This window comes from Dermochelys coriacea, chromosome 7, assembly GCF_009764565.3.
Source record: "Dermochelys coriacea isolate rDerCor1 chromosome 7, rDerCor1.pri.v4, whole genome shotgun sequence".
Classification (NCBI taxonomy): domain Eukaryota; kingdom Metazoa; phylum Chordata; order Testudines; family Dermochelyidae; genus Dermochelys; species Dermochelys coriacea.
Genome location: NC_050074.1, coordinates 44,560,037 through 44,817,008, shown reverse-complemented (window position 1 = coordinate 44,817,008; position 256,972 = coordinate 44,560,037). Strand labels below are relative to the sequence as shown.

Here is a 256,972-nt window from a genome sequence, read left to right as displayed (position 1 = left end):
TCTCAATACATTTCTTATCTGCAGAAGCTGTAGTCTCCCACTGACCTGTTTCTGCTTGGAACATTTCCTGCTGAAGAATTCCTTGTTTATCTTAGCTTCTCTTGTGCAATTCTCTTTTCATGCGCCACCTTGGCTTTTCTTTTCAGGCTTGTGTACGCTCTTGTAGATGACTTCACCGTGTCATCTTTGCAGACCTCCTCTGCACACATAGGTTACCTTGCATTAGGGTGCTTTGTTGCTGTTGCTTATTTGACGTGCTTCCTTATTATTTTGGCCTTTGCTTACCTCTGATGTATTGGTGGCTGGATGGCATGTGTAACCTTTGGGCGTGTATGAATTTACCTTTAATCCTATGTGCCCTTTCCCTTTTTAGTCATGGGTGGAAGGTATAATAGGCTAGGGAAGGCTGTGCTTCCCCAAACAGCCCTGCGTGGTTCCCCACGCTCCGCCCCAAGGCACCTTCTTGCTGCTAGTTGGCCCCAGCCCAGGCAGGCTGCTCCTCTTCTGGGAAGGAAAGCCTGCTGGGGCTAAAGTGGATGGGATGGGGCTGCCCAGTGCTGGGGCCTCATCGCCCAGTGCTCCAGGGCTGAGGGGGAGGCCATGCGCCACCTGCCGGGTGCTCTGGGGCTGGCGGGGGCTGTGCACTGCCCGCCAGGCACTCTGGGGCTGAGGTGCTCGGGCAACCCATGGCAGATGGGCAGATGGTGGCTGTGGGGGGAGGGGAGGGGCTCTGGGCTTGGCGAGGTGGAAGGCGGGAGGGGCTGCAGGCAGAAGGGGTGGGCTAGTCTGGGGGATAGCTTCCCTAAGCCCGTGGTTCACCCACAACCCATGCTTTTATTGCACCATCCCAATCAGTTTCGCTCAGGGCTTGCTGCTCTGTGCTGAATCTTATTGGTTCAGCATCCTATTTCCTGGTTGTTTTAATTTTCATCCTAATTATATAGTCAGTTAAATCCATGGACCCTAGTGCTTAGATACCGCCCTCATCCTGATATTCTCAGGTGATGTTAGCGCAGAGGGGATGTGTGTCAGGATTTGTGGATTCTATTCCCAAATCTGGGCACCTCTACACAGCAAGTTAGGCTATGTCTACACTACCTCTGGATTGATGCTTTGACGATTGATGCACCAGGGGTCGATTTAGTGGGTCTAGTGGAGACCCGCCAAATTGACTGCAGATCGCTCTGTGGTTGACCCTGGTACTCTACCCCGAATGAGAAGGTAAGTTGACAGGAGAGTGTCTCCCATCTACCCAGCATGGTGTAGACACCGCAGTAAGTTGACCTAAGCTACGTCAAGTCCAGCTATGTTATTCATGTAACTGGAGTTGTGTGACTTAGGCTGATTTACCATGGTAGCGTAGACATATCCTTAGACATATCTTTAGTTTGTGGCAAGCTAGGGTGTGAATCTACAGTGTGCTAGCTTGCCACACGCTAACTTGCCAGGTGGGTCTGCTACAGTTCACTAAAAGATCTGTAGCGTGCTTTGCCATACTGCTTTGACATGGGAGTGTGTCCAAGCACCCTGTGAAACTCTAGTCTCTTCTAAACAAGCTGTTAAATGCTCCTCTCTTAGCTTTCTTCCTTTTCCACTGTTTTTCATTTACTCAATGGGTCGTGGTAAAGTCCAAGATGTTGACATCTCTCTAGATTCATTTACTTTTAGTTCCTATTTGGCTTTGCGATGCTTCTGGTAAACGCAAATCCCGCACAAACTTCGCCCACATACAACTTGCTGGAGTTTTCAGATGGTTTCCCCCATTATTACCATTCTTCCTTTTATTCCCCAGCTCTCGCACCCTTTATCGGTTTCTTCGCTTAATTTTATTTCCTCCCATTTGTTTACACTGAATAACCCCACCCAGACTAGCCCAGTGAATAGAGGAGAGCATTTTTCTATGAAACATAAAGAAGCTATCTGCCAGTGGGGGTAGGTAATTAGTAATGCTAATAATTAATAATTTACATTCATGTAGTGTCTTCCATCCTAAAAGATCCCTAAGGACTTCACATGCAATATATTATACCACGCTGTCATCTACATAGCACCACTGAAGTGCATCCACCTCTGGGTGGGAGCACACACAAAGCAATGTGGGAGAGGAAATTCTGGCTAAGGGCAAGAATGCAAATAGCTGCCTTTATGGGCAGTACTATGGGACACAGTCCACTGCCCTTACTCACACTGAATGCTGTCTAACTCCAGGAATTGTCCTGTTTTTAATTTCATGGGACTGTTCCTGGAGTTAAGGTGATGACTGTGGCAAGTAAGGGTGGCAGAATTGGGCCCTAAGAAAGTTGGGCCAAACTCATCTCTGGTGTAACTCCGCTTGAAGTCAATGGCTCGTAATATCTTTATAGCATCTTATTACTTATGTTATGCATGACCATTACTCAGTAGTATACTTTGGACTCTTACCCTGTGGCTCTCTGAGACAGTGGAATGATAAATCCTGGGAGTCACTGCGAAATTTTACTTCCTGGGTGAAATCCTGGCCCCATTGAAGTCAATCCCCAAACTCCCATTCATATCAATGAGGTCAGGATTTCACCGCCTCGGTGTAATTCTTATTCATAGATTCTGCAGCCAGAAGGCACCATTGTGATCCTCCTAGGCAGACCTCCTGTATAGCACAGGCCAGAGAACTGTCCCAAAATAATTCCTAGAGTAGAGCTTTTAGAAAAACTTCTAATGTTGAAGTAAAAATGGCCAGTGATGGAAAATCCACCATGACCCTTGGTAAGCTGTTTTAATGGTTAATTTCTGTCACTGTTAAAAATATATACCTCATTTCCAGTCTGAATTTGTCTAGCTTCAACTTCCAGCCTTTGGATTGTGTTATAACTTTATCTGCTAGATTGGGGTTGGCTATTGTGGTAACCCTAACTGACACATTTCTCTAGCATAATAAATATAGCCCTATACCTCTCTGTGCTGCTTGCGTGAAACTTACCCCTCTTCAGGGGTTCACACAAGGTCCTATACACCACCGGGGCCATGTGTAAAGGCTTTGGGAGAATTTAAGTGGAGCACAGGGATGTGTACTGACCTTTGGTAGAAGGATGAATTTCACCTTAACATGGGGCTTCAGTAACCTTAAGGAGGGTCTTGCAAGGAACCTTGAATTTCGGCTCTTGTGCATTATAGGTGACATTCATCCCAGGCAGAGGCCTTGCAAAGTGTCTATGCACCACTTAGGACCTCAAAGTAAGTGTTAAGTAAGATCTAAGCCCTGGTCTATACTAGGAGTTGAGGTCGAATTTAGCAGTGTTAAATTGATTTAACCCTGCACCCATCCACATAACGAAGCCCTTTTTTTCGACTTAAAGGGCTCTTAAAATCGATTTCCTTACTCCACCCCGACAAGGGGATTAGCGCTGAAATGGGCCTTGCCGGGTCGAATTTGGGGTACTGCGGATGCAATTAGATGGTATTGGCCACTGGGAGCTATCCCAGAGTTCTCCATTGTGACCGCTCTGAACAGCACTCTCAACTCAGATGCACTGGCCAGGTACACAGGAAAAGGCCCGCAAACTTTTGAATTTCAATTTCTTGTTTGGCCAGCATGGCAAGCTGCAGGTGAGTGCAGAGCTCATCAGCAGAGGTGACCATGATGAAGTCCCAGAATCACAAAAGAGCTCCAGCATGGACTGAACAGGAGGTACGGGATCTGATCGCTGTATGGGGAGAGGAATACGTGCTATCAGAACTCCATTCCAGTTTTTGAAATTTGTCAAAATCTCCCAGGGCATGAAGGACAGAGACCATAACAGGAATTTCATGGAGGGAGGGAGGCGGGAGCAAATGAATACAAAACAAATCTGGTCTATTTCTTGTTTTGACCATCTGTCTTTTACATCTTTGGCTGGCAGCAGCCGGTGCAGTAGGACTGCAAGCCATCCACATCTCCTGGCTGCTCGGCAGAAGATGGTGCAATAGGACTGCTAGCCATCCTCATCTTCTGCCTGCTCACCATAAGATGGGACAATAGGACTGCGTGCAGGACTAAGAGAATGACCTGGTTGAGTCACTCCTGATTTAGTCCCTGCACCCATATTCTGCCCAGTGCTCCTGACTGACCTTACCGAGGTGGGCCAGGAGCACCTCGAACACGATGAGGATGGTTTTCAGTCCTACTGCACCATCTGCTGCCACAAGGCAATGGATTGCTGCTGCTGTGTAGCAATGCAGTACCACGTCTGCCAGCACCCAGGAGACATATGGTGACAGTGAGCTGAGTGGGCTCCATGCTTGCTGTGGTATGGCGTCTGCACAGGTAACTCAGGAAAAAAGGTGTGAAAATGATTGTCTGCCATTGCTTTCAACAAGAGAGGGTAGGGCCTGATGACATGTACCCAGACCAACCGCAACAATGTTTTTTTGCCCCATCAGGCATTGGGATCTCAACCCAGATTCCCATGGGCAGTGGAGACTGAGGAACTGTTGGGATAGCTACCCACAGTGCAACACTCCAGAAGTTGAACACTAGCCTTGGTACTGTGGAAGCACTCTGGCCGAGTTAATGCCTTAGAGCATTTTGTATAGGGACACACACAATTGACTATGTAAAAAACGATTTCAAAAAAAACGACTTCTATAAATTCGACCTAAGTTTCGTAGTGTAGAACATACCCCTAATGGTGCGTAGCTTTTGTGGGGGCCTTCAGATAAGGGTGGATTTCACCCGCTCTTGTAAGAGAACTAGGGAATCTTTCCTCTCTCCCACCCTCCAATTCCTTTGAACTTGCACAGGAGCTGACAACAGTCATTGTAGGACTAAGTAACAGAATGATCCGCTCCTGCATGGTCACTGCGGTTTCAGTTGCCCATCACTGAGTGAGTGACTTTTAATGACATATAGATGAGCCACATTTCTCTATATCCACATTATTGTCTCAAGTATAGTCAATTCCTGGACTACACTTGCGGTTCAATATTAAAAATGTACAGGGAGACCAAATAATAGGCCTAGCCAACTTACAGTCTACAGGCAAAGTGGTACAGTATGGAATGGAGGCATAGGGTACCGCTCCTTCTGGAAGTGGTTCTTGCAGCATGCAGTTCATGTTACGGAGAAGGTGTGCTCTGAAATACGCATTTAAACTAGCCACATTTATAGTCCTGATTATGAATTTTAGCCTTGGGTGACATACAGAGTGCTTTTAGCTTATAAAACAATCCACTCTTTACCTTGCTAGGGGCAGTGAAGGCACTGCCTACCTATAACAGGATATAGACCTTGGCTTTGATTGGTTTCATATTTGCCAGGGCCAAAGCTGACTAGCCACGTGATGGGTAGGTCATGGAGTTAAATCGGTCACAGGCCTAGTAATTTAAAGGAGAAGCCCAGAGAGGCATGGAGAAGGCCCTGCCTGCCTGTCTTAGGGGAAACCTATAGGAATTGTGTCTCAGACTCCGAAGGAGGGCTCAGGACCTCTAAATGGAGGGAACAAGGGTTGGGCTTGTGGGGAGAAGGAGTAGTTTGGTGTCTTGTACTAGACTGAATAAATGAGACTCACCAAGGGAAATCTTCATTTTAAGCATTCTGGCCTAGGGTAAGTGCAAGAGGCCAAAAAACAGTGAGGTGAGGGCAATTGCAGTTGCAGAGCCACACTGTGCCACACAGGGAACACCCGAGATTGCGCCCTATTTAGAGCCCGGTTTCCCTGAACACAGTAGAAAACAAACAGCAGGACATTTGCTTGGTCAGCAATCCCAGTTTGCCAGTCAGCAAGCTCTGTGCCCAAGAAGCTCTATCCATCTGCTTCCTCTCAGGGTCACACTCTCAACACCTTTTCTAGGCCTCCTCTCTGCAACACACAGAGCCTATAATCCATATGCAAACCCCTGCATCTGTTTTGACCGGGGAAACCCCAGAGTCCACACAACTTAGCTCTGACCTGCCAAACGGTGTATTGTCTTGGGCCATAGCCCCCATTGTCTGCAGCTGTTTTTACTACATAGAGGGGCTTGATTGCTCCTTCTGCTGAACCTAAATGAGAGTACCTGGCACCCCCAACTGGTTTTAGTGAGGTTTGTTATTTGTTTTTTGGATTCAAGACACAGCTGTTTGGCAGCCGTTAGCACTCCTCAGTGTATCAGCACTAAGCCAAAGATTTCCTAGATTACATCTCCAACAAATGTGAATCCTTGAGTGTTTTCTGTTTTAATTCTTTGGGGGCGGGGGAAGCCCAATATAGAAAACGAGGAAGAAATGATCTAATTTCAACTGTATATTTATTACTATAGTTCATGTTAATGCAGAATAACTGTCTTATTTTTCCAATGTTAGAGAATCTTCAGCCCAGGGATCATGGAGGCCTGATGAACAAAGACCCCTTTGTGTTGCACTCTGACACAACATAAAAAGATAGTCCTCAAAGAGCTTATAAGTTAAGTATAAGATGAGAGACAACAGGTGGATACTGTGAACAGGTGAAGTGGTCCTTTAAGATATATGGAAAGCACCAGATATTGTAATTACTGTAATAAGCAGTTGTCACAGTAAGAGTTCTCATACTCTTCTTTTAGGCTCTAGTCTGTCCATTACATCAGTGATTGCAACATAAGTATGAGTAATACAATCTGAACCGGCTTCAACCATATGACCGCTGCCACCTCGAAGCTGTTCCTGAGGCTAACTTCATGACTGTTTTGCAAAGCATGTTGCAATGTTTTACAAACCGTTAATGATCACAACAGCCCCGTGAGGAGGCGTGCATCCCATCTGACAGCAGAAAGGTTACTCATCACTCTCATCTGTTACTCATCTTGTGAGCGATGTAAAAGAGAAAAAAACTAGAGCCAAGAAAAACATTCCCATGGAATTCCACAGGCATACTGGACAAAGGAGAGAGATTCTTCTGCATGAACATAAAATAGAGCATCAAATGCACAACACTGCCTGGATTCCTGGGGCCAGGTTTCAGCTTGTGTACTCTTGCACAGCTGCTCTGAGCTGATGCATAATCTTTATTGGGCTTCAAAAAACGCTTCAGTAGAACGTATTGGAGATATGATACAAAAAATTCAGAAGGCACAATTCCCATCACTGACGGGGCATGCCTGTAGTGCCACACCAGGCCAGGTGGGGGCATGCTCCCAGAGATGGCTACCCTGCTATACTTCTATTGAGTAGCCACCTCATGCAGGCCAGATTGTGCCCCCTTTGCTCACATAAACAGCAAAAAGCTCTTCACTATTGTCTCCATGTGGCATTTTTTTTCCTCCTGCACAAGCTCTAGGGCCACATATCTCAGTCCTACAGTGAAAAGACCAATCTGTCTCCTTGCAGTTCGCTGTTTTATGAGTATTCTTTCTTTCCTTTTCTGGCTTATGTATCCTGTGCTAGCAATAACTTGTGTTTCTGTCGTCTCCTGTATCATGCTCTGAGCATTCACATCAACTGTCTGTCTCGCTGGAAGTTTTTTCTTCTAAAGGTCAGGACACTTGCAGATGAAATAGCTGTTAACCCTTCCTGTCCCAGTCCCCTCCAGTACCTATATGGAAGGATTAGATTTTTATATGTAAATATCAGTGAATGTCGATTTCACTGTCTAGGCACAAAATGGAAAAAATTGTTTCATCAGTTGTAATCAAAATGTACAGATAGATAAAGTAAGAAAAATGCTGCTTGAGAACTTAGAGCCAAAATCCAATGATTTAGACTTTTGAATTAAGCATCTTACATACGGCCTAGTGGATGGATGGTAAAAACAGGTATGATTTGTTGATTTAAGGATATTTACTTGTGTATTTTGACATATCATGTTGACCATTTGTGTTAATGGTTCATAAAGCTTTAAACTTGTTGAATCCAATCTCTGCTGTCACTAAAAAATTGACTTCCTTCCACCCCCATAATTTCACAAACTTTGAAAATTTAAATTGATACCCCCCCTCCAATGCTTGCAAACAAACATTGATATTATCTATCAGAATGATAAAAAATGAATTCTGCCAAACCTACTCCTTTGGTGCTGCTGATGCCCAGTGAAATGTGCACGGTAGAGAAACATACCAAGAGTTCCACTCAATGTAGCATTGCCAGCCCCAACCGTTCAAAATCATGAGGTTGATTTAAAAATCATGCCTTATTAAAAAAAAAATGTTTGGGGCTTTTCCCCCATGCCTTCTGGTTTCTGAGCTTTGAGGTGCACTCAGGTCATATTTTCAAGCTTTTCTCTGCAGCCATGAGGAACAGAAACTTACTTTTAAAAATGACAGGTTTCAGAGTAGCAGCCGTGTTAGTCTGTATTCGCAAAAAGAAAAGGAGTACTTGTGGCACCTTAGAGACTAACAAACTTATTAGAGCATAAGCTTTCGTGAGCTACAGCTCACTTCATCGGATGCATTTGGTGGAAAAAACAGACGGGAGATTGATATACACACACAGAGAACATGAAACAATGGGTTTATCATACACACTGTAAGGAGAGTGATCACTTAAGATAAGCCATCACCAGCAGCGGGGGGGGGGTGACAAGTGCCCTTTCATGGTGACAAGAAAGAAACACCTACAAGATCTCTATCATGCATTCCTACAACTACAATATTCACCTGCTGAAGTGAAGAAACAGATTGACAGAGCCAGAAGAGTACCCAGAAGTCACCTACTGCAGGACAGACCCAACAAAGAAAATAACAGAACGCCACTAGCCATCACCTTCAGCCCCCAACTAAAACCTCTCCAACACATCATCAAGGATCTACAACCTATCCTGAAGGACGACCCATCACTCTCACAGATCTTGGGAGACAGGCCAGTCCTTGCTTACAGACAGCCCCCCAATCTGAAGCAAATACTCACCAGCAACCACACAACAGAACCACCAACCCAGGAACCTATCCTTGCAACAAAGCCCGTTGCCAACTCTGTCCACATATCTATTCAGGGGACACCATCATAGGGCCTAATCACATCAGCCACACTATCAGAGGCTCGTTCACCTGCGCATCTACCAATGTGATATATGCCATCATGTGCCAGCAATGCCCCTCTGCCATGTACATTGGTCAAACTGGACAGTCTCTACGTAAAAGAATAAATGGACACAAATCAGACGTCAAGAATTATAACATTCAAAAACAAGTTGGAGAACACTTCAATCTCTCTGGTCACTCGATTACAGACCTAAGAATAGCTATCCAACAAAAAAGCTTCAAAAACAGACTCCAAAGAGAGACTGCTGAATTGGAATTAATTTGCAAACTGGATACAATTAACTTAGGCTTGAATAGAGACTGGGAATGGATGAGTCATTACACAAAGTAAAACTATTTCCCCATGTTATTTCTCCCCCCCACCCCACCCCACCCCCCACTGTTCCTCATATATTCTTAAGTGCTGGAAATAGCCTACCTTGCTTGTCACCATGAAAGGTTCCCCCCCCCCGCTGCTGGTGATGGCTTATCTTAAGTGATCACTCTCCTTACAGTGTGTATGATAAACCCATTGTTTCATGTTCTCTGTGTGTGTGTATATCAATCTCCCGTCTGTTTTTTCCACCAAATGCATCCGATGAAGTGAGCTGTAGCTCACGAAAGCTTATGCTCTAATAAATTTGTTAGTCTCTAAGGTGCCACAAGTACTCCTTTTCTTTTTACTTTTTAAAAGAAATCTGAGATTCTTGTGCAGTCACTGGACTCCAGGAGCTGGGGTTTTTAGAAGACCACCAGTTACTGTGAGGCTTGTAGTAAAACCACGAGAGTTGGTGGCACAGAGAACTACTGGCCTGCAGGCAGCCCTCGACTTGAGCAGAGCTCAATCAGGGTCTGCCTTTGGCACCTTTGCTTGGGTTTGTATGAGAGCTGTCAGGAATTCTTCTTGGTTATGTTTTTTTGGTCAGAAAATGCCAATTTGTAAAAAATGAAACTTTTTTTGCAGAAACATCTCAGTTTCATTTATAGGCAGGTTTCTCAGGTCCAGGGGGGAATTTCTGATTGGAACAAGCCCCCTGACCAATAGCCCAGTAGGTAGGATATGGAAGATTCAGGTTCAAGTTTCTGTTCCAGCTGATTCAGCGGAGGAGCTTGAACATGGGTATCTCACATCCGAGGTGAGTACCCTACACACCAGTTTATATAGTCTACCTCTCTGGCCTAGTGCCCTTAGCTATACAAAGTAGAACATCTCCAAGAGGAGACTGAGTCTGTCTCAGTGGCCTGGGATGTGGGAGGTCAAGGCTCAAGTCTCTGTTTCAATTCAGACAATGCAGGCTCTTAAACCTGGGTCTCACCCATCCCAGGGGCGTGTCCAAACTACTGTATTGGTTTTTTTTCATGAAAAATTGCAAAAGGTCTAGTTCTTGTTCTGATACTGAATGAAAACAATTGTCAAAAACTGGGAAATGCTTTACAAAATGGAATTCCTGTTTTAGGGCCAGCCAGAGCTTATAAGAATGAAGAAACAGGAAAGATATGATTAGTTATGTCTGATTGCTTCTCTGGGCATGTACCTCTGTTCTTCCTCTGTTCATACCACCAAAGGCTCACCCCACCTCTCTCCTCCTCTTTATCACTTCTTTATTTTATACTTCTCTCCATTCAGAGCTGTGGTGATAAATTACTGTGAATATAAAACTCCTGGGAATAAAATAAACAATATAAGGGGACCAATCCTCAGCTAGTATTAATCAGTGCTGCTTTGTTGGAGTAAATGGAACTGCACGCATTTACATCAGGTAAGGATCTGGCCCATATTTTTAAAGAAACAAAACAGGCCACTGAGACCAGCTGGATGTAATGATGCATCTGGTGCATTAGTGATCTGGCAGCAAGTTTCACCAAGGTGTACCTGGAGCGTTCAATTGCACTTAGACACATCTGGTGCGGCTAGCAGCAAAGTGGGCAAGTTTTAAGTAGGTGCACCCAGAGCATCTAGCAAGCCTGCAGCTGAGAGTGCCACTTGGCTGTCCTTTGAACGTTCAGACACAACAGAAGTGTATTCTCTTGGCCTGCCTTGGAACATGTTGTAGAACAGCAGGTGGATTCTACCTAGATGTGTCTAAGACATGTGCTGCCCAGTGCAAGGGATTACATAGGAAAGGGGATCTAAATGAACAGCGTGAACTTTGTCTCTTCTTGGAACAATGTAACCACTTCCCAGAGTAACATGGCAACCAGCTGCTGCACTGCAGCAAGCATGTTCATCTCACCACTCTTATTCATCCTCTGTTGTGATGGGGAAATAAAAGGTATTATTTCGCATATGGAGTCCAGTCAAGCCAAGCCACAGTGTTCTTATCAACGATGTTCAAGGCATGAAGACCGCCAGGAATGGGAGTCATTTTGCGCAGTCCTCAACACCATGTGTCATGGTTTGTGGCTGCCCACACTGACATAGTGGACTGTATTTTCCACCAAATGCATCCGATGAAGTGAGGCTGTAGCTCACGACAGCTTATGCTCAAATAATTTGTTAGTCTCTAAGGTGCCACAAGTACTCCTTTTCTTTTTGACATAGTGGACGGTCTCTAAAATGCCACGGAAATTCTGCTGCAGCACAAATTCCATGTCTGGTACAAAACTGGGGTCAGAAGGTTCCATTGCCCTTGCGTAAATTAAACCTGGGTCGACGTCGAGTGGGGGTTGAGACAAGATAATTATTTGTCACTTTCTCTTGCGGTCCATTGAAGCATGCATGTGACCTCTACTGTGAATCCCCTCACTCGGTAAATGTATCCACAACCAGTGACATGAGAGCAGGCGAACATGTGCTGGATTAAACAGTCTTAATGGTAGATGCGGCATATCATGCAATTTCGTCACGAGCTTTGCTACGCTTTTCTCTCTGCGAACGCTGTGTGGAGCAATATTGCAGAGAACCATACAAACAAAGAGGAGTAGATTTAAGTGTTGCCTGAAATAATACGCGTAGTGGAATTAAGTTGTACGTCCATCATCTTGTGTGGGATGAGCGAGCCCATAACGGAGCACAATGATCTGCCACTGAATAACAGAGAAATAACACAAAGGCCAAATTCCTACCACTTAAAACAAATTCCCTAGCTTGTGAGCAGAAGTATTTTGTAATTAGGAATGTCTGTTTCCACCCTCAGCATGCAGCTATCTGAGGCTGCTCAGGGTTGTGTGTTCTGTTTTGCATCGCTTAGGGGTCGTACGTTTCAAATTGGTTCTGATTTTTTTTTCCCATGGAGACAAGGAGCAACGTTGTCTCTCGTCTTCTAGGATGCTGAGTCTATCTGTGCTCTGCGTCACCAGCAGATTAATTTAAGTTTTCTGTGGATGGGATCAAGGCGCAGTGATAAGGAGAGATGAATGATGTAACTTTGACAGTGCATGTGTTCATCAAATGGGCAGACAGGAAATCTGGCATTGAGTTGGAGGTCAGAGAGAGAAGAGGAACACATCTATGCCTAAGGAGAATGGTGAAATGTGGCAGAGGAGAATGTAGCAGCTAGCTAATCTGTAGTGGAAATTAACCCCCTGGGGAAGGCCTTAGGTACCAACCCATGGGAAAAAAGTTATAACAATACTGTACCTGCTATATTTATAACTTCAGTCCAAGGTGCGATTGGAGCACAGGTACAAATGTCATCCATTAACTTTACCTGCGCTAGCCCTGGCTAAAAATAGCACAGTGGCTGTGGCAGCAGGGGCATCTTTGTGTCAGCTGCAAACTCTACCAGCAAAAATGTTCTCTCATTGTGCAGATTGCTCAGAGGATCTCTTCTCCTCCCTACCCCTGTCAATGTCCTCCTAGCTTAAAGACTGCTGCATGGCTAGAGGGGCTGTGGAGAGTGAGATGGCACTGAGCAGCCAGTCCAATGCGACACTGATCTGAAAGGTCAAAGCATTTCAGTGAAGCGTGCTCGGAGCATGAGAGTGCCTGGGATTATTATACAACTCCTGTGACAAAGGATACGATACAGCCAATCCATTGAACAGCTTGACTCCTTTTGCACGGAGCTGTTGTTGGGCTGGTTCAGAGTGTGGTGCAGGTGCACTGTACACTGGACTCCCCATCGCTTGAAGAGTTGAATCTTAAAGGTGCAGAGTAGCTCAGAAGCATCAGGATGAAAGCTGTTCTTTCAGAGGCCCCTGGTCTCCTCACACTGGTGGTAGTTGGTGGTTGCTGACAGGAAATAGGCATGGGAGGTACCTGTGAGTGTTTGCATAGTTATAGGGGGGAACCATTCATATTCTTTTTAAAGCCTCTGCCTTTGTGAGGCATGTCTATGGCAGAGCACGAGCTGGTAAATAACATATTGTGTTCCTATTGCTCCTTTCGTCCCAGCATGCTCTGCAGCCTTCCTGCCCACCATTCCACTGAAATGCAGCCACCTCTGGGTGGGGTGTGGGGGGGGGTCACAACCAGTCTAGGCCCGCTACACAACACTAGTGGGAGGGGGAAATTTTGGCTTAGGACAAATCCATGTTCTTATAGGATCTTTAACATCCCTGAGGAGCAGAGGGGAGCTTGATAAAAGTCTAGGGGGAAAAGCCCCTATCACAAGTAATAGTATGAATATTGTGGGTGTGCCTGGAGGCCGCAAGTTCAGGGCCCCATTGTGCTAGGTGCTGCACAGATCCATACTTGGTAAGAGGCAAGACATGGGAGGAGAAACAGAGATGCAGAGACTTGTCCAGGTTCACTGAGGTCTGTGCCACACTACCCATTCAGAAACTCCATAGTATTCAACATATCCACCTCAGAAATACAAAGGCCCAAATTGCCCCTGCATGGGAGAATACTTGGGTCTGAACTGAATCCTAGGTGGAGTCAATACATTGTATCTCACAGGTGGGGTTTAAGTCATGAAGCCATATTTCCTATGACATTTAGAGTAGATCCCGGAACGAGATGGGAGGAGAAACAGAGATGCAGAGACTTGTCCAGGTTCACTGAGGTCTGTGCCACACTACCCATTCAGAAACTCCATAGTATTCAACATATCCACCTCAGAAATACAAAGGCCCAAATTGCCCCTGCATGGGAGAATACTTGGGTCTGAACTGAATCCTAGGTGGAGTCAATACATTGTATCTCACAGGTGGGGTTTAAGTCATGAAGCCATATTTCCTATGACATTTAGAGTAGATCCCGGAACGAGAAATGGCATAAATGGTTAGAGATGATCCAGAATAGTTAATGCTTTTGCTGGTGAAATGAAACAAAGTCACTTGTTTGCTTACAGGAGCGAAACAGCTGCTGCCGTGACCTACACGAATGGTACAAGCCCAGGAACCTCACTCCCCTTGTCTACCGAAGGGTTTACTATCGCACCTAATAGCCATAATAGCAAGTGGTAACTGACAGAACCTTTACCAATAACTAGACAGCAAGCACAAGAAAAGGCAGCAGGGCTATCCAGGAGGTACAAGAAATAATCCAAGTGGATTTGTTGTTGGATGTATTTATACATTCTGATTGCGGAGCATTTTACACCTACTCTGTCCAGATGTGGTTGACTATCCAAGGTGTAAGGCAGTGGAGAACCAGACTCCGACTATATGTAGGCTGTAAATATTACAAATGCAATGTTAAAGTTAGAGGACACCTTTTATCCAGAAGCATCTGAATGCTCTTGACAAAGATAAGAATTGCTTCATGCACCAAACCCTCTATCCAATCACAGCGAAATCAAGCCACCTCTGGGGAGGAACTCATTAACACCGCAGGGCAGTGTAGGACGAAGAATAGTATGCCCAATGGAAGCTACAGGGCAGACTGGAGGCAGAGAGAGTGCAATTAATACAGACTAGCATCTGGTTCGGACACCAGGGTTAATCTGGTGGAGTATCAACGAATTTTGAATGACCAGGGCCCAGCTGTCACAGGCTCTCCTGAAAGATAGGCTCTCCAGTCCCACAACACAGACCCCAAGAGAAGAGTGCCACCTACTGAATCACTAACACCACTTCCTGCAACAGCTAGAGTTCTCCTCTGAGGCCTCCCATCCAAATACCAACCAGGCCTGAGGCTGTTTATCTCACACCGAATCACAGCCTGATGGGAAAGAGGAGAAGCAACATAATACAATAACTAAGAAAAGGAGAAGTTGCAATTGAGCCTGATGTAGGCATTGTGCAGTATGAAAAGTCCTGTAATAAGAAATTTGGTTTTTTAAAGTTTGGTTTTTTTAATGCCATAAATAAGAAATGATCTTGGGAGCCAGCATGATTTCTGTATAATGCCCAGGGTAATTTAGTGATCTAAGACACAGGTACGCGCACAAGAAAATTGAATCAATTCTTTCCCTCACTGTATAAAGGCACAGATGGGGCTGATATGTGATGAGGGACTCCCAGGCTAGGGAAATGGAATCAGAGGGTCAAATTCTGCACTCTGTTACAGTGGAATAAATCTGAATTACTTTCCATTCCAATGAATGCAGTTACTCTGGATTTACACAGTGGTGTAAACGATAGCAGAATTTAGCCCCTGGTGTTTGGGAGGTGAAAGGAAGATCCAAGAAGGCTGCAGAGGTTCAGAATGGGAAGGGATTCTGCCACTTGTGTTGAGGAGTATGTCGCTCTGAGGGCAGCGCTAGTGGCACTAATGATACTATTCTGATAACGTATTACCCAAGTAGGGCTGGATTCTACCAATCCTATCTGAACTCTTTGGCTCTTCAAAATGGGGGTCTAAACCTGCAGCCCTTGTTCCTGATGACTCCTTAGCTAGAGTTTGACCCCCCTACTTACGTTGAGTAATACCTTGCTCCGTACATGCTCTTTGACTGCAGTGGAGCTACCCCTAGAGTAAATAACATATTTATTATGCAATTATTATTATTATTATATTTACTCTGCAGTGCAAGTAAAGGCATCAGGCCCTGCCCTTGTGTGATTAAGGGCTACATATTGAGGCCCTTGGACTTCAAATCTTTAACAAATAAGCTCCATGTCTCAAGATTACCTGCTTCCGAGCCAGTGCTGACTTAGCTGGGAGAACTGCTACAGCCTTCCACATGGCTTTTAGAGCTTTCACTCCCACTGGAGAGATGAACAAAACTGACAAACCCCGATCAAACTTCACAGAACACTTTGAAGCCTCCAGTATAGTTTGGTTCAGGGTAGGATCTGGAACTGATGAAGGTCAGTGAGTGCTGCTTATTTTAGCCAGCCAATGTGTTCGTCTCTAGCATAGCGCTCCAAAGTTATCTTCCAGAAGGGAGTGTACTGGAAGCGCTAAGCAAGGACAGAAAAAGCAGCCACCTAGATGGCTATGATTTCATTACCCATTGTATTCACATGAGGAAAGTCATGCCTAACAAATCTAGTGTCCCAAGGAAGACACAAGTGAAGACACTAGGAAGATACTAGTGTCCCAACGAAGACACTAAGACGACACTGTTTCTGAGACAGAAACAAAAAATGTTGGAGGGGGAAAGGAGTGGCCAGGAATTTCTGATGCACCAGAAACCATTGTGTGGTCTTCCCTAATATGCACTAGACAGCCGTGTTCTAGAGTGGTAGCGGGGTTGCCAATTGAAGATGTAGGGTTTTGTACCCCATCTGTAGTACTTTTTTGTCTATAAGGGTGGGGAGGGGGATGAACATCTTCAAAGGAAAAGGAGCTAGGATCCAAGAGAAACAGGACAATTGTGAGCGTGCTGGTTTGAGATGGAAAGAGGTGTGATGAACAGAACATCATGAAGGCCAGCATCAAAACTGTTTTATTTGGCTTGCTTTTTGCTGAGTCAGGTCATCGGCGATTATTATCAGTATTCTGGAGGAAGGAACATGCAGTGCAATTATTGAATGAGGTGATGATGATTCAAAATTTGGGGAGGGAAGAAGAGGAGAATGGAAGGCAAAGAACTGAAGTATGACTTGGCTCATTTCAGAATCTGACCTGAGATGTGGGTTTTGGATGAGATAAGTAGAAACAGTTAGAAAGAGAGTGCTTCGCCAAAAGGATCCCTGTAATGGCTAGTTACAGAAACTTCACCTAGAATCATAGACTTTAAGGTTAGAAGGGACCATTATGATCATCTAGCCTGACCTCCTGCACAATACAGGCCACAGAATCTCACCCACCAACTCCTGTAACAAACCCCTGACCTATGTCTGAGCTACTGAAGTCCTCAAATGGTGGTTTAAAGGCCTTCTGTTCTATACAGGTTCTGACCCACTCCCCTCATTGTTGTATCTGACCAATTTTCAGTAGTGTGACCAGCCCGTACTGAGAACAAAGGGGCTGTGTGACTTTCGGCTGTGGGGTCTGTGGGCGGGGGGAGTACAGAGGGCAGGCAGGACACAGTATGCTGATGGAAGAGAGACCAAGGAACAGAGAGGGGAGTGGCTTCCTGGCCCCATTGTACAGCTGGAGAACTGAGGCAAAGAGGGACTAAGTGGCTTGCCCTAGGTCATCCAGGAAGTCTGTGGCAGAGCAGGGAATTGAGCCCAGCTCTCTGGCTATGACCGTACATAAATATAAAGGGAAGAGTAACCATCTTTCTGTCTACAGTGCTATAAAATCCCTCTGGGCCAGAGGCAAAAACCCTTTCACCTGTAAAGGGTTAAGAAGCTAAGGTACCCTAGCTGGCACCTGACCCAAAATGACCAATGAGAGGACAAGATACTTTCAAATCTGGAGGTGGGGGGAAGAAAGGGTTGGTCTGTCTGTGTGATGCTTTTGCCGGGAACAGATCAGGAATGCAGCCTTACAACTCCTGTTGAGTTAGTAAGTAATCTAGCTAGAAATGCATTAGAGTTCCTTTTGTTTAGTGGCTGGTAAAATGAGCTGTGCTGGATGGAATGTATATTCCTGTTTTTGTGTCTTTTTGTAATTTAAGGTTTTGCCTAGAGGGATTGTCTATGTTTTGAATCGGATTATTCTGTAAGGTATTTACCATCCTGATTTTACAAAGGTGATTCTTTTACCTTTTCTTTAATTAAAATTCTTCTTTTAAGAACCTGATTGCTTTTTCATTGTTCTTAAGATCCAAGGATTTGGGTCTGTGTTCACCTGTACAAATTGGTGAGGATTCTTATCAAGCCTTCCCCAGGAAAGGTGGTGTAGGGCTTGGGGGGATATTTTGGGGAGGGGGGGAAGACATCTCCAAGTGGGCTCTTTCCCTGTTCTTTGTTTAAAACGGTTGGTGGTGGCAGCATACTGTTCAAGGACAAGGCAAAGTTTGTACCTTGGGGAAGTTTTTAACTTAAGCTGGTAAGAATAAGCTTAGGGGGGGTCTTTCATGTAGGTCCCCACATCTGTACCGGAGACTTCAGAGTGGGGAAGGAACCTTGACAGTAACCATTGGAGCCAGAACCCCTCAGCTGCTACCTTAGTGAAGTCAAGGATTCTTATCTCATTTACCGCTGTGTAAATCTGGAGTAATTCCTGTAAAGCCAATGGAATTACTCCATCAAACCAGTGAGTGGTGAATCAGGATCAGACGCTCCATTCCTGTAGTCTAGAACTGGGGACAGAGCAATTTTCCAAGCCTCTGTAAGGGTTTGTTTCCCAGTTGTTCCCATGGCCTTAATGATTTGGTTGCTCCCTCACAAAGCATCACTTGGCCCAGCTGCCCTGGATCAAACCCCAATGAAGTAGCCCTTTTGGGGAGCCCCAGAGAACTGGCTGAAAAGCAGAGGAAAAGGGACATAATTTGTGAAAATGCATCAAAATCAGAAATGGTGCAAAAATTTCATCCAAAAAGTGGGTCTCTTCCCCCCCCCCCGTTTTTTTTCATCAAGACTTGAAATTTGAAAAGAAAAAAAAAGTACCAGTTCTCCCACTTCTACCCATCAGGCTTTGTAACTCACAGGCTAGCGTGTAAGCTCCCTCTGGTAAAGGAATCAGAAGGGGACAGATTCTCTCCCCCCTCACCCCGCTATTGGGCCCACAGGACAGAAAAATCCATTTTTTAGATCTGCCCAGGCAGCTTGGGGTCCTTTGAATCATACAGCTGGCTTTGTCTATGGTCCAGTGCATCATTCACTGATGCCCCAGTCCAGAATTGCACATCTTGGTAACTGTATTGGGGTGGGAGCCAACATCATTAAGTGAATCAGGCACAAATGGGGAGATGGATTAGAAAGGAGATGGCTTCCTTTCATACGCATTGTGACAGTGTTGGGCCAGATGGCTACAGGAGAGTAATCCTATTGGGATCAGGGAAGTGGGCGGGCGAAACCTGTCCATTGCTAAAGGATCTCCCCCAGCCTAAAAGGAGGATCCACAGGACCTAAATGCCAAAAAATTCTGGGGGAAAACTAATGAAATAACAGGGACAGGAGTGTGGTCAAAGGGTCAAACGAAAGGAACTGGACGGGGACACCGAGCAGAGAACCCCGGACAGCGCCCACTGCTCCTCAAAGGTGTCAAGGGAGTCAGAGGACGCCGCCCAGAGGAACTCTGCCCGGATACGAGAATGGACCGAGGATCGGAAATAGGCCCCACAGTCAAAGGAGACTCCATCGGCCAACCTCCTCACTCTGGTTTTATACATGGCCATTTTAGCTAGGGCCAGGAGGAGATTGACCAGGAGATCCCGTGACTTTGTGGGGCCATGGATAGGGAGTGCATAAATGAGAAAGTGAGGGGAGAAGTGCAACCAAAAAACATAATAAAATATTGGTGAGGAGCCGGAATAGGGGCTGCAACCTGGCACACTCCAGGTATGTGTGTGCCAGGGTTTCCCTCACGCTGCAAAAGGGGCAGGTGTCTGGGATTGAGGCGAACCGCACCAAGAACAGGCCCATGCTCACGGCTCTGTGAAGGAGCCGCCAACTGACATCCCCGGTGGGTCTCGGGACTAAGGTGGAATATAGGCTGGCCCACTGAGGCTCCTCACCCTCCAAAGGTGGCAGGAGGTCCCGCCATTTTGTATCGGGGCGAGACACGAGGGTGAGGGCGTGAAGGGTGTGGAGCACGAGCATGTATAGATGTTTTCTTGGCGCAATTTGAAAGCAGACCAGCTGCGACTCGTACAGCCGGCTTACAGTGAAGGGGCGAGGGGGTCCGTTGGGTCCATGGGGCAGGGGTCCAATTAAAAGGTCCGGCGGGTCTGGGGTAGCGGGTGGGCGAGGCGTGCCCTCGTGCAGGACCCGGTCGAGATAAACCCAAGCAGCGGGCAGCAAAGCGGCCTTCACCTCCTGAAGTATGCGCCGGGGAGTACAAGGTCTGGAGAGCACCATGCGCTGAGCGAGCGTCAGGGGATCCAGCCAGTCTCCCCGGTCATAGTCCAGGAGGTCTCCGACTCTTGTGACCTCTGCCAGGACCAACCTCTGGTGCACCGAGCGGGACTCCGCCACCTGCACCCGGAGCTAGGGGTTGTGTAGCAGGGGCTCTGCAAGGAAATCTGCCCCCTCGGTGGCCGCCATGGACCTGGTCGTTGAAAACAAAGCCAAACTCTTGCAGAGTACTCAGGAGATACCCATGATCCAACCTGTCAAGCACCTTCTCCTGATCTAAAGACAGGAGGGCAAACGACAGACCATCCCTACACCTGAGTTCCAAAAGGTCCCGGACCAGATATAGGTTGTCGAAGATGCTGCAGCCTAGGATGGTGTAGGTCAGGTCTGGATGGACCACGTCCACCAGCACGGACCCTAGCTGCAGCAAGATTGCTTTGGCCACGACTTTGTGGTCCGTGCTGAGGAGCAAGACGGGACGCCAATTTCGTAAATCGCGGAAGTCCCTCTTCTTCGGCAATAAAGCGAGCAAGGCTTGCCTGCACGAAAGAGGGAGGACCCAGCTCTGCAAAGACTCAGCCCAGACAGTGACAAGGTCTAGGCCCAGGACGTCCCAGAACACGCGGTAGAACTCCACGGTCAGCCCGTCCATGCCCGGAGATTTATTGGTGGGCATGCGACGGAGGGCTTCCGAGAACTCAGCCAGAGTGAGAGGCAGCTCTAGCTGGTCTCGGTCGCCCGTGCTGACCATCGGGAGCTCCTCCCAGAGCACTCTGCAAGCGTTAGGATTGGTCGGATCCGGGGAGAAAAGGCTTGCATAGAAGGCTCTCGCCCTCCCGCACATCTCCACCGGATCCGTGAGGGGGATACCATCTTCTCAACCAGAAGGCAGATGACATGTTTCTTGGCCCCCCTCTTTTTCTCCAGGGTGTAGAAGAAGCGGGAGCCGCGATCCATCTCCCGAAGGGGACGGATGCCGGATTGAACAAAGGCACCCTGGGCCCGATGGGCCTCGAGGGTCCGGAGCTCCTCCCACTTCTCCTGGCACACTCCACAGAGGGGCGAATCCTCGGGGCTGGTGGCCAGATACCTCTCCAGCTCTAAGACCTCCCGTTCCAATGGCTCTATCGCCGCATCCCTCTGTTGGCTGGCGCCCCGGTGCAGTCACGGCAGAAGAGCCAGGCGCATACCTTCCCTAGGTCCCAGCACTGCCGCGCCGAGGGAAAGGCACGCCGCTGCCCTCACCAGGCCAGCCAGAACTCCTGGAAGGATGCCACGAAGCCCGCATCCTCCAGCAAGCTGTTGTTGAAATGCCAATAGGCCAGGTCCGGCCTCTCCACGCAGAGGGAGGCTGTCACAGTGACTAAATGATGGTCAGAAAATGGGGCCGGCCGGATGCTGGAGGAGTGGGCTTGTGAAAGATGGAAGCGTGATAAATAAATGCGGTCCAACCCAGAGTGGCTCGACCGATGGGGCTCCACCCGGACAAAGGTGAACGTGGAAGTATCATCCGGATGGTGGTCGCGCCAGACATCCACCAGGGAGTGGTATTCGACTATCTCCTGGTCCCCGAACGGTCCCGCTCCTCAAGGGTGATGTTAAAGTCCCCTCCTAGGACCAGGCACTCATGAGGATCCAAGGTGCTGAGGAAGGCGGACGCCTGCTGATAGAATTGCAGCCGCTCTGGGCTCGCTGCCCGGGGCATAGATGTTGATGAGGTTGACTACGAGCTCCTCCATGCAGACCCGGAAGTGCAGCAGGCGGCCCGGCACAGCCTCGGCGACCCCCAGCACCTCAGGCCATAGGTCGGGGGAAAACAGGGTCGCCATTCCAGCCGTACGAACTGTGAGATGGCTAAAGTGGACCCTGTCCCACGCAATCCAGCTGCCTTTGGCGGTCAGATCCGTATGGGTCTCCTGCAGGAAAACCACAGAGTACCCCCACCCCGAAGGAAGGAGAGCACCTGGGATCTGCGGAGACCCAACCTACAGTCACGGGTGTTCAATGTTGCGATGGTAAGAGGTGCCATGAGGAGGGCTGGGGGAGGGGGGATCCTCGCTGGCCGACAGGGTGCACACCTCTGCCGGGGCTCCTGATGGGTTGGCGCCACTAGGCCCGCCTCCAACCCTGGGGCGATAGGGGGCGGCAGAGGGAGGATAGCAGCCCCTGGTGGGTCGGAACGGGTAAACACAAAGGCCGCTCCCTGGGGGTCATCTATTGGAAAAGGGAAGGAGACAGCCCCAGGGGCGGCAATAACGTCTCGGGAGGTGGACGGGATAGGGGCAGGGGCAGGGGCAGGGTTAGAGGTGAGAGTCTGGGCGGGGAGAGGGCTCTCAGTGATGCCGGGCGCAGGCTCTATGGTGGATGTGGCAGCCACGGCATCAGGAGGTGGACTTTCTTCTGTAGTGCCTCCTCCCAGGAAGGAGGTCGAATGCTCCTCACCAACGAGGGTTGCCCCTGGGGGCTCGGGTCCCGGCCGCGTGGCACTGGCCATCACCTCAACAGGCTCGGTGGCCCTCAGCAGGGTGCCATCTGCAGCCGGTTGATGGAGGAGTCCAGGGGCTCCTTGGAGGTGGGAGTGGAAGCAACGGTTAGGGGGAGGGAGCATGGGGAAATGGGGGCTGGAGTGAAGTCGCCCAGATCGAGGCCCACTGGCATAGAGTCATCCTCCCCCTGGGTGATGGGGGTCAGACCTAGGCCCTCGATCTCCTCATATATGGATGGGAAATCATTTTCCACCACCCCGGGATTCTCTCTGCCGGCACCTGACGCGATGGTTGCCTCGGGGCACACTGAGGTTTCAGATGGTGCCAGGGCAGGGGGGGCTCCCTCGGGGGCCTCGGAGGGGAGGGACTCCCTTGGAGGGGAGATACCGCCTTCCAATGCTGCCATGTCTTCCCCAGCTGGCTCTGGTGGATGGAACACACCCGTGGGTAGAGCGGAAGGCTCGGCATCGGTGCCCCCTTTCCTGGTTTTCCGGGGGGCCTCCGCATCCGATGGAAGGAGTGGAGCTTGAGTCTTCCACTTGCCCTGCTTCCCCTGGACTAGGGCCCAGCCCTCCATGGCATCATCCGGGGGCTGGCTAGCAGGGGTCATGTGAGGGGGCAGAGGCGATGGCTCAGGGACTCGAGGGGCTAATGGTGGGCAGCACAAGGGAGGGAAGATTCCCCTTGGGTCAGGCCCTCTCCCATGCCCAGTGGTGTCCCTGCCACACCCTCCTCCACAGTCCTCGCCAGATTGCAAGTAGTGGGGGTGGGGCTCTCCCGCTCGTCTGGGCATAGTTGGGGAGGTGCCCCTTAGGCCTGAGCGGGAGCAATGGTGGACTGGGAAGGAGGAGGGGTGGTTTCGGGCGCTGGGCAGCCAGGGCGCCGGCGATGATGGGGCCGGTGCCCTGATGGTGTTTGGGGGTCCCCAATGCCCCTCCTTGCCGGGCCAAGGGGCAGTCCCTCCGGACATGCCCCATCACCCGGCAGAGGTAGCACCGGGCCTCCCCCATGGAGTAATGCACCGTAATGGGCCCCCTGATAGAGGCTAGGAAGGACCCCTCCAGCGCCTCTCCGTCACGCGCCGCCGGCGGCAGTTGAAGCTGCACTTGCCGGTGAAACGAGAGGACATGACGGAGGGCGGGGTCTTTGTAGCCCAACGGGAGAGGGCTGATGACAGAGATGGGCTTCCCCAAGGTAGAGAGGGCGGGTAATAGCGTGGCATTGGGAAGAAAGGGAGGGACGGAGGTCAGGACCAGGCCGATGCCCAAGTCCTCTAGCGGTTCTAAGGGGACAAAGACACCCCCTACGGCCAGGCCCTTCTCCACCGCCTCCTCGGCGGCGGCCTCCGATGCTAAGAAGACGACGACCTTGCCATACATTTTGGAGGCCGCCACAATGACCCTGGGCCCCAAAACCCTCGCCAATGCCCGCACATAGATCTCCACGTGGGGCGAGGCGGGCACCAGGAGGCAACGGACGCCGTGCTTCCTGGTCATGGTGGTAAAGGGGCCCCGGCCGCTATAGATGGTAGTGGAAGCGGTGGGCTGGAGAAATGACGTAGCGGCAGGCGGGGGGGCTGCCGCCACCTGGGCGCATGCCCTGGGCGCCGGGGGAGGGACACCCGTAGAGCTGGTGGAGGGAACAGCGGGGAGGGACGCCCCAGCCGGTGGTGGGGCCTGGGCATTGGGGGCAGCCCCTGCCATGGAGGCCTGGTCTTTTTAGCGGGGCCCTTCCCCTTCTTCTTACCCTGGCCCTTCCCGCCGGCTGGGGGGGCTCCCCAGAATCTGAGGGCGTGAGAGACGTGGCAGCAGTGGAGGTCATCCTAGTGCCCGTCGCTGCTGGTGCCCCAGCGCGGGCGGTGGCAGATGGTTTGGCAGCGGCGGTAGGGGCTTGGGGGGGGGGGGGTGACGGAGGGGCAGGCGGGGGAGGGGTAGCTGGGACTGCTGGAGGTGCCCCATCCATCTCATCCCCCAGCATCGTGAGCAGGGAGGGAAGGGGAGACACCAGAAGAAGGAGGGGAAAGGGGAAGCAGGTTGACCACTCCTCCCCACTAGGCTACAGGCAGGGGAGGAGGGCGCCAAAAAGGGTGGGCTGACATGGGGGCAATCAGATGTTAGGGGTCAGTCGCCAACACAGGATAGAATTCCGGCTCCTCTAGCTGCACGGGGGGGGGGGATACAACAACATTGGGGGTGCAGTGAAGAGGGTTGAAACTAAAATGGGGAATGGCACAAGTGCATGGGAGGGGGCATGGGCACATGGAGCAAGGGGCTAAGCAGGCTGGAGGTAGGGCAGGGCAACCAAGGGGCTAGTTTCAGAGGCTGGGGTGGGGCAAATGAAAAAAGGCTGCAGAAGGAAATGGGTGGGGCAGGCAAACAAACTGAAGGTAGTAAGCGGGGTCTGGGGCCAAAGGGGGGGGCAAAGCTGTAAAGGGCAAATGGGGCAGGTAGCAAAGGGCAAAGCTGTGGGGAGGGATATGTGCACCCACGTGCGCTTGCACAAAGTCTGTTTAGGCTGGCTGCTGCTTCTGGCCTAAAGGGTGGAAATAGGGCATGGCAAGCCAAGCAGCAGCTGAGTCCAGAGGCAGGAGCTGAGGCAGATGGTATACAGCCAGTGGGGGTGGTGGAGGGGGCAGCGGTGGTGGTGGTAGTAGTAGTAGTAGTAGTAGTGGTGGTGGTGAGGGCTGGGGGGGGGGGGAACGACACAGATGGATTAGGGAGCAGCTCCACACAACACCCCGTGTCCCTACAAACACGGTCAGGACCCCCACCACAAGAGCACAGTTCGAAAGTTACTCAGTTTTACAGCCCCCTCTACTGTGGTCTGCAAAGTCTCGAGGTGCTCCCACACTGGTAGATGGTCCTCTTCTTCTCCTCCTCCTCCTCCTCAGGGCTTCAGCAGCTCCAAGCAGCAAGCTCCACAGCAACAGCTCCAGGAACTCCAGGTGATGGTCCAGGCAGGTAGAAAGGACCCCTCTCAGGTGGTGGTGATGGTGGTGATATCCACAGCAGCAACAGCTGGGGCTGGGGTCCCTCACTCCCCTCTCCTGGGGAGTGGGCCAGCAGCTCCCTCCTGCAAGGGGCTGCAGTTGGAGCAGTAGCAGCACCCAAGGGTGGGGGGTCCAGCAGTTGGCTAGCAACCAGGTAGCAGAGAAGGGGGGTGGGTGCTGTCTAGCCTAGCCAGGGGAGTAGCTGGAGCAGCAACAGCAGTCGGAGAAGGAGGAAGAGCCCAGGGCCTAGCAGTTGGAGAAGGAGGAGGAGGAGGAGGAGGAGGAAGAGCCCAGGGCCTAGCAGTAGGAGTAGCCCTCTCCCTTCTTCTTCCTCTAGGCCAGAGGGCTACTGGAGTGTAATCAAAGAGAGAGCTATCGGTCCCCAATTAACCAGGTCCTTTTTCCCTGGGTAAGGGAACAGGGAAGGTTCCAGAACAATCAGGATCCTTCTGGAGACAATTAAGGCAGACAGGCTGATTAGAACAACTGCAGCCAATCAAGAAGCTGCTAGAATCAGGCAGGCTAATCAGGGCACCTGAGTTTAAAAAGGAGCTCACTTCAGTTTGTGTGTGTATATATATAAAAAAGTAAGTAAGTGTAAGGAGCTGGGAGTGAGGATTGCTAGAGAACTGAGGAGTACAAGCATTATCAGACACCAGGAGGAAGGTCCTATGGTGAGGATAAAGAAGGTGTTGGGAGGAGGCCATGGGGAAGTAGCCCAGGGAGTTGTAGCTGTTGCACAGCTGTTCCAGGAGGCACTCTAGACAGCTGCATTCCACAGGGACCTGGGCTGGAACCCGGAGTAGAGGGCGGGCCCGGGTTCCCCCAAAATCCTCCCAACTCCTGGTCAGAGACAGGAGGAGTCGACCTGGATTGTGTGTTCATAAAAACGTCCAAACTGAGGGCTACCATGAAGTTCCAAGGCGAGCAAATCCCTCAATAAGTGCAAGACTCACCAAAATAGAGGAGGAACTTTTGTCACAGCATGTACTGTGCCATGAGAAAGGACTTTAAGAGACACGACATTGCAGTTTAATTGGTTTTGTGGGCAACAAGATATTCTTTCTGCTCTGTGTGTATTGGGAGGTTTCTGGGCACATCTGACTAGCTCATCTGCTAACATGATGCCAATTAATCATGCAAGCCACAAAATCTCTAGCACCAGAAAAGGTCCCAGCTCATTTGGAAAGTGCTCACAAGCAGAGGCTCATGCTGGTTAATAATTCATCCAGCACAAACAGTTGGGAAACCTCCTTGCTGGCCTTACCTCCAGTTAAACTAGGTTTGAATTTGGCCCCGAGCTCATTATAATGCTTAAGCTGTAATACACTTTGTGGATGTGTTGGGCAGATTCCTGTTTTCCTTGTCCTCTTTACAGGATCGGGTTCAGATCTCAGTTGTGCTGGGATAAATTGATGGATTTAAAGTGGTTTAACAGTGAGCAGAATCTGGCCTTAAGTCTCGAAAATGTGAAGCAATTCAAAACTAATCAAGATAAAGTTAACTCTAGCTCCAGCCTCAATGGGTTAGCTACAGGGGCTTTCCTGGCAGAATTTTTTAGCGCATCCTCTACTGGTGGAGTAGCACCACTAGGGTGACCAGATGTCCCGATTTTATAGAGACAGTCACGATTTTTGGCTCTTTTTCTTATATGGGCTCCTATTATCCCCTACCCCTGTCCTGATTTTTCACATTTGGTGTCAGGTCACCCTAAGCACCACACCCCTGGGTGGATAATAGCAGGGATTGATTGTGGGAATGAGATTTCCTGCTCGAAAAGCATGAACTGCTGCTGCTTGAGCTCGAAGACCAGCTCTGTTAGTTAAGACTGTAGCAGTCTCATCAGTGGCCTAGTCATCACCAGAAAGGGAAAGAGCATCACATAGAGTGGGTTACACTAGCTCTCTGCTTCAGGGAGGCTTCTCTGCCTTTGCTGAGTGGGAACTAATGAGAGCCATCTGATCTGGCTGCCAAGGTGAGTCATCAGAGTAGCTCTGCAGGTCCGGTCAGCTGTTGCAGTTTCTGTGCCTTAGAATCATAGGCTATCAGGGTTGGAAGGGACCTCTGGAGGTCATCTAGTCCAACCCCTGTTCAAAGCAGGACAATCCCCAATTTTTGCCCCCAATCTCTAAATGGCCCCTCTCAAGGATTGAACTCATAACCCTGGGTTTAGCAGGCCAATGCTCAAACCACTGAGCTATCCCACCCCCTAAAAAAATACATCTTTGCATTGGCCAGGAATCGAACCCCGGGTCAACTGCTTGGAAGGCAGCTATGCTCATCACTATACCACCAATGCATCTAATTGATCTAATCTGTGCCTTATAGAAGAGGAGGAGAGAGTGCTGTAGAGCTGAGAGATTCCTCTCACTGTGTCTGACAGCCAGGATGGCCTGTCATGATTATAAATGGTTAGAGCCATGGCCAGAGACCTGGAGTCTCTTCTCTGCCATAGACTCCCCGACTAACCTTGGGAAAGTCACTTAGCTGCTCTGTCTCTCACTTTCTCACCTGTGAAATGGGAATAATAGTACTGCCCTGCCACACAGGGGTGAGGATAAATCACAAAAGGGATTGAGGGTTCATATGTCGATAGATGATAGAGTGTTGTGCTGGGTTTTGAATTCTTAAACATTCCACTGTCTCTCCAAAGAGCCAACATGACCATAGGTAATGGCTGGAGTTCAGCATGCCGAGATAAAGTTGCTGCAATTGTGTGTCTTAGCTGTTAACAGGAAGGTAAACGCTAAAGATAGTGGGGGAAGAATATTGCAGTGCACGTGTGAGAGCTGCTGTGATCCAAATAAGGACACATCTGAGATGCGTTAATTAGTGCTGGCATTTCTATCAGAGCTTTGCAGTGCTCTAACTGTGTGCAGCCAAAGCCCACAAAGTACAGTAAGTTTAAAACGAAAGTACATAATGTTGGTGACCAAGAAGCTGCTGAACATAGTCAGTGGAGAGTTCAGTTTGATGGTACAATGTTCTAAGTGAACCAAGGAACCAGTTTAATTGTGAGCTTTCTACAAATGATAGGGATAGAGCTGGGAGGAAGGGACTGATAACCCAAGATCAGGATTCACTTCAGTACTGTATCATGGTTATCGTTTATCATCTGCCATCAGTGTGCTTGGTGCTGTACAAAATCTAGAGGAAGATATTGTCTGCCTCACAGAGCTTGCAGTCTATGCACCTGAGCTTCAGTGGGATGGCTGCATGAGTAGGCACTACTTGATAGGAGGAAGGGTTGCAGAGCTGGGCCATAAGCAAGACACTAACAACTTCACAGACACGTAAATGGGCCAGATTCTGCCATTCTGACTCAGATTCAGAAATGGTCCTGTTGATTTCAGCTTGCATAGTACGGTACTACACGGGGTGGCCCCATGCTACGGCGGCAATACTAGTCAGCATGCTAGATAGTAATTAGAACAAGGAAGCATGCTATTAGGTAGTCAGTGTTAGGGTATCACTGAGTAGTAATGGGACCACTCCAGGATTCGGATAACCTTACTTGTGTGGAATAGTACCAGAGCCTGGCCTTTAGAGATCAGCAGAGTTTGGAGAAGTTGATGGTATTGGGGTAAGTGAAGTGGGAGCCATTTCCTGCCATTGAGACCCATGTTGAGTAGCACCTAGGACTACTCACAGAGTAAGGTGTTCCTCATCGTGAGTAAGAGTGGCAGACTCCTAAATAGATCAGGTGCATTCCTGTGGACTCCAGTGGCTTTCATCTGGCACCAATCTCTTCGTTCATTGTGATTGTGTCAGCATACTCATGAGTGCACTCCCATGACCTTGTGTACTCCCATGGCCTTTTCGTGCCAAGCCCTGCAAGGCAGAGGAAAAAGGTCAGAAACTCCATGTAGAGTGCTTCTGTGCCCCAGCCCAGCAAGGCCAGGGTCGTGGACAGCAGACTCTTTGTTTATTTAGCAGGCATGAACATTTATTCAAAGATTAAACGTATTCAGAGCTAAGAGGTCGGGGGCTGGGCTGCCTTGTGGGGGAACGATGCACAGAATGAGAGGTATAATTAGCCCTGGAATAGTGTACAAGCACATACACCCTCCCCCCACCCTTTGTTAACGTTCATGGCAATCTACAGAAGAAGTAAAAAGAAAAGGAGTACTTGTGGCACCTTAGAGACTAACAAATTTATTAGAGCATAAGCTTTCGTGAGCTACAGCTCACTTCATCGGATGCATCCGATGAAGTGAGCTGTAGCTCACGAAAGCTTATGCTCTAATAAATTTGTTAGTCTCTAAGGTGCCACAAGTACTCCTTTTCTTTTTGCGAATACAGACTAACACGGCTGCTACTCTGAAACCTACAGAAGAAGTGGTTCCATATTTTTAGGTCCTGCCTATAGTGGGGAAATATTTCTACTTGGTTTTAAAGTTGGTTCAGCGGAGACAGCTTTAAAACCACTTAGAGCAGATTTAAGGAGTTTAAGGTGGCTCGATTGATCCATTTTCACTTAACTCAGTGGTTCTCAACCAGGGGTACATGTACCCCTGGAGATACATAGATGTCTTCCAAGGAGTACATCAACTCCTCTAGATATTTGCCTAGTTTTACAACAAGCTACATAAAAAGCACTAGCGAAGTCAGTACAAAAGAAAATTTCATTCAGACAATGATTTGTTTATACTGCTTCATATGCCATATACTGAAATGTAAGTACAATAACTATATTCCAATTGATTAATTTTAGAGTTATAAGGTAAAAATGAGAAAATAAGTAATTTTTCAGTAGTAGTGTGTTGTGACAATTTTGTATTTTTATGTCTGATTTTGTAAGCAAGTAGGTTTTAAGGGAAGTGAAACTTGGGGGTACACAAAACAAATCAGACTCCTGAAAGGGGTACAGTATTCTGGAAAGCTTGAGAGCCACTGGTTTCAAGACCTCAGGTTACCTTAAGATACCTAAAACTGGGTTAGAATTATGGTTCTAAGCATGATTAAAACTGGACAATTTCCCTGGTGTTGATGGGACACTGGAGTCTCGGAGTAAAATTCTGGTCCCCACTGAAGTCAAGGACAAAACTCCTGCGTCTTTCCTATTGTGGACAGCTTCTTAAAACAGGGATCCTCTTGCGGCGATCTCTCCTCCCCATCCCAATTTTACTCTTTCCTCGCAGCAGCACTGTGCATGTTTGCATGAAAAAGTGAGGGAGACGGGGTTTCCTGTATTAACTAGATTTTTTTCCCCTAATGCCTGGTCTCTCTCACAGTTTTTACCGATATAAGTATTTTGACTAGGGGGTGTGATTTTTTTTTAACTGATATAGTTATACTGGTACACCCCCTAACATAGACACAGTTGTATTGGTATAAAAGTGTTTCATACCAGTCTAGCTTATTCCCCTTCTCTTATGGGGGAAAACTATACCAATACAAGCACCTTTATGCTGGGATAATTGTGACTGCACTGCAGGGGTCATACTACTTTAACTATACCATTATAGTTAAAGCGTTGCAGCTTTTGGGTGCAGATGAGTTCTTAAAGAGACCAGGGCTGGGCTACAAGAAGTAGGAAACATCAAGGCTTACACATTACCAGATGCTTCGTCACTGTGACAGAGGCATCCCACTCACCGCCTGGTGCTGCTCCACACCCCACACTTGGAAAACCCTTGGTTTAAAAAAATTAAAAGCACTGCCAGTGGTGCTCAATGAGACAGAGAGTGGGAGGGAGCTAGTAGCTCTGCCAGGCAGCAAGTCTTTCCTGGACATTTTCAGGTTAATATCATTATAAAGCTGAATGCTATACCATCCCTCTCTCTGGTTTACACATTCATTATCACAGAGCCCAGGGAATTGATTCTAGTGACCTTTAGCAGAGTTTATCCCCCTTTTCTCTAAACTCTGATGACTTTTGTACACTGTGATTAGACCGCAATAAGGATTTCTGATATAAACACAGGTCGCATTTCTTTTTTTCTCCATTAACACAGGGTCAAATTCTGAGGTCCTTATTCAATATTTACTCTGGCAAACTCCCACTAAAGTCAATGGGGGTTTTTCCCAAGTAGGAATTGGATAAAGATCTTAGGATCTGGCCCTGGACATTTTCTGAACTCTAAGAAATGAAAACGAGCACAAGAAAAACCATCAGACACAAACACGAATAATTCACTCTTAGCTGCTGGCAGGACAAAGTAGGCCATGTACATAAAGAGAAAAGAAGTGACAGGAATACAAGAAGCCACTCTGCAGCTGTTGTACATCAGCATAGCTCCATGGAAGCTAATGGCGCAACATCAGTTTACATTAGTGGGGAATTTGACCCTGGGGGTGATATATAACCCTACTGATCCTATGGCCAATTTCTCCAGTGGACTGTGGCTCCTTTGCGCTACATGGTTGGTGTCCTAAAGCTGGTTTAACCAGGCCTAGAAGGATCACTACCGCATAAAGGGAATACTACCTAGGTGGAGGGGCTCCTACGACACTAGGTCTCCTTGTTGCTGGTGTAGCAGGATCCTCTTTGCTACACCAATCATCAGTGGCAGATTTGGCCCCTTGGAGTTGCTATTAACTTGCCTAAGCTGTTTATGTTCACAAGATAGTGTCCCAATGGTGGTGGTGTCGTTAACGCTGAGGTGGCTGTTCCATCCCAAGACCTGGTTTGAGTTGCTTTAACATTCTAAAAGCCACTGGGCCAGATTCTGCTCTCAGCCAGTAATAACTTCCCTGAAATCATTGGGCTGGATTCTCTGGACTGCTGAGAAGCACTGGGGCTGGAAAGATATGATGGCAGCTTTTAAGTTACTCCTCTGATCCTGGGGGACCCATCCCCAGGACAAATCAGAGGAGCACTTGAAGTGCACCAGCTTCTGTTTGCTGCGAATGCCTGCTGGAATCCTTGCCTGGTCAGATGTGCTCAGAGGAAGTCAGCTTTCTGGTATGGGAACAGGGCCAGTGAAATCAGACCCATTACCTTGCTCAGGCTGAACTTTCTCCTGTGAGGAATTACCCAGAGTAGAGAGATGCAGTGGGGTGACATGGCCTTACTGGACCTCTCAGATTGGAGAAACTGCAGCCCCTGCCTCAGCTTCCATTTTAAACGGTGCCAGCACATAATGAAAAGAGATCGCCAGCTCTGGGCTTAATAGCAGCCTGTTAAAACAAACAAAAGGAAGTATTTTTTCACACAACTCACGGTTAACCTGTGGAACTCCTTGCCAGCAGATGTTGTGAAGGCCAAGACTATAACAGTGTTCAAAAAAGAACTAGATAAGTTCATGGAGGATAGGTTCATCAACGGCTATTAGACGGGATGGACAGGGATGGTGTTTCTAGCCTCTGTTTTCCAGAAGCTGGGAATGGGCGACAGGGGATGGATCACTTGATGATTACCTGTTCTGTTCATTCCATCTGAAGCACGTGGAATTGGCCACTGTCGGAAGACAGGATACTGAGCTAGATGGACCTTTGATCTAATCCAGTATGGCAGTTCTTATGTTATGTTCACCCATGTCGGACAATTCTACCGCTCTGCTGCGACTTTCCCTGGTTCTCAGGGCCTTACAGTGGGGTACTTTGCTCTCTGAACTGTTTGTCAGTGGCAGGTTAAACTTAGCCAGTTCTTATTTAATTAGAAACTCCAGGATAAAAGTACAAAGCCGAAGAACTTAATTCTTGAGGATCACTCTCGGCTGGAAAATAGGAACACAAAATTAATTAGCAAGGCAGGATGGCCTGGTGGTTAAAGCATGGCCTGGGGCCCAGGAGATCCAGCTTCAGTCCCCGTCTCTGCTCGGCATTTTGTGTGTGACTTTTGGCAAGTCACTTTATCTCTCTGCACCTCAGTGCCCCATCTGTGAAATGGGGATAGCAATGCTCCATTTCTCCTACCACTTGCTCTCTTGTTTATTTAGACCATAAGCTCTTCAGAGCAGGGCCTGTCCTTTACTGTGGGTCTGTACAGCACCTATCCCAGAGCTGGTCTGACCCCATTTGCACCTGTTAGGTGCTACCACAATATAAAAGGTAAGAAATAGAAATATATAATATAGTTTTTGGGCTATTTTCAGCCTCTCTAATATTAGTGAAACCTTTTCAAATTGTGCTATGTAATGCAAAAATAAGTGGCCAATCTAGTGAGTAATAAATTAAATCCAATAGGCTGGGTGACAAGTCTAATGATTAAAATTAATACCCAATTGCTTTCTGAATCAGGCTTCTTCTTTGAAGTCAGTCTTACTGTACCTTCATGTAACAACTGTCTGACCTGAATTCTGTGGAAGGATTGCATGCTTAACAATACCGGTGCTGCACAAAGTGGGCTGCTGTTTTATCCGTGACTCTTTATTCATGAAATGCAGGAGTTATGGAGCTAGTTCGTGTCTCTATGGTTACACAGAATAACAGAGGCTCTCAATGTGTATCCTTGGCAGGGGATGAAAATGCTCAGAGAAGGTCTTTTCCATTATAAATCAGGTGGCAGATAGGAAGACCTCCATGTAATAGCTGGATTGCTTCTATATCACAGTTATATAAATAGCCTATGTTGAAAGATTCACTGGAAATTAGCTTTTAATATTTTCGAACATAGGCAGGGCAGTGACTGCAAGGCTGGAAAATGGACTCCCAAATGTTGGGGGCTCAGTTCTGCAACCCACGGTCAGACAAGTCGCGTGCGTAAAGTGCTCATTTCAGGAATGGCCTCTGGGTTCTGGCCCTTGGTGCTGGCACATAATTGGACTGAGAAGTGTCAAAGTGAGATTTGCTGACTGTAAATATCCATGACTGGGAGAATCTCAAAAGGATTGGAGATCTGATCTGGAAGAGAATTAAAAGTCTGCAAGTTTCTCTGAACTAAATAATACTTAACATTTTCAGATGTGTCACTGCAATCAACCCAGTGAGGGAAAATTCAAATCCATTTGCATCTGCCATCTCGTATTCCAACTCCTTTCCATACACCCAGCACTATAGAACTTACTCCAACTCCCATTGAAATCAATGGAAAAATTCCCATAGAGTTCAAAGGATGTTGGATCAGGACCTACAAGTGGCCCCAGTATTGAAAAAATAACCCTAAAGTCATGTTAGTGTCTAATGGAACAAACATATCTTGTACTTACGAAAGCTCAGGAGAAGTGGGGTATAGTTCACCATAGAATCTGGTTAGTTTTACTGCTAATTAGAGCTGGTTGAAATGCGGAATTTTTATTGCATGGGAAATTCCGACATTTTGAAACTTCCTTTTACCCCAAATTGGAATAAGTTGAAGATTTGAAATTTCCCATAAAACAAAATTTCAGAAAAAATGTGTTTTGGAAATATCGAAATGATCTTTACGGAAGTGCTTTGGTTCAGAAAGGTGGAAGAGCTTTGTTTCAACTTTATCATTCTGATTATTATATTATCTATTGTATATTAATATATTACATTGGACTTCACTATTTCCAATATGATCAAAGCACTTCGACCTTCCAAAACAAAACCTTTTGATAATTTTTCATTGAAAATGATGAAATTGATACATTATCCTGAGACATTTTGATTTAGTTCAATCGGCATTTTCTGACAGAAAACTTTCCTATTGGAAAATTGTATGCAGTGAAGTTGTAGCCATATCAGTCCCAGGATATAAGTTAATGAGCCTTTTATTGTAGACATTATTGCTTTGCAGCAGTAATCACATGGTTATGGTTAAAGAGGCACTTTCATTATAAGCCTTTGCTGAAAAAGGCACCTTTCGGGTGCTATAATTGTGCAGGCTTGTTTTATAGCCTAAAGGTGGGTTTTGGGGGGAAACCTGATAAAATTCTGCAATTTCTGAGATATCTGAGTATGGGCAAAAAAGTTTTGGGTGCTTTACAGATCATCTGAAAGATGTGGTCTCTGCCTTAAAGACCTTCCAAGGGAAATGTAACATGCTAGTCTGAGTAGATATGGAGCAAAGGGGCTTGGGTAAGGAGGAGGAGGATTACAACACGAAGAAAGTGGCATTCCTTTGAGAAGCACACAGATAACTTGATGGGTTTACAGGTAGTTTAAAGCTGGTTTTGTAATGTCAGTTTATATGTAGTGTGATGGGACAAGGCCAGACAGCTATGGAAGAGTAGCCTGAAGCTTGACCGGTTCGGTCAGGGTCCAGTTGAGCCTGACCAAACACTCTGCGGAGGCGTACAGCGCCCGGAGAAAACCCACAAACTGGGGTCTGAAGCCAAACGCTTGCAGAGTGCTCAGAAGATACCCGTGATCCACCCTGATCTAAGGACAGGAGGGTGAACAACAGACCATCCCTACACCCGAGTTCCAAAAGGTCCCGGACCAGATATAGGTTGTCGAAGATGCTGCGGCCCGGGACGGTGTAGGTCTAGTCTGGGTGGACTACGTCCGCCAGCACGGACCCTAGCCGCAGCGAGATTGCTTTAGCCACGACGTTGTAGTCCGTGCTGAGGAGCGAGACGGGACGCCAATTTCGTAAATCGCAGAAATCCCCCTTCTTCGGCAATAAGGCCATCACGGCTCGCCTGCACGAAAGAGGGAGGAGCCCGCTCTGCAAAGACTCGGCCCAGACGGTGACTAGGTCTGGGCCCAGGACGTCCCAGAACATGCGGTGGAACTCCACGGTCCATTGCCCGTCCATTGCCGGAGATTTATTGGTGGGCATGCGATGGAGGGCTTCCGAGAACTCGGCCAGAGTGAGAGGCAGCTCTAGCCAGTCTCGGTCACCCACGCTGACCATCGGGAGCTCCTCCCAGAGCACTCTGCAAGCGTTAGGATTGGTCGGATCCGGGGAGAAAAGGCTTGCATAGAAGGCTCTCGCCCTCCCGCACATCTCCACCGGATCCGTGAGGGGGGTACCATCTTCTCAACCAGAAGGCAGATGACATGTTTCTTGGCCCCCCTCTTTTTCTCCAGGGTGTAGAAGAAGCGGGAGCCGCGATCCATCTCCCGAAGGAGACTGATGCCGGATCGAACAAAGGCACCCCGGGCCAGATGGGCATCGAGGGTCCGGAGCTCCTCCCACTTCTCCTGGCACACTCCGCAGAGGGGCGAATCCTTGGGGCTAGTGGCCAGACACCTCTCCAGCTCTAAGACCTCCCGTTCCAATGGCTCTATCGCCGCATCCCTCCGTTGGCTGGCGCCCCGGTGCAGTCACGGCAGAAGAGCCAGGCGCGTACCTTCCCTAGGTCCCACCACTGCCGCGCCGAGGGAAAGGCACACCGCTGCCCTCACCAGGCCAGCCAGAACTCCTGGAAGGACGCCACGAAGCCCGCATCCTCCAGCAAGCTGTTGTTGAAATGCCAATAGGCCAGGTCCGGCCTCTCCACGCAGAGGGAGGCTGTCACAGTGACTAAATGATGGTCAGAAAATGGGGCCGGCCGGATGCTGGAGGAGTGGGCTTGTGAAAGACGGAAGCGTGATAAATAAATGCGGTCCAACCCAGAGTGGCTCGACCGATGGGCCTCCATCCGGACAAAGGTGAACGTGGAAGTATCATCCGGGTGGTGGTCGCGCCAGACGTCCACCAGGGAGTGGTGTTCGACTATCTCCTGGTCCCCGAGCGGTCCCGCTCCTCAAGGGTGATGTTAAAGTCCCCTCCCAGGACCAGGCACTCATGAGGATCCAAGGTGCTGAGGAAGGCGGACGCCTGCTGATAGAATTGCAGCCGCTCCGGGCTCACTGCCGGGGCATAGATGTTGACGAGGTTGACTACGAGCCCCACCATGTGGACCCGGAGGTGCAACAGGCGGCCTGGCACAGCCTCGGCGACCCCCAGCACCTCGGGCCATAGGTCAGGGGAGAACAGGGTCGCCACTCCAGCCGTACAAACTATGAGATGGCTAAAGTAGACCCTGTCCGCCCAATCCAGCTGTCTTCGGCGGTCGGATCCGTATGGGTCTTCTGCAGGAAAACCACAGAGTACCTCCCCTCCCGAAGGAAAGAGAGCACCTGGGACCTGCGGAGACCCATCCTACAGCTGCGGGTGTTCAATGGTGCGATGGTAAAGGGGGCCATGAGGCGGGCTGTGGGGGATCCTCGCCGGCAGGGACGCTCGCGGCTCCCGGCGGGCTGCGCAGCAGTCCGTGACCCACCCCGTAGGTGAGTAAGGAGTCACGGAAGAGGCGGACCCGCTGGTAGGCCGCGGCGCCCTACCTCCCTGTCCTTTTACCCTCCCCCATGAGGGCCCTTGCAGCCCGGAGGATTTGATTTAAGTCCCCCCATCGCTGGAGAGCAAGCTGTACTTTGTTGCGGGAACCATGGACGTCTTCTAGAAATTCCCACAACTCCTCTCGCAGCGCATGGGGGGCTGGGGTTACGGTCTGGTTACTCCCCGACGGGGCCCTTGGTACAGCCCCGTGGCCCACCGAGACGGGCAGACAGGGTGCGGACCCCCGACGGGGCTCCTGATGGTTTGGCCTGAATGCTGGGGCGAGAGGGGGCGGCGGAGGGAGGATAGCAGCCCCTGGTGGGTCGGGACGGGCAAACACAAAGGCCATTCCCTGGGAGTCAACTGTTGGAAAGGGGAAAGAGACAGTCCCAGCGGTGGCAATAACATCTCGGGAGGTGGACGGGATAAGGGGAGGGGCAGGGGTAGAGGTGAGAGTCTGGGCGAGGAGAGGGCTCTCAGTGATGCCGGATGCAAGCTCTATGCTAGATTTGGCAGCCACGGCATCAGTAGGTGGACTCTCTTCTGTAGGGCCCTCTGCCGGGAAGGAGGTCAAATGCTCCTTGCCAACAAGGGGTACCCCTGGTGGCTCAGGTCCTGGCTGCGTGGCATTGGCCGTCGCCTCAACAGGCTCGGCGGCTCTCAGCGGGGTGCCCTCTGCAGCCGGGTTGATGGAGGAGTCCAGGGGCTCCTCGGAGGTGGGAGCGGAAGCAACGGTTGGGGGAGGGAACATGGGGAAATCGTAGTGAAATTGTCCAGATCGAGGCCCGCTGGCTAGGGTTGTCCTCCCCCTGGGTAACCGGGGTCAGACCCTGGGCCGTGATCTCCTCGTATCTGGGCGGGAAATCCTTTTCCGCCACCCTGGGATGCTCCCCACTGGCACCTGACGTGACGATTGCTTTGGGGCACACTGGGGTTTCAGATGGTGCCTCGGGGGTCTTGGAGGGGAGGGACTCCCGTGGAGGGGAGATACCGCTTTCCAGTGCTGCCACGTCATCCCCAGCCGGCACCAGTGGATGGAACACACCCGTGGGTAGAGCGGAAGGCTCGGCATCGGTGCCCCCCTTCCTGGTCTTCCAGGGGGCATCGCATCAGATGGAAGAAGCAGAGCTCGAGCCTTCCGCTTGCCCCACTTCCCCTGGACTAAGGCCCAGCCCTCCATGGTATCATCCGGGGGCTGGCTAGCAGGGGTTGTGTCAGAGGGCAGAGGCGGTGGCTCAGGGACTCGAGGGGATAACGGTGGGGCAGCACAAGGGAGGGAAGATTCCCCTTGGGGCGGGCCCTCTCCCATGCCTGGCAGTGTCCCTGCCGCACCCTCCTCCACAGGCCCCGCCAGATTGCAAGCTGCGGGGGTGGGGCTCTCCCACTCGTCTGGGCATAGTTGGTAGGTGCCCCTTGGGCCCGAGCGGGAGCAATGGTGGACTGGGAAGGAGGAGGGGCGGTTACGGGCACCGGGCAACCAGGGGCGCCGGCGATGACGGGGCCGGTGCCCTGCCGGGGCTCGGGGGTCCCGGATGCCCCTCTATGCCGGGCCAAGGGGCAGTCCCTCCGGACGTGCCCCATCGCCCGGCAGAGGTAGCACCGGGCCTGTCCCGTGGAATAATGCACCCGGTAACGGGCCCCCTGGTAGGGGACTAGGAAGGACCCTCCAGTGCCTCTCCGTCATGCGTCGCGGGCGGCAGTTGAAGCTGCACTTGCCGGTGAAACGAGAGGACATGACGGAGGGCGGGGTCTTTGTAGCCCAACGGGAGAGGGCTGATGACAGAGATGGGCTTCCCCAAGGTAGAGAGGGCGGGTAATAGGGCAGCATTGGGAAGAAAGGGAGGGACGGAGGTCAGGACCAGGCCGATGCCCAGGTCCTCTAGCGGCTCTAAAGGAACAAACACGCCCCCTATGGCCAGGCCTTTCTCCACCGCCTCCTGGGCAGTGGCCTCTGATGTTAAGAAGAAGAGGACCTTGCCATACATTTTGGAGGCCGCCACAATGGCCGTGGGCCCCACCACCCTCACCAGCGCCCGCACATAGGTCTCCACGTGGGGCGAGGCGGGCACCAGGAGGCAACGGACGCCATGCTTCCTGGTCATGGTGGGAAAGGGGCCCCAGCCGCTATAGATGTAGTGGGGTGGTGGGCAGGAGAAGATTAGTGCAGGTGGGGGGCTGCGCACCTGGGCATAGCTCTGGGAGCCGGGGGATGGACACCCACAGCTGTTGGAGGGAACAGCGGGGAGGGACGCTCCAGCTGTGGTTGGGCCGGCACTTGGGGCAGCCCTGCCTGGAGGGCCTGGTCTTTTTAGCGGGGCCCTTCCCCTCTTCCCCTGGCCCTTCCCCGCCGGTGGGGGGGCTCCCCCAAATCTGAGGGGGTGAGAGACGTGGCAGCAGTGGAGGTCACCCCGGTGCCCGGCACTGCTGGTGCCACAGCGGGGGCAGTGGCAGATGGTTTGGCAGTGGCAGCGAAGGTAAGGGCTTGGGGGGGTGACGGAGGGGAAGGCGGGGAGGGGCAGGTCGGGCTGCTGGAGGGGCCCCACCCATCTCATCCCCCGCCATCATGAGTAGGGAGGGAAGGGGAGACACCAGAAGGAGGAGGGGAAAGGGGAAGCAGGTCCACCACTCCTCCCCGCTAGGCTGCAGGCAGGGGAGGAGGGCGCCAAAAGGGGTGGGCTGGATGGGGGGCAATCAGGGGTTAGGGTTCAGTCACCAACACAGGGTGGAATTCCGGCTTCTCTTGGTGCACTGGGGGGGGGATACAACAACATTGGGGGTGCAGTAAAAAGGGTTGAAACTAAAATGGGGAGTTGCACAAGCGCATGGGCACACAGAGCAAGGGGCTAAGTGGTCTGGAGGTACAACAGGGAAACCAAGGGGCTAGCTTCAGAGGCTGGGGCAGGGCAAACAGACAAAGGTTGCAGGAGGAAATGGGCGGGGCAGGCAAACGAACTGAAGGTAGTAAGCAGGGGCTGGGGCAAAAGGGGGGGCAAAAGCTGCAAAGGGCAAATGGGGCAGGTTGCAAGGGCAAAGCTAGGGGGTAGGCAGTCCGGGGGGGGCACGTGTGCCCACATGCGCTTGCACAATGTCTGTTTAGGCTGGCTGCTGCTTCTGGCCCGAAGTATGGAAATAGGGCATGGCAAGCCAAGCAAGCAGCTGAGTCCAGAGGCAGGAGCTGAGGCAGATGGTATACAGCCAGTGGGGGTGGTGGAGGGGGCAGCGGTGGTGGTAGTAGTGGTGGGGGTTGAGGGGGGACACACAGATGGATCGCGGGGCAGCTGCCCACCACACCCCCTGTGTCCCTACAAGCACAGTCAAGACCCCCACCACAAGAGCACAGTTTGAAAATTACTCAGTCTTAGGGTCCCCTCTACGGTGGTCTGTAAATTCTTTAGGTGCTCCCCACTGGTAAATGGTCCTCTTCTTCTCCTCCTCGGGCTTCAGCAGCTCCAGGCAGCAGACTCCACAGCAGCAGCTCCAGGAACTCCAGGTGGTGGTCCAAGCAGGCAGAAAGGACCCCTCTCAGGTGGTGGTGGTGGTGTCCACAACAGCAGTGGCTGGGGTCCCTCACTCCTCCTCTCTGGGGAGTGGGCTAGCAGCCCCCCCCCGGGGCCGCAGATGGAGCAGTAGCAGCCCCCAGAGTGGGGGGTCCAGCAACCAGGTAGCAGAGAACAGGGGTGGGGGGTGTCTGGCCCAGCCAGGGGAGCAGCTGTAGCAGCAGGGAGAGCTTAGAGCCCAGCAGCAGGAGTAGCAGCTTCCCACCTTCCTCTAAGCTAGAAGGCTATGGGAGAGCAGTTGAATAGAGAGAGATTCGCTCCAGGCTCAACAAATCCCTGGTACCAGGATAAGTGAAATGGCAGCTGCTCCAGGTCAATTAAGACACCTGAGGCCAATTAAGAACTTTCCAGAAGGCAGGGAGAAGGCTAGGTTGATTGGGACACCTGAAGCCAATCAGGGGCTGGCTGAAACTAGTTAAAAGCCTCCCAGCCAGTCAGCTGGGTGTGCATGTCAGGAGCTGTGGGAAGAAGTTGCGCGGTTGGAGAGGCTGAGTAGTACACACCATATCAGGCACAAGGAAGGAGGCCCTGAAGTAAGGGTGAAATGGAGCTTGAGGAAGTGAGGGCTGCTGTGGGGGAAGCAGCCCAGGGAATTGTACATGTCATGTTTCTAAAAGGTCATCTACCATAGCTGATACTATTAGGGTCCCTGGGCTGGAGCCCAGAGTAGAGGGTGGGCCTGGGCTCCTCCCCACCTTTCCCCCCTGTTTAATCAGTGAGACTAGGAGACAACAGAGACTGTGCAAGGAAGAATAACTTCTCCTCACCTCCCTCGCTGGCTTATGATGAAAATGGCTCAGTAGACTGTGACCCTTGTCTCTAGAGAAAGAAGGCTTATGTGGAGGGTCACAGTGAGCCTCTGAGGCTATTGAAATCTGCCAGGAAATGCGGGATCCACGGAGGCAAGGACAGAGCTTTGTCACAGTAGTCTAGACTCAAATTTAGATGATAGTCTGTCAAGATTTAGGGCACCATCTCAACCTGTCTCAATCAAGCAATCCATGGCTTCATCTCAGCTTCCTTCATCTAAATGTCTCCAAGGCAGAAGTGCTTCTCTCAGCCAAGAAGAACATCCTTACACACAACTCTGCCTTCGTCTCTCTCCTCCTCATCTCTCATTTACCCATATCTCTTTGGTCTGCACATCTGCCTGCCATCTCTGGATCACTCACATCCTCTGGGCCCTTCATGGTTACACCCTCCCTGTGGAGCATACTGTGAGATTCCTCCTCTGTGCCAAAAGCCCCCTCTCTCAAGGTTCTTTTCTAACCCCCCTCCTGAGTGATGGGCCAGGAGCCACCAGATAAAAGGTGACTAGAGACATCTAGTGGTGGGTAGTCCTTGCAAGAGGGATTAGTAATATGCCCAGTGTAAGACTAAGGGCTTGTCTACTATAGGGATGTTTGCATTGAAAACATCCCCAGTGCAGATGATTCATAAGTGAGAAGTGAAGGCTCACTGTCTGTTCTGCCACTTTACCCTGACAACCACCTACAGGCTAACAATCAAGCTGTGTACACCAGCAGGTTAGGAATTTTGAGGGCTTAGGTGAAAAATATAGATTTGCTGAATCCCACATGTTTTACAGAGGCAGATCAGCCTTGATGAACTTCTGACAAATCACAGGCAGGGTTCTGGGAGAAGCTAGCCTGACAAGCAGCCTTCCCTCTGAAAGCTGCCTGCCTTGCTGCCAGTTCGCCTGGTGCACTGCTGGAGAGCCCAATCTCTCAGGGTCTGCAGCTCTAGGGAAGCCCTGCCATGCGGACTCCCCTAGAGTTGAGGGCCCCAGGGCTGCCAGTCTCCCTGCCTCACAGCTGGCTCTATCAGCTATCCACACTCCCTCATGTGCAATGGAATCACATCACCCACCTCCTCAGAGCTAGGCTGGCTCCCCGACTCCTGACGCTCCAGCTCAAAACTGTCCTTGTTTACAAAACCCTCCCTGGATTTGCTTTCATTTAGCTCAGGGAAATTCTCTCTCTCCTCCACTCACTCCTATTCCTGTTTTGTTCTGGCTTCCTCCCTGGCCCTCACAGTCTCACCACTGATCTGAGAGCCTTCTCTTGCACAGCCTCGGCTGTCTGGTGTCTTCTCTATCTGCCTGTTTGACTGTCCATCTATTTTCAAATCTCCTCTGAAAAGCTCTTTTCTACCTTGTCTCTGCTTCTAAATTTTCCTCCCTCTGCTTTCATTTTTGGCACTTTTATGGCCTTTTTTGTTTTTACTATGGAAAACATGGAAGTACAGAAGGCACTGTATAAAATGAAGTTCTGCTGTACTTTTAAAGATGTTTGACTAGGTGTTGTCCCCTGGTGGCTATGTTGTAGAACTACTTCAATCAATACAGCAACTTAGCTGTTTGTTTGGCCTCAATTTACCCTCCACCCCACTAAAATACAGGGCTAAATCTACAAAAGGATGTTGCTACCATAACACACACCTCACAACCTGACAAGATCTGAAGGTGAGACAAAGAGGGCAAAGATGATCATGAGGTTAAGGCAGTGCACTTGGACTCAGAACACCTGAGTTAAATTTCTGGCTCTGCCACAGATTCGCTGTGTGACTATGGGCCTCAGTCTCTAATAATACTTCCTTCTATTAAGGCTTATCTGTTTAAATTGCAGGTTCTTCAGAGAAGGGACCGTCTATGTCTGTATCAGATTGTATATCTATACAGCATCTACAATGAAGCCTTGATCTCAGTTGGGTTTCTAGGTTCTAGTGTCCAAAATGAAAGACACTTAAGACAAATTAAAATTCAGGATGAGGGAGAATTTCTTTTCCCCTTCACATAAGTTTTCCTTAATCTCAAATGGTTCAGCATTTCTGATGTAAATAATAATTATGAATCATGTAAATACACCTCATATTTCATCTTTTTTTTTTTGCCACAAGTGGAAGGTGCAGAAGGCATGAAAGAAAATGCTCCTGTTTAATACTTTTGCTTGTTGTTCCACATTGGTAATATACTCCTCAAACATTTTACTTTCACTGCTTCTTTAAGATGGGCTGAACATTATTCTGTCCAATGACTTAGACATATCTAATGCGTCTTGAATATTCTGGTTTGTTTCCTTGGAAATTATAGAAACATATATGAGTATCCAAAGTGAACTGAATTCCATGAATGAGAGAAAGAAAGGGAAAGTGAGATTGCAAATAGTGTTAAATGTCTGTAATACAATCATCACTAGATGGCATCACAGGAAAAAGAATGAATGATGGATGCTATTTGAGGTTCAGAATCTTTTGGATGAGTCCCAACATTCCCATTCCAGTCCATCCAAAACACAGCACCTAAAATTACCTTCCTTCCACATCAAACTGTTCTCTGTTTGAATCCCTTCTCTAACTCCTCATCACCAACTGGATCTATTTAAACTTCTTGTTCTTTCCTCTAAGGTTCTACAAGGCTCTAGTAGGGTTACCAATGGTTGCATATATTCCTGGAGGTTTCATCACATAACATAAGCTTTAATTAAAGATTAATCTTTAATTCCTGGAGACTCTAGGACAAATTTGGAGGGTTGGCATCCTTAAACTCTGGCCCAGCAAGAATTTTATTGCATGCCCTCCTGCCCCATCCGCTCTGTCAATGACAGGAACCTCAGATGGTCCATTCATTTCCTTCTGTCAGTCTCACTTCCGTGCCTATAACTCAGACTCTCAGAATGTCTGGCCACAGCAAAGGCCTGATGCTGCAAGGTCCTGAACTCCTCACAGGTGGTGCTGAGCACCCTGAACTACTAGTGGCTTCAGTGGGAGTTGAGGGTGCTGGCACCTTGCAGTATATGACAGAAAGTTGGCTGGGAAAAGGAGCTGCCAAGAGGTATCAGAAAGTGTATGGGAGAACATCCTACTAGCAAGCCTAATCTCTGCTCCATGGCCCACCATCAGGGTGTAGACTTGGAGCCAGCCTGAAGGTATGTTTTCCAGAAGATTGTGATCCAGGATGATGTGACCTACAGAAGCCACAGTAAGAGAAAGTTTGTTACTGTTTTAGACCCAGGATAGGCACTACAGCTGGTTTGGGAATTTTCCAGCAAAATGTCTGTTCGTTGGAAAAAGCTGATTGGTCAAACCAGAACTGTTTGAGAGGGAATAGGTCTGTTTTGTTGACTCTCCCGATTTGAAAATGTTTTGGAGAAAGTTTTTTGAAATTGTCAAAATGGAAGCTTTTGACATTTTTCTGAATGAAAAGTTTAGTTTTCTGGTTTGAAATGACTTTTTCTTTCAAAATTTAATTTATTCAGACTTAAGAAAATTATTTTTTAAAACAAAGGTCAGAATTGAAACAAAATGTTTTGAAATGATCAGAACAAAATGTTTTCTTTGATCCATTTTTTTTAAATCAGATTATTGACAAGTGAAAATTATCAAGATTTTGACTTTTTGTCTTACTCGAGATGGGGATATTTTTTTGAAATTTCAAAGCTCTTATGGGATGGGAAAACCATTTCCTGTCCTGCTCTGGGCCCACCCTGTGCACATAAAGCCCCCTTCCTCTGCCAGACCTGGGCAACCTTATTTAGTTAGGGACCAGCCTATGTCAGGCTCTTTAACAACTGATGTTATGTATTGGTTATATATATTTATTTCTTTTACTAGGTTTTTATCATTCTTTGTTATTTTGGATATTTTTACTGGTTGTTTGAAGGTGGATTTTCTTTCAGTTTGGAGAGTTTCAAAATAAAACAAATATCCTCAGGTGAATTTAAAGCCATCAATGCATTCAAATAGTTATATTTGTAATAGAATGTGAAACTGTATTATACTGTTTAGTTAGTAGGCGGAGCCATGTGTAATATACTTTAATCTGACAATAGCCATTCCTGGCAGTGCATTAAATGATCTTATGGTGAACCCATCTCTGATTACTCCTGGGGGGATTCTGCGCCAAAAAAATAAGTTATGTGCACAATATTTTCAAATTCTGAATATTTTATTTGTCTAAATAACACAATATAATCACACCAGTTTTCAATTATTTTGGTCATTTATTTCACAATATCAAGCATGTCTGTAACAATACAGACAAAAAAAGATTCAGGAAATGTTTTTTGACAAATAGATTCCTTACTAGGCATATTAATACAGAACTCTGAGCAATAATTCATTTAAACTACAATACAGAACTGTATTTCCCACACCCTTCAGAAGTGGTGCAAAGGCTTGGGGGAGTCAGGAGAAGGATTGCTGGGAAGGAGCCAAGGTGTGAACGTGGAGGGTTGTTGGGTATAGGTATGTATAGGTATAGGAAAAGTATGGAACAGGTTTTTGGCGGGGGACATGGAGGGATTGTTAGGGAGCTTCCCCCATGCAGACCCTTGCTGACCTCTAGCCTCTCCCATTCAGTCAGAAACATCTGCCCTTGACTCCGTGTGTCCCTGCACCTCCATGTGTCTTTGCACCCTCTGTCCTTGTGTCCCTACACCCCCTCACCGTGTCCCCACTCAGCCACCCCCTGTCCCTAAGTGGCTCTGCACCTCCTCCCTATCTGGCCTTGCACCCACCTGAGGCACTGTGCCTCCACTCCCATTCAGCCCCTGTCCCAGTCTGTCCTCCCTCACTAGCCCTTATGAGTCCCTGTCTGTGACCCCTCCCCCCCACCAGCAGCCCCACGCTGTCTGTCTCCCCATAGCCCCTGTCTCCTGACCTGGCCTGACAGGCGCTGTGAAGAATGCAGGCTCTTTCTCTTCCTGAGCTGGCCAGGAGATGCTGCTCTGTTCTATCATCACAGCACCATCTGGTGGGCAAAAGGTGGAACTGCAGCAATTTTCTGGCAGAAGCTTTTTTTGTGCAAAAAACTAAAAATATGCACAGCTTATTAATTATAAAAAGAAAAGGAGTACTTGTGGCACCTTAGAGACTAACAAATTTATTTGAGCATAAGCTTTGTGAGCTGTAGCTCACAAAAGCTTATGCTCAAATAAATTTGTTAGTCTCTAAGGTGCCACAAGTACTCCTTTTCTTTTTGCGAATACAGACTAACACGGCTGCGACTCTGAAACTTATTAATTATGAATGCCCACAGTGGTGCAGAGTTCCCACAGAAGTATCTGATGTATCTCTCTACAAAGGAAGCCCTGTAATCAGTGCATATCTGGTACAAGAGCCTGACCTGCAACCTACCATGTTCAAGAAGTATGACAATAATATTATAACGGAGCACCATCAGTGTAAACAGAACATTGAGGCAGACATGCTCCTTGCTTTATAGAACAGTTTTAAACTATAATAGGGAATGGACCCTGCAAAAATGCTTACGTGTAGGTGCTGACATCAGTAAAGTTACTTGCAGTCGTAAGCACTATCTCTGCTGCTTAGTAAGTGCTTGCAGAACTGGCTTCATGAACCACACACTTTGGACCCATGAAGTACTGGCTGAAGCTCCGGTCTTGAAGCGATGCAGATTTTTTTTCAAAGCTAATGATCTGGGGAGCTTTTTGTGCTCAGCTGCGTGGCAGCATCTAGTAATGTATATCTGTATCTCTGCCCTCAAAATGACATAGATGGCTGTCCTAATCAGGACTGGCTGATTTCCAAAACACAATGGCAATCTGGATAGCTCATTGGACTGGCAATGAGGTATAGAGCTTTTCATCCCTAGAGAATTGGTTTTGGCTAAAATTACTAGTGATTGAGTGTTATGGGGGGGGGAGCGGGGGCTGTCTGGTGGGATCAATCTCACTAAAAGTGTCAATCTCACTAAAGCCATCACCACCATTGAAGCCTTCTCTAGGCAATCTCTGCAGAGACCCCCAGGGCTTCAGGGGCTGGAATCTGAAGACTTTTCTGACACTGGGGATTGACCTGTCCAGAAAATGGAAATACCGTCCCATAAAAAAATTCATGTTTTTGAAAAAATGTTCATCTTGAATCAGGGCAAATGTCAAAAATGACAACATTTCAGAAAAAATCCATTTGGGTTCTCTCAGAAAATAATTTGTTGCCTTTGCAGCTGTTTTCCAGGAGGCTTCTTGTCAATTTCACTTTCTTCTTGCTGGCAGACAGTGAAATTTGCAAGAGCCATCTTGGCCTGCAATGGGCCTCCATCTTTTTGTTTTTTTTAAGATGGAAAATCAAAAATTTTCAGGAAAATTGAAAATTTCCAACAAATTGTCAGCTAGCTTTACTTGGGGATTTCATCCAGCGGTGAGTAGCCACTGGTGTAGTCACATCACTGCAAACCTCCAGCGCTCACATGCAAAACCACTCATGATTTGCATCCATGCAGTAGCCCTGAGCGAAACCAGGGTAAACTGCACCAGTGTAAATCCCAGGTTGTAGGGCTTATCTGTCCAGACTAGGGGTTTGCTTTGACAGCTACAGCCGAAAAGTGCTGTATCAGACCTAGATGTTGTTATTGCAGCTGCATTGGTGGCTATAAGTAGGACACATTGCTCATGTAGATGAGACGTGAATTGTCCTCCTGCTACCAGAAGTGGTCCCTTCAGGTTAGAGATGAATCATACATATGTGTGATTTCTTGCAGGCTGGGGAGGCTGAAGGCTTTTGGTCCCCACACAGGGGCTAAGAGCTCCCTAGCTGCTGCAGAGCTAGACCAGGGAAGGGGCAGCTCATAGCATGGCATGCAGGAGAGGGAAGTGGGAGGCAGTGGCAATTGTGGGCCCAGTTAGAGGGAAGCATCAGCTGCAATGTGATGTGTGTGTGCAAATGTGCATGTGCCGTTAAAAGTTTGGTCGGCAATGTTGTGAGGCTAAGGCAGGCTAGTCCCTACCAGTCCTGGCACTGCACTGTGCCCTGGAAGCAGCCAGTAGGTCTGGCTCCTAGGCGTGGGGGGCATGGGGCTCAGCATGCTGCCCTACCCTGAGCACCAGCTCCACACTCCCATTGGCCAGGAAATGTGGCCAATGGGAGCTGGGGGGGCAGTACCTGCGGGCGAAAGCAGCGTGCAGAGCTGCCTACTGTGCCTACGTCTAGGAGCTGGACCTGCTGGCTACTTCTGGGGCACACCACGGAGTCAGGATAGGCAGGAAGCCTGCCTTAGCTCCTCCGCTACATCGCTGACCAGGAGCCGCGGGAGGTAAGCCTGTGCCTCAACCCTGAGCCCCAACCCCCTGCCACAGCCCTGAGCTCCGCCAACCCAGAGTCCCCTTCTGCACCTCAAACCCCTCATCCCCAGCCACACCCCAGAGCCTGCACCTCCAGATGGAGCCCTCACCCCCTGCACCCTAACCCCCTGCCCCAGCCCAGAGATCCCTCCCATACCCTGAACCTGTCTGCCCCACCCCCAGCCTGGATCCCCTGCTTCACCCCAAGCCCCTCATCCCCAGCCCCACCCCAGGAACTGCACCCCCAGACAGAGCGCTCACCCCTCCTGCCCCCTAACCCCCTGCCCCAGCCCCGAGTCCCCTCCCACATCCTAAACTCCTCATTTCTGATCCCCCCCTGAGCCCGCACCCCCAGTTAGAGCCCTCACCCCCTCCTAGACCCCAACCCCCCTGCCCCAGCACAGTGAAAGTGACTGAGGGTGGGGGAGAGTGAGCCACTGAGAGAGGGGAAATGTAGTGAATGGGGGGGAAGGGCCTAAGGGAAGGGGCGGGACTAGAGTGTTTGGTTTTGTGCAATTCGAAAGTTGGCAACCCTACTAGCTCACGCCCCCCCCCCCCCGAGCTGCCTGAACCCAGTTTATCCCACACAGAATCCTCTAGGGTGACCAGACGTCCCGATAAAATCGGCACTGTCCTGATTTTTAGTTCTTTGTCCCGTGTCCCAACCGATGCATGGTCAGGACGCCATTTGTCCCGATATTGCGGCTTTGGCCGCTCCAGCTGCTTTTTTTTTTTTGCTTCCCCCCCCCCCCCCGTCTCTGGATATTTTGTCCGTTTCATCTGGTCACCCTAGGATCCTCTCACCCCACACCTGGATCCCCCCACACTGAGCCCCTCCACATTTGGATCCTGCCTGGTTGAGCCTGCCTGCCCCACGCCTGGTGCGCCTGGCACAGATGGGCCGGCCCAGGCCCTATGCTGTGTCAGGGTTGGGTGCAGCCTCACCTGTGAGTCCATGTACCCAGGGTGGGGATGCTGCAGGGTGAGCTCCCACCTTCCAGCAGCCAGTGGCCTGTGCTGCCCACTGCCCTGCAGGAGCCTCTGCATTTATTTATTGACAAATAAAACTTGCAGAATTTTAAAGGATTGTGCATAGCATTTTTCATTTGTTGGTGCAGAATTTTTTATGTTTTTTGGCCCAGAATGCCCTCCGGAGTCACGTGTGAATTGCACGTGTGCACCTGTGAAGCGCGTGTGTGTGTGACGGAGTGGAGCCAGGTGAGCAGTATGTGTGTGAGAGAGCAGAAGCGTGCACAGCAGAAGGACCTGAGTGTGTAGGAACGAGTGTGCGCGCGCACAGAGCCGGGCCCAGCGGGCGCGCGCGCCGCTGGCCCCCGTCCCATGGCTCCGCCCCGGCATGACGCCGAGCGAGCCCCGGGCCTCTTTTCCTGTCGGAGGCGAAGCCCGGCCCGGCCTCCCCTTTAAGGGCCTGACGCCGTTACTAGGGCGGCCGGAGAGGCGCGGAAACTGAACCGGCTCTGCGGCCAGAGCGACAGGGCCCGGCAGCTCCCGCCGCCCGCCATGGCCGCCGCCGCCCTGGTAGGGGCCGGGGGCTAAGGGAGGCTTGTTGGAACCCGGTCAATATTTCCAACGCTCCTCGGCAGCCGCGGAGCCGGCCTGCCCCGCCCGCTTTCCGCCCCTCCCCGCCGGCCGCTTTGCCGGGGGCCTGGCCGCGCGACACTGGGGCCTGGCCTGGGCGGGGCGGGGCGGGGCCTGTGAGTTTTGCTCTGTGGCCTGGGCCCGGTGCAGCCCCCCAGTCGGTTTGGAGAGGAGCGCTGCCCCTTGCCCGCCCGAGCGAGGAGGCCTTGCCGTAACTGGGTCCCCGCGGGTTTCCCTGCCGGCGTTTTAAAAACGCCGCTCTTTTGTGATTGCTGGTGGAAACCATCCCCGCTTGCTGAAGGTGCCTTTTGCAACTAGGCTTGCCGCGTTGTAGCCCAGTGGGCTAAAAACAAGACCCTTTGGTAGTTGGCCGCCAATGTCTGGTGCCTCACAAATCTCCACGAAGCGAACAAGTGATGTGCGAGGGTGATGTTTTAACCACCCTGCTGCTGTTTCTGGTCTTTCTGGTTTACTTCTCCTCTGTGTGTGTGTGTGTGTGTGTGTCTCCCCCCCTCCCCCCCCATGTGCAACTGAATAGCTGCATGACGACAGGTTTCAGAGTAGCAGCCGTGTTAGTCTGTATTGGCAAAAAGAAAAGGAGGACTTGTGGCACCTTAGAGACTAACAAATTTATTAGAGCATAAGCTTTCGTGAGCTACAGCTACATGCATCGGATGAAGTGAGCTACAGCTCACGAAAGCTTATGCTCAAATAAATTTGTTAGTCTCTAAGGTGCCACGAGTACTCCTTTTCTTTTTGTGAATAGCTGCATGTATTGTTTTTGTAATGATATGCATAATTATACAGCTAGTCGCACATATACCGCTTTTTTTTTTTATCACCCAATGCTGGGCTACTATTCTTTTGGAAATCTGGCCTTGAATATTTTGGGGTGGAGAAATTGCCAAGCCTTGTCATAAAAATATGTAAATTTTTTTTTTTTTTTTTTTTTTTTGGTGTGTGGAAAGGTCACTATTAACATTAGCCTACATTCTTTCAATTTTATTGTCTTTCAGGAGGATCCATCTCTGGAGAAACACTTTAAAGGCCATCGAGATGCCATCACTAGTGTGGATTTCAGTCTCAATAAGAAGCAATTGGGTAAATTATCTTTTTATGCTCTGACAGTCACCTGACAAGTCTCTTCTTTCTTCAGTGTAGTTAAGAGAGCAGCTGAGCTACAAAACAGGCTCAGAAATAATCACTTGTAGATCACTGAAGAGTTATTTTCAAGGCTGAAAGGCCCACATTTTTGCTTAACTTCTAGAAATGGCATTTTTAAGTGTGTGTGCACATGTATGTTTATCCTGACAAAGTTGCAAGGAGCATTGAGTGTTACACTGTCTCTCGCATATTTGTGTGCCTCATTTTACTCTGAAACTACTTTATGGTAAAAACTTCACTTTTGCTTGGTGTGACTTAAACCAAGGCTTGTTTTCAATCCACAGCCCATTATTATGATGCACTGGGAGGAGGGATAGCTCAGTGGTTTGAGCATTGGGCTGCTAAACCGTGGGTTGTGAGTTCAGTGTTTGAGGGGGGCCATTTAGGGGATCTGGGGCAGAAATTGGGGATTGGCGCTGCTTTGAGCAGGGGGTTGGACTAGATGATCTCCTGAAGTCCCTTCCAATCCTGATATTCTATGATCCAGTTGTCTTTCCTGAGAACTAAATAGAAATTGACTGATGTCAACTGGCCTACTACATACGTTGAGGCCCACTGTGCTTTTTAGTGCAGGAGAGAATTGCTATGTCTGTTGCGGAGGTGGTGAACAAAGAAATGGTATGGCAAAGGTGCCCAGTAGACACACACACAGATACAGCAGGGCTAAGCACCTTGAAATTCAGTAGTCCAATAGGCTATCAGAAGGCCTATTTCAGTTTCCCTTATCAGGATCCTAATAACCCACATAGTCCCTAATTTTCAGAGCAAAGGATTATTAAAATTAAGCATATTCTCTTAGATTATCATCCTCCTATCATGTTTCCCTTTTATTTCTCAGTGGCTCCTTTATTCTTTTTTTGTTTCCTGTCTCCCTTCCCTTGCTCTTTCTTCTTTTTAGGTTCAGGCCAGCAGCTGCAGTTCAAGAGCAGTGCTACAGTCCTACATAGCAAGTGCTGTGGGTACAGCACTTCTATGAATGAAAATGCAGGCAGGAAGACTCAAAATATTTGAGTGAGGTATATTGAGTCAGCTACTCTATATTCAAGCAGCCTGTACACTTTCCGTTCTTTATATTCGATTCTTCATATTTTTTAAGCTGAAGAAGTGAGCTTTCATTTGATGCCATTTTACTGGGTTGTTTACCCTACCCAATGCTGTTAATGACTTGCCAATAATAAACTGCAAAATACTGCTTATATCTCAAAGTGCTTTACAGAGATGGCTAAGTGCTATTTTCCCCATTTCATAGATATGGAAATTATGGTTCTGCAGTTACGTGACTTCATCATACATTGAATCAGTAGCATACTTAGGAATAGAATTACTATCTCTATAGAGGCTGAGCCCTGTCCTCAAGCCACATATTTTTAGCTGCCTTCTTTATTTTAATCTTAATGTTTGTAGGGAAAGGTATTGCTGGCAAAAAGCCACTGAATGGAAATGTATGAATTTGTTCCTTTAAATGAACATGAATAATGGAACATCCTGTCTGAAATGGGTTTGTTAATCCTGAAGCCTTTCCAAGAAAGGAGAGAGCTATTCTTTTTTGTATTGAAATGACTGTGAAATAAAAGGATGTTTCCAGCAAAAGCTATTTGGTATTTTGCCACAACTGAAACGAACTAAAATCTTCTTGTGATTATGATACTGTAGCATCTAAATCTAGTATCAAAAACTAATCTATTTTTTTCTAGGCATGTTTTACGTTCACAGGAGATATGTCCCACTTTGTGCTCTGACAGGGAGATAAAGATGATGCTTTTATCTGTTGGCAGGTTAAGATTTTTATACCACATAGTTGTCTGTTTTTTTTGCTATGAAAACCACCACCAAAAAATCAATCCCTTCCCCACAAAGTTTCTATAGTTTAAATGTAGGATTAATTTGAAGAGGTATTTTAATTGTCACCATTTTAGAGGTTTGCTGTCTATATTTTTCTGTAAATTGCCATTGAATCTGTGCCATTATACATCACAGTAAGTGTCCACTGCGCTACGGACATATAAAACGTGGCAGGCTGTAGGTGAAACTGGGTAGCTCCACTTTCATCAGCGTCAGTGGCATAGAGAAGGCTGGGAACTCTCATCTGAAGCAGTGCCTCAGAAGGATATGTAGGTAACTGTGTAACCATAGAAAAACCAGTGTCCTGGGGCACAAAGCACTGTCACAAGTGTTTTTTCTTTATGTTGCTCACTTGCTGGACTTGTCTGCTTTGTGTATCTACGTTTGGATAATTAACCAAGCAAAGTCGTGACTGCTGTTTGCTCTCCAACAGAAAAAATCTTTTGATGAAGAGAGACTGAGTCTCAAATCTTAGAGCCTTGGCACATGTGTGTATTGCCTTTTATTGGAATATCTCTTACAATGTTTGTACTTTTTTTTTGTTTTGTTTTTATATTGTCTACTGCAATAACAGAATTACATGAACTAACTCTTAGCTTGGGTTGCCATGCCTGCTTTCAATTAATAAATGATGATTCTGAATGGTTGGTTTGAATTGCTAATGAAATACAGAATATGTAGTGGGTGCCCCAGGGTTAACAAAGGTCTTAATTCAATGGAGAGAACCATTGTTTGAAAGGGCTGAAATCTGTGCTGATCCCTTCAGTGTGTGTGATTGTTCCAGTGTACTCAGAGAAAATATTAAATGAGACTTTTTTTTTCCCCTCTAAATTTAGCAAGTGGCTCTATGGATTCGTGCTTGATGATCTGGAGTATGAGACCCCAAATGAGAGCCTATCGCTTTGTGGGTCACAAAGATGCAGTGATGTGTGTTCAGTTTTCGCCTTCTGGCCATCTGGTGGCCTCGGGCTCCAAAGACAAAACTGTCCGTTTATGGGTTCCAAATGTGTAAGTATATCCTGCTTCCTAACTCTTTTATATTAAGTTGTAGTGTGAGATCTCCACTGTGGGGTTTGGGAATCTGTTATTTGCTAAAGGAAAAAAATATTAGGTGATGCAACAGCCATTCTGCATAGGACTCTTCTATAAAGTGAATTTAATCCTCAAGAATATGCCAGCTTTTTAGCCCTAGAGACTGAAACCCTTTGTCTACAGAAGAGGTATAGCATAGACCGTATCAATGTAAACTTCCTGACACAGCTCTACTACTGTACTTAAATAGTTACCTACTGGTGTCTGTCCCAGTTCATGTTCCGTCGCTCATTAGTCCTTTAGCTTTGCTCTGGCAGTAACAAATACAGTGCTCAGTTTTTGTGATGTACACATCTGTTCTAGGAGTTGGATTTCTGACTTGCTTATTGTAGTCCACCAAACACAGGGTGACTTTTCATGACATCTGGTTTTAAATTTTAATTGTTGACCTAAAGGTTAATAACTCCCTGTCCCATTAATAGCATAATGATGGTATATGGCTAAAGCACAGGCCTGGAAGTCAGGAGACCTGAATTTTTGACGCTGTCATGGACTTGCATGGGACCTTGCCCTTTCTGTGTCTCAGTTTTCATCATTTCTAAAATTGTGATGGTGCCCTATCTAATTGGGAGATTGGAAGACTTAATTTGATGTTTGTAATGTGCTTTGAGATCCTTGTCTGGCAGCTGCGAACCATTATTTTTGCCATTCCCAAACCATCCAGTCTCTCTGTGCTGCTGTTTTAAAATGATTGAAGTATGTTAGTTAGCCTAGAGCAGGCCCATCTACTACGCACCCAACGGAAATACACCATAAATGGCAACGGCCTGCGTGCAATATGGACTCGTATCACACTTCTGTCTGCAACTTTACTTTTTCTGCAAGTAACATCTGTTGGACCTCTGTATGGAGCTGAGAGTGTCTCTCTCCTCTTGCCAGACTTTTGCATTAAACTGGGGAAGTGACCTTCCCCTTCATGTGGTAGCCAGCATGAGGATTGAAGCCCAGAGAGATGGGGAAGGGTGGCTTTCTGGGAAGTACTACTATTAAAGACTATAAAGAAATATCAGAGGGGTAGCCGTGTTAGTCTGGATCTGTAAAAGCGGCAAAGAGTCGCTGGGTTTTCACCAAGCATTCTCAAAACTATGATACCCGCACGGTGGAAATAAGGAAACAGAGCCAGACGTGTACCCAGAAGCCTCCTGCTGCAAGACAAGCCCAAGAAAGAAACCAACAGAACTCCACTGGCCACGTACAATCCTCAGCTAAAACCTCTCCAGTGCGTCATCAGTGATCTACTACCCATCCTGGACAACGATCCCTCACTTTCACAGGCCTTGGGAGGCAGGCCAGTACTCGCCCACAGACAACCCGCCAACCTGAAGCATATTCTCACCAGCAGCTACACACCGCACCATAGTAACTCTCTAACTCAGGAACCAATTCTGCAACAAACCTCGATACCAACTCTTCCCACATATCTACACCAGCGACACAATCACAGGACCTAACCAGATCAGCCACATCATCACAGGTTCATTCACCTGCACATCCACCAATGTGATATATGCCATCATGTGCCAGAAATGCCCCTCTGGTATGTACATTGGCCAAACTGGACAGTCCCTATGTAAAAGGATAAATGGACACACATCAGATATTAGGAATGGCAATATTCAAAAATCTGTAGAACACTTCAGCCTCCCTGGACACACACTAGCAGATTTTGCTGCAGGATGGCTACCTTTTAAAACACTTCAGGATCAGACTTCAAAGAGAAAGTGCTGAGCTTCAGTTCATTTGCAAATTTGACACCATCAGCTCAGGATTAAACAAAGACTGTGAATGGCTAGCCAGCTACAAAAGCAGTTTCTCCTCCCTTGGTGTTCACACCTGAACTGCTAGATGAGGGCCTCATCCTCCCTTATTGAACTAACCTAGTTATCCCTAGCCTGATTCTTGCTTGCATATTTATAGCTGCCTCTGGAAATTTCCACTACTTGCATCCGATGAAGTGGGTATTCACCCCCGAAAGCTTATGCTCCAATACGTCTGTTAGTCTATAAGGTGCCACAGGACTCTTTGCCGCTTATAAAGAAATAGTGAGTCTGGGCCCTGAGTGGGAAGCAGACTTGTGGTGGGTCTCTCTTACTGGTGTTGGGTTTGTATTCTTTAGCAATTGAAACTAAACACAGCAGCGTAGGAAGCAGGGAAGACATTCTAAAATTAATCATTTCTGTTTTTGTTGGAATGTTTTATGGCTGAGTAATTGTATTAATTTTTGTTTAACACAGTAAGCCTAAATTAGCCTGTGCCCTAGTTCTTGCTATAATCTAGAAGTGAGTCAGATTTAAAAAATCCAGACTCTATTTGCTAGAGGGATAAAAACAAAAAAAGATGAGACTTGGGAAGGGAAGGAGGGGCAAGTCTAAAGACCCATTTTAAAAAAACTCATTCATGAGCTAATAGGCTCTCTTGTAAATTCTTTACATTTTTGTTCTGTACTCAGAGTAAGTAATACATTTAGGGAAGATACGGATTAAACTTGTTGTTTACGAATAATAGTGTGATTTGTAATGGAAATCTCAATTTGTCCTTTAATATGGAGTTGTCATTGTACCTTCATAATGACAGCATGACTGTACAATAGATCCATTTTACAGTGAAATTGGATAAAGTTAAGCTACACTTGCATTGAAGCAGTATGAAAATGTGCAAATTGCAATTTCAGTTATAGTTCACTTCTGTTTAATAGAACTTTCCTGGAAGAAATATGACACACTTGTATATAAAAACGTGTATTATTTAAAGACACTAGATAAATTATATCTGATTAAAATTTAACCTCACCGTTCATCCATCTAGACAGAAAAAAGGGAGTGACAGTTTCTTCTTCTGCGTCCAGAGCCTGGCTGCTAATATATGTAATCCTGAAAACAAATTCAACAAAAAACCCTCCTTTATTGGAGTTCTTGGAAGTGAATGTGTAAACTGTGTGGAAAGACCGGATAATCTGGGAAGGCTGAAGTTAAATGAATTGTGCTGGATTATATCTCAGTGTCTTGAAGATATCAGTTCAGTGATTGAAGCTGTATGCATGGTTGCCATCTCAGAAGTAAGCTAGAATGGGAAGGGAATTATTCTACTTGTGCCTGTCTTGAGGCAGCTCATATGGTAACTTTTGAGTATTGTTGATTTGTGTGCATATGTTTAGTATTATCAGTCACTGAACTTCTATAACTATACTCAAGGAAAATATCAAGATTAAGTCAGATGCCTCTTTAGTGTGTTAAATTCACAGCTTGATTAAATGTATTAAAATAAACACACTGCAATCTCTTTACTGAGGGCAGAATTTAAAAAGCAATAAGGGTAGTCTTGAGTAACTTAACAAAATATGAAGGTCAGTAGCATTGCTGTTAGTGTTGCACTGTGTGAGAAATTCTTGACTTCATAAAAAATGAAGCTAATTTGGTACTGAAAGCTTCTGAACTAACTAACATTTGCATGTCTTGCTCTGAAAACATGGATTTTATCCATTTTGAGATTCATTCATTCCTCCCCCTTCCTCTTCAGATCTTCCTTGATCCCACTTATCCTGTCCTGGAAACCAGGGGTTTTGAAAATAAACTAGTAAAAGAATTTAAACTCAATGACAAACTTTTTCTACCCTTATAATGAGAGTTTACAATGGTGATTGTGACCATGTCTGGAGACCGTATCTTTTTATCAAGCAAGCATGGCAAGATCAGGGAATTAAGGGTGGGCTCACCACGGGGGGCTGGATGCTGAATGCCCTGTGAGGTTCTCAGGAGTGAACCGGTGAGCTCTTGTAATCAGCTCCCTGGTGGATAAGGGGGTGTGTGCTTCTAAAGAAGCAGAGATCTGCATTAGATAGAGAAAGGACCTCTTGGTAAAATACTTGGGGCCCCTGCAAACTGTTCTCAGCAAATGGGCCCTCTTTGTATTAACTGGGGCTGCATATGGGTGCAGAGTTTGTCTGCAGGGAATAGATTATAAAATTGGGGCCTTAGATTTGTTGTTGGACCATGTTTACAAATTTTGCCACTTCACACTGCTATAATTTAATTTAAATGCCAATTGAAGCTTTTTGAGTTGGCAGGAAAAAGTTACCAATAGACTCTCTTTAAAACTAGGGGATATTCTATATAGCTTCCAGAACCCAGAATTCCCTTTCCCTTGTCAACCTTTAAGATTTTGAGGACACCAGTCTTCTGGCAGATTAGGACTGGATGGGATTTATTTTAGAGCCAGTCAAATGGGGGTTTGCTGTTGAAAGATAAGAGAAATCTGTCTCTTCCCAGGGCCAGAGTGCATTCTTTCTGCAGCACCCCATGTCTCTTAGAATCCAAGGGTTCAAGAATCTGGTAACAGAACCTGGTTTCCTATAACAGCAGTTGAGAGCTGGTCCATTAAATATTAGCTTTAATGAGAAAACCCCACTACTTCTCTCATTCAGCTCTTGGCTTGAGCTCGTCGATCATTCAGCATTGTGGTATTGCTAGCTCACCCTACCCTAGGGTGTGGTTTAGGGCTGATAGTCTGCCATCCACCTATTGAATCTTGACATTCTCAAAATTTTGTACTGCAGTCTTGTATTTGTTTGCCAGAAAAATACCTTCTGCACTACTTTGAAAATGTTGGCAAAAGGAAGAACTAATGATACTTAATATTAAATTCTGTAGCTTGTTTGTGTTTTTAAATTGGTCTCATTTTGTCACGCTTCTCGTATTTCTGATTAAAAGTAACTATTGTATATTTCTCAGAAGATGCTGTGTAGGAAAAGTATTTGCTGTAATATTATTTTGTGATAAATATTAGACAAACCATTGCTACCAAATGGAAGTGTATCTGACAATAATTGAAATGCTCCTTTATACCCTTCTTTTTCTTCATTGCAGTGACAGTTAAGACCTGATGTCAGCCCAGAATTTCAGCCACTATTGTTCTTGTCTTTGTATTCTGATTGCGCATCACTGATGTAAAGTCTTTTTAGCAGAGTATTTGATTTACACTAATTTTAAAACGTGTCCTTGTCCTTACCTCTGTATAGACAACAAAAATGTAAATTGTCTCAAGTTAGGATGGGCTCCAGTAACTAAAATCAATCAGAGCAGTTTCTTTTCGTGCTATGTTTTGTATAGTTCCTAAACACTTGTCTGCTCAGGATAGGTCAACAATTTCCTCCTAACATAAATGTATATGGTGCCTATAGAAATAGTGGTTAGAAACACTCTGTTTACTGTACACAAGCTTCAGGCTGTTTAGAACATAGTGTCTTAGCCTCTTATGCAATTTAAAAATAACTCACTCATTTTTCTACCCAGCAAAGGAGAATCTACTGTGTTCAAGGCTCATACGGCAACTGTAAGAAGCGTTCAGTTCTCCAGTGATGGACAATCCTTGGTTACAGCTTCTGATGACAAAACAGTCAAAGTATGGACAGTTCACAGACAGAAATTTCTCTTTTCCTTGAGCCAGCACATAAACTGGGTTCGCTGTGCCAAGTAAGTACAACCTGCTGGCAAAAAGCGGTGGCGATGTATGTCTTAAAACAAAAAGAGTGCATTCAACATGCGGCTCTGGTGTAACAACATTGCCTTATGCTTCAAATCAGTCCTGAGCTGAAGTAATTTTGAACAAGTACAGAGATCCATATATCCCTGTTGCCCAACCCCCAGGTAAATGTAACATCTCAGTTTTTTTTTTTTTCTTTAGCAGTTGGATTTGTGTTGACTGGGAGAACTGCATGGAGAATTACCTGCTGGGTGCAAAGGTTGCAGACCTCTTGAGATACCTAGATAGACTTGTATGCAGTGCTGGGGAGGAACAAGTGGTACATGACATAGGGGAAAGATAGGAGAGAGGTCCTGGAGGCCGAATTTAGGTCAGTAGGTAAGATAGATATCAAATTTTTAAAAGTCCTCCATGATAGCATTTTCTGAAATGCTTCCAGTTCTATGTGTAGTGCCAGTTTGATAGTCAAACAGCAGGGTCTCAATGAGACTATGGTGTCGGGAGGAGAGATTTAGGTTTTAGAAACCGGAGAACTTTTTGGGAAAGGAGGGAGCCTATACAGGAAGGACTGGCTCCACCTAAACCAATATGGAACGAGATTGCTGGCATGTAAAATTAAAAAGCTTGTAGTAGAGTTTCTAAACTAGGGCTGGGGGAAAGCCAACAGGTATGAAGGTGCACACAGTTCGGACAGACACAGCCCTGAGGGGAGGATTTATTAAAGTGGACGCTATAGAGTCTAATAAAGAGGAGATGATAGAATTTGATAAAGTAGGTAGGAACTGAAGAGACAGTCAAACAAAGACAGATAACTAAATATTGACAAACTTTATAAGTGCTTGTATACAAATACAAGAAGTCTAAATAGTGAGATGGTTGAACTTGAGTGCCTGGTATTAAATGAGGATATTGATTATAATACGCATGATGGGAACTTTGATTGCCATTGTTCCACCGTAGGACGTGGTAAAACTACTGTACAGAAAATATAGTAATGACAGAGTGGGTCTTACGGTGTGGGAGTGGCAGTATATGTTGGGGGAATAAAAGCATAAAGTCAACTATAGTAACTATATCTTAAATGAATTTCATCTATCCCCATGTTGACTGGATATATCATCGCGGGATGGGATACAGAGATAAATGTTTCTAGATACTATTAATGATTACTTCGTGGAACCCACAAAGGGAGAGGCAATTCTTGATTTAGTCCTAAATGGTGCACAGGATCTGGTCATAGAGGTGAACATAGCTGAACCACTCAGTAGTAGTGACCATAATGTAATTAAATTTAACATACTGGGCGGGGGGGGGGAAGTGCCAGTAAAACTGACCACAGTAGCATTTAACTCAGTGGTTCTCAAACTTTTGTACTGGTGACCCCTTTCACACAGAAGCCTCTGAGTGTGACCTCTGCACCCTTCTAAATTAAAAACACAATTTTTTTTTATATTTAACACAATTATAAATGCTGGAGAATCAAGCAGAGTTTGGCGGTGGTGACTGATGGCTTGCAATGCCCCCATTTAATAAACTTGTGACTCCCTGTTTGAGAACCCCTGCTTTAACTTGAAAAAGGGAATTACAAAAAAAATGAGGAAATTAAAAGGGACAGTCACAAGAGTGAATGCATGCCAACTGCATGGAAATGTTAAAAACACCATAATATAGGCTCAAACTATGTGTACCCTCTTATTGGGTGTGGTTGTGGTTTTTTTGTTTTTGTTTTGAAGACCAAAAAAATAACACCATGGCTAAACAACCGAGTGAAAGAGGTGGTTTGAGGCAAAAAGGCATTCTTTAAAAATTGGAAGTCAAAGCCCAGAGGAAAATAGAAAGGAGCATAAGCTCTGGCAAGTCAACAAATATAATTAGGCCGGCCAAAAAAGAATTTAAAGAGCAGCTAACAAAAACACAAAAAGTAACAGCTAAATTTAAGTACATCAGAAGTAGGACAAAGCCCACTGAACAATCAGTGGAGCAACTGGATGGTGGAGGTGCTAAAGGAGAATTCTAGGAAGACTAGGCCATTGTGGAGAAGCAAAATGAATTATTTGCATCAGTCTTCACTGCAGAGGATGTGAAAGAGATTCTCACACCTGAGACAGTCTTTTTAGGTGACACGTTGGAGGAACTGTGTCAGACAAGGTGTCAGTAGAAGAGATTTTGGAACAACTTGATACATTTAACAGTAATAAGTCACCAGGAACACATGGTATTCATCCAAGAGTTCGGAAGGAACTCAAATATGATATTGCAGAAGTGTTAACTGTGGTATGTAGCTTATCCCTTAAATTGGCCTTGGTACAGTCGACTGGAGGATAGCTAATGTAACACCCATGTTTTAAAAAGCCTCCAGAGGCAATCCTGGCAATTACAGGCTGGTAAACCTAACTTCAGTAGCAGGAAAATTGTTTGAAATTATAGTAAAGAACAGAATGATTAGACACATAGATGAATACAAATTAGTGGGGAAGAGTCGACATGGCTTCTGTAAAGGGAAATAATGCCTCACCAGTCTTAGAATTCTTTGAGGGAATCAACAACCATGTGGACAAGGGTGATCCAGGAGATATAGTGTACTTGGACTTTCAGAAACCCTTTGACAAGGTCTCTCACCAAAGGCTCTTGAGCAAAGTAAGCAATCATGGGATAAGAGGGAAGGTCCTCTCATGGATCAGTAACTGGTTAAAAGATAGGAAAGAGAGGATAGGAATAAACGGTCACTTTTCAGAATGGAGGGAGGTAAATGGCAAGGTCCCCCAAGAATCTGTACTGGGACCAGTGCTGTTCAGCACATTCATAAATGATCTGGAAAAAGGAGTTAACAGTGAGGTGGCAATGTTTACAGACTATACAAAATTACTCAAGATAACTAAGTCCAAAGCAGACTGTGAACAGTTACAGAAGGATCTTAAAAAAAACTGTGGGATTGGGCAACAAAATAGCAGATAAAATTCACTGTTGATAAATTCAAAGTAATGCACACTGGATAACATAATCCTAATTATACATACAAAATGATGGGTGTGACGGGTTCTGTCACCTTCTGTGCTGAAACTACCTCTGAGCCCGTTTTCTCTGATGGCTTGGGACTCTAGAAGCCTGTCTTGTTGAGCCAGACATGCTAAGCCTGTTGCAACACAGACCCAGGGTCTGAACTATGCCCCCAAAGCTGCAGCCTTAACTGAAAACAGCTCAGCAAGTACTCCTGTCTCTAGCACCCAGACATACAGCTCCCAGTAGCTCCAAATAAATCTGTTTTACCCTGTATGAAGCTTATACAGGGTAAACTCATAAATTGTCCGTCCTCTATAACACTCAGAGAGATGCACAGCTGTTTGCTCGCCCAGGTATTAATCATTTACTCTGGGTTAATAAACAAAAGTGATTTGATTAAGTATAAAAAGTAGGATTCAAGTGGTTTCAAGTAATAACAGACAGAACAAAGTAAGTTACCAAGCACAATAAACCACAACACCCAAGTCTAAGCCTAATGCAGTTAAGAAACTGAATACAGGTAAATTTCACCCTCCGATGTTCCAGTAAACTCTTTTCATAGACTAGACTCCTTTGTCTGGGGTCAATCCTTTCCCCTGGTACTGTTCTTGTTAGTTCCAGTTCAGGTGCTAACTAGGGTTTTTCTCATGACTGGCAGCCCCCTTTGTTCTGTTCCACCCCCTCTTATATCTTTATATTTTTGGCACAAGGAGAGAATCTTTAGTATCCCTGGGTTCCCGCCCCCCTTCTAAATGGAAAAGCACCAGGCTTCAGATGGATTACAGTACCAGGTGACATGGTCTCATGTCACTGTAAGACCTCCTTCTTCATTACCTAGTAGCTGGGAGACGCTTTTATACAGGAAGGCTTGCAGGTAAACAAACCCGTTCACAGTTCATTGATTCTGAAGCACCCTTAATGGCTTCCATTTAACATGTTTATATCAGTAATACAAGTTTATATCACAGGTTTCAGAGTAGCAGCCTTGTTAGTCTGTATTCGCAAAAAGAAAAGGAGTACTTGTGGCACCTTAGAGACTAACAAATTTATTAGAGCATAAGCTTTCGTGAGCTACAGCTCACTTCATCGGATGCATTTGGTGGAAAAAACAGAGGAGAGATTTATATACACACACACAGAGAACATGAAACAATGGGTTTATCATACACACTGTAAGGAGAGTGATCACTTAAGATAAGCCATCACCAACAGCAGGGGGGGAAGGAGGAAAACCTTTCATGGTGACAAACAGGTAGGCTAATTCCAGCAGTTAACAAGAATATCAGAGGAACAGTGGGGGGTGGGGTGGGAGGGAGAAATACCATGGGGAAATAGTTTTACTTTGTGTAATGACTCATCCATTCCCAGTCTCTATTCAAGCCTAAGTTAATTGTATCCAGTTTGCAAATTAATTCCAATTCAGCAGTCTCTCGTTGGAGTCTGTTTTTGAAGCTTTTTTGTTGACGTATAGCCACTCTTAGGTCTGTGATCGAGTGACCAGAGAGATTGAAGTGTTCTCCAACTGGTTTTTGAATGTTATAATTCTTGACGTCTGATTTGTGTCCATTCATTCTTTTACGTAGAGACTGTCCAGTTTGGCCAATGTACATGGCAGAGGGGCATTGCTGGCACATGATGGCATATATCACATTGGTAGATGCGCAGGTGAACGAGCCTCTGATAGTGTGGCTGATGTGATTAGGCCCTATGATGGTATCCCCTGAATAGATATGTGGACAGAGTTGGCAACGGGCTTTGTTGCAAGGATAGGTTCCTGGGTTAGTGGTTCTGTTGTGTGGTGTGTGGTTGCTGGTGAGTATTTGCTTCAGATTGGGGGGCTGTCTGTAAGCAAGGACTGGTCTGTCTCCCAAGATCTGAGAGAGCGATGGCTCGTCCTTCAGGATAGGTTGTAGATCCTTGATGATGCGTTGGAGGGGTTTTAGTTGGGGGCTGAAGGTGATGGCTAGTGGCATTCTGTTGTTTTCTTTGTTGGGCCTGTCCTGTAGTAGGTGACTTCTGGGTACTCTTCTGGCTCTGTCAATCAGAACCACTAACCCAGGAACCTATCCTTGCAACAAAGCCCGTTGCCAACTCTGTCCACATATCTATTCAGGGGATACCATCATAGGGCCTAATCACATCAGCCACACTATCAGAGGCTCGTTCACCTGCGCATCTACCAATGTGATATATGCCATCATGTGCCAGCAATGCCCCTCTGCCATGTACATTGGCCAAACTGGACAGTCTCTACGTAAAAGAATGAATGGACACAAATCAGACGTCAAGAATTATAACATTCAAAAACCAGTTGGAGAACACTTCAATCTCTCTGGTCACTCGATCACAGACCTAAGAGTGGCTATACTTCAACAAAAAAGCTTCAAAAACAGACTCCAACGAGAGACTGCTGAATTGGAATTAATTTGCAAACTGGATACAATTAACTTAGGCTTGAATAGAGACTGGGAATGGATGAGTCATTACACAAAGTAAAACTATTTCCCCATGGTATTTCTCCCTCCCACCCCACCCCCCACTGTTCCTCTGATATTCTTGTTAACTGCTGGAATTAGCCTACCTGCTTGTCACCATGAAAGGTTTTCCTCCTTCCCCCCCCTGCTGTTGGTGATGGCTTATCTTAAGTGATCACTCTCCTTACAGTGTGTATGATAAACCCATTGTTTCATGTTCTCTGTGTGTGTGTATATAAATCTCTCCTCTGTTTTTTCCACCAAATGCATCCGATGAAGTGAGCTGTAGCTCACGAAAGCTTATGCTCTAATAAATTTGTTAGTCTCTAAGGTGCCACAAGTACTCCTTTTCTTTTTACAAGTTTATATGTTAGGCCTTGGCTATACTTGCAAGTTAGAGCACATTAAATCAGCCCCGGGCACCCTAACTCCTGAGGTGTCCACACTGGCAAGGCACTTAGAGCGCCTGGACTCTGCGGCTGGAGCGTGCCTGGTAATACACCTCCACAAGAAGCATAGGCCTTGCTGAAACGCTTGGGTGTCAGTATGGATGACGTGTTGCAATACTGTGCTGTGATTGGCCTCCTGAAATGTCCCATAATCCCCTGAAGTCAAGTGGCCACTCTTGGCATTGTTTTGGACTCGGCTGTAGACATGGGGATATCCCCTTTCAAAGCTCCGCTTCTGACAGCTGCCATGCTTATCTGCTCTGGGACAAAGCAAACCATTACTGTGGAATGTGGCGTGCATGTGTGTGAGGGCGGGGGCGGGGGGGGGGGGTTGAGGCCGGGATTTCCCCTTGCTGCTGTCTGAACTTACAAGACAACATGCTGACATGCTCTCTGCCCCCCAAAACACACTCTCTCTCCCCTCACATACACATAACACAGTCTTTGTCACACTCAACCCTCCCCACCCCCATTTGAAAAGCAAACTGTAGCCACTTGTACGCTGGGAGAGCACCCACAATGCACTGCTCTTTGTGGTGTTGCAAGAGGAGCTAATGTGCTTCACATGTGCAAATGTAGCCATGGTCTTATTCTCCTAACTCCAGATATAGAAATAATACATGAAAACAAATAGGATGAACACACTCAGTAGATCATAAGCTTTGTAATGATCCTTACAGGAAACCTTTTGCAAAAAGCATATTCCAGTTACATTATATTCACACTCATAAGCACATTTCCATAAACATATGGAGAGTAACGTCACAATGGATAAGAACGGCCATACCGAGTCAGACCAAAGGTCCATCTAGCACAGTATCCTGTCTGCCAACAGTGGCCAATGCCAGGTGCCCCAGAGGGAATGAATCCAACAGGTAATGATCAAGTGATATCTCTCCTGCCATCCATCTCCACCCTCTGACAAACAGAGGCTAGGGACACCATTCCTTACCCATCCTGGCTAATAGCCGTTAATGGACTTAATGGATTCTACACAGGGTGTTGTCACTGAAGAAAGATCTTGGAGTCATTGCGGATAGTTCTCTGAAAACATCTCAATGTGCAGCGACAGTCAAAAAGGCGAACAATGTTAAGGACCATTAAGAAAGGGATAGATAACAAGACAGAAAATATCATAATGTTCCTATATAAATCCATGGTACTCCCATACCTCATGTGCAGTTCTGCTTTTCCCATCTCAAAAAAGATATATTAGAATTGGAAAAGGTACAGAAAAGGGCAACAAAAATGATTATGGTATGGAACAGTTTTCGTATGAGGAGAGATTAAAAAGACCGGGACTTTTCAGCTTGGAAAAGAGATGATCTCAGAGAGGATATGATAAAGATCTATAAAATTGTTACTGGTGTAGAGAAAGTGAATAAGGAAGTGTTATTTACTCCTTCACATTATGGAAGAACCAGGGGTCAATGAAATGTTTAGGCAGCAAGTTGAAAACAAACGAAAGGAAGTACTTCTTCATACAATTGTACAATCAACCTGTGGAACTTGTCAGAGGATGTTGTGAAGGCCAAAAGTATAACTGGATTCAAAAAAGAATTAGGTCCCCATCCAGGGATCACTCAATAAATTGCCCTGTTCTGTTCATTCCCTCTGAAGCATCTGGTACTGGTTGCTGTTGGAAGACAGGCTATTGGGCTAGATGGACTATTGGTCTGATCCAGTATGGCCATTCTTATGTTCTTTTCTGTCCAGAAGAGAAGCCAACTGTTTAGTTACTTCAACCCTGTTTCACTTCTTCTTACCCTGTCTAGTATGGCGATTCCTTGCGACAGCAGAAAGCAGTATTAAAACGCTTATCTAAATATATCTGATCACCTTTTAGGCTGATCAGGCCTCTGATTAGAAATTATCATCTGCACTCCTGTCCCTGCCTCGTTAGGAGAAACCTTTTTTCTTTTTTTTTAAAGGAAAAGTGTACTTTAAGAATGAAGATGGTCCTGGAGAAGAACTGTGTATATATAACTTTGGCATTTTGATGTGCTAAACTTGCTGTTATTTTAGGTATTCAATATGGAAGCTTGTAATGGGCTGATAAACAATTATCACTTGTGGTCTTAGTCAGAAAAGCACATATGACTGCAAATAGTAGCAAAAGTACTGTACAAAATGAAAGAATCGGCTTAAATGGGAAAGAATGTTGCTTTTAAAAAGCAGCTGTCATTTAGTTCTAACTGATTTTCATGCAGTATATATTATGTACATTTTAGGGGTTCTTCATTTAAAGTAAGGCTGCTGTTTCATCTGTGAGTTATAGTGAAATTAATCTCTAATTTTGCTGTCATACTCTGGTGTTGGGGTGTGTGAGAATATATATGATGCGATATCAGAAATAGTGTTATCCCCATTAGGTTATACACATGACTGTAATTCTTTCATTGCAACCTAAAGCCTTAATCCTGTAAAGATTTATGCATGTGAGGAGGTGTGTTGATCTCAGTGGTGCTACTTGCATGCATGAAATTGTTGGAGGGGGCAGCTTAAGGTTGCACTAGTCTGATACTGTCAAACAGCGTTTCTAATGCTGCAGTTACTGTTGCCTATTTTGAACTTCTCCTAACAGTCTTAACCAGAAATATAGAGGTTTTGAGGACAAATAAATTACCTTTCCTACTGGTAGTGAATCTAGAAATTGTCTGAAGCAGGGCCTAGAAATGAAGCATTTGAAACAGGTTTAAATGAAAACAAGTGGGATAGATGATTTGAAATCAGTTTAACCATTTTTTCTGAAGAGTCTCTTAATCTATCTGCATGCTGTTCAATAATTTCAGTATTTTTAGGTTGCTTTTTTCATAGAAATCAGCTTTGCAGATTTAATTCTGCATTCTGCTACCCTTGCTCCTCAAGTATTCGTACTGACATCAGTGGGACTACTCAAAGAGTAAATACTTGTCTACACGAACATTTAATTTGCGGCAAGCTGGGGTGTAAATCTATCACAGGCTAAGTGTCTGTGGACCCTGCTGCTACACACTAACCATTTCCTAGTGCACTTTGACCTACTCACATTTCAAAGCAGGGTAGATCGAAGTGCGCTAGAGAACAGCAGGATCCACAATGCAAGGCAGCAGGATACAAAATGACATTTAGTGCATGGCAGGCTAGTGCGGTGTAGATTTACATCCTAGTATGCTGTGAACTAAATATTGGTGTAGACAAACCTTAAGATGCATCCTGCCATGAGTAAGGTATCCAGATCTAGCCCATACTGTCTATCGCCTTCAGCTCTTTATTAGTTCTGAACTTTGTTATAACTCCTTTCTTTGTTTTAGATTTTCTCCTGATGGAAGACTAATAGCTTCTGCCAGCGATGATAAAACTATCAAACTATGGGATAAAACCAGCAGAGAATGTATACATTCTTTTTGTGAGCACGGTGGGTGAGTACCAGTAGAATGCGCAGGGGCAAGATACATAAGGCTGTCTTACTTGAGCCTTCCACACTGCTTTCACTGTTTGGAAGAGGTAGATCATAACTGACTGCCTGCACAGTCACATAGATCCTAGCTACACAGAAATGACCTTTAGTCACCAACAATTCCTTCCAGATATCCTACAGCTGGGCTTGAAAGTGACATGGATGTTAGTGTAAATGGAGCTAAATATATTTTAACATACATCTAGAGGCCTAGGTGTGAGAACAGTTCTTGGAAATCATTTTAGCCACATTTATGCTGGGGACAAAACCGTATTAAATGAAACTTTTCATGTCTCTTCTCTTCTCCTCCACCCCTCCCCCTGGCGCGCATACACACACAATGTTGGTCTCTAGTTCTAGGGAACTTAAGGAGGTTTGGATCTCACTTCCCTTCACTAGGTTTGCCAAAACTTTATTTTTATTGTGCTCTAAATTAATGAAGTTCAAGAATTAAAAGGTGTTTGCAATAATGCTTTGCACTTGTGCTGTACCTTTCATTCTAGGCTCTCTAAACCATTCATAAAATTAGTCAGACCTCCTACATGTCTGTGAGGTAGGGAAGTGTTATACCTATTTTACAGCTGAAACTGAACCACCGCAAAATTAAGGGACTTGTCCAAGTTTACAGAACAAGTCAATGATAGAACTGAGACTAGAACCCATGATTTCTAGGTTCCCATTCCATGGCATCATTTGACACACACCTCCTCAATAGACCAGTTACTGCATACTGCCTTTTTTGTTTTCCCTTTCATACAATTCTCTTGTTTCAAGATAACGTCTGAATTTGTCATTAAGGTTGTATTTAATGTCATGACCTTTGATTCTGATCTCATTAATGTCATGGTACAATATTGTTATTTTTCATAAGCCTTTTTAGTACATATTGTTCCTCCACACAACAGATTTGAGAATTGGATGAAAAGCACTATATAAGCGCCTGGTGGTATTCTAAATATAGTGCAATGTAAGGATGCTAATAGGGCAGTCAGTTTTCTTGTATCTGATGTCTTGCTTGTATCAATAGAGCAAGAGTTGCAAAGCACCTTACAAAGGATTTATTTTATACTTCCTTTAAAATAACAATGTGTTCAGAGGATATTGCTGCATGTTGTATCTCATAAGCACCAATTAAAGAACTCCTATGATCTTAGTAAAAAATAATTACTTCTATTAAATATTAACTTTTGAAAATTAATGTTAAGACATTTAAATCTACAAAATTCCAGAAGGTTTGCTTCTGGAACTCATGTAATTGTCCTCAAATTCTTTTTAATACAAATATATATATAAATAAAATAGAGTGCTATATTATATCCTGCCTTAGGGGTGTGAGAGAAGCACAAGATAAATGTTAGTTGACTTGAGCTGAGTTTAGCATCTTTTAAGTCAGAGTTCCTCCTGTTCCCATATTATTACACTAACCTACTGTAGTGCTCCTTCTTGGAAGGGATCCCTTCAAGTTTACACTGTTGGGTTTTTCTTTAAGGTTTGTGAATCATGTGGATTTTCATCCCAGTGGTACGTGCATTGCTGCAGCTGGTACAGATAACACAGTGAAGGTGTGGGATGTTAGGATGAATAGACTCCTCCAGCATTATCAAGGTAAGTTACAAACCTAGGAGAATTTTTTGTTGTTTGTTTTTTTTTCCCACTGTGGTATTTAACCTAATAACTGGATCCCCAGGAGGGTAGGCCAAGGGGGAAAAAAAAATTGCTTGCAGTGAATTCTTGCTCACTTTACAAGTTGAAAATAAATCTTGCCAGGTCTAAATTAAACTGTTGGCACCTCTAGGCTTTATATAGCCTGTGCTATGTCCCTACCCAACAATGTTTTCAGCTTTGTGTATCTGTTTACTTAAGTCAGACTGGGAGAACTAATCATTCTTTAGCCTCCCTATATTATTAATAAATAGTGAGTGTACATATGGCTGTTAGGTGTGGAAAGCTGTAGTAATGCCAACAGAGCAGAGCTGTCCTATCACTTCTCCTCAGTAGCCAGCTTCTCCTTCACATCTACCTCTAAAAGCATATGCTTAAACTCTTGTTACAGATGAGTGCTTTGAGAGGAACACGTTCAATAGTAAATCAGGAAGTGTGCAAAGAGGCCACTGAGGCTATCAAAGTCCTTTGGTATCATAAGGAAGCAAGTGAACAGCAGCACTGTTTTTTTTTTTTTTTAAAAAAAGAGAGAGAGAGAACGAACTTACTTTCCCTCCTTTCTCTCTGAGGGTTTCTGAAATTCAAAGCTATGTGATGTTCTCCTGGTACACTAAGTATGATGAGATAGTCCCTTGGGTTAGCCTTCAGAGATTGCTGCTCTCATTTGTCAAGTGACCATGTCCCTGCTTAACCACATTTTAGTAAATAAACCTTCTTAGAGGCAGTGTTTTAATGAACCAGTCTGCAAACTTCAGAACTGTAAACATGCATATATAGAGCTGTTTTTACTGTTAGTAGATTCTTAAGGTCTGTGATCATCTGGTGTGATTCCCTGTATAACACAGGCCATAGGACACAGGACTTCCCTGAATTAATTCCAGTTTGCACTAGAGCATATTTTGACATTCCCCTGGTGTTGTCTGGAACGGTGATCTGCTAGGTCACCCAAATCCTTGACTCTGGGAGCCAGCCTTGCGCTGCTCTGCTGTGAGAACCCCCACTCCTGGGCTGTTCACGCACAGCCTCTGGCATGTAAGCTGCTCCTTGGATTGTGCAACCGAATGATACTAGCCTATACCTCCGGTCCCAGACACAAACCTAGGAACCTCCATCTTGCAGTATCTAGTTATGCCTGCTAGATGCTGAAAGCTTATATGAGTTTGTCAATTTAACAAAGAAATTGATATGTACCAGGCTTGTTATCCCAAGGGGACACTCTGACACACTTCAAACCAAACGCACTGCTTCAGGTAGAATAAACAGATTTATTAACTAAAAAGTTAGATTTTAAGTGATTATAAGTCAAAGCATAACAAGTCAGATTTGGTCAAATGAAATAAAAGCAAAACGCATTCTAAGCTGATCTTAACGCTTTCAGTGTCCTTACAAACTTAGATGCTTCTTACCACAGGCTGGCTGGTTGCTCTTCAGCCAGGCTCTCCCCTTTGATCAGTGCTTCAGTCTCTTGGTGTGATGCCTGTAGATGTAGGTGAGAGAGAGAGAGAGTGCATGGCAAATGTCTCTCCCTTTTATCATGTCCTTTCTTCCCCCTTTGCTTTGCTCCCCCACCTCTCTTTCAGAGTCAGGTGAGCATTACCTCATTGCATTTCCAAACTGACCAAGGAAGGGAGCTGACTCACTTAAGAGTCTAACAGATTCTTTTGTTGTTGCCTAGGCCAGTGTCCTTTGTTTCTGTGAGGCTGGGCAGGGTTTGTCCCATACATGCCCTGATGAGGTGTGAACTGCCTCTCTGTTCTTGGAGAGTTTTTGCCTCGGCTTGCTTTAAGCCAATGCGATACATTTTCAGCCTCATAACTATATACATAAAATTATAACCTTACTATAACAACAATGCTTAGTGTATCATGACCCTTCCGAAGACACCTAACATGACCAACTTTGCATTGGATATCACACAATCATTTTATAAAGATGAACGTGGGGGTGTAGTGTGTTCCCCCGAGGTACAAAACGTCACACATATCTCTTAGGAAAACATCCAATCTTGATTTTTAAAATGTCTAGTGATGGAGAATCCACCATAACTTTTGGTAAGTTGTGCCTGTGATTGATTACCCTCACTGTTAAAATATTGCACCTTATTTCTAATCTGAATTTGTCTTGCTTCAACTTCCAGCCATTTGATCACGTTATACCTTTGCTTGTTAGATTGAAGAGCCCTCTATTATTAAATTTCTGTTCCCCATGTTGATACTTATATGTCGCTGTTAGCAGGCTGGCTTGCAGCACAACTGAGACAGTTGCTGGTAAAAGCATTTTATTTCTGATTATACAGTCATATATATATATATATATATATATATATATATATATATATATATATATATATATAATATATATAGTTGTTTATCCTTTTTACAATTCATTATCCAATGTCCTTATCTTAGTGTTTCATTATTCTGCTGTGCTGGAAACTAGAAGTCGCTTCTCATGCTATTAGCTTTGTAGTGTAGCCAAATTCCCAACCTGTATATAATCTTGTTTACTTCGTTACTCATGACCCGTGGGGTAGCTTTATGCTCTGCCAAATTCTGCTATCTTCCATTGACAAATTCTTCCTTAGAACATTTGATAGTCTCCATCTCCCACACCTCCCCCTTTTTGTTTTTTAAAGGCAGCAGAAACCATGCGAGATATAGCCCAACGCATACATTGGATTATACAAGGACCACATAAGCAAAAAATACAAATACAAGATCCCATTATTATTATAATATGCAACAACGAAGTTAGCCAGCCGGGCCATCCAAATTTAGACAACCAATCCCATAAGGGATTGGTTTCCTTTGCTAATTTATGAAGATTTTGTTCTAACCGTGCTAGTAATTCATGGATGGAATGAGAATGGTCAGACAAATTAAAACAGCACATACCTTCAAAATCCTCACATCCATGCCCATGGGCTAACAGCAAAAAATCAATTGCAGCACGATTTTGTAATACCGCATGACGAATACTATCTACATCCATTAGTAAAGCAGTTAATATTTCTGAAGTTAAATTAAATTGCTTAATACTCCAACAAGCCAATTTCTCTAAATCAACTAAACTCTTTACACTAGTGACACCAGGGGCAAGAAATGCCGCAAATATTTTTGAAGGAGTATCCCAAAAGGTTATTGTATCCTTACAATCAGGAGTAAAGTCCTCCAATGCTCGCCTAGTGCGATTGCTTTGGTGTTTAATCATATTACGGTTAGGTGCATACAGTGTCAAGCGGCCTAAATAACATGGCCCTCCTATGGGAAAACTAGGGATACCCTGCCATGCGCGATTTCCACAAATAAGAAAGGTCCCTGGTGGTAATGCCTTTGCTGATCCATTATTCCATATACCCTTTTGTGGCAATTGTAAGCCTAGGTTGGCCCCTCCTTGCTGACAATAATTTCCCGCCACAAAGGAGGCAATTGGCGTAATATTTTGCATATTAGAAAACATAGAAGCATTCATTTTCCACCCATATTGAGAATATAATGCATGGAATTGTCCACCTAATTCAATGCACCCCACTGAATGATTATGAGTATCGTTTATTGTTGCGGGTAAGGATCCTAATAATGTGAGTTCTTGGGGTGGGTTAAGCAGTGATTGATTTAATAAATTTATTAGCGTTCCTTGCCATAAACTCCAAGCAACCCCCGGGCACTGTTGCCCTGGTGTCCCATTATATAATCGATAACAAGTATTATTAATATTAGTATCATTAAAATCACTTGAGCGAAGGACACTATCATTGCTAACGTATCCTCGATATCCATTTAAATCTATACTCGGATAACCTATAAGGCACGTACTAAAAGGGTCCGCGGGTGTTGCCATAGATAAACAAAATGAAGATTGCCCTGTCTGATTCGCCCAGGTGACCCATATGTTCTGACTGGGATCAATGCGTGTAAGCAGAGAAGAGACTAGCCATAGCGGCCATAGGATTATCCATAGAAGCAGTAGTTTCATCCTTCGTTGATTCTGTAATACAGGGCCGGACCCACTTTGCGGGTATCCACCTGCGTCAAGGGAGACACAAGCATAACCCCAACCCCAGGTTAATAACTGTACCAGTCCTTTCCACTGTTGAGAGGCATAATCGAATCACTTTACCTTTGGTTTTTCCTGCTCCTTTTCCATCCCTGTTCCCCCTAAATGCTTTTGTATTGGAACATTATTACTGTTATCAACAGTGTTAATAGGTTGGAGCCAGTTCAATACATACATAGCCTTCGCTAGTCGCCCAGCGGGAGTCTTCAGTATAGCATCCTCCCCACATCGTGATTGCTTATCTAACATTCCTTTTAAAGTAGCATGAGTGCGCTCAACAATGGCCTGGCCTGTCGAATTCCCCGGCACCCCTGTTTTATGGTTTACTCCCCACAATTGCAAAAAGACTTGCGTACGCCTAGCAATATACCCAGCTCCATTGTCTGTTTTTATTGTTTTTGGCACACCTAGCGCTGCAAAACATGCCTGCCAATGTTTGATTACATCCTTGCTACTGGTGGAAGCATGGGGCGTGGCCCAAATAGCCCCAGAGAAAGTATCTATAGATACATGAACATATTTCTGTTTTCCAAACGGATTATATTGAGTAACATCTGATTGCCATAATATTAATGCTTCTAAGCCTCAGGGATATGAAAAGCAGGGGCTAGTTTGTTACTTTCTGAGCATGAGGCCACAATACTCCGGGTCTGAGATATGGGTAGGGAAAATTGTCGAGTAAGAGCTCTTGCCGACTGATGGAAGAACTCATGAGATAGATGGGCTTGCTCAAATTGATTCGGTACCACCACGGATCCTACTAGAGTGTCTGCTTGCTCATTCCCTATACTTAAGTATCCCGGTAGGCCCGTGTGGCTTCTTAAATGCCCCACAAAATATCTGTCCCTTCTCCCATCAAGTCAATGCCAAAGACGCAAAAGTATTTGTTGTAATCTAGGGTTGTGAATTCTTCCAAGCATCGCTCTCTCCAACTTATTCACCAAGCCCAGAGCATACTTGGAATCACTTATAACATTGAGTGGTTCTCTGACTCCAATTTTCAAAGGCCATAAGTATGGCCAAAAGTTCTAGTATCTGCACTGATCCTTCACTAATAATCTTTTTATGGGCCCAAACACATCCATCCCACCATACCATCCCCGCAGTTCCCGTTCGTCCCGCCGCATCAGTGAACGCTGTTATTCCTTTTACCGGTCTTTCCTGCTTCATAAGGTGTCTTTCTAGTTGCAGAGGGGAGGAAAAGAGACGGTGGGGCGGGTAGTGACAGCTCAGTTGGCCTTGATAATCAGCTAAGGCAATGGCGAACATAGTATCATGCATCAACAACTGTGTAATAACCATTTTGGAAAAGGGTAACAAAATCTGGTGCGGATCAGTCCCTGTCATGGTAGTTACTCTTTTTCGTGCTTGCATTATTAACATAGCTATAGCTTCAACTCTGGAAGTCACCGTCCGTATATTTTTACATGGTGGAAATATCCATTCTAACCCTATTAACGAATCTCTATCTGTTTCATCCCATTGAAATAACAATGCTTCCAATACTGAATCCAAACTAAAAACTGCTACCACAAAGGGCAGATTTTCTTTGTATCTGCCCGAATAACCATTTACAACCTTTTGACCAATTCGTTGTAATGCCTCCCGCTGTTGTGCTGATAATTGTCGTTTATCCCCGGGACTTCTCCCCCCTTGTAATAGAGGAAGGAGAGGGGCTATATCATGATTTGTGATACCACAAAGTGGACGAAGCCACTGAAGTTCACCCAGTAATTTCTGAGCATCATATAGCGTCTGGACATGAGGTGAAAATGTCAAATGTTGAGGGCGTACTGTACGATCAGTAACCCGAAGACCCAAATATAAAAAGGGAGGTTGGGTTTGAACCTTTTCCGGGGCCACTACAAGACCTGCTTGTGCTAATTGGGAAGTAATCAATGCAATAACAGAGGGTTCAAAGGCTGTAGGAGCTGCAAACAAAAGATCATCCATATAATGATATATCTTCCAGTGGGGATACCTTGTTCGAATAGGGTGAATAGCCCATGCAACAAAAAGTTGACAGATTGTGGGTGAATTTTTCATTCCTTAAGGCAAAACCTTCCATTGGTATCGAAGGGCAGGAGCCTCATGGTTTACTGTCGGGACAGAGAAGGCAAAGCGTTCTCTGTCTTTTGGGTGCAAAGGAATGGTAAAATAACAATCCTTTAAGTCAATAATAAGTAACGGCCATTCAGATGGGAGCATAGACGGGGCAGGTAGGCCAGGTTGTAAGGAGCCCATATTGACTATGATGGCGTTAATGGCACGTAAGTCCCGTAATAAACGCCATTTCCCTGATTTTTTAAGAATAGTGAATACAGGCGTATTCCATGGACTAACGGAGGGTTCCAGATGGCCGAGATTTACTTGTTCAGCCACCAATTCCGTTAACGCGGCAAGCTTAACTGTTGGCAGCGGCCACTGAGCAACCCAGATCGGCTCATCAGAACGCCAGGATAAGGCAAGGGTTGGCCGCTCCTCAGTGGCCGCTACTAGAAAGGCGGAGAGCTAATCGTGACTCCCCACTGACTTAGACAATCTCTCCCCAATAACCAAATAGTTGTATCAACAAGATAAGGGCGAACCGACCCCATCAATGTATGGTCAGTGACATCAGTAATGTTAATAAAGAATTCACTCAACATGGGATTACGTTACCCACCGATACCCTGCAGGGATGTGATTACTGGCTGCAGTGGCCATGCCGATGGCCATGCATGCAGGGGCAACACCGTAACATCCGCTCCTGTATCAATAAGAACTCGGTGCTCAAAGGAAAAGCCATCTTGGCCTCTGAATTGAACTACACGCGTAGAACGGTCCCTTCCGATTGATAGAACAAATGCTGTCGTCAGTGGCGTAGAGTCTGAGGACCCAAACCCACTGGTCCCTCTCACCTGAGGTAATGCAGAGGGAACAGTCGCACAGAAAGGTATTAGCTGTGCAATTTTCGTTCCGGCCATAATCGTAATGGGCGGGCAAAGTGCCCATACCATAATCCCTATGTTCCCTGTGTAATCAGCATCAATCAGCCCAGGAAGCACAAAGAGCCCCCTAAGGGAAGAAGATGATCTGCCAATCAATAACGCACTTAGCCCATGCCCCAGCGGTCCAGAGGCCACGGAAGGGACAAGTTTTACCTCATCATTCTCTAATGTAAAGTCGGTGGCGGTGGCCAAATCAACTCCGGCACTGCCGGCGGTTGCCCCGCGGAGGCCATCCAAGCAGCCGGAGTATTGTTTGTCCTTACGCCCTGCCAGTTGGCGCTCCGTGAGGCGTTTCCCGCCCCCTGCAATGGGGTTCCATCCTTCTTAAACCGAGAGCGGCATTCCGTGGCCCTGTGGCCGAATTTTTCACATCGATTACAGGTCCCAGGAAAAGGGGCGGGGGTGAGCCGCTTTGCGTTTGTGCCCTTTTCTTTGGGCAGTTTCGTTTTAAATGACCCATCATACCACATTGATAACACGCCCTCTCCCTTCCCTTTTGCCAATTCGGCTTGGAGGTATTCAAGGCTACTGCCAAGGCGCGTGCATGAATCTTTGCCTTCTCCTCCTCCTCCTCCACCAAGGGGGCACGAGTGCAGGCTTCAATCATATCGACTAGGGAGGCTGATTTTGGCAAAGTCACCAAAATCTTCTTACATGTGGGATTAGCATTTTGAAGAGCTAAATCTAATCCTAGCGCCGATCGGGCTTCTGGTGTTAAATTAGGGGCCCTATCCAATGCTATTCTTAGACGATCCAAGAAGAGGGCAAAGGATTCGCCCATACCCTGCGTGATTTTTAAATATGGGGGTGAAGGGGTGCCCAAATCAGGGAGCTCCTTAAATGCCTCAAATGCTAGAAGTTGAGACTGTTGTAATATTTGGGGTACCAATCGCGCCTGTACCTGAGGATCTTCAAATCGCCCCTCTCCCAACAGCATGTCTAATGTTGCTGCCTGGAGAGGGTCACCTTGGGGTTTATCTAAATTAGTCACTACCGCATGCTCAGCCTTCTTTTTCCACGAATCTTTCCATAACAATTTCTGTGTGGGTGTTAATAGCATGTCAGCAAATTTTTGTGCATCAAAAGGACACATAGCCTGCCCCGAAAACATTTGCTCCAATAATGCTTGTACATAAGGATTTTTTAGCCCATATGCCATAATAGCCTTTTGGGCTTCCCTCATTAGTTTCCAATCTAACGGTACCCATGTTCTAGCCCCGGTCTGTGATACTGAAACTGGGAACGTAGCTGGCATAGCATCCAAGAATTCCCCTTCAATAATAGCGTCCTTTATCAACCCATGCCACCTCTTAATCGGATCAGGGGATCCTTCTCTCCTTTCTCCCTCTGTTCTCCAAATCACCCCTCTCCCTCTGTCCCCTTGTTCTCGTTTGACCGGAGAGTACTCAGGCGGCGGAGGCTTTGCCTTTGGTCGGACCGGTCGCGTAATAGGATTCAAAAGTTTACAGTAGTTTTCCTCTGCTGTTGTCGTCAAGGCTCCTTCCGATGTGAGATGTTCCGTACAGTCATAATATCCGCATAATTTGCAAACATGAGGCCACTGCGAAGGATCTGGTATGCCTTGATCCCGTAGCTGTTTCAATAACTGTGACTGTGATGATCCCGTGGTCTACCCTCCTTTCGATCCAGTTCATCTATTATCTGCTGAGCCTTACTGCCCTCCTTGTACAAACGGCGAATTATTTGTTCCTGCGTCAGGTCACCAAATTCTCCCCCTTCAGGCAAATCAATAATCCGAACCGGTGCAACAGGGGCCGACGGTAAAACCGAAGGATGCTCCACCGAAGGATATAGTCCGGATCTCTCAGGCACAGAAACAACCTTGCCCTGGGGAGATTGTCCCTCTGAAACTGATTGATCCACTGCCATTGGTTCTTCATTACCGGAGCAATCTGCATCTCCAGGTAGTGGCACTTCACCAGCCTCTGGGGGTGCCAAGAGGATCGTGGGTGTTGTTTTCCCAAAAAAGTCTCATGCCCCGGCCGGGAACACCCCTTTAGGGGGCGACCCAAGCGCCTCACATAGTGCGATACGGGCTCCAGCCTGAGCCGCCGCATTTGTAACGGCTCGATGAACTATTCGCCAGGTAGGGCTTAACGCAATAGTCTCTTTATTCCCAACGCCCACTGAATCCCACATGTCCTCCCCCAACGCCTTCCATACCGTAAAATCAAATACATTCTTTGCAGTAACCAAAAAACCCCGTCGCCTTCCCCACCGAAGCAGTTTTTGAAGAGCTTCCGGGGAAAATTTTTCTTCCTGGTTACTGAGCAGATTGCTTAAGACCTTGAATACGGCCTGCTCATCTGCAGATACTGCGACTCCCATTATGAGAGAGGTCCCCCGCCGCTCACCTTTAATAGTGGGGAGCTCCCTCGCCTCAATTGGGCATCCCGGTTCCTCCGTTAAATTGAGGACACCAGCAGCGGCGGTCCCTGCTGTTTCTTACTCCGGACGTGGTGCCGAACTCACGGAATTCCTATCACGTCGGGGTCACCATTTGTCGCTGTTAGCAGGCTGGCTTGCAGCACAACTGAGACAGTTGCTGGTAAAAGCATTTTATTTCTGATTATACAGTCATATATATACAATAGTTGTTTATCCTTTTTACAATTCATTATCCAATGTCCTTATCTTAGTGTTTCATTATTCTGCTGTGCTGGAAACTAGAAGTCGCTTCTCATGCTATTAGCTTTGTAGTGTAGCCAAATTCCCAACCTGTATATAATCTTGTTTACTTCGTTACTCATGACCCGTGGGGTAGCTTTATGCTCTGCCAAATTCTGCTATCTTCCATTGACAAATTCTTCCTTAGAACATTTGATAGTCTCCATCTCCCACACTTATTAACTGTGATAAAGTCCCCTCTAACTTTTTCTTTAAGCTAAGCAGATAGATCTCCTTGAGTCTTTCACTAGAAGGCATGTTTTCCAATCCTTAATTGTTCTTGGGCTCTTCTGTGAGCCTTTTCCAATGTATCAACATTTATGTTGATAAATCTATGTTAAGAGAAACAAAGACCTTCCAGAAGAGGCGCATTGCCGAATGCTTGTGGATGGTGCATGCATGTCACCATATTATTGGTTACACTATAGTTGTAACCAAGAATTTCAACACAAACCAAATATTAGTGTCTGAGGTAAAGGGGGTATATTCTTTCTGATGGCCAAAACTCCACTAGCAAAGTTGTCTGTGTATTGAGAGAAGTGCTTACTCCAAACTGTTCGTGTATTAGTGAAACTTAGAAATGGGTATAAAATCTCTGCTGTTAAAACAGGCAGAATTTTTTAAATCCTTAAACTAGGGTAAAGGGCAATCTGAAACTGCTTATCAGCTTTTATGCAGTGGCAAGATATACAGCATGCGTTTCCAGCCACACCATTATTTGGCTCTGTAGTGATCTCTTCCTGCTTATGATTTAGAGAGATTAAATTGTCTGGGTCTAGTGTGGCTTAGTTGCTATTTGACTGCCAGGTTTATTTTTGTCTCTTGGATTTTTAACTGTATCTTTTTCCTGAGTGGCATTTTATTGTTACACTTTTGTTATTGAAATCTTGTAAAACCAGCTGTTGCATAAATCCTAATTAGGCACCAAACTTTCAATTTGAAATAATAAATTAAAATTAATAACTTGCAATGGTTATGAGCACAGTGAATTCATGCCAGTTGCTTTGCAGATACAAATGAGTATCTCTCTCTTTCTTGCATAAGGATTTATATACCTAACTCATTTGATTTAGGTAGAAGTTACGGATATTGCCCATGTGAAAATGAAATTATATTTTTAGAAGAACAGATAACCATGAAATCACTAAATTCCACTAGAGGGCATCTTTTCCTTCATAATATAATCATGTTAAGAAACTGACCATTTCTGTATGATTTCAAGGGAATCCATTGTAAGAGTCAAATTGGATTGATTAAAGAGTTGTAATTGATCTTTTGTTGTCGTTGCCATGACTTTGTTCCAACTGCAACATTTGTAAATGATAGTTAAAGGTTTTACAGTTTGCTTTCTTCTTTTCTATAGTGTGTCTCAATAAACTAATTTATAAATAATCTGGACATACTTACTGAGCAGACAAATTAACTGTTTATCCACTACACTGATAGGAGTACTCCCGTACAGCAGATCAACCAAAAAGAGTCTGTATAGCCATGTTATTGGTATGAAATTCACTAATATGTTAAGACCTGTTGTCTAGGGCAAATCTGATGCTATATTGCAAAATAAGGAAAACTAGCATCCCAGTGATATGACTTAACCTTCAACTACTCATTATCTAGGAGGAGTAAATAGTGGACTCTTCAGAATGACTGTCTGAATTTACTCAGACATAAAATTTTATTAGTGTCAAGCCATTATGTGTATTCGGCATGATGCACTACTCTTACAGGTAGTAGGATAAAGTTATAGTGACATCTCTTACCAATCTAGTTACAGCAAGTGCATAAATAGTTAGAGGTAACCTAATGAAAGACATTTTCCATGTCCGCCATCTGTTTAGAAGTGTCTTTGGGGGTTCTTGCTAGTAACAGAATAATTTAGGGCACTAGATTATTCTATATGAGCCACTTAGAGGCAGGGACCGACTTTTTGTTCTGTGTTTATTTGCATCTAGCACAATGAAGTCTGGTCCATGGCTCGGGCTCCTAGGTGGTACCGCAATACAAATCAATAATAAAGGTTGATAGTAATTTATTCCATTTATACTTTTTACATTTGGAATAAATTACTATATCATATATTGTACATTTTAGGTCACAAAAACTAGTGCAATGCAGATTTCATGGAGTTGAGTACCCTGGGCAATCATCCCGATCACATTGTGCATTGCCAAAATATTTGTTTTCCACGTTTGTTTTTTTGTTAAAATTTTTGGTATGGGGGTCAGGAAGGGGAGGCATCGTTTGCAGCAGGGGAGAACAGAGGTTGTATTACTAACAGTAGCTTAGAATCTTTTGGATTTCCTTCAGTTTTACCCATTAGTTCTCTTTTTTTTAAACCTATAGCCCAGAGTCATTTGATCTGTGAGTAAGCCATCAGATCAGAGGTGATCCCAGATTACAGTATTTTAGGAGCCAACTCTGCTGGCTCTGCAGTGCCCAAAGTTTGTCAGTTGATATTGTGCTTACATTAGTCTACTGGAACAGCTCTACACTTTTTTTTGTAACATGATGAATATATTTTTTTTATTAGAACTGTTGATAACGAACAAAAAAAAGGTGAAAAATACAGAACAATAGATGTACAATGGAAACCACCTTTATTGAGATTGTGTTATGGCCATCTTAATTTATATTCTAGTCAATGGCAGAGAAAATAGCATTAACTAATCTCTGGTACTCAATGGGCTGACCATTGTCACAGTTCATGATTTACATTTTGGTCACAGTACTTAAGTTCACCCTATAGACTGCAGTGACTCAATTTTAGTGGATAAATCTGCAAAAAGAGATGTGCGTATGACCTTAGTACTAGGCTAATCATAACTGGCTGTTAATATTGGCCATATGCAGTGTAGTTGTAACCATGTTGGTCCCAGGATATTGGAGAGACACAGTGTCTCTCTAATATTGGTCATACACACTTCTAAGCCTTGAATGGCAAATGGACAAGTCAGTGGCAGCGACTTCCTCTTTCCCCTGTTGCCTCTACCATTCAATGGTATCGTTGGTTGCAGCATGAAATAGAGTTGGATCACAGTACTTGCTGTCAAACTCAGTGTGAGTGGGTTGGGGTAGGAGGAGGAGGTGGTGGTATGAAGTATCTCTTGAGGGGAATGGGAAGCAGTTTGGGATGGGGGATGGGAGCTATTGATGATTGCCTCCTACTGGCCCATGATGCCAGCCTTTACTACTCGTTAACTTCTCGAACATCTGGTGTGCTTCTCCCATGCTGCCTCATAAGCTTGGGAGGTGTTGCTCATTAGTATCTGCAAAGCAACTTCATCATCCACCTTTAAATCTCCTTTGCTGTGAACTCTACAAAAAACTTGACAATGATTATGCTGCTAGTTTGCTGAGACCACTGCCTGTCATGCTGACCAGTATTGCATCATTGTTTGTCTCCTCCCTCTGTCTATATCTATCTGTTGTCTCACTTTCTACTTGGTCCCTGCCCCAAGAGGCTTACAATCCATCTTTTTGTTCTGTATTTGTAAATACCTAGAACAGTGGGTCCCTGGTCTATGAGTTGGTCCCTAGTCACTAAGGTAGTACAGATAATAAATAGCAATAATTAATGGCAGAGGAGGATAGATGGAACTTTCTCTGAGCTTATGGCTGCCAAGAAGTACTTGGGCACAAAAGCTGTGGCTGCTTACAAAGCTTGGCCTTGATCTGTCTGTGGAGTTTGTATGGCTTCCGTCCGTCCTAGAAAGTTCCCATGCTCTTTGTTGAAGTTGAAAGTAGTTCATTTCTTGTCCCGGGCTTCAGAGGATCCACTCTTGGCCACCATTGTTCTGGTCATTTCTCTGTGCAGGCTTGGTCAAAGTATTCTGTTCTGAAATTTATTCCTTTGATAAAATACATGAATGTCCATTAACTGAATGGGTATATGGAGTGGGGGATAATAGATCTGAGTGTGGAGGTGTGGTGTTTAGATGTTGCTTGTAATTATAAGAATTGGGAGCACTGGCTGTTGGGAGTCGGAAAGGACAGGGAACCGGAAGGAGGGGGAGGAGTTGAAGAGGCTGAGGGAGAGCTACTGAGGGTGCAACAGCAGCTTGGAAAAGAGGTTTCCACTTTAAAAAATAAAGTCCTGTTGAAGTTTGTTAGTACCTTGCCTGGCCACTACAACAGGAGGCTATATACATTTCATTAGCAGTAGAAAATTATTACTTGGTGAAATATTATCCCATTGTGATGGGTTCCTGTACTAACATTCCTATTCTTGTGACATGAGCCAAAATAAAATATATCTATAGTAAAAATTTGTTTCATTTTTGATCTCTGGATGAATTTCTGTCTCTAGAAATGTTTGCGTTTTTTTTTCCCTCCACTGCCCACGAATTGGGAAAATTATATACATGATGGAATTAAATTCATTATTTCAATTACATGTGAAGGTTAAGTGTTTACCTGAGGCAGTAATCATTTCCAGGTTACCTGGGTTGGATTAAGAATCTTCTTTTGTATAGTTGGGCCTCTTTTTTAAAAGACACTTTAAGAATTGTTGATGATGTGAGAGCTGTTAGTAATGTTTAAAGGGAAATATCTACATTCTGTGTTAAAACTCAACAAGATTTCACAATCTAATGATAATGCAAGGTGTTGCATGCTTTTAAAATTCTATCTGAGGTTTGTAGTAAGACTAGGTAAGTTTAATATGCAACTTGGATTGAAATAAAAATAAGAATGTTTGACTCTTTTTATAATAAAGCATAAATTCAAGGCGCTAGAACATTTTGGAGCCAGATAATGTAACTAAGAGATAAATTAGACTTCATATTCAAAACATCTTTAAGTGGTGTTTACTAGTATCCTGTAATATCACATATGCATAAGCAGTTGTACGTTATGTGAAGTACTATATGTTCCCACAGATAAACATGCTCAATAGCATATTTATGCTATAATACATAAATATAAAGAGATCATTTTGTTGCAGAGGTTTGAAAAAGATGCTATTCAGAAAATTAATTCAGACTTTTCATGAAATGTTTTTTTTTTAAACTCTTCCAAGTACCGCTTTTAGGCTCTGCCCCCATGTAGAAAGGATTGTATCACTGAATATGCATGTTTTCAAAATTAAAAATCCCAAAATACTACTTTACTGTGTTAACAAACTTTCATGTCCTGGTGAGTTTTGTTGAAACTATAAAGACATCTCATGCGAGACCTTCAAATAGGGCCGTTATCAAACATATGTTTTCAAGCTGGCTGGTACTTCTCTTACAAAGTATCTTAAACTAAGACTGCAGATTTTGGAGGAAGACAAAATTTTGACACAAGTGGCAAGTCAAAACAAAATCACTTTCCGTAGTTTTTCACAAAAGTGTTACTTAACATTCTACCTGAGATTCTGGCTTTGATATTTTGCCTTCATTTTAAGATGGCTTAGAATCTGAGAAAAGTAGAGCCTCGGTGGAAAAATGTTCTCTTTTTGTTGGTAAGAGAAGACCTTGGTATACAGTTCAAATTTCTGGTTTAAACCTAAAATGCATAGCGCCAAACCGAGCTTTGGAGTAACTGGCAAAACTTACTCTTCCCCAGGCCTGAAGATATGACCCTCATTATAGAATGCTTTGAAAAGAGTTCCTGCATAATGCGAAAATTATGATCAGAAAACACATTAAACACATTACAACAGAGTATTGGAAAGTGCTTGCACCTTTTTTTTTTGTGGAGGGGGGCAGGAGGAGGGGACAACTTACTGTGTAAATTGGTTTCGGACGTTGGATGTATGTGTGTGTTTTTTTTTTGTTTTTTTTTTTTCCCTCTAGTGCACAGTGCTGTGGTAAATTGTCTTTCCTTTCACCCCTCTGGAAACTACCTCATTACTGCCTCCAATGATTCAACCCTTAAAATTCTGGATTTACTAGAAGGAAGGCTGCTGTATACTCTTCATGGTCATCAGGTGAGGAGAATCTTCACTATTACTTTTGTAAAGTAATGCATAAAGCACGTGGACTCAGCAGATGGACAGAGAAATGATGTTGAGTCGAGTGTTAGGCTTCAGTTCTCTTGGCCTATAACTCTTAAGGTTCCTTGATCAGATTTTTAATTAAACCTGAAATTTCACCTGGGGTGGTGGTGGTGGAGGAAATGTAGAGAATACATGACAAGAAATGAAACTTATTAATCTAATGTACTGTTTTCATAAGCAAGGAAAAAAGGGAGACAGTATACACCTCAGATCCAAATTTGGCTTTAATTGTTTTTAAATTGTGAGAACTTGCTTTGTAAAACAATCTTTCCTTCAGAGTCAGCTACTGAAATAAAAAGGGCTAATACATAAGGATCAATATTGGAAAATGGCTCTATACACAGATAGATAGGGTTGTCTGATAGGGTTTCTGGGAAGGAGGAGGGATATGATACTGGGCGTGATTTGGGGGTGAGTTTTTCTGGAGTCTTCCCATTTCGGCAGCTGCCTAAATTAAATTATCTTCATTTGATTACATAATACTCTTGATTGGCAGAGTTAACTTATTTGTATTCTGGTATTTATGCTGCTGGGCGTTTTGTTGTGGTAGGTCTGATTATATTCAGAGTGCTCGGAGCTCTTGTGTTTTTTAAATGTTAAATCTAAATAAATAGTCTAATTTTACTGACCAAGCTGAGTGAGGCAGAAAAGGCATGAATAATGAAAAGCAAACAAGTTCTAAAATACTATTTTGCAAGATGATGTTGACGATAGTGACAACTTAAATTTTAACCCAATAGTGTCCTTATTGGCTGAGGGCTGGGACTTCCAAAGTCAAAGGGCTTTGGGCTTTTGTAGCCCCACTTGGAAGCTTGGGGTGTGCTATAGACCTCCGGGATCTAATTTGGATATGGATAGAGCCCTTTTTAATGTTTTTAATAAAGTAAATACTAATGGAAACTGCGTGACCATGGGAGACTTTAACTTCCCAGATATAGACTGGAGGACCAGTGCTAGTCCTATAGGATAGCCCTAATAATAATAGGGCTCAGATTTTCCTAGATGCGATAGCTGATGGATTCCTTCATCAAGTAGTTGCTGAACCGACTAGAGGGGATGCCATTTTAGATTTAATTTTGGTGAGTAGCGAGGACCTCATAGAAGAAATGGTTGTAGGGGACAATCTTGGCTCAAGTGATCATGAGCTAATTCAGTTCAAACTAAATGGAAGGATTAACAAAAATAAATCTGCAACTAGGGTTTTTGATTTCAAAAGGGCTGACTTTCAAAAATTAAGGAAATTAGTTAGGGAAGTGGATTGGACTGAAGAACTTATGGATCTAAAGGTAGAGGAGGTCTGGGATTACTTTAAATCAAAACTGCAGAAGCTATCGGAAGCCTGTATCCCAAGAAAGGGGAAAAAATTCATAGGAAGGAGTTGTAGACCAAGCTGGATGAGCAAGCATCTTAGAGAGGTGATTAAGAAGAAGCAGAAAGCATACAGGGAGTTGTAAGATGGGAGGGATCAGCAAGGAAAGCTACCTAATTGAGGTCAGAACATGTAGGGATCAAGTGAGACAGGCTAAAAGTCGAGTAGAGTTGGACCTTGCAAAGGGAATTAAAACCAATAGTAAAAGGTTCTATAGCCATATAAATAAGAAGAAAACTAAGAAGGAAGAAGTGGGGCCGCTTAACACTGAGGATGGAGTGGAGGTTAAAGATAATCTAGGCATGGCCCAATATCTAAACAAATACTTTGCCTCAGTCTTTAATAAGGCTAAAGAGGATCTTGGGGATAATGGTAGCATGACAAATGGGAAGGAGGATATAGAGGTAGATACTACCATATCTGAGGTAGAAGCGAAACTGAAACAGCTTAATGGGACTAAATCGGGGGGCCCAGATAATCTTCATCCAAGAATATTAAAGGATTTGGCCCCTGAAATTGCAAGCCCATTAGCAAGAATTTTTAATGAATCTGTAAACTCAGGAGTAGTACCGAATGATTGGAGAATTGCTGATATAGTTCTATTTTTAAGAAAGGAAAAAAAAGTGATCCGGGTAACTACAGGCCAGTTAGTTTGACATCTGTAGTATGCAAGGTCCTGGAAAAAAATTTTGAAGGAGAAATTAGTTAAGGACATTGAAGTCAATGGTAAATGGGACAAAATACAACATGGTTTTACAAAAGGTAGATCGTGCCAAACCAACCTAATCTCCTTTTTTGAAAAGGTAACAGATTTTTTAGATAAAGGAAATGCAGTGGATCTAATTTACCTAGATTTCAGTAAGGCATTTGATACCGTGCCACATGGGGAATTATTAGTTAAATTGGAGAAGATGGGGATCAATATGAACATCAAAAGGTGGATAAGGAATTGGTTAAAGGGGAGACTGCAACGGGTCCTACTGAAAGGCGAACTGTCAGGCTGGAGGGAGGTTACCAGTGGAGTTCCTCAGGGATCGGTTTTGGGACCAATCTTATTTAATCTTTTTATTGCTGACCTTGGCACAAAAAGTGGGAGTGTGCTAATAAAGTCTGCAGATGATACAAAGCTGGGAGGTATTGCCAATTCAGAGAAGGATCGGGATATTATACAGGCGGATCTGGATGACCTTGTAAACTGGAGTAATAGTAATAGGATGAAATTTAATAGTGAGAAGTGTAAGGTTATGCATTTAGGGATTAATAACAAGAATTTTAGTTATAAGTTGGGGACGCATCAATTAGAAGTAACGGAAGAGGAGAAGGATCTTGGAGTATTGGTTGATCATAGGATGACTATGAGCCGCCAATGTGATATGGCTGTGAAAAAAGCTAATGCGGTTTTGGGATGCATCAGGAGAGGCATTTCCAGTAGGGATAAGGAGGTTTTAGTACCATTATACAAGGCACTGGTGAGACCTCACCTAGAATACTGTGTGCAGTTCTGGTCTCCCATGTTTAAAAAGAATAAATTCAAACTGGAACAGGTACAGAGAAGGGCTACTAGGATGATCCGAGGAATGGAAAACTTGTCTTATGAAAGGAGACTTAAGGAGCTTGGCTTGTTTAGCCTAACTAAAAGAAGGTTGAGGGGAGATATGATTGCTCTCTATAAATATATCAGAGGGATAAATACAGGAGAGGGAGAGGAAGAGGAATTATTTCAGCTCAGCACCAATGTGGACACAAGAACAAATGGGTATAAACTGGCCACCAGGAAGTTTAGACTTGAAATCAGACAAAGGTTTTTAACCATCAGAGGAGTGCAGTTTTGGAATAGCCTTCCAAGGGAAGCAGTGGGGGCAAAAGATCTATCTGGTTTTAAGATTCTACTTGATAAGTTTATGGAGGAGATGGTATGATGGGATAATGGGATTTTGGTAAGTAATTGATCTTTAAATATTCAGGGTAAATAGGACTAATCCCCTGAGATGGGATATTAGATGGATGGGATCTGAGTTACCCAGGAAAGAATTTTCTGTAGTATCTGGCTGGTGAATCTTGCCCATATGCTCAGGGTTTAGCTGATTGCCATATTTGGGGTCGGGAAGGAATTTTCCTCCAGGGCAGATTGTAGAGGACTTGGAGGTTTTTTCGCCTTCTTCTGTAGCATGGGTGACTTGAGGGAGGCTTCTCTGCTTCTTGAAGTCTTTAAACCATGATTTGAGGACTTCAGTAGCTCAGACATAGGTGAGGTTTTTCGTAGGAGTGGGTGGGTGAGATTCTGTGGCCTGTGCTATGCTGGAGGTCGGACTCGATGATCAGAATGGTCCCTTCTGACCTTAGTATCTATGAATCTATAAGCTCATCTCTTGTAGGCCCCATTTTGAAAACCCTAGCCTGAAGCTGTATACAGGGGTGAGTTACATGAAATACAAAAACAAGCTATCCACTAAATACAGGACATGTAAAAAAATACACACAGACACACACCCCGCTTTCTTTCATACTTAACAGTTAAGGGGGGCAAAGGCATTAATTATTTACTGGAGGAATCACAGAGTATCAGGGTTGGAAGGGACCTCCGGAGGTCATCTAGTCCAACCACCTGCTCAAAGCAGGATCAATCCCCAATTTTTGCCCTAGATCCCTAAATGGCCCCCTCAGGGATTGAGCTCACAACCCTTGGTTTAGAGGTCAATGCTCAAACCACTAAGCTATTCCCCCCCCCCTCCCCCCGCCATTATTGCATTGGCTGGGAATCGAACCCAGGTCAACCGCTTCAAAGGTAGCTATGCTCAGCACTATACCACCAAAGAGGGCTTAGGTAGTGGAGAGTGAGGACTTTGTGCCTCTTATAGTGAGTCCTAGTTTGAGAGCAGGAGAAGGGGGGAGCAGAGAGAGGGGGAGTGTCTTTTTAGTATATGATGAACTTATTTATTAGTAGTCAGCCTGATTTGTACAGACACACTTTTTCTCTCTCTCTCTTTTTTTTCTTTTTTTTTTTTTTTCTTCTTCTTTCTGCCTTCCTCTTCCCCACCGTGTGGTTGCATAAAGGAGAGAATTTGACCTTGGCCTGGAGTAGTTCCAGATCTGAAAAGATAGTGAATAGCTGAGTATTGCATTGTGCAATACTAGAAGAGACTTCATATGTAGATTTGTGTGGATTGATGCTATATTTTAAAAAAAAATGACTAGATTGTTCTTGAATCAGCTAGTCAGATATGGGACTGATCATTTTGCATTGGATACATATGGACACAGACATACAAGTCACTCAGTTTTGAGTCTGGTTTAGGTCAATCAGACATGCCGCTCATCATCTGCTGGATTCCGGCATTCCTTGTTAGGTTATATTAGCAACAGTTGAAAACTCTTCTGCAGTGATGGACTGCTATAATCTGCTTTTCAACACGCTAGTTCCTCCAGTTAGGGAATAATGGAAGGAGGTGGGGATGAGAGAGAGCATTTTTTCTAAAAATCAAACATTCTTGTACAATCTTAGTAGTGTATTAACTTAGGGCCTGGTTCAACAGACCTGTTCTGGCCCTGGGTTGATTTCCGCAGCCTTATAAAATCTGCTATGTTGATTTAGAGGCTGATTTAATATAACTTTTTCACCCCCCCAAAAAGTGTGTATGTGATATGTATTGTGTCTTTACCCCTTCCTCTCTAACCTTAAAACAGCTGTCTGTACTGCCCCAGTGACAGGAAGATGCAGCAAGTGTACACCTATCCAAGCTAGTTTTGATCTAATTAGCTTAAGTAACAGTAGCAGTGAAGCCATGGCAGCATGAGCTTTTCAACTCTGCCTAGGACCCTGGGTATGTACTTGGATAGCTAGTCCATGCTGCCGTCTGCTGCTGCTGAGGCTTCTTTGCTTTTGGTACCCGAACTAGCTAGCTCAAAGCTAGCTCGGTGATGTCTGCATGTGCTGCAGTCACACCTCTGATGGCAGTGTAGACATCTCCTCAGTCCATGCCACTGTGGTTGAAAATGAAGTGTTAAAAGACATATTTTTTTTTTTTTTAAAAAATGAGCGAGATTGTAGAAATATTAGTCACTCAGATGAACAGCTTGTTCTGAAGACGTTCTTGACTTGTGAGTTTGTGTGGGAGAATATACCTGGTCCAGATTTGGTGGTTCTTCTGACAGCTGATTGCTGTTCTGGGACAGGTTTCAGAGTAGGAGCCGTGTTAGTCTGTATTCGCAAAAAGAAAAGGAGTACTTGTGGCACCTTAGAGACTAACAAATTTATTTCAGCATAAGCTTTCGTGAGCTACAGCTCATTTCCACCGAATGCATCCGATGAAGTGAGCTGTAGCTCACGAAAGCTTATGCTCAAATAAATTTGTTAATCTCTAAGGTGCCACAAGTACTCCTTTTCTGTTCTGGGACAGTTATTTGTAAGTGAAAATTTCAAGAAGAAAGATCTGAGTTCCTTCAAACGTACTTTGACGCAACTTTTGGAGTGCCAGGAATTTGTGTTACTGGCTGATTTAGCTCTAGTTTACATAGGGAGGCTTGCCAAGTTTATATTGCTGTCTTTAATTATAATGGAGCTGGCCTCTCATACCAGAAGGATCATTAGAGAGACTGGAGTTCATAGCTCTGAGCTGACATTTTGCAGCTGCAAAATATCATGCACGTTTTAATTCTTAAGTGCTTCAAGTTGTGAAATACTTTCACTCACTTTCATACAGATGAGACTTGGTATGCAGGCCCACCATTGATATTTGTTCATCATACAGGAACAGAATGTTACAGGACCTTTATAAGTCATTCTTGGGTAGTCATTAGAAAAATGTAAATACGTACACTTGTATACTTTATCTGAAGGTTCTAATGACTACTTCCAGACAACTTCATTAACAGAGTAGACATTGTAAGCAAATAGTTATGTAAAACATTAGTATTGTTATATTTATAAATAGGAGACCAAAAAATGCAGAGTTAAGATTCTGCAAGCAACCTTAACTTTGGCCATATAATCCTCGCCTTCTACCCACGTGATTGGTAAGTGGTAAAACTATAGAAACTCTCCACTTCACTGACTGAAACTGTAAGACACTTTAAACAGGTGTATCAGCATATAGATGTGCTACTCCACAATCTGCTGTCAAAATATAGAGAGAGGACAGCATCAAATTTGCATGCAGTTCCAGGCTTTTGGTGTGTGTGGAGGAGGGTTGAGGTAGATGCACGTGTGTCTGTGTATAGTGGTCTTATAAGTAGTGAAATTTTTAGATACCACTTGAAATATAGTAAGTGGAGGCTTTTATTTTTCCATTTTTAAACTTTTTTTTTAAATTAATTGTTGTCAAAAAGCCAGTGAAGAAGTATCTAGTAAGTATTTATGTACTTTTTTTATTGGTGTAACTGTGACCTGAAGTCATCTAAATGTTTTTCCCGTGACAAGATAATTTAGCTGTATAATGGCTTCTTACCTCTACATTTTTAAAGAAGTAATGGTCTTTGCCAATACCACTCCTCAACTGACAGAAGGGATTAAATATCATGCCATCATGTGTTCACCCACCAGTAGGGTGAATTTCTGCCACTACATCTTCCTTATCCACTATTCAACTGGTTGTCAGTGGATAAATGGGTAGAAAATGACTTTGCTGCTGAGGCACTGTAGTATGCAGTTACCTCTGTGGAAAGGAAAATGGCATTGGGTCATGGTGTCTTTTAGTAGCATCACTGGAGGAGTTACTGAATTGAAGATGAGGTCTAGGATTCCCCCATCTGCTCCTTTTATGGTAGGAAGGGTGTGCATAGATGCTCTCAGTCAGGAGCAGGAACTCTACCAGGCAGCTCTGACATGTGGTAGGTTTCTGACATGTTTTCCTTCCTGGATGTGGAGGAGGTTGGTGCAGGAGGCCCATGAATAACTGAATGACTCTGAGGGTAAGGTTTACTTGGTGAACTGCCATCCGTGATCAGCATTCCTTTTCTATTTATCTTTAACGAAAAGAGCTAGAAGCTGTCTTGTTAACGAAAGCTTAAACATAGGAGTTCATAACCTCTGTCGGGTTTTGAAAAGTTTTGGGAGTTTTACAGTGAGTGACTTTCTCCAAAATTGACTTCCCAACTATTCTAAAAATACTTGGACAATAGTTCTCATTGCAGGTAACAAAATAGAACTTCAGATTTCCAGACCAAGCCATTTTTGAGCTGAGAAAAATATCAGGCGGTGGCCGTGTTAGTTTGTATCCACAAAAACAACAAGGAGTCTGGTGGCACCTTAAAGACTAACAGATATATTTGAGCATAAGCTTTTGTGGGTAAAAACCTCACTTCTTCAGATGCATGGAGTGAAAGTTACAGATGCAGACATAAATATACTGACACATGAAGAGAAGGGAGTTACCTCACAAGTGGAGAACCAGTGTTGACAGGGCCCATTCGACCAGGATGGATGTAGTCCATAGATGAGGAGGTGTCAATTCCAGGAGAGGCAAAGCTGCTTCTGTAATGAGCCAGCCACTCCCAGTCCTTATTCAAGCCCAAATTAATGGTGTTAAATTTGCAAATGAATTTTACTTCTGCTGTTTCTCTTTGAAGTTTGTTTCTGAAGTTTTTTTGTTCAAGTACAGCTACTTTCAAATCTGTTACAGAATGTCCAGGAAGATTGAAGTGTTCTCCCACCGGCTTTTGTGTGTTACCATTCCTAATGTCCGATTTGTGTCCATTTATTCTTTTACGTAGGGACTGTCCAGTTTGGCCAGTGTACATGGCAGAGGGGCATTGCTGGCACATGATGACATATATCACATTAGTAGACGTGCAGGTGAATGAGCTTCTGATGGTGTAGCTGATGTGGTTGAGTCCTCTGATGGTGCTGCTAGAGTAGATATGCGGACAGAGTAGGCAACGAGGTTTGCTACAGGGATTGGTTCTTGGGTTAGTGTTTCTGTGGTGTGGTGTGTAGTTGCTGGTGAGTATTTCCTTCAGGTTGTGGGGCTGTCTGTAAGCGAGGATTGGCCTGTCTCCCAAGGTCTGTGAGAGTGAGGGATCATTTTCCAGGATAGGTTGTAGATTGTTGATGATGTGCTGGAGAGGCTTTAGCTGGGGGCTGTATGTGATGGCCAGTGGTGTTCTGTTGTTTTCCTTGTGGGGCCTGTCCTGTAGCAGGTGATTTCTTTGTACCCTTCTGGCTCTGTCAATCTGTTTCTTCACTTCACCAGGTGGGTATTGCAGTTTTAAGGAAGGGAGGGGAGTCTGGATGAAATGATTGAGGGGAGACATAATTCTACAAATACATAAAGGGGTGGTGCAAAGAGGACAGGAAGCTACAACCAAAAAGTAGTGAGTTTGCAAGATCTCAGGGTTAAGTAGGTTAAGTATTAAGAAAAACTCTAACTCCAGTAACCACTAAACAATAGAGCCTGCTCCTACCTTGTGCTCTGGAATCTCCATTAACGAAGACTTTCAAGGTTCAGTAAGACATTATTCTATTCACAATAGGCTTACAGTAGTCTTCTTCCCACTCCCTGAGGCAATGTGTCCTTCCTGCCTCATAGTGGGACCTGCTGCACCGCTCCTGCCCTGATTCAACTCACTTTCTTGCCAAGAGGGCCATGTGCTTCACTTGGTCTCCATTAAGCAGACCCCGTCTCTCACTGTTGCCGAGTGCTGTGTCTCTGACCATCATCTGGTCTCTTTCAGCATTGCCCATCAACTCCCACTTTCGTGCCCAGTCACTTGGCCTTTCTGTGACACCATTCCATTAGCATTAGGATGGATTCATTTTAAATCAAGGCGATTTTAAATCAGCAATATAAATCACCGGGTGGAAAACTTTGATTTAAAAAAAATTTATTTTAATCAATGTTTCCATTTGTACTTCCTTTATTTTTTAAAAGAAAGGTGCATTCTTACTGGTTAATATAGTAGAACCTCAGAGTTACGAGCACCAGAGTTACAAACTGACTACAGACCTCATTTGGAACTGGAAGTATGCAATGAGGCAGCAGCAGAGACTGGAAAAAAAAGAAAAAAAAAAAAAGCAAATACAGTACAGACTACAGTACTGTGTTAAACGTAAACTACTAAAAAAAGAGAAAATTTAATTGCTGTTGACAAAGTAAGGAAACGGTTTCTGTTCTTGTTTCATTTACATTAAAATGATTAAAAGCAGCATTTTCTTTCTGCATAGTAAAGTTTCAAAGCTGTATTAAGTCACTGTTCAGTTGTAAACTTTTGAAAGGACAACCCTAACATTTTGTTCGTAATTACGAACATTTCAGAGTTACAAACAACCTCCATTCCTGAGGTGTTCTTAATTCTGAGATTCTACTGTATAACTATTAAAACATGTTGATTTACAACTAATTAGAGCCTTTACACTAGATTGGTACATCTTTTTGCAACATAGGATGGTACGCTATAACTATATACATTTTTAAGCAATTATATAGCTTAATATTTTCAGATTCTTATTCTACATTGTTAGAATGTTAGAAAATGAATGATATATTGCTTATTTACGAAATAACTTTTTGCTTATGATTTGTGTCAAGCTTCATTAGGATGGTAACCTGAATTTAAACAAATACACAAAACAGCATATAAAATTTTTTTATTAAAGAAAACAACCTTAAATGTTCTGGATACATAAACTTCTTTTATCAAAACATGTTTCACATTTATAACTAAATTATAATTTTAAGCGTTAACATATTTTGTATTAAATTCAGAATTAGCATTAAATAAGTTTATTTTAAAAAGACAAACTTATAATTTAAATAAATGTTTTTCATCCACTCTGATCAGCATTAATGACTTCTTGTCTGCTCTAAGCCTTTTGCCTGCCTGCCTTTCTCCCCTTTTTTTTTTCTATTGATATGGCGGTTGATTCTATCCATGCTTCACTCTCTTCCACCCTTGATTCTTTTTGCCCCCTTCTCCCATCACAAGGTCTTCCTGCAAAACCCCAGCCTTTGCTCATACCCAGCATCCTTCCTCTACTCTTCCTGTCATGCTAAAGAGAATCTGTGGTGGAAATCCAGGAACTGTGCTGATTTCTCCACTACAAATTTGTTCTCTACTTCAAGCCTGCCAACACCCTAGTTAACCAAATAGATTGAATCTCACATACGCAATGCCAGCTGCCTTTTAGCCACCTGTGACTCACTCCTTAAACCCTTCCCTCTTCCTGCTTCCACTTCTTTCTGAACAGGATCTCGCTGTCTTCTTCCAAGAGAAAATGGGCAAATGTGATGTGACCTTCCCTTTTTCCCTTGGCTTGTCTTGTCTTCTCTTCCTCTTCTACAGGTTTCTTCCCCCTTCCCTATAACTAATGTAGAAGTTTCTCATCTGCTCTCCTTGTCTAACCCCTACATTTGGCCCAGTGATCTGATCCCATTTTCTGATCTCCCATGTGCCCACTCTCTCCTTCCCTTACTTGTCTCCTTAAGCTCCTGCTCTTGTGAGTTTTCTCCTCAATACAAGTCTCTCCTATCTTAAAACAAACCCCAAACCCATCTGTGACCTTATTTGCCTCTCCAACTACCACCCCATCTGACTTCTTCATCTCTAAGCTCAGAGCATGCAGTTTAAAATAGTTATCTAGAGGTCCTTTCCTTCAGTTCCATCCTAGAACCACTCCAATTCAGCTTGCACTCCTTGTACCTCACTGAAACAGCTGTCACTAAAGTTTCTTATGATCTCTTCCTAGCCAAGCTCAGAACAAGCATTTCATTCTCATCATCCTTGACCTGTCTGCACCATCAACCATGCTCTTCTTGAAATCTTGGGCTCCCTTGGTTTCCATAACTCTGTTCTCTCCTCATTTTCCTCCTACCTCTTATTGTTTTTTGGCATGTTCCTCCCTCACCTCTTCCCCAGCTTTCCTTGGAGTTCCACAGGGTTCTGTTTGGTCACCTTCTCTTCTCCCTCTATAATCTCTAAGTAATCTCATCTCAAATGCAAGTTCAGCTACCCTTGCTATGCTGGCAATTCACAGATCTGCCTCTCTACTCTGGACCTGTCACCTGTTGAAACTAAAATCTCAGGATCTCTCTGTCTGTCTGACATCTGCTTGTGGGTGTCTAGCAGCTCAAGTTCAACATGGCTAAAACAGTTCTTAATTCCCCACCACCGCCTGCCCTTCCTGTTCCTTTGTTGTTCACTGTGGACAACCATCACCCATCCTGCCTGTCATGCAGGCCTGCAGCCTGCGTGTCGTCTTTGACTCAGACCTCTCCAGGTCCTCACATCCAGGCTATGTCCAAGTCTTTCAGAATCTTTCTGCATCACATCTCTAAGATATGGTCTTTCTTATTCATCTGTGCCGCTGAAGCTCTCGTCAAGGCTCTCCTTCTCTTGTGACTTGATTACTGCAACATTGTTCTCTCTGGTCTTGACAAATTTAGTCTTGGCCCTCCCATATTCAGAATGCTGCTACTGCTGCTGCAAAGATCACTTTCCTAGCCCATCTCTTTGGCTGTCACCCTCTTCTTTGTATTCTTTCACAGGTTTCCACCTTCTCTATTGCGCCAGACATAATCAGCTTGTTTTTTTCTTTCAATACCCTTCTGTCAAGATTCCTTTCCCACTCTGAACTCTAGGGTACAGATGTGGGGACCTGCATGAAAGACTCCCTAAGCTTATTCTTACCAGTTTAAGTTAAAAACTTCCTCAAGGTACAAACTTTGCCTTGTCTTTGAATCCTATGCTGCCACCACCAAGCGTATTAAACAAAGAACAGGGAAAGAGCCCACTTGGAGATGTCTTCCCCCCCCCCCTGCCCCCAAACCCTACACTCCTTTTCCTGAGGAAGGCTTGATCCTCACCAAAATCCTCACCAATTTGCATAGGTGAACACAGACCCAAACCCTTGGATCTTAAGAAGAATGAAAAAGCAATCAGGTTCTTAAAAGAAGAATTTTAATTAAAGAAAAAGTAAAAGAATCATCTCTGTAAAATCAGAATGGTAAATACCTTACAGGGTAATCGGATTCAAAACATAGAGAATCCCTCTAGGCAAAATCTTAAATTACAAAAAGAGAGAAAAACAGTAATATAGATTCCATTCAGCACAACTTATTTACCAGCCATTTAAACAAAACAGAAATTTCAGAATGCTGCTATTGCTGCTGCAAAGATCACTTTCCTAGCCTATCACTTTAGCTGTCACCCTCTTCTTTGTATTCTTTCACAGATTTCCACCTTCTCTATTTTGCCAGACATAATCAGCTTGTTTTTTTTCTTTCAATATCCTTCACAGCCTGTTTCCACACTACCTCTCTTCTCTGTCGACACGTTGACTCCTATCTCTGATCAGCCCACGATACTGCCTCCACTTCCCGCTTGTTAAATTTTCAAATGAGCATCTTTGTCCTTTCTCCCAATCTGCCCTTCACTCTTGGAAGGATCTCGCTGTAAACATCTGCAAAACTAACTCCTTATCCACTTTAAAACCCTCCTTAGTCTCCTTTGAACATGATACCTATAAAAATCTTGGTAATGGTTAGCCTGTTAATATAGGAAGACCACAGTTTATGATACTAACCAATATTGTCTCATACTCCCCTATGAGTCTCTGTGCATCCGTCATCTCTTGTCTTATATATAGACTGTAAGCTGTCTGGAGCAGGGGACGGTCTTTTGTTCTGTGTTTGTACAATAACTAGCACAGAATGGTCCTGATTGATGATTAGAGCTCCTTGGTGTGACAGTAATACTAATAATAATAACAGCAAAAGGCATTCCTGCCAAAGTACAGAAGGATGGACAAAGTTATCTGCTAGAGATCTGTTGCAGTCCCAAAGATTTGAGTAATGGTGCAAACTAGGAAGTTTAAAGACCTGCCTGAGACATGGACAGTGTGATGTTATTCGAAGAAAGATGGCTTGCTCTCGCTTTTTCATCCTCACAGGTATACTTCAAACACTTTTTTTTTTTTTAAGTTTCAGTTTGCAGTACTAAAACAATTGAGAGAGTGTAAAAACTTGTAAAAGATTCTACTAATCCCAAAATATACGTTGTCTAAGACTGCTTCTTAATTTCAGATGCCATTCTTATTTACAGGGAGAGTGTATTTAGGCAAAGCCTAGGCAACAGTGTTTCTTTTGTTTGTTTGTTTCATGTCAACAAATTAAGCGTGTTGTATCTATTGACCTGTCTGTTCCCCTTGTTCTTTCCATTTGTACACATGTGTATTCTTTTATATCTGGTTCTAATTTTCGTCCATGTACATCCTGTTGAATCTCCATTTTCCTCTGGCATATGGTAGGTGCTGTTCTTCTGGTTACATTGTGTGTTTGGAGTGATTTTGTAGCATGCTAAATTACCTGAATATACTCAAATATTTAGTGACCGATGAAATCATTTAAAGAACAGTAGTTCTACAGCTTAGACTTCTGGGTTGGTCTTGATTTGTGAATAGCTTGTCTGATGTAAATTTCTGTCTGTCTTTTCCCCACCTGTTACAGTCAGGCTGTTCACAGTGGAACTTGCATTAGAAAGGTGTTAACTTCAGATGCAGTATGTAATACTTGGAGGATTATAATCTTTCCAAAATGTTGATCTTTCTTTGTAAGACTTATTGGTTTATTTCAGAAATGTCATATCCTTCAACAGTATTGCACCAGTATTTAGATTTTTTCCAAGCAGATTGTATGTTTCACACTTGCATCGTTCCTGGATGGTTTGTTCTATTTAGAATCTCTCTTCTTGAGAGTGTGTGGCAGTAATTGAGAGCTTAGCAGTTCTTAATATGGAGAAGGCAGGGGGAAAACTACACACTGGCCACACATGTATGAATATTCTCTTTTTTGGGGGAGATACAACCCCTGGACTACTACAGGGGTTCTCAAACTTCATTGCACCATGACCCCCTTCTGATCCAAGGAGGGGAGACCGAAAACTGAGTCTACCCAAGCCCTTCCGTTCCAGGCCGGGGGAGCCCAAAGTCCCATGGCTTCAGCGTGGGCAGGGTGGGGATGTACCCTGAGCCATGCTGCCCAAGGCTGAAGCCCTTTGGCTTCGGGCAGGGGGTCGTGGGCTTTGGCCCTGGGCCCCAGCAAGTCTAACACTAGCCCTGGTGATCCCATTAAAAAGGGGTTGCAACTCACTTTGGGGTCCCGACCCACTGTTTGAGAGAACTGTTAGAGTACTAGTACTGTGTGTTAATAGTCCCTATAGCCCACACTAGTTAGCCTCCAATTGTGCTAAGTCCTGTACAAACATATAGAAATTGGAACCACCAAGTCAAATCCTGGCAAGACCTCTCCATTAAGAGGTGATTTATGCTACAAGAAAGTTGTTTTAAGAACTCATTTCAAATCCTTCCATGGGGTCATTGGCTTTGTCCTCTGAAGGAGTTAGCAGGAGATTTAGCCCCCTTAAAACCATGGATGGACAGATGTCCTGGGATCTCAGGACATTCATAGCCTCCACTTGTGCAGTTATAATCTTGTGCCTGTGTATTTGCATGCACAAAGAAATGTGGGTGCAAGTAGCAGCAGTTGTCTGACAACAAACAGATGAGCTGAGTGGTTTACAACAGCAATTTATCTGGCCTATATTTATTTGTAAGGTTCAATGTATGTTGTTTTCTAAGCACATCAGAGGAAGAAGGGGAACTGGGTAAAGGAACATGGCTTGATTTTTGGGAAAATAAGTTCAGTGCTATTAAAGTAGCACATCCCCTTAACTTGATTAAGGATAATGAAAAGCTGCTTGTCTGCCTGTCTGGGTGTAGTGTGACCTGAAGTAACATAGCAAGATTACTCAAACTCTACTTCAGTCAAAGTATACATTTTATGTTCTCTATGTACATTTTTACTTGTTAAATTAACTTTCCCAAAAGCCTTAGTCATCTGCAGTCATCACACTTAGACAGAAGCTCAGCCATATACACTTATTGAAGCATGCTGCAAAGTAATTGTTTAGTGTCTGTCATAATATTTCATTCCCGGTATTCTCCACTATTTATTCCTAATAGAACAGTTTGTCTATTGCATCTGTACTTAGATAAGTATTTCCTAACTCTGCTTTATTGCACATAAGTGTCTGCCTAATCCTTTTGAGACTGTGTGCTACTTAAATGTTTGTGAAAATACTTTAAACCAGATGTTTAAACCTGTGTGAATAGTATTGCACTTCTATTCAACCACTACTTCAGTGGAAGACTAGTTAAGACTATTTAAAGTCTAAAAGAGTTGACTCCTGATATGTTATCCGTATCTCCCCACAATACAGAAGCATTGAGGCATGCCTGCCTGGTAGACATTTTGCTTACTCTTTGTTTTGATGCCCCTATCATTCCATAGGGTTATGAAAGCATTCCAAATGCAGAGCTGGACTTGGCTATGTGGTGGATAATCTCCTCAATTGTGGCATTCTGTGATAGCATACTCCCTGGGTAGCAAAAATTCTACACAGACCCGTGTAGCCAATGATTTTAGTTTATTATTCATTTATTGTGTGATGTTGTATTTAATCAACGTTTGTCATATATAATCATTGTATGTTAGAGTTAATTTGTAGGATTATAAAAGTATAAGATGGATCAGTATTTAGAAGAATCATGTATTAGACATTAGTAAGACAAGCTGAAACGCAAGAATTGGTAGGCCGAGGCCTGCAAGATTTAGCTTAGCTATTTTAGGCCTTGGAGACAAGAAATGATGACATAAGCCAATGACTGAAAAAAACCCGATGCCAGAAGATTATGGTGGTGGAGGGAGGAAAGGTACCAAGTGGTGGTAATGTGCAAAATTACCCAGAAGATTAATATTAGATCATAAAAATACTGTAAAGGTGCATCTGTCTCCGAAATGTGTCTTAACCACAGAATACAGGTTGTGTGTCAGTGCCAATGAGACTAAAGGGAATTTACACAGCCTATAGAAAATTGGGGTCTCAATTTCCAGGTTTCAGAATAGCAGCCATGTTAGTCTGTATTCGAAAAAAAAAAAAGAGGATGCATCCGATGAAGTGAGCTGTAGCTCACGAAAGCTTATGCTCAAATAAATTTGTTAGTCTCTAAGGTGCCACAAGTACTCCTTTTCTTAATTTCCAGGGAACACCAAGCAATAAGAGAAAAGAGGGTTGACCCTTTTATGGGCATGTACAGAATGTAGGTATAGAATCATACTATAAGAAGGAGATGCCCATAATGGGAAAATTGTGTTCCCTAAGGGAGACTCCAGCAGGAACCATCCCTCTTCTGTTGATCAAACCATGAGCGACCTATCAGACCCAAACACTATTGTTAAGGATGTGAGCATAACTATATTTGTAACTTGTGTATAGGTTTGTATAGAATTTCTATATACTTGGGTAATAACTTTAATTGTAACCTTTTAATAAAACTTATAAGACAGTCTGTACCTTGTACTTGTGAATGTATATGTGGTCACTACCCTTGGTCTATGTGTTCCTAGAGACTCTAAATCTAAAGCAAGTAGCAGAGGTAACTTTCACTCTTTTTTTTTTTTTTTTTTTTTTTTTAAAAGCAGAGTCCTTGTGGCACCTTAGAGACTAACAAATTTATTTGGGCATAAGCTTTCGTGAGCTACAGCTCACTTCATCGGATGTATGAAGTAAAAGATACAGGAGCAGGTATAAATACATGAAAGGATGTGGGTTGCTTTACCAAGTGTTAGGTCAGTCTAACGAGATAAATCAATTAACAGAAGGATACCAAGGGAGGAGAAATCTCTTTTGAAGTAGTGAGAGAGTGGCCCATTACGGACAGTTGACAAGAAGGTGTGAGTAACAGTAGGGAGAAATTAGTATTGGAGAAATTTAAGTTTAGGTTTTGCAATGACCCAACCATTCCCGTCTTTATTCAGGCCTAATCTGATGGTATCTAGTTTGCAAATTAATTCCAGTTCTGCAGCTTCACGTTGGAGTCTGTTTTTGAAGTTTTTTTGTTGAAGAATTGCCATCTTGAGATCTGTTATTGAGTGACCAGAGAGATTGAAGTGTTCTCCTGCTGGTTTTTGAATGTTATGATTCCTGATGTCAGATTTGTGTCCATTTATTCTTTTGCGTAGCGACTGTCCGGTTTGGCCAATGTACATGGCAGAGGGGCATTGCTGGCACATGATGGCATATATAACATTGGTAGATGTGCAGGTGAATGAGCCCTGGATGGTGTGGCTGATGCATTTAGGTCCTATGATGAAGTCCCTTGAATAGATATGTGGACAGAGTTGGCACTGGGTTTTGCTACAGGGATTGGTTCCTGGGTTAGTGTTTCTGTGGTGTGGTGTGTAGTTGCTGATGAGTATTTGTTTCAGGTTGGTGGGCTGTCTGTAAGCGAGGCCTGGCCTGTCTCCCAAGGTCTGTGAGAGTGAGAGGTTGTCCTTCGGGATTGGTTGTAGATCCTTGATGATCATAGAATCATAGAATATCAGGGTTGGAAGGGACCTCAGGAGGTCATCTAGTCCAATCCCCTGCTCAGAGCAGGACCAATCCCCAATTTTTGCCCCAGATCCCTAAATGGCCCCCTCAAGGATTGAACTCACAACCCTAGGTTTAGCAGGCCAATGCTCAAACCACTGAGCTATCCCTCCCCCCTGGATGCGCTGGAGAGGTTTTAGTTAGGGACTGTAGGTGGCAGCTAGTGGCGTTTTGTTACTTTCTTTGTTGGGTCTGTCTTGTAGTAGGTGACTTCTTGGTACTCTTCTGGCTCTGTCAGTCTGTTTCTTCACTTCACCAGGTGGGTATTGCAGTTTTAAGAATGCTTGATAGAGATCCTGTAGGTGTTTGTCTCTGTCTGAGGGATCGTCACAAATGCAGTTGTATCTTAGAGCTTGGCTGTAGACAACGGATCGTGTGATGTGTCCTGGATGGAAGCTGGAGGCATGTAGGTAAGTATAGTGGTCAGTAGGTTTCCGATATAGGGTGGTGTTTATGTGACCATTGCTTATTAGCACTGTAGTGTCCAGGAAGTGGATCTCTTGTGTGGTCCAGGCTGAGGTTGATGGTAGGGTGGAAATGGTTGAAATCTTGGTGGAATTCCTCAAGGGCCTCCTTCCCATAGGTCCAGATGATGATGATGTTATCAATGTAATGCACGTAGAGTAGGGGCATAATGGGATGAGAGCTGAGGAAGCGTTGTTCTAAATCAGCCATAAAAAAGTTGGCATATTGAGGGGCCATGTGGGTACCCATAGCAGTCCCACTGACTTGAAGATATAAATTGTCCCCAAATCTGAAGTAGTTGTGGATGAGGACAAAGTCATAAAGTTCAGCCACCAGGTTTGCCGTGATGGTATCGGGGATCCTATTCCTGATGTCTTGTAGTCCATCTTTGTGTGGAATGTTAGTGTAGAGGGCTTCTACATCCATAGCGGCTAGGATGGTGTTTTCTGGAAGATCATCAAGGGATTGTAGTTTCCTCAGGAAGTCAGTGGTGTCTCGGAGATAGCTGGGAGTGCTGGTAGCATAGGGCCTGAGGAGAGAGTCCTGAATGTCATGAAATGCATCCATGAGCATAACCAAACAAAGGATAGAAAAGAGTGGAAGCCAGCACGCAACCTTCTTTGGAGCTGTTGGTGTCAGGAAAGGGGTTTGATGGTGACTGGCAGATCAGGTGCAAGCTCATACCAAGGCCCCAGGCCTCACTGAACACTTACAAATGCAGAGCTGAAAACTTGTGTGTTAGTGTAATCAAAATAGATAATAGATCTTAAGTTGAAAAGAGTGTGTTTAGTGTTTTATATGATGCTTGTAGGACACTGCATAACCTCTTATAACCTCTGTAGCCCATGGTATAAAGTTATATTGAGTGTTTGCATTGTAAACCTCTGTAATTGGGTAACTTGCCAAACAAAAAGCATTAATTAAGGTAAAGTGCTTGTCCTGCATACCAGATGTCCCATTGAAGGCAACTGAGGTATTGTATAGCATCAAAAGACGGAAGCTCTGTTGACTGACTGCATTGCTAACTCCATCCAGGAAGGAGAGACCTATGAACTCATCTTACCAGTTTTAGCTCTGGAGTGGAGGGGATAAAAATCGCTGACAAGGAGAAACTGAATCTTTTCTATGCTGTCTGGACTATGAGGAGCAAAGATTCCTAAACATAAGCAAAGAGACCCTGTACAGCTTGGTATGGTTTAGCCCTGAAAGATATTTTGAATTGAGATGATTATAACTGTCACCTTTTGAATTACAGACTGAAACTCATTTGCGTATATATGCTTGCTTGCTTTAACACGTAAATAACTCTCATTTCTTTTTCCTAGTTAATAAACCTTTAGTTAGCTTAGTACAAGATTGGCTATAAGCGTTGTCTCTGGTGTGAGATCTAAGATACAAATTGACCTGGGGTAAGTGACTGGTCTCTTGGGACTGGGAGTAGCCTGAATATTGTGATCTTTGGTGTAAGTGATCATTTATCACATAGTCCAGCTTTCCTGGGTGGCAAGATAGACTGGAGTGTCCAAGGGGACTGTCTGTGACTCCATTATAAGACTATTATAGTACTTTGGGATTTCACATTTGTTACCAGATAAGTGAAATCTAATTCTAGAACATACAATCAATTTGGGGTATCTGTCCTGCTTTTTGACAGTCTGCCCTGAACATGGCGCACCTGATTGTGAGCCACTCCAGGCAATGTGACACATATCTTACCATTTTCCACTATTCTGGCTCTCATCTCATCATGGAAGGACTAAATGACAGAAAGGAACATTGGAGGGCATCCAGAGATGAGCAAAAGTCATCAGCGTCCCTCATGATTTACAGAGTCAAAAGCTTTCATGAAGTTGACGACCACCATAAAAAGATCACATCTTTGCTCCAAATGGATGGATAGGTTTTTTTTTTTTTTTTTTTTTTTAAAGTTTACTTCTCAGTCATGCTTCCAACATTTCCAGGAAAGCAGTTAATCCTCTTCCACAATGCCCATTACAAGCAGAGCTTGCCCTAGTCCCCTATTTTATGAGACAATAACAGCAATCAAGCAGGGATGTCACAAGGAAAAGCACCTGCACCAGGTGTCAGTCCAGCAGAGATCTGTAAGCAGGGTGACTACCATATTGCAAGGCATCTAACATGGCTCTTCCACATTATCTGGGAGCAAGAATCAGTGCCACTGGACTTCAAGGATGCTGACATTGTCTGCCTCTATAAACGTCATGGTGATAGGGAAAACTGCGGTAATCATTATGCATTTCCCTACACTGTGTTGTGGGGGAAAATTCTTGCACAACTCATAATGGGTAGACTTAACACCGTCTGAATCTCAATGTGGATTTTGGTCTGGTCAGGACACTGTAGACATGAGATTTGTACTTAAAGCAAAAATTTCCTCTTTCTTTAATGATTACACTTAGTTTCCAAGTTTGACACAGTGACTCTTTTTTCTTTGTAGCTCTTTTAGTATAATATTTACTGACTTCTGCAGAGGAAACTGATTTTAGAAATGCTCCCTTGTTGAAAGGTGCTGTGTTCCTCAGGCTTCTGTGGGTTCCTCTCACTAGACTATTTAGAAAATTGCTCTGATGACATCTGACACAGGCTGCTGTTGCACTTTTAAAATGAAAATGAAACACAAGTTATTTCCTCGTTTTGGAATATTGACCTGAACTATGCAAATATTAGCTGAGGGAGCTGCTCAGATTTATCAGCTACTGCTCTTTTCTGACGCTGCCTGCCAGCCTGCCTCCCTTCTGTTTGCTCTGCTCAGCACAAAGTGCCTTGGGAGGCAGGCCGGGTAGTGGGGATGGGAGAAGTGGGCTCCAAAGGAGAGATGGAGCTCTGCATGAGTGGTACTTTGGCATGGTGGATTGACTGGAGCTTTAGGGTCACATAGGGTTTCTGCAATGAAGTGTGGGGGAGGAGTACAGGGAGATCCCGGTGATTCAGCACAGAGACATTAGCGCACCAAGATCATGCTGTAGTACTAGTAACTTGGTGCACTGGAGAATTGAGATCGCATTATTGGATACCCTTCACCTGCTGACATCTTGGCAGAGAAGCACTGGGCTATCCCCAACTCGGGCTGCCTGCACAATCCTAATCATCCATCCTTTCTCCATTCCATCCACACTTATCCCTTCTGCCTCCTCCTTCATGCCAGTTTCAACTACACATTTGTAGCAGGGAGTGAAGAAATGCAGTAACATATATGAGGATTGGGTTACATTTAAGAGGGACAGATCAGTTGAGACATGTCCATTTTACATTAACAGGTTTCTCTGTCTTGTTTGGGGGAAAAAAACCTGATAAAAAGATAATTGGATTGATATTCTGGTATGCTCTATGTGCTTCACTGATCTGAGCAGATGAGGGCTACAATCCCAGTATTACCAGTTCTCACAATATTTGATGTCTCTAAAAGCACCAGCTCCTGCAGATACATGATTGTGTGAATCTCAACTTGGTGGGCGTTTTATTTAAAACGTCTAGTTCTTGTAGTTTGGGAGGAGAAGCTTGAAAAAGTGACTTCTAAGGGCTCGGAAAGCAAATAGAGTCCCAAATAGTTAGATATGCTTTTTCAAAGTCACTTTTAAAGTTAATCATTATTTCTTTTTCTGGGGTGGAGTTGCTGATTCATGATTTTTGAATGTTTGGGGTTGCATTACTGTCTGTCTTCTACCTTTTGAAAACGTAATCGTGTATATGTTCACGGTTTCCTACTGTTGCTGATGATCTTCTCTTTCATCCCCTGCCTCTCTTCCCTCCTCCCCGCCATTATTTGGAAGCTGTAGAATAGACTCTCCCCTTTGGTCACTAGCTCCAAGTGCTACTACTAGAAGTACCAGTTCAACAAAAAAAGAGGAGATTGACCATTTTAAAATGAAAGCAGACTGAAGGGTTTAAAAATAGTCCCTCCTTCAGTCAGATTTAATAAATGAAGGGGAGAAGGAAGTGGACTGAAGTTTAAAATTGAAGTTAGAAAAAGAAGTGAAGTCCATTACACGTAGGACAAGGAAAGATAACTTTCCTTGTCTCTCACTTGTATGCGACTAAAAACTAGGTGACTCCTCGGACTCCAGACTTTTGTAAATCTGTATTTTAAAATCACTTAAACATTATTTTGAATGTATAGAGAGAGGTACAAAGGGTGGATTACTCCTTAAAAGAAGAGGGGTGATGTTTTTAAAGTGGCCTAGATGCCAGATTTTGGGGGCATTTAGGTGCCTGAAGATGCAGATAAGTGCCTAGTGGGATTTTCAGAAGCAGTCTCTTTGGGTAACTAAATACCATTTGAAAATCTGGCTCAAACTGATTTAAGTACTTTTGAAAATTTTACACATTGTCCTTAACCGCTTCTCTCTAAAACACCTACTGTAGTTCTTTTTACACTTGGCTATTTGGTATTGAGGAGCTGGGTATCTTAAATTAAAAAGTAAATGAGAAGCTTCTAGTAACCTCTAAAGTAGCACCTATCAATCTATATTGAGGAATAAGTGTTTGATTTTGACTGAGTTAAAATTATACTAATACTTTTTGTCTGAAGACTCTTGAACCTCAGCATTGTAGCTCTCATCTATAAATGTTTTTGTTTTACAGGGGCCAGCTACCTGTGTTGCCTTCTCAAGAACTGGGGACTTTTTTGCTTCTGGAGGGTCAGATGAACAGGTGTGTGATGTATCTGACTAATCTGACATCTCTAAACTCTGTTTTCTAGATTCTTGATGTAACTGAGTGAACAGAAAATGTGTCTAATTATGATGCAGAAAAATCAAGTATTTATGGAACTATGCAGTTTGGGGAGAAGGGGATAAATTAGCATGACCCTTTAAGATGATCGCATTTGAAAATTGGCTAAAATTGAGAAAGTTGTATGTCTAAGTTAGGGAATGAAATTATAGATGGAGTATCTCCTCTGGAGCTTTTGTAAGGTGAATTAAGATATGAGAGGAAATAGAAGAATATAGTTACTACATATAGGAGAAGTTTTTGAGTACCCAGACGATCGGCACTTTACTATAAAGCACCTTTCTACTCAAGGTAAAGGGCTCTCTATACACTAAGCATCATGCCAAGAGGTAGGTCAATATTATACCCATTCCTCATGGATAAACTGAGGCACAGGAAGGATTATTATTCAGACAGTTTGAGAAGGCTTGCAGGGTGAAATTCTGGCTCTGTTAAAGTTTTGCTATTGCCTTCAGTGGGATATCACTCTCATTTTCCTCTGACCACTCGAGGGATTGAGTAGGCAGGCAAGTGTGGTGGGGCGAGGTGACAGTTGATATGCAAGTTTTCGTTCTCTCATGTTCTTTGTGTTGGTCTATATTCCTTATTAATGTTCCTTTATAATAGCTTCTGATTATTTTCCTCCCTGTTGTCTATATGAGGCTTATATCAACATGTAAGCCCCATGTATCTGAATCCCTTTGAATTGGCTTGCTTTCTTCCTTACTTGCTTTCTTCAATGTTATCCTCTTAAGGAAAAAAATATTCTACCCTCAACTCATGACATAGTTTCTGTCCCATCCCCTCTTCTCCCCCCTCCCATTTCCCCCCTGCCCCCTGAAGCACTGCTAGGAAATGGAACATGTCTTTTTGTAAAGGTTACTTTACTACTTCAATAAGATATTTTTTCTTTTTAGCCTTTAAACAGCATCTTTTGAGACACTGATCTGCTTATTTGCCCCCTTTTTTCTTGCGTTGTTAAATATAAGGGGCAATTTTATTAAGGTTTTATTTGTAGTTTTGCTTTTGAAATAATTACCTAACTGTGTGTTTATAAAGAGATTAATAGAAATAGCAAGTTGGCTGTAGTGTGGCTTTTCTGCTAATATCGATATTTTTCTGAAGAAACTGGGGTGTTGTTGAAAGCTGTAGTAATGATGCACTTCAAAAATAGTAACCATATGAAAATATTGTTATATAATCATTAAAAAACATTCATAACTTTTGAGATGCCTGTAAGTGACTTTTTTAACACATCTCAATTTCCAATTTAAAGTAATATGAAGAAAGTTGACAGTATTAACTATTTTTCTCTCCATTACATAACTGGATGACTTGTGTGGTAACCTGGATATGTGGTGGTTTTTTCCCTTTAATTTTAAGTTGCAAAGGTTTCTTGGATTCCTTTATTTGGTTTTGAATTTGTATATTTTTTTCGTATGAGGCAATCACTGTTGTATCTGGCAGCTAGTCCTTTTTTTCTCAGAGATGACATTTCTCATGTGTAGAAATGTCTCTTGCTACTGGTAAGCTGGGAAACCAAATTGTAATACTTGATCTTTTCTTTTTTCCAAATGGTCCTACTCATCTAGCTTTTCTGGTATAACTCCCAGTTTTATACCTTTTTGAAAAATCCTCCCTTTTGACTGTAATTTTCTGTACTTAATATCAGCCCAGAGGTGAATTTGTGAGTGTTTATGTGTGCATGTGTAAAACTTTAATGCAAGGAGGAAGAAATAACTCTTAAACTGTGTGTATATTTAAAGTCTTCTGCACACTTCTGTTATGAATGCGTTCAGTAAAAATTTCCTCTAAGGTTAGAATTAAAATGCTATTTATGGAAGTTAAATACATAATGCCTATAGCCTGATCCTGCAAAGTTTTATACACATGCTTGACTTTATGCATTGAGTTATTGTGTGTGTAAAATTAAGCCTGGGTATAAGTCTTTTGAGGGTTTCAGGTAATATACAAAGGTGTCTTTCTATTTTGGCTCCTGTTTCACAATTGCATGATCAGTTTCTGTAACTCTGGAAGTATAATGTGAAATACAATTAATATTTCTAAAAACATGGAAATAAAACTGTGAACAGTTTTTTACTCCACAAATACTTCTGTATTTAATTAGTTGCTAAAATAAACTCCATAAACGTTAAATCCTACAAATATTTAATGTCCTATTATTTATTGAATAGCTTAAATATTTTAAACACGTACCAACTTAAATAGGAATCCTAGTTCCATGGGATACTCGACCCAAGGGAGGTCAGAAAAGGCCATTATCTTTTGAGAACTCAAACGATGGGCTTGTCCACACAAACAATTTTGCAGTTTGCTGGGTGTGACTCTACTTCTCACTAGCCTGCTGTGGACTGACTGAGCATGTGGATGTTACTGATGCATGTTAACACATGTTGATCTAATCCCATTTCAGAGAGGAGTAGATCAAAGCACATTAACATATTGTTAATGCGCATCAGTAGGATCCATACAGACAGGCTAATCCATGGCATACTAGTTATGAGATAGATTCACGCTCCAGCTTGCAGCAAACTAAATGTTTATGTAGACAAGCCCTCTGCAACTTGTCTGTTGAATAACATCTTTCTGATGTTGCCAAACCCTATTATATTGCTCTTTGCTGGCAAAGCTTTCCTTTCAGAACTCTGGGTGTGCTGACACTTTTCCAGACTGCCAGCAAAATTAATGTATATATGTAAATTGAGGTTTTTAAAAGGATTAATTTTAGTCAGTTGGTTTTTATTCTGCAGGTGATGGTATGGAAAACTAACGTTGATGCTGCTGATTATGGAAATGTATTGAAAACTCAGAAGTATGCCACTAATGTACCAGGAACTCTTCACAATCTGGTAGGTCAGACCATCTTACATTTAACATTGATGATTATTGTTGATGTTTTGACTTCCCTAGTTTACCTACCTATACAATATATTTGAGAGGAGACACTAGTTTTTCTTTGAAGCTTTGTGGGGAGAGCTATCTTCTCTCTTCCCTACCACCTGATCTCCCTGTTTCTAGTCATTACCAGGTGAAGCTAAATTCTAATAAAGTGCCCTAACAATAACTCTTCAGAGGACACTCTTGAAATCTGTGTGAGCACCGCTCACTGATATTCTTTCTAACACTTTTAGCTTTTGCGTAGATTGTGAGCCAGCTATTTCCCTTTTCAATGAGAAAATTCAGAGGATATTTAATGAGCATTACCTACACCTTACAAGGTGTCTGGCTGTATTTCAGGCTGCAGAGTCGTCATCTTCTCCCAGCATTAACTTAAGTTGCAGAAAGTCTGTTTTATTGATGAGGCTGGTATTGTTTCTGATTACCCCATAAAAAGTGCAATTAAAGAACTGGATGAGTAATATGGCCTTAGAGAAAGGGGAATATATAAGCAATAACTTCAATAGAATTGCTCTTAAATATACAGTTACCATCTGGATAATGTTTCATTTAAAAGAAAACAAAACATTAGCAGCAACCGAAGTCTAGTCTTAGAAAAATATGAATAAATCGATTTGGCTTGTGGCAGAATTGCTAAAATATATTTTGTAATAAGAACAGAAGAAAGACCATGCTGGAGCAGACCAATGGCCCTTCTAGTTCAGTAGCCTGTCTTCCCATAGTGACTGGTGCCAGATACTTTAGAGGGAGTGCAAAGAACAGGTCAGTTTATCAAGTAGTCCATCCCCTATCATCCAGTCACAGCTTTTGGCAGTCAGACTTAGGGACACCAAGAGCATGGGGCTGGGTCCCTGACCATGTTGGCTAATATCCACTAATGGACCTATCCTCCATGAACTTATCTCAATCTTTTTTGACCCCAGTTATGTTTTTGGCCGTTGCAATGTCCCCTGGCATCGAGTTCCACAGGTTGACTGTGCATTATGTGAAGAACTACTACTTTGTTTTAAGCCTGCTGCCGGTTAATTTAATTAAATGACCCCTGCTTCTTGTTTTATATGAAGCCGCAAATAACACTTTTTTCCTCACATTGCTCATAATTTTAGAGACATCTATCATATCACCCCTTAGCTGTCACTTTACTAAAATGAACTAGACAATTTTAGATTATTAATAATCTTCCCTAATTTCAGATGGCCTGCCACCCCCCCAATCCTGCTGCCCTTTCACACATTAAAAGCAGTGTGTCACTGCAAAAGAAGCAGGCATACGAGGCAGAACCTCTCCTCTCTTTACTCAGCCCTCTCTCCCCCACCTCCTCTCCTGCCCTGCAGTTTCAGTGGCCACTGGTTGTGCTGGCCATTGTTGTGTGCATGCTTGTGTGTGGAAGATTGGCTCTTCGCTCCATGTTAAGAGGAGTTGCAGTCACTTTGGTTCCTTTCTTTCTCAGAGACAGTGGAGACTTCTTTGCTCGACTGGACAGAGGAGGAGGGGGAAGCAACACTTCCAAGGAAAGCAGCATAACCTACCTATGAAAGTCGCTGCATTCCAAAAGTATTAATCCAGTGAAAATTGCATATACTGGAGTGAAGCATAAGTAGATGCATAGTGAAGTTTTAATGTGAGGCCTTGTGACAGGGAAACTTTTAAGAAAAATATTACACCATTGCACCATGTGGGAAGAACTGTGGGAGCACTGGCATGGTATTTAACCACAGTGTCTTCTATACTTGCTGTGACCATGGTTAGAAGACATCTTGGTTAAAAACACTCAGGTGCCTTTCCATGCTAGCACTACTGCTGGTGGAACTGCATGGGGATTAGCAAGAGTGGAAGTTAAGAAAAACACTAGTTGACGCAGTCTGAGAATGGATAGTCCATTAAAACAATTCAGGACTTCCATGCCACATCACTGTGATCTCAGCCACAGTAGAAATTCTGCTGTATCATGGGAATTGGTTAAAATATGTTCTAGCGTTGCCATGTGGATGAGAGACAGTTCTGATCCTCAGCAGAACAGTGGACCTTAGGATAAATCTTGGCCCCATTGAAATCAGTAGCAAAACCCCCTTGATTACAGTGGTTACAGGATTGCACTCATGATCTTCAGGGTTGTCACTGTTCTTACCATGCGTATAAAAATCATACTGTGAACAGGTGAATTGCAACATGGTTATAAATATAGTGAAGGCAGGACCTACACGAGTGGATTTATCAGTGGATTTGCTACACATAATCAAAATTATGGTCTTGTCCTTTTTTGTTTCAAAATAAAAACGCTCAACAGCCTCAATTTTCAGTATCCTGATATATTGGGTTATGAAGAATATTTCATTTTAAGAATCCATAGTTCTCCTATTACAGGTTGGACTGTAAGAGGATGAGATAAACACCTTTTTCCTTGCGAAGAGCCCAAGCACTGATTTAAATTCCATAGGTTGTCTAGCTTTAAAATTGATGTGAAATGGTCTGTAAAGCATAGCAGGTATGGTTGTTGAAAAGAGGTTAATGATTCTGGAGGTGGTTTGATTTATTATTTTAAGCGATTGTAAATAGCTTGAACACGGAGCCGTAGTTTCCATAACATTGCACTTGCACATCAGTTTGATGACTTCTTATCCATAAATGCTATTTTTGGATAATACTCTCTTTTAAAGGTAGAATCTGTTTTTGTTTTTTAAAACACTTTCTTATAACTCCAGTTTGTTGCAAGCATTAAAACTGAGATATGTTCAGCCTTCTTTATATATAAGGGCTGTGTTTTGTCTCAGGCAAGCTAGAGTGGTTTAAAAACAAGATATTTCTGCAGATAAATTTTGTTATGATTTTGAGAGCTTATAGTTTCCTTCCTCCCCTTATCCTTGTGCTCAACCCACCTCTCAAAAAATTTACAAAATCAAACTTTAAAACTGCAGTTTTTGTTTTTCTTGTAAGTAGCTTTTGATTTCCTGATTTAAGAACAATAACTTCACCCACTAAAAAGGGAAGCTGCTTAATCTTTTCCAGCACTGCTGCATGACTATACTAAAAATTTTGTTTTTTTAAAAAAGGCTGTCTGCAGAATCCTTTAACTTTGTTACTGAGATATCCCTTCAAGGGCTATTGTCAATTATTCCTTACCAACACTGCGGATACACTTAGGCATTATACTTCAGTACTTCCTGCGTCATTTTGCCTTTCACCTAAATCAATAAATGTTTGTGCTACAAAGTCCTGCTACTTTATTAATCATTGTATACTGACCAAAGTAGAGGTAATGTAAACAAAAATAGAACATGTAATGCCAGATACCTCTTCTGACAGCCTCCTTGAGAGAGGAGAAGCAGGTTAGCACAAGTGATGGATATAAGAAGAAATGAGTGATTGCGTGTTAAGTTATACATGACTCTTCTATCTTCTGACTACTCTTTGCAACAGACTACTTGAGATCAAACTGGCATGACATTGCATCAAGGTGGTGGACACAAAACAGAGCTTGATCTAAAAATGACTTCCCTTCTGATCCTGGGAGTGGGGGGGGGAATAAAATTGCTGCATCCTTTATAAGAGATCAGCTAGTTGAACCAGACTTTAGGGACGTTGGCTATAAAGGAAGGATGGGCTCCACCTAAATCAAAATGTAACCTGATTGCCGGCATGTAAAATTAAAAAGGTTGTAGAGGATTTTTTAAACTAAGGACTGGGGAAAAGCCAACAGGTGCAGATGAGCACATGGTTCAGACAGACACATCCCTGAGTGGAGGATCTATTAATGGGGATTTTCTATATTCTAGCATAAAGGAGAGGGTAGAATTTGATAAAGTACAGGTAGGAATTGAAGATAAACAGTCTAAAAGAGAATCCCATTCAATTACATCACATGAAAGCAGACAAATAAATATTAATGATAAATTTCATAAGTGCCTGTGTAAAAATGCTGGAAGTCTAAATATTAAGATGGGTGAATTTGAGTGCCTGGTATTAATAAGGATATTGATAGACATCACAGAAATTTGGTGGAACAATGTTAATCAATGGAACACGGTAATATCTGGGTACAAAAAATACAGGAATGACAGCGGAAGTTGTGCTGGTGAAGGAGTGGCACTATCTGTGAGAGAAAGGGTAGAGTTAAATGTAGTAAAAATCTTAAATGAATCAAACTGTACCATAGAATCTGTATGGATAGAAATTCAGTGTTTGAATAATAAGAGCATAGTAGTAGAAATATACTACCGAACCACCTGACGAGGATGATGGTGGTTTTAAAATTCTCGGGGAGCTTAGAGAGGCTATAAAAATAGAAAACTCAGTAATAATGGGAGATTTCGAACTGTCACCATATTGACTGGGTACCTCAGGACCGGTTGTAGAGATAAAATTTCTAGACGCCATTAACGACTATTTCTTGGAACAGCTAGTCCTGGAACCCACAAGTGGAGATACAATTCTTGATTTAGTCCTAAATGGCACACAGGATCTGGTCCAAGAGGTACATATAGCTGAACCGCTCAGTAATAGTGACCATAATGCAGTTAATTTTAACATCCTTCGAGGGGGGGGTGGAGACCAAAGAAACCCTCCACAGTAGTATTTACTTGAAAAAGGAGAAGTACACAAAATGAGGAAGCTAATTAAATTGAAATTAAAAGGAACAGTCATGAGTGAAATGTCTGCAAACTACATGGAAACATTTTAAAAATACCATTATAGAGGCTCAAATTAAATCTATATCCCAAATTAAAAAATATTAAGAGGACCAAAAAAATGCCACCAAGGCTAAACAGAGTTAAAAAGGAGATTAGAGGCAAAAACGCATCCTTTACAAATTGGAAGTCAACTCCTACTGAGAATAATAAAGGAGCATAAACTCTGGCAAGTCAAATATAAAAGTATAATTAGTCAGCCCAAAAAGAATTTTGAAGAGCAACTAGTGAACTACTCAAAAACTAACAGCAAAAAAATTAAGTACATCAGAAGCAGGCAGCCTGATAAACAGTGGGGGCCATTGGACGATCGAGATGCTGAAGGAGCACTCAAGGAAGACAAGGCCTTTGCGGAGAAGCTAAATGCATTATTTGCATCTGTCTTCACTGCAGAGGATGTGAGGGAGATTCCCATACCTGAGGAATTCGGTGACAAATCTGAGGCACTATCCCAGATTGAGGTGTCAGTAGAGGAGGTTTTGGAACAAACTGGTAAATTAAACAGTAATAAGTCACCAGGACCAGATGGTATTCACCAGCAATTCTGAAGGAAGTCAGATATGAAATTGCAGAACTACTAGCTGTGTTATGTAACCTATCACTTGAATCAGCTTCAGTTCCAGTTGATTGGAGGATAGCTAATATGACACCAGTTTTTAAAAAAAAAGGCAGGTGACTCTGGCAATTACAGGCCAATAAGCCTAACTTCATTACCAAGGTCTGGATCCTGCAAATGACTCCATATGGATAGATGCTTATGCCTATGCAGAGGCCGCTTGAATCAGTGGGGCTCACTTTGGGCACAGGAGTCTGTGCGTATGACAGGATGAGGCCTATAGAACATATTTCCATCTTCTTGGAACATGTGATCTGAAATCTTTAATCCTATAATTTATTTTTCACAGAGTTGATCACACTGTCATAATTTCTTCTCAGTACAAAGGAAGCATATTGATGGGATATAATTCCCTTACATTACTGACATGATTTTACTAGCATATGTATTTCATTATATGATATATTTGGTGGTATTTTCCAGATTCTAGGAAGACTATGTATAGTAAATTCTTTGAAGAGCAAATGCTGAACAATTGATACCACATTGGCATTTGGAAACTGCTTAGATATTTATCTATATTTGTGCATTAAAAAGGGTGGTGGTGAACAAAATTGTGGGTTTTAAGCTAAGTTTGTAAATATAACTTCATACATATGAAAATAAGGAAAATTCAGTATCTTAAATAGACTTTTTTTTCTTAAGCTCAAATATTGGCCTTTGTTTAGGCATGTTAGCATCTCAGTTTTGAAGTATGTGATATTACTGCAGTGCAGGAGTTACACTAGATAAGGCTGAGATGGAATTTAGAATGTACAGCCGTATTTTCTGCTGATTTTTACTTTCTGAAAGCCCTGCTTTTTGTCTGATGCTTCCGAAGCTTGCTCTAGGCCCTTCCGTGAAACTCTTTTTACTGTGAGGAAAGTTTTACACACTATGGGACATAGGGAGACATGGTCTTGAGTGAGGGATTTTTAAAACTGTGAAGATGTGAGAGTATGATGATGATCATGGCAAAAGGTAAGATTATCACTGATGGCAGAGGAAGTATGCTATACCTCTTCAGATGTGATTTTTGCAGCCATATGAGTCAAATACTTACTTATTTTTAAAAAAAAACAAACAAACAAATATAGTGTATACGTATTCCAGAATGAGTCCTGGTGCCTTTGGTCTGTCAGCAGAATCTTGGTTTTTGAAATAAATAGGCTTTGCAGTATTCAATTATTTTTAATAATTTCAACAGCTAATCCCGATGCTTTTTTGTAAGCATTTTTTCTGTTATCTATTTAAATTTTTAAAGTAAGGATAAATTATCGAGGGGGTCACACAATAATTATTTAATGAGTGTAGATGTTGAGATTCAAAAAGTTAAAGTTATGACCATAAAAACAAATATTTCAACATCACATGTCAAAATATACAAAGTAAGTGTCGTTAAACTCTTAAGATCTTCCTTTCTGGATCTAAATTTTGGTTATTGGTGAAATATTTTTTCTTCACTTTGTGTGTACAATGAAATAGATATTTACCAGTAAACATCTAATCCTTCCAAGCCTAGAAATGTTATGGATGTGTTTAAATAGCACAGCCTGCAAATGTATTAAATTAGTGGCTGTAACTTAGAACAATACATCTGGATATGACTGAGTGTTTCAGGTGTGCCTATTTGGAAGACTGAACTTATGTAATCAGATGTGCAAAATTAGTCTCAAAGCTTCATGCTTCCACTCTAACAAATAGTCCTCTTATCCTTTTTAAATTATAATTTGTATGGGTATAGATGTGGATGGATGGGTGTGTATACCCACACACCCTCTACATGTCTTAAGGGGAACACTGGTCAGTAAAACATTTTCCAATAGTAATCTTAATTTTCAATTTGTGTTTAACAGTTTGTGAAATTTGGAAGCTAATGGTATAGCAAACTCACAAACAGTAGTGGTATAATTGTAGTACATTCTAACCAAAGGGACAGTAGCCTGTTCTCTTCCTAAACCGATGCTTTTCTGGTCTGAGCACACTTGACCTGACCTTATCTTGTTGGAAAAGCTAACTTACAGTGTGTATGATAAACCCATTGTTTCATGTTCTCTGTGTGTGTGTGTGTATATAAATCTCTCCTCTGCTTTTTCCACCAAATGCATCCGATGAAGTGAGCTGTAGCTCATGAAAGCTTATGCTCTAATAAATTTGTTAGTCTCTAAGGTGCCACAAGTACTCCTTTTCTTTTTGCTAAGTAGGTTTGGAACTCTTCCTGCACTAGCGGATTTAATACTTCCTCCCATGGTCGCTTACTCAGTGAATGTCTTAATTCCTCAGCATCTGTCATTCTAAAATGGCCATCCGTAAAAGGCGCTGGGACATCTTCCTATAGGAGCGTTAATGTTGATTCTTAGTGACTTCAGGAAAAATGGCTCTACCTTGTAAGTTGGATAAAATCCTTCCCAAACAACCAAGAAACTGAATAATTTTAAACAGCCCTAGTGAATAGTCATTGGCTCTACCTTTTTATCTCTACTGCATGCTTCCATGTTATCTTTGCCATCTAAGTTCATTCACTTTCATATGCTTAACTGTGATATCTTTCATGTTGTCTCGTTTCTTTTTTTAATATTATTTTTGAAATGCAATACGTGCCAAGGTGTCAAACCATTATTTTCAAATACATTTTACATACCAGTTACTCATTATAATGATGATGTAGAAGTAAAGCATATAGTTCATCAAGATTTGTGACTTACTTTTTGTGTGATTAATTTATTAATTTTCATAAAGAGGCAAACAGTAAAGATACAAACAGGTAAATCACTCAGTTTGTATGCCAGCAAATACTGCACATTTCACAGATTATCAAACAATATTTTGCAATTATGCATCTTTGCAACTTTGGCAATACAAAATTAGAGAATATTACTCAGACATAACTTGTTAAGGTAGGGTAACAATAATAAACAAAATGACATGCACAAATTGGCAGGAGGGGGAAGAGATGGGGGAAGAAGTGAGAAGTCAGCTCAAATAATTCTAAGCTTCCATTCCACCTATCTCAGCATTCCTTATTCAGATATATCAAGAAATGGAGGTCCAAATTTCTTTGAATTCATATCATTGCTCTTGACATTGATAAGCTATCTTTTTTTTTTTTTTTTTTTTTTGCTGCTAACTCAGGTCGAATTGCTCTGCTCTGTTCTGGGCATAAGCCTACTTCTTCATTTTTGTAAAATTATATGCTTAGTAATCATTGGAGCTTTCAAGAACCAACATCTTTGTGGTGGAGTTAAACTCAGCATAGCAGGTATATACCTTAGGATATAATTTTCGGCTGAGGTTTGGTTGCTCAAGCCAAGTGCTGTTTCCATTCTTGTGTCCACCTCTTTCCATAGCTGCCTGGCTACTGGACAGTCCCATAACATTTACATCAGGCTTCCTTTTTCTTTATTACAGCGCCAACAAATATCAGAAGACAAGGCCCCCATCTTGTACAGTATCTGTGGCGTCCAATACATTTTGAATAGAATCTTTTGCTGTGTCATTTGTAGCCTGAGATCCACAGAAACATTTTTAACATTCTGTAATATCCTCTGCCACTGGGGTTCTTTTAAGGACTGTCATAACTCCCCTTCCCGTGCTCTCACAAAAAACTCCAGACCAATGGAGGTCCTCTTCCTTAGTAAAGCCTACTTAGTGGACATGGGCCTATGGAGTTTATGAAGTATTTCCAAAGTTCCCAGTAGATCTAAGGCCTCTGGAAGTCCTAGGGCATCTGGACCAAATTGATGCATTATCAAGTGTTTTAGTTATTATCAAGTATTGCCATTCTTTTGAGATTGGCAGATCATCTAGTTGCTTAAGTCCATGGCTCTCAACCTTTCCAGACTACTGTACCCCTTTCAGGAGTTTGAATAGTCTTGCATGCTCCAAGTTTCACCTCCCTTAAAAACTGCTTGCTTACAAAATCAGACACAAAAATACAAAAGTGTCACAGCATGCTATGACTAAAAAAAATTGCTTACTTTCTCATATTTTAGCATATAATAAAATAAATCAATTGGAATGTAAATATTGTACTTACATTTCAGTGTATGGTATATAGAGCAGTATAAACAAGTCATTGTTTAAATTTTTAGTTTGTACTGACTTCGCTAGTGCTTTTTGTGTAGCCTGTTGTAAAACTAGTCAAATATCTAGATGAGTTGATGTACCCCAAGAAGACATCTGCGTAATTGTGGTTGAGAACCACTAGTTTAAGTGTTAGAAAAGATACACAGCCCTCATTGATGACTAATTGGAAAGTCCATATGATGCCAGCTCAGCCAGTTCTTCTAAATTATAGTTTTTTTCCCAATTTGCAAGTTTGGGTTACCCCAGATAGATGCTCTTGCAAAATGGTGAAGATGAAATTGGTACCCCTTAGCTAGGATGGCCCAGACCCTTCATGTAGCCTCCACAGCAGGCACCTTATTTTTCTCCATTGGACAAAAGATGAATGGAGCAGACCCCCAGAGGGAACTGGAAGCATCAATACTAGGGCTGTCAAGCAATTAAAAAAATTAATTGCGATTAATTGTGTGGTTAAGCAATAATAGAATACAATTTATTTAGATATTTTTGGGTATTTTTTATATTTTTAAATATATTGATTTCAGTTACAACACAGAATACAAAAAGAAAAGGAGTACTTGTGGCACCTTAGAGACTAACAAATTTATTTGAGCATAAGCTTTCGTGAGCTACAGCTCACTTCATCGGATGCATACAGTGCCATGTGAACACCTGTTCTCACTTTCAGGTGACATTGTTTTGTTTTTGAGTGCAGTTATGTAACCAAAAAAAATAAATCTACATCTGTAAGTTGCATTTTCACAATAAAGAGATTGCACTACAGTACTTGTATGAGGTTAGTTGAAAAATACTATCTATCATTTTTACAGTGCAAATATTTATAATAAGAAAATATAAAGTGAGCACTGTACACTTTGTATTCTGTGTTGTAACTGAAATCAATATATTTGAAAATGTATAAAAACATCCAAAAATATTCAGTAAATTTCAATTGGTATTCTATTATTTAACCATGCGATTAAAACTGTGATCAATTGTAATTTATTTTTTTAATAGCGATTAATTTTTCTGAGTTAATTGTGTGAGTTAACTGCGATTAATCGACAGCCCTAATCAATACCCATTCAGTTTCCACCCATGCGAGTATACTGGGGTTAGCATGCTTTGGCATCTGACACAATAAAAGCATAATAGTAATTTTACAGGTCTGGAAGCCCATCCCTACCCAGACTAAAGGTAGCTGGAGTTTTTTAAATGGTAGTCATAGGCATTGACCTGGACCCCACAGAAAAGCTCTCATAATGTTGTTAAATTGTCTAGAATAAGATGGAAGGATATTTACAGGTAGGCTATTTAGAATACAGACGAGCCTAGGCAGAGAATATTCATTTTTATTGTATTAACCCTTCCCCACAGGCTCAGGGAGAGAGGATGCCACCTATTTGTGTCACTAGTTATATAAAATAAAATAGTTCATTAATGTTTCTTGGTACTTTTATATTCAGGTACTTGATTGCATCAGTTTGCCTATGGAAATTCCATTGAGAAAAAGCCCTACATGATAACCAGGAGATTTCCAATAGTTTCAGTTTTTCCCAATTTAATTAATACTAGATACTGCTCTGAATTTTTAAATTAGTAATAGGAGAGCTGGAATAGTGGTTTCTGGTTTGAATATATACCAAAGAGCATCATCTGCATAGAACATCAATTTATATTCCATGGAATCAGTTATATGCCTCAGGTATCTAGATGAGCTCATATAGCTACTTCCAGGGACTCGAGCCAAATCAAAAAATAATGGAAATAACAGGCACCCTTGCCTAGTATCCTGGAGGAGGCTAAGATCTATGATTTTACGGACTTCCCAAATCCAAACTACTTGTCTCATTTTACTCCCAGCTAAATCTGTGTAATGTTGTACCATTTTCTTTTCCACATTTTCCCTATGGTCTGTCACATTGCTCTCATTGCTGAGCGCTGTATTCATTCTATTATCCAGTCATTCTTTATGTAAGTAAATTCTTCCTGAATTACTCATATGTCATATGTTTTTTCTGTTCTGACCTCCTTGGTTTTCAAATTAGTAACTATGTCTAATTTTGGCATCAGCTCATACTTCCCTTTTACATTTTTTTTTTTCCTACTTGCTGTCGTATCCCCTCTTGGCGTGAATTTTCATCTAGCTGCATGGAGCTAGTACTCCCATTAACAGATAATGTCCTGCATAATCAGATGTGAATATATACTGTACCTTGCCCTTCAAATAAACCGCTGCTGTATTCTACAGGAATAGCCAAAAACACTACACTGAATAGGAGTGATAGTGCAATGTTTGATTACTGTAGAATGGTACAGTGGGAGTCTTATGCCCCTCCTCTAGTGTTGCTCCACTTAGTGGATGACAGTCTACTACTGCTCTCAGTTACTCTGTTAGCTCAGTGCAATGGATCTAAAGGTTCCAACCCTGCTGATGACCTTTGTAGGTGTCAGCATGATGCCACATGATGGAATTTCTGTTTCTTCTTCGAGAACAGAACATGTTTCCCTAACCTTATGCTCTGGAATGGCTGAAACTTTCAAAAAATTCAGCCTGAGGCAGGCAGACACCATGGAAATTTCAGCACAAATGATTAAAATTTGACAGTGTTGGTTATAAGCAGCTGAAAACAGGGGTCTGATAATGGAAAGTGTCAGGTATCTGTAACTGTAGATATCACTCCTTGTGTCACCTATAATAACTTGGTGGAGTCTTCTGTTTTCAAACTAGATTTGATCGTAGCAGCTTTATCTTTCTTTGTGGAAAACGTGCATCTTCAAAACGTGTGCATTAAAGGAACAAAGACCTCTAAAAGTTTTGTACAGCACTAGAACTGTCAATATATTAGCAGATAACTATGCAATGTGTGGCAGACCTTTCTTGCAATACTTACACAAACGTCTCCGATCGAGCTAGGTCCCGGACGATTGAAAAAAGGCAAATATAGTGCTCATCTTTAAAAAAGGGAAGAAGGAGAACCCAGGGAACTACAGACTCACCTCAGTCCCTAGAAAAATCATGGAGCATGTCTTCAAGGAAACCATTTTGAAGCAGTTGGAGGAGAAGGTGATCAAGAGCAGTCAACATGGATTCACCAAGGACAAGTCATGGCTGACCAACCTGATTGCCTTCTATGATGAGATAACTGGCTTTGTAGATATGGGGAAAGCAGTGGATGTGATATATCTGGACTTTAGCAAAGCTTTTGATACGGTCTTCCACAGTATTCTTGCCAGCAAGTTAAAAAAGTATGGATTGGATGAATGGATTGCAAGGTGGATAGAAAGCTGGCTAGATTCAGGCTCAACGGGCAGTGATCAATGTCTCTATGTCTAGTACACAGCCGGTATCAAGCGGAGTGCCCCAGGTGTCGGTCCTGGGGCTGGTTTTGCTCAACATCTTTATTGAGATGGATCGCTGCGAACTTGCTGAGGGTGCAGAGGGCAACGAAAATTATTAGAGGGCTGGGGCACATGACTTAAGAGGAGAGGCTGAGGGAATTGGACTTGTTTAGTCTGCAGAAGAGAAGAGTGAGGGGGGATTTGATAGCAGCCTTCAACTACCTGAAGGGGGAGGATGGAGCTCGGCTGTTCTCATTGGTGGCAGATGATAGAATAAGGAGCAATGGTCTCAAGTTTCAGTGTGGGGGGGTCTAGGTTGGATATTAGGAAACACTATTTCACTATGAGGTTGGTGAAGCACTGGAATGGGTTACCTAGGGAGGTGATGGACTCTCCATCCTTAGAGGTTTTTAAGGACGGGCTTGACAAAGCTCTGGCTGGGACGATTTAGTTGGCATTGGTCCTGCTTTGAGCAGGGGTTGGACTAGATGACCTCCTGAGGTCTCTTCCAATCCAGTCTTCTATGATTCTGTTTCTATAGTTTTAATGTACTGTTTTCAATTCCTACAAATCTTTTTACTGGCCTGTATTAAACTGTGGTATCTGACAAGCTGTGATGCTTAAAGAACCATTGCCAGGGTTGAGTGAAGTCACATTATGAAAATCTCATTGTTTTACTTTTCTTGGGTTTTTATTTCCCATCCTTGCTGATTAATAAAAACTCTGTGGAGAAGCTTCTAATTAAATAAAAAGAATGTATAATGGATGTTCACACTTGGGTGCATGCTTTCTGCAGATGATGGAATTAGAGCATTGCAAGTTCAGTTCTTCAACATCCTCAGCATTGGGTAGTACAGGACTACGTCTTACTGAAAAATTTCAGTGAACAGATATAACATTAATTGATAGTGCAAACATTAATGAAATAAAACAAACTTACTACCCAGAAGCCTTACAAAAACGCAAGCAATATCCTTTCAGCGTCAGGTCTTTGTTTCCATCTTTGGCTAAGAGAGAGGATGCCCATGAGACAGGTTAAGATTTGCAGTGCCATATTTTGGGCTTCTTTGCCTTCTTTCATGCGGCCTTAAGGCATTGATATATCACAGCAGATGCAACCTGTAGCTGTAAAGTGCTGGGGGCACTTGTTCCTGAACAATCTTCTTCGAGATGTGTGTCCCTGTGGGTGCTCCACTTTAGGTGTTCGTGCGCCCATGTGCTCGTAGTCGGAGACTTTTGGTAGCAGTGCCCAGTTGGGTCGCACATGCGTGGTCCCTGCCTTGCAGGCAGTTAACTGATGCTGTGTGACCAACCCCCACTCAGTTCCTTCTCTACCACCCTTGGCTAGGAGCAAGCAGCTAACTTTTGTAGTTAATTAGTTACAGTCAGTTACTTAGTTTCCTTGTTAGCAGCTACTTAGCTTGTTTCCCTTTTCTTTTCTCCTTGGTTTAAAAAAAAAAAAACGAACCACCTCGCGTTTGGCCAGGAACGTCAGAAAAACAACATTTTGAGGGCGAAAGCCCCCCCTCCCAACAGGAATGCCTGGTTTCCCAGGCTTTCAGCACCTTGTCTCCAGGCTCACAGTGCCTGTCCCTGACAGTCACGGTCCGGTGTGTTTGCTGCCTGGCCAAAGCAGGCGCGCCACAAAGTTTTGCATTGCCTCAGGCTCATGGCCAGAATGGCACAGAGTGGAGAGGTCTCTTGGACCTGTGACAGAGCATGAGGCTCAGGACCCCTCCTCTCCCCCCTCACTTTGCCAACCGTGGCTTCGGACAGGGGTCCTTTCTCCAGTTCTGCGGAAAAGGACCTAGGGGTGACAGTGGACGAGAAGCTGGATATGAGTCAGCAGTGTGCCCTTGTTGCCAAGAAGGCCAATGGCATTTTGGGATGTATAAGTAGGGGCATAGCGAGCAGATCGAGGGACGTGATCGTTCCCCTCTATTCGACACTGGTGAGGCCTCATCTGGAGTACTGTGTCCAGTTTTGGGCCCCACACTACAGGAAGGATGTGGATAAATTGGAAAGAGTACAACGAAGGGCAACGAAAATGATTAGGGGTCTAGAGCACATGACTTATGAGGAGAGGCTGAGGGAGCTGGGATTGTTTAGTCTGCAGAAGAGAAGAATGAGGGGGGATTTGATAGCTGCTTTCAACTACCTGAAAGGGGGTTTCAAAGAGGATGGCTCTAGACTGTTCTCAATGGTAGCAGATGACAGAACGAGGAGTAATGGTCTCAAGTTGCAATGGGGGAGGTTTAGATTGGATATTAGGAAAAACTTTTTCACTAAGAGGGTGGTGAAACACTGGAATGCGTTACCTAGGGAGGTGGTAGAATCTCCTTCCTTAGAGGTTTTTAAGGTCAGGCTTGACAAAGCCCTGGCTGGGATGATTTAACTGGGACTTGGTCCTGCTTTGAGCAGGGGGTTGGACTAGATGACCTTCTGGGGTCCCTTCCAACCCTGATATTCTATGATTCTATGATTCTAACCCCACATCGGAGTGCCCCGCCAGGTGTCACTTGAGGAAGCACCTGGGTCACCACCGCAGAATTTAAAAAAAACAAAACAAAAAAAACCCCACAGCTGTCCTGCGGATAATAATAATAGCACCAGCTATTACCTCCTCCACAGTCCTGACACTGACAAGGAGGCAGCCACAAGGGCCAATCAAACCAGCACAGCAGCATTTCCTCAGACAGACGGTTCTTGTATTCGGCTCTGCCCCTGATCCCCCTGTCTGCGGTACCAATATGAGAATGATATCCTCGGCACCAAGTTTTCCTGCATCCCCAACATCACTCACTGTCTCGCTCCTTATTTGAAGGAGGAAGATGAGGAAGAACGGAAGCTATTCCCCCACCGGCTACTATCCATCAGGAGTCAGTCAATCCAGGATCTCTCCTGGGGCATATTATGCTGTCCCCAGGTTCTTACAGTGGTATGGGGACCCCCTATGCCGCTCCCATCCCAATGGGCTTACTGGACTTCATGGGTCATGTGCCCCACATGAGGGAGGACTTCCTGCCACAGCCAGACCCAGCACACAGTAATTCCCCACCGCTTCTGTACCTGCACCCTCAGTGGTACCAGGGAAAGTGGAGGAAGAACCCCCACTCCTGCAGGGGACATCACCTACACACTTGCCATCATTGTCTACAGAGGACGCCTTTATGCCTCCTCCCCCTAATATAGGGGATGATTTCAAACTGTTCCATGGCTTATTTGAGAGGGTGGCCCTCTCTGGACATCTCCTTTGAGGAGGTCCCCGTGATACAGCATGGGCTTTTGGACTTTTGCATACATCCACTTCGTTTAAAAAAAAATTGCCCTTCAGATGAATGAGGCACTGATGGACCTGTAAGGGTCATTCTGTGGACCCCTGTGGCTGCCCCTCCAGCCGGCGGGAGATCTGATAGGAGGTGTGTACCAACAAAGGGCACAGACTTTGCATCCAGTGCCTTATTTCTTAGTGATAGATGCAGTCCAGCGATGTGGCATGCAACAACAGCCCAGAAACACAGCTCATGATAAGGACTGGAAAAGACTTGATCCGTTTTGGCAATAAGTTACTTACTCCTTGGCTACATCTCACCTCTTCATAGCCAACCATGCGACATTACTAACGAAATAAAACTATACAGACTACACAAAAATGTCCAAATTGATTAATTTTATTGACAAGGACAAGGGATGATAATTTGCAGCACTTGATTCTGAGGACAGGGCTGCAACATCTGTGTCGACGGTGGTTGTAATGAGAAGGGCCTCATGGCTCTGTCTTTCTGGCTTCCCCGAAGAGGTGCAATCCACGGTGGAAGACTTGCCAGCCCAAATTATTCACCAAAAAGACGACTCACTCCACTCATGGACTCACGAGTGACTTTCCAAACCTTAGGAACCTATCACCTCAAACCCAAGAGGAAACAGAGGAATTACTTTACATCCCAACGATACCACTGGCCAATGTATTTATAACAACAGCGGTGATTTGACTCACAAGGTCGCAGACACAGGCCCTGAGGGGACAACAATCTACTTCTCAAGTTGCTGCATCCCAACCATCAACCTCCGATAATTCAACAAGTTTGTCAGAAACACAACAATTCAATTTGGTCACACTATACACTATAAGCGGCTGCCTGCTAAAAGCGTCAACCCAGCAAACAGTATTGCAAGCCACCGAACAGGTGGTAACCCTCTTCACGAATCTGGGTTTCCTAATAAATACCAACCAGCCCTCTCTAACAACAATGCAAGAGCTGGATTTCATTGGGGCCCACCACAACTGTATCGAGGCCATAGCCTCACTACTGAGACAATGTTCTCTCACTGTCACTGGCCTCATACCCACTGCATGAAATAGCCCACAGGTATCTGCCAGGACTTGCCCCCAACTCCTTGACCACATGGCAGCCACAACATTTGCTGTCAGACACACCAGATTAAACATCCATTGCCTACAAGAAAGGCTACATATCTGCTTGTTCCACACAGGCACAGCATAAACAAGCACCCCACGATATTGGGCAAAATAAAGGACCCCTTTCTCTGGTGGGGAAAAACCGACCAACGTATGCACGGGGGCATGCTTCATTCAGACAACAAATGCGTCACTCCTGGGATGCGGAGCACACTTGCACCCACATTCTATAGAGGGCTGCTGGTCCTCTGCAGAATCCCTTTGACACATAAACCTATTGCAGCTTTAAGCTGTCTGCAACGCTTCTTCCCAATTCCTGCCACTCATCAAGGACAAGCCTATTTGAAGCCTTAGCTTGTATGTATTATATATACTGACAAGGGGGAGCGCACGCACAATACCTCTGCATGCAAGCCATAAAACCATGACGATGGTGCATCAGACACAAATCCCCACCAGCACAGCAGATACCTCAGCAGACAAATTTCTCAGGATCACAAAGGGAGCTCAACAACTCAGTACTCCTGCATGTATTTCAATACTGGGAGGTTCCCCACAGTAGACCTTTTTACAACTGCACAAAATACCAAACACCCTTGTTTTCATTCCGGTGCAGGTCTTGGTGTGCAGTTGTTAGGCGATGCATTGCTTCTTGAGTAGAACATTCCCCTTCTCTATACCTTCCCTTCGATACCTCTCTTGAACCAAGTGATCCACAAGATCAGGCTAGATGGGCCACAGTAATTCTACTAGCATGGTCTTGCCAAACCATGGTATCCTTACCCCCTCAGCATGACTGTGCATCCATGAATCATACTTCCACTTCTGTCTCACCCGCTGACCCAGGACTCAGGCCGTGTCTTGCATCAGAGCATGGCTCCTCCATGGCTCATGGACTCTGAGCTTATCTGTTCAGAGGAGGTACAAAATATACTGTTACACAGTTGAACAGTTATGAGTTAAGGCCTGGTGCCAACTAAAATGGATGACTTCCATCCCAGAGACATTACCCTCTATACCGCATTACCTATTAGAACTCAAATGGTCAGACCTATCCATGAGCTCAATAAAAGTCCATCTACCTACCATCACAACGTTACACACCAAGGTGGATTGCCATCCCATCTTTACCCATCTACTGACCCAGTGTTTCCTCAGAGGACTCAATAATGCCTACCCTGAACTATGTGAGCCTACTACACCATGGGACCTGAACCTGGTCCTTCAGATCATCACCTCTTCCCCATTTGAACCCATGATGACATAATCACTGCTACACCGTTCTATGAAAGTAGCATTTCTTGTGGCAATGACATATGTCAGATGTGTGGGAGAACTCCCATATATGGTTGTCTTTGAGGATAAAGCCTCCCTCAGACCACACCACTAAACTCCACACAGATAGAACACGTTACACACTTCATAATCTTGATGTTCGCAGAGCATTGGCTTCTTACATAGACAGGACTAAACCATCCCATAAATCATCCAAACTGTTTCTATCCATCACTAAATGTTCCAAAAGGAGCTCCATCTCTAAACAAAGACTTTTCAAGTAGATCCATAATCGCATAAAACTATCATCAGTGCGACTGCCAATCCCCCATGGGTTTTTGCTCACATCCCACTAGTGCCTTAACAGCCTCCACGACTTCCCTGCACAATGTACCTATCATGGGCATTTATAGAGTTGCTACTTGGGCCTTAGCCCATACCTTTAGACAGCACTATGCATTAGAGCAACAAGCAACATCTGATACCTCCTTTGGATGCTCTGTACTATTGGAGGTCACAACTTCAACTCTGAAGCCCCTCCTTCCATCGGAGGGTACTGCTCTGAAGTCACTTAAAGTGGAGCACCCACAGGGAGAGCACTCGAAGAGGAAGGTTACTCACCTTGTGCAGTAACTGAGGTTCTTAGAGATGTGTGTCCCTGTGGGTGCTCCACTACCCTCCCTCCTCCCCTCTACTGTGGAGTTTCCTTATTAGTCTCTGCTGCAGAGAAGGAATTCAGTGGGGGTTGTTGCACAGCGTCGGTTAACTGCCTGAAGCAGCGCGAGGCAGGGACCATGCATGTGTGACCCAACTGGGCACTGCTATCAAAAGTCTCAGACTATGAGCGCAGGGGTGCACGAACACCTAAAGTGGAGCACCCACAGGGACACACATCTCGAAGAACCTCGGTTACTGCACAAGGTGTGTAACCTTCTCTTTCCTTCCATATTGCATTTTCTATAAATGCTAGGCTGCTAGGTAGATCCCAACAGTTCTAGAGTCGTGTACTGGAGTTACGGGAAGAAAAATATTTACCTGTAAATGTATCTCTGAATCACTTTAGCCTGGAACTTCCATACTGCTAAGGACTCAGATGCCACTTTTTTTAGGAAGTCTGTGGCTAAAAGTTGTAGTCTCAGAAAATGCAATTGTCATTTAATTTCAGAGTTTATTCCTACTAACAAATGTTTTTTTGTCTGTCTGACTTTCCAGTTGTGGGACAGAGCATAGTGAGTACAGGTGTGTCTTAAATTAGAGATTTAAAACTGCATTTTTTTCTACGCACTTTTGTTTTGCATACATGTAACCTTTTCCAAATTAGAAATGACAACTGGGCCTTCGTTACCAATTTTATTGACTGTATAATATATGCTAAGCTATGGTAAGCCAAATTGTATGAAATATGCACTCATAGCTATAGAAATAGATATTTTACTTTTTGATCAGGAGCCTTACATCAATAAAGCTTAGAAATTTCATTTTGTCGGAGAAGACTGCTTTTATTTTACTCCTAAGAGAGCTGATGAATTACATATTGAATGGTTAAAAACATTTTGGTATCAAACAAGATGTTCAAAGCATTCTAGAGAAATGATTCTCAAAGTTGGGATTTAATTAAACTGTTTAAAATCCATAGCTGATGGCATCTTTTTAGCAGCCTACAGCAGATAGGCATAGGATTGAAAGGGCATATAAACAGAGCTGTCTTCTAGCAGAGGTCATTCTAGGTTAGGGTTGAGACATGTTGGTTGTGGAAGTTTACATTACAGCTGTACGTTCAGTATCTGTTTTGAAGGTATAGTGACTTGAGTTGTGAAGACTCTTTATTAGTCGGGGGCCACTCATAGCACTAAATTGAGTGGTTTGGGGAGTGGGTATGTGGGAAGAAAGAGTCCCACTGTTATGACCACTAATGTAAATACTGCAATAAACCTTGCAGCAGCACCAGACTTGATGTAGACAAGACACACAATTAAAGGAGGGAATCAATTGCATCTTGGATGTTAGAAAGGTGTCTGAATTTACCTGAACAGAGCTAGACAAACAAGACTATGGTGTTTGTGAAGCATTATCTCGGATGCAGAGTGAGCAAGGTATGTACATTTGATTGCAAACTGTATCAGAGCAAGCAATGAAAATGAGACATAGGCTCCTAAATCAGCTAAGCATTGCAATGCTAAGTGCAGCAATACCTAAGTACTTTTTAAAAATCTGTAGCTCACGAAAGCTTATGCTCAAATAAATTTGGTTAGTCTCTAAGGTGCCACAAGTACTCCTTTTCTTTTTGCGAATACAGACTAACACGGCTGCTACTCTGAAACCTGTCAGTATTGGTACAGTATCTTGAAACAGCTTTCTAGTCTTCTGTGCACTTTTAGCTTTTAATAGCCAACTAAAATAGATCTTTTTACAAGCGTATTCCCCACGTTTTAAAGTACTCCTCCCTTGAGACGATTGCGTTGACTCCTGCTGTATTGACTGTATTGATGGAGAGGGATGCTAAAGCTTTATGCTGTCCTCTTACTTTGAGCTGTAACACTCTCATAGTTTTCCCTAACCTCAGCTTGTTTACTCACCTTTTTCCACCTTGTCTCTTCAAAGCAGGAGATATGCTGCATCAACTTTTGCTTTTGAAGATTCATTGAGTGATTTGATTTAACCACTAGGACGATTAATAGATATTAACAGCGAAGTCGGAGACAATTGTTTTCCTTAAGAGAAAGTATTCTGCTTAGATAAGATTTTTTTTTTGGCAGAAATACGAATGAGAATGATCAGACTTTTATTTTCCTCCTGTAGCAGTGAGTAGACTTATTCTTCAGCTAATATCTGGCACTTATTGAGTGTTCAGCCTATTGGACAATAAAGCAAGTCACAACAAGACATATTGTAGAGGGGAAAATTACCTTTATTTCGGGGTGCCATTTCAAGCTAATTAATGTAAATTTATCCACTTATGCTGCTGCTTTGTGGTTTATTTTAATACTTCAGGCATAATTCAGAGAGAGACAGAAGCAAGATTTGTTTTTTTTCCCCCGAACCATTATTTTATGTCGGCTTTAGAGAGAAATGGGTGGTGTAAATGATTCAGTCCTCAGCTAATTATAAAACCATAGACTGTTTCTTTGTGCTAATAGTTTAAAGTGAGTGAAATACCAAATGAAAATGTTACTGTTGTAATTTCTAATTTGACTACAAAGGAATTAATGACACCAGTACATAAAATGAGACACTAAATGTAAATCATAGCATCTTCTGCTGTGCTGCATGTGTCTTGCTTTCTGTCGTTGAGCCTAAGTCTTTTGACTTTTAAAAGCACATACATCTAAGAACACTTGTAAAATATTGGTGTGTTGATAGCTATTCATTCGTATACTTCCCTTGAATTATCTTGAGTGGTTTATAAAACAGTAGTCAGTAGGGCTTTTGGTAGAAGTCCTTCGGACTAACTCTCCTGTTCAAATTCCTCTTCTGGTCCTAGTACAGAATTCGTGTCATGGTGCGTTAAGCACAGAAACTGTTGTGAATTTTTTTTTTTAATTAATCCTTCTGAATTCACATAGCATGTTGGCCCATCAGGGATCACTTGTGTGCATCCAAGACTCACAGTGCTTTGAGTGTTTAGACACTAAAACTGTTGGTGTCTCTTACCAAAAATGCTCAGGCTGCATTGTGGTAGGGAGATATGATGGCCAAGGAGGGTTCGGGAAGTAAAACTAAAATTACCTCCTCTTATCTGAGATCAGAAGAACTGTCTCCTAGGTTTGGGAAGTAGCGGGAGCAAGAAGAAAAGAGTCAAATCACCAGACCTGAGAGAGAGGGCATAAATCTAATCTACAAATCAACATAATTGGCTGTTATCCTATCTAGCGAAAATTTCTGATGTGAATCTTGCCATTAGCTTCTCTTAACTATAAATAGAGTGGAGCTTTTCCTTTAGGAGCAACTGATAGTACTTGAAGTTCCACCTTCCTGAAGAATTATCCTTCTAAGGGGACATCAGACATCTGGCTCTGTAATTGCACACCTAGTCATACCTTTGCTAGTTACAAAATGTTATGCATATACGCAAAGTCATAAATCATAGGGTTAGAAGGGACTGCAAGGGTCATCTGATCTAACCCTCTGCCAAGATTCAGGATTTGTTGTATCTAATCCATCCAAGAGAGATGGCTATCCAGCCTCCTTTTGAAAATCTCCAGTGAAAAAGCTTCCACAACCTCCCGATGTTGTAGTCTTAACAAATTCAGTTTTTGGCAGGTTCTTTGATCACTGTGGTAATTAGGTAGTTCAAATAGTTACTGGAGTGGAAAAGGACCTGGAAAGTTTGTGCAATATTTCACCAAAAAATCTCTTCCTATGATTTAACTTTCCATAGTAAGACCAAGTAAGACCGTGGAATTAGTTTTTCCATTGTTTGCTTTTATTATCCTGTCATTTGAGTCTCTCAATCCACATTAGATACTGACTCCAAAACATCTCTGTTAAGGAGGCAAGTACTCACTAGTCTTTATAAGTAATATGAGGTGTAAAGTTTTTCTTTCCAAAAATCACATGGAGTCTTAAATGACCACAGGACTGAGAGCAAACTACTAGATATACTCTCCTGTCTGGAAAACACCACAGACTGCTATTTTCTTCCAGCTCTGGCATGGAAACAAGGAAAATATGGCCCAGAAAACGTGAGTATAATAACTGATGCATGGATACCATGGAATTTTGGCACAAAATATAAACCAAATGGAATACCTGGATGCCATGGAAATTGGTCACTCTGAAGAGACAGTGTAGGAATTCTGTTGTTTTTTTTTTTTTTTTTAATGCTTCTGGATGTTACCTTTAAACACGTACCTAGTAACAGTTGTCTCTTAGTCACCAAAGTGACATTGGCTAAAGATAAAGCACAGCTGAACAGAAGAAGGTGAGACCAAGACAGTGAAGGAGGGGAAGGGGTAGGGAAAAGAGAAGCTTGTGATAGGAATGCCCATCTATAGAAAAGAGGAACTGCTGCTCTTTTTTGTCTTAAATAAAAATGCTGGGGGAGATGGGTATTAAAGGAATGAGTGAATGTTCACTCAAATGTCTTGAATGGAAATCTAAATTTTCTCCATAAACAGTTCCCCTCTTTTTGTTCATGAGCTCTTTGTTTTAAATTGACTATTGAAATACATGTGGTAAGAACTCTAACTGGCCATTAGCTTTTCTCCACATCAGCATTTTATTTTGTTCCTTATTTAGCAAAGCTAGATGGTGATGCCCTTTCACCAGAAATATCCCAAATTTGTCAGTGCCTAGTCTGATCAGTGTAGGAAGGTGCACCAGGCAGCTGGGCAATGGTGCCTTTTGAGTTTAAAATTACTTGATTCATTGAAATTAACGTGTTTATCTTCCATGTAATCATGGAATATTAGAATGAATACTCATGGTTTACTAAAAACGAGGGTGCTAATGTAGATGAGCCATGTATTAATGTTAGCACTCAACATTCTCGGTGCCAGGAAAAGGGGATTCCATTCAAAATATTTTTGGATAAAGTTGATGGATGCACATGTGGGCTTTCTGACCTATCCTGCATTTTAGCAATGTGTAGAAGTATACCTTAAACAAAAACACGCATGGTGTTTTGGGGATATTCTCTATTTTTTTTAGAGAATCAAAAACTAATTGTGTGCTAGACTGAGAGGTTACCTCTAGAGATGAGCCATAGTGGTGTATATCTGAGTGTTCCTTCAAATTAGTACAGCTTGTGTTAGCTACAGATGCGAATATGTTGATTTGTGGAATAGTTCCAAACTTGAGGAATTTGAGCATTCCAGAAATTCAAATGCTAACACTGACTTGAAAAGGAAGCATAAGAGCTGCCATATTGACAGACATGGTCCATCTTGCCCAATATCCTGTCTCCAATGGAGGCCTGTCCCAGACTTCAGGGGGAAGGTATAGAATAAGGCTATTATGGAATGATCCACCCATGACTTCCACTCCTGACTTCCTGTAATCAGAGGTTTAGGTTCACCCTGAGTATGGGGTTGCAGCCTGACTGTCTTGGCTAATAGTCATTGATGGACCAAATTATCCTCCATAAACTTACCAGTTCTTTTTTGGAACCCAGTTATACTTTTGGCCATCACAATATCATGTGCCAATGAGTTCCACAGGTTAGTTGTGTGAAAAAGTACTTCCTCTTGTGTGTATTAAACTTGCTGCCTATTCATTTCATCGTGTGACCCCTGTTTTTTTATATTGTTTGAGAGGGTAAATGACACTTCTGTATTAATTTTTTCCCACATCATTCATAATTTTATAGATCTTCCATATCCTCCATTAGTTGTCTCATTTCTAAGTTGCACAGCCCTACTCTTTATTGGGGGGAGGGAGGGATAGCTCAGTGGTTTGAGCATTAGCTTGCTAAACCCAGGGTTGTGAGTTCAATCCCTGAGGGGGCCATTTGGGGCAAAAATTGGGGATTGGTCCTGCTTTGAGCAGGGGGTTGGACTAGATGATCTCCTGAGGTCCCTTCCAACCCTGATATTCTATGATTCTTGTCCTCTTTTTTTAGTCTCTCCCCTCATATGGAAGCTGTTCCATACTGTTGGATCATCTTTGTTGCCATTTTCTGAACTTTTATCCAGTTCCATTATATCCTTTTTGAGATGGGGCAATCAGAACTGGACATAGTATTCAAGGTGTGACCATACCATGGGTTTATGGATTATAATATTTGGTCTTATTTTCTATTTCTTCCCAATAGTTCCTGTTAGCCTTTTTGACCACTGCTGCACATGGAGCAGAAGTTTTCAGAGAACTATCCACAGTGACTCCAAGATCTTTCTTGGGTGGTAACAGCTAATTTAGACCCCTTCATTTTGTATGTATAGCTGGGATGATTTTTTCCAATATGCCTTACTTTTGCACTTATCAGTGTTGAATTTCATATGCTATTTTGTTGCCCATTCAACCAGTTTAATGAGATCCCTCTGTAACTCCTCACAGTGTGCTTTTGAATGGTTTTACACATTTAGAATCATGTTGTATTTGTTCAGATAATGGTATTTTGTATCGATGAGCAGGAAGGAACAAGAGAACCTCACGATGGGGAGTTCCCGAGAACTGTATTGTGTAGTACTCGTGACTTTCCTGATTAGTTTATCTTGAAACTAATGAGAATTTCCACTGGATGTCACTGTTACTCTCCACTGATGCAGTTAAAATAACATTTTACCTGTAGTGAAAATGATTCTGAAAGAGGAGATTTAAATATCTTTATTTGACTTACATAATGGGGTCCCAAATAAGACAACCTACCCAGTTTCTCTCCATTAGTTCCTGTTTTATTCCAACTAAGCCCTCAAACATAGTCTAATATTTTTAATATCAGACTATCCATAGTTTAAAGACTGTCAACTGTTTTCTTTCTAAATTAACATTATTTTAAAAAAATCCAGTTTTTTATAAAGTACCCTTTAAGTAGTGTCTGCTGACTTATTAATTCCCTGTTTTGTTTTATTTTGAGAGGGGTTTTAGCTCCCCTTTTTAGCTTTTGAGGGTCTGTCAAGTAAGGGAGAAACTTAATAGTCAAGGAGAACTAGTGAAACTGACTAGAAGGCAGGGTGTTGTCAAATGGATTAAATAGACTGCAAAAAAAAAAATCAACCCAGAAACCTTTTGCTCTTAGAAAGAAAAGGAGTACTTGTGGCACCTTAGAGACTAACAAATTTATTAGAGCATAAGCTTTTGTGAGCTACAGCTCACTTCATCGGATGCATTTGGTGGAAAAAACAGAGGAGAGATTTATATACACAGAGAACATGAAACAATGGGTTTATCATACACACTGTAAGGAGAGTGATCACTTAAGATAAGCCATCACCAGCAGCAGGGGGGGGAAAGGAGGAAAACCTTTCATGGTGACAAGCAAGGTAGGCTAATTCCAGCAGTTAACAAGAATATCTGAGGAACAGTGGGGGGTGGGGTGGGGGGGGAGAAATACCATGGGGAAATAGTTTTACTTTGTGTAATGACTCATCCATTCCCAGTCTCTATTCAAGCCTAAGTTAATTGTATCCAGTTTGCAAATTAATTCCAATTCAGCAGTCTCTCGTTGGAGTCTGTTTTTGAAGCTTTTTTGTTGAAGGATAGCCACTCTTAGGTCTGTGATCGAGTGACCAGAGAGATTGAAGTGTTCTCCAACTGGTTTTTGAATGTTATAATTCTTGACGTCTGATTTGTGTCCATTCATTCTTTTACATAGAGACTGTCCAGTTTGGCCAATGTACATGGCAGAGGGGCATTGCTGGCACATGATGGCATATATCACATTGGTAGATGCGCAGGTGAACGAGCCTCTGATGGTGTGGCTGATGTGATTAGGCCCTATGATGGTATCCCCTGAATAGATATGTGGACAGAGTTGGCAACGGGCTTTTTCACCTGTAACTATTTCACATTTGGTGACAATGTATACCTTCAAATCAGCGGCACTGCGATGGGTACCCGCATGGCCCCACAGTATGCCAACATTTTTATGGCTGACTTAGAACAATGCTTCCTCAGCTCTCGTCCCCTAATGCCCCTACTCTACTTGCGCTACATTGATGACATCTTCATCATCTGGACCCATGGAAAAGAAGCTCTTGAGGAATTCCACCATGATTTCAACAATTTCAATCCCACCATCAACCTCAGCCTGGACCAGTCCACACAAGAGATCCACTTCCTGGACACTACGGTGCTAATAAGCGATGGTCACATAAACACCACCCTATATCAGAAACCTACTGACCGCTATGCCTACCTACATGCCTCTAGCTTTCATCCAGATCATACCACTCGATCCATTGTCTACAGCCAAGCTCTACGATATAACCGCATTTGCTCCAACCCCTCAGACAGAGACAAACACCTACAAGATCTCTATCATGCATTCCTACAACTACAATACCCACCTGCTGAAGTGAAGAAACAGATTGACAGAGCCGGAAGAGTACCCAGAAGTTACCTACTACAGGACAGGCCCAACAAAGAAAATAACAGAACGCCACTAGCCATCACCTTCAGCCCCCAACTAAAACCTCTCCAACGCATCATCAAGGATCTACAACCTATCCTGAAGGACGACCCATCACTCTCACAGATCTTGGGAGACAGGCCAATCCTTGCTTACAGACAGCCCCCCAACTTGAAGCAAATACTCACCAGCAACCACACACCACACGACAGAACCACTAACCCAGGAACCTATCCTTGCAACAAAGCCCGTTGCCAACTCTGTCCACATATCTATTCAGGGGATACCATCATAGGGCCTAATCACATCAGCCACACTATCAGAGGCTCGTTCACCTGCGCATCTACCAATGTGATATATGCCATCATGTGCCAGCAATGCCCCTCTGCCATGTACATTGGCCAAACTGGACAGTCTCTACGTAAAAGAATGAATGGACACAAATCAGACGTCAAGAATTATAACATTCAAAAACCAGTTGGAGAACACTTCAATCTCTCTGGTCACTCGATTACAGACCTAAGAGTGGCTATCCTTCAACAAAAAAGCTTCAAAAACAGACTCCAACGAGAGACTGCTGAATTGGAATTAATTTGCAAACTGGATACAATTAACTTAGGCTTGAATAGAGACTGGGAATGGATGAGTCATTACACAAAGTAAAACTATTTCCCCATGGTATTTCTCCCTCCCACCCCACCCCCCACTGTTCCTCTGATATTCTTGTTAACTGCTGGAATTAGCCTGCCTTGCTTGTCACCATGAAAGGTTTTCCTCCTTTCCCCCCCTGCTGCTGGTGATGGCTTATCTTAAGTGATCACTCTCCTTACAGTGTGTATGATAAACCCATTGTTTCATGTTCTCTGTGTGTGTATATAAATCTCTCCTCTGTTTTTTCCACCAAATGCATCCGATGAAGTGAGCTGTAGCTCACGAAAGCTTATGCTCTAATAAATTTGTTAGTCTCTAAGGTGCCACAAGTACTCCTTTTCTTTTTGCGAATACAGACTAACACGGCTGCTACTCTGAAACCTTTTGCTCTTACTTTCAGTTATATTAATCTTGGGTGTTAATTGTAACAATAGTCGGTATAAAGATTTCAGATAGAAATGTGATTAAGCTGATTGTGCCCCTTTTTAATATTAGCTTTTCAGAAGCTAGCTGTAATTTTATATAATTGCTTATCAATTTGTATTTTCCACTGGCTTATATGTTCCAAAATTGACTCGTCCAAGACCCAGCAGTATGGTAGCTGAGTAGAATGCTCTCTAGTTAGAACAGTTTTCATAAGTTTCAATGTGAAGACTTTTGGAATGAAGGCTAATTATTTCCCCGTCTCCAGGGCCCCCAAGTAGTTGAAGTGTGCCATTTAAGTGGGTGCGAAGAGCTGTAATGTATTTGAAACCTGCTTATCCATTCTTCTTTTAATGTTCAGTTGCTTCTCGCTATGCTTCCAATGTCTGAGAAGCCGATGTTGTAATAAGGTATTTAATGGCACATACGTTTACTCAGTTGTGCTGAATAAACTGTTCACTTGAACTATGACTAAAATAGATTAAACCTCCACAGCAGTGTCATTGTTTTTAGTGTCCTTCCCCAGAATTCATCTGGCATGTTACCTTACAATTTAGTAGTGAAGGAGTACAGGTGTCTTTTTGTGTAATGACACTTGATAGTGCTGAAACAGTTGTGAAGCTCCTACCTATTTCATGCTTTTGATAGCATGTATTATTTTTGCAGCACTTTTTCTTTTTCATCTGCTTGAAGAATGGGCTCTTGAACCTACTTCCAGTCCCATTGTAGTCACCAGCTTACCATATGCCCTGTACATCTATTAAATATAAGATAGCTGCTGCTTGTTTTCAAAGCACAGCAAAAGGAAAAACATAGCCCTATGACAAAATGGAAAACAATGTCTATATTTGTATTCTCCTTATTTTTCTTCAGTTGGGTACAAAATTCCAGTAGGCCACTTTTAGTATCCCCGACACAAGTTGTTTGTGGTGGTCACGGAAAAGTTTGCAAGCACTTGGGCTTTTCATTAAAAACAAAAGGAGGACCAGAAAGCACCTGCAGGCTATCCTGAGACCCCACAGTGGTATTTATCACTGTAATCAGGGGGACATAGTAACAAGTTAATAATGGCAGGTTATTTCCCAATAATGCAGCAGCAACCTGTGTCATTGTTGTACTTGCACTGAGCCAAAAGGGCTGATAGTTGCTTCTGGAAGAACTGCCACTCAACCTGGCACACAGTTATGTAGCACAGGCTCTTTCACATCTATTTATTTTTAAACCAATAATAATGTGTCTACCTTTTTTCCCCTAAGTGGGGCACAAAAGAAATCCCAGAGGCCCAATTCAGATTCAGTATATTTTAAAATCTGTTAATTACTCTACGCAGCCTTTGCCCTGCAAAGTACTGGTTCTGTTTCTTATACAGGCAAAGCTCTCATTGACTTCTGTTTTAGGATGTTTTGGGCAATAGTGTCATTTATAGGTATCTGAGCCTCATCTGTCCCATTTTAATCAAATCCATATTTTTAGAGTCTAATAGCTCTGCCAGAATCTGAACATGACGGAAATCTGGATGAAAATGCTTTGACTTACCCCAGAAAAGGAAAAGTGATGATTTTTGTTGGGATGGGGGGAAGATCTCATAGACTAATGATAGTGTCAGCTAAATGTTGAGGCAGTAGGCTCTTAAACCTTTATTTTTTGACTGTCTCTCTAAATGCGATGTACCAAAAAAAAAAAACCTTTTAAGTATTTTTTCAGGATTATTATAAATTGAACCATTTTTTTTAAAAAAGAAAAGCTGTCAGGTTCTTGCTTTGTTTAAAGGTAAAAGGATAACAGTTTATCAGTACAATTATTTTTCTGCTTCAGTGAGTCAGCTTCTTCTAATGGGTTCTGACATGGAAGTCTGTAAACATTTTAAGTGAAGATTTTGTATAATGTTAGTGTGCTTGAAGCTCAGATACACAGGAATGGGTATGGAGTAACTATAGACCAGTCAATCAAAATATAAAATTAGTTTGGTTAATAACAGAAGAATATTCTTGGTGGCGTGTTTTTTTTTTTTTTTTTTTTTTTTTTTTTTGCTGCTCACCTACTGGGTACATCAAATTTTTCTTTTAGGTAAACTCAGACAAATTGCAGATCTATCAGGTTTCCTTTGGAGTTAATTAGCTTGTGCTAGAGCAAACGTATATTAGTAAACTGTCACTGTTCGGAGTGCAATCCTTGGTGGTTAAACATTCTTGGAGCAGATCTAATATACAAACTGTGGAAATTCTTTGTAGGGCTGTGGTTTCCCCTCTTCCCAACAACTTCTTTGCTTAAAATAAAGCATGTGTACAAATGAGGTTCTGACTTCCTTATCTGTGATCTGCCCGGATGGGCTGCTGATCCATGGACTTCAATGGGGTTCTTCACAAACACTGAATTACACCAGTGGGGTCTTCCAGTGCAGGATCAGGGCCTTATTTTGTATTGAGAAACAGCTAGAAGGAATGTAGGGCACCAAGAAATGCAATGCTTTTTTTGGGATCTGAGTTACTATAGAAAATTCTTTCCTGGGTATCTGGCTGGTGAATCTTGCCTATATGCTTAGGGTTTAGCTGATCGCCATATTTGGGGTCGGGAAGGAATTTTCCTCCAGGGCAGATTGGAGAGGCCCTGGAGGTTTTTTGCCTTCCTCTGTAGCATGGGGCATGGTTGACTTGAGGGAGGCTTCTCTGCTCCTTGAAGTCTTTGAACCATGATTTAAGGACTTCAATAGCTCAGACATGGGTGAGGTTTTTCATAGGAGTGGGTGGGTGAGATTCTGTGGCCTGCGCTGTGCAGGAGGTCGGACTAGATGATCAGAATGGTCCCTTCTGACCTTAGTATCTATGAATTAATACTTAAAACAAATGTTTCACAATTATGCTATTCTAACTTCAAAAGCTAAGGGAATGAATGTGGATTGTTAGGGTGCAGGGCTGTTGATTTTAAAATTTTATTTATTTATTTATTTATTTATTTATTTATTTATTTCAGATGGGGTAAGAACTTGTCCTAGTCTTAAAATTACAGCATTGTTGTATAATGTGTTCAAGTGACTTGCATCAAGTAGGGCTGAAATAGAATAAACAGCATTATTCAGAGAAACAGATTATTAATTCTGTGCTCAGGAATGAAAAAGGCAAGGAGTTATTAGCCACGTTCTACCTAGAGATGCGCCTGAGCAGCATGACTTGGATCTGGATTTCCAGCAATCCAAAGTCAGAGTGCCTGGTTCTCTGGCTTGGACATTTTGCAGTCATTTACACTAGTCCCAAGCAAGTGAAAGATGCCAACATTCTTATTTGGTTATCAATGACCATGCAAGGTGATGGAGGATCGGGGTCTGGGGGTGTCTGGATCTGGAATTTAGGTTCAAATCCATGTAAATTTTTGATCGTTTATGTAAAGTAGTAAGTATTGGAACATTCAGCATCACTTATTCCAGCAGTTAGCTTTTACATTACAAAAAACAGATTTCAGTTTATTTAGTTGACACCAGTTCATTTGTATCCAAAAGGTAGGTAAAGTTGTGGGGCTTGTCTCACATAAAAGATCACCTTTTAAGGAGGATGGGTGTGAGGAGGGAGGGGGAATTTTAGCAAAAATGTTTGAGTTAGGAGTTTATGAAGTGAAATGATCAAGCTTGCATAACAAAAACAGCTGAGATTGAAACGTCAAAGTTGACTTGTTTTGTGAGGAGAGACAGAGTTCAAGATCTAAACAAAATTAAAATGACTGAACCAAACTATGCATGTTTAACTTACATGTGTATTGGAACATTTTTGCTTAATTTTACATGCTTAACTGTAGAAGTCAAGTTTAGTGTAGCCTATAGATCTGAGAAGATAGCTTATTGTTTCCAGTAATATTGATATAAACCTCTCTGCTTTTTACAGTATTGGACTAAAATTGTAGGGGATGTTCATCACCATGGTAACTTGTATATTATTAATAATCATGTTTGTGTGTGTGTGCAAAAGTATACAAATTGTCTCCCTGGTGTGTCTCTCTTCAGGTACACTTCGTATTTCTGTAGCACCTTCCATCCTAGTAGCCCACAACTCTTCACAATCTTTAGTAACTTGAATCATGCATTACTTCCATGAGGTGTAGATATTATCTCCATATTCCAGAGGTTACTTTCCCCAAGTCACACAAGTACATGGCAGCTTTCCTGATTTCTAGCTGTGTGCTGTTGCCTCAACACCATCGATCCCTTTTCATAGCACAGATTCAGTTCTCCAGGACAGATCATACTTCACTGTAACCTATCCCTGAGGCACAAATACTTCTTTTGTCACTTGCATTGTACTAACAAATAATGTCTCTCTGTTTTCCTAGCAATCAGAAATGGATTGTGGTGATCCTCCTGAGAAAAACAAAACACAAGAATCTGCCAGGAACCAGCACCAGCAAGAGGAGGAGACAAGTCTTGCAGATACCCTAGAGCATATTGTGGGACAGTTAGATGTTCTTACTCAGGTATGAAGTGCTTTATAGGTTTGTGATAATAGGTCATCTTCTGTCATCAAGTGAAATATGGACTTTTTGAAATAGATCCTTAAAGTAAAATTGTGAATAGTCTCAAAACTCTTCTGTTTTTCAGAAGCTTATTGGTAAATCTCTGTAAAATGATGGAGAATGTCAAATTTCTGGATTATCTAAAAAGTTGTCACAATATTAAAACCAACATTTTAAGGAGAAATATTGGAAGGACCTGAAGAAGTTTACAGTCCACAAAACCTGTAATTTAAATATAATCCCATCTCCATCTACTAACTAGTATCTTGCTTCATGGTAAAACACAAACTGCTACTGAATTCAACATCTATGGCATATGCATTGTGCAACATTCTACTGGCTTCAGTGAAAGCAGAGTTAGGCCAGTGCTGATGGCTTTTCAAAATCCCATCTTATATTTTATCCCCTTTTGTGGAGCTAATCTTAACTTTTTCAGGGAGTACTTTGAAGCTCCATAGAGAATAATGTAGGGGTGTGTGACCGGAGTCCCATGGGGAGCCAGCTGAGGTCACTCAATTAGGGTAAACTGCAAAGAATGGGGCAGACAACCCCAAAGCTGGTGGATATTTCAATACTTAGATTTACCAAGCCAGCATTAAACCGCTTCTATTATACCTTACTGGTTACTTAGAAGTCCAAAACACACTTCCTTTAAAGTAACCCAGCCTCAGGCCTCCACCTAGTTACCCAAGTCAGATATGATGAAGATTAATAAAATCTTATTTCATCACATAAAATAGTTCTACCAATCCCAAAGGATCGCATACATTACCTTCCATATTAATGAATGTTCCAGATCTTACCCCAATACACGCTTATAGCCAATTCTTATTAACTAAAATTTTTAAAAAAGAAAAGAGAGAGTACGGTTAACAGATCAATATACATACAGACATGAGTTAAATTCTTGAGGTTCAGATTTATAGCAGAGATGGTGAGCTTTGTAGTTGCAAAGAATTCTTTTAGAGTTTAATCCATAGGTTATAGTCCAATATCCAGTATCATGCCCAGGGAGTACTAGCTTAACTGGGATCTCATCTTGAGACTTAAACTTCCCCTGGTAAAGCTTAAGCAGATCTGAGATGACAGGATCAGGACCCAAGCCATTTTTATATAGTTCAGGCTTTCTTTGACAGCTCGGAGTCCCTCAGCGAACAATAGACTCTCATTTCCTAAGCATTGCCCTTAATTATTCACACAGATTAACATAAGCTAATTGCCTGTTTTCCCACCATTTGCAGATGATTCGCTATATATTTCGAAGAGAGATTAATACAGCGACAGCCTATGTTTACAGTTCATTTATGTCTCTTTGATCTCTGAATTAACAGAATATAGCATAGACAGGGACTGTTTAATTACATTGTTGATAACTACCAGTATATATATAAATGCACAAAAACCCAAACATTATCTCCCTATATGTCTTTAAGGATTGAATTTGAGTCATTCATCCTGCAGGATGCTTAACCTTTTCTGGTCATGTGTCACAGGGGGTAGCATAAAATTCTAAATTCAGATCTAGATTATTCTATTAAAATGTATATCAGCAGTAACCTTCACAGCCATTAATTCTTGGTCCTTTATATAAGCACTTTATGCTTTCAAAGCACTGTAAAATTTAAATTTGCAGTGATTACAAATCATACTTTAAAATTAAGACCACTTTCTGTGAATTTACAATCATGTGGGGTTCCAAACACGAAAATAAATATCTTTTTGTCCTTTAAATTTTCCTTCTCCACAATTGTGAAAGCCTGCATGGATCATGGGAGGGGTGGTCTAGTAGCATACTATTTTCTGGAAATTAAGGAAATCTGTGTTCAATTCATATTTTAAAAAAAACCTGGTCAGTAGATTCTACACATGGCATTCTTCAGTTTGGGGAGTGCATCGCTATCTTGCACAAGAGAATTAACTTCAGTTCTACATCCTCAGCCTATAAAATCAGCATAGCTCCATTGACCCCTCCCCTGCTCAAATCCCACTCTTTCCCTATCTCCTTCCATATACTTCAAGTTCCCACATGTTCCCCAACAGCTTCTGTTCTGTTTCTCTCCACCATGCTTCTCCCTTGCACATGTCTGGGTCCCACCGCAGCCCTGTCTTGTGGTGTTTTTTTGTTTTTGTTTTTAAGCATTAATTTTGTTTTAACCACATTACCTCACTCACATCCACAACACACGACTCCTGCCTCCACTAATTCTGCACACTTCTTTAACTCCAACCACAAACATTTAACTGTTGAAAAAATCTTACCACGCTATTCTTACTTACAGTATCACTTAAATAACATTATCTAAACATTACAATACCAGCTTCCTAAAATGATAAACAACTTTCAAACTATTTCCACTTAAAGAATCCCCGCCGTTAAAATGCAACACATCCAAATCCAACACAGCATAACAAAACATAACCAGCAACTAAAAACCAGCCCCACCTCCAACAAAACACCAGTTCAGTTCATCACTCCAGTTAGAAAACTGTAATTTCTTAATGGTAACCATGTGGAATGGAAAGATTAAATATTGTATGTGGAGGTGCAGGGAGAAGGCATGTATTACAGGGTGGTGGATGTTGATGACCTAATGCAAAGAAGATCAATTCATGGTTGTGATTTGGAAAGGCTGAGTGAGAAGATTTAACAGGTGGCTTCGTAGCTATCATAATGGTTACATTTGTGATATGGTGATTCAAGTGCACATACCTGTTCTTTAAGGTATTTTTTGTCTGAGGGGGATATAAAAATAAGAGTCTATATGCATTTATATAAATATAACAGGTTTGTCTCCCTTGTTTCTCATATTAAAAAGAAATCCTGCCATTTTCATAGAATGCAGAAGAATTTGAATGCATCATATCAAAACGCTAATTCTCATTCCAGCTCAGTCTTCTGCTCCTAAGGAACATGAACGTGATTGAAAAGTGTGGAGTTGGGGTGGATTGTCAAAATAGTCCTCGTTTTATCTAAATGTGTTGAATCTTGCAACACTTGCATCTTTAGTGGAAATAGGAAGGTGAAAACCAAAAAACATTTTCTTTCAAAATAACCATAATACTATTCAATAGAAATACAAGAAAACTATCGGGGGGGCAGGAGGAAAGTGCTTTTAGATCTTACTGCTCATCTTTTTCAAACCATTTTGATTTAGCGTATCCAATGTTGTATACATGAATAAAATGGAAGCTACTGGTTTATACAATATTCGTGTGCTTCACCAGTAGTAGGATTGGAATGCATTCTTTATCTTTCATTATGTAATTGTGATACACAATTCTAATTGTTGTGTAATGGGCTCCATTTTTACTGTATAGGTGTTTTATCAGAGGGAAAAATACTGTAGTAAACACGATGTGTGGGGTTTAAAATAGATATATGTAATGCAAACATACCTTTTAAAAAGAAGTTCAGTAACTTCAGAAATTCCAAATGTTATTTTAGACCTAGCAGAGAGAGAGGAGTGGAGGAGGAATAAATTAGAACATAGGAAGTCTGAAAAGATGGTAAAAATAGCTGCATTTAGGGAAAAGTTTTCCAAGCTGTACCTACACCAGAATAACACTAAAATAATTTAATTTTAATGTTTTAATCTTCACTTGACACTGGCTGTATCCTTAGGTGCACCCAGTATAGTTATGTGAAAGTAGATATGTGCACTTAATGATATTAAACAATTCCATAACTCTGTTAGCACTATGATGGTATTGTACCCCTTAGAGTGTGAGACTTTGGCTGAATGAGACAAGACAACACACAACTAAGACTTCAGAGTGCTGCAGGCAGGAACAGTAGAAATAATTACTCTTATTAGCGAGAGGAGAGGCATGTGTGGAGAGGCTAGTGATCAATGGCTTGATGTCTAGTTGGCAGCCGGTATCAAGTGGAGTGCCCCAGGAGTTGGCCCTGGGGCCAGTTTTGTTCCACATCTTTATTAATGATCTGGATGATGGGATTAATTGCACCCTCAGCAAGGTCACAGATGACACTAAATTGGGGGGAGAGGTAAATACGCTGGAGGGTTGGGTTAGGGTCCAGAGTGACCTAGACAAATTGGAGGATTCGGCCAACAGAAATCTGATGAGGTTCAACAAGGACAAGAGCAGAGTCCTGCACTTAGGACAGAAGAATCCCATGCACCGCTACAGGCTGGGGACCGACTGGCTAAGCAGCAGTTCTGCAGAAAAGGACCTGGGGATTACAGTGGACGAGAAGCTGAATATGATTCAGCAGTGTGCCCTTGTTGCCAAGAAGGCCAATGGCACATTGGGCTGTATTAGGAGCATTGCCAGCAGATCAAGGGAAGTGATTATTCCCCTCTATTCGGCACTGGTGAGGCCACACTTGGAGTATTGCATCCAGTTTTGGTCCCCCCACTACAGAAGGGTTGTGGACAAATTAGAGAGAGTCCAGCAGAGGGCAACGAAAATGATTAGGGGGCTGGGGCACATGACTTACAAGGAGAGGCTGAGGGAACTGGGGTTATTTAGTCTGCAGACAAGAAGAGTGAGGGAGGATTTGATAGCAGCCTTCAACTATCTGAAGGGGGGGTTCCAAAGAGGATGGAGCTAGGTTGTTCTCAGTGGTGGCAGATGACAGAACAAGAAGCGATGGTCTCAAGTTGCAGTGGGGGAGGTCTAGGTTGGATATTGGAAAACACTATTTCACTAGGAGGGGTGGTGAAGCACTGGAATGGGTTACCTAAGGAGGTGGTGGACTTTCCATCCATAGAGGTTTTTAAGGCGGGGCTTGACAAAGCCCTGGCTGGGATGATTTAGTTGGGATTGGTCCTGCTTTGAGCAGGGGATTGAACTAGAGGATCTCCTGAGGTCTCTTCCAACCCTATGATTCTGTGATCCTAATAGGAGGCCAAAGGAGGTCAGAAAGGACTGATTTTGTGCTTCTGTGGAGTCAGGCACTCCAAAGGATTTTGGAGTTTTCATTGCAACTCTGGAGGACATAACTAGCCATTTTGTTAGAGTTTGGTTAAATTTACCATTCCATGAGGCCTAGGCCCTAATCATCAGTAGCTCTGTGTATCCATGCAAGGGAGTAAAGGGGTGTAAAGTGCCTCTTCCTGTCTTGTGCAGGCTACATGGACCATGGGTTACAACACTTGGGGAAGGAGGCTCTGCGAAGCCACCACTACATCTCTTTCACACAGGTGGTTGGGGACTGGGAGGAGCCTTGGTGACCAGGTAACATGACCTGTGCTGGATGTAGCCCTGAGGCAATGCCCTCCATCTAGAGCAAGAGTAAACTGGGAAGGAGATTGTGACTCTGAGTTGCAGTCTTCTTCCTGAGCTGCTCTGGTGGCAGCTCATCTGCATGCTGTCTGTTGCCCAGTGAAGTGTCGATCTACTTCTTGACTGGTGTTGCGTGTTTGAATTCAGAGTCCAGATATATAAGCTCCTCTCTCTAAAATACATAAATGCTACTGCATTTCAAGTGGTTCTTAAAAAAAAAAAAAAAAAAAAAAAGTCTGTTGTCTCCATAAAATTAAAGGTACACAGAGAGTCTGCTTGGAAAAAGAACAGGAGTATGTTAGCTGTCTCTTATTGGTATCTTATAACGAACCATTTAATTAATATGCTTGAATAGCACCAGTTAGAAAAGCTTTACTTTCATAAGCAGAACCACACATTTAAGAACACAAGACAGGCTTCCCCTGTGATATTTCCACATACTGTATATTTGCACATTAGTTTCAGTTTTCCCAGGCATTTTAATTGTTTAGCATCAAGGGAGCATTAGTATATTTCTAATATACTATCTTGAGAAGGTTGGAATAAAACTGTGATCATGATGTTCTTTTGTTCCCATTGAATTTACTCAGTTCTAACCTTTTAATTAACATAATGTGCGGAACATGTTGTAGTTGTGATAAACTACTTTGGTTGCAAATTATGCAAACATCACATTGATCTCCTATTCATTTTCTAATGTCTCTTTTTACTTAGCCCATCACTTAAACAATTTATAATGTTCTATCCTAAACAGTGTTTTATGCGGGGGAGAAAAGATGATTTTTCATGACTTTGCAATGCCAAGAGATCATTAGTACTAGTAAACCAGTTGAACATTGTCATCTGAAAGTTGAGAACTGTGCTGCGGCTAACGCACAGTTCTTTGTTCCATGTTGCAAATCTGGGACGTTACGTTGTCTGCTCACCAATTGTCAATACTTTCCCTCCACTGAGAGCAGCTGTAAAGATGAAGTGGACTGCTGTCTACTTATGAGACAGTAGGACTGTTTTGATTCTACTAAGAGGTCTCCTCCTGCCAAACACTAGCTGGAAGTAGAAGTGATGACGCTGTAGAGGCACTATGGCCTGCACAACTGGCCATTCTGAAGTAAGGTTGCTTCTTCAGTGAAGCACGTTAACTAACTCTAGAAAGCTGTATCAGAGGGGACTAGTGGCTGCTGCATACCACTTTTAGCAATGACACAGTAGGTGAATTTGATATAGCTAATGTCTATGATGATGCTTCGTGTTATGCCTGTTAGCATCATGTTATGATGATTTACTCTTGGTCTGTGCAAATGTTTTTAACCAGTATTATATTTTTCTACTTGAGAGTAAATGTTACTCCATCTTCCTTTGTTTACTTTGTAAATGAAGTGGCCTTAAGATGACATGTAAGCAAGAATTGTGTATTTAAAATATTAACTGGAATCACTTTTAGTTTTGATTTACTTTACAAATATTTTATATTTTTTGTATATATAAACATCCTAAATAGGAGTGCTATCCTAGATTTGACCTGCAAAGATAAAAAGATAAAAACTTCAGGCTTTGTTTTCCTGAGCAGCAGCATGACATTCATATCTCTGCTGTTCTCAGAAATGGGCTAAACTTAAAGATGCAGCAATCAATTCAATGGGTTTGTTTATGCTACATTAAAGACCCACAGCTGGCCTGCATCAGCTGACTTGGGCTCAAGGGGCTTAGGCAATGGGTCTGTTTAATTGTGGTGGAGATGTTCATGCTTGGGCTGGAGCATGGGCTGTGGGACCCTGTCCAGGGTGGAGTTGGGAGGGTCCCAAGCCCAGGCTCCACTAAGCAACTACACTATAGTTAAACAGCGCAGTAGCCTGAGCCTTAAAAGCCCAAGTCAGCTGATATGGGCCAATCACAGGTGTTTAATTGCAGTGTAGTCAAACCGAATGTGTCCAGATGAGGAGTTGGAATGAATATTCTCATAACATTTTTATGAGGCAACAAAGATTGTTTTCTTTTGGGTAACTTTTTCATTCAAAACTCATTAGCGCTAGGATATGTTTGATATTCAAATATGTGTTAGTGTGCTATCTCACACTCTTTCCTAGCTGAACTTACAGCTCAAGTATTCCTCTGTAAAACAGAAGGTCAGTGAATGAATATCTCCGCTGCAATGGAAATCTTAATTTGGAATGATTAGCATGCAGGGTTAATGTACTTTGCCATCATCATAAACACTTGCAGTTGCTATTATCAGTAGGACAAATATATGTAACACTAATACACAGTGGGCACCTGCTGGGGGAAATAGCTTCTGTTTTGTGTGTGAAGAAAGATGTGTCTATTCCAAATGAAAATCGAGTTCAGAATCAGGTTATCATAAAAATTCATAAATTGATGAGAGAACCCACCCATAGGAAATAGTTTCATATTCATCCAAACTAATCCTCCATTAAAACCAGGGGAAAAACAACACAGTGAAATTTAGAAGAGTTCCTAAGGCCCTGAGATAATCCACACCAGGAACTAAGGACAGTCTAGGTTGTGTGAGATTAAGGATCATTTCACTTATTCCGGAAGCGATTGTAGAGGGGGTAAGTTGTGGGTTTTTTTTTTTTGGTTTTTTTTTAAATGAAATTCACTAGTATAAAAACACAGTTTGGAGGGGGGGAAATTAGTTTAATTCAAACTGAAAGTGGTCTTCAGAATAAAGTATGTAGTTTAAAATAAGTAAAGCAAAATAATTGTGTTTACATTCAGAAATGTTATTCAGAACACATAATGGATAACAGAGATCAGAGGAGTGGCTTTTAGAAAATACGAAATCAATCAGTTTTGATTCCAGTGCTGTGTTCCTTATTTGAGATCTTTAGGAAACATTTCAGTCTGAAAAACCTCTGAAATACTGGAGGAGCTGTTGCTTTTTGACATCTTAGCATCTAGGTCCTCTAGATGAGGTTATTTTTCATAATTCTCAGTCCTCCCTTTTGACGATACAATAGCTTTGAGCTCTCAGACTCATTCGGGATATTTCATTTCTTTGCAGGATATTGACAGTGCTCTGTATTATATTTTTGTAGCTACTGTTTGCTGGAAGCAACTCTCTGAAATATGCTTGTTTTGATTCCTTTATAATATGGAAATGTGGAAGGTTTTTTCCTTCTAAAACTGCTTAAATACCACCCTTATGCTCCTCATGTTTCACTGTAGTATCACTGCAAGATGCAATCCAAAGATCTGCTCCTGAAAAGTGCTGAGCACCTCCCTTGGGCTGCTGAGGGCCTTCAGCTTCTATTGTCCTTCAATGAGAAGGAGCTCTCGGTACCTCTGAGAAATGGCCTGATGCAATCCCCCATTGCAGTCAATGGGAATCTTTCCATTGACTTCAGTGGGCTTTGGATTAGGCCCGAGGTGCACAGCATCTTGCAGGACTGGGACTTTGGCTTCTAGAAGCTATTACTTTAAACCTGGGCTGTTGTCCATGTCCGCTTACATAAGAAATCTGTTGTGCTAAATATGTTTAAAGTGGTTTGAATGCCTTTAAAATGACTAATTCTGCAGAGCTACTATGAAAATATCAGTGTTTAGATCACTGTGAACTATATTTAGTTATGTATATTCAGTATATATTTGTGGCTAAACTAAAGTAGATAATTTTAGAAGTATATTGTATATATTTCTCTCTGTACTATAAAACAGCATAAACGTCTGAAAGGTCACCAAATAACACATGGGGGAGGAGACCAAAAATCAAAGTTAATAACAACTTCCATCCTTAAATATCCCGTACAATGTCCTTAAATAAAATTCCAATGTAATATTAAGATAATCTAACCAGTAAAGTGCTCTAAAAATGATTGTGTCTTAAATACAATAAAGAATAATTAAGCAAACTCTCATATTGCCACTTTGGTTAAAAATATGACATTACAGTCTACGGTCCTTCAATATGCACTTCCCTCAGAGCTTCAGGTGGGACCTTGCTATAATACAGCATGCACTGTTTTGATGGCATTGAATCATGTGGCCCACTCATCTTAGTTTTTTGAAGCTCATTTTTCTTGGTGTAATTATGACAAAGCCCTCTAGGCTCTGGGGCTTTGAGTTACTTTGTATTTTTTCTTTCCTTTCTTTGATTAGTTTGTATGTTTGGAACTTATCAGTCTTTCCCTAGGGACTCATGTGCAAGGCTTTAGCTACTCCAATATAACATTAACAAGCCTAAATAATATCTCGAAGCAGGCCTTGCTCAGGTAGCTACTTCCAGGTGATACCTTAATCTCAACAATAAATGTATGATTCTGGTAAATATATCATGATTAACACTAGCGCAGTTTGGCCACGTTTGTCATAAGTGTCCATGAGAATTGTGAGGACCTCGTGAAGAATAATGCACCCTAAAACTTCAGCCATAATTTGGGGGGGGTTCATCTTGCTCTGCACCACGAGGCATGGGTCACTTCCAGGTTTAAACTAGTGTAAATAGTGGAGTGTCTGTAAATCATGATTTGAGGACTTCAGTAACTTAGTCAGAGGTTAGGGGTCTATTACAGGAATGAGTGGATTCGGTTTTGTGGCCTGCAATGTGCAAGAGGTCAGACTAGATGTTCATGATGGTCCCTTCTGACAGTAAAGTCTATGAGTCTGAGTCTATGTCTTGACGTTTGTCAGTATAATATTGTGGTGCTTCAGCACCGCTTTTCATATGGCACATACTACCAGGAACATTGGCATGGATATGGAGCACAAACCCTATTCTGTGGGACTTGGATTGTTTCGTACATTAGGTCTAGAAATCTGTGTTGGCCTTATTATACTGATATATTTATGAGATTATGAAAACTGGAGAAGAAAATGAAATAACTTACTTGTAATGCCAAGATGTAATCATTCTAGTGTCTCCTTTGTGCTTTTTGGTTTGAAATCCTCATATCTAAAATTAAGTTATTAGGATGCCTTTAATTCCTTTTCCACTAAAAGATTTTTGCCATTGTGTCCTGTTCTGGTAGATCCTTTTGCTAGAATGAAAACATAGCCTTTATAAATAAACGTGTGTGATGCAGTATAAAATCTTAAGAGGTAGGAATAGGGCTCTTTTGCTATTTGATACAATACATGCTAATGCTCTGCCAAACTTTTCTAAGGTAACATGTTCCAAACTAGGAGGACTTGTGGCACCTTAAAGTCTAACAAATTTATTTGACGATGAAGTGAGCTGTAGCTCACGAAAGCTTATGCTCAAATAAATTTGTTAGTCTCTAAGGTGCCACAAGTCCTCCTTTTCTTTTTGCGGATACACACTAACACAGCTGCTACTCTGAAACATGTTCCAAACTGCGTCCAAAGTACTAGCTTCCACTTATCATAAAACCACCAAACAAGTTTCATCCAAATTGTATTTGAAATAAGAAAGACTTCTCAAGTTAAGAGATCAAGCTGTAAACTCCTCAAATCTCAATTAAAAAAAAGACAGATTCTGTATTATAAAATCTTTAACGATGAGGGTAGTAAGGAAAATACTTAAGGAAAGTAAGGAAAGTCATCTGGCTAGACTGATGCCACTTCCCAACTATCCAGAGGGATGTGTGTTGTTCCTCTTGTGTCTAGATCTGCTGCTGTGTTTCTTGAGGAGTCAGTAGCCGATAGAATTACTAACTTTAGAAATCGCCCTCCACCCTGCTGATAGTCTGCATTACTGCTCTGTGTAGAGGAGGCCTTGGATACTAGTAACTATTTCTGGTGTTTTTCCAGGGTTTATTGGATAAACACCAGTTTCATTTGTATGAGGAGTGTTTTATCGGTGTTTATAACAGAGTTTCTCATTTTTAGGTTTTAACTGATAAAGTAAAAATTAGGGCTGACAAGCAATTAAAAAAAATTAATCACAATTGTGTGATTGATCGCACTGTTAAACAATAATAGAATACTATTTATTTAAATATTTTTGGATGTTTTCTACATTTTCAAATATATTGATTTAAATTACAATACAGAATACAAAGTGTACAGTGTTCACTTTATATTTATTTTTGATTACAAGTATTTGCACTGTAAAAAACCCTAAAGAAAAGTATTTTTTCAGTGCACTTAATTCAAGCACTATAGTGCAATCTCTTTATCATGAAAGTTGAACGTACAAATGTAGAATTGTGTACATAAAAACCTGAATACAAAAATAAAACAACGTAAATTTTGGAACCTGCAAGTCCACTCAGTCCTACTTCTTCAGCCAATCGCTCAGACAAACAAGTCTGTTTACATTTGCAGGACATAATGCTGCCCGCCTCTTGTTGACAATATTACCTGAAAGTGAGAACAGACTTTCTGATGGCACTGTTGTAGCTGGCGTTGCAAAATATTTACACGCCAGATGCGCTAAAGATTCATATTTTACTTCATGCTTCGACCACCATTCCAGGGGACATGGGTCCGTGCTGATGGCGGGTTCTGCTCAATAACCATCCAAAGCAGTGCGGACCGACACATGTTCATTTTCATTATCTGAGTCAGATGCCACCAGCAGAAGGTTGATTTTCTTTTTTGGTGATTCGGGTTCTATAGATTCCGCATTATAGTGTTGCTCTTTTAAGACTTCTGAAAGCATGTTCCACACCTCGTCCTTCTCAGGTTTTGGAAGGCACTTCAGATTCTTAAACCTTGGGTCGAGTGTTGTAGCTATCTTTAGAACTCTCTCATGGGTACCTTCTTTGCATTTTGTGAAATCTGCTGTAAAAGTGTCCTTAAAATGAACATGTGCGTGGTCATCATCCGAGACTGCTGTAACACGAAATATATGGCAGAATGCGGGTAAAACAGTTCTCCCCCAAGGAGTTCAGTCAAATATTTAATTAACACATTATTTTTTTAATGAATGTCATCAGCATGGAAGCATGTCCTCTGGAATGATGGCCGAAGCGTGAAGGGGCATATGAATGTTTAGCATATCTAGCATGTAAAAACCTTGCAATGGTGGCTACAAAAGTGCCATGCAAATGTCTGTTCCCACTTTCAGGTGACATTGTGAACAAGAAGCGGGCAGCATTATCTCCTGTAAATGCAAACAAACTTGTTTATCTTAGCAATTGGCTGAACAAGAAGTAGGACTGAGTGGACTTGTAGGCTCTGAAGTTTTACATTGTTTTGTTTTTGAGTGCTGTTATATAACAAAAAAAATCTACATTTGTAAATTGCACTTTCACAATAAAGAGATTGCACTACAGTACTTGTATGTCGGTTATTGAATGAACAGGGAGTTTGAAGTGTTCTCTTACTGGTTTTTGAATGTTGTGATTCCTGCTGTCAGATTTGTGTCTATTTATTCTTTTGCGTAGAGACTGTCTGGTTTTGCCAATGTACATGGCAGAGGGGCATTGCTGGCACATGATGGCATATATTATGTCGGTAGGTGTGCAGGTGAACGAGCCCCTGATGGTGTGGCTGATGTGGTTAGGTCCTGTGATGGTGTCCCTAGAATAGATATGCGGACAGAGTTGGCACTGGGGTGTGTTGCAGGGTTTGGTTCCTGGGTTGGTGTTTTTTGTTGTGTGGTGTGTGGTTGCTGGTGAGTATTTGCTTCAGGTTGGGAGGCTGTCTGTAAGCGAGGACTGGCTGTCTCCCAAGGTCTGTGAGAGTGAGGGATCATCCTTCAGGATAGATTGTAGATCCTTGATGATGCGCTGGAGAGGTTTTAGTTGGGGGCTGTAGGTGAGGGCTAGTGGTGTGCTCTTACTTTCCTTGTTGGGCCTGTCTTGTAGTAGGTGACTTCTCAGTATGCTTCTGGCTCTGTCAATCTGTTTCTTCACTTCACCAGTTGGGTACTGTAGTTTTAAGAATGCTTGATAGACATCCTGTAGGTGTTTTGTCTCCGTCTAAGGGAGTGAAGCAAATGCGATTGTAGCTTAGAGCTTGACTCTGGACGATGGATTGTGTGATGTGGTCTGGATGAAAGCTGGAGGCATGTAGGTAAGTATAGCGGTCAGTAGGTTTCCAGTATAGGGTGGTGGTTATGTGACCATCGCTGCTTAGCACTGTAGTGTCTAGGAAGTGGATCTCTTGTGTGGACTGGTCCAGGCTGAGGTTTTGCAGGAGTGAGTGGGTGAGATTCTGTGGCCTGCGTTGTGCAGGAGGTCAGACTAGATGATCAGAATGGTCCCTTCTGACCTTAGTATCTATGAATCTGTGAATCTCTGATGGTGGGGTGAAAATTGTGCCTGAATAAAGACTGGGAGTGGATGGGTCATTACAAAAACGAATTTCCCCCTACTGTTACTCACGCCTTCTTGTCAACTGTTTGAAATGGGCCACCCTCATTACCACTACAAAAGTGATTTTTCCTCCCTTGGTATTCTACTGTTAATTGAATTGTCTTGTTAGCACTGACTCCCCACTTGGTAAGGCAACTCCCCTCTTTTCATGTACTGTGTATATATACCTGCTACTGTATTTTCCACTCCATGCATCTGATGAAGTGGGATTTAGCCCACGAAAGCTTATGCCCAAATAAATTTGTTAGTCTCTAAGGTGCAACAAGGGCTCCTCATTGTTAATGCTTTCTATATCTAATATTTCAATATTACCAACTGCTCCAGTGTCCTTGAAATGCACTTTTACATTGCTGACTGTCTTTGATTACTTCAATGTAATCAATAAATGACTTCCAGCAGAAAATTTTATCTCCATGTAATTTAAAATTTGCTTCCTGCACACTTTGCATGTCTGTATCTAGATTTTAGAGCTATGAGAAAGAGCTAGTGGTGATCGTATTTATAAGGCATTAATCAGTCTCTTTAGAGGACACAAATACAATGTTAAGATAAGCATGTGACGGGTTGCCCCCTTTTAAGATGCCACCTGATGTGCTGGAATACCACTGAGCCCACCTGTTCCGCCAGCCTGGGCTCCCTTTACCCTGTCTTGCTGAGCCAGGCTATTAAGCCTCCTCTAGCACACACACAGGCAGGTCCACACCCAACTGCAAAATGACATACACTGAGATCAGCTCTGGGAAGCCTCAGCTAAGGGATTTGCCCCAGCACTCAAGTATCCACCTCCCTTGGAGTGCAGACCCAAAGGTATATTGTCTTGCACTGTGGAGAAATCTATACAACGCAAGCTAATAAATTTTCCCCTTCCCTCAATGTGGAGGAAGGTATGAACAACTTCTTGTCCCCCGGTTAGAAATTACAGAAACTGGGTTTAATAATAAACAAAACAAATTTTATTAACTATAAAAGGCAGATTTTGAGTGGTTAAAGGGGTAGCAAACAGAACAAAGCAGATTACTAAGCAAATAAAACAAAACACGCAAACTAAGTTTGATTCACTAAAGAAACAGGTTACAAAATGTAATTTCTCACCCTAAATATTGTCACATTATAGATTACAGAAAGTCTTGAAAGGCAGCTGCACTGGCCTGCAGCTTGAGACTTCAGGTATTTCCACTCACAGACTGGATGTCCTCCCAACCTGGGTTCAGCCCTTCTCCCCTCAGTTTAGTTCTTGTTCCCAGGTGTTTTTCAGTGTCTCTTTGGATGGGGAGGCAGAGGGGAACCACAATGATGTCACTCCCCTGCCTTATATGTAGCTAACTGACACAGTAATCAGGAAAGGAGAAAAGAATTGGAACTAAGACATGAAATCAAAGATAACAGGTCAAAAAAGGGACTAACTACTCAAAACACCTGTATGTCAGGGGTTTTAAGTGTACACCTATTACATGAGCTCTCTGGTATTTGGCCTTTTAGAAGCAGAAATTGTCTATGTGTAAAGGGAGACAACACTCCACCAAAAGGGGGGAGGGAGTGAAGAGGAAATCTGGGCCCACGCTTTGAAAGTGCTCAGCATCCATAACTAGGGCCAGATTTTCAACTGAGCTTGGCAGCTCCTGTTATCCTCAATACAGGTTGCTGAGCTTGAAGCCTCTTTGGAAATTGTGATCGTGGAGTATAGCCCTGGAATAGCTTGTGGTACGTTATATTTAGCATCTGTGCTAAGCAGTAAGCGTACAGCATGTGGCTTATCTTCATATATCACTCAGCAGCACTCTTTATTTTATTATTTCCCTTTGCAGACTGTTTCCATTTTGGAGCAAAGACTGACACTGACTGAAGACAAGCTGAAGGAGTGTCTTGAGAATCAGCAGAAGCTCATGCATGGTAAAGAGAATTGATTCCACGAGGGGCTGATAAAGCCAGAGTTGTCTGGAGGCTTGGGGTTTTGTTTGTGTGTTTCTAATACTTTGGATGAATCATTTTTAACAGATGGAATCACTTATTTTATTAAAATAAAATGTACAGCCAATGGCATCTGTAAATACACATTTTTGTTACTGTAAGAATAAAATTCTCTTATTTCACTAAACACAGCTAACAATTTGTGATCCTTTGAGTTAACTCCCCGTTGAGCAGAGGCAGAGCTTGCCCATGGGGGGCCCTACACAGGAATATTTTTTGCCTTCACAATACATAATAAAATGCGAATAGGGGGCCCCTATGAGCTGCTCGGGGTCCTAAGCAATTACTTAGCGCTGGTCTATACTAGAATCACTACAGCAGCACAGCTGTACCCATGTAACTGTGCCACGGTAACGCTGCTAAAGCAGATGCTGTATGCCGACAGGAGAGAGCTCATCGGCATCCTGTCAGCATCATTACTCCACCTCCCTGAGTGGCAGTAGCTTAGGTCACTCAGGGGTGTGGCTTATTCACACCCCTGAGCGAAGTAAGCACTAATGTGTACAAGCCAGAAGTTTGCTTATGCCTAGCGCTGGCACTGCTGAGAGCACAAGTATTGTATGTGGAGTGTAGGGGAGGGGAAGATCTTAACTTCTCAGATCTGCTGCTGAGTTAAACTAGTTAATCTGAGCATTTGGGGAATGTGAAGCAACTGGGAAGTGCTGTGCCAGATTTGCTGATCTATTGTTGAGATGTCTGAGTGCATGCTGGGGTGTTTGCTCACAGGCAAAGAAAGCCCACATGTGCACCTCTATTCTAAAACTGTAGCAAGCATCAAACAAAGAACATGACTCATGGTTCTGCATCACCAAGTCCCAAATGGCTCCTAGAGAATTTGATGAAGAGCGAATCTGAATGTCCTTTGCACAAAGGATATTGTAGTGTGTGGGATCTACTCATCTCTTAGGTAGTGTGTAGAGGGTGAAAATAGCAGGGCTTAAGGCGAGATGAGAGGCACCAGCTAGGAAGAGACACAATATGGTCCAAAGGAACATTCTCCTTAATATATCTTGATTCATTTTTTTTTTTAAGAGAGTTGTGTGGAGGAGGATAAATAGCAGAACTGTTAGCGCAGCCTTTTACTTCCTTTTTCTTTCTGAGTGTCCCAAATCAATTTTATCTTGATATTTTATAGCTGGAATGGCACTTCAGTTCACTTCGATATTTTCCCCCCATAGACAGTACTTTCAGGACTCTACGCATGTGTCCAGTATGTGACTGCACAGGAACCTACACTTCTGGGCCCCCTGCTTTGCTAGTACTCCTCCCAGCATTCACCCATGACCTCTTCCCCCCCTCCCCCATAACTGCTTGTTGTAGTCACTACTACCTACCCACCTTGAGAAATCGGCTGCAGGAGCCCCAGCTTCACCTGGTTGCTGAACTCCTCCTAGCTGCTGCATTTCTGACCCTTTCAGTTGCACTGATTCCCGGCCTCATTCCTCTCCCACATAGCTTCCAAATCCTGCCATCTCCAGATGTGCTCTGGGCAGTATGGAAGTGTGCCTGAGCCCTGGCTGACATGTCTTGTTTTCACACAGGGCTATGCGAAACCAGCCCTTTTCTTGCACCTGTTTCTGCAAAAGCCTGTGTCCCCCTGAATTCTATAGAAACCTTGTTAAATCCAACTGAGAGCTGTTTATTTCCATCAGGATAAAACTCTTTTCATTGTCTCTCCCAGCACCAGAAAGTTCCTTATTTCCTCCTATGCAGGTGCTTCCCACATTTCCAACTTCTTCTAGCTGGAGCTACCATAATAGATTTCACTCCTTTTGGTTTGCAAGCAGCCAGTGGCTTTGTTTTGTTTCCAAGCATCTTTGGTTGATTAATTTGAATCTCTTTCTCTGTAACCACAGACTAAGAATATTTTCTCCATTTCCAAGCTGTGAATCTGAAAAATCATTATTTTCACTTAGATTCATCTACTGGAATCGATCCAGTGATATTTTTTCCCCTAACAAACTTTTTTTTTAATGCTCTTTCTAGAAGCTTTCAGTGGCCTTCTGTTGTGAAGTCATTACCTCATTTTCACTTATGGGAAAAAGGTGGGGAGGGGGGAGAAAAATCTGCTTTTAAAGGAGGAGGGCTATCCCTAAACTGATCTAATTTGACTGGCAGAAATTATTACAATAAAAAGTGGTTTCATGGAATGAGAACTTGTAATTGGATCTTATCAATTGAATCCATATGTCTTGGAATGCTCTTTAGTTAAATTAAATTTCAATTTTCTCCATTTTCTTGATTCTCTTAAGTGCTTTCCCCCTAAAACTTTATAAAATATAGCTTTGTATTGCTCTTAATAGTGTAAATAAATTAATGTCTTGGAGATGTAAGCATTTTGTATAGTATTTTTTATGGAAGCTTTCGATAAAAGCAATTTGGGTATAACATTTGATGTAGACCCTTTTCCTTTTAGTTTTTAAGGTGAACTAATTTCAAAGATGTACACACACACACAACTTCTATTATAATTGAATTAAATGGATAATAGTGGTGTAGACATATCATATTCTGAGGCTGCTTCTTTCTATACAACTTTCAATCAAAAATACTCTTGATCAACACATTTCTAATTATTCTCCTGAGCATTAGAGATCGTATTCTCAAGTTAGGAACACAAATGCCATGAATCTTCAATGAGAATTGCCCTCTTAATTCACTTAAGCGGTTTTGGAAATTCCACACTTCACGTTACCAATGTAGCTCCAGGTTTCTGTGATCTCAGAAAGACTGATAAATTATCTTAACAGAACCTAGAACAGAATACTTCCCCCACCGCCCCCCCCACGAGTGATTTAAATCTCCTCTCATTTTTAAGTTTTGCATTTTCATGGCATTGGACAATCTGCAATGACCATTTTGCAAAACTGCTACTTCAGGAAGCAATTGAATAGATGAGTGGTGGTGGGGGGGGAGGGGGGTTGCAATTTTATTTCAAAATGTAAATCAATACAGTCTCAAAAGGTTCAGTTTTGCTGATTTTGCTCTGGGTGACTCCTGGGAGGACAACCAGGGGTTAAGGATTTTGGTTTGGATCTCCAAGGCAAACCCTAAGCCAAGTTCTTAAAAAAGCAGTTTAATTTGTTGCCATTAGATTTGCCAGACATATGACCTCACTAAACTTTTAGCAACAGTTCTTTGTGCCGAGATTGGTCCCTAGGGGAGCTTCATACGCCTGAAGGCTGCAGCAAATGGATTTTTGGCTGCTCTGGGTATGGAGCATGTTAAACATAAGCATGATCTGTGAAAACGCAAGAATCTTCAAGCACGGCCCACTTTCCTTCCTGTCTGGGAGCTGGAATTGGAGAGATACCACAGTTTAGCTCATAACCAAGTAGGTAAAAGCACAGAGCACTATGATGCTGATTGTTCTGGGTTAGAGACTGGGTTCTCAGCAGAAATTACCTCTAGCTGCAGTGTCATAACCAGATATCCATCAGCAAACTAAAAAATAAGATTAAACTTGGCACTATGGAGAACCTGTACTTGTCCTCACCAGCCTGGCGGTACAAATCACACATTTTCTTGGTCTCTTAATAATTAAAAAAATAAAATAAAGTTACATCTGCATTAGAATTAACCTGCTTTTCAAAGCATAAGCAACTTGAATTAACCACTTTGTGGTGCTAAGAAGGCAGAGGTGCAATTTTTATCCAGGTTTTAGAAAAGGTCACCCTATGCCAAATGCATTTCCAACAGGATGATTTATTCTGTTACCTTTGTTTCGCACAGCACTGATTTGAAGTGAAGATCATGGATGGCTCACATGAATCCAGGTGTTGGAAAAAAATGGAACCCAATCAACAGCTGTCTTGCATGGAACCAGCTTGCTGCTGTCGATAACATACTGGACTGTGAGCAATGAGGTCTGGGTTCTGTTCCCAGCTCTGAAATAAAACAGTCATCATGGAGGAATCTTGTTAGCTCTATGACTCAGTTTCCCAGCCTCTAAAATAGGGATAATTACACGTAACACTTGTAATGTGCTTTGAGCTCTACAGAAGAGCAAACGATGGATCTAAATACCGTTTGTTTGTTAAAGGGGGAGAGAAACAATATTCTATTCAAGTAGATTTTTAGCATGCTTTGGTTCATCTTTCTAATTGCAGCAAATTAAGCCATCAGTGTGTAGTTACAAATTTCCCACCTCTCTGGCATTTGCTTTACCTTGGCTGGAATGACTGGCTCCTGTCACTTAGGATTTTTCAGGCAGCAATGTTTTGGAGACAGTTGCCCTCTGGATGTACACTAAATGATGGGGCCTTTCCCTAGCAGAACTCCAAACTACTTTATGCTCCGAACATCACTTAGGACATAAGCATCCTCCTCTCCATCTCGCTCTTTAATTCAGAATGTCACGACAGGAGCTGAAGACCATATCAAATAGCCAGCATGCTGCCGGGGGGGAGGGAAGATGCTATTTAGGCTCTACGTGACCCCTTGCCCCACCCGCACTGGCAATGCCAAGGGATCAGAGGGTGGGAGAGGGCTAGAGAATCCATGGTTAGGCGGAAAGGGAAATGCAACTGAGTGGGAGCCTCTGGATACAGCATCACCTGCCCGCAGGCCCACTGGGACTTACCTGTAGGATCTGGCTCCTAGCTTGTCAGCAGTCAGTCCCGACGATTGCCGTGTTCCAATGCCCTTGGGGAGGAACTTGCAGGCTCCAGCGAGGAGATGGGTAAGCAAGACTCCAGAAGGAAGCTGTGCTGCTGGAGGGAATGAGCAGAGATAGCTGAGAGAGGCTGGACATCTACATGAGCACATCAGTTCTCTGTGGACCTCAGGACATATACAAGGTTCAAGGAGTAAAACCCCTGGACAAAGCATAGAAGGGCAATTCCCTTCCTCAAACCAACCACTCGGTATCTAGGAAGCTCAAAAGCTTCCCCAAGACTCTTTAGTTGATCTGGCTTTAGGCAGAGATCATACCCACCAGCATTGATCCATGGGACAAAGCTACCAATTTCAACAACTACATAACAACGGGAGTGGTGCAGGCCAGTTCAAAAGTCACCAGCATGATTTGATCCTTTGACTCTGTCCTGGGGTTCACAACAGAACCCAATGGCAATCATGAGATTCTTACACTGCCAACGCCTGGCCCCGATGATCTCCCAAAGCTCTCCTTTGAGTCAGCTGTTTACAGGATAACAGCTTGGATCAGTTGGCATCCTCCACCTTCTCTCCCTAACTCCTGGAAAGTGTGCACATTTAATGAGATGTGGACATTTACTGCTGCCTTTACCAAACTTTTTTTTTTAAATCTAGCAACAGATACGTACAGTTGAAGTAACAAAACTCTTTCTCCAGGGCAAAGAATAGAGTCTCCTGAACCAAGCCCAACCTTGTGGCAAGATTGTACAGTACAACCTTGCATCTTGAGGGGTGGAGAAGGAATTCAGGAGTGAAAGCCAGCTTGGTGTCTCTGCAGTTAGCACATGGCGCCTGGCTACATGATAATGCACTCCTCAAGTTAACACAGGCAACACCTTGTTCTATTACTGCCTCACCTACATACAGTGGATGACTTCACAGAAAGGTGGGAAGCAGTGACCTTGTCCTCTAACTGGGGTTCCATGGGGATCCCATTCACTGAATGTACGAAGTGAGGTGGTGAGACCACTCTGATTTCCAGAGACCCTTTTCACTTGCTGTTTCAGCAGAGTGATGGAATTTCCCCCTCCATTAAGAATAAAAATACAGTATCAGGAAAGTCACGCTCCATGGTAAATTGCAGGAGCGTGCACCAAGGCCCATTTTTAGCTTTCCAGAAAGGCTATGTGAGTGTGACAATGGAAACTTTCCTGAGTGCAGCAGAGTACGTATTTTCATAGGCCCACGCTGGGGGAAGTCTGAATGGAACAGCTCCCAGACAGCTGTTAAGAAAATACTCACCAAACGAGTGGAGAAGGGAAGTGAAGCAATGCTAAACCTCTTCCAGGCAGCTATTCTGCAATTTATGGAATTAACCCTTCCAGCAGGCAAACCAGTACAATTACCAAAAGATGCTGCTCCTCCACTATGCTGAAGGCTTGCAAAGCGATTTAGACCTGCTGCTTCTTTGCCATTTTCAGAAACACACACTGATGTGGCCTGCTAACAGTTTAACCATAACAAGAGTCACTGTGCTCTTGACTGAAGCTGCATTAACAACATGGAAGTGAATTATTGGTTGTTTGAAAAATGCTCGCAAGGAGTAGAAATGGCAAAGGAGAGCAGAAGCAATAGGATTCTGGGCACTACTCACCATGCTGATTTCCCTTGGTTGTTTTTGTGACGATGCAAGGTCACCTAGGAGGTCATTGTCAGAACTAGAACCCAGGTCTCCTGGCTCCCCGTCAGTCCTGTCCACTAAACCACACTGCCTCTCTATGCTGAAAGGAAATCTGGATTCCTGGTCCAGGCTGCTTCCAGTTCGCTGCGTACTGATGACAAGGTATCTTATCTGTTACGCTCAACACTGGGCAAGGCACAGGCTGAACGTGATCCTCCAGAACAAAATCCCTTTGCCGAGGGGAGAAGTCGATAGGGAAAGCTGGCATGAGGGGATCCGATGCAAGGGCCACAGGGAGATGTTGTCCAGCAGAATGGCTGACAGGAGGCTAGAGGAGCTGAGAATGTTACAGTTACAGACTCAGTGGAATTCTGATAGTTAGTGTTTGTAAGAGGTGTTGGCCTTTAATGGGAAACTGGGATTAAACCCCAGTGAACTTGCTGCAACTTCACTTAGTGGTCCGTGAGAAATGCAGCAGTGAAATACAGAGAATTCGGGGACTAAGGATCCAAAAGATGTCCTGTTCAAATATTGTTGTATCAAAACACGGTTGAGCTGATTAAAGCAGCCGGTTACAGGTATAGCTTTAATGCCATTTGATCTTTTGTTTAAAGATAGATTTCCCCCCCCAGCCTTTTTTAAGATCCTGTTTAATGTTTCTTGGGGGAGAGATTGACTTGTATATTGTCTATTTTTTCTTTAGTCTATTATTTATCAGATCACTAGATCTTAAAAAGGAACAATCAGTGGAGTGCTGAGACCCAAACACACTTGATGGGATGATCAACCAGATGCTGAGTACAGAAAAACCCTTCCTTCCTTTTGAAGAATGGGTGGCATCTGTAGCCATGGCCCATCAATAGTGCTCTGTGCATCAGCCAAATGGGTTGCCCTAGAATGTAATATAAGACGCTCCAAAGGGTGACATTCCCACCTCATGCTAGCCCAGGACCGGGTGACTGGATGTAGTGTTGCTGCAACATTTCTCAGCCAGCCCGCTGTGATCAATGAAAGGGGGAGGAGGGGTAGCTCCCTTTTATGGACACACAGCCAGCCAGTAGTTATAAAATCCCTCTTAGTAGCTGTTCTCTAATTGCTCCACCTGTAAAGGGCTAAAAAGTCTCACTGCGATGCACAGGTAAAAGAAAGTGAGTGGGAACCTGGCCAAAAGACTATGAAAGCCTCAAGGGAGCTTGGGCGGCGGCATGGAGTGACCCACTGCCGCTCAGCTCTTCTAATAGGTCCAGGTTTGTTGTAGAAGGAGGTCCCTTATACAAGGAAACCCCTTTCTGGTGGGCACAAGGAGGACTGGTATCCTTAGAGACAGTTGGTAGTTCTAACTAAGTATAGGGAAAAGCTCTTGAGCTTAGCCCACGATCACCCTAGTGGCCATGCTGGGGTGAATAGGACCAAAGAATGTTTGGAAAAAGTCATTTGACTGGGAGGGAATGGGCAAGGATGTTTCTACCTATGTCTGGTCTTGTGAGGTGTGCCAGAGGGTGGGAAAGCCCCAAGACCAGGTCAAGGCCCCTCTCCAGCCACTCCCCATAACTGAAGTTTCATTTCAGCGTGTACCTTTGGATATTCTGGGTCCTTTCCCTAAGAAGACACCCAGAGGAAAGCTATACATATTGACCTTCATGGATTTTGCCACCCGATGGCCGGAAGCAGTAGCTCTAAGCAACACCAGAGCTAAAAGCCTGAGCCAGGCATTGGCAGACATTTTTGCCAGGGTAGGTTGGCCCTCCGACATCCTTACGGATTCGGGAACTAACTTCCTGGCAGGGACCATGAAACGCCTTTGGGAAGCTCATGGGGTGAACCACTTGGTTGCCATCCCTTACCACCATCAAACGAGTGGCCTAGTAGAGAAGTTTAATGGAACTTTGGGGGCCATGATACATAAATTTGTGAATAAGCACTCCAGTGATTGGGACCTAGTGTTGCAGCAGTTGCTCTTTGCCTACAGGGTTGTACCACATGCCAGGCTGAGGTTTTCACCCTTTGAACTCATTTATGGCCATGAAGTTAAGGAGCCATTACAGTTGGTGAAGCAGCAATGGGAGGGGGTTACATCTGCTCCAGGAACTAACATTTTGGACTTTGTAACCAACCTGCAAAACACCCTCAAAGACTCTCTAGCTCTTACTTGAGAAAACCTACAGGATGCTCAACAAGAGCAAAAGGCCTGGTATGATAAACGTGCCAGAGAGCTTTTCTTCAGAGTAGGTGACCAAGTCATGGTTCTGAAAGCGCTCCAAGCCAATAAGATGGAAGCGTTGCAGGACGGGCCATTTATGGTCCGAGAGCACCTGGGAGCTGTTCATTACCTCATAGTATTCCCAGACCCTACCCTAAAACCTAAAGTATACCATGTTAATTCTCTAAAGCCCTTTTATTCCTGAGAAATCAAGGTTCTCCAATTCACAGCCCAGGAGAGAGACAAAGCTGAGTGGCCTGAGGTAGTCTACTATGAAGGGAAAAGCAATGGTGGCGTAGAAGAGGTGAGCCTTTCCATTACCCTTGGGCATAAGCAGCAACAGCAAATCCAGGAGCTGTGCACCAGCTTCACGCTAATGTTTTCAGCCAACTCAGGATGGACAGAATGGGCATACCACTCCATTGACAAAGGTGATGCTTGCCCAATTAGAGCCCTACCCTACAGGATGGCTCCTCAAGCCAAAACTGCGATAGAAAGGGAGATCAAGGACATGTTACAGATGGGTGTAATCCGCCCCTCTGAAAGTGCATGGACCTCTCCAGTGGTTCTGGTTCCCAAACCAGATGGGGAAATCCGCTTTTGCATGGACTATCGTAAGCTAAATGCTGTTACTCATCCAGAGAACTATCCAATGCCACACCCAGATGAGCTATTGGAGAAATTGGGACATGCCCTATTCATCTCCACCTTGGAATTAACTAGGGATACTGGTAAGAGCCGCTAGATGACCCAGCCAAGGAAAGGTCAGCTGTCCCCACCCAGATAGGGCTGTATGAATTTAATGTGCTCCCTTTCGGATTGCAAAATGCACCCACCACCTTTCAGAGACTGGTAGATAACCTTCTGACTGGATTGGGGGAATTTGCAGTCCTCTACCTTGATGACCATATTCTCAGATTCATGGGCAGAAAACCTGGAACACCTCCAAGCTGTATTCCAGTGCATAAGGAAGGCAGGATTAACCGTTAAGGCCAAAAAATGTCAAATAGGCCTAAACAGGGCAACATACCTTGCACACCAGGTGGGTAAAGAAACTATCAACCCCCTACAGGCTAAAGTAAATGCTATCCAAAATTGGCCTGTCCCTAAGTCAAAGAAATGGGTCCAATCCTTCTTGGGCTTGGCTGGGTATTACGGACAATTTGTTCCACACTACAGCCAAACTGCAACCCCACTAACTGACCTAACCAGAAAAAAACAGCCAAATGCAGTTCAGTGGACTGAGAAGTGACAGAAAGCCTTTAACCAGCTTAAGGCAGCCCTTATGTCTTACCCTGTACTAAGGGCCCTGGACTTTGACCTACCTTTCGTCGTAACCACAGATGCATCCGAGCATGGTGTAGAAGCAGTTTTAATGCAGGAAGGACCAGATCAACAATTCCATCCTATCATGTTTCTCAGCAAAAAACTTTCCGAGAGGGAAAGCCACTGGTCAGTCTCAGAAAAAGAATGTTACGTCATTGTGTATGCTCTGGAGAAGCTGTGCCCATAGATTTGGGGATGGCGTTTCCACTTGCGGATTGACCATGCTGCAGTGAAGTGGCTTCACTCAGTCAAAGAGACTAACAAAAAACTTCGGTGGAGTTTAGCTCTTTAAGACTTTGATTTTGAAATACAACACGTTTCAGGAGCCTTTAACAAAGTGGCTGATATGCTCTCCTGGGAAGGTTTCCTAAAATCAGCTGGGTAAAAATGTTCCTGTGTTCTAAATCATTGTAGTCCATAAAAAGTGAAAAATACTGTTTAGTTCTTCAAGTAATTAGTAGTAAAATTAGAGGTGCATATATCTTATTAACTCTATTTTCTTCTTTGAGTGATTGCTCATGTGTATTCCACAATAGGTGTGCGTGCTCACCACATGCACTGGTGCTGGAAGTTTTTCCCCTAGCTCCCCCATTGGGGGAGCACCCCCCCATGAGCCCTGGAGTGGCGCCTGCCCGGCGCGGTATAAGGGGAGTTGCGTGCTCCCTCCACCCTCAGGTCCTTCTTGCCGCCAGTGAAGGTGCATTGGAACTGCTCTGCTCCACTTTGCTGTAGCTCATCCCCAGAAATGTTTGTTCGTTCAGCGTTAGTTAGCTGTTTAGTCAGTCAGTGAGCCCGGGCCAGGGCATGCTCCGCGCCCCGGGGTTTAAGTCGTGCGGCACTTGTAGGCGTTCTATGCCAAGAAGTGACCCACACTTCACTGGTGCAACAGCTGATTTTTTTTTTTTTTAATTCTTAGTTCTTCCCCGGAGGGCGAGTGAAAGGGCTTGAGGGTACCCCACACGAAGGAATTCCCAAGTGCGTCTTCCTGAGCTCTCAAAGGGATTCTGCACTTGAGTGGTGGCAGCATCTACCCATCCAAGGTCAGAGAAAAGCTGTAACCTTGGGAATTTAATCCAAGCCTAGAATGGCCAGTATTAATATTTAGAATCCTTGCGGGCCCCCCACCTTCTGCGCTCCAAGTGCCAGAGTGGGGAATTAGCCTTGACACCTGCTATTTGTTGAAATACTGAAACTATCCGAGGAGTCCGGCCAGCGCAGGGACCTGGGGTAAAGCATTAGTTATTTGTACGGCTGGGAACCTGGGTAGAAGAATCCCCTCTGTGAGTAAGGAAAGGAACTGCTGAGAAAGCATGATAAGTTTCTCCTTCTTTATTTGTCTTTCCTCTCTTGGAGGGAGGGGCAGATTTTGTTTAAAAAGAGTAAACACAGTGGCTAGGTTGTGGTTGGTATGTGCGCGTATAATAGCTAATCTATGAGATCAATAAATTTGATTGATTTTAATTTAGTAATTGTATCTATCAAATACATGAGGCTAGAATGGGGGTGAAAGTGGGGGATTGCTAGAGATGCAGACCTGGCTTCCCCGAGGGAACGTTGGGCTTTCAAAGGATCCCCACAGTGGAAATAAGAGAATGGGATTGGGGGGTGGAAAGGAGAGGAGATGAGAGAGAAGCCAGCCTGTGGGACTTCCTGGATCCAGAGGGAAAGTGAAAGCTAGTGAGATCTACACCAATGTCCCTGACCAAAGTAGCCATGCTGTGACTGAATCACTTGCTTGGAATCGTTCCCTAACGCTTTCCCCCTACTCCCCTGGAACAGTCTTTAGTAATGGAGTTATATGCATCCCTTTCTAGCGATAGTTCTGGGAAAGCTGTAGCTGTGCCTGGTTGTACTGTTTTAGGCCTTGTCTATACAGGCCTAAATTAACTAATGGTGTGAGTTTGTAAAGTGGATTAGTTAAACCGCACAAAACCAGTGTGGATGGTCTCACTCAGAATTAAAGTGGTCTTATTTTATTATTTTAAGCAAACCAAATTTCGGAGATTTGAATTCTGAATCAGTGCATCCATACAGGGTTTTAATGCAATTTAACTAATCCACTTTAAATCCACGTCATTAGTTGATTTGGATTAAATTTCCTGCATGTCCCCATATAGACAAGCACTGAATTAGAGACTAGTTCAGTAACTCAGTAACTCAGCTGGAGAAGAAAATCCATCTGTCCACAGGCAAGTGGAAGCAGTAGCTTGAGAAGTTTTCAAACACTCCATAATTAACTTTCATTTTTAAGTGCTTTAATTCAGTTAACTTTCCCTCTAGTTCTTAACTCATTCAATTACTCTGAACAATCAGTGATTGAGTTGTGTGATGGCAGGATGACTTTTTGATGATCTTGGATTTTGCAGTGCGGTCTCCCTTAATTAGATTATCCTTTTCCAGTAAATTACGCCAGTAGCTTGTGTACTTATCTTTAATATTTAGTGTCCTACCATTGCAGTTGGAAGACTGAGGAAATCCCCTATCCACATAACACTGAATTAAGCCCACCAAGAGGGGCCTCTCTGTCTGCCATCATGGAATCCGGTGAGGAATTAGGTAGGAAGGATGGTCCAGTGGCTTGGGTGCTTACTTGGGAGACCTGGGTTTGATTCCCAGTTCTGCCACATTTTTGTATGTCCTTGGACAAGTCACTTCGTGTCTGTGCCTTGGTTCCCCATCTGTGAAATGGGAACAGTAACATGACTTCTGTACCTCACAGGCCATTGTGAGGATAAACACAGCTGGTTCTGAGGCGCCTGAGGCCGTGTAAGATGTTGATCCTGGAATGTACAACTGGAAGAGCACTGTGAATTTCTATGGGAAAATGGTAGCAGGATTGGTACAGGCATTTTTATAGTTACAAGTTATTACAGGCTCCTAGATTCCTAACACAATGTTCTTCTTCAAGTGCTTGGTCATGTCCATTCAGTTTAGGTGTGTCTGCTCGCCACATGCACCAGTGCCAGAAGTTTTTCCCTCAGCAGTATCCATAGGGGACTGGCTTCAGCACCCCCTGGAGTGGCACACACATGCTGCAGTATATAGGCACCGCCAGTTCCTTCCACAGTCAGTGATGGTGCTGGAACTGTTGCTGCTTCAGCTAGTGTTGTTGCTGGTCGTTTGTAGGAACTAGTTATCTCTTGTATTATAGTGTATATAGTTTTCTGTTAGTGTTTATAAATCCCTTAGCTATAGTTAGAAGCTTTGTAGGTCCCGAATGGGACTTTGCCTCAGGATGGGGCATGCCCTGGTCCCCAGGCTTTAAGCCTGGTGATCGCTGCAAGAGGCCCATGCCTGTTAGTGATCCACACAGCAGTTGTCTGCATTGCTTGGGTGAAGGACACATTAGTGAGAAGAGCAAGGTCCCATGCTGGGCAATGCTTCACCAGCGCTCGCCCTCCCGTAGCTCCTACGCCTCTGACCACAAAAGGCAGACACAGCGCAGCCCATTTGGTCTTTGGACCTTGGGCATGAGCAGAGAAGCTCAAGGCACAGCCCGCTTGCCACCGGACGCAGACCTTTGGAGGCATGTTCCCACCGGCAGGAGCACCGGTCTTGGCACCTGGTATCTCCGAGACCGCAGTACCATTCCAGGGACCCCTCAAGGGATTGATGTTACCAGTCCTCGGGCCATTGCCGATCCCCTAGGAGGGCATCACCACGTGTGGGTGCTTCCCGGCACCGGGCCCATTCTGACTCCCGGTCCTGCTCCTCATCCTGGTTCCACTTGTCACGTGTGAGATGTAGATCGCTGGCTCTATGCCACCGTAGATACGTCGAGTGCCACCGGTCCCTAAGACCCTGCTCCAGATCGGACTCCAGACTCACTTCGACTGGCACAGGTCGGGACCGCCACCATTCCACTCTGTCCTCGTCACCTGGAAGTGAACGCTCAGGATCCAGCCCTGGTTCGGAGTGAGGTTCCCTGATGGCGGGACAAGCTCTTGTACCAGCAGTAGCGGCTACGCTGTCAGCACCGAAACTGGCCCCAGGGCCTCAGACACAGAGGCCAGCACCGTGGTACTCATGGAACCTGTGGGGGTTCACCCAGCCCTCCCAGGCCGCCCACTAGGTATCTGGAGCCTTGGAGAGACCAGCTGCCTCTCTCTCCCGCCCTCCTCTGGTGCACGAAGCCTTGCGCACGAGGACCCACAGGTCCAAGAGGGAGCAGGGGAATAAGCCACTGGGCCACCAGTGGTTGTGGAGGACCCTACAGTACTGGCATCTTCCTCCCCATCCCCAGGTGAGGCTATAATGGGGTCCCCTCCCCCGGGAACTACTGAAGAGGGTCGCAACCAACCTGTATTCCCAGGTGGAGAAGCTAGAGGAGCGTTTGGACTCTCTCTTTGATGTCCTCTACTCCACAGTACCAGGTAGAGTGGCTCTGCCCCTTCATGATGGGATCTCTAAGATCACTAATGCCCTTTGGAAACTCCCTCCTCCCTGCCACCCATCTCCAAGAGGGCTGAGCGCAAGCACTTTGTGCCATCCACAGGCCAAGAGTACCTGTACACCCACGCTACTCCCAACTCCCTAGTGGTAGAAGCAATTAATCACAGGGAGTGACAAGGTCAACCTGGGGCTACTCCTAAGAACAAAGACTCCAAGAGACTAGACTTGTTTGGGTGTAAAGTTTATTCGTCCTCTACCTCCAGTTGAGGGTGGCCAACCATCAGGCCCTCCTGGGATGCTATGATTTTAACATGTGGCAAGGCATGGCCAAGTTCAAGGGCTCCCTTCCTGAGGCTTCTAGGAAGGAGTTCCCGGCTATTATGGAGGAGGGCTTGACTGTGGTCAAAGCGACGCTCCAGGCGGCATCGGATGTGGCTCATGGCCTCTGTCGTTGGGGTTCACTGGGCATCCTGGCTGCTCCTCTCTGGCTTGTTCACGGAGGCTCCCCAGTCAATGCAAGACCTTCCCTTCAATGGGCAAGCCCTAATCGCGGAACAGACGGACAATAAGCTCCATGGCCTAAAGGACTCCCGCACAACCCTTAAAACACTGGGCCTGTATGTTCCCAACCCTGTGCAAGTGCATGTCGTTCGTGACTTCGGGGTATCCGGATCTACCAGTATCTCAAATACTGGCTAGTCAAGGGCAGCTCCAGGTCCCAAGTCTAAAGGCATGTCGCAATGCTGTTAGCCACCTGATGTTGCCTCGGTCTGTTGGTAAACGACAAAAAATCCATGTTAGTTCCATTACACAGGATAGAGTTCATCGGAGCGGTGCTCAACTCGACCTGCGCTATGGCGTTGCTTCAGCTTGAGAGATTCTGGGCACTGACTGACCTCATTGTGGAAGTCTCCACGTTTCCCCTGACCATGGCCAGGGTTTGTCACATGGCAGCTTGTACATATGTGCCACGCCAGGCTCTAGATGTGACCCCTGCAGCAATGACTTGCGATGGTCTACCTGGAAAAGGTCATTACCATCCTCGCGACTGTACTTACCTTGCTGTGATGGTGGACTGACCCTGGGAAAGTCCTGGAAGGAGTTCCCTTCATCAGCACTCCTCACCCAATCGAGTTGGTTTTGGACATCTTGGACCTTGGCTGTGGGGGCGCATCTTGGCACCCTCCAGACCCAAAATATGTGGTCCCCAGAAGAAACGATGCTACACATTAAAGAGCTCAGGGCAGTGTGCAGATTGTGCACGGTCTTCCTACCTCACCTGTTGGGCAAAGTGGTCAGAGTCCTGACGGAGAACACAGCCTCAATGTTCTACATCAACAGACAAGGGGGAGCGTGATCCTCGGCCCTCTGCCAGGAGCCGCTCCGTCTCTGGGACTTCTACATCAGCCACGGAATCCATCTAGAAGCATGCCATCTCCAGGTGCCAGGAACACGCTAGCAGATCACCTAAGCAGGGATTTCTCTTCTCACCATGAGGTGGGTGCTCCACCCGGAGGTAGCCAGCACAATCTTCCAGATATGGGGAACTCCCAAAGTGGATTTGTTTGCCACCAGTTAGAACAAGAGGTGCCACAGGTTTTGCTCCAGAAGGCAAGGGCTCCCTCTCCAACACCTTCCTCCTGCCATGGGCAGGAAGCCTGATGTATGCGTTCCCTCCGATTCTGTTCATCAGCAAGATCCTAGAGAAAATCAAGAGAGACAAGGCTCAGGTTATCTTGATCACCCTGGCATGGCCATGCCAGCACTGGTTTGAGACACAATCAAGCTTGTCAGCGATCCCTCCCTGGCCCCTGCCAAACTGACTGGACGTGCTATCACAGGATCATGGTCGACTCTTGTACCGCAACCTCGTGTCCCTCCACCTCATGGCATGGATGTTGCTTGGCTGAGCCCTGAGGAACAGGCCTGTTCGGAAGGGGTCCAGAAGATCCTCTTCGAGAGTAGAAAGCCCTTGACTAGACAGACCTACCTGGCAAAGTGGACAATGTTTTTCCACTGGGTGGCCAAACGAGGCATCTCCATTTCTCATTCTTTAGTGCAGTCGATCTTAGACTACCTGCTTCATTTGAGGAACCAGGGCCTGGCTCAATCAGCGTGCATCTGGGGTCCATTTCTGCCTTTCATCCATCAGGGGAAGACGGTGTTCTCCCATGACATGATGGTCAGGTTCCTCAGAGGTGTTGAGAGACTTTTTCCACAAGTTTGGTTCCTGGTCCCTCAGTGGGATCTCAGTTGGGTTCTGTCTAGGCTCACGGGCCCACCCTTTGAGCCTTTGGCCTCGTTCTCCCTGTCTCATCTATCATGGAAGGTAGCTTTCCTGGTGGCGGTGATGTCAGCAAGGCAAGTCTCTGAGCTGCAAGCCCTGACATCAGAACCACCATACGTGGTCTTCTATAAAGACAAGGTCCAGCTCTGGCCCCACCCAGCCTTCCTTCCCAAGGTGTGTCTACTTTCCACATGAGCCAGGACATGTTCCTTCTGGTCTTCTGCCCTAAGCCCCATGAGACTAGTCAAGAGAGGCACCTTCATGCTTTGGACATAAGAGGGGCCCTGGCTTTCTACCTAGATCAGACAAAGCCTTTCCGTAAATCGACTCTGCTTTTCATCTTTACAGCTGATAGGATAAAGCGCCTCCCGGTGTCCATGCAGAGGATTTCTAACTGGATCATCTCTTGCATTTGGACCTGCTATGAGTTGGCTGGAGTCCCTCCGCTGCCAATTATCAGAGCCCACTCGACCAGAGCACAGGCATCTTCGGCGGCCTTCCTGGCACACTTCCCTATCCAGGACATCTGTCGAGCCGTGACGTGGTCATCAGTGCACACTTTCACAGTCCACTATGCCATCATTCAGCAGGCCAGGGATGTCACTGGGTTTGGCAGAGCTGTGTTGCAATCTACACGTCTGTGAACTCCTACCCACCTCCAAGAGTACTGCTTGGGAGTCACCTAAGTTGAATGGACATGAGCAAGCACTCGAAGAAGAAAAGACAGTTACCTTTTTCCGTAACTGATGTTCTTTGAGATGAGTTTCCGGAAAGAAGGAACTGAGAGTTGGGGGAGCTGGCACGTGTGCACCATTCCAGGGGGCACCAGTCACCTACGGATACTGCTGGGGGAAAATCTTCTGGCACCGGTGCATGTGGCGAGTGCATACACCTAAGCTGAATGGATATGAGCAACACATCTCGAAGAACACTAGTTATGGAAAAAGGTAACTGTCTTTTACCAACAGAACTAGGTGGAAAACAGTGAAAAATAGTTATGAAAAAGTTTGTCAAAATGCTGGGAATTGAAAATCTTTTTGGCAGTTCTAGTCACTGGACATAGGCCTAATGCAGACCTTTCGACAGGACTGGGGCCTCAGTTTGTGAAGCCATCAGAGCAGGGATCTTCTTTGTTGTCATCTGGCTGGCTGACCTGGATCCTGGAAGCCCTAAGAGGCCAGGCTGAACTGGGACCCAGCTCTGCCAGTGCTTCCTGTCTCCCCATTAGCCTACCTGGTGAGCTTTGGAGGAGCTGGTGGGTGAGATGGCAGAAAGCCAGACTGGTGTCTGCAGAAACCCTGCTTGACCTTGCCAAAACTGAACAGTCTTCATGGAACATTTAGATGTCAACTTATCAGTGATTGCTGATGGAAAATGTTCCATCGGAGAATGTCCAACCAGCTCTAATCAGGACCCTACTGTGCTCGGCGCTGTACAAACAGAACAAAAATCCAGGCCTTTCTACCTAGTGCTGCCACACGCTGTTAAACAGCTGTGATGTTCCACTGCAGAGGTGGCTGCATTTGGGTGGTAGGTGAGCATGCAGTAATTTACAAACTTATGTACAAAGCGCTTGTTACCATGGTTTATAACTTTTTCTAACACCTACTGATTTCTAACCCTCCTATACAAGGCTGTAACACTCCCATAAAGGGTTAATAGATGTTAAGAGCATGCTACAGCCATGGGTTATAAGAAAATCATTAGGTGCAAGAAAAGGTTATAAGCCATAGTAATAAGCAACATGTTGGACTCTATAATAGTCAACTAATCATCTATTGAAATACGTTATTCTTATATTAACCCCTTATAAACAATTTATAAATTGAACCTTGCCATGAAGTGAGGCCCTTAGCTTGTGCTCTCCTTGAGCATGTCCTTATTCCACAACTAGCTCCATTGCTTTCAGTGGGATTATCGGACCAGCATGGTACTATCCCTACTCAATGCTGAGTCCCCATTTAAAATCACATTGGAGACCAATCAGCCCCATTTTAATCCACTTCATGTCAGCTGTGTTGATTTCTTATTGTTCTCTATTCTTAATCCACATGTTGTGTGGGCAGGGCCAGGTCAAACGCCGTTGCTTTCAGTGGGATTATTCCAATAAGAAAGTACTATCCCGGGTGGATAAATGTCTCCAAACTTGGACTGGCTCTTCCCCTCTCCTGCCTTTTGGCCATGGGCATCCTTGAATTCCCTGCCTCGTATGCTGCCCCCTCTGCCATAAAAAGTTGAGTCTATTGCAGTGTGACATCATGTTTGGGAGGTTCCAGTCTCTGCTGCAATTTCATCTTGCTTTTGCTCATTACCCCACTTCCTTTGTTGCCAGGTCCCAGAAGAGAAGCAAATATTAAAGGGAGCAGAGATGATTATATTTAATAGCACTGGAAATTGGCAAAATGATTTAGGAGCCATTTAAAGCAATGAAGCTCCTTTGAAATCATACACTATGTTTTTCCCACCAGACAGCGTGCATCTACATTCAAACGAAGGCCCCTCTCTGTGTCTCCACATTTGATAGTTAAAAGCCAGTGACGGATTTTCTGTTGAGGGTTTGCGTTATCAGGGTGTTTCAGGTGCCATGTTGGATCCAGCGGTGCCTGAATTAGCTTTAAAACCCTTTCTGCATGCCAGCATGGAAGCAAATGCCATGCCGTAGACTCCGCACTATGGCATCCCTCAGTGAATCAGGCAGGAGGGGCCATCTGGCTGTAAAAGACATGCTAATATCTTGGTAATTAACAATGCTGGGAAAGGAACTGCAGAAAGTACATGACAGCTAAATGAGGGCTTGCTAGGACGTATTTCCTTACACTTCCCACAGCGTGCTAAGGGCTCATTTAGAACACTGTGTACATAGCCCTCCTTTGCACCTCATTGCCTCGAGGTCAAATTGCCTGGGCCCTGTGCTCTTGTGCATTGTGAACGCGGTGCCTCCAAACATAACATATGTCACGCTCCTGGCGAGATATGCCGTTCGTGCTGCTTGACTGGGGCTGCTAAATGAGCGACAGCTGGGCTGCATTTCACGTCAACAAAAGCAGAAGTTGTATTTTTTTCCTTTTAATTTTAAAATGTTTTCAGATGCCAGATCATGGAAATATGCTGTTTTCTTCCTGGGCTGTGCCAGCTTTTAAGTGGTGTGTATCGGGTGGTGCTAGCCCATGGCTATCACAGACAGCAAACCAAAAATTTCAAAGAGCAGCAAAGCTCATCAGCTTCTCACCAGCCAAAACCAATGGTCCTCATATCTAACATGGGTGAGACCCTTTTATCTGGAATGTCCCATAGGACATCTAATAGCAATAAATGGGGGAATGGCCTGGGATGTCGGATTTACCCTTGTCACCTATATAATTGCACAGTGTCCACCACACTGGATGGGTGAGTTTATAATTATCCAACAATGGATCTATCATGGGTATTTCGAAGGCACCAGGGTATTGATCAATACGACACATTTTATGGTATAAGAACATTGAGTCCTGAGTATTATGGGTGACTCTGCAAAGCAACTCTGACACTCATCCCACTAACTGAGAGCCTGCTGGTATTTCCAGAAAAGTGAGCATGAGGTGAGATGATAAACCTGAAGGTAAATGCATAAGGCAGCCTTGGTAGGGAGAAACCTTTTTAAGAGCTTAGATATTGCCATCATCTCAATATTAATTTAATATTAATTAAGAGCTAGATTGTGACTTTAGGAAGCTGCCCAGAGCAAGGGATGGTGAATAGACTGCTCCACCCCAAGTGGTGCTGTGACATACACACACCTGAGTTATACCTCCCTGCTTTCCTCTTGCTCCCAGGAGGTAGTAATTTACTGTTTGGGTGTCTTTCCCAGCAGTAATTACCTGCTACCCACAGTGCTGGGTCAGCTAATCTGGCCAACGAGCACAGGGGTGGAGCTAATGCTCCACTCATTCCTCACCCACCTGCTCTGGGGAGGGACTAAGTAGGCAGGTAGCCCTGCCACGCCCCCAGGCGGGGGCATAAGGGGATTCTGATTGGTTTGCCCAGGCACAGACCAAGTCACAGTCTAGCCCTATAGCAAGATAGGCAGCAAGATGCACTAAAGACAACTGGGGCTAAGGGCTGTTGTAAGCACATGGTTCCATGTAGTCCTTGCTTTGTTCTGTCTGATGTGACATCTTCTCCCCCGCCTGATGCATACGAAGCCATCAAAGGGATGGAAAACCATTTCAAGAGTCAATGCAGATACACTGGCAGCTACAGTTCTATCTAACCATGCAGTAAAACCTACCTTAAGGACTATATTCGTGCCTTAACCAGCTGCTTGACATCACCACAAGGAATCCCAAGACAGGTTCCATTCCCCTTGTAAAGACCACCTCTGTTTGCCCACGGATGTCTTGTTTGCCAGTCCCCCGGGTAGTCGCTCCAGGCTGGTTTTGCTCTATCTACGGGCCTGGTTTTGGAGCATTCCGTTACTCCTGAGCACGTACACCAGGAGCAAGGCTGCACTCCAAGGAGCGGGGGAAAATAACACACAAGCTAATGATCTTGAAGGGCAAGTCATTTCCCCACCCCACAAGGGGCTTGTTAATAGTGAAAAGAGAAACTGCTAGCAGTGATGTGCAAAGAGTTAACACCACACAGAAGAGATGCGGGAGGATTTTTTTTTAATGGTTCTGAGGTAGGAAAATTAGAATCCAGGCGTGCTGGACTCCTTCCATCCCAGCAGCCATGCGCAGTAGCTTTAGGAGCAAACTGCATCTGTGAAATTCGAGAGATTTGGGGGCTGGATCCCCTGCTCTGCCAGTGCCTTAAGAATTGCATCAGGAGTTTGGCTTCAGAGACCAATTTTCAAAGGCCGAAGTAGACCCCAGTTCCCTTTAGCTGTCATTGGGAATTTGGCACCTAGCTCCAATTTGTGCCTACTGAAATCTCCCCCTGGCTAGCAAGATTTCAAACGTTAGTGCTCTGAGCACCCCTGTTTGTCAATTCAAAAAAGAGTTGAAGGGAGTTATGGAGGAAGGGGCAGGAGAGAATTGAGATAGGTCAGGGCAAAGAGAGGTGTTTAAAATGCCAGGCTGGCTAGAAGTGGGACATGTGTACACATCTGCAGCAGCTGGGTTGTGGTGTCAGGCATACTGGAGTATTGTTATGTTTGTGTGTAGTACATAATACAGTGGCAGGTAACCCGGAAAGAGGGGCAAGAAAACATGAAGATTAAGGAGTTTGGGTCAAATTTCCCTGGTGTAAGGCTAACTGGGTAAATAGAGCTGTGCTAAAGAAGCATTTGGCCTCTGGCTTCTTTCATGCTCACTTGTGAGGAGAGAATGTTCTGCAGGGGCCTGTTCCTGTTCCCCCTTGACATCAATGGGAGAGCGCCCACTGGCTTAAATGATTTCATTGATGATTATATGGATCCCAGAAGTGTCTGGAGGCCCTCCTTTTGTGCTTGGTGTGGTGCAAACCCAGAATAAAAGGCAGTAGCTAGCCCAGAGAGGTCCCAATGTCCACAGAAGACGCAAGTGGTTTTGCCCACCAAGACCAGGGTGGAGGACAGTAACAGCAGTAAAGGACTTGGACCTGAGGGCCTCTTGTGTGCTGAGTGGCAGGGTTCTGTCTTGGAGCCCTACAGGCTGCATCCGACTTTGCAACCCCCTGAACCAAAGGCACCTAGCGTCCAACTGCTTTCTCTGTGAGAACAAGCTTCAGCTGTGAATTGTAGCTCAACTCAGCTTTATTCACTGGTAATGACCCTTGAAATGTTTGCTAGTCCAAGGTGGCGAACTGTGACCCAGACTGCAAGCTCCAGCATCTCGACTGAATTCCTGCTGTAGAGGAGAAGCTGTGGACTGACTGTGAATTATTCTAGTCCCTTCTTACTCCTGGCCACTGTCACCTTCTTGCAGTACCTGGGAGAGACTGAAGGTAAGATGCAGGCTCATGGGAGCTACCTGCACAGAGAGGGTCTTGACTTCTCACTTTGGCAGCTGAGGAAAGCACAGTGGTGCTTTCAATTAAATGCATTTTTAAATACTGGGAGACCCTCACGTGTTAAGTGCAATTGAAAACTCGTATGCAAACTTGGACTTGTGTTCTTTGTTCTCCTTTATGCTGCATAGTGAAGGCTGAATGATTTTGTCAAAATAAGAGAGTCTGCTTGGGATTTTTTAGTCTTGGTTTCTATAAAATATAGTAATTCAAGTGGCCTTTACCCTTCTTCATGAGATACATTTTCTAAAAACTTCCTACTGGGGTTGGCAGTTTCAGTTCCACTAGTGGTCATAATGTCGGGAGTCCACATCTGCACAGGCTGTTGATAGTTAACATTGCATCATCTCACCCTACTCAAAACACAGCCTATTAGACAAGGCCTGGAGAATGCCAGCACCAGCTAGCATATCATCTGCACTAGGGCCTGTGGCTTCCCTAAAACTGAGAAATGCAAAGTAATGCACATTGGGAAACATAATCCCAACTATACATATACAATGATGGGGTCTAAATTAGCCATTACCACTTGAGAAAGAGATCTCAGAGTCATTGCAGATAGTTCTCTGAAAACATCCACTCAATGTGCTGCGGCAGTCAAAAAAGCAAACCGAATGTTGGGAATCATGAAGAAAGGGATAGATAATAAAGACAGAAAATATCATGTTGCCTCTATATAAATCCATGGTACGCCCACATCTTGAATACTGCATGCAGATGTGGTCATCCCATCTCAAAAAAGATACATTGGAATTGGTAAAGGTTCAGAAAAGGGCAACCAAAATGATTAGGGGTCTGGAACAGCTTTTGTATGAGGAGCGATTAAGACGACTGGGACTTTTCAGTTCAGAAAAGAGATGACTAAGGGCAGGTATGACAGAGGTCTATAAGATCATGACTGGTATAGAGAAAGTGAATAAGGAAGTGTTGTTTACTCCTTCTCATTACACAAGAACTAGGGGTCACCAAATGAAATTAATAGGCAGCAGGTTTAAAACAAACAAAAGGAAGTATTTCTTCACACAATGCACAGTCAACCTGTGGAACTTTTTGCCAGAGGAGATTGTGAAGGCCAAGACTATAACAGGGTTCAAAAAAGAGCTAGCTAAATTCATGTAGGATAGGTCCATCAATGGCTATTAGTCAGGATGGGCAGGAATGGTGTCCCTAGCCTCTGTTTGCCAGAAGCTGGAAATGGGTGACAGAATGGATCACTTGATGATTACCTGTTCTGTTCATTCCCCCTGGGGCACCTGGCATTGGCTGCTGTCAGAAGACAGGATACTGGGCTAGATGGACCTTTGGTCTGACCCAGTATGGCCATTCTTATGTAATTATTAGAAATATTCCCTCATGTAGACAGACCTATATTATCTCAAATGAGTCTAGAAGCTGAGAACTGACTGGTTGAGTGAGAGGGGCATTTTTAGCCACAGTTTAAAGCTAGTTGTTTTAAAATTTTATTTTAACACCAGTATAACTCCAGAACCTAATAAACACTTGGGAGAAAGAACAGTCTTTGTTAAAGATTCAAAATGCCACCTCCTTCAATAGAGGTATGAGGCAGTCTCCAGAATAAATCAATAAACCTGAGACTTCCAACAAGTCCTTCAGGGAAGAACAGATGTGATATTTAAGGGGAAAAAATAACCCATCCTCCCAATCCTTCTAGGCCATCTTTCCGCATCACAAAGAAGCAAAAGAAGGCACCTGCCAATCTTTACAAATCCTTTGCTGCTCAGCCTTATGCCATCTGTCTTCTTTCATTCTTGTGAAGGTCAACCTGCTTTGGAATAATTTGACATTTTATCTCCAGGCATTTAGGAGCTTGGAAGTCCAGGGGAGAACTATGTAAACCCTTGGCATCTCACAAGTCCTGCTTTGTATCTTGGAGCAAGTTCAGTATCTGTGTGCACTTTGTGACAGGGTTGGGCCAGATGGCTACGGGAGAGTGATAGAAGGCAGATATATTAGCTCCAGTTTAAGTAGGTCCCTTTTCCCTGGGTAAGGTAACAGGGAAGGTTCCAGAACAATCAGGAACCTTCTGGAAACAATTAAGACAGACAGGCTGATTAGAACACCTGCAGCCAATCAAGAAGCTGCTAGAATCAATTAAGGCAGGCTAATCAGGGCACCTGGCTTTAAAAAGGAGCTCACTTCAGTTTGTGGTGCGCATGTGAGGAGCTGGGAGCAAGAGGCACTAGAAGCTGAGAGTGAGAACATGTACTGTTGGAGGACTGAGGAGTACGAGCATTATCAGACACCAGGAGGAAGGTCCTATGGTGACGATAAAGAAGGTGTTGGGAGGAGGCCATGGGGAAGTAGCCCAGGGAGTTGTAGCTGTCGCACAACTGTTCCAGGAGGCACTCTAGACAGCTGCATTCCACAGGGCCCTGGGCTGGAACCCGGAGTAGAGGGCAGGCCCGGGTTCCCCCCAAACCTTCCAACTCCAGGTCAGACACAGGAGGAGTTGACCTGGACTGTGGGTTCATGAAAACTACCAAAGCCAAACTGAGGGCTGCCATGAATCTCTGAGGCAAGCAAATCCACCAATAAGTGCAAGACCCACCAAGGTAGAGGAGGAACTTTGTTACAACTTGTTCTAGTGTGGCTCTAGCTTTTTATTCTCCATGTAATCTTGTGTTTTCTAAATGGGCCTGAAATGGGTATCTTCCACACTTCAAGGCAAATGGGGATTTGGAGGTGTTTTCTGTCTCAAATATGTTAGGTCCTAAGATAATTGGAGCTAAAGCTAAAAATATTTGTTTGAACAAATTTCTCAAATTATTATTTGTATTCCACTAATGTGTAGAAGGCCCAACTGAGATTGTAGACCCATTGCATTAGGTGCTATACAAGCATAGTGAGACACTCTCGGCCCCGAAGTTTGTAACCTGAACAATCTGATCTAAATTCCTAGGGATAATTCAGTTAGCGCATATTGACCTTTGAGTTTGTTGGGACAAACCAAAGCAAAGAGATTGCCATTTCTTTGTCTCCATGACTATCAGCACTCAGCCAAACAGTGTGTGTGTGTGTGTGTGTGGGGCGCCTACATACAGACAGACTTTCTTTTTTCCAGTCTCTTGGAGAAGGTTTAGCACTAGTGAAAGGTGCTAGGTCTTCAGCTTCGGGGACAGCTATCTATCCCCTGTTTGTTTGTTTGCAGATCAGATTGAGGCAGCAGCAGTGAAAGCTTCACCCCTCCTTTACTCATCCCAGGAGTCCAGCAGGATGCTTGTTAAACCCTTGCTTTCTGCCAGCACAGAGTACAGGATTTGTCTTTTTGTCAGATTCACCCAGTAGCAGGAGCCGGGCTTTTACATTCAAGTGTTGGTTCTTTTATCAAAGCAAGCTGAATTCCTCGGTATGGTTTGGTTGGTGTCTGTTCTTTTCAAACCCAAACACCCCAGTGTACAAGAGGTACATCGCCTCTCCCTCTCTCAAATAAACAAATTACTCAATTTAGGACTAGAGACAGAAGGCTTGATTTTCACATTCACTTAACCCCTATTTAAATCACTTTGGCAGTATAAAAGTACCAGTTACAACCATTTAAGATCCCATTGCTCTGTTAGAGTGGTCTAGAGTCTGAAGGCCTTGTCTACTGAAGAATTCACAGTGGTTTTACGAAAATAGATTTTTAAACCAGTGTAAACTTGTGTGTACCCCAGTGTGGAAATGGATTTAAAAATGGGCACTGTTGATTTAGTTTAAGGCAATTCCTTGCTAAATGGGTAAAACCCAGTGTGTCCACACAGAGGACTGCACCAGTTGAACTAAATCAGTTTAAAGCCATGAATGAGTGCAAGTTGTATGCAGACCAGGTCCTCGTGTGAGTGAGAATCAGGCCCCTTCAGGGTATAAATTGAAGCGCATTTCAAGGGGATGTATCCATTCATCTTCTCTTAACATCAACACAAGATGTGCAGTTAAATCTCTGCTCGCTGCATGGAACGTTTACTTCGGTTGAGTCGAGAGCAGAGACATGTATGGAAATTGTGCAGAGCCTTTGAGTCACAGGCTGGACCAGCTGACTCGAGAGGCCTCTTCCAAGGTTATCATCTAGGATCAAGGGTTCGCATGTAAAACATGTGCTCCTTCAAAGATGGCAGAGGGATTTCTTTAGATCCAATGCTGCCGTTTTGTAACAGTTTATGGGATTGTCATGCTTGATGTGCTTTTAACACCGCCCCTGTTCTGCGCTGGTCCATGGAATCCCTTTCCTGAGTCTTAATTTCTAGGATTTATCGGGGGGGGCGTTATGTGTATGGGAGGGACAGAGCTGTCTGTTTTCCCTGAAAGACACACCAGTCGTGGTCACTGTAGTGTTGTCTCCATGGCTACTGTCCCGGTTTAGTGGGAAGTGGTCACGCTGTACAGGTGTTCTGGCTTGGCTGGACTGATAATGTTCCACAGCCAGTTTTACAAATAGCAGAGAAAAGAGGTTAGAATAGTGACAATCAACATAAATTTAATCCCAGGCAGGAATTCACTTCCATTCCTATAGCCCTGAAAGATCTCAAGCACTTTGTAGGTGTATATCTCACACACACGGTAAATACTTCATGCACCGCTGAATTGCACAGTGCAGCGTGTTACAATACAGCAGAAGGGAGGAGGAAATTGTTTGGATCTTTCAAGCTGGATTCCCCCGATGAGCCTCTCCTTTACACGTGCACTATTGCATGGGCACTTGGCAGGTGCAAACACCTGCGGGTTCCCTTTGAATATTCTAGCTGGGGCTTGTCATCGAAAAATGCTGATTCATCAAAATTGAAACAGACCACAGGAACATGTCGATGTCCATGACATTTTGATGGCAAGAAAACAGGCTTCCTGCCAGTTGCCTGGCTACTTGTCGCATGGCTCCTGGGGAGTCTACTTTACTTCAGAAAAAATTAAATGACCCTACAGGAAAAAGGTTTCGGTGTTTTCTGAATTGATTATTAAGGCCTTCCAGGATGTGGGGAAAAAATGGAGGTTTTAGATTTTTGTTCCATTTTGGGATGATTTCCTCCCCTCCCTCCCACCCTCAATTTTTTTTGTGGAACTGGGAGTCCATTTTCTGGCCAGCTCTAATGCGAGCGCGGCATGGTAGGAATTGTACCCTCAAACCCAGCTGCAGCTAATGGGCGTTGCCGGTGCAAATTCTAGCACCTGCATATGCTAAGCGTTGGACTATTCAAGGTGGGTGGAATCCACCCTACTACAGAGAGCAAGCGTGAAGCTTCACATGGGGCTGAAGTAGAACAAGGATGGTGCCTTGGGCTGGCTCAGTGTGCACTCAGGTCTTAGCGCTGGTACAGTGCATCATCCAGTATCTAACATGCTGCATGTACAATTACATGCATGTGCAAAATTGCATACATGCTCCTGCAGGCCAGGCTTAGAGTGTACACCTTAAATCCATATAGAGCAGAAGGACCTTGGAGGTTTTTAAGCCCTGATCCATAAGACCCATGCAGAATAAACTTACTTAAACCAAATTTCGCCCCATCAGAAGTATTTATAGGCTGGAGTTCCCGGGAGCACTCTGCCATCCCCTTTCAGGTCACAGCTACAAACAAGGGCTTTCTGTTTTTCTTGGGTGTAACTGTTTCTTTAGGGATACTTCATTTACAGCTTATATTTTATTTTCTTCCCATTTCCAAACATACAGATAGCAGACACTTTCTTCTTTCTCGATTCTCTTTATCTACAATACCTATATGGCCCCATTACCTAGTACTTTGGGTGCTTCACAATGTTTAATATATCTCTGGCAGAGGCTGAGTATCATGGGAAGATGTGGCTGGAGCAGGGGTTTGGGGTGCGGGGTGGGGTATGGGCTCTTGGGTGGGGGTGTGGGTTCCAGGGTAAGGCTAACATGAGGGGTTCAGGGTGTGGAAGGGAGCTCCGGGCTGAGGCAGGGGGTTGGGGTGCAGGGGGTGCGGGCTCTGGCTGGGTGTGTGGGCTCTGGTGTGGGGCCAGGGATGAGGGATTTGGGGTAGAGGAGGGGGCTCTTGGCTGGGGCTGAGAGGTTCAGAATGCGGGAGGAGGTTTTGGGCTGGGGAAGGGGATTGGGGTGTCAGGGGTGTGAGGGCTCTGGCTAGGGGTGCAGACTCTGGGTGGGGTTGGGGATAAGGGGTTTGGGGTGCAGGAGGGTCACGGTTTCTGGCCTATGGGAGCTGTAGAGCCAGCGCTTGGGGTGGGGGCAGCGTACGGAGCCCCCTGGCTGCCCCTACGCATAGTAGCCAGAAGGGGGACATGCCGCTGGTTTCGGGAGCTGCTCAGAGCCATGACAGGACGGGAGCCTGCCTTAGCCCTGCTGTGCCACCAATCGGACTTTTAACGGCCCGGTTGGCGGTCCTGATTGGAGCCGCCAGAGCCCTATTTGACCGGGTGTTCCAGTCGAAAACCAGACACCTGGTAACCCTATGGACACTGGACACTTGGTGTCTGCCTTTGTGGGTCATGATTTCACTTCAGAAGTGGACACAAAGCAAAATACGCTGATGAGCCAGCATGTGCACTACACATCATGTGAGATGGGCTGGATAAAACAGATTACAGAAAGCTATGCCCAGAACTCTGAATGAAGTCAGTGAGGGCTTGTGAGATTGAGGCCTGGTTTTGAAGATCTATTCTAAGCTCAGTAGCTGTATAACCTCTCCAAGGACTGGGGAACTCAAACTCTCTTCCCAGTGTATAGTCCAACTCTGTAGGAGCATTTTCCAAAAAGGCTAAGGCCCAAAGATATTGAGGTGCCTAATTCCCACTGAAATTAATGGGACTTAAGTGCCTAAATACCTGGGAGGGTCTGGGCATAAGCTCTTCCCATAGCTATTGTTCCTTACACCCACCTCTATTTCCAGCAGCAGCCAGATTATGCAAGAAAACCATCTACATGCAATTTTCTTAATCGGGTAAAGTTGGGGAAAAAAATAAAAAGGAGCAACATAATGGGCTCAGTCATGAACATTATAAAGAGCATTTTTTGTCAAACCTGATGCGATGAGCCTAGAGCTGCTTATAGCATAAGTCTTATGTAACCAGCAGCACAAAGCTGAGGTTCGAGAAAGGAAAGTTTGCACACCGTTGTCTGAATGAGGAAGTTCTCTCATGGTTGAGTCTTTAGAGCCTGAAGAGGTCAGGTTTTCTCCTGCTTGTTGGACCTTAGCACCTGCTAAGATCACGGGCTTGGCTCTCCGTTGCGCTGTGCCTGGCGGCATCAGGTCCACGTGTGCAGAGCATGTGTGTAATGCTGCCGTTCCGACGTGCAGGCATGGAAAGTGAATGTACATTGCTATGCAAACCAGTGGAGAACCACACCTTTTGCTTTTGGCAGCATAGGCCTGATTCAGTGTCGCAGAGTAACATGCAGTACAATGTATCCCAGATCCTTGCACTGCCAGCTTAACCTCAGGGATGTTCTCGCATCTCCTGCCTAAGGGCGGGGTTTAGTTTGGACCACCTCTCTTCCTACAACTTGCTATTCGAGCAGATAAGGGATCCTAATCACGAGGTGGCGTTTCTCCCCCGCAGGCTTTCTGGGGTAATATGGGCTGTCCAGGGGCCGGGAGCTGAGTTTTTCCTTGAACTCTTCCGATGTCTCTATGGGGCTACTCTGTGAAATGGCTGTAAGGAAGCTCAGGACTCCAGCAAAGAACTGCCTCACGTGCCTGGATGGCTGCTTTGGGTCCCACTGTTGAGTCTGGATTGTAGTGTTATTATCTAAGGTACCAGCCTATGCAGCAAAGGCCTTCTTACCATTGAGCAATTATGGGAATCTTGCCCTCCCCCCGCCCCCATCTAGCTGCAGAGTTTTCAGACACCCACACAAACCTCCCTGTCGGTCATTTTCTCTCCCTTCTGAGCCAATGACCATCCTTAGCACATACACAGCATGTCATGTGATCAAAATGTTACGCAGACTTGATCAGCTCCTCACAAGTGCAGGATAATTAGGAATAGCAGCTGCATTAGTGATGGGGGAAACCGAGGCATGGGGCAGTGAGGTGACTCACCCAGGACACTCGGTAAGTCAGTAGGAGAGACAAGATGAGCACTCAACAACTCCTGAGTCCTAACCTGGTGCTTTATTTCTCTCAGCAGCAATTCCTCCACATCTCTCTTTGCTGCCAGGCTCTCCTGAAGACAGTCACGTCTTGATGGTTACGAAGGCTGGAGGGCACAGGACATGGATTCAGAAGACCTGGGCTCAATTCCTGGCTTGGCTACAGACTTCCTATGACAGCTCGGACATGTCACTTAAGTCTACCCTGTGCCTTAGTTTCCCAATAGTACAATGAGGATAATACGTCCTACTTAACCGAGGTGTTGTGAGGAGAACATCCATGAATGATGAGCAGCTGCTCAGATACCATGTTGATGAAGACTGTGTAAGTACCTAGATACCCAGAACAAATCCGTGCTTTAGGTGGTGGTGATAATTAATGTTGCATTGCTGATTCCCAGCTGTGGATGGGCTATGATGTATCCCATGAGGCCAAGGCCCTGTCTGACGAGTTGCAGCCTTGGAGAAGAGACAAGCCTATCTGGGTTCTTTTTAGGTTTTAGCCCATCAGGTGGTTTTAGCCCATCACACCACTAAAATTGTCCAGGGGGAAAAAAACTTCACAAATCATCCTCCGTTCAGCAGAAAGGCTCTGTGAGGGTGTGAGGAAGAGACACAAAGGCAGAGCACCCCAAGGATGGGTTCATTCCATCTCCCATAAAAAGAAAAGGAGTACTTGTGGCACCTTAGAGACTAACAAATTTATTTCAGCATAAGCTTTCGTGAGCTGCAGCTCACTTCATCGGATGCATCCAGTGGAAAATACAGTGGGGAGATTTATATACACAGCGAACAAGAAACAATGAGTATTACCATACACACTGTAACCAGAGTGATCACTTAAAGTGAGCTAATACCAGAAGGAGAGCAGGAGGGGGTGGGGGAGTGGGGGACCCTTTTGTAGTGATAATCAAGGTGGGCCATTTCCAGCAGTTGACAAGAACGTCTGAGGAACAGTGGGGGGGGGGGGAGATAAACATGGGGAAATGGTTTTACTTTGTGTAATGACCCATCCATTCCCAGTCTCTATTCAAGCCTAAGTTAATTGTATCCAGTTTGCAAATTAATTCCAATTCAGCAGTCTCTCGTTGGAGTCTGTTTTTGAAGCTTTTTTGTTGAAGGATAGCCACTCTTAGGTCTGTAATCGAGTGACCAGAGAGACTGAAGTGTTCTCCAATTGATTTTTGAATGTTATAATTCTTGATTTCTGATTTGTGTCCATTTATTTTTTTACGTAGAGACTGTCCAGTTTGATCAATGTACATGGCAGAGGGGCATTGCTGGCACATGATGGCATATATCACACTGGTAGATGTGCAGGTGAACAAGCCTCTGATGGTGTGGCTGATGTGATTAGGCTCTATGATGGTGTCCCCTGAATAGATATGTGGACAGAGTTGGCAACGGGCTTTGTAGCAAGGATAGGTTCCTGGGTTAGTGGCTCTGTTGTGTGGTTGTGGTTGCTGGTGAGTATTTGCTTCAGGTTGGGGGGCTGTTTGTAAGCAAGGACTGGCCTGTCTCCCAAGACCTTTGAGAGTGATGGGTCGTCCTTCAGGATAGGTTGTAGATCCTTGATGATGTGTTGGAGAGGGTTTAGTTGGGGGCTGAAGGTGATGGCTAGTAGCGTTCTGTTATTTTCTTTGTTGGGCCTGTCCTGTAGTAGGTGACTTCTGGGTATTCTTCTGGCTCTGTCAATCTGTTTCTTCACTTCAGCAGGTGGGTATTGTAGTTGTAAGAATGCTTGATAGAGAACTTGAAGGTGCTTGTCTCTGTCTGAGGGGTTGGAGCAAATGCGATTGTATCGTAGAGCTTGGCTGTAGACAATGGATCGTGTGGTGTTGTCTGGATGAAAGTCAGAAGAGTACCCAGAAGTCACCTACTACAGGACAGGCCCAACAACGAAAATAACAGAACGCTACTAGCCATCATCTTCAGTCCCCAACTAAAACCTCTCCAACGCATCATCAAGGATCTACAACCTATCCTGAAGGACGACCCATCACTCTCACAGATCTTGGGAGACAGGCCAGTCCTTGCTTACAGACAGCCCCCCAACCTGAAGCAAATACTCACCAGCAACCACACAACAGAACCCCTAACCCAGGAACTATCCTTGCAACATAGCCCGTTGCCAACTCTGTCCACATATCTATTCAGTGGACACCATCATAGGGCCTAATCACATCAGCCACACTATCAGAGGCTCATTCACCTGCACATCTACCAATGTGATATATTCCATCATGTGCCAGCAATGCCCCTCTGCCATGTACATTGGTCAAACTGGACAGTCTCTACATAAAAGAATAAATGGACACAAATCAGACATCAAGAATTATAACATTCAAAAACCAGTCGGAGAACACTTCAATCTCTCTGGTCACTCGATTACAGACCTAAGAGTGGCTATCCTTCAACAAAAAAGCTTCAAAAACAGACTCCAACGAGAGACTGCTGAATTGGAATTAATTTGCAAACTGGATACAATTAACTTAGGCTTGAATAGAGACTGGATGAATAGAGTGGATGGGTCATTACACAAAGTTAAACCATTTTCCCATGTTTATCTCTCTCCCCCCCCCCCCCCGCACTGTTCCTCAGACGTTCTTGTCAACTGCTGGAAATGGCCCACCTTGATTATCACTACAAAAGGGTTTTTTCCCCTCCCCCCGCTCTCCTGCTGGTAATAGCTCACTTTAAGTGATCACTCTGGTTACAATGTGTATGGTAATACCCATGTTTCATGTTCTCTGTGTATATAAATCTCCCCACTGTATTTTCCACTGAATGCATCTGATGAAGTGAGCTGTAGCTCACGAAAGCTTATGCTTAAATCAATTTGTTAGTCTCTAAGATGCCACAAGTCCTCCTTTTCTTTTTGCGAATATTGACTAATACGGCTGGTACTCTGAAATCCATCTCCCATGTCATTCCATGGCGTCCCTGGTTTGTTTGAGAATTTAGGCAGGGAGGCCGAGTTAGGACACATCTTGCTTGGGCTCCAGCCCAGATCCAAAGCTACGCCCACTCGTTCATTTCCTGTTCACCTCATTGCTGCTAGCACATGGCTAATCTCAACAGAGTTTTCACTAAAGCCTTCCCCTAATCCCACAGCCAACCTCTTCCCCAGTGACTGTCTCTCCAGGCTGGTTTCCTCAGCTTAAGCTTCCTTGCATGTTAACCATTGGCTGCTGGATTCTTGCTAGTTCATTTTGAGTCTACATCTGAATCTCCCTACTTCCTTCCTGCACAGCTACTTCGCCTTCCCAAAACAGCAGGAATGGCTTTGTCAGACATGCTCCCAGCCCTAGGTTAGGACTGATCTGTGACCCCCACCCCCTGCCAGCTGCCATCTTGGTTCTGATCCTTCATCGTGATCAGAGTTGTCTAGTTCTCCTCAGGAGGGCTGCTCCGTTCGGTGTAACACACAGAGCATTTCTGCCTGCCAGCTAGATTGGAGCGAATCTCCCCCTACCCCCCAGACAGAGAAGGCACTTTGAGCCTTTCTCTCAAGTTCATCTCTGTGTCATATGCCCAGAGTCGGGCAACATATTTGTCTGAAACTGGTTTTTGCTGCAAGTTGAAGATTCGGGTTGTCTGAACCGTTTGGATAACTCGCTGTATTGTTTGGTTGGAGGGGGAAACCCCAATTCTTTTTTAAATGAAATGTTTTTTCGTTTTTTGATTCAAAATTTACTTCAATTTTTTAAAACTTAAAACACCTTACAACTAAAGCCTTTCATTTAATCTGACAGGACGTTTGTTTTTATTTTTTCAGTCCACAAAACACTGCAGCAGAAATTTGGTTTTGATTTGATCCATAACAATTTTTTCCCCATGTTTTTGCCCAACAAATCAAAAATCCTATTTGCACAGCTCCAATATGCACATCAGTCTGCCTCCCTGTGCCATAGACCTTTTAAATAACAATCCCTGCTCAGCCCATAGTCAAGCTTGTGTTGTGAGCAGGCTATATTTTGCTAATGGGGAATAGGTCACATTTCTAAATTTTTCCCTTTTCCTTCTTTCACGTCCTCCCTTTTCCTTCTTAAGCGTAGGGAATGGGCTGCTGAGACCACATTAAAGCAGTCTCCTCTGCTCTCCCAGCTGTAGGCTTCTTTGTAAATCCCAGCCTAATGAAATATTCCTTCCCCATCTCTCACCACTCACTCACATGTCTTCCCGTCAATGAAACACTGGCTCACCCTCGCACATCACGCACCCCCGCCCCATCTTGCATGTGGAACTCATTACCGAGACCTTCCAGCCCACCTGATGCTCATGTTCAGCCAAATCTTGTAGAGACGAGGCAGCCCTGAGCTGTGTACATGATATGAATGACAGCGGAGATCTTACACAAGTGACTGCAGGAAGGTGCGACAAAGACTCTCCCGTTTGATTGTGGGTACATCCACATCTTGAATACTGCATGCGGATGTGGTTGCCCCATTTCAAAGAAGATTTATTGGAATTGGAAAAGGTTCATAAAAGGGAAACAAAAATGATTAGGGGTATGAAACAGCTTCCATAAGACGAGAGATTAATAAAACAGGGACTTTTCAGCTTGGAGAAGAGACGACTAAGGGGGGATATGATAGAGGTCTATAAAATCATAACTGATGTGGAGAAAGTAAATAACTGTTGTTTACTCTTTCTCATAACACAAGAATTAGGGGTCAACAAATGAAATTAATAGGCAGCAGGTTTAAAACAAACAAAAGGAAGTATTTCTTACAACACACAGTCAACCCGTGGAACTCTTTGCCAGAGGATGTTGTGAAGGCCAAGACTATAACAGGGTTCAAAAAAGAGTTAGATAAATTCCTGGAGGATAGGTCCATCAATGGCTATTAGCCAGGATGGGCAGGGATGGTATCCCTTGCCTCTGTTTGCCAGAAGCTGGGAATGGGTGACAGGGGATAGATCACTTGATGATTACCTCTTCTGTTCATTACTCTGAGGCACCTGGCATTGGCCACTGTTGGAAGACACGATACTGGGCTAGATGGACCTTTGGTCTGACCCAGTATGGCCATTCTTATGTTCTTATGATTACTTACAGTCCCCTAGAATCGGCTCTCAGTGCATTGAGTGTGAATGGCACAGCGTACAATCCAGCAGAAGGATGCTGTGCACTGGGGGGACAATCTCTTTCGCTCCAGAGGGTGGCCTTGTGGGTTTGGTTAAAAAAATATCTTTGAAGTATGAAGTCCCTGGAAGTGTGTCTGGTGTCGTGATCCCGATCCAGCATGGCTCAGGTTGCCTTCACGAGCCCAAGGTAAAAAATGATGAGCAGCTGTGGGGAGCCTGGTCTGGTATAAATGAGCATGGTCATCGAGTTTCTTTCCGCCCTCTAGCAGGAATGAGGCCTGAGAGGAGAAGGTGGAGCCTTAAGATTCCTCCTGACATACAGTGAGGGAGAGTCTGTTTTTCCCTACGGGGCTCAATTGTATTGCATGGATGTGGGCAGAATGGAGACACTCTTGGACTGTAGCCAAGTGTCTTAGCAGGATGAGGGTTGCGTTTATGCCCATGTCTCCGACGTGCCCGTTCTCCACCATGCCCCACCCTGGACGTGCACAAGAAATGGAGCAGGAGCATAGGCATTTTGAACCTCTTGCTCAACACAAAGGACTATGATTAGAGCTTCCCCCTGCTTCTGGCCACGTATGCCTTCCACTCACACTTGTGTCCTCAGTGCAACCACGCACGTTGCACAGGGACTTGTAGGATCAAGGCAGATATGCGTGTGGAGTGAACGAGGCCCTGTTGGAATGGGAGGTTTTCTGTTATGCAACCTTGTGTTGGCTGACCTCCAATGCTTCTCTCCTAGCAACAGATTCTGCATTAGCTGCTATGGAGCGAGTCTGGCTTGGAAGAGTCTGTATGCAAGCTCTCTTAAATCTGGAAATGCTTTCTGTGGTTTCCAGTTGGGTTGCTTCTGTGGGTTGCAAACGTGTTAAAGAATGCTTGTTATCAGCCGTCGTTTGGTTTAAATAGTCTACTCTGGATAGCAGGCGTTAGCTCAAACAGGGCTTTGTCGGTGACTGCGGAGAGAACCGTAAGGCCAGATCCTCACCTGGTGTAAACTGCTGCAGTTTCAATGGAGATTTACCCAAGCTCAGATCTGGCCCGTAGTGTGTAATGGCTTGTGGGTGGTCGGACGGTCACGTGGCCAGTTGAACATGGTGTAATAGCATTAAAGAATCGATTGGAAAGAATGTGTTATAAAGCCCATGTCTCTCCATGTATCTCCCCAGGCTGTGTTTGGAGTTGCACATTTTTATGCTGCTTGTACCTATGAAGAAAATAGCGTAATAAAAGTATGTGGCCAAATGTATTCTAGTGTAACTCTGCCAAAGTCAAGCGAATTTCAACCAATTTAGCTTGCTGTTTCCCCAGTGACAATGTTTATGTGAAAAGGAGTACTTGTGGCACCTTAGAGACTAACAAATTTATTAGAGCATAAGCTTTCGTGAGCTACAGCTCACTTCATCGGATGCATTTGGTGGAAAAAACAGAGTAGAGATTTATATACACACACACAGAGAACATGAAACAATGGGTTTATCATACACACTGTAAGGAGAGTGATCACTTAAGATAAGCCATCACCAACAGCAGGGGGGGGAAGGAGGAAAACCTTTCATGGTGACAAGCAGGTAGGCTAATTCCAGCAGTTAACAAGAATATCAGAGGAACAGTGGGGGGTGGGGTGGGAGGGAGAAATACCATGGGGAAATAGTTTTACTTTGTGTAATGACTCATCCATTCCCAGTCTCTATTCAAGCCTAAGTTAATTGTATCCAGTTTGCAAATTAATTCCAATTCAGCAGTCTCTCGTTGGAGTCTGTTTTTGAAGCTTTTTTGTTGAAGTATAGCCACTCTTAGGTCTGTGATCGAGTGACCAGAGAGATTGAAGTGTTCTCCAACTGGTTTTTGAATGTTATAATTCTTGACGTCTGATTTGTGTCCATTCATTCTTTTACGTAGAGACTGTCCAGTTTGGCCAATGTACATGGCAGAGGGGCATTGCTGGCACATGATGGCATATATCACATTGGTAGATGCGCAGGTGAAGGAGCCTCTGATAGTGTGGCTGATGTGATTAGGCCCTATGATGGTATCCCCTGAATAGATATGTGGACAGAGTTGGCAACGGGCTTTGTTGCAAGGATAGGTTCCTGGGTTAGTGGTTCTGTTGTGTGGTGTGTGGTTGCTGGTGAGTATTTGCTTCAGATTGGGGGGCTGTCTGTAAGCAAGGACTGGTCTATCTCCCAAGATCTGAGAGAGCGATGGCTCGTCCTTCAGGATAGGTTGTAGATCCTTGATGATGCGTTGGAGGGGTTTTAGTTGGGGGCTGAAGGTGATGGCTAGTGGCGTTCTGTTGTTTTCTTTGTTGGGCCTGTCCTGTAGTAGGTGACTTCTGGGTACTCTTCTGGCTCTGTCAATCTGTTTCTTCACTTCAGCAGGTGGGTACTGTAGTTGTAGGAATGCATGATAGAGATCTTGTAGGTGTTTGTCTCTGTCTGAGGGGTTGGAGCAAATGCGGTTATATCGTAGCGCTTGGCTGTAGACAATGGATCGAGTGGTATGATCTGGATGAAAGCTAGAGGCATGTAGGTAGGAATAGCGGTCAGTAGGTTTCCGATATAGGGTGGTGTTTATGTGACCATCGCTTATTAGCACCGTAGTGTCCAGGAAGTGGATCTCTTGTGTGGACTGGTCCAGGCTGAGGTTGATGGTGGGATGGAAATTGTTGAAATCATGGTGGAATTCCTCAAGAGCTTCTTTTCCATGGGTCCAGATGATGAAGATGTCATCAATGTAGCGCAAGTAGAGTAGGGGCATTAGGGAACGAGAGCTGAGGAAGCGTTGTTCTAAGTCAGCCATAAAAATGTTGGCATACTGTGGGGCCATGCGGGTACCCATCGCAGTGCCGCTGATTTGAAGGTATACATTGTCACCAAATGTGAAATAGTTATGGGTCAGGACAAAGTCACAAAGTTCTGCCACCAGGTTAGCCGTGACAGTATCGGGGATACTGTTCCTGACGGCTTGTAGTCCATCTTTGTGTGGAATATTGGTGTAGAGGGCTTCTACATCCATAGTGGCTAGGATGGTGTTTTTAGGAAGATCACCAATGGACTGTAGTTTCCTCAGGAAATCGGTGGTGTCTCGAAGATAGCTGGGAGTGCTGGTAACGAAGGGCCTGAGGAGGGAGTCTACATAGCCAGACAATCCTGCTGTCAGGGTGCCAATGCCTGAGATGATGGGGCGTCCAGGATTTCCAGGTTTATGGATCTTGGGTAGCAGATAGAATACCCCAGGTCCTGGCTCCAGGGGTGTGTCTGTGCGGATTTGTTCTTGTGCTTTTTCAGGGAGTTTCTTGAGCAAATGCTGTAGTTTCTTTTGGTAACTCTCACTGGGATCAGAGGGTAATGGCTTGTAGAAAGTGGTGTTGGAGAGCTGCCTAGTAGCCTCTTGTTCATACTCTGACCTATTCATGATGACGACAGCACCTCCTTTGTCAGCCTTTTTGATTATGATGTCAGAGTTGTTTCTGAGGCTGTGGATGGCACTGTGTTCTGCATGGCTGAGGTTATGGGGTAAGCGATGCTGCTTTTCCACAATTTCAGCTCGTGCACGTCGGCGGAAGCAGTCTATGTAGAAATGCCTGCGCATCTACCAATGTGATATATGCCATCATGTGCCAGCAATGCCCCTCTGCCATGTACATTGGCCAAACTGGACAGTCTCTACGTAAAAGAATGAATGGACACAAATCAGACGTCAAGAATTATAACATTCAAAAACCAGTTGGAGAACACTTCAATCTCTCTGGTCACTCGATCACAGACCTAAGAGTGGCTATACTTCAACAAAAAAGCTTCAAAAACAGACTCCAACGAGAGACTGCTGAATTGGAATTAATTTGCAAACTGGATACAATTAACTTAGGCTTGAATAGAGACTGGGAATGGATGAGTCATTACACAAAGTAAAACTATTTCCCCATGGTATTTCTCCCTCCCACCCCACCCCCCACTGTTCCTCTGATATTCTTGTTAACTGCTGGAATTAGCCTACCTGCTTGTCACCATGAAAGGTTTTCCTCCTTCCCCCCCCTGCTGTTGGTGATGGCTTATCTTAAGTGATCACTCTCCTTACAGTGTGTATGATAAACCCATTGTTTCATGTTCTCTGTGTGTGTGTATATAAATCTCTACTCTGTTTTTTCCACCAAATGCATCCGATGAAGTGAGCTGTAGCTCACGAAAGCTTATGCTCTAATAAATTTGTTAGTCTCTAAGGTGCCACAAGTACTCCTTTTCTTTTTGAGAATACAGACTAACACGGCTGCTACTCTGAAACCAATGTTTATGTGCATTATATTATTTGGTCACTAGAGGTCTCTATATGCTGTATAGAGTTCATGACAGGGTACAGACCCTGGTATATAAAGAAGACAAAGCAGGAATGCAAGTTGTGTGGAAGACTGTAGTTGTCACGGTTTATTTTAACAAAGATCTCCTGTTTAAGGTGAAACTGTGTTTCAGTAGATCGTGACAGATGCATCCCTCCATCAGGAATTAAGAGGAATTTTCAGTTAGAATTTAGGTTCTGGAGATCAACTGGATGCTAGACAATTAACTAACACATAGACTGTCTCTGCTACCCAGCTGACTAAGGGTAGCTCCCATTATAATGCCTGGTGCTGTGAACAAAATTCCAAGTAAAAAAAACTTGATCCACTTATTTAAAAAACAAAACAAAAACAGATCCTTCTATTTTTCAAACTTTAATACTTACCTTGCCTCTGCCCAGCTTGTTGCCTTCTGATCTGTTGTAGTAAATCATCTTGCAATGACTACCACGCTTATCTTACAATGATCAGATAAATAAATAATTTGTGATGATCTGCCCTCGTTATTTGTGTTGTGCAACCTAAGGCCAGAGGCACAAAATGGATTGCTCAGCCTGTGTTGTTTCCTTCTCTAATGTGGTGAGTGAGACACACAAACTTTTACTGCTTTCACCAATTCCCACCACTGGGCGTGGTAGGAATGGTTACAACTTCCAAGAAGAAATAAAGGAAAGGGGTTGAGAATCTGTGTCAGAATTGTCTAAGTGGTGTCAGCTGTAACCAAGTAGTAATCTTCAGTGCAAGATTTGGGAGCTGTGCCTTTATTCTTTTGGTCACTTTTTGAGAAAAATGTACACACTCAAAAATATCTCTTTGGCTTCAGATTCTTTCAATTTGCCAATCTGGTGGGGAAAATAACAATCGCTAGTTTGTCACTAGACGTTGGAGAAAAGCCAACGTGAACTGCTACAGGCCAACTAAAGAATGAGACTTGTTTAAACTGGGGCATAGTTGTGCGTGGTGCTTCATAGACCAGTACAAGACCCAGAACCTGCCCTGACCACTTCAGATTCTCAGGGCCTGATCCTGCACAGGGATCTACCTAGGTGGACCCTAGTAAAGCTGTGCAGACACCCACTGGCCCCAGGCAGGTGGATCCCTTTGCAACATTGGGGCCTAAGTTAAAGTGTGCAGCCTTGTTAGATTGTGTTGTGGCTACAGTACAATGGGATTATTTAGCCCTGAATTGTAATTTATAGCCTAGATGTTCAATATGCTCCTATGTTTGGTAGTGGTGAAGCTAGAGACAAGGTTAGCATGGTCTAGATGAGTGAGCCCAGGGCTGAGACTCAGGGGTTCCTGAGCTCTCTGCCACTGATTTACTTTGTGACTTTGGACAAATCATGCGGGGCCCAGGCCTCCATGGTGCTGAGATACCTGCTTGTGGACTCTCAGTGGCTTGACAGACGGGCTCCACATTCTGTAGGATTTTCCTGCTGTTTGCCCGTCTCTCCAAAGGGGGTATAATGCCTATGAGGGTGTTGTGTAAAGGTGCTAGTCAACGTTTCCATGTGGCACTTTGAAGCTGTAAGGGCTCAGTACTGTTAGTATTAATGGCTGGTGCTGTGAATATCTATTTTTCTTGCTGTTCATCTCACGTTCAGTGCATTCCTCTAAACTCTGCCGTGAACACCAGATAGCCTTGCAAACTGGCAGAGAATTGTGGAACCTAGAGATGTAGAAGACCATTGGGGCCATGTAGAGTCCACTCCTGCAAACCCTTATTCACTGCGGCTGCTCATGTGAGTAAGAGGCCGGGCCCTGATTGCACCATGTAAAGTCGACTCAGGATGCTTAATAAGAGGACTATAGTACCTTGTCTTCCATCTGCACTATCATTAGCATGCCTCTTCCGCAGGGGAAGGGGTGTAACCAAGGTTTCAGATTTGAAATATAAACCAATGTTTCCCAACAAATGCCTGCTACATAAGAGAGTGCTTAGTTGAGCTGGGTCTGGGAAGCAAAGCCTGGAAACATTTGAACTCAGCTTCTGATTTTCAGAAGAGCTGGAGACCCATGGACTGCATTTGGAGTCATGGGAGTTCATCACCTGTGAATGTCAGACCCTAGCTTCTGGTCTCCCCACTCTGGCTTCAGGTCATTCCTTGTCAGTTTCGTGCCAGGGACAGGGCAAACACAGAGAACTGCAGGAAAGAAATGAGGCCTCTCAGCTGGGCATTTGGCTTCCAAAAAATCTCCATTGAAAACAGGAAGCCCTATATTGGAATATGTATAACTCAGCCCCACCTGGTCTAAGTTACCAGGCTCAGGGAGTCTGGCTTTACTGCAATAAGCATGTTTCCCTTTGACTTGCTTGATCCGGTGCAGATGTCTGTTTTGTTCAGTGCCTGCATAACTTTTATACAAAAACATTGTTGGGCTGGAATGTTAGTCTTTGTGGTTCCTGTTATTAAATATTATGAGCTGGCCGGCCAAAGGGAATCGATTTTCGACTCCCTGGCTTTTCCACTAAACTTTGAACTGCAATGGCATAGTTCTTCCTTCTTTCTTTCTCCTCATCCCCAACCCTGGTGAAACCCAAATCATGTGTCATCGGAATGTAGGCAGAAATGCCTGTTACAAGGGGAGGTGCAGGGGGAATGGCAGCCGGAGGGCTCCGAACAAGAACCTTTTCGTATTTTCTGAGATAAGAGTTTATCACTCAGACATGACAAGGCATTTGCTTTTCTGTATTTCTGCTCTGTTCAACCCTGAGGACATTTTAATAGATGGAAACTGAAACTTAATCTTCTTGCTATAAACATTTCCATGCATATTTACCAGCAACACAGAGAGCTGGTCACCAAAGATTTTTTTTTTTCCTCCACCCCTCCCATCTCTGCCTTCATTTGTTTGCTCCTGAGCACGCTATCCTTTGCCTGTTAAGCTCTTGGAGAAGAGCGAGCCTGAATTCATGCTGTTCGCCCATTGAACCTGGTGCTAAAGAATGGTGTGTGCCAGCAGAGATGGGGTGGGGCTGGGCAGGAGAGCCTCCGCCTCAAAGTCTGGTTGAGCTGTTGAGGTGAAAGTGAATTTCTGACAGCTGCGAGAAGGGGAGGCACGGGGATGATCAGCATCGGATCACTGCACCATCACCTTGTTCGGACAGTGATCTCTGGTGGAGAGAGCTGAGGCATGAGCATTAGATACGCTGCTGAGATTGGAGGAGGGCATGGATTAAGCATTTACCGTTAAGTGCTATTCTACCCGCTGGGAGCCTCAGAGAGAGATGGTGACATGGCCCAGGAGAGCATGTTTAAGTGTTACCTCCCTGACTCTGAGCATTTGAGGAACAGACAGAGGAGGAACGTTGGGTTTTCATTACAAAAATATAGCCCCTTGAATATAAACTACTACTGCAGTGCTCCTGACTGGTAGCATTGCAAGAATACTGATGCTGTGCATATTGTCATTATTTGTAGTGTCATCTAGCAGCCCCCAGTTATGAAGCAGGATCCCATTGTGCTTGGTGCTGTACAAATAGAATCAAATGTCAGCTCCTAATTGTGGTCTATCAGGACTGGGTGTTCTATGGAAAGCTATTCTACACTATGTAGCTAAGCCCCTGGAAAGTAGGGAACGTCCAAGTTCGGGTTATGCACACGATACTAACTCTGCCTCTTTTGCAAGTGCAAGGTTGTGGCCTGCCTGCGATCGCGTACTACAGCTGGTCCAAAGAATGGCAAAAAGTTCTGTGAAAATACTGGCCAAGCTTTTCTCTGAGGAGCTTTCCACGCAAACACAAACCATTCCAACCAGCTCTCGAGCTGCTGGAAAAACAAGGATGCTTTTTTCCTATGCAAAAATCTAATTGATGTTTCCCCCTCCCCCACATTTCAAAACTTTTGATGAAATTTGAACAATATCCACCCTCTCTCTTGCATATGAGTTTTCAAATGCAATGTAATGCATGCTCTGCTTGTCACACTGGAAACCTTGAACCGAATGGTCTTCTCAAGGAAGGTCTGACCTGACCTGTTATCTCACAACTGAATCTTCATGTACTCAGAGACGCATAATGAAGAAGCAGTACCATTTTTATATGCTCAAATCCTAATGGGCTCTTCTGGCTTTGAGATCTATAAATCTATGGAAGCACATATTACTCTTTAATGACTATGTTCATGGCAAGTTCTAAGATGAAAGTTTCAACCTTGTTTAGAGTTCTAGCCCTGGGAGTTTGGGGGAGAACAATTTTTACTGTGGAGAAAATGTATAATTGATTCCTCTCCCATCCCTTAATAAATCATAAAAAGGCTGAGCAGTGTTTGCTCAAACTTTATGAAAAGATTCATCATTGCGCATCATGGATAATTTTCAGTTCCAAAGGTGAAAATTTCATAAAGTTATAAGCGTGCGGGGGAGAGGGGAGAGTGGCTTTAATGGAAGTCATTTTGCAACCATAGCTCCATGGTATTTACTACCAACTGAAAGCTATAGACCCTTGGGGAGGCAACATAGCTTAGTGGATAGGGCAGCAGGCTAGGATTCAGGAGATCAGGGCGTGTCACTTCCTCTATCTGTGCATCAGTTTCCCCATCTGTAAAATGAGGATAATGATATTGTCCTCCTTTGTAAAGTGTTTTGAGATCCATGGATGAAACATGCTATGTAAGAGCAGTAGGTATCGCTATAGCTGTACATTAGGGCTGTTGATTAATTGCAGTTAACGCACACGATTAACTAAAAAAAAATAATCACAATTTTAAAAATTATTGAGATTAATTGCACTGTTAAACAATAGAATACCAATTGAAATTTATTAAATATTTTGGATGTTTTTCTACATTTTCAAATATATCACAGAATTATAGAATGTCAGGGTTGGAAGGGACCTCAGAAGGTCATCTAGTCCAATCCCCTGCTCAAAGCAGGACCCAATCCCCAACTAAATCAAGGCTGACCTTAAAAACTTTTAGGATGGAGATTCCACCACCTCCCTAGGTAACGCATTCCAGTGCTTCACCACCCTCCTAGTGAAAAAGTTTTTCCTAATATCCAATCTAAACCTCCCCCACTGCAACTTGATACCATTATTCCTTGTTCTGTTATCTGGTATCGCAGAGAACATCCTCTTTGGAACCCCCTTTCAGGTAGTTGAAAGCAGCTATCAAATCCCCCCTCATTCTTCTCTTCTGAAGACTAAATAATCCCAGTTCCCTCAGCCTCTCTTCATAAGTCATGTGCTACAGCCCCCTAATCAACTTTGTTGCCCTCCGCTGGACTCTTTCCAATTTTTCCACATCTGTCTTGTAGTGTGGGACCCAAAACTGGACACAGTACTCCAGATGAGGCCTCACCAATGCCAAATGAGGGGAATGATCATGTCCCTCGATCTGCTGGCAGTGCTCCTACTTATACAATATTGATTTCAATTACAACACAGAATATAAAGTGTACAGTGCTCACTTTATATTATTTTTTATTACAAATATTTGCACTGTAAAAATGATAAACAAAAGAAATTGTATTTTTCAATTCACCTTATTCAAGTACTGTAGTGTAATCTCTTTATTATGAAATTGCAACTTACAAATGTCTTTTTTTTGTTACATAACTGCACTCAAAAACAAAACAGTGTAAAACTTAAAGCCTACAAGTCCACTCAGACCTACATCTTGTTCAGCCAATCGCTAAGAGAAACAAGTTTGTTTGCATTTGCAGGAGATAATGCTGCCTACTTCTTAATTACAGTATCACCTGAAAGAACAGGCATTCACATGGCACTGTTGTAGCTGGCATCACAAGATATTTACGTGCCAGATGTGCTAAAGATTCATATGCCTCTTCATGCATCAGACCTCATTCCAGAGGCTGATGACTCTTGTTAAAAAAATTTAATTAAATTTGTGACTGAACTCCTTGGGGGAGAATTGTATGTCTCCTGCTTTGTGTATTACCTGCATTCTGCCATATATTTCATGTTATAGCAGTATCAGATGATAACCCAGCACATGTTGTTCATTTTAAGAACATGTTCAGTGCAAATTTGACAAAATGCAAAGAAGATAGCAATGTGAAATTTCTAAAGATAGCTACAGCACTCAATCCAAGGTTTAAGAATCTGGAGTGCCTTCCAAACTCTGAGAGTGACGAGGTGTGGAGAATGCTTTCAGAAGTCTTAAAAGAGCAACACTCTGATGCGGAAACTACAGAACCCAAACCTCCAAAAAAGAAAATCAACCTTCTGCTGGTGGCATCTGACTCAGATGATGAAAAATGAACATGCGTCGGTCCACACTGCTTTGGATTGTTATCAAACAGAACTTGTCATCAGCATGAACGCACGTCCTCTGGAATGGTGGTTGAAGCATCAAGGGACATATGAATCTTTAGCACATCTGGCATGTAAATATCTTGCGATGCTGGCTACAACAGTGCCATGCGAACACTTGTTCTCACTTTCAGATGACATAGTAAATAAGAAGTATGCAGCATTATCTTCTGCAAATGTAAACAAACTTGTTTGTCTTAGTGATTGGCTGAACAAGAAGTAGTACTGTGTGGACTTATAGGTTCTAAAATTTTACACTGTTTTATTTTTGAATACATGTTTTTTGTACATAATTCTACATTTGTAAGTTCAACTTCCATGATAAAGAGATTGAACTACAGTACTTGTATTAGGTGAATTGAAAAATACTATTTCTTTTGGTTTTTTTACAGTGCAAATATTTGTAATAAAAATAAATATAAAGTGAGCACTGTACACTTTGCATTCTGTGTTGTAATTGAAATCAATATATTTGAAAATGTAGAAAACATTCAAATATTTAAATAAATGGTATTCTATTATTGTTTAATAGCTCAATTAATCACAATTAATTTTTTTAATCGCTTGACAGCCCTAGTTTCTATGTATCACAGCAGTTGATATAATCCCTTACAGCCATCCTTCTTTACACTGAATAGGAGCTTACTTCTTGAGTAATTCCACTGAAATCAGTGACGTTCTTGCTAGGCAAACCTTTATGCACCTGCTTAACTTCCCTTCCATGAGTAATTCCATTGAAGTCAATTGATCAATGGGGCTACTCACAGTAGTAAAGTTAGGGGTTCCCAGGACTGGGGTGTAAGGAGTACTCAGCATAATCCTTTAGCGAAGGCTCTGATTTGGAAAGATATATAAGCACGTGCCTAACTTTAAGCAATAGAGAGATGCCAGTTTACACTGTCTGTCGAGCTGGCCAGGTGATGAAGTGATAAACATGCTGAAGAGCCTTGCTGAACAGGTGCCAAAACTTGTGCAGTATTTTGCCTTCATCCCATTAGATTCCAATACAAATTCCAGCTAATTCTAAGCAATTGGGTGATGGAGCTTGTATGAAGTCCATTTTAAAAATGTCAGTTTGGAAAAGGATTTTTCAACATAAGATGTTGTACAATAGCCTTGCAAAGCTGACCTGAAAATGCTGGCAGCTCAGGTATAAAATCTACTCGCTCACCCTTTACCATGCTAATGAAGCAGCTAATTAAATTTTGGTTACATTGCCTGTCAAAGGCACTTGCCCCAGGTGGGTAGAATTTTGCAAGGCTGCTGTACCGTGTTATTTTTCATGCTGGAAAAGAAATTTAAAAAAAAATCAACACAGGGGTTTTCCTGCCTTTTCCACTTTAAAGATCCCTCTATCTACATGCTCCATGGAGTGTAGATCTGCAAAGAAGAACCACTTGTGTACGAGCCATTCCTCAATCACAGCTCGATCTATCACCACCACCTTCTCTCTCCCTGAATAAGAGATTGTTTGTTTGTCTTCTGAGATCAGGATATGGTGAGGTTGGTTGGGAGTGGGAGGGAAGGAAGCGTTTATGATCCAGCTCAGCCTCATCAGAACTGGATCCTTGACACCTATTGCATTTCTTCTCATGCTGTAGCAGAACATCCCAAACAAACCTCCGAGGTGCCTTTCATCTAGGAATCTCTGGGAATGAGGAAAGAATGGGATGGAATGATTTACAAGGTCTCTAGCCACGAGCTGTGCTGGGCCTAGGCTTGTTGTCTTCCTAGCATTAGGGACTTCCCAGTCTGTGCAATGCTTCCTGATTTTAAACAGCAGTGCAGAGGATTCCTGAAAAACAGGGCTGCATAGGGGGTTAACCTGGTGGAGAAGCTCCTAATGAGGCACTTGTGGCTGCCAACTGGCAGCGAGTATCCAACTCATTTGACAAATACATCGTATCTGGAAGATCGGAACTGCCCCCTCAAGGATTTCAAAAATCCGAGAGAGGTGATCTCGCGGCGACCCCAAAATGTCAGGCTGCTGTCTTGATTGATTGATCTATCCATTTCATTTGATAAAAACTGACGGAGCTGGTAAATACTGAGCACATTGTAGGTGAAAAGCAAACCACTTCTCTGGACTTCGCTGCAAGGGAAATCTGACGAAACTAATAAACTGCAGCATGCTTAGGATATGTCCACATTGCACCTGGGAGCATGCCTCCCAGTCCAGGTCCGCAGACTCATGCTAGTGGGCTCATGCTAGTGTACTAAAAATAGCTGTGTAGCCAGTGTTGGAGCTTGGACTCTCAGGCCTGGAGAATGGGGTGGGCTTGAGAGCTGAGCACCAACCCAAGCCGGCCCATCAAAACCCTGCATATGGAGCTATTTTTAGCATGCTAGCAGGAGCCCTGCCAGTACAAGTCTGGAGAACCAGGCTGCCAGCTGCAGTGGGGCCGTACCGTTCATGGGGATGTCACAGGTTCTGAAACCATTGCCAGTGCACTCAGAGCAATTGACAACTCCAAGTTGTAGCCTCCCATTGGTCCAGGTGAGCTACACATTCAAACTCCCAGTGGATAATTGGAATACTTTACAAGGCATTTTTCTAGATCAATGTTTGTGTAGTATCTTTGGAAAAACGGAGGAAACTACAATGGGTCACACTGAAAGGTGAACTGTCAGGCTGGAAGGAGGTTACTAGCGGAGTTCCTCAGGGATCGGTTTTGGGACCAATATTATTTAATCTTATTACTGACCTTGGCACAAAAAGCGGGAATGTGCTAATAAAGTTTGCAGATGACACAAAGCTGGGCAGGTTTCAGAGTAGCAGCCGTGTTAGTCTGTATTCGCAAAAAGAAAAGGAGTACCCGTGGCACCTTAGAGACTAACAAATTTATTAGAGCATAAGCTTTCGTGAGCTACAGCTCACTTCATCGGATGCATTTGGTGGAAAAAGCAGAGGAGAGATTTATATACACACACAGAGAGAACATGAAACAATGGGTTTATCATACACACTGTAAGGAGAGTGATCACTTAAGATAAGCCATCACCAGCAGCAGGGGGGGGAAAGGAGGAAAACCTTTCATGGTGACAAGCAAGGTAGGCTAATTCCAGCAGTTAACAAGAATATCAGAGGAACAGTGGGGGGGGGGAGGGAGAAATACCATGGGGAAATAGTTTTACTTTGTGTAATGACTCATCCATTCCCAGTCTCTATTCAAGCCTAAGTTAATTGTATCCAGTTTGCAAATTAATTCCAATTCAGCAGTCTCTCGTTGGAGTCTGTTTTTGAAGCTTTTTTGTTGAAGTATAGCCACTCTTAGGTCTGTGATCGAGTGACCAGAGAGATTGAAGTGTTCTCCACCTGGTTTTTGAATGTTATAATTCTTGACGTCTGATTTGTGTCCATTCATTCTTTTACGTAGAGACTGTCCAGTTTGGCCAATGTACATGGCAGAGGGGCATTGCTGGCACATGATGGCATATATCACATTGGTAGATGCGCAGGTGAACGAGCCTCTGATAGTGTGGCTGATGTGATTAGGCCCTATGATGGTATCCCCTGAATAGATATGTGGACAGAGTTGGCAACGGGCTTTGTTGCAAGGATAGGTTCCTGGGTTAGTGGTTCTGTTGTGTGGTGTGTGGTTGCTGGTGAGTATTTGCTTCAGATTGGGGGGCTGTCTGTAAGCAAGGACTGGTCTGTCTCCCAAGATCTGTGAGAGTGATGGGTCGTCCTTCAGGATAGGTTGGAGATCCTTGATGATGCGTTGGAGAGGTTTTAGTTGGGGGCTGAAGGTGATGGCTAGTGGCGTTCTGTTGTTTTCTTTGTTGGGCCTGTCCTGTAGTAGGTGACTTCTGGGTACTCTTCTGGCTCTGTCAATCTGTTTCTTCACTTCAGCAGGTGGGTATTGTAGTTGTAGGAATGCATGATAGAGATCTTGTAGGTGTTTGTCTCTGTCTGAGGGGTTGGAGCAAATGCGGTTATATCGTAGCCCTTGGCTGTAGACAATGGATCGAGTGGTATGATCTGGATGAAAGCTAGAGGCATGTAGGTAGGAATAGCGGTCAGTAGGTTTCCGATATAGGGTGGTGTTTATGTGACCATCGCTTATTAGCACCGTAGTGTCCAGGAAGTGGATCTCTTGTGTGGACTGGTCCAGGCTGAGGTTGATGGTGGGATGGAAATTGTTGAAATCATGGTGGAATTCCTCAAGAGCTTCTTTTCCATGGGTCCAGATGATGAAGATGTCATCAATGTAGCGCAAATAGAGTAGGGGCATTAGGGGACGAGAGCTGAGGAAGCGTTGTTCTAAGTCAGCCATAAAAATGTTGGCATACTGTGGGGCCATGCGGGTACCCATCGCGGTGCCGCTGATTTGAAGGTATACATTGTCACCAAATGTGAAATAGTTATGGGTGAGGACAAAGTCACAAAGTTCAGCCACCAGGTTAGCCGTGACAGTATCGGAAACTACAGTCCATTGGTGATCTTCCTAAAAACACCATCCTAGCCACTATGGATGTAGAAGCCCTCTACACCAACATTCCACACAAAGATGGACTACAAGCCGTCAGGAACAGTATCCCCGATACTGTCACGGCTAACCTGGTGGCTGAACTTTGTGACTTTGTCCTGACACACAACTATTTCACATTTGGTGACAATGTATACCTTCAAATCAGCGGCACTGCGATGGGTACCCGCATGGCCCCACAGTATGCCAACATTTTTATGGCTGACTTAGAACAACGCTTCCTCAGCTCTCGTCCCCTAATGCCCCTACTCTATTTGCGCTACATTGATGACATCTTCATCATCTGGACCCATGGAAAAGAAGCTCTTGAGGAATTCCACCATGATTTCAACAATTTCCATCCCACCATCAACCTCAGCCTGGACCAGTCCACACAAGAGATCCACTTCCTGGACACTACGGTGCTAATAAGCGATGGTCACATAAACACCACCCTATATCGGAAGCCTACTGACCGCTATTCCTACCTACATGCCTCTAGCTTTCATCCAGATCATACCACTCGATCCATTGTCTACAGCCAAGCGCTACGATATAACCGCATTTGCTCCAACCCCTCAGACAGAGACAAACACCTACAAGATCTCTATCATGCATTCCTACAACTACAATACCCACCTGCTGAAGTGAAGAAACAGATTGACAGAGCCAGAAGAGTACCCAGAAGTCACCTACTACAGGACAGGCCCAACAAAGAAAACAACAGAACGCCACTAGCCATCACCTTCAGCCCCCAACTAAAACCTCTCCAACGCATCATCAAGGTTCTACAACCTATCCTGAAGGACGACCCATCACTCTCACAGATCTTGGGAGACAGACCAGTCCTTGCTTACAGACAGCCCCCCAATCTGAAGCAAATACTCACCAGCAACCACACACCACACAACAGAACCACTAACCCAGGAACCTATCCTTGCAACAAAGCCCGTTGCCAACTCTGTCCACATATCTATTCAGGGGATACCATCATAGGGCCTAATCACATCAGCCACACTATCAGAGGCTCGTTCACCTGCGCATCTACCAATGTGATATATGCCATCATGTGCCAGCAATGCCCCTCTGCCATGTACATTGGCCAAACTGGACAGTCTCTACGTAAAAGAATGAATGGACACAAATCAGACGTCAAGAATTATAACATTCAAAAACCAGTTGGAGAACACTTCAATCTCTCTGGTCACTCGATCACAGACCTAAGAGTGGCTATACTTCAACAAAAAAGCTTCAAAAACAGACTCCAACGAGAGACTGCTGAATTGGAATTAATTTGCAAACTGGATACAATTAAATAGGCTTGAATAGAGACTGGGAATGGATGAGTCATTACACAAAGTAAAACTATTTCCCCATGGTATTTCTCCCTCCCCCCCCCCCCACTGTTCCTCTGATATTCTTGTTAACTGCTGGAATTAGCCTATCTTGCTTGTCACCATGAAAGGTTTTCCTCCTTTCCCCCCCCTGCTGCTGGTGATGGCTTATCTTAAGTGATCACTCTCCTTACAGTGTGTATGATAAACCCATTGTTTCATGTTCTCTGTGTGTGTGTATATAAATCTCTCCTCTGCTTTTTCCACCAAATGCATCCGATGAAGTGAGCTGTAGCTCACGAAAGCTTATGCTCTAATAAATTTGTTAGTCTCTAAAGCTGGGCAGTATTGCCAATACAGAGAAGGACCGGGATATCATACAGGAAGATCTGGATGACCTTGTAAACTGGAGGAAGAGTAATAGGATGAAATTTAATAGTGAAAAGTTCAAGGTCATGCATTTAGGGATTAATAACAAGAATTTTTGTTATAAAGTGGGGACGCATCACTTGGAAGTAACAGAGGAGGAGAAGGACCTCGGAGTATTGGTTGATCACAGGATGACTATGAGCTGCCGTGAAAAAAGCTGATGCATCTGGTGAGGTATTTCCAGTAGAAATAAGGAGGTGTTAGTACCATTATACAAGGCACTGGTGAGACCTCACCTGGAATACTGTGTGCAGTTCTGGTCTCCCATGTTTAAGAAAGATGAATTCAAACTGGAACAGGTACAGAGAAGGGCTACTTGGATGATCCGAGGAAAGGAAAATCTGTCTTATGAAAGGAGACTCAAAGAATTTGGCTTGTTTCTATGATTCTATGATCTGCAGGCACCGCCCCTGTGGCTCCCATTGGAGCACGTAGGAGCCGGAGTGGGGCCATGCCACGGCTTCCAGGAGCCATGTGGCACGGCCCCAACCCAGCGCCCGAGCCAGAGTGGGGCCGAGCCACGTGGTGTGGCTTGCAGGCAGACTTAAAATGGCTAGCAGGCTGGATCTGGCCCATGGGCCGTAGTTTGCCCACCCCTGGCATAGACAGTATGCTTATAAAGTTTGTGGATGATACCGACCCGAGAAGGGTTGCAAGCACTTTGGAGGACAGGATTAGAATTAAAAATGATCTTGACAAACTGAAGAAATGGTCTGAAATAAATAAGACAAAATTCAATAAGGATAAATGCAAAGTACTATGCGAAAAGTGTCCTCTTTGTTAGCGTTAACAGCTCCCAAAAAGGACCACAGTGAAGGAATGAACTGTCCTGGAAGGAGTCTACCTAGTGAATTTGTTTTTTCTCCCGTGCGCAAGGCAATGTAGCATCTTACTAACGGAGTCCGCCACTCTTGGGACTTGTTCTCTCATATTGGACTATGCATGTTTTCCACGCTTCCCACCCTGGTTAAGACAAGGCCATTTGTCATGGTTAGTAGAATGGTTGTGGGTCTGAAGCAAAGGATTGGCAGCCAGAGGCTCTGGGTTCTGTTCCCAGCCATGCCAAAGACTCCCTGTGTGATCTTATGCTAGCTATTTAGAAGCTGATCATCTTCAACACCCAACAGGAGCCCTTCTGCAAATCAGAACCAGGTTCTGATCTGAATCCTCTGGTGTAAACTTGAAGAACCCCACTGACTTCACTGGAGTTGCTCTAGATTTACAAGGGTTTGCATGAAATTGGAATCCATCCCTTAATTGTTGTGCCTCAGTTTGTTCCTCTGTAGAATGGTGTAATGCACACGTCATAGGGCTGGAGTCACGGAGGCTTGTAAAGTGTTTTAACGGTACTCCGAGGGAAGGTGATAGAGAGAACAGAGTATTATTACTCACCTGAATTTGGTCCCAAATGCTGTACTACTCTGCTGTATAAACGCTGTACAGGAGTGTCTAGGCACTGTTTTTGGTTTACACAGCATTTCCAGCAATGCTTGTATTAGCTTCCAGAAAGGGAGCTTATGGACTGGTGGTGTTTACACCAAAGATCCAGTTCCTTCATTTTTGAGAGCAATCAGCCTAGGCCACAGAGTTCAGATCTGGACCCAAACTCTCCCTGACTCTAGAAATTCAGATGCCAGGTTTTGCTGTGGGCCCATCTCTAATTTTGGAACAGGAAAAGAGGGAGAACACTAAGCATGTCACACTGGCACTGATCCTTGTGCAAAGGCAATGTTTTGTGCTCCACTGCAGATGTAACCCCATAACCAGCCCAGGGCCGGTCACCCCGGTGCCACGGTGATTCTGCTGGGGTGTAGAGGTAACGGGGAGTTAAGTCTCCCACCATCTCGCAGGCTTGAGACAAAACCCAATACAGTCAGTAGTTCTGAAACAAAGCACAAAAAGCTTCTTCTCCAGGTTAAAACTTTCCAGTGGGCCCCATCTTTTAGGTACCTCTCCTTGGAGTCTCTGATCCTTGGGGCAACGGCTGTCTTTACGCTGTGTTTTCTTCAGCACTGAGCAGATTGTGTTAAGCAGACGATAAGGAATGAGGTTGTTTCCCAGTAAGCCCCTTGTGTATCCGCCAGCCTTTCTCAGGTTGGTATTTATTTTGCTGGGTTGATGTGCAATATTCTTTTCTCAACGGACAATAAAAAAAAAAACCAAACCCAAACCACCGATCCTGCTTGGATGCTGTAAGCTGGGCAAGTCCACTCATGCTTGAAGCTGCCTCTTCTGTGACTCAGTTATGGGCAGGTCCTGAAGAAAGTGGAGGTGGCAATTCATGGGCAGATTCCATCACTTGGCTGCACAGTAAGAGGGTTTTGTCAGACCCACTTCTTGTTTTAGAAATGTACATGTGGGTGGCTCAGCTACTAGGTCATCCCTGCTTCCTGAAGGGAAATAGGTACCTTGGGAAACTCCATCTGTCAGCAAGGGCTTGCGATGTGTCAAAGAGGCATGTTCTTCTGAGCAGGAAGCTTGGATCCCCTGAGCTGTTGCTAGCTGTATGGCTCATGCATTTCCTGATGGGCTGTATTTGTTGCCTCTTGAACCCCCGGGGTTGATTTGTATAGTAGGCTGGATGAAAGTTCCCTTGTCCAGGCAGGGAGGAGTCTTGCATACTCTGTTTCATGTCCTGTTCAGCACCCTGCTGTAGATGGGCGTTGAGATTTTCTCCATCTTCTCGGTGCGGGGCGGGGGTCTCCAACCTCTTCTGATTGGTTATTATTACAGCAGGTTGGAAAAAATTAAACACATTTTGTATAGTATCTTGAAGGTATTGTCATATTTTTCTCCTACATGTTTAGAAAAGGAACCATTTTGTTGTTCAAAAATTTTGTACAAAAATATTTGTTTGGGAAAAATTCCTTGGGACATTTTTTGTTTTTTCAAGTTTACTTTCTTCCCCTTCCCCCCTTTTCTCCCCCTTTTTTTTCCTTTTTGCCACCGAAAAGGGGGAAATGAAAAAAAAAAAACCCTTTCATAACCCTCCTCCCAGAAGTAAAAAAAAAAAAAAAAAAGCCATTTTTCTACCCCCAAAAATCTTGTGTTTGAAAAATATTGACCAGCTCCAGCTATCATTTTGCAAAGCAGTCTGCTCTCTGCTGATGTGATATGCTGTTAGTCTGGCTACTCTGCAGTGAATCAAGCATCACCAGTCTTGCTAGCCCTTCCTATTGCCTGGTAGCCCAGGGAGCCAAAGAAATCCTATTCCCTGGAATAGACATAATTAAGAGTGAAGCAATCAGCCCATGTGACCCAAAAGTAGTAAAGTGAGTATCCGCGATGCATGTGCTTGATAGTAGACGCCAAACCTTAAGATCCAACCACTTGTCTCCGCCCACAAGTTCAAACATGAGCCTGAAGCTAGCTCTGGGTGGTTTCAGAATGGAGGCATGTGGAACATTCCCCTGCACAGCTGGAGAGGGAAATAATAGCTGCTTTCTTCGTGGTAGTGCTGAGATGCTCACTACAGGCAAAAATCTGCTAGTTCAGCTCTAGGCAGTTTGGAGCATTCGCATCTCTTGGCTTCGCATTGGGAGAGTTTCAGTTCTCATCACAGAAATGACAGTATGGCAGTCATGCTTTCAGGGGCTGGGTGGAAATGTCCCTCTGTAGATGACATTTCTATAGTTTGATGTATCTCCTTCTGCTTTTGAGGGGCTGATTCTCCAACCACTGAAACTCAAGAGCACTGGTTTGGGCAGTAAAAGATGCTGAAGACAGAGCTTCATAGTCTGTCCCTTTTTATACATGCATACCTTCTGCTGTAACCACCTTCCCAAAGGGGCTCCCCCATTCCTGGTCAGATTCCACTTCATTTACCCCCTTTGTTTTTAAAACTCTCCTTAGATTTTCAGCCCTTGTCTGTCTCTGTATCCATCTCTATTTACAAAGCCCTCATTACTGGAGCCTCTTTCAAACCCTCATGGATTTATCCTTAAGCTGTCCTTGTCAGATGGGGTGGCATTATTCCCATCTCACAGATGGGAAACTTAGTCACAGAGATACTGAAGTAATCATCTAGATTTTTGAGGCCACATGGCACCATTATGACCATCTAGTCTGAGCTACAGAACACAGGCCATAGAACCCCGCCCAATAATTCCTGGGTGAAGCCCACAACTTCTGGCTGAGTGAAAGCATCTCTTTTAGAAAACTATCCAATCCTGAGTTAAAGAATTCAAGTGACAAAGAATCCACTACATACTTAGCTAAATTATCCCAGTGGTTAATGAACCTCACTATTATATATTGCACCTTATTTCTAGTGTAACTTCAGCTTCTAGTCAAGAAATGTGTCCAAAGTCACCAGCAAGTCTGCAGCACTGCCAGGCATTGACCTCACATCTCTGAGTAGATCTGTGCAATTACCAGATTTTTTTGGTGTGCTGGCAATTCGAACATTTTTTTTAAAGTATTTCATTTTGGGGTCGACCCAACATAAATTTTCCAAAAATTTTGAATGGAAAAGTTTTTTTTAAAAGGTTAGGTTTGGGTTGAATAAAATACTTTGCTTTGATTTCAAGCATTTTAAGAATGTTTGTTTTTTAATTTAAAAAAAAAAATTGAAGGAAATTTCCAAAGGAAGTCTTTTTGAATGGAAAAATTGAAATGCTTTCTTTTGAAAATGCCAGATTTCTTCCCCAACTGTAACAATTTGACGAAATCAACATGAGTTCATAAAAAGTTTCAGCGTCACCCTTTTTTATGCTGAAAACATATTTTGGTTGAAGATTTCGCTCCGCTCTACTCTTGAGTCCTCCACCAGTGCATTAACCACAACTCTATCCCTCTCCTACCTTGAACAGATGCTTCCCTGGCTCCTTCCGCTTGTACAGCACTGGCCTTCTCTGTCTGTAACCAAGGCAGATGGAAACCAAGGTGGGGCTGTTGTGTTGTAGACAGGTTGCTGGAGGTCAGAGCATTGAACCAGGGGGCACAGTACATAGACACTCAGGCTACTGCATGTTTGTCTATTGGCTGTCGGTGTCCTGGCTGTGAGCCTCAGCAATAGAGCATTTAAGGCACCCAGGGTTACAGGGCAGGTGGTGATATAACTCCTCACTGCTCTGGATTGCACCCCAGAATGTGACACTGTGCCTATACCATCTCCCGACTGTTAGCACAAGAGGTTTCTTTTGTACAGCTCCTGCCATTTGGAATAGGCTTTCTGCATCTCTCCACTTCACCTACTGCACAAAGCTTAGCTGAAAACTTATTTTCTTTGTCATTGCCTCTGAATCTCTCTCACGCTCCGTTTTCATGGCATTAGCAAGTACAACAGTGTAACTACTGAGGTGTAGTGCCCAGTGGTTGAAGTGGGCTAGGGGCAGGCCAGAGACGTGGTCAAGTGGTGAGCAGGTGGCCTGGTAGCTGGGAGGTCAATCAGTATTGGAGACAGTCTGGGGCAATGGCTGGAGTTCTTGCAGGAGGTTGGTAGCCAGGAGAATCAAGCCAAGGGGGTGGGTTGACAGGATAGGGAGGGAAGGTTGGGCAACGTGTCAAGGCAGGGCCATGCAAGACAGTAGGGCAACAAGACAAAGTGGTTTAAGCAGCAACCAGTAGGCAATGCCTTGTTGTTCAGACAGCTTCTGCTTTCTGTTGGGGTCTTTATGTAGTTCAGGTATCGAGCGGTGGCAGGTTTGTATAATTTTTGATAGTCCCCAGAATGGGTCCAACTCCCGTCCCCCCCGCCATCCTGCCTAAGGCTCTGGGAGGGAGTTTGGGTGTGGGGTGCCATCTCTGGGCTGGGGCAGTGGGTTGGGGTGCAGGGGGCGGGCTCTGGGAGGGAGTTGGGGTGTGGGCTTTGACAGGGAGTTGGGGTTTGGGAGGAGGTGCCGGGTGTGGGTTCTGGTAGGGAGTTTGGGGGTGGGCTCTGGGCTGGAGCAGAGGGTTGGAGTGCAGGGGCAGGCTCTGGCAGGGAGCTTAGGTGCAGGGTATGGGCTGGGGTAGGGGTGCGGGAGAGGGTTAGGGTGCAGCACTTATCTCGGGCAACTCCCAAAGGTGACCCGCACCCCACTCTGGCAGCAGCTCCTAGGCGAGGGGCCAGAGGGGTCTCCACACACCTCTGGCCGCAGGCACTGCCCCCGCAGCTGCCATTGGTAGCAGCTCGGGGTGGGGGCAGCACGTGGAGACACCCCCCACTTCCCTCTGGGGCCGCAGGGACATGATGGCCACTTCTGGCAGAGGAGTGGAACAGGCAGGCAGGAAGCCGCCTTATCCCCATTGTGCTGCCGGGGGTGGCAGCCAGGGCCCCAGGCCCTTTTTAATTGCCCAGGGGCAGCAGGCGGGAATAGGGGGATGCTCCGGGGGAGGCACATGGGGATAGCAGGCGGGGCTGGGGGAGAGACCTGGCTCCAAACATTGGTGCAGTTGGGCCCTCATGCTCTCATATTGGTGGAGCACGGGCCCATACAACTCGCCACCCCTGCAGGTATCCAGTGAAAATGCTGTTCTGTGTAGTGCACCCGTTCCTAGCGCTTAGCCTTGACTGGGCCCTTGGGTTGACTCAAAACATGCCCGTGTAACACAGACAGACCCCGGTCGTCGGTGGGTGGGATCGAACCGGGAACCTCTGGAACTTAGTGCATGAGCCTCTACAGCATAAGCTAAAATGATGTTAGCTAAGGCTGTAGAACAGACTCATTTAACTCTCTCTAAGTGGTCTTGGTGTCACTAGATGGGACAGAACACCTCACCCAGAAGGTGTATGGGTTACACCTGCATGGGAAAACCTACACGACTTGAACAGTCAAGCCCTGTGTGTTAAAGACACGATACAAAATGACCTGAAAACAAACGAAAGTTCATTTAGTCAGCTTAAGACGTACCTGAGGGATATTCCATAAGTTTCTGATGCAATAAATTAAAGAAGGTGCTTTGATACTGCTGTGACTGAGAAGTGCTGTATAAGTACCGAGATAGCTAGAACATCACATTGTTATGGATTCATGCGATCTAGGCCATTGATGGTTGTGAGAAGGCTTAGTTTGATTGTAAAATCTGGCACCTCTGATCCTATTTGCTTTTGTTTGTTTTTTAGTATCTTCTCCAAATTGCCCCGGCTGAAATATTTCTTTTCACGCAAGGCCTTTCCTGAGCTTTACTTCATCCTCTGCGCCATACCTTGCCTGCATGCGGCAGAGAGCCCTTTCTTTGTAGCATCTCAGTCATTTCTATAGCAACTGCACATGCTGTCTTGTAATAATGTCAGATTATGGCAACTTCACTGTACACAACAAAAGGAAGAGATTCCCCTGTTGTAAGAGTGAAAATGATCTGTACAGAGGCTGGTGAGCTCAGGAAGAGCCAGCCTTTAGAGATGTAGGAGGTGATGTTTATTCAGTGCTTATTAATTATCATTATTTGATTGAGCAACAGCCATGATTTGCTGTTGCCAGGTACAGGAGATTTCTCATACACTTCCAAAGTGAACTAGTCCTAAAGGATATAGGAGCATAAGGAGATAAAGGACAGGTCCAGGCTGGAACCTCATTAAGGAGTAAAGCCCCTAAGCAGGTCCTTGACATGTGCCCCATGAGGGTTGTCTTTTGTCCTAGAGAGAGCCTGAAGCATGACCCCCTGAAACATGGATTGGACTCTGCAGCTCAAACCCGTATGTATCACAGGACAAATGCAAACACCCTAGTATGGGGGAAGTTCAGACTCAGCTCTGGAATCCAAATCCAGGAAATTGAGACATGTTCAGGAATGGGGGGTCTTGGTGTGGCCCTAGGTAGAAACAACGTCACCTTCTCCTCTGTGTCACCAGTAGAAATCCAGAGTATACCGGTCCACTAATGATCTACAGCATGGTTAGCAGCATTGTGAGCTTCCCTCACAACATCCTCAACATTGAACAAAGTCTAGGGATGTGAGGGCAGTTCAGCCTCCATGCTCCAAACCATCTTTGGCTGCTTTGCTGAGTTGCCCATTCACCATGGGTCTGCCCAGGATCTCTTGCTCTAAAAGCCCAAGCCTGTATGGCCTGAGCTAATGGATTACAAATCCCCTCACAGTACACTCATTAACCTCTTATGAGGACCAGCCATGAGAGGGAGCCAAAGCCCTAGACTGTGGTAATAGGGGTTAGACTAATAGGGGGAGGAGACTGGTTATGATGCTGGCACATGCCCACTGGGAGATGTTATGACTCCACCGTCTAATCTAGAGGATGCTTCTTGAAGCATGAACGCTTGTAGCTTGAATTCGTGCCTCTGGAGGTCTCCTCCAAGTTAGGCTGTGGTATCCCTACATCAGTTGCTTTTACTCATGGTGTTATTTAGTGATACAGCATAACTAGAATTCCCACTGACTTCATGTCTATCAACAATATCAGCCTTCAGAGACCAATGTGATTGAGCGTTATTCGGTATAATTAATAGTCCAGTTAAAGTAATTTAATTAGCCATGAAAGCAGAAGCCATTAAAAATGCCCAGCTGAAGTACTCTTTTCCATGGGAATGAAGTGTTACTAGAAACTAGTTCGGAAGAGGCGTGAGGAATGGCCTCTGGATCCAGAAAGCTACTTTGAAGAGGCAAAATCCAAAGAAGCCGGATTCAAGACCTAATTTAAGTAGGGTTGTCAACTGTCTAATCACAAAAACTCAAACACCCTTGCTTTGCCCCCTGCCCCACCCGTTCTCTTAGGCCTCACCCCGCTCACTTCATCCCCCCTCCCTCACTTTCACCAGGTTGGGGCAAGGGATTGGGGTGTGAGAGGGGGTGCAGGTTCTGCGCTAGGGCTGAGGGGTTTAGAGTGTGGGAGGATTAGGGTGCAGAAGGGGGTGTCGGGTGCAAGCACTGGGAGGGAGTTTGGGTGCTGGGGGGGCAGGGTGTTGGGATGCAGGAGCAGTGTCGGGTGCAAGCTCTGGGAGGGAGTTTGGGTGCTGGGGGCAGGGTTTTGGGGTGCAGGAGGGGGTGCGGGGTGCAGGTTCTGGGAGGTAGTTTGGTGCAGGAGGGGGCTTAGGGCTGGGGCAGAGGGTTGGGGTGCAAGAGGGGGTTTGGGGTGCTGGCTCTGGGAATGGGCTCGGGGCAGGGGGTTGGCGTGCAGAAGGGGGTGAGGGGTGCTGGCTCTGGCTGGGCAGCGCTTACCTCAGGGAAACTCCTGGTCAGCTGCACAACAGGGGTAAGGCAGGCTCCCTGCCTGTCCTGCCCCATGAAGCTCCCGGAAGCAGCTGGCGCATCCATTCGGCCGGGGCGGGGCGGGGAAGGGAGAGTAGGGGGCTCCGTATGCTGCCTGTGCCTGCAGGCACTGCCCACACAGCTCCCATTAGCCGCAGTTCCCAGCCAATGGGAGCTGCAGAGTCAGTGCTTGGGGCGTGGGCAGCGCGCGGAGACCCCCTGCCCACCCTCGGGGCTGAATGGATGTGCTAGTCACTTCCGGGATCAATGTGGGGCCAGGGCAGGCAGGGAGCCTGCCTTTTAACGCTGCTGTGCCGCCAGACTTTTAGCAGCCTAAAATCTCCCAGTTTGGCTTCAGTAGCCTCCGGGAGATAGAGCCCGATTCCAGGAGACTCCCTGCAAAACCAGGAGGGTTGGCAACCCTAGATTTAAGCAGGTTTAACAATAGTGATTTCTGGGGATTTGTTCCACTTACAGTCTGTTTTGGGTCTGTGGTGCATGCTTGGTGCAATTTGGCATGTTGGGGAATATTAAGCTGTGAGATCATGGTGGAAGAAGACAAATATGAACTAGAACTCTAGCTGCTCAGTAAATGTATGGCCATTTGGCTCTCAGTGTGGAAAGTCTGGTCTGTAACCGAGCATGGAAAAAAACAGACACACTACCTGCTTTTGTTCCATTACTAGTCACCCACTTCAAGCATTTTTCACTGGCTTGTCATTCTTCCATTAGTCTACTCTTTAGAATAGCACAAGTGTTCATAGCAGAAGTGTTCACACAGCCATCTTCAACACTTTATGTTAGTTTAGGAGTCATCCAATCAAGGAGCAGAGACAATACCATGTGACCTTGGGGAATCAGATGGTGTGAATAGCAAATTATGAACAGCAATTACTAGAAGGAATAGTCTTGGTGAATAATTTACAAGTAAGCCATAGGGTGAAATGCAGGTATAAACCGTTCATCAGTAAATTCTGAATAACAAACAAATCCATAAAAATTAAAACCAGTTTGTGCATAATTCTTGAACAGAAAAGAGGGATAAATTCATTGAATAAACTGCTGTAAATAATCAGTTCAATTCTGAACATGCATGTGAGTGTTGAGGTTAGTTTTGTTGCTTGAAAAATAATAGCGGGGGAAGCTATTTTGCTTTTGGACATCAGTAAAAGTTGCCCCTCTAATGGAACTACACCTGTTAGTACAGAGACCCAGTTAAAATAGAACAGATGGCCAGTTTCTGCCCTTGATATGTGCATGTAGCACTCATGGATTTCAGTGGCAGTTGAGCAAGTGAGGGAACAAGTGAGGGAACAAGCTAAAGTAAAGACCTATATGCCTGTCCAGTTAACATTAAGACAAACAGCTTGGTTTGTGGGAGACATTTGTCTAGGTGTATGTGAGAGACAGTGCACATTGACCTGCCCTCACTCATAATCTTGAGCCTTCAGCTATTAATGAGAGAGAGATGTGGGCTGTGGTTACAGAAGAACTGGGACAAACTAGGGGAAGTCTGTTTACTATTAATCACCTCTAAAGTAATGCACAGGGTTGGTTTTTCTGACCTAGTTATGGTTACCAAGAGCTATAACTGAGTGGGGTGAGGGGAAGGGAGGCAAGGCAAACATGACTTTCAAATAGAGAATTCGGCAATAGGGTGGAGAGTGAGGGAGCTATTGGTATTATTTGTATGATGATGATGCGTGACTCGGTTTACCTATTATTATCCTGCCTGATTGCATAGTATTAAATCAGAGGAAACTGTTAGTGGCAAAACAGACAGGATCCGAAACAATGAGAGAGAAGGCTTCTTAAAGGGAACAATGTGGGGGAGCTATTAATGAAGAGCTATTAATTTGGGAATGCCCCTACCTGGTTCCACCCAGGCTGGTAATGTTTATTCTTGCTAGTCCAAAAACCCTAGGACTAAAGGGAATACTAACACTCTAGAGGTTCTCACATGGGGAAGAAGAGGGGTTGAATGGGTTGTAAGCAGCTACTTGGAGTTGAGGGAGATGCAGACACAAAGAGAGAGAGAGAGACTGCAACAAGCAGGTTCTCTCTCCACCCAGAGATCAGGGTTACTGGGCTGAAGGGAACTTACCAAAGATTCTGATGTAGGTACAAGCCAGGCCTTTTTAATAATTTGATCCCTTTGCTCTTCATGCTGCTATTATCATTTATTTAATCATGTTTATTATGGTAGTGCCTAAAAGCCAGCCAAGAATGGGACCCTTTGTGCTAGGCAATGCACAAACATAGGAGTAGCTGGTCCTTTCCCTCCAGGCAGCTTCCAGTCTACATAGACAGGACAGGCACAGGGTGGGCAAAGAGGTAGAACACGCCAGCAGAGCGAACAATGGGATGGCAGCAAATGCCATGTTAGTTCCAGGATTTGGTTGGTTGGTTTTTTGGGTGGGGTTATTTAAGTGGGGTTCAGTTACATGAAAAGAGAAGGGAAGGGGCCTGCTGAATCATATTCTAGTTAAAGTGAAAGATGTGTTTGAAACCAACAGCAGTGATACACATTTGGTGAGAGTTGCTGAACAGGTGGGTTGCAGCTCAGCGAGCTGTCCAAGATGGTAGGGCCACGCAGCTGCACCCAGAGGGGCAAAAGAGGTGCCCACATGAGAGTCTAAAAGGGGCTAAAGAGCAGCTCGCTCTGTAACTGATGCATGCTAGAGAGCACCTGGAACAAAAGTACCCTGTATATGGCTTTGTAATGTAGATTTCCATCCAGCCCTCCCCCCCACCTCCAACCACCACATTCCTTGCTTTCTACTCTGCAGCAGCTATTTTTGTCTGTTTTTGACACATCACCTGGGTAACACACTGACTCATGGCATGACAGAACCACCCTCACCAAATATGTATCACTGTTGTTGGTTTCAAACACATCTTGTTGGTTCTCTTTCACTTTAAACTAGGATACGATTCAGCAGGCACAAAATTCTTCCTTTGGAGTAGTTGTGTTAACAGAAGAGCCACAAACTAGAAAGTACCACTCAGAATTTCATCTGCTCTGAGTTCTGATGTGCATGTGAATGAGTGTAGTTACTCTTGGAATTTGTCTGTAATATATTCTGGTTTTAGGTGCATTTGATTCACAGGAGCTTGGAGGCAGTGATGGAACAACTGTAAAATGTGTAAATTAGACACAGTTGATTTTTGGTCCTGAAAATGGCAGCTGTCTTGTCAAGCTTATGTCCCTGTAAATTCATTTCAACCGCCACATCCCTATGTGGTCACATCCTTCATGTTGTGTATTTCCTTTCTTTAGGTCAAAGGACATGGAGAGATTGGCTGGTTTCCGACCGCCCTCCAAATCAGTTATGCCCAGTGGATGCTTCCAACCAAATGTAGAGAAGTGAAATGCCATTGAAGTCAATGGAGCTGCCCCCTCCACACCAGCAGTGAATTTGACTCCTCGTTTGAATAATTCAGAGCAAAGAATTTGTTTGCTGAATGTATCCTCTCTCAGCACCAGCAGAATGTCTGTGGACAGATCAGGATTAGCTCAGATTTATTCATGATTCAAAATTATTCAATGAACTTTTTCTCCAGTTGCAGTTAAACTGCAAAAAGAAAAGGAATACTTGTGGCACCTTAGAGACTAACAAATTTATTTGAGCATAAGCTTTTGTGAGCTACAGCTCACTTCATCGGATGCATTTGGTGGAAAATACAGTGCGGAGATTTATATACACACACAGAGAACATGAAACAATGAGTTTTATCATACACACTGTAAGGAGAGTGATCACTTAAGATGAGCCATCACCAGCAGCAGGGGGGGAAAGGAGGAAAACCTTTCATGGTGACAAGCAAGGTAGGCCATTTCCAGCAGTTAACAAGAACATCTGAAGAACAATGGGGGGTGGGGTAGGGTGGGGGGGAGAAATAACATGGGGAAATAGTTTTACTTTGTGTAATGACTCATCCATTCCCAGTCTCTATTCAAGCCTTCATCCAACTTTCATCCAGATCATACCACACGATCCATTGTCTACAGCCAAGCTCTACGATATAACCGCATTTGCTCCAACCCCTCAGACAGAGACAAACACCTACAAGATCTCTATCATGCATTCTTACAACTACAATACCCACCTGCTGAAGTGAAGAAACAGATTGACAGAGCCAGAAGAGTACCCAGAAGTCACCTACTACAGGACAGGCCCAACAAAGAAAATAACAGAACGCCACTAGCCATCACCTTCAGCCCTCAACTAAAACCTCTCCAACGCATTATCAAGGATCTACAGGACGATCCTGAAGGACGACCCATCACTCTCACAGATCTTGGGAGACAGGCCAGTCCTTGCTTACAGACAGCCCCCCAATCTGAAGCAAATACTCACTAGCAACCACACACCACGCAACAGAACCACTAACCCAGGAACCTATCTTGCAACAAAGCCCGTTGCCAACTCTGTCCACATATCTATTCAGGGGACACCATTATAGGGCCTAATCACATCAGCCACACTACCAGAGGCTCGTTCACCTGCGCATCTACCAATGTGATATATGCCATCATGTACCAGCAATGCCCCTCTGCCATGTACATTGGTCAAACTGGACAGTCTCTACGTAAAAGAATAAATGGACACAAATCAGACGTCAAGAATTATAACATTCAAAAACCAGTCGGAGAACACTTCAATCTCTCTGGTCACTCGATTACAGACCTGAGGTTGGCTATCCTTCAACAAACAGACTCCAACGAGAGACTGCTGAATTGGAATTAATTTGCAAACTGGATACAATTAATTTAGGCTTGAATAGAGACTGAGAACAGATGAGTCATTACACAAAGTAAAACTATTTCCCCATGTTATTTCTCACCCCCACCCCTTCCCCCCACTGTTCCTCAGATGGTCTTGTTAACTGCTGGAAATGGCCTACCTTATAGATTCATAGATACTAAGGTCAGAAGGGACCATTCTGATCATCTAGTCCGACCTCCTGCACAGCGCAGGCCACAGAATCTCACTCACCCACTCCTATGAAAAACCTCACCCATGTCTGAGCTATTGAAGTCCTTAAATCATGGTTCAAAGACTTCAAGGAGCAGAGAAGCCTCCCTCAAGTCAACCATGCCCCATGCTACAGAGGAAGGCGAAAAACCTCCAGGGCCTCTCCAATCTGCCCTGGAGGAAAATTCCTTCCCGACCCCAAATATGGCAATCAGCTAAACCCTGAGCATATGGGCAAGATTCACCAGCCAGATACCCAGGAAAGAATTTTCTATAGTAACTCAGATCCCATCCATCTAATAAAACCTTGCTTGTCACCATGAAAGGTTTTTCTCCCCCCCACCCCGCCCCCGCTGCTGGTGATGGCTCATCTTAAGTGATCGCTCTCCTTACAGTGTGTATGATAAAACCCATTGTTTCATGTTCTCTGTGTGTGTATATAAATCTCCGCACTGTATTTTCCACCAAATGCATCCGATGAAGTGAGCTGTAGCTCACGAAAGCTTATGCTCAAATAAATTGGTTAGTCTCTAAGGTGCCATAAGTACTCCTTTTCTTTTTGCAAATACAGACTAACACGGCTGCTACTCTGAAACCTGTCATTAAACTGCAAAGTTCCAGTTGTGTAGGTCACATGGCGTCCTTGCTGTTCCCTGCTTGGAGGCATATAAATAACTCTTTAATAGTCATTTTTGGGGTGTGGGGTTATTTTGTATGGATAATTTAATCTAAAACTTACTTTCCAATAATATTCGAGAGTGCAAGCTTAACCTTCACTTTGCGTGAACATTTCATGCTAATAAAACTCAATTGCATGAAAGTGAACACGAAGCGGTACAAAGACAGCCAAAGTGAATCAATTTGAGAATTTGAAAGAATATTCTAGCAATTCCCTCCACTCCATTATTGCTCCAGCGCTAATATGGAGTATTTAGCTGTCAACAAACTAACTGCTGCTCCACTAACCTGTCTAGAGCTACAGAAATTGGCATTTAAGGCATCTAATTCTTACCTATTTCTGAGTCCATTTTCTTTTCAAAAAGCTTTTTCCTTCCTGTATTATGACTGGAGCTGGCTGAAAAAGGTGGGGGGAGTTGCAAAAGAATGGAAAGTAATTTGTTCTGTGTTTAGAAAAGAAGCTACATTTTGTTTTATTTGAATGGTTTGAACACCACGGTACACACCAGCTTGTTTGATTCAGCTCAGGACCGGCACTTAATACCAGAGCACTGAAAACAATGAAAACAATCATCAGTTTATTATCAAAGATCAAGATTTAACAGATCTCAAATAAGGATAATGGAAACAACAGGTTACGTATAAAATAGAACTATAACACGCTTTCTAGAGACTAAACTTAGCAGGATAATTTCCTGTCTAAATACACCACAAATGTCTTCTGCAGCATTTCAGCCAGGGCTGGCTGTGATCCTGTTTTTCATGAATATAATTGCACTGCCCGATTACTTCCTAGGTACAGGAAAATAGGGTGTCTTTTTGCCTTCTTCTTATATTCCCCAAAGTTCCTCGTCTGCCCCAGAGACAGGACAACCCCCTCATCTTTCAGTCTCTTGTCTCTCTGTTGACCTCACATTCCCAGGTTGACTTCGTAAGTAAATGGGGCTTCCACTGCACTGGTTTACAACACTTAATTTACAATGCGGACCTAGAGAGACAGGTGAATATACATCCTTTGTATATCCTTTGGCAGAAACATGTTTGTCAACCCTGCCTTGATACACACTTCAAGAACATCTTTTCATTATATGTACATAATTTCTTACATAGTATCCGGACATACTTATCACTAAGTTATTAATGACTAGCATGATCCTGCTTTCGTTTAAAATCTAACATAACACTCTTTGGGGAACCAGAATGTACGTACTGGGATCAGGATGCACTTGTAAGTCCCTTGCCAGCTGGCAATGAGCAGTAGTAGGGTATCTGTGGTATAGCTGATTGTCCTGGTGTCTAAGAAATTAAAAAATCCATGATGACAATCAAATTTCTGGCCGTCTTCCCGAGGAAAGTGTTTCCTGGGATATCTTCCTCACTACTAATATTTCTCCAGTCTGGTTTTATCCAACATTTTCCACCCTACTTTCCATCCAATCCACTGAATCAATTATCTGAAAACTGATGGATGCTTCCACCAAATGTAGACAAGTGAAACGCCATTGAAGTCAATGGAGCTGCCCCCTCTATACCAGCAGTGAATTTGACTCCTTGTTTTCATTCCACCTTTTTCTTTCACCTCTTCTGCCTCTCACTACTTCTACTAGAGCCATTCAGCTGCTGGTCTTCGCATGTGTGAGCCACATTGAAGTCAGTGGGTCTCCATTGGCTGCAGTGAACTGTGTGGTTCAAGCCATGTTCTCCTATAGAGAGCTCCAAGCATCCTTCAGCTCACAAAGCTGATACTCTTCTGCTCTTGCCTCTTCTAACACCAGCTGTCAGGCATCAGCAAACTGTTTTTGGTCCTTGTTTCTTTACGTTTTACCCAATAGCGTGTAGTCTGCAATTAGCCAATGCTCACAAATTCCCTCCCCACCAACCAACCAGTGGCATTCTTTACTTGACATCACACCCGGTTCAGAGCCCATCGGCACTACTTAGAAAAGATGATGGTGGGGAAATGGCAGGAGATAATTATAACAAATTCCCCGCAACCATAAATGGCAACAACACCACTGAAGCTAGTGGAGATGAACCAGGTTACATCAGCTGTGAATGTAGCCCTTTGTGAGTGAATTGTCTTTGATTGCTTTGGCAGGGCTAATGGGGAAGGAGAATGTGCGCGTAAGAGATCTGGCCAACAAGTCCCTTTCTTGCTCCTTCTAACTGAAGATGTTCTCTCCTCTCCTGCCAATGTCATGCGGGTCACCAAATATCTAGCCATTGATGGCTACTCACCAGCTCTCCTTTCTCAAGAGCTCTCCTCTGCCAGGCTATTCTCCTGAGCCCCCTGGGACAGCCAGATATTCTGCCCCTTTTGGCTCCCAACCAATGGCTCTTTCCTCACTCCAAAGTGAAGGACGCCAGCTCCCCTTGCCTTGAGGTGCGCCCCACAGTGCAGGCTAGTGAAGCCAAGCAGTCTGGTGAGTAGGTTAAATGTCCTCACTGTTTCCGAGGGACAGGCCAGAAGCCAGCCCCATCCGTAATGCCTCGTTGGCGGTGGCCAGGCGGTGGAGAGGCGTCGTTCGCTGGTACCTTAGGAAGCAAATACTGCAGCAGACTATGGTTATTGTGTTCATTTTCCACAGTTGATGCTGGGGGAGGAGAAAGGGAATCAGGAGAGAATGACTTCACAAAACTGCTGGGTGAATCAATCCCCTCCCCCTCCCTTGAAAGAAGAGTTCTGGACAGAAGCCTAGCAAAAGTGCTGCCAGTGGTGTCTTCATCTTTGTGCCCCCTTACAGACAGTGTTTACAAACACCCCATTGATACTCTTCAGCGAGAATCAGCTTGGCTCCACTAGGATTTAGGCACCCACAAAGCCTCCACTGCCAGGAAGAGCTCCCAGCCACCTCTTTTGTGTTGAGTCCCAGCTATAGTCCTGGGGGTGGAAAATCGCTGGCAGCTGCTGCACTGGCTGCTCTGGCGAAGCAATGGGGGGCTGGAGCTGCTGTATTTTCCCTCTCTTCTTCTTTTAAGGCATTTATTTAAATAAACAACAAGCTACACAGCTCACCTTCAACCCCCCCTCCTGGCTTGAGCTGACACTGGTCCTCCCCGCGTACTTGTCAGGTGAGTGTTAGCCCGGGTTGGTAGAGCACCTAGCACTGTGCAGCTATAATATACATAGTAAACGTTCTGCCAAGGGGGGGCTGTCAGGGGAAGGATTCTGCCTCAAAAGTTCCTGGCTTCCAGTCCTGCACTCAGACCACTATGACATGCCTCTGTTTCATGATGCTGATTTAAAAAAATAATTACTGCGGCACTTCACATGCTGCAGGGTCTCCCTTCAAACTGGACAGGCAATGGGACAGCCTCACTTTTATTTTGTTTTGTAGAAATCCAAATATATAAATAATAAATACCGATGGCGCTGATCCTGGAAAGAGCTCCATGCAGCCATACCCCCCCTGGCAACCCAGGTGGCTCAGTGCAGATGGACCCCGGCACCCACGCAGTGCCCCCATTGAAATCAACACCTCTCCACGCAGTGTCAGAGCTCCATGGAGCCAAGGTTGTCAATAGGGATCTTGGGTGTCTCTGTGTTTGGCTGCCCAACATGAGACACTTTCTCAAGAGCCCTGATTTTCAGTGGGTGAGTGCTTGGCACTTCCTAAAATTAGACTCCTTTAAGGCATCGCATCTTGAGCACCCTAGAACTCAGGCTGCTGACTTCCTGAGTCCTGTCTAAAAATCATGGCCATGGCCTATCACAGCCATCATTACTAGGAAGTGGGGAGTGCCACTGTGGCATTTGCATTGGCCCAAAAGGGAATTAACACTGCGCTGATTCTGAACCCAAGGAACTTTCCCCCCAATGCATGAGATGAGATAAGAGAGTTCTGCTTATTGAAGTAAGAATAAATATGCTAAAAATAATAAAAAACATTGGCCTATAGGGAGGTAGGGACAGGGCTAAAAATCTTTACTGTGTCTTATTTTATCTGATTTTTTTCCTAAAAGGAGTCTTGCCGCATCTTAAAAAAAACATCAAATCAATAGCTATTTAGGTCGTAAGCAGTTTGGGGCAGGGACTGTCTCTCGTTCAAGAAGAAAAGGAGTACTTGTGGCACCTTAGAGACTAACAAATTTATTAGAGCATAAGCTTTCGTGAGCTACAGCTCACTTCATCGGATGCATTTGGTGGAAAAAACAGAGTAGAGATTTATATACACACACACAGAGAACATGAAACAATGGGTTTATCATACACACTGTAAGGAGAGTGATCACTTAAGATAAGCCATCACCAACAGCAGGGGGGGGAAGGAGGAAAACCTTTCATGGTGACAAGCAGGTAGGCTAATTCCAGCAGTTAACAAGAATATCAGAGGAACAGTGGGGGGTGGGGTGGGAGGGAGAAATACCATGGGGAAATAGTTTTACTTTGTGTAATGACTCATCCATTCCCAGTCTCTATTCAAGCCTAAGTTAATTGTATCCAGTTTGCAAATTAATTCCAATTCAGCAGTCTCTCGTTCAGTGTTTGTACAGCACCTTGCACAATAGGGCTCCAATTTCAGCTGCGGATACTATAATACAAACAAGAATGAAAATAAAAACCTGTGTTTCTGGCCACAATGACTCTGCTACCTCTGAAAAGTTTTGCTTTCTTTCCCATCCCTCAGTCTGGCTGATAATTAATAGACGAAAACATTTAGACTCACTTATCAAAGATAGCTATTGGATTTTCCCACTTGCAAAAGCTAGAAGTGAATTGTGTAACAAAATGCAACAAGTCCCCAACAGTAACTATGATTTTTATCCCTTCACAGCACATCCTATGGGTAACACATACTTGTAGCGGGGGGAGATTCCCCTTTAAAAACCATGTTTAATTGGAATACAGAAATAACGATATGATTGAAGGTGGGTTTTTTTCACACTTTATGTACTTGTATGCCTAAAGTTCAAGGCTAAGAAGTCAGGACATTTGTGTCCATTCCCAGCTTTGCCACTAAGTCATAGTATGATCTTGGCCTCTCTCATCCCTACAATGAGGACAACAATTTTTCCTACATTGCCTGGGTGCTGTGAGGCTCTATTCATTGAATGGAAGGTGCTACAACAGTTTTGTTCTTGTTGTTCTGTGGGCCATGGGAAACCTGGTGAAAAGCACGGGGAGTCGCGACAGTTTCTCCCCACAGTGAATTTCTTGTTGTGTATTATAGATTGCAGCGCATCAGAATAAATTTCCCTAAAACTGGGGGGTTGGGTGGAACTAATTTGATCATTAATTCTATCTGGGAGCTATTCGCAGATCGATGATATGAAACCAAGTGATTAAATTGGCAATCCTGTTTGGAGTAGCCACTGCACATCCGCTTTACTTTTAAACAGAGCTGACAGTGGCGAAGTGGAAAGATGCTGGTTTCAGGTTTGTGACCCTGCAGGGCGATGCAGAATTGATCTGCTGTCTCACATGGGAAGCATGATGGACCAGGTAGGTCTCCTAGCCCTGAGTATAAAAGGGGCTGTGCCCCTGTGAGTGAGGGGATGTCACCTGATGTTTATGAGCTGGCTCAGGAGTGATTGACGGTCATAATTAAGATAAGAATGAAGGCAAGGAGAAAGGTCTGAGTTTTGGATGCTAAACCTGTGTGTGTATTTTGTATGCATGCACATGGTGACTCCCCTTCTTCAGAGTCTCACTCCTGCTTTGTGAAAAGGTTCACAAGTGTTTTGGAAAGGCTGTTAAGACGACAAGGTTTGTTTACTTCCCCATGCCATAGAGTCACTTGACCTCTTCTCTCTACTGGATTTCCTTCCCTGTTCTGCAAAAACAATGAGGAGTTCTCGTGGCACCTTAGAGATGAACAAAATTATTTGCGCCTAAACTTACATAGGCTAAAACCCATTTCATCAGATGCATGGAGTGAAAAATACAGTAAGCAGTGTATATATGTATATTACAGCACATGAAAAGATGGAAGTTGCCTTACCAAGTGGGAGATCAGTGCTAATGAAGCCAATTCAATCAAGATGGAAGAGGCCTATTTTCAACAGTTGACAAGAAGGGGTGAATATCAATAGAGGGAAAATTACTTTTTGTAGTGACCCAGCCACTCCCACTCTTTCTTCAGGCCTAATTTGATGGTGTCCAGTTTGCAAATTAATTCCAGTTCTGCAGTTTCTCATTTAAGTCTGTTTTTGAAGTTTTTTTGTTGAAGAATTGCCACTTTTAAGTCTGTTGTTGAGTGTACAGGGAGGTTGAAGTGCTCTCCTACTGGTTTTTGAATAATACAATTCTTGATGTCTGATTTGTGTCCATTTATTCTTTTGTGTAGAGACTGTCCAGTTTGGCCAACGTAAATGGCAGAGGGGCATTGCTGGCACATGATAGCATATATCACATCGGTAGATGTGCAGGTGAACGAGCCCTGATGGTGTAGCTGATGTGATTAAGGTCCTATGATGGTGTCCCTTGAATAGATATGCAGACAGAGCTGGCAACGGGGTTTGTTGCAGGAGTTGGTTCCTGGGTTAGTGTTTTTGTTGTGTGGTGTGTAGTTGCTGGTATTGCTTCAGGTTGGTGGGCTGTCTGTAAGCAAGGACTGGCCTGTCTCCCAAGTTCTATGAGAGTGAGGGATCGTCCTTCAGGATAGGTTGTAGATCCTTGATGATGCGCTGGAGAGGTTTTAGTTGGGGGCCGAAGGTGACAGCTAGTGGCATTCTGTTACTTTCTTTGTTGGGCCTGTCCTGTAGTAGGTGACTTCTGGGTACCCTTCTGGCTCTGTCAATCTGTTTCTTCGCTTCACCAGGTGGGTATTGTAAGAATGCTTGATAGAGATCCTGTAACTGTTTGTCTCTGTCTGAGGGATTGGAGCAAATACGGTTGTATCTTAAAGCTTGGCTGTAGACAACGGATGGTGTGATGTGGTCTGGATGAAAGCTGGAGGCATGTAGGTAAGTATAGTGGTCAGTAGGGTGGTGTTTGTGACCATTGCTTATTTGCACTGTAGTGTCCAGGAAGTGGATCTCTTGTGTGGACTGGCCCAGGCTGAGGTTGATGGTGGGGTGGAAAATTGTTGAAATCCTGGTGGAATTCCTCAAGGCCCTTTTTCCCATGGGTCCAGATGATGAAGATGTCATCAATGTAGCGCAAGTAGAGTAGGGGTACTAGGGGACGAGAGGAAGCAGCACTGCTGTAGGTACCTGCATGGCTCCACAGTATGCCAACCTTTTTATGGCTGACTTAGAACAATGTTTCCTCAGCTCTCATTGATATTCACTCCTTGTTAACTGTTGAGAATAGGCCACTTCTACCTTGATTGAACTGGACTCTTTAGCACTGACACTCCACTTGGTAAGGCAACTCCCATCTTTTCATGTGCTATAATATATATATACTGCTTACTGTATTTTTCACTCCATGTATCTGATGAAGTGGGTTTTAGCCCATGAAAGCTTATGCCCAAATAAACTTGTTAATCTCTAAGGTGCCACAAGGACTCCTCGTTATTTTTACTGATAGACTAACACAGCTACCACTCTGAAACCTGCTTCCCTGTTCTATAATTTCAAGGAAGGCTGGTGGGCAGGGCAGAGGAAATGCTTCCTTCCCTTTGAGAGGATATGCCGATGGGTTTCTAGTCTGCTTTCTGTGGTGTACAGCACTGTACTCTTTCTCCCCGCCCCTGGCTTTAGGCAACCACTGTAATATAGTTGCTTTGTCAAACCTATATACCATCTCCTTGCAAAAGTAACCCTTGCTGTGATTTGGCCATGAGTAGGCCCCTTTTTGGATTTTTCTCCCAAAAATAATAATCAACCCTTCATAGAATCATAGAATCATAGAATATCAGGGTTGGAAGGGACCCCAGAAGGTCATCTAGTCCAACCCCCTGCTCAAAGCAGGACCAAGTCCCAGTTAAATCATCCCAGCTAGGGCTTTGTCAAGCCTGACCTTAAAAACCTCTAAGGAAGGAGATTCTACCACCTCCCTAGGTAACGCATTCCAGTGTTTCACCACCCTCTTAGTGAAAAAGTTTTTCCTAATATCCAATCTAAACCTCCCCCATTGCAACTTGAGACCATTACTCCTCGTTCTGTCATCTGCTACCATTGAGAACAGTCTAGAGCCATCCTCTTTGAAACCCCCTTTCAGGTAGTTGAAAGCAGCTATCAAATCCCCCCTCATTCTTCTCTTCTGCAGACTAAACAATCCCAGCTCCCTCAGCCTCTCCTCATAAGTCATGTGCTCTAGACCCCTAATCATTTTCGTTGCCCTTCGTTGTACTCTTTCCAATTTATCCACATCCTTCCTGTAGTGTGGGGCCCAAAACTGGACACAGTACTCCAGATGAGGCCTCACCAGTGTCGAATAGAGGGGAACGATCACGTCCCTCGATCTGCTCGCTATGCCCCTACTTATACAACCCAAAATGCCATTGGCCTTCTTGGCAACAAGGGCACACTGCTGACTCATATCCAGCTTCTCGTCCACTGTCACCCCTAGGTCCTTTTCCGCAGAACTGCTGCCGAGCCATTCGGTCCCTAGTCTGTAGCGGTGCATTGGATTCTTCCATCCTAAGTGCAGGACCCTGCATTTATCCTTATTGAACCTCATTAGATTTCTTTTGGCCCAATCCTCCAATTTGTCTAGGTCCTTCTGTATCCTATCCCTCCCCTCCAGCGTATCTACCACTCCTCCCAGTTTAGTATCATCCGCAAATTTGCTGAGAGTGCAATCCACACCATCCTCCAGATCATTTATGAAGATATTGAACAAAACGGGCCCCAGGACCGACCCCTGGGGCACTCCACTTGACACCGGCTGCCAACTAGATATGGAGCCATTGATCACTACCCGTTGAGCCCGACAATCTAGCCAGCTTTCTACCCACCTTATAGTGCATTCATCCAGCCCATACTTCCTTAACTTGCTGACAAGAATGCTGTGGGAGACCGTGTCAAAAGCTTTGCTAAAGTCAAGAAACAATACATCCACTGCTTTCCCTTCATCCACAGAACCAGTAATCTCATCATAAAAGGCGATTAGATTAGTCAGGCATGACCTTCCCTTGGTGAATCCATGCTGACTGTTCCTGATCACTTTCCTCTCCTCTAAGTGCTTCAGGATTGATTCTTTGAGGACCTGCTCCATGATTTTTCCAGGGACTGAGGTGAGGCTGACCGGCCTGTAGTTCCCAGGATCCTCCTTCTTCCCTTTTTTAAAGATGGGCACTACATTAGCCTTTTTCCAGTCATCCGGGACTTCCCCCGTTCGCCACGAGTTTTCAAAGATAATGGCCAAGGGCTCTGCAATCACAGCCGCCAATTCCCTCAGCACTCTCGGATGCAATTCGTCCGGCCCCATGGACTTGTGCACGTCCAGCTTTTCTAAATAGTCCCTAACCACCTCTATCTCTACAGAGGGCTGGCCATCTCTTCCCCATTTTGTGATGCCCAGCACAGCAGTCTGGGAGCTGACCTTGTTAGTGAAAACAGAGGCAAAAAAAGCATTGAGTACATTAGCTTTTTCCACGTCCTCTGTCACTAGCTTGCCTCCCTCATTCAGTAAGGGGCCCACACTTTCCTTGGCTTTCTTCTTGTTGCCAACATACCTGAAGAAACCCTTCTTGTTACTCTTGACATCTCTTGCTAGCTGCAGCTCCAGGTGCGATTTGGCCCTCCTGATATCTTTCCTACATGCCCGAGCAATATTTTTATACTCTTCCCTGGTCATATGTCCAAGCTTCCACTTCTTGTAAGCTTCTTTTTTATGTTTAAGATCCGCTAGGATTTCACCATTAAGCCAAGCTGGTCGCCTGCCATATTTACTATTCTTTCGACTCATCGGGATGGTTTGTCCCTGTAACCTCAACAGGGATTCCTTGAAATACAGCCAGCTCTCCTGGACTCCCTTCCCTTTCATGTTATCTTTGGTAGTGAGTTGGAATGAGTGGGGCCTGATCCTGCACCACTTCTGCATGCTAAATTCCAGGTGAGCCAATCTTAGGTTTGTAAATGGCACCTGTCACTTTGGATACCAGGCCCATGGAATCACAGTGGTGTCAAGGGGGATTTCACCCGCAGGGACTGAGGTTGTTTTTTTTGTCTCCCCTTCAGGATTCAGGCCTTTATGTTGCTAACTGTAAATCAATTACAGCTGTATCACCGGGCACTATAGCCCAGTGGGTGTAAGCCAGTGTTTTCTTTAGCTGAGTCTGGCATTTCCAACACACTCACCTAGAGGCCAGATAGAAACGTATGAGTTGCACTGAAAGAGTCCAGACTGGCTCTTCTCTCCTGCTTGTACTTGGGTTCTCCAGCCTCTTTCCTATTATCGTTTGTCTGGACTCAGATGGGTAGCCAGTGGAGTGAGCAGACCACAGATGTGATGGGGTCTTTCTGGTTCAAAAGCAAGGCAGCTGCTTGTAAAGAGAAGATTTATCCAGGTCCCCTTCACCGTCAAGCTCAGGTGGCATGAATACCCTACAGATCCATCCTCTCACTCTTGGTGCAGAGCTGGGCCAAGTTCTTCCCTTAGTGTGGGCTGAAAAGTGGAATGGAGGAAAAGGCTTAGATTTCAGGAGGGATTTAGATGGGTGAGGGAGCAGAGCCTTGGGAATGCAAGCCTTGTGCTGGTGGCTGCGGGATGGGTAGCGCCGGTCTCCGCACATCTAGTGAAGTTCTGTTTCCTGCCACACTGCAGGCTTCCAGCAGGGGCACCAACCAAACTAATTGTGCTGAGGCTAATTTTGTCTTATCTGTACTTTAGGCCCGTAGTCGCTGTGCCCAGTGAAAGAGTTGTTGCTGTTGTATGTGAAATCGGAATGCAATCACATAGCCTTAACTAAGCAGCAAAGAGATGGCCTGAACCAAAAAGGGGCTGTTCCTCATTACCCACAAAATAGGCCATCAATAGCTGGCAATTGGCATTCTTCAGTGGTTATTGTGTAAATGTTTAATTGATTTCACCAACTCTCTCTTCTGTTAGTAGCAGTGATTATAAAACATTCTGTGTGCCACAGGGGGTGGGAGGGAAGGTGATTTAATAGACCAAAGCTAAACAAAGGAGCAATGATTCTGGCACAATCTATTGGCTCTCGGCATACAAATAAACAACGTGTTTTCCTCTGCCCCTCATCGCCAACTGTCTTCCACATGTTAGTGGTGATGAATAAGAGCGAGATTGTATTGAGCATTCTAGACTCTGAGCTGATCTTGGCATGGATCCAGCCAATGGTTTAGAAATTATTGTCACCTTGTGTGGTGGGTTAATAGTCTTGTCTCGCAATGTCAGTGCCGAAGTATATGGAAAGGAGTTTTCTCACACCCGTTTACTTTTTGGTCGGAAGCCCCGTTAGTCTGTCCTTGTTCTGAATCGCTACATACTGGTCTCTTGGTCTCACGCTCAGCCCCTTGACGGTATTGAAGCCCCTGATTCAAAGGGCGTTAGGTGCCCCAACAGTTTGGGGGGTTGGGCCTCAATTGCAGAGCAGACCAACATGCTACGTTTTATTGGACGTAGCAATAATTCTTAATAGTGCCTCATCTGTCTTGAAACCCCATTTCTCCTACATCTAAATGCTAACTGCTTAGCCCTGGCGCCTGTCCCTTCATAGCAGGGAGCTGCTTATGCATGAAATTGCTGCTTCTTGCTATGTGCAATCCCACTTCAAAAGAGGTCCATGGGCCATGACATTCCCCGATTAAGGCCCTGATTCTGCATGGTGCATAAGCACATGTCTAACTAGCCACATGCTTAGCTCCACTGGCTACAGTTGGGCTGTTCCTGTCTTAAGCAGCCTGCTGCATTATATCAGGATGCTATAATTAGTGCCATTCACTGTGCCTGTCGGGACGGATCATGCTGACTCCGGCTGGCCCGCTGAAATAGAGGTGAAGCTTTCTGAGGGGGAGGCAGGACAAATACTAGGGAATAGGTTTGGCTGAAGTCAGAAGCAAGTAGTTTTTCAGAAAACATTTCACTCATGGGCGGCGAGTTCTGTGGGCCCGTGGTGCCCCGGTACCAGGAATATTCCTGTCCCAGGGGCCCGGCTCCAGCAAAGTTTCCCACCTGCCCCCCCCAACACACTCCCCCCGCGCTTCCCTTGGCCCCGGGTGATTTAAAACAGCCCACGGGCTCCCGCCGCCACCCAGCCGCGCAGCGGGGCTGAGCGGCTTCCTGCGCGCTCCTTCCACGCGGCTGCCGGCAGCTCCTTGCAGCCCGTGGGGGGGGGTCGTGCTGCTGCGCGCTGCCCGCCCCAAACGCCCCTGCGGCCAATGGGAAGCTGCAGGGGCGGTGCCTGGAGACAGCAGCGTGAGGAGACCCCCCCAGCCTGCCCCGCCTAGGAGCCACTGGCGGAGGGGGTGCCCCAGGTAAGCATCAACGCCCCCCACATCCACTTCCAGAGCCTGCACCCACACCCCTTCTACGAACACACCCTTCGGCCCCCAAATTTCCTCCTGCACCCGCACTCCCTCTCGCCTCCAAACTCCCTCCCAGAGCCTGCACCCCAGACCCTGTCCCCCACCAAACTCCCTCCCAGAGCCCAACCCCTCAAACCCCCTGCAACCAAACTCCCTCCCAGAGCCTGCACACCCACCCTCTCCTGCACCCCTGCCCAGAGCCTGCATCCAGCATCCAAACTCGTTTCCAGAGCCTGCACTCCAGACCCCCTCCCCCACCCAAACTCCCTCCCAGAGCCTGCACACCCACCCCCTCCTGCATCCCTGCCCAGAGCCTGCACCCAAACTCCATCTCAGAGCCTGCACCCCAGACCCTGTCCCCCACCAAACTCCCTCCCAGAGCCCAACCCCTCAAACCCCCTGCACCCAAACTCCCTCCCAGAGCCCGACCTCTTACCCCTTCTACACTCAAACTCCCTCACAGAGCCTGCATCCCCACCCCCTCGTGCACCCCAATCGCCCTCCCCCACCCAAACTCCCTCCCAGAGCCTTAGGCAGGTGTGTGGGGAGAGTTTGCGGGGGAGAAGGGGGTGGGTTCTGGATGTTCTGGGCATCACCAAAATTTCTACAAACCTGCCACCCCTGATTTCACCAGTTTGTTATGCTTGGTCCTGAGGGAACTAAAAATGATTCCCTGGCCAAGGACAGGCCCAGGTACAGCTGCTCAAGATGAAGCATCCTTGGTAGAAGATGGAGAGAACAAGAGATGCACTAGTGCAATGCAAGTAGACAAACCCTCAACTTTCCTATGGTAGATCTTGTTCCCAAAGCAGTGTAATGAACATAGCTGACATGTGGTGTGTATTGCAGGCACATAAGACTGTATATGTACCTAAGACTATAACAAACAGTTGTTGGCTTGTGAATATTGCCAGTGACCAGGTAACTGTAAATAAATAAAAATAATTAGTTCTGCAACTGTAGTGGAAACCCTCCAAGCTGTAGAAAAATCTCTGTGCTTTAAAAAGAACTCGGATCTCTTTCCCGCCCAGCCTCTGATGGCACCCATTCCAAAGCCCTAAACAGGGTCTAAGATTTGCAGTTTGCTTCGACAGTATTGTTCTTTCTCTTCTGCTTGGTCTGTATGTCTATCCCCACAATGGGTTGGGGCCCCCCACTCTCTGCTGCTCAAAGAACATCCCTGTGTGGAGATGAGCCTTCTTGTTGGAATGCTGGACTCTCACAGCTGTTCCGCAGAGACAGCCAGCGAGAGAAAAGAATTCACTCCTCCAATCTCACCACTTCCCTGCATAACATCTTCATATGGTGAGTAGAGCAAAGGAGCAGGTGCATAGCTCGGGAAGCTTTCCAATTCCATTTTGTTTGGGAAGCTGAGGTGCTGCATCCTGGCAGCACCAAAGCAGGGTCCCTCGTACCAGCACGATGCCGCCACCAGCACAGCTGATGCGCTACGGGGTCCATACTGTGCTGATGAACAACCTGGGGGCAGGTCACAGCCGAAAATAGCATTGGATCTCAGCTCTGGGAATAAGAAAAGGAGTACTTGTGGCACTTTAGAGCAAATTTATTTGAGATGGATGAAGTGAGCATTGGATGAAGTGAGCTGTAGCTCACGAAAGCTTATGCTCAAATAAATTTTAGTCTCTAAGGTGCCACAAGTACTCCTTTTCTTTTTGTGAATACAGACTAATAGGGCTGCTACTCTGAAAGCTCTTGGAATGAGGTCATTTCATGGGCATTCAGCCCTTGCTTAGGTAACACCTGGCATCATTCAGAGGGCTTTGCACCTTCAAAGAGCCTTTTAACCATTAATTAATTAATGCTAATTTGGTCATTTGCTCTCCTCAGAAGCAGATCATTGTTGCCAGCCTCACCCTGGCCCCGTGAGGACTGGAAAGTGTGGGACACAATTAAGGACTCAGGCCACAATTCTGCACTGATGCTGGAGTGAAGGGGCTTGCACCTGCTGTTGGGGGGCTGGTTAGAGTAGCCCTCTGGAATGCCTGAGCTTGTATTGACCTCTCTCAGGTCCCTATTGGCAGCCAGGGAAAAGGGGGGATACAAGACTGCTCTGGTCCCAGGTACGCTCTCCTGTGAGAAAAGTGACTGTGGGGTCATCAAGGGTTCTGAAATGGCCAATCTAGCAGCTGCTGTTGTTTATTATTTGCATTAGAACAGCATCCAGAGGCCGCAGTAAGGATCAGCACCTCACTACACTAGGTACTGTGCAAATACATAGAAAGGCTGGGCCCAGATCCTCAAGGTATTTGGGCTCCTAACTTCCACTGATTTCAATTGCATCTACATATCTTTGTGGATCTTGGCCATGGTTCCTGCTCTGAAGTGGTTACAATCTGACAGACAAGGCACAACAAGTATCTTAGATATGTAGATATAGATATATATTGTTTGTGTGTATATATTAGGGCTGTCGATTTAATCACATTTAACTCGCGTGATTAATTCAAAAAAATTAATCGCAGTTTAAAAAATTAATCTCGATTAATCAATTTTAATTGCACTGTTAAACAATGGAATACCAATTGAAATTTATTAAATATTTTGGATGTTTTTCTACATTTTCATGTATATTGTGTTCTAATTGAAATCAGTGTATATTTTTTATTACAAATATTTGCACTGTAAAAATGATAAACAAAAGAAATAGAATTTTTCAATTCACCTCAGACAAGTACTGTAATGCAATCTCTTTATCATGAAAGTGCAATTTACAAATGTACATTTTTTTGTTACATAACTGTACTCAAAAACAAAACAATGTAAAACTTCACGGCCTACAAGTCCACTCAGTCTACTTCTCGTTCAGCCAATTGCTAAGACAAGTTTGTTTACATTTGCCGGAGATAATGCTGCCCTCTTCTTATTTACAATGTCACCAGAAAGTGAGACCAGGCAATTGCATAGCACTTTTGTAGCCAACATTGCAAGGTATTTACATGCCAGATATGCTAAATATTCGTATGGCCCTTTATGCTTTGGCCACCATTCTAGAGGACTTGCTTCCATGCTCAGGACGCTCGTTAATAATGCATTAATTAAATTTGTGACTGAACTCCTTGGGAGGGGGGAGAATTGTATGTCCCCTGCTCTGTTTTACCCATATTCTGCCATATATTTCATGTTATAGCAGTCTCGGATGATGACCCAGCACATGTTGTTCATTTTAAGAACACTTTCATTGCAAATTTGACAAAATGCAAAGAAGGTACCAATGTGAAATTTCTAAAGATAGCTACAGCACTCGACCCAAGGTTTAAGAATCTGAAGTGCTTTCCAAAATCTGAGTGGGACAAGGTGTGGAGCATGCTTTCAGAAGTCTTAAAAGAGTAACACTCCGATGCAGAAACTACAGAACCCAAACCACCAAAAAAAAAAATCAACCTTCTGCTGGTGGCATCTGATTCAGATAATGAAAATGAACATGTGTCTGTCAGCACTGCTTTGGATTGTTATCGAGCAGAACCCATCATCAGCACGGATGCATATCCCCTGGAATGGTGGTTGAAGCATGAAGGGACGTATGAATCTTTAGCAAATCTGGCAAGTAAATAGGCTACAACAGTGCCATGAGAATGCCTGTTCTCACTTTAAGGTGACATTGAAAACAAGAAGTAGGACTGAGTGGACTTGCAGGCTCTAAAATTTTACATTGTTTTATTTTTGAATGAAGGCCTTTTTTTGTATATAATTCTACATGTGTAAGTTCAACTTTCATGATAAATAGATTGCACTACAGATTGCTTGTATTAGGTGAATTGAAAAATACTATTTCTTTGGGAGGTTTTTCAGTGCAAATACTTGTAATCAAAAATAAATATAAAATGAGCACTGTATACTTTGTATTCTGTGTTGTAATTGAAATCAATATATTTTAAATGATAGAAAACATCCAAAAATATTCAAATAAATCAATTCGATTGTTTAAAAGTGCAATTAATCACAATTAATTTTAATCGTGCAATTCATCATAAATTTTAATTGATTAATTTTTGTAATCATGATTAATTTTTTAAATCATGAGATTAATCACAATACATTTTTTTTAATTGTGATTAATTTTTTTGACAGCCTTAATAAATAAATATGTATATATGTTTCTTTACTGAATAGATGACTGTACCGAAACATGCATAGACCTTGGTGCCCAGCCATGGATCTAACAACATCTAATCTTGTTAGTGCAATCTATCTAACCCGATTTTAGGGTTTTTTTCTGTAGGGTCCACCTTGGTGGTACCTATGTGCTAAATTCAAGAGCTAATGGGGGAGATGTAGAAGTCAGATAAAATGACAGTGTATAAATTTCCTCCCTCCCCACACATTGGTGCTTCCACAGAACTCCACCATTCTGTCTTTGTGACTGTCTTTTCAATCACACCTGGGGGGTGTAATTCTATGGTTCTTTCTCAGGCAAAACTCTCCATTGGCCACAATGGGACTTTGGCCTGAGTAACATTGTAAGATATGGCCCCACGTTAGCAAAATATGCTTTTTTTTTTAAAAAAAAAGCAGTGTTGGGGGAAAAAACCCCCTTTATTGTAGCTATGTACAAACTTCTCAGGCTTTGTGGCAAATAGAAAGGACAGGCAAACTGCTCTCTTGCCTTGCCTGCATCCCAGTTGGAAATCCCACTTGTACTATGCAAGTGGTATATGTGAGCTCTCCGAGTTAGCTATTTGGCTTGCAAATGGATTTAAGTGCAGTCTATCCAGTGCCTGTCTCCATCTGAGCTGGGCAGAAAGTGCAGAGAAGTATGCATGAGCATTCTTTGGAATTCAAACAGATTTGCCTACTCGGGACAGGGCACTGAACTGAGAGTCAGGGCACCTGGGGACAGACCCTCAGCTGGTGGACCTGTCCCCCTTCGTTCTATTCTTAGCTCTGCTACTGACCTGCACTTCAACACTGGCAATGTTGCTTAACCTTCTTTCCCCATCTGTAAAACCAGCGATAATGCTGTTTAGCTCTCTCAGAGCCTAGAGAGGAAGGCAGTGGGTGCTGCTATTATTTTTTGCATTTTGCTCATTTTCTGTATTTGTTAATAAGAATGTCTGGGGGAAGCTAACGTCCTGGGAATGCTTGTATGAACGTTCTTCACATGACCATGACAGAGATCATTCATGGATGTGGGGGCCAAAAAGGCGACATTTGGCCAACACGTTCGTACGGACTATGACGAGTTGGCCCTGCGCTAATCCCTACCTACCTCTTCCCTGAAAGAAAAACAAAGAACCTGCCTCAGTGCATTTTTTCTGAAAGGTTACTTAAGACTATTTATAGGGCTGGCAGTGTATAGGAAAGCCTCAGGCATCTGCACATGTAACTGGAGAGAACCGACAATATACTTCCTCTTTGACACCAATTACACACTCGGAGCTGCCGCTCTATTTTCAGGTTTCCTGTTCCACCCTGGAACTGTCGGTTTGCATTATGTTGTCATGATGAGTCTAGCAGTAACAGGGTCAAAGGCTGCCGTAGTGAGGAAATGCAGGTATTTGCCTATAGACATGCGACTTAAAACTTCCTGTACAAGATGGCTGCTGGGTTAGTGAACTCTCCTCCAAGTCATGTTTGCTCCAAAGTGTCCTGGTAGCGTAGTCTCTGAGAACGGGAAGAGCTGTCGACAGTGTTGGTCCCTCCAGGGAGTGTGTCCCTCAGGAGCACTAGAAGGGGCTAGCTGTGCTGAATCGCTTCCCCAGGGCTTCGGCTGCTCACAGTTAGAAACCAAATGGATGGGGTTAGGTTGCTGTCAGTAGCCAGACAACTTCCTGCCTTGGGGGCACCTCACTCTCCCTCCCCTCTGTGTTACAGGCTGTGAAGTTCTGTTTGTCCTTTGCTAGCATCTCCCCGCTTCCCCTCCATTCCTACTCCCAAGCACATGGCCAGAGAGGAAATAGAGAGAGAGAGAGAGAAGAAAATGCTTCTGGGACTCTCCTTGGGCAGCTTGCTCACACAGGCTCACCACCCTCCTCATTCCCAGGCTGGAGATGTTTGATCTCTTGGACCTTCTCTCTCACTGCTACTCGTCTGCCCTCTTATTCTTTGAGCCTCTCCCTCCTTGACACTCTGTTGAAACTACCACATCATTCCCTCAACATTTCTCTTTTGTTTCTTCCTCCTCCTGTATACGATGGTGCCTCTAAGAAGGGTGAGCACCCCCTTTCTTCTTCCCTAGAGATGTTAAGATGCTTTGCATGCTATTGCTAATGGCCTTTCCCCTTTGTCATGTGACAGATGGCAGTGCTCCACTTTCTTTCTCTGCTGAACTTACTTAAGGTGACACACGAGGTTCATCTTGGTTTCTGGAATTCTCCAAGAGTTGCAAATGGGGTGCTGGTCCATTGGCGTCTTAGTGTGCATGCCCCCAGATCCTCTGGATACTCTGAGCACAATATTTTGCTCTGTTGTGAACATCTACGGAGCTTGTGAATTATTATTTCTGGTAGCCATTGACAGTGTGCCCATCTGAGGGTTCTGTTTATGACCTATATCTGGTTCAACCTGCATTTGTTGGGAGAGATCACATGGGGCCAGTAGCATGGTATTTTGGTATATGGCTAGTAGCCACCCTTACAGTCCCCTCAAGTCTTTGAGCCCATGCAGACATATGCAAACCTGTAGAACTCTCACCTTGCCTATGGATTTGGAGTTTTAGCCTTGGGGAAAGTTTGGCAACCCAATCCCTTCTGAACTTCAGAACCTGTGAACCAGATCTGACATAGAAATGGGTTTGTGAATGTTTTAACTGAACTGGGAAGGAGGGTTTTCACAGCTCCTTAGCACCCAGGTTTCCCCTGGTTCTGTGGCTCATCCGCCGTACAATCAGTTCTTGCTTTGGCTGGTGTGTATTTACTGATTGATTTGTAATCACACGTGTGGCCTCCACCAGTAAGAATAACCCAGGCGATGACAAAGTGTCTTTCAAGACATTACAAGACACGTCAGCAAATACTCTACTCCTTGCTATTGCAATTGATCTAGGCCCCAGTTCAGCAAAGCACATAAGCACGTGCTTCAAGTTATGTATGTACTTACGCCCCATTGATGTCTCATCTGAATTGGGGCCCTAAAGATCAATTAAAATCTTGACTAAACAATAGGTCTTATGCTCTACATGAAGCTTGCAAACTCTGCCTCTTGTGGAAGCCCAGGGTATCAAGTTCTGCTGGTATTAACCTACGTTCAATGTTCAGTTTGTGATACATGTGGCGATATCTTGCATCCGGATTACATCGTTAATCTTTAATCCCACCTGCCATCTCCCTCCATCACTTTAATTGTCACACAACTTTTAGTTTGACCATGAAGTCCTCTCCCCTGTTTGTTTTGAACATCCTGTTACAATCAGCCACCAAAGTTAGTAGACATGGGTTTCTGTCTGATGTGATTTCCTCTTTGATTTGTATATTTCACATAGTAATCATATCTGACGCCATCTCTCTATCAGTATTAATAGCTCTCTGCAAAAGACTATGCGCAGTCTGGGATCCTTTAAAATCCCACCTTGCCTTCTGCGGGGGGGCTTTTCTGCTTTGCTGAGAGAATTCCCATTGGGCAGTGCAGAGTTCTAATAATAATAATAGTAACTCTCTCTCTCTCTCTCTTTCCTTCCTGCAGGATAGGAGGAATTTTAAGGCCACATTGCTAGTTGCATTACTAAGGTATCTGGATGGCCCCGATCACTGAGGTATTGGAGCACCTTGCAATCTTCAATCCATTTATCCTCATAAGCTCCTCTAGGGTAGGATTGTGCTGTTGTTCCCATTTTACAGATGGGGCCCAGAAAGAGAGAGGCCCAGATCCCCAAAGGCATTCAGGGGTGTAACTCTCTTTGAAACAATGGGAATTATGTGCCTTTGAGGATCTGGGTCTGACTTGCTCAGGATGGCTGTGGGGGAGCAAAAATTGAACCCAAATCTCCCAGTACCCAGGCTAGCTCTGTCCTTCTCTCTCCCAAACTGCTGTTTCTCACAACATCCTGGCGAGACAGGATGGTCGTTATTAATATCCCCATTTCACAGATGGAGAAACTAAAGCACAATGTGCTTAAAATGACTTGTCCAATGTCACACAGCAATTCAGTGGCAGAGGCAGGATCAGAATGCAAGAGTCCTGGCTCCCAAGCCTTTCTTTTAATCAACCAGCAGCATCCATTTCCATTAAATTATTCCCTATCATCCCCCCCCACACACAGAAACACACACGCAGAGACAGGGACTAGAGAATATTTCAGAGTGGCCAGAACCCCCCCACCTTTTATGTAGGATTTAGCTGGTAAACAGCGGTCCCAAGCACTCGGCAGATGGTGCAAACTTTGGCTCTTTCTGGTACTCTGAAAAGAGGTGCGAGGGTTTTACTGAAGATTTCATTGGGGAAAATCCCAACAGTCTGTGTTAAATTTCAGTGCCCTCCTTGTTGGTAACAGGGATTAGAATGCTGGACTCGCTTTCCTCTTGCCGAGAAGGAGCGGAGCTGGCTCAGAGGAGTAGGTAAGACAGTGCCTGAAACGTACGTAAACAAACCAAAACTGGGCAAGCAGCTGGGATTAGGCTTCTCCTGTGACATCACTTTAAATCCAAACCCTGTTTGGCCTTTGTGTCTGATTTATCATGACCGAATATTTGCCAATAGGGAAGCCTCATTTCATTGTGGAGAATATAAGATGATTCAAACACAAGAGCTGATAGTTTCAAGTAAGTGAAACTTACCCTCGCCGTATAAAGCATTATTATCTTGTCACAGAAATCCTTCTGTCCTGGAGAGCACAGCTGTGAGGAAAATAAATGCTTCTCTCTTTTTTTTGTGTCTGTTTGTTTGTTTTAAAATCAAGGCTCTCACAACAGCTTTGTCAGGGGACTCTAGCTCTCTGCCGGCGTCGGCACTAGCCAGATGCATAGTATGGGTGGGAACATACGCTGCTGAGCTCCACAACTGGAGCTGCTACACAAGGTTTCACTGATTACAGGACAAAATCTGCTCACCTTTAATCTGGAGTATTAAATCCTGAGCAACTCCACTGACATCCATGGACATTGAGTTTGGTTATTGACTTCAGTGCATTCAGGGTATGACCCAGATGGCAGAGTATTATGGGAAGAGACTTTAGCTTTCTGTAAATAATGCCCAATGCAACCAAGTTCTTAAGCATGTTGCCTAACTAAACACACGAGTTTTCCCATTAACTTCAGTGGGGTTACTCGTGTGTTTAAAGTTAAGCACATGCTTAAAGTGCATTGCTGAATCAGGGCTGTAATTGTTGGGACCTGTTTTGCCGTTCATAAGCAGGCAAAATTCCCATTGAAGTTAGTGAGTTTTGCCTGTGCAATGAAGGTAAGGTCAGGCCCCCAATGTGTTTTACGAGACATCCTTTTGTATGAAATGTGCTGTAGGAAACCACCTTCCTTTGTGCTTCGACACTGCTGGCTTCATACTGGAACTGAAAAGTGAAGAACAAAACATTCAGAAGAGCTCAGACTGCATTGGGAAGACTTGGGACATGAGTGCAGCTGGTACTCCACAGCAATGAGCAACTCTTTGGGTGATAGGTTTCAGAGTAGCAGCCGTGTTAGTCTGTATTCGCAAAAAGAAAAGGAGTGGCACCTTAGAGACTAACAAATTTATTTGAGCATAAGTTTTTGTGAGCTACAGCTCACTTGTCTTTGTCTCCCCAGGTTTGGGTTTTATGTAGGATGGTCTTTGCTCCCTGATGTAGTCTGGTAAGGTGTCCTGGGTCACCCACTCACTCTCAGCTATTGCCACCATGGTAAGTACTTGAGAATCCAGGTCCCTTGTACGGTAGCCACTACAAATTGTTAGACCACCTGGCCGGAGCCAACATTAGGGAGATTTTGCTTCTATTGGTTTAGAGACCAATTCTTATCTCCTGTAATCAGGCTGAATTCTAGGCTTGACCAGTGTCTGTTTCAGATTGCCTCTGCAGCCTGGATTCCTCAGTGGTTGTAAAACCATTGAATCTAATGGAATTATATCAGGGATTAATTTAGCCCATTATGTCCAGGATATCAAGTGGGGAAATATACTTGGAGACAAGTTTTGCTCTGACAGCTGCGTGGAGTACAGGGTACCTGAATGGATTTACACCAGTGTAACTGAGAGCAGAATTTGGCTGCAAAGCTTTAAACAGAAAGCTAAATACCTGGTTTTTTAAACTATCGAAATTTTGGTTTTTAAACTACTTTTTCTTTACATGTTTTGACATGACTCAAATCTGCCTGTGCAATGACAGAAGTGTGCAACTATTGTCATCCAACAATAGTCCAGCAGTATGATAAAGGCAGGCTTGGCCGAATCTTGATTTTTATTTTTTTTATATTTTGAAAGCTAGTTAGTATCAATGTTTAATTTTTAAGCATTTTTAAAAATTTCTGTTGATTTGTCACAATTGTGGGAAAGTTGGGGTCAAACAATGATTTTGTGACTGTGGATATTAAACTTTAACTTTTTGACTCTCTAGAAACCACTAAAACACAAATTGTCAGCATCACCTGTCAAAATATACAAAGTAAACATCCTTAAATCAACAAATCATAAGCTAATCCATTCGTAACAAGCCTAATTCAAAAGTCTGAACCAAGTTGTCACGAAGAATTTTTCCTTACTTCGCTTATCTGTAAATTTCTGTTGTTTTCGATGGAAATATTTTCCACTCGGTTTGTGTGTGTGCCTGGTGAAATCAACATTTACTGACTTTATCAATAAAAATCAAATCCTTCCAAGCCTAGATAAAGGCCACCGGAAAGGCTGTTACCAGTGGAGATGGGGTGGTAGCTTTAGACATGGGGTACGCTGCCCTTTGGCATATTAATTTAGAAGCAATTGAATATATGACACACTGGCCACACACAGCACTTAACTATTTTAGAACAGGCCCAGAGAGTTTGCTGCGTGAGCTTGAAGGGGTCTAGTTGTATACCATAGCTCAGCAGGTGCTGAGTGTTCTCCATTGCCATGGGACTTAAAGATGCTCAGCCCCTGAGAGGATAAGGCCCTGTAGCAGTAACAACAGGGTGATGTGCATTTGTACCTAGAGCATCATTTTCTAGCCACTTTTAACTGCATTTGTGAACCAGGGGTGGAACTTCTTTTGAAAGCATTGAGCGTTAGCCTAGTTCCATTCCAATGTCAATCAGTGGGAATTTGAACACTGATTTCAAGGGGAGCTGAATTAAACCAATGCTGGATGCTTTTGAAAAGCCCAGCACCTTAAATGTAATGCTTTCCTGGTTTGTGCTAGCCAAGTGCAAAAGGAAATGTCCTTTTAATTTTGTTTATTTACTTTGCAAACCACACCAGCAACTCAGTTGCAATTTGCTCAAATTGCTTCACTAAATCGCTCATACCCTGCCTTGCAAAATCCTTTTTTGGGATGATGCAAAGAATGCTAAACTTCAGGGTACATTTGGGAGTGAATGAACATGCTGTCCTTGAATGGGAAGGGAACCTTCTGGCTCTCTTGTTGGTGATTGTGATTTCACTCAACCCAACAGAGACACCGTGAAGGTGCAGTTCTGATTTCTCAGTAAAAAGTGAAAGACGTTTAGGCCCCAATTCAGCAAAGTATCCCCATTCAGAAAGGGGGCTTAATTTTGAGTGAGTGCCTAAGTGCTTCCCTCAATCAGAGTCTTAATTTGTACAAAGAAAAGGAGTACTTGTGGCATCTTAGAGACTAGAGATTTATTAGAGCATAAGCTTTGGTGAGCTACAGCTCGAAGTGAGCTGTAGCTCACGAAAGCTTATGCTCTAATAAATTTGTTAGTCTCTAATGTGCCACAAGTACTCCTTTTCTTTTTGCGAATACAGACTAACACGGCTGCTACTCTGAAACCTTAATTTGTACAGAGTGGTTTATAAGTGCCAGATCCTGCTCGTATTGAAATCAATGGGTGTTTTGCCATTGATTTCAGAGGGAGCAGAACTGGAATAATCCTTTGTAGGAATAACCCTTTGTAGGAATGATCAAGGTTTTCAGCAATATTTGCCGAAGACAATATAAGAAATCTCTACCATTAAAAAAAGAAAGTTTAAAAAAAGTGCCCTTGTCTGAATCTGAGAGGACCTTAAAGATTGTCTCAAATGTTGCAAAATACAGTCAGTGCTAACTGTCTTTTTAGACAGCTGTATCTTTTCCTCCATGCTTGGGATCTTGCACGTTTGTTTGAATTTTCATCACCTTTCAGGGCATCTTCCGAGTGATGCACACTTCCATTAGAGAAATGTCATTGCCATTAGCGGCACAGGTGTTTACTAAAAGAAAAATGACAACTTTCTCTTGTTTTTTTTTTTAAGCAAAATCCCAAATATTTCAAATAGTTTCTCAGCTGGAGTCCAAACCTAAATCCTTCTGGACAAATTCCTTTTCAAGACATTGCAGTAAGCCAGTACTGAGTCATAGAATCATAGAATATTAGGGTTGGAAGAGACCTCAGGAGGTCATTTAGTCTAATCCCTTGCTCAAAGCAGGACCAACACCAACTAAATCATCCCAGCCAAGGCTTTGTCAAGCCGGGCCTTAAAAACCTCTAAGGATGGAGATTCTACCACCTCCCTAGGTAACCCATTCCAGTGCTTCCTCACCCTCCTGGTGAAATAGTCCTCAGATTCCAAGCCTGGTGATAAATCACTCACAGTTTGGGCAAGGAAAAAAATAGATATGTACAATTTTCAATAGAAAGGCTTTCTCTACTGGGTGAAGGGTACAACTGGGGCAAGTTACTTTGATAATCCTGACCTCACAGGGGCATTGTGGATAAATACATTGAGGACTGTCTGAGGTGCATGGACACTAGAATAATGGGGGCCATATAGTTACCATGGATGGAGCAACCCTATCTATTGCAAGTGTGTAACTCGGGACAGAATTTAGTCCTTTGTCCTCTTCTCTTCAGACAGAAAACTACTGATCTTCCTAACACCACAGCTTGAACAGAACCAATTAACTATATTTTGGATACCCCTTCTCCATAGGTGGAGGTTATTTTATATAAAGGGGTTATTTTATATTTTAACTTGCTTTCTCCATAAAATAATACATCCCGCTTGAAACCAAGGAGAGGGAGAACTACGCCCAACAGTGTATCTTCAGATACAGGCCCAAAGCAGCAGCCTGGGAAACTAGAAACCTGTCCCTGATTAACCAGACATGGTGTGACTGCTCTCTGATGAGTCACTCTGAAGTCTTGAGTAAGAAGATCCGCGCCACAGATACTGTGTTTAGGGAAGTATGGTAATGAACTGCGTTGCCCAAGCAGCACTTGTTGTAACACAAAGCTGGAGAGCACTGAGGAAGTGAGATCTTTTGCAATGATAAAGACATTCATCATGAGCCCCTTTCTTGACAGAAGTGACAGAAGTGTTGTGAAATGTATTAGCAACAAGATGGTTTATTTTTAAACTAAATCTATTTGACGTTAACGACGAACTTGGTTTTTTCTCCCTTATAAGTACAGCTTTGAGGTCCCTTTGCAATGTGCAGGGGGGAAATTGTGACTTGTCTTATGTGCCTGCCTAGGGTGGGGGTCATAAGTTTCTTCACTCCCCTACAATGCATTACGGCCACAGCTGAGAGAAAACTCTTGGTCTAGCCTTCAGCAGTCTCTCCCAGCATCTCTCTCCCCTGGATGGATTTGGCCACTGCAATTAGAGTGGGAACTTGCTCAGTTGAGGGCCATAGAATTTGGCCCTGTGTTATTCTGGGTGAAAATTACCCAAGCAGTAATTTCATCTAAATACCTAAGATATCTAGATCCAGAGCACTAGCTGTGATACAGTAAACATTACTACAGTCTCAAGAAAACCTTTAGGGGAGTAGACAGAACCAAGCTAACTGATGATTGTGCCATATACATCCAACCTTGCCTAAACCTAATTATATAAATCATAGGAAACCCAAATTAGAACGTCTTCCATCTGGCCTGTTGTAGATTGCTCTCCCACTGGCAAAGCAAACCAAAAAAGAACTCTTCACTCCATAAAATGGGGGCGAGGTGGGGGCCCAGACCACTCAGCAGCTAAAAATGACACATGGATCTTGCACCTAGCAGCTGAGTTGTTGGGACGTGTGTTTGCAAGAAGGGATACAGAGAGGCAACTTCCTTTAATCATCTGAGTTTCCCCACCATTGATGGTGGGGTGGGTAGGAAAATGTTTGCTTGTTACCTCCATGTTTAAATCTCCAGGATCCTCTCTCTCTTCCCTACGCTCCATTTCTCTTTCTACTTTACCCACCCCACCCGCCTTCAGAGCCCCCCAGAACTGTGGATTAATTACCCAGAAAGGCCGGGATGAAGCAATGACTTTTTTGTGCCCGTTCTCTTCCCCCTGATTCCTCAAGGAGTGCGTGTGCGACCATTTTTGAGCAGCAACGTGATGGGCTGTTTATATCAACACCCTGTTGATGTCCATCATGGCCTGTTCTATATAATAACTCCTGCCACTGCTTCACCTGCCATCCACAGGGCTAAATCTTGAGGGCTCTCTGGAGGCCCCCTCTCTCTTGAGATGTCACCTGACCCTTTGCTGCACATTCTCCGGCATAGCAGGAATATCTTCAGACAAATAGCAAACCAGAAACAGATGTGGAAGTTTAATGAGGAACCTCCAGGGCACATGTGTGAGAAAGGACAAGCGATTACAGCTGCCTCTCGTACCAGGGAACCAAACGATGTCTGTTGGCCACACGAAAAATGATTTGCCTGAGAGAAAACATCTGTACCCAGGCTGCTGCTGAGGAAGCTGCCCAAATACCACAGTGACTTGCCCAGTGGCTGATCCAGAAGGCACCCCTCTCCCTTTGGCTCCTGGCTCTGTGTTTCATAACTTTCTAGCCAGGGGCTGTACCTCCTGCCCCTCCCTCTGTATTTTTCTGTGACTTGCAATGTTGTGTGCTAAATAGACTGTGATGTGCTGTTTACCTCCAAGGCACTGGATCCATCTTCGCTGGTGTAATGGAATGTGCCTTGAAATCTTCCATGGCCTTTCAGGACACTCCAGACTTCCCCAGATGATCTGCTAGCTGAGTGCTCGGCTTGTAGTGGCATCCAACATGTTCCCATAGCCGACACTGGAGTCAGGGCTCTTATGGGAGTTGGTCAGTGTATGACCTGAAATGCATGCATGAGCAACTAGGGGGATGTGCATCTGGCCTGATTAGTTGAAGTGTCAGAAAGCCAAAAGCAATCAGCAGGAAGGAGGTGGCAGTGTGATCCTGGGAATGACATGCTGGCCTGGGAATCAAGAGACCTGACTTTTAGTTTTGGCTCTGTCACTGGCTTATATGAGACTTTGGAAAAGTCCCTTAACCTCTGTCCCTGATTTCCCTTATCTGTCAAATGGGCAGATGGAGACTTCTGCCCCACTGTAAAACACACTGGCAGCTGTTCAGCAGCTCTTGCTTTATATTTTTCTTGTCTTTTAAAAAAAAAATGCCTTTTTTTTTTTTTTAGACCCAGAATTTCAGAGAGCAGTTAGGAGTTAAACAAACAAAGATGACACCACAAAGAACAGTTGGTCAAATGTGGAATAGCTGGATTCTGAGCTAAATATGGAACAGTTTTCCTAGCAAGGAGCAGAAGGAGAGGCAGTTTATGTGTTTCAGCATTTGGACTGCTGCATGCTCTGATAGATGTCTTTAAGATTGTTAGTATTGTTGTTATTAGTAATAAAACAGTATGAAAGGCCCATCTAGTCTGTCTAAAGGGTGAAAACAGTCCAAGGCAGAGCCTCAGCTAGTGTCAGTTGTCATAGTGCCATTAATACACCA

The 256,972-nt window shown here is 44.2% G+C and overlaps 1 protein-coding gene across 7 annotated transcripts; it reads left to right on the top strand.

Annotated features, from left to right (window-relative positions):
• The first annotated feature begins 50,643 nt into the window (after window positions 1-50,643).
• POC1A (POC1 centriolar protein A) lies at window positions 50,644-161,698 on the top strand. 7 transcript variants are annotated; one of them, XM_038411566.2, is made up of 12 exons: window positions 51,088-51,237; window positions 51,953-52,037; window positions 52,999-53,116; window positions 54,779-54,950; window positions 60,323-60,502; window positions 69,729-69,836; window positions 71,364-71,479; window positions 87,051-87,184; window positions 110,109-110,177; window positions 113,009-113,107; window positions 145,937-146,077; window positions 161,409-161,698. In XM_038411566.2, the coding sequence occupies exons 4-12, from the start codon at window positions 54,790-54,792 to the stop codon at window positions 161,505-161,507; spliced, it is 1,107 nt and encodes a 368-aa protein (XP_038267494.1). In that variant the 5' UTR covers window positions 51,088-51,237; window positions 51,953-52,037; window positions 52,999-53,116; window positions 54,779-54,789; the 3' UTR covers window positions 161,508-161,698. The 7 variants fall into 7 exon arrangements, with proteins under 7 accessions (XP_038267491.1, XP_038267496.1, XP_038267494.1 ...); XM_038411563.2 differs by lacking the exons at window positions 51,088-51,237; window positions 52,999-53,116 and adding an exon at window positions 50,644-50,876; XM_038411564.2 differs by lacking the exon at window positions 52,999-53,116.
• Window positions 161,699-256,972: the final 95,274 nt, after the last annotated feature.

What these genes read in the sequence shown, in the direction of transcription:
- POC1A (XM_043518824.1), top strand. Translation starts at nt 51,313, where the DNA reads ATGTCTGGTGCCTCACAAATCTCCACGAAGCGAACAAGTGAT. An exon ending in CCACGAAGCGAACAAGTGAT is followed by an intron (nt 51,355 to 51,952) that starts GTGCGAGGGTGA and finishes ATTGTCTTTCAG; the next exon opens with GAGGATCCATCTCTGGAGAA. An exon ending in TCTTTTTGTGAGCACGGTGG is followed by an intron (nt 69,837 to 71,363) that starts GTGAGTACCAGT and finishes TTTTTCTTTAAG; the next exon opens with GTTTGTGAATCATGTGGATT.